We start from the raw sequence: 286846 nt of genomic DNA, 5'->3' as shown, positions 1-286846 counted from the left end.
CCACTTCTCAGTTGTTTTCCTTGCCAAGCCATAGTTCGAGGGTGTTTTGTGTTCTGATCATTTTTCCTTTCACCTGGGATCCTGGTGGGATGAGGAGAGGGTGAAAAACACTCAGCCAGATCAGTGTACAGCTTTTGGAAGAAATACCTGGGGCTGTTCTCTCTCTCACTTCTGAGATGTTGCCGATACATCATGTGAGGGTCACACCCCCTTGGGGAGAAGGATACCTTTTCTTTAGAATGTGGGCTGCTGAGTCCTCATAGTCCGCAGCTTGGCTGGGGGAGGAGGGTACCGTGAAGAGCCACACTCAACCCTCTGAGACAAACACATGAAGGTGGTAGGGTGAGCCTGTGGCCAGCTGATGGCCGAGTCAGGCTGGTGTGCGGAAGGGGGTAGGAGGAGGTTCCCAAAGCCAGGGGCATCCCTGGTCCCCTTAGTGGCCCCTCTGGAGAGTGAGCTGGTGTGGCACTGGTGTGAGACGGCTCAGTCTGGAAACGCTGACAGTGGACAAGTGACCCCCCCAAGGCTGCTTTAGGAACGTTTTCCACACTCAGAATCCTGTGGGTGAGAATCTGGAAGGCCCTGACCAGGTGGTTAGAGAGTCCAACTCCATAAAAAGGTTGAGTCACCAGGAGGGACCATTTATTGATGTTTCTAGGGAGAAATGAGAAGGAATACATCAATTGAATGAGATGGTGTTCGTTTATTACATTCATGATGTCTTTCAGGGCTTTGAAAAACACTCTCTTTTGTCTAATTAGTCATTGTGACCATGTCTCCATAGAAACCATTATGTTTGTACTCTCGATAGACACGTGTGCATCCATTAAAGGGACACAGTTGCCAAATGTGAGCGGTGGGTCCAGGGTGGAGTGGCTTTTGAAACTGCAGCCATCGGGGCTTTTGCAAAACGTGTCAGGGAACAAGCAGATGGCCATCCCTGTCTGTGCAGAGACCCTCTGGTGTCAGGCCCTGGATCCAGGGGAGTGTGGAACTCAGGAAAACGGGGCGCCCACACTCACGGTGGCAGCCCGAAGGGACAGATGACTTTATTTTATTATTATTATTTTTTTGGAAGCTGTGTTAAAGATTTTTCTTTTTAACCCATTAGTTAACGAAGGACCCAGGAAAGTGTTAAAAAGTGGCTCAGAAGAGAATCAAGAGAACAGACTAGGAAATCAGGCAGGCGGAAATGAATTGGTGAACAGATACAAAACTGCCTTCTTCCAAGGGAGGTCGTGGGATGGGAGAGACAGGCTGAGGTGGGGGACTAAGCCTGAGCCCATGTCACCTCAGCCAGGGCTGTCCGAGGGGGGGGTACTATACAGAGAGGAGCAGGTGGCGGGCTCCTATCTGCTTGTGTTAGTGTCCCCAACTCCCAGGGCAAGCCCAGAATAAGGGAAATGAACTCCAACCTCGGGGCCTGAAGGAATGGCGGGGACCTCCCATGATTGGAGTTGGGGCAGACCAGCTAAAGCCCAGGCTCACAGGACACCAGCTCTGCCACGGGGCCAGAAACCGGTCCCTCCCAGGTAACACTGCAGAGCTGTCCTTGCCTCCAAACTGACAGCCACCAAGGGCCGTTGAGTCTCCTGGCTCTTTTTTATTATTATTATTATTTTTATTTTTTTATTTTATTTATTCATTTTTAGAGAGGAGAGAGAGAGAGACAGAGAAGGAGAGAGAGGAGAGAGAGACAGAGAGAGAGAGAAGGGGGAGGAGCTGGAAGCATCAACTCCCATATGTGCCTTGACCAGGCAAGCCTAGGGTTTCGAACCGGTGACCTCAGCATTTCCAGGTCGACACTTTATCCACTGCGCCACCACAGGTCAGGCTCCTGGCTCTTTTGTCTGAAGGTTTCAGGATGTTCAAGCTAGCTTGTCAGGTGCTGACCATTGGCACATGCTATAGAAATCTAACGGGAATGATGTCTTCAGACCCCAAAGCACAAAACTTTGTGTTGAGCAGTCAAAGAGGCAGGGATTTTATGAGTGGCACTTGGCTTATCTAGAGACGTCACCCATCTGGACCCAGGTAACAAACAGAAATGCTGCTCACCCAGATATCATTGTCTATCACCCCTGAGTTGGCAAGCCGCTTGTTCATAGCCGGTTTCTCTTGTTTGGCACACAATTCTAATAACCCCAGTGTTGGCTTCCTGGGCCTAGTGGATTAGAAGTGCAGGCGGGGCTGTTGGTGTGGCTGTTGGCAGGCACGAGACACCCACAAGAGGGAGCCGCTGAGAGCCTGACCGTGACGTGAGGAGGTCAGTAAACATACAAGCAGCTACAAGATACTGAGACAGAGCGTGCCGGGGTCATTTCATGTTGGAGCAAAAAGCGTTCCACTCACCCCAGGCCTAATCCACCAACTGATCGTGTTTAGCAATAGTCTTGAGTCATCCAGGACACAGGATCCTGACAGCAGCAGGAGATTGGGGGCTGTAACGTGCTGGATTCAAGTCTCCACCATCGTGGGGCTCCAGGCGAACCACTTACAGTGATGCCTTCATCTTGGAGAACTGGGAGGATTAAATGAACTTACAGGTGCATAGCAAATACTCATTAAAAATGAGCTGCTGTTGACCTATGGTGGCGCAGTGGATAAAGCGTCAACCTGGAACGCTGAGGTCGCCGGTTCGATACCCTGGGCTTGCCTGGTCAAGGCATATATGGGGGTTGATGCTTCCTGCTCCTCCCCCCCTTCTCTCTCTCTCTTTCTCCTCTAAATTGAATAAATAAATAAAAATAATTTTAAAAATGAGTAAATAGAAAAATCTTTAAAAAAAAATAAGCTGCCGTTAGAAGAGAAGTGAATGATGGTCGCTTGCATGGACGAATCTGAAAAAACGTAATAATGAGGATAAGAAGTCAGGCAACATGTTTTCAGACATCACAAAGAAAAGCAAAAATAATCTATGACATTAGAGGTCAGGGTAGTGGCTATGGGAGTTACTGACTCCAGGGGGACTTGCCCTTTCTGTCGTCAAGTATGACAGATACAGAAATCCGCTTAAAACAAACGTGTAGCCGCTTAGGGGACGGTTGTAAACTGCCCGAGAAGCTGTCCTGGTCAGTCTCCTCCCTCCAAGTGTTGTGTTTCTGGATCTGGGTCTTGGTTGCCTGGAAAAAGCCAGGGAGCTGTGCACTTACAATACTGTACTGTTCTTTCTTTCTTTTCTTTCTTTGTTTTTAAATTAACTCATTTTTTTAGAGAGAGAGAAGGGAGGGAGAGAGAGTGAGAAAAAGAAACATCGATTTGTTGTTCCACTTATGTATGTATTCATTGGTTGATTCTTGCATGTGTCCTGACTGGGGATTAAACCTGCAACTTTGATGTATCAGGATAACGCTCTAACCAACTGAGCTACCCAGCCAGGACAGGTGCACCTTTCTAAACGCACATTAAGTTGCAATGAAAACTTGCAGGTGGCAGCTATTATTATTATTGACATTATTAACGTTACTATTGTATTGTCTTCAGGCCTTGAACTCTTTGCTTGTATAATGGGGCAGATGGTCCCTTTCTTTGCAGAATTATTATAAGATATGGTTTGCATAGCACAGTCATTCACTGGTCCCTTCAGCAAATCTTTATTGAGCACCTACAGGCCTGGGCACTGTTCCGGGTGCTGGTGAGAAAGCAGGGAGTCAGACAGACAAAAATCATGGGCCTTACGTGCTGGTGAGGGGAGACAGACAGGCTAGGCGTTCACTTAAAGGGACCCCTGAAATTCTGAGAGTGCCCTCTGGCTTAGGAAACAAAATCCTGGGTCACATCTCCATCCCAGATAGTTAAGATTTTTGTTCGGTTGGTTTGATTTTAATTTGGCTCCTTAACTAATTAGCTTTACTTGTTATGACATCTTGGTTGGAACAAAGTCAGACCAGTGAAGGCATATGTATAGCGCACTGAGAATTTCTGCCTTGTCTAGAATTTCTGGGTGCAGTTAAATTGTGAACGAGAGCAACCATCCTTCATGAGCTGCCAAGGGATGGATGTTCCGGCAAAGAAATGCGTTCTCCCTCCTGCTTTGAGGAACTTAGGTTTCTGGGGCCCGAACCCTGCAGGCACGAAAGCGTTAAGAAAGAAATGTGCATTGCCACTGAACAAGAAAATCAACTTAGAAAAGAAATGTGTATTGGAAAATATCTATTTGCCTGCAAAATAATGTAAAAATAATGAGCTCCTATTCCCCTTTGATGTGCAGTGCGCACGCTTTTAAGGAAAGATTCTGCATTTCTGAGATACTGGGCCTGGCGTGTAATGAAGTGGTTGTTATGGCAACAACTTTCAAAAGCAAGTATTTTCACAGCCAGCGTGAGGGAGGAAAACATGAAAACAGAGACAGGGAGATGAGCTCAACAGAAGGCATCAGATGCGGAGAGAGCGTCCGCTTTGTGTCCGAGGGGGAGGGAACACGTCCCTGCCACCGCCCCGCCTGCCTTTGCAGACCTGCAGGGGAAGCCAGGCCCTGCTCTGGAGGGGCTCCTGTGAGGAATGGGGGGTGGGCTCAGAAGAGGTCATCGGGACCCTGTCTCTCACTGGCGAGGCCACTTGAGCCTGGGGGTTCTATCACCAGATCTTTTCCAGGGCCCCCTCCTCCAGGTTGGCCTCCCAGCCTAATCCTCTGCCCCTCCCATCAGCTCCCTCACATGCCCATGCCTGAGGGTCCTGCCAAGCTGGTGCCCAATGTGTGTAGGCAATGCACCAAGAGCTGGCATTCATCACATCCTCTAATCTTCATGACAACTCGAAGTGCCTAGAACAGTGCCCGGCACAGAGAGACTGCTCAATCTCTATCTGCTGAGTGAATGGATGGTCCTTGTCTGGTGCTTCTGCCATTGTCCCTATTCTGCAGATGAGGAGGTTGAGGCTGAGAGGTAGTTGCTTGCTCAAGCCTGTAAGACAGCGGGCAGTGGGGCCGGGCAGTTCAAACCTCTACGTGGTGCTGCCTGGGACACCCTCTTCAGTGTCCTGCAAGGCCTGGCTCCAAGGCCACTTTGACCATGATACCATGAAAAAGCCACTTCTAAACTAGACCCCTGAATGTATCAGGGCCTAAGGATGGGACCCCTACTACCTGCAGGTGAGTCTGGGCTGGGGCCACCAGGGACAGGGCTCCTTCTCGGGGACAGGGTCTCATTCACCACCCTCCATCCTATGTGTGGCAAGGGAAGGCACGCAGTCATCTCTGGTTGAAGGCATGAGACTTTAGAATCAAGACAGTTCTGTTGGGTCAGTCACTAGGTTTCTGAGGTCCTCTGGGCTGCCCCAGCCAAAGCCTCCTTGCAGCTAGGCACCCTGCTCCCACGCAGCCCAAGCTCACGTGGGACAGTGACTATGTGCACGGCACGTGAGCACATGTTCTCAGTGGAGGGGTTCGCTCCAGGGGGGGAGTCTGGGCTGCACACAGGTGTGCTTGTGTGTCCGGGGTGAGGGAGATGCGTGTGCTCCTGGGCCCGAGGGGCTGTGCTTTCTAGAGGGGCTTGTATCTAAATTTTTATTTTTTTTTATTTTTATTTTATTCATTTTAGAGAGGAGAGAGAGACAGAGGAGAGAGAGACGGGGCGGGGGGGGGGAGCTGGAAGCATCAACTCCCATATGTGCCTTGACCAGGCAAGCCCAGGGTTTCGAACCGGCGACCTCAGCATTTCCAGGTTGATGCTTTATCCACTGCGCCACCACAGGTCAGGCTAGAGGGGCTTGTATCTAAACAAGTGCGTGTATGTTTCAGGAGGAAGAGGTGTGTGTTTCTGTGTGTGTGTGTCTGATAGCACGAGAGGGAATGTTCTGCAGGACAGGTTGTATAAATGCATAAGTAAGGTGTGTGCCCGGGAGTGTGGGGGTGGATGCGTGGGGGGGGGGCAGGTGAGTGCATTCAGGGGCTGCTGCATATCCCAGGTGCAGATGGAGGGAGCCTGCTGGGGATGGGCTGTCTTTTCAATCCGAGGCTGTGTGAGAGCTGCTGGTGGCTACACGGGCCAACCTGCCATTACAGAGTGAACACTCCACCATCAGTCTGTCCTCTGGATCATAAAATGTACGAGTTAGAGCCAGAAGCCACCTTGGAAGTCCCCTTATTCTAGCTCTGATGTTACAGCTGACAGAAACAGAGAGGGGAAGCCACCACCCAAGGTCACACAGCAAATTCAGGAGAAAGCTGAAAGAACGTGGACTTGACTCTGAATCTGGGGCTCCCTTATCCCTCCAATTCACTCTGCCAAGTCCCCCAGGAGGAGAGAGAGGGTTAACCACAGAGTAATTAATATCAGCCACCAGAGTATTATAACATTTCATTCCTACTTTAATTAGGGGAACTTTTTTTTTTTTTTTTTTTTTTAAATAGAAGTCTTTGTTGTGTCAATTAGTTGATTGACTATCATTGGTTTCTGGGTTAGGGAAACTTGATCTGTGGTGAATGAATTTGTTTATCAGGGAAAGGGAGCCAGGGGATGGAAAAAGAAATTCAATTAAGTGTCAGGCTGCTGAGTGACAGACTGCATTTGATAGGACTTTTAGCTTAATTGTTTGTATTTCATTAAGAGATTTATTTATCAAGAGAATTCTTCATTTTAAAATCTCGGGCAGTGTCGGAGTGGCTTCTGGCTGTTTTTCTGCATTGACTGAGGATGCCGGCGTGTGGATCTGGAGAATTACCGGGGACCTTAGAAACAGTCTTCTTCTTGTTTTTCTTTCCTTAGAGACATTCTTGTTTCTACTAAGATCCTCTGTTATCCTGGGGCTGAAAGTCCTTTCATCCTTCCTGTCCCAAAGTTATATCCAAAGTTTAGCAAGTCTCTGCACTTCTCTGGAGACTGTCCATATTTCTCTTTAAATTTCAAAAGGGATATGAGTCCCAGAAGGTAACATTTAATAGACTGACCACCTTTTGTTCTGTAAAATTTTTTTATTTATTTATTGATTTAAGAGAGAGAGAGAGAAAGAGAGAAACATCAATTTGTTGTTCTATAATACTTATTTATGGATTCATTGGTTGGTTCTTGTATGTGCCGTGAGTGGGGGTAGAACTCGCAACCTTGTGTATCGGGTCAGTGCTCCAGTCAGTTGAACAACCCAACCAGGGCGATCACCATTTGTTGTTCATTGTTGTTTCCCCTATAAAAATAGATTTAATTTCATGTGCACCTGTGAAATTGAGTATGAAGGCAGTGCTAGCAACTAAATATTACTCTGCATTTACAAAAGTGACTTTAATCCCTATAAGAGTTAATTTCATTACAGAAGTGATTACTATCAGTTGTTTTCTCAAGAATGTCACGTAAGCTCAAAAACAGATGCATTCTAAATCAAATAGATCTTGGTGTCCTAGACGTAAATAAGTCAGTCATACATAATGTGACTTATTCAAGCTATTTTAGCCTTATCCTAAAGGCTGCCTGATCCTTATGAGAATTGCCCAACGTATAATCTATAACAGTTGTAGTAAGGGCTGATCACCTTGTTTTATAAATGAGAAAACCGAGGCCCAGAGAGGGTGAGGTTTTTTCCCAAGGACACACAGCCAGTCAAGCCCAGAACCAGGACAAGCACCTGTTCCTCCTGCCTCTTTTCCAAGAATCTGGCTCTGTGTGGGCTCTCTGAGGTTGCTGGGCCGAGGGCCTGCAGGGGGAGTTCACTGGCAACGCTTTTTCTCTTCTTTTTACTTTATTATTCCTTTAAATTTTTAAAAATATTTTAAGTTGAAGTATAATTGACATATAACATTATATTAGATCCCTTTTTCTTCTTTTGGTCTATTAGGACAAGTTAGGACTGCCATCACCACCTGTGTTTAAATCCTGGATTTACTGCTGGTTATGTGACCTTGGACAAGTGCCTCAACCCATGGGTAAACCAGGGTAAGAGGATTATCTGTCTCACTGGCCTGTTGGGAAGATTCCACGGGGTAGCCCACGCCATGTACCTGGACTACACCTGGTACATAGTAAATGCTTAATAAATATCAGCTGTAGTTACCACTGTGCCTGCCAAGTAAGATTTCATTTGAAAAAAGGAAGACTTCTAATTATAAAAAATGATTTGAGGACCATTGTTCTGCCCTGTGTAAACTCCTCACCCCACCCTTCAGCCTTTAGACCAGGGGTAGTCCACCTTTTTATGCCTACCGCCCACTTTTGTATCTCTGTTAGTAGAAAAATTTTCTTTCTTTTTTTTTTCTGTAAACTTCCCTCCTTTTATTTTATTTTATTTATTCATTTTAGAGAGGAGAGGGAGAGACAGAGAAAGAGAGAGAGAGAGAGAGAGAGAGGAGAGACAGAGAGAGAGAAGGGGGGGAGGAGCTGGAAGCATCAACTCCCATATGTGCCTTGAAAAGGCATGCCCAGGGTTTCGAACTGGCGACCTCAGCATTTCCAGGTCACGCTTTATCCACTGTGCCACCACAGGTCAGGCATTTTTTTTTTGTAAACTTCCCTCCTTTTATTTTATTTTATTTTATTTATTCATTTTAGAGAGGAGAGGGAGAGACAGAGAGAGAGAGGAGATAGTAAAATTTTCTAACCACCCACCGGTTCCAAAGTAATGGTGATTTATAAAGTAGAGAAGTAACTTTACTTTATAAAATTTATAAAGCAGAGTTATAACAAGTTAAAGCATATAATAATAATTACTTACCAAGTACTTTATGTTGGATTTTCGCTAAGTTTGGCAGAATAAATCTTTATAAAACAACTTACTATAGTTAAATCTATCTTTTTATTTATACTTTGGTTGCTCCACTACCGCCCACCATGAAAGTGGAACGCCCACTAGTGGGCGGTAGGGACCAGGTTGACTACCACTGCTTTAGAAGAATACTATACTCCAGAAAACGGGCGGACTTGATCCTAGCCCATGAGGAACGCCAGCGCGCCCAGGTCTCCTGCCTGCCTCCTTTGCTCTTTCTGACACTCCCTGGTACCTGGGTGTTTTCATCTTCTTCTTTATGGTAAACACTGATTCATGGTTCTCCTTCCCACCTCTTCTTCTCTCCTTTATTTCTGTCTTTCCCTCCCTCCCTTCCCTTTGGGTGCAGGAGGAGCTGGCATCCAAGTAGACTCGTAAATGCCGATTTTGCATGTCTCTTTCCAGCTCTGCATTCACTGATGTCACATTGGTGGCTTGAAATCAGTCAGCATTGGTGGCAGTCTGTACACTACGGAAACTAGAGACCATCGCAAGGAAAGGCCTTTTTTGTTTGTTTGTTTCTTGGATAGCTGTTTTCCAGAACATCATTGCATCCAGCCGTCCCCTTTCCATTCATCCATCTCTTTGTATCTCCGGACGTCCATCCACCAAACCATCACCCATCGAGCCAGCTGTCCATCCAACATTTATAAAACACTTTTTGTTGGCCTGTACAGAATCCACTGGGAGGGCAGAATTGGCCACAGCCTGCCCCCTGCCCTTGAGGAAGTGACAATTTAGTGGAACAGACACCTTACATCTGTCTCTGATTCAACGATTGTCCTGGGCGTCATCTCATGTGATGATCACGGCCAGTATTGTTATCTCAATGTAACAATTGAGGAGATTATGGCTCAGAGAGGTTAAGTGAATTACCTGAGGTCACACAGCTGGCTGTACATTCATTTGTTTGCTCTTATGACAAGGCATGATATTCGGCTTACCAAGGTGCTCAAATCCAGCCAGATAAGGTGAAAACAGATTTTCAAACCTGTCCTTCAGAAATAAGCCTTCTTTTAAAAAAATAAAATAAAATAAAATAAAAAAGGAAAGAATAGAAAAAGTTATTTTTCCATCTTGCTTAGATGGGGACAGTTTTGAATTTATTTTTTCAGATTGAACAATCGTTCCTCAAATGGATAGTGATAGGTGATCTAAAAAATAATCTTTAAAAACGTCCCCGAGTTGGGCATTTCCTCCGGGTGACATAACTCACTGTGACAGAATGCATTTAAATTCACGGAAAAGAAATTGAAAGGAGTGCGGCGTGGAAGGTGTTTGTGTGGACTGCCAGCTTCTTAACCCTCTCCTTTCCCGTCCTCAATCCCTTCCCGCCATCGCCCATGGGCCTGTGGGCATTTCCATTCGCCCCTCGCTACTGTCAGCTACCTGTCTCCATGGCACCAAGCACTGAAGGCATTTCTTGTGCGGTTCACACGTCCCAGGATGCGGCCAGTTAATATGCCAGGGGGGGAGAGGGTGTGGGTTCCTGATGGGCCAAGAAAGAGGTGCTTGGACCTTTTGGAAGATGATGCTTTTTGTTTCTCTCTGGATTCTTATCTGTTCCCTTTGCCTTTCTATCCCTTGCATGGCTAATGTAGCAACAAGAAGGGGGCTTTGCCTCGGGAAGGCCCAGGTGAGGCCAGGTGGGGCTCAGGATCAAGGACCTGCTGTTCAGCTCAGTGCACAGAGTTCATGGAGTCTATGCCACACGTCCTCCTTGGTTTGCTGGGTGACTTCCCTCTAAAAGACAGCACTCCAGGCCATGCTAGGGGTGCGGGCGATAGTTTTGATGGACAGCATGGTGCTCAAGACCCTAGAGTTTCCTTTGTGGGATATTTAAATTCCCGAGGCATGTTCTGTTATCTGTAAGCTGATTTCTCTTTTCTTCTAACCTTCCTGCCGTTCGGCTCCAGAGAAAGAAGAGGTCGGGTGCTACCTTGAGAAGCAGCACGTACATGATCCGGCGGCTGGGGCGCTGGCGAGGCAAAGGAGATACAGTTTGGGACCCAACGGCATCTACTGCCCGGAGCGCCCTGACAAGCTAGGACAAGGAAGGGAGGGACTGTTCTTACTGTCCTGGTGGACGGTGTGAGGGGCACGGGAAGCCCAGGGAGGAGAGGCCCCATGGACGGAGGTGTCCAGACCTGCTGCTGTCCTTGACCTGGACACAGGTTGGCGAGGCAGTGAGCCTTCCTTGGGAGGCCTCGGCTTGGTTCCTGTTTGGGAGCCCAGGAGAAGATAGCTGTGTAGTAGACCCCTGAAGAGTGATGAAGGCAGGCAGACGGAGGCTCCAGCCATGTGGGTTCAACCAAGAGCCCGTCACCAGGGCAGCTGTGGTGAGCAGTCGGCATCCTGCGGCGAAGGTTGGGGGGAGATACGGTAAAGCCACAGGATTAGCAAGAGGTGAGGTGTGGGGTGGTCGAGATTCAGAGAAGACACCGGCCCTGATGCCTGATGGAGAACAGATCACAGAGTTAGTAAATGCTAACAAATGTCTAGGTTCAGGCCCTGTGACAGGTCCTCACCGGTGGAATGTGGATGAGAGTGCTGTGTGTGAATTCTGGATGGTAACTTTCAAGAAATGGGTAGATTTTCTCACTCTCTAGTCTTCCAGCGGCTAGAAGACAACTCTGTGGGGGAGCCTGGGTCCTGGAGTCATCGCATGGAGGGAAGCTGCCCAGAGACTAGAAACCGCCTCGTGGGACAGGGATGTGAGCAGTGGGGAGGGTTTGCTACAGCTGCTGGTGTCGCCCTGACTACCGCAGCCTGGGCAGGCATCCCCAGCAGACACACAACACAATACAGAGATGGTCTATTATAGAATTGTGCCCCTAAAATCCATGTAATTTTTAAAAAAAATTTTATTTGTTGATTTTTAGAGAGAGAGAGAGAGAGAGAGAGAGAGAAACGGGGTGGGGAGGAGTGGGAAGCATCAACTCCATCGTAGTGGCTTCCCATCTATGCCTTGACCAAGCAAGCCCGGGGTTTTGAACCGGCAACCTTAGCATTCCAGGTAGAATGCTTTACCCACTGGCCACCACAGGTCAGGCTGACACCCATATAATTTTATTGGCTAATGTTACTCCAATACATTCAATTAAAAAAAAGAAAAAAGAGGCCCTGGCCGGTTGGCTCAGCGGTAGAGCGTCGGACTAGCGTGCGGAGGACCCGGGTTCGATTTCCGGCCAGGGCACACAGGAGAAGCGCCCATTTGCTTCTCCACCCCTCCGCCGCGCTTATCCTCTCTGTCTCTCTCTTCCCCTCCCGCAGCCAAGGCTCCATTGGAGCAAAGATGGCCCGGGCGCTGGGGATGGCTCTGTGGCCTCTGCCTCAGGCGCTAGATAGAGTGGCTCTGGTCGCAACATGGCGACGCCCAGGATGGGCAGATTATCGCCCCCTGGTGGGCAGAGCGTCACCCCTGGTGGGCGTGCCGGGTGGATCCCGGTCGGGCGCATCCGGGAGTCTGTCTGACTGTCTCTCCCCATTTCCAGCTTCAGAAAAAATGAAAAAAAAAAAAAAAAAAAAAAAAAGAAAAGAAAAAAGAGCTGTTTGCTGCTCCAAGCTGGTCCAGCAGCATCAGCATCACCTGGAACTCGTCACAAATGCAGACACTCAGGCCCCAGCCCAGGCCTCCTGAATCAGAACCTGCATTTAAAACAGACCCCCAGTGATGTGTGTGCACAAGTATGAGAAGCTCTCTTTGGAGAAAGGTGTTACATCATGACACGCACCCTGTGGCCGGACAGACAGCTGAAGAGCAGCACACACTCACTCACTTATTCTTCTATTTCATCTGCTCTTGCAATCCGTCACTATTTACTGAACATCTGTTTCCCAGGCGATGTCCTGGAGAAGCTTGTCCAATCCAGCCCCTGCCCTCACCGAGCTTGCTGTCTGTTGGGGGTGAGCTCAGACATTACACATAAAATTGTACAAATAATGACAATTATGATGAGTGCTTCAAAGAAAAAGTACAGGTGACAACAAAAGTATAAAACAGGGAAACTGACTTGCTCTAGGGGTTCAAAGAAAGCTCCCCTGAGGAAGCAACATTTAAAGTGAGAATTGAAGGAGAAAGAGAAGTCAAACAGGTAAAGAATGGGGGACAGCAGTATTCCAGGCAGAAGAAATAGCACATGCAAAGGCCCTGAGGCAGGAAGAACCATGGAGATCTTTAAGAATTAAAAAAACAATCCCCCCCCAAAAAAACCCTTGAGAAGTGTAAGAGAGAGAGTAGGGTGGGATGGAGAGGTGGAGGCAGAGGGGAGACCCTGCAGGCCCTTATAGGCCAGGAGAAGGGTTTTGGACTTTATCCTAGAGCACAAAGTCATCCTTGGAAGGGATGTTTAGTGCCACTGGTAAGAGCATGATCTCAGGAGCCACATGGCCTGAGTTTAAATCCTGGCTCAGCCACTGATTAGCTGTGAGACCTTAGGCAAGTTACTTAACTTTCCAGCACCCCAATTTTCTCACTTGCAGAAGGAGAACAAGAGAGTACCTATGTCATATCGTAGGGTGGATTTTAGGATTAAATGAGCTGGTATATGTAAAGGGATTATGCCAGTGAATAGCACATAAGAATTTTCAATTACTGTGGAAGGGTTTTAATCAGGAGAGTAATGTGATAAGATTTGTGCTTCAAAAAGTCACTCGCTACTGCACGAAGGGAAATGAGACTGTGGAAGGGGAGGTGTGAACGCAGAGAGCTCAGAGCTCCGTTAGAAGATTATGGCGACCCAGGAGTGACACGTTGGTGGTCCAGACCAGGGTAAGAGCGGTGGAGATAGAAAGAGGGTGAATAAATAAAACCTGGTGACTTGTGGATGCTGGGGTGGGAGGGAGGGAGAAGAGGAGTCAAAGATGACTGTTAGGTTTCTGGTTTGGTCATCTCAGGGGATGGGAGCGCCAGGTTTTCAGTAGAAGTTGAGGAGTTAAATTTTGGACATGTTGAATCTGAGATGCTTGCTAGACATTAAAATGGATATACTGACCAGAAAGACGAGATGTGGGGGCTGAGGATAAACATTTGGGAACCGCTGCACTATCATATCGATGGCAATTAAAACCGCGGGCAGAGATGAAATTACTCAGGAAGAGTTTGGAGTCACGTAAGCTTGGGTTCAAATCTCCACCATATGCCGGCTTGGTTTGGGGAGAGTTATTTAGCTTCTCTGAGGCTCAGTCTCTGATCTGAAAAAAAATGAGGATAATTATGATATATCTACACCAAAGGGTTGTTGTGGGATGCAAATGAGATAATGTGTATTAAGTCCCCTGGCATTCAGCTCAATTAATATTAATCACTTTTCTCTGTCTCTCTCCCCTTCCTAACTCATCACATGCATTTTCTTCCCCCATTTCTGAAGCATTCTGCACTCAGACTACATTACAGGTCTGCTTGCACCTGTTGCCCAGGTGCTGAGCCCAAAGCATTCGATGTCCAGACGTGATTACAATGGTTAAAGCGGCCCCCCGCACATGGAGAGAGAATCTTATTGTGAAATGAACACTGGTCTCCAAGTCAGTGGGACCTTGATTCAAGTCTCTCTGCTTCTCACTTGCTTGGGACCTCTGGTAAGTGCATGCACCTTCCACAGCCTCAGGCACTTCACTTGCAAGGTAAGGAACTGGGTGATTCTGTTCTGTATTCTTTGCTGGGGCTGCTGTAACAAAGTGCCCAGAACTGAGTGGCTTAACACAACAGACATTTATTCACTAAGTTCTGAGGCTGGAAGGCTGAAATCGGTGTCGGCAGAGCTTTGCGCCTCTGAAATTCTGGGCAGCACCCTGCCTTGCTTCTTCCTAGCTTTTGGTGTTTGCAGGCAATCTTTGGCATTCTTTGTCTTGCAACTGGATCACTCCTATCTCTGCCGCTGTCATCACGATGGCCTTCTCCTCTTGGGTGTGTCTCTTCTCTTCTTTTAAGGACACTGTCACATTGGATTAAGAACCAGCCACCCGATTCCAGTCTGCCCTCATCATAACTAATTGTATTTGCAATGACCCTATTTCCAAATAAGGTCACATTCTCACTTACTGGGGTTAGGACTTTGATGTATCATTTTGGAGGGACACAATTCAACCACATTATATTCCTGATCTTTTTTTTCTTTTTCCTCCTGAACTCCTAGAGAGTGAGAGGCAAAAATCTCCACTGAGGAGAGAGCTGGGAAATATTAATTATATTTTTACTCATTAGAAAACAGTTTTCTGACTGCTGGAAATATCCATGCTCTCTGTTAATGACAATCTCGTTGTGGTTAGTAATCACTGCAGGCGAGAAAGCCTCTTATCGAGAAAACAAACAGAAATGTAAGGGCTCGACCTTGCTACGTCCAAGAGAAGATGCTGGTGCTGGGTTGGAAAATGCCAACTTTGTTCTCCCCTCTCTTCTCTCTGGCACATTCTCTCTGGGGTGGAGGTGGGGGCAGAGCCAGATGGTGAGGGATTGTTTTTTCTCTCTACTCCCCTCAAACTGGACCTTTAGACATTGTTTGCCTTCTCTTGGTATAGACAGCCACAATATATGTATACATCTGGCATCCTGCTCCAGCGATTAAGCCAGCTCTGAGGGGATGCCAGAAATACTCTGGCCTCTCACAGGTCTTCGTGGTGCCCTCTCTGCACGGGGCCTTGGCCTGGAGTGGCATAACACGTCCATAGAAGGGCTTTCAAAATGGCGGCACTCTCTGCACACGTGTGCGTCGCGTCGTCAAGCGCGAGAACTGCTCAATCTCGCGAGCCCCGCGAGCCCCAGTTTCCTCGAGGCGTTCAGCTAAGTGCTTCACCCGTGGCTCCTGCTTTAATCATCCCTGGTCACCAAGCTAAGGGGAGGTGGGGCTCGCTTTTCAGAGCCCACACTCCTGACTTCAAATGATTGTGCCTGGTGGCTTCTCCAGGTGGCCCTTCCTTGCGGCACCGGGCCCGCGACGCACCTTGTGCTGGAAAATGGAGGTAGGAGCAGGGACAGGTGGGGAGACTCCAGGGAAAGCTGCCGCTTGTCACCACGTGGCTTGGAGCCTCTGTACGATTGGCCCAGAGCCGCGCCCAAGGGCGGTGCTGATTTTCTTCACGGTCCTGGAAATTGGGAGCATGATGGGTGTCAGAGAGGCCACGTCCGCCACCTGTGGAAACACGTACTTGGGCCCAGGGGAAAGCCCTGGAAGTCTGAGCTTTCTCCTTTGCTCTGGCCAGAAGCTCCCGTCCGATTTCCTCTTCACTTAGGGCCGTGGGGAGGGAAGAGTGGAGATATAAAAAAGACTTGCTTCCAAGGCCTGTCATTAAGGCACCTCTTTGTGGACTCCTGCTGCTGGTTTTTTAATAGCAGCCTTTGCAGCATGTGGGGACTTGTACCCGAGCTCTGAGACAGGCCCCAGGCACCCACATGGCCCCGCGTCGCTCTGGAGGACCTTCTCACACACCTTGCAGGTGAACCGACTGAGATCCAGGTGGTGTGGTGTGACAGGATTTTGGATAAAACGGAGAGCAGACTGGCCACTGGGGGGTTGGGGACAGACACACGGAGCAGGGTGGTTGGTCATACACAGGGGATTTCTCTTAAACTGGAAATAGGTTTGAATGGCGGGAGTGGGGGTGGGTGGGTAAAAAAGTCAATAAAGGTGCATTACGGAGGGGTGAGGCCTGACATTCAGTCCTGACTTGGATTCTAGGAGGCAGGAGAGCTCTAAGGGTGGGAGGTGAGGAACTCTGGGGGGTGGTCTCTGGGTTGAGCATTGGCATCCTGGACTTTGGTTGTGCTCTGCACCTACTCACCAGGTGACCTCAGGGAGTCTCTCAATCCTTCTGTCCCCCGGTTTCCACATCTGTTCCGAGGCCAGTGAAACCAGCTCTTGGCGCCTGTATCATTTGCTAGAGTAGATAGTGTTCTCCTGCCCAGCCCTCCCCCACCTCCCTTCTGGCTTATTTTCCTGCTCCGTGTGGTGCTCGGGGGCTTCTAATCTCAGCGTTGCTAGTGCCCAGCACAAAGCCCAGCTCTCGGAGCAGGTGCTCATAGTGTGAACCACGTTCACGAATTAGTGAAGAAATGAATGCTGATAAACAGACTGCTGGGTGGAAGTAAGAAGTGCAAAAGAGACATGTATAGACTCCATGCGGGAGCACAAGAGCCCCTGGGGAGACCAGTTATTCCATCTGTCATAGCGTTTTCATATTCTAATGATTAATTTAGTGTGATGAGTGATCTTTGGCCCTGATAAACTATAGACCTCAGCAGAAATGGCCCTATAATGTTATCCATTTATATGACGAAGTGAAGAGTTTCTGTTGTCCAGGCAATTAGAATTTATTCTGATCATTTATTCTAAATACATGTTCTGATTGACTAGTGTAGCAACTGTCAGTAAAAGAGATAACCTCTTATACTGGGTCACTAAGACTCTAAGAGCTAAATGGGATGCAGGAAGGGCTGTATCAAGGGGACATCCTGAGAGAGCTATGTTCTTTTTTTTTTTAATTTTAATTTTTAAATTTTTTAATAAATTTTTTATTTTAATGGGGCGACATCAATAAATCAGGGTACATATATTCAAAGAAAACATGTCCAGGTTATCTTGTCATTCAATTCTGTTGCATATCCATCACCCAAAGTCAGATTGCCCTCCGTCATCTTCTATCTAGCTTTCTTTGTGCCCCTCCCCCACCCCCGAGAGCTATGTTCTTGACTGCACATCTCTGGAAATTCCCTTTGTAAGCTTGTTTCTCCCCCCTTTATTTTTGAGATTAAAGCATAGTATACTTTCCTTTATTTTTTAAGTTTATTTTTTAATTGAATTTATTGGGATAAAGTTTCAGGTGTGAAACTCAATAAAACATCATCTGCACACTGCATTGTGTGCCCATCACCCCAGGCAAAGTCTCTCTCATCCCTGTTTCTACCCTTTCCCACCTCCGCCGACTCCCCACCCCTCTTTCCCTCCAGCTGTCTCCATACTGTTATCTCTCTGTCTACGTGTTTTATGTGTATAAACCTTTATAAGGCTATTGAAAATAATAGTCAAATGGTTTTACAGAAAGATTCATAAATTAATGCTCACTCTACAGGATATGGAAATTCCTAAATGCTGGGTATTAACTTTAAAGAAATATATGCCAATTTAATAGGTGAAAGATGGTTTTTCAATATTTTACTTTCTATACCCCTGACTTGCACGGCGGCCTAGAGCACTGAAGTGTTCAGTCCTCAGCTGAGGCTTGGCCTGTCACATATTTGTTGAGACTTGGTGTCTTAAAAAAAGGAGGCCAGCCCTGGCCGGTTGGCTCAGCGGTAGAGCGTCGGCCTAGCGTGCAGAGGACCCGGGTTCGATTCCCGGCCAGGGCACACAGGAAAAGCGCCCATTTGCTTCTCCACCCCTCCGCCGCGCTTTCCTCTCTGTCTCTCTCTTCCCCTCCCGCAGCCAAGGCTCCATTGGAGCAAAGATGGCCCGGGTGCTGGGGATGGCTCTGTGGCCTTTGCCTCAGGCGCTAGAGTGGCTCTGGTCGCAATATGGCGACGCCCAGGATGGGCAGAGCATCGCCCCCTGGTGGGCGTGCCGGGTGGATCCCGGTCGGGCGCATGCGGGAGTCTGTCTGTCTCTCCCTGTTTCCAGCTTCAGAAAAATGAAAAAAAAAAAAAAAAAAAAAAAAAAAAGGAGGCCAGTCTTCAGGAGGGAGACCAAGGAAGGCCTGAAAGGAGACCCTAGATTCTATTTGAATAAGTTTCAAGAATTGGCGAAACTCATCTGGGGTGACTTATAAACCAGAGGAGTGGTTACAGGGGGCGGGTGGCATCGCCTGGTCCAGAGCCTCAAGGGAGCTTTCTGGGGACTATTTCCGGCATGCTGGGTCTGTTTGTAAGATGGAGAGTGTTTTCTCTAGGACTTTTTATTCCTTAAACAAGCTAAAGCCCCTTTGTACCCCTCCCCAATCTTATTCCCCTTCCTCTCTCCCCGGAGTCGGCCAATGTCCTGAAATTGGTATCTTTTACAACCATATCTTATCCCTAAAATTTCCAAACAGTGTAGGTTTAGTACATTTTTAAACATTGCATCTGAAAGCACCACACTGTGTATATAACATTCTTCCTTTTCTTTCTCACTTAATATTTTTGAATCTACTAAATTCGTTTTGACTGCCATGTAGTATTCTATTGTGTGTGTACACTTCTGTCCATCCAGTCTCCTATTATTGGACACTTAGGTGGTTTCCCATTGTTCTCTGTGACAGTGCCTCACTGACAATGCTTCACAGTGCTACTTGTGCCTGCAAATTTATTTTGTAACCGGGAAAAATATTGTTTTTCAGTTGGCCCTCTTGAGTTCTGTAGAAAGACAATAATATCATGGACTAAAAATAATACTTTTGTCTCTTTCTCTCCTATGGTTATGATTCATATCTATTTCTGGCCCTTTTACATTGCTTAGACATTTTAGAACAATAGTGAATAGCAGTGGGAGTGAAGGCCATCCTCATTTTGTACTTGACATTAATGAGGTGGTCTCTTGAGTTTTGCTGTTAAGGATGATTTGGGCTTTTGGTTGGAGATAAATATTACTTACCATGTTAAAGTATTATTTTTTTGTATCTGAGTTTATTAGGAATTAAAGTCATGAATAAATGAATTTTACAAACATTGCAATATTTTTATAATATGCTTTTAAAATTTGAATTATTACAGTAATAGACTTCTAATACCAAAACAACATTGCTGTTGTTGATATATTATGCTAATCTTTTGCAAAATTACCTTTGCTAATATTTTGTTTCATATTTTTGCATATACAGCATATTAAGTGTGATTAACCTGCTGTTTTTCTTGGTTATCTTTTAAGTTATGATTACAAGGTTTTCTCTTTCCTAATAGTATATTACCGAGGTATAATTTATACAAAATAAAATGCACAAATCTTAAGTGTACTTGATGACTTTTAACAAATATACCTACCCTAGTACCCTTTCCCCAGCTTAAGATATGGAACATCCTCATGGCCCCAGAAAGCTCCCTTGACTCCTTCCAAGCAGTGCTCCATGCCCACCCTCGGCAACCACGTTTGCTAATCTTTATCACCAGACGCCAGATTTGTCTCTCCTTGGACTTCATATAAATAGGATCATATAGTTTATACTCCCCTGTGTCTGGCTTTTTTCACTCAACATGATGTTTTGAAGATGTATCCAAAACATAATATCAGTAGCTTTGCTAGCCTTGTGAAATGAACTGATAAGATTTACATCTTTCTTCATGCCCTGACAGGGTTGTGTTACATGAAAATTATTTGTTCTATGAAAGGTTGAAGTAGTGTATTCATGAAATCATCTGAGGCTGGAAGCCATTGTAGGAGGCAATACTTTGACAACTTCTTTCAATTTTTCCTTTATTATTGGTCTAATTTTTCTTGAGGCAATTCTGGCATGTTACATTTTGTCAGAAAATAATCAGTTTTCACTGAAGTTTTGAAAACATCTTATAATTATGCATAGAGTACTCTTACAATTTTAAAAGCCATAGTTTCCCTTTTTGCATTTACAACATTTATTTATGCTTCCTCTAATGATGGAAACGGCTATTTTATGAAGCAACTATAAAATTTATTAATTCTACTATTTTTTTGGCTGATTGTTAATCGGTAAGGCTTGCTTTAAGTATATTTTCCAGATTTCTTTTCAAAGATCAAAGTGACTTTGATCTTTTATAAAACCCAAATTATTTAAATGAATATTTATTTTGCCTATTTTCATTCTTGTTTGATTAGTTATGAAGGCATTTAAGATTATGAGTTTGCCTATGAATCAGCTTTGGCTCATCCCATAAGATTTCCTATATGACTTTTTTTCATTGTATTTAAAGAGCCTGCTTTCAATTTTGATTGTTTCTCTTTAGCCCAAATGTTATCCAGATGAGCACTTAAAATAATCTAAGTGCTTGATTTTTTTGGTTGTGGGAAGCAGTATTTATTATTTCTTATCTCCTACTGCCTTCTAGGAAGATAGTTCCTGTCCTTTTATGGTCCTTTGCCTGATACACAGATAAGAAAGATATCTTATCAAAATGTTAAGAGAATTGGAGAAACAGACCAACAGGTCCAATGTCCACATAATAGGAGTTCCAGAATGAGAAAACAGAGATAAGGAAAGGGAAGACATATTCAAAGAAATAATTCAAGAAAAATTGCTATAATGGAAGTATGTGGAATTGTAGATTGAAAGGGCCTCTTGAATGTTCAATATAATAGAACCACACCTTTAAAAAGATACTATTTTTTTTAAGGATGGTGTATCTGAAATTTCTGGTTGACTTTAGAATATAATTGATGCTGCAGTTGGAGCCTACAAATTAACTTGTGATTTTCCTGTGGACAGATTATATACAGAAGAACCCCTGACTGCACCTAAAACATAATTAATTGGTATTATGTCAAGGAACTAGATATTCCTATTATGAAAGAATGTTGTGTAGAAATATAACAGTCTTACTTGTAAAGTATTCTAGGTTAAGATAGGGAAGAAAACTGTCACTTACAAAACAAGGGGAGGAGGCCAAAAAACCCCCAAAACAAACCAAAACCAAAAAACCTAGCTTTGTTTTTAGAGTTACAGGATTTACAAAGCACTGTCACCTCTGTGTGATCAAATATTTCCACTAATCCTGACAGGATCGCAAGTGAGGCATTGTGACTCCAACTTGGTAGATAAGAATGAGGCCCAGAGAGGTTATGAACTGTTCTGATCATAAAGTTTGCAGGTGGTAGAGCTGGGATCTAAATAGAAGTCTCTGGTTCTCTTGGCCTGTCCCTTATGGTCACCTCAAGGTCACAAGATAGGTGAGGGTCTTGAGATGATTTAAGAAGGGAGAAGAGGAAAGACTAAAAAGTAAAGGACAAAAAAGGCCATGTGCCCTGCCTTTAACACCATTCCTCTGATATCCCTCCAGCAGTTTCTGCTTATAAGTCATTTGCCAGACAATGCTATGTGGACACCCCTCTTGGCAAAGGAAGCTGGAGAATGTAGCATTTTAATTGGGTATATTGCTCCTCTGATGAAACCAAAGTTCTGCTAATAAGAGAGGAGATTTGAGTAGGCAACCAAGAGTCTGTGGAAGCCAGGAGCAGGAGCCGTCCATTGGCTCTAGAAACTGTTCACGTGGATGAACGAGGTCTTTTTATTCCTTCTCCTTCTTGTCTTTGGATGTTGTGAACTGTTTTCATAGAATGGAATCAAGTCTTCAATATAGTGCATGCATTTAATATATTTTTTTATTTTTTTATTTTTTTGTATTTTTCTAAAGCTGGAAACGGGGAGAGACAGTCAGACAGACTCCCACAGACCGGGATCCACCCGGCACGCCCACCAGGGGCAATGCTCTGCCCACCAGGGGGCGATGCTCTGCCCCTCCGGGGCGTCACTCTGCCACGACCAGAACCACTCTAGCGCCTGGGGCAGAGGCCAAGGAGCCATCCCCAGCGCCTGGGCCATCTTTGCTCCAATGGAGCCTCGGCTGCGGGAGGGGAAGAGAGAGACAGAGAGGAAGGAGGGGTGGGGTGGAGAAGCAGATGGGTGCTTCTCCTGTGTGCCCTGGCCGGGAATCGAACCCAGGTCCCCCGCACGCCAGGCCGACACTCTACCGCTGAGCCAACCGGCCAGGGCCTGCATTTAATATTTAAATACCACAAGTTGGCTGGCTTTTTTATTACGATGGTCATAAATCCTGTTCAGATTTCATCTGAATTGGCTGCCAATAAAAATACGGGTAGCATTTGGTGTTTTATATATCCTGAGAGTGGTTGCCCATAGTTTTCTAGGTTTTTCTTTCTGTGCTCTCTCCCCCAAGACCTCTTCCCTCTGTCCCCTCGCCTCACTTCCCATTCTCCTTCTGTACCAATTCAGCTGCTGTCACCTCTTACTGAAATTTTAGCTCATAGATGCCAGAGAGAACCTCTAGTTCGACCAACTCAAGTTGTAAATGGGGGAAACCGAGGCTCAGGGAGTCAGGGAGATCTCTGACAAGTATTAAAGTCCCTTGGCTCTGCTCAGTCTTCTAGAAGGAAGGTCAGTGATCCTTACTTCCGGCATGGAATTCAGCAAGTGAGGCGGGAAAGAGATTGGGGGCATTTGAGAAAACAAAGAGGAGGCTGTGGGGGCTGGAGCACAGTGAGGAGGTGAGGGGTGTGAGCGAAGCCAGAGGGTCAGGAAGGATCACGGGAAGCCAGGCAATGTAGGCCACGGTGAGGATGTGGGGTTTATAAGCTAGAGAAGGGCTATTGGTGGAGGAGTGGTGTGGCTTAGCTTAAAATCTCAAAAGGTCCTTACGACTGCTTTGTGGGGACGGTTTGGAGAGAACAAGCAACCCAGAGCAGGAGAACAGTGGGGAGTTGCTGCACTGGTCCAGGCGAGAGACGATGGAGGCAGCTGGAGGGAGAAGCAGGTGGACGTCAAAGGTAATGTCAGGGTTTGATGACAGAGTTCCGTGTATGAGAGGGGGACGAGGCAAGGATGAATCCACGCTTCTGACTGTGCAGATAGGTGGATGGGAGGGGCCCCTACTGCGCTGCAGGCCCTGTAGGAGGAGCGGGTCTGAGCTGAAAACCCAAAACTCACTTTGGCACTGAGGTTTCTGTGACACATTCTCATGGAGATGTCATCAAGATAGCCTGATACATATCATGAACTATATATATTTTTAAATTATATTTCTAATTGGCTATTGTTAGTATATAAGATATTGTGTATGAGGTCATTTTACTGACCTCATTAGTTTGAATAGCTTTTCTGTGTTTTTGTTTGGTTTCGTTTTCTGATATGTAATTACATTGTCTGTAAATAATGATAAATTTACTTCCTTCCTTCTCAGCAGGTTTACCTCTTTTATTTTTCTTGTCCTATCACAGTGGCTATAGTAGAGGTTCTTTTATAGTTACTTTTAATGGTACAAATTATATTGATATTTTAGCAGCCCAGAGGAAGATGGTTTTGAGACAGAGGAAACTAAGGGCAGGGTAGACAGCTAAGAAGTCATGGCAGTAGATAAGGTGTGGTGTGATAATGTCTTTGAATAGGGTGATAACTGAAGATGTGCAAATACCAACCCTCTTCCTCCACCCTCACAGACAAAGAATTGTCTGGCCATAAAGAAGATCACAAAACTTCAAATCTAAAACTTCAGATCTAAAGACAGGAAGCCAAGAATATCTAAATGGTAAATGTTAAAGTTGGGTGTAGTATGTTCATCTGAATAACAGAACAGAAAGGAAATTTATCAAAATAGCTCAGTTTATAACACTTTTAAAAAGGTAGGATCAAAAGAAATGAAAACATATATTTTTTCTGATCCATCTCCACGGTGGAAGCTCAATCCATCTTCCAAAATATCTTATAACGACGACAATTTATGTAATGCAATTTATGTAATGCATATAACATATCATTTGGTTCTCCAATACCTCTGTGATGTGGGGAGTAATTCACATATATCCAGGACTTGACATTTTCTAACATGCTTAGATTACCTCATTTGAGGCTTATATTCCCAGGGCTCCCTCCCTTGCAATTCAGGCTCCAATAAAAATCAATCTACTTCCAGCTCTTGGAACACAATCTCCTGTGTTCCCTCTACTAAGCACTGTGCATGCCTGTTTCTCCTTCACAGCCCAGTTCAGGCCCAAGGAAAGACCTTTGTTCCATTGCAGGAAGGGAGAGGTGAGCGTAGACGCTAGGTTTCTGCAGCATCCCAGCCAGAGGGCACAGCACCACCTCCAACATGCCACCGACACATTATTTCCTGTTCACTTTTTTGGGCATATTTGCGGTAGGGTACACATTAGATTGTTTACTGGCCCATCCTTACCAGCCACCCCTCTGTTGGGGCAGATGTCAAATCATGTGTCTTGCAGTGCCAGAGACTCATGGGGTGATGATGGGGGTGCTGATGCCCCAGTGGTGAATGCTCCAAGGCTCCGGCATCTGGACAGTCTGAGGCTCTTTTGCTGGGTGACTCAGATTTTGGGAAAGATGGAAGATGCTTGGCTAGATCTGAAACTTTCTGCAGTTTAGTTCTGGTTGGAGGGGAGGGGGCCCAGGCAGCATTCAAGCCTTGGAGATCCCAGCGCTGAGATCTGTAATGGCCTGTCTTTGGAACCTCTTCTCCACACACCGATTGTCCCCCTCAGGCTGGGAAACTGTTGGGCTACGGGTCACGTCTGTCCATCCCTGTCGCCATATTTCCTATTCTGGTCTCTGGCTCAGAGAGGGCCAGAGCGCATGTTGGAATTGATACCAAAGCCTCTTTCTCTTCGCCTCCCGCCTCTGCCTCTCCGCCCTTGTTCCCCAACCTCACAGGGCTGCCGGCACAGGGAGAAGCAGAAAGAGAATCGCAGGCGACTTGGTGGGTTGAAGAGGTTTCAGAGCTCTCCTGTTAGACGCACAAGCACAACTTTTACCCCGAGGTGGCGAGATAAAGCCTTCTGTCAGCAAGCCTGGGCCCGCCTCGGACCAGGGGCCGGGGAGAAGGAAGAGCAGTGTTGTCAGTTTAATTGCATTGGCATAAATATTTGATATTCAATAAATTAGATCTGGAGCAAGGAAAACATTCTTGCAAATGGATTTTTTACCTGGAGCCCAGCCCCATTAGCAGAGGAGTGGAGGGCAGCCCGCCCCAGGGCCGGTAATTAACTCAAGTGGAGCAGAACTAAGCATTTTTGACAGCCTTCCTGGTCTGGAATTAACTGTCATTTCAGAGGGAAAAAGAACCTGCACTGTCACATTACGGTTTACAAGAGGCTTCCCGTGCTGCCAGCTGACCGAGTTTTGTTATGTCTCTCCTCTGTGCCCCACGATGTTTTTTCATCATTAAAGACAAGCTTAAAAGCAACTAATGATGTATTTTAGATCGGCCTACCTGAACCACAGACTTCAGCCAGAGAGAAGACATTAGCATGGTAATTCAATTTTTTTTTTCCTTTTGGCAGTTTAATGAAACAAGATACAGGAGATGCTGTTATAAGTCACAATACTGTGATATTTGAAGATAGTACACGCTAGATTTTTCTCTCCTGTCTGTATCAGGACTTGCCTATAATGAGCAATAGCTTAGCCACTGTCTGTCTGTGCTGTCTCCCCCTGCCCCCACTGGCTGTTTATGAAAGTAGCATTTGCTTCTCAGAAAAGGCAAAACTGTCGGAGCCTGAAGCTCCTTCTAGAAGCCACTGCTTGTCTTGTTCCGTGGAAACTGATACAGTGGAAATTGGCTTTGTGCCAGGCCTCACCTTGCAATGTGTGCAGGCAAATTCTTATAAGGTTGGAGAGCTCTTAGCCAGACCTGGCGTATGGGTGGGGGTATGCAGTCCACTGTGATGGACAGCTGGCTTCAGGGAGGAGGCTGAGCGTGTGCCCGGGCGCATTTGTGCCTGTGTGTTGGAGGGGTGAGTTGTGTGGCGAGTATACATTGATCACATATACCTGTTTCTCTTTGATTTCTGCCTGCTTCCAAGTAGTGTGACCACAACTTACCTTCCTCACCACTGAGCCCCACCGTGGATGCCCTCCTGTCCCCCGTTCAATGGGCTCTGGAACCTCACTTGATTTTTCCTCTTTCTGTCATTCTGATCAGTCTTTGCTGTCTGTCTGGCCACATTCCCTGCACAGCGTTAGATATGAAGATGGGATCAGGTCCCTCTTCTGCTTGAAAATCTCCCCAGTTTTCTTCTTGATGACCCAGAGGGTTCCCCAGCCTTGGCTATCATTAGAACCTGAGGGACCCAGGCTACCTGGACCACAGTCCATATATAGTTGGGGTCCAGACAATTCAGATGCTCTGTTGGGTTGGCACACCCTGGCTAATAGGATCAACCCCTAAAATTCTAGCCTGATATATTAGTCTCTATCACTCTTCCCCCTTGGGCTCCAGAAAATGTCAGGCTTGGCCACATTCCTACACATTCTCTCAACAGTGCAACACCCTCCCCGACTCTTCCCCTGGTTAACTTCCACTCATCCTTTAAGATGCAAGCAAATGACATCTACTCTGTGAAGCCTTCCCTGAAACCCCCAGGTCATTCACTCCTTCATATTTATTGAGATTTTTCAGGTGCCAGGTTTGAGTTGGGATCTGTAGATGACTTAGCAGTGAATAAAACAGATGCAAAGAGTTCCTGGCTAGTGGGGAAGGTGGGGGTGGGAATTTGGGGGGGGTGGAGTGTGGAGGGCAGGGCAAGGGGAGTCAGAGTAGACTTCCTGGAGGAAGTGACATTTCAGGGTGATCTGAAAGGTGTGTAGGAGTTAGGCATAAGAAGGCGTGAGGGTGGGAAGAAGGGCAAGGCCTTTGGTATAGAGAGAGTGGGAGATCTAAGACATAAACAGAGTCCAGATTCCATCCAGTTTGCCAGCAGTGGGTGGTGGTATGTCTCCCCAGTGGAAGAAAGCTCAGTAGCTCGGTAGGTGTTTGTTGGTGACATAAAAGGGCTTATCCTCAAGGGTTAGGACTCCCAGTTTAGAGGGTGATGGTGGGGAGGTGAAAAATATCGGGGTGGAGGCCCTGGTTGGTTGGCTCAGCGATAGAGCGTTGGCCTGGTGTGTGGAAGTCCCAGGTTTGACTCCTGGTCAGGGCACACAGGGGAAGCAACCATTTGCTTCTTAACTCCTCCCCCTCTCCTTTCTTTCTCTCTCTCTCTTCGCCTCCCACAGCCAAGGTTTCATTGGAGCAAAGTTGACCTGGGTGCTGAAGATGGCTCCATGGCCTCCGCCTCAGGTGTTAGAATGGCTCTGGTTGCAACAGATCAACGCCTCAGATGGGCAGAGCATCGTCCCCTAGTGGGCATGCTGGGTGGATCCTGGTCGGGTGCATGCGGGAGTCTGTGTCTCTGAGTCCCTGCTTCTCACTTCAGAAAATACAAAAAAGAAAAAAAGAAAAATGCCAGGGTGGAAAACCACTGTCAGAGGAAAGACAAGATATAGTCCCAGCAATAAAGAGTTGGGGAGTTGACAAGGTGGGGCCTTACACTTTAAAGACATAGTATATGTAAAAAATGTAGGGCCTTCTGTGAAGCAGGAGTTATTACTCCCATCTCAGATGCAGAATTGGAGGCCCTGAATAGCTAATGAATATGCCCATGGTCACTCAGTTGGCAAGTGGTAGAGCAAGGATTTGAACTTGTATCCACACTTTAATCATTGTATCACACAGCTGTGGCCTGACCTGCTGTCTCACCAGAGCTGGTGAGTCCTCCTTCACCTTTTTTTTTTTTTTTTTTTATTTCTCTGAAGTTGGAAACTTGGGAGGCAGTCAGACAGACTACCGCATGCGCCCGACCGGGATCCACCTGGCACGCCCACCAGGGGGCGATGCTCTGCCCATCTTGGGGCGTCGCTCTGCCACAATCAGAGCCATTCTAGCGCCTGAGGCAGAGGCCACAGAGCCATCCTCAGTGCCCGGGCCATCTTTGCTCCAATGGAGCCTTGGCTGCGGGAGGGGAAGAGAGAGACAGAGAGGAAGGAGAGGGGGAGGGGTGGAGAAGCAGATGGGTGCTTCTCCTGTGTGCCCTGGCTGGGAATCAAACCCAGGACTCCTGCACGCCAGGCCAACACTCTACCACTGAGCCAACCAGCCAGGGTCTCTCCTTCATCTCCTTTAAGCAGCTCTATGCCTGGCTCCTGCAGGCTCCTGGGGATGACTGGAGGCTGGGGCTTCAGGGCCAGCCCTCTCACTGACTGCTGATGTCTGTGTCATACCCTGGAGGTTTGGATTTTCAACAGTGACGGTTCAAGAGGGTAAAAGGATTTGTGAAAGGTGAGTTCACATCCCTTGGAGAGAATAATAGGTGGCTTGCTGGGGCTGTTGCATCGCTCACTAGTGCTGCCTGTGGTGGGAAAGGCTACCCCACCACAGCCCCCCACGGGTTCTGCATCTCCGCTGTTGCTGTCGGGGTTACTGAAAGCTGCAGCTGGGCTGATCACTGACCGGGTAGGGGAGCAATATGTGATTGAGTACTAATTCACATGCACTACAGTGACAATCTAAATATTCAGCTTGATGTTTTTTTTCTAAAACACACTTTTTATTTTGGAATAATTTCATATTTACAAAAATATTACTGTTACCATAGTACCTTCGTCAAAACCGAGAAACCAGCCTCGGGGCATTACTGTTCACCAGACTCCAGACGGTGGATTTCACCAGCGTTGTCGTCGATGGCCTCTTTCTGTTCCAGGGTCCCCTGCAGGGTTCTGCCTGGCACTTCGCTGCCATGTCTCCTCAGCCTTCTCTGGCCTGTGACAGTTCCCTTGGTTTTCGCGACCTTGACAGTGTTGAGGAGGCCTTTTGGAGACGGTTCCTCAGGTGGGGTCCCTCTGAGGTTCTGCTCATGATTGGACAGGAGCCACAGATTTGGGGGAAGTGCCCTCCTACCACTTCACGGTCTCCACAAGTCACTTAACTGCTGGTGATCGATGACATCTTTACGTGTGCGTATACCCAGATCGAAGTGTAGAGAACATTTCCACTTCCCAGAAAGTCCCCTCGCGCCCCTTTCCAGCCAGTTTCTGCCTCCCACTCCAAGGCAGTCATCACTGAGATTTCTGTCGCTATAAAGGGAATTATCTGTGCCTGTGCTTGAACTGCGTATTAGAGAGTCATCAGTTTGTTCTCTTATTTTGTCTGCCTTTTATTTTTACACACGTCATGGTTTTGAGATGCATCCAACTGGGTGCTGGTAGCAACAGATTGCTTTTTCATTGTTGTTTAGTATGCCACCCACTCTGTCTGCTCCACTACCGATGGACAGTTTGGTGGTTTCCATTTGGATAAAGGACCATGAACATTTCCATGAGGTTCTTTCTGTGAACATGTTATGCTTCAATTTTGAGAGTCCAGAGGACTTGAACCTCATGTGTTCAGCTTTTACTCCTGAAAACTTTCTAAAAATACCTTCATTTGTTCTCTCTACGGATGGATAGGGGAAGAGTAAAAGCTTCTAAAAGGGTCGGAGAGAAAAGCTCTGGCTAGGAGAGGACCATTCTTTGCGTTAGCAAATCGCATCTGCTCTAGCTTCAAAACTTTTCTTCTGAGATCAGACGAGATCAGGCGCGTTCAGGGTGGGATGGCCGGAGACCGAAACATTTCTTAAATGTGTCTACTTCACTGTCCTGCTAGCTCCCGCCAGGGACAAAGCCGCCTCCATCTCTTCCCTCCTCCCTGACCTGGTCTCCTCGATTCTGTGTCCCCAGCCCCCAGTCTGTTCTTCACATAGCACCAGAGTGGTCTTTTCAAAACACCAATTAGGCCCCAACCCTCCTCCCACCATTAATGCCCCCAGAAGCTTCCCTTTGTTTTAGGAGACACTTCAAACTCTTTCTCCTGCATTTTAGACTCTATAACATGGAGCTATGCCCTCCTGACCTGCCTCTTCTCCCTCCCCAACAAGCTCTTCCCAGCTCAGTCTTTGCGCTGGCTGTTCCCTCTGCCTGGAATGCACTGCCCGAGGAAGAATGCATGGCGCATTTGCTCCCTTCAGCCAGACTCTGTTCCAGTGCCACCTCCATAGGGAAGTCTCCCTGACTGCCTGGTCTGAAACAGCAGTCCCTTCCACCTCCCCAGGAATCCTCCTCCTGTCTCTACAGATGTGCCTGTTCTGGACATTTCATGTAAGGGAATCACACAACATGTAGCTTTTGTGTCTGGCTTCTTTCACTGAACCATAACTTTTTCGAGGTGCATCTATTGTAGCAAAAATCAGTACTTAATTCACTTTTATGACCAAATAATACTCTATTATATGGGTATGCTATACTTTATCCATTCATCAATTGATGGCCATTTAGGTGGTTTCTACTTCCTTTGGACTTCTATGAGTGTGTTACTCTGAATATTGTGTACATGTTTTTGTTTTAACATGTTTTCATCCTCTTAGCTGTATATGCAGGAGTACAGTTGCTTGGTCAGATAGTAATTCTGTGTTTAACTTTTTGAAAAACTGCCAAACACTTTCCCAAGCAGTGGTACAATTTCATGTTCCCATCAACAATGTATGAAGTTTCTCATTTCTCCACTTCCTTTTTTTTTTTTTACAGAGACAGAGAGAGAGAGAGTCAGAGAGAGGGATAGACAGGGACAGACAGACAGGAATGGAGAGATGAGAAGCATCAATCATTAGTTTTTCGTTACACATTGCCACACCTTAGTTGTTCATTGATTGCTTTCTCATATGTGCCTTGACTGTGGGCCTTCAGCAGACCGAGTAACCCCTTGCTTGAGCCAGCGACCTTGGGCCCAAGCTGGTGGGCTTTTGCTCAACCAGATGAGCCCACACTCAAGCTGGCGACCTCGGGGTCTCGAACCTGGGTCCTTGGCATCCCCGTCCAACGCTCTATCCACTGCACCACTGCCTGGTCAGTATCTCCACTTCCTTGCCAACACTTGTTATTGTTTTTTGTTTGTTTTGTGACAGAGAGAGAGACAGAGAGAGGGACAGATAGGGACAGGAAGGGAGAGAGATGAGAAGCATCAATTCTTCATTGTGGCATCTGAGATGTTCGTTGATTGCTTTCTCATATGTCTCTGACCTGGAGGCTACAGCAAAGTGAGTGACCCCTTGCTCAAGCCAGCAACCTTGGGCTTAAGCTAGTGCCTGTGGACTTCAAGCCAGCGACCTTTGGGCTCAAGCCAGCGACCATGGGGTCATGTCTATAATCCCACACTCAAGCCAGGGAACCCACACTCAAGCTGGATGAGCCCGCGCTCAAGTCAGTGACCTTGGGGTTTTGAACCTGGGTCCACTGCATCCCAGTCTAACGCTCTATCCATTGCACCACTGCCTGGTCAGGCAACACGTGTAATTGTTATAGCCATTTGAGGGTGTAGAGTGGTTTCTCATTGGGACTTTAGTTCACATTTTCCTAATAACTAATGATGTTGAGCATCTTTTCAGGTGCTTCTTGGTCATTTGTATATCTTTGGAGAAACGACAATTCAAACCCTTTGCCCATTTTAAAACTGGGTTATTTTTCTTGTGGAATTGTCAGAGTATTTCAGATACTCTGAATACTAGACCCTTATCAGCTATATAATATGCAATTATTTTCTCCCATTCTGAAGCTTGCATTCTCACACAGTTGATGGTTTCTTTTGCTGTGCAAGAATGTTCTAGTTTGATGTAGTCCCACTTGTTTATTTTTGCTTTTGTTGCATGTAGCTTTGGTGTCATATCAAAAAAACAATGTCAAGGATCTTTTCCCTTATGTTTTATTCTCGGAGTTGTACAATTTTAGATCTTACGTTTAAGTCTTTAATCCACTTTGAGTTGATTTTCATGTGTGTATAAGATAAGGTTTCTTGCTGACATCTCCTCGGGCTTCTCCTTTAATTCTTTAGACGTGGTTTCCCTTGGTTCTTTTAACATATTAAGAAGAGCTGATTTGAAAGCTTTGTCTACTATCTGTGCTTCCTCAGGGACAGGTTTATTGATGACCCCCCCCCCCCCCAATCTATGGGCCATACTTTCTTCTTTCTTTGCATATCATATAACATTCCTGCTGGAAGTTGGGCATTCTAAAAAACATAGTATGACAGCTCTGCCAGTCAGACTCTCCCTTTATCGGACGGTTGTTGTTTTTGCTGCTGTTACTAATGTATTTAGTTGTTTAGTGACTTTCCTGGACTGGTTCTGTAAAGTCTGTATTTTTTGTTGCTTGTGGCCACTGAAATCCCTTCTTAGCATCATAGTCAGCTATTAATTGGACAGAGATTTCCTGGAACGAGTACATCTCCCAGTCTTTGCAAAGGGGTTGTGTGTGCACGTTGGGCATGCTTCATACTCAATCTAGCAGTCTTCAAGGCTGGTTTAGCCTTCCTGCTTGCAAGGAGTCAAGGATAGCCAGAGGTGACAGCTGAGGGCCTTCTCGTGTCTGTCCTGATCATGCACACAGCCCTGGGCACTGGCGCATCTCTGCATGACTGTGGCCTTCAAAACCCTCTATGAAATTTTATTCTCTAGCTTTTCCTTTTAAATTTTTTGTTAACTTTTTGTTTACATAAATTGTTCTCACCTTCAGGCAGCCACAGTGTTAAATAATTGTTCCTTATTGGTTTTGGCAAAAGCCTTCTGGTGGGGGGTGGAGCTGTTCACATTGGGCCAGCTCTGAGCCAGATCAAATAAAGTCAATTATGAGTGGGGTGTTCCAGGGGACTGCCAGCAGATCAATAATGGAGACAGATCAAAGAATGGAGATTTGAAAAGCTCCAGCCGGCCCTGGCCAGTTTGCTCAGTGGTAGAGCATTGGCCTGGCATGTGGTTGTCTTGGGTTTGATTCCTAGTCGGGGCACACAGGAGAAGCACCCATCTGCTTCTCCACCCTTCCCCCTCTCACTTCTCTCTCTCTCCCTTCCCCTCCAGCGCCATGGCTCAATTTGAGCTAGTTGGCCCCAGGCACTGAGGATGGCTCCATGGCCTCAACCTCAGGCACTAAGAAGAGCTCTGTTGCTGAGCAACAGAGCAATGTTCCAGATGGGCAGAGCATCTCCCCCTAATGAATCCCAGTTGGGGTGCCTATGGGAGTCTATCTTTGCCTCCCCTCCTCTCACTGAACAAAAAAGAAAAGAAAAGCTCCAGCCTTTATCTGACTCTTCTAGTGGCTGCTGGGCTGCTGGGCTGTGGTTTTCCCCTATGATTATGAGCTGTGAGTTGTCAATGCTGTTGTGGGCTGGAGAGCAGGAAGATGAGAATGGGGCAACTTAAAATGCCACGGAGCTCACTGTTCTTATCATTTACTATTTTTCTTTAAAAAATGTACTGCCCCTCTCCTGGCCTGTAGTGGCACAATGGAGAGAGCATCAACCTGGAACGCTGAGGTTGCCAGTTCAAAGCTCTGGGCTTGCCTGGTCAAGGCACATGCAGCAAGCACTCAATGAACAACTAAAGTGAAGCAGCTATTAATGGATACTTCTTGCCCCCTTGACTCCCCTCTCTCCTCTCTCTATAAAATCAATAAATAAAATCTTAAAAAAAGAAAGCCCCCCCCCCAGTTGCAAATATTCGATTAATTCAGTGTTCTGAAGTAAATGACTCTGATAGTGTTCTCGTTCATTTTATGGAGTAAAGAGTTTTTGGAGATTCTCACAATGCCGTTTTTTGATGATGTCCCTACTTCATAAACTTAGTCATTTTCTTCTGTGTGATATGGTCATAAGCAAGGGAGCATTCCTGAAAAGAGTCACTCATATATATGTGGAAAGATACATATATATATATATATGGTCTACCAGAAAGTTCTGTCTGTTTTTGGAATAAAACAAAATACAAATTTTTCTTACCATCAATAAACTTTATTAAGTAATATAATTGCCATTATTATTAATGATTTCTTGCCAGCGTGAGGGCAATTTGTATATCCCATTTTTGAAAAATGTTTTATCTTTTGATGCGAAAAATTGAACCAGTGCTTGTTTGGTATCTTCTTCATTTTTGAATTTTTTGCCTTTCAAAAAATTTTGTAAGGAGAAAAACAAGTGATAGTCGGAGGGTGCTAAGTCTGGGGAATATGGTGGATGCGACAGACATGCTTCTGTAGCATTTCTTCCTTGTTGAAATTCGTAAAAATTACAGTGGCGTAAATGAACTTTATCAGTAGCCATGGGTACACTGTCGCTTCACACATAAGACTAATGTGAATCAACTTTGTTTTAATTAATTTGCTACGTCAGTATGTATACATTAAGTGATAAAAATAGAGAGGCACACATGCGCCAAATAAACATGTGCTTACGTGTCGAAACTTGTGATAGACACGGACAGAACTTTCCGGTAGACCATATATATATATATATATCTTTCCACAATGCCAGGTTTGTTAAGGAGATTTGAAGGTGCTAGCATTGAAGATGTGCCCATAAGCCAAGGAATGCCAACAGCCACCAAGAGCCAGAACAGGCAAGGAATGGACTCTTTCCTAGAGCCTCTGGAGGGAGCGCTGCACCGCCCACACCTTGATTTCGGTCCAGTGAGACAGATTCTAGACTTCTGGCTACCAGACTGTAAGAAAATAAATTTTTGTTATTTTAAGCCACCTAACTTGTCATAATTTGTTACAACAGCCCTAGGAAACAAATGTTTGGTCAATTTTGTGGTTTGAACAATGTCTTTAGTTTGCTTCAATTGATGGACTATGGGTTGAGCTGTGTTCCCCCTTCCCCAAGTCCATATGTGGGAGTCCTAACCCCAGTACCCAGAATATGACCTCATTTGGAAATGGTATAATTGCAGATGTAACTAGTTAAGATGAGATGAGTAGAGTGGGCCCCTAATCCAATGTGACTGATGTCCTCATAAAAAAGGGACATTTGAATACAGAGATGCACAGACACGGAGGACGCTGTATGAAGACTGGACGTACGCGGACACAAGCCGGGGAACTAGCAGAGACTAGAAGAGGAGCCTGGACCAGATCTTCCCTTGGCCCTGCAGACAGCTGATCTCATGCCCCAGACCTGGGAGGCGGCAGCTGCGCTGGAGTGCGCTCAGTTTGCGGGGCTTGGTGACAGCATCCCCAGCAAACTAACGCGCTCATCTGACAAATGTGCCCTTCGTGTTGTCTTTAAGGCTTCTCACTCATTCTTTAAAAAAAATAAAAAATTAAATTCTCAACGCAGCTGGCATTTATTTTGGAGTAGGGGACAGGGCCCAAGGTGTCTGCCCTCAAGTAGAGGTCACAAGGGTAGAAGTGACTAGAGGGGCTGGAGGTTCAAATTCACCGAGGTCTGCACAGACCTGAGCTGTCCACAGGTCGAGCTGAGACCAGTGCCCTCCGGCCGGTTAGTACATGGACAAAAAAGCTCAGAACAACCCTTCCGCACATTTAGGGAGTTGTTTTTTTCCCTCCTCCTTGTTATTCTTGATGGAAGGAGAGATGCCAGCCCCTGTAGTTAGAACATGTCATGGCTGAGAGTGCCTCCTCACGACAGCCATTAATTCGGAGGCTCGGCTCATCAGCAGAAAACCCTCCCAGAGCCCCACGTGCCCCGGGCATCTCCTCTGTCTATTTGGATAAGTGCAGCCCCGGATCAATTATGGATGAAGCTCTATGGGAGATGAGTAAGTGGGCTGTTGTCTACTTTGAAAAATTAATGGCATCTGATTAACAGGAGTATACTCCCTCTTCCTCAAGCCAGCGAGGCTCAGATCTCTGCGGAAGCTTATAGCGAGGGTAGCACCCCGTGTCTGTGTGGGGTCAGATTTGATTCGCGGAATCATGCTTTGGGATTATGTAGTCCCTTGAGAGATGAGGATACTGAGGCCCGTCAGGGTTAAGCAAAGAAGAAAAGACAATTGTCAGTTATTGTTATTTTTTAAATAAAATTTTTTAATATGGGAAAGTGTAAAACATTTGCAAGAGAGAGAGAATAATGTCATGTAGCTTATCTCAAAATTTTTAGTCTCAGGAATTTTTTACCTTTATTTTATTATTTTTTAAAATCAGTTTTTATTTTCAATTACAATCGAAATACATTGTTATATTAGTTTCAGGTGCACACCCCAGTGATTAGACATTGCATAACTTACTAAGTGGTCATCTGAATAGATCTCACGCCCATCTGACAGCGTACAGAGTTGTTAGAATGTCCCTGTGCTGTACTTTGCCTCCCCAGGACTGATCTGTAACTACCATTTTTCACTTCTTCACTCCTTCACGTTTTCCACCCATCCCCTCTCCCGTCTGGCAATGGTCAAAATATTCTCTGTGAGTCTGTTTTTGTTCTGTTTGTTCATTTAGTTTTTTTTTAGATTCAGTTATTGATAGATATGTATGTATTTATTGCCATTTTATTGCTCTTTTTTTTTTTCTTTTCCTTCTTAAAGAAGACCCTTTAACATTTCATATGATACTGGTTTGGTGGTGATGAACTGCTTTAGCTTTTTCTTGTCTGGGAAGCTCTTTATTTGTCCTTTGATTCTGAATGACAGCTTTGCTGGTTAGAGTAATCTTGGTTGTACATCCTGGCTTTTCATCACTTTGAGTATTCCTTGCCACTCCCTTCTGGCCTGCAAAGCTTCTGTTAGAAATCAGCTGACAGTCTTATGGGAGCTCCCTTGTAGGTAGCTAACTGCTTTTCTCTTGCTGCTTTCAGGATTCTCTCCTTGTCTTTAACCTTTTGCATTTTAATTGTGATGGTCTTGGTGTGGGCCTCTTCGGGTTCATCTTGTTTGGGACTCTGCACTTCCTGGACTTGTCTATTTCCTTCACCAAGTTAGGGAAGTTTTCTGTCATTATTTTTCAAATAGGTTTTCGGTTTCTTGCTCTCTCTTCTCCGTCCAGCACTCCCTGATGTGAATGTTGGTATGCTAACGTTGTCCCAGATGCTCCTTACACTATCCTGGGGTTTTTTGTTTTTTTTTGGATTCTTTTTTCTTTTTGTTGTTCTGATTGGGTGTTTTTGCTTCCTTATATTCCAAATCGCTGATTTGATTCTCATCTTCATCTACTCTACTGTTGATTCCCTGCAAATTATTCTTCATTTCAGTTAGTGTATCCTTCATTTGCCTGGTCCTTTTTTATGCTGTTGAGGTTCTCATTAAGTTCATTGAGGATCCGTATAATTGGTGTTTTAAACTCTGCATCTGGTAGATTGCTTGTCTCCATTTTGTTTAGTTTTTTTTTTTTTTCTGGAGTTCTGTTCTTTCATTTGGGACATGTTTCTTTGTCTCCCCATTTTGGCAGCCTCCATATATTTGTTTCTACATATTAAAAAGAACTGTTATGTCTCTTAGGCTCAGTAGAGTGGCCTAATGTTGTAGGTGTCCTGTAGGGTCAGTGGCACAACTTCCCTGATTATCTACGCTGGGTACTCAGTGCGTGCCCCCATGTAGGCTGTGCACACCCTCCTCTTGTAGTTGAGCCTTGATTACTATTGGCACATCAATGGGAGGGATTTGCCCCCAGGCCAATCAGCTGTAAGGACAGGCTGCATCCAATGACCACTGACCTGGGGCGGAGGAGGATCAGCCCTTCCCATGGAGCAGAACTTACTTCAGCAGGGCTCTGTTTCCTGCTCAGTCCACCCCTTGAGTATGTCACTTGTGGAGGTGGTTGGGTGTTGGTAGTGCTTCAGCATGGTCTGAACCTGTCCATTGGGTGTGCTGGCTCTGGGGCCTCCCAGGAGGTGCGGGCCAAGGCCAGCCACTGCCTGTGTTCTGTCCGGGGCCACTTGGCATGAGGTACAAAGCGATCTGCAAATGGCTCCTACTTTCTGCTGGGCTTCGTGGTGCCCTAGCGAGGCCAAGCTGTGAGCCAAGGCCAGCTGCTGCTAGTGTTAACACTGAGAGGCATGGAGCTCACTGAGGCCAAAGGCTGCTTGTTTGAGAGATTTTAGGAAAATCTGAAGCATGAGCCAAGAGAGGCAATTCCTGTGGAAAGGCCACTGGAAACAGCTTGGGTGAGCCTGAAAGTTGGGTGGGTAGGGCATCAGGGAGTCAGCAGGGTGGGGCAGACAGTGTGAGCCCGGTGGGTGGAGTCTCGGATATGGCACCCTGCTGCTGGCTCTGTGGGGTAGGCTCATCAAAGGAAAAACGGCCTCTGCCAGCACCTTCTGTTTGGGAGGAAGCTGCCCCCAACCCTTGCCCCAGCTCCCGCAATGATGCTGGATGATTCAGTTCCTTCCCGTATGTCCCTGGGTCCTTTCGAGCTGTTGCCCCGTGCTGTGCCGGAGCTCAGAGGGGGAGTGAGTCAGTCCATGCACGGGCCTTTCAGAGGAGCTGCCGGGCGCTCCAGCAGCTGCGTCTTCCTCAGCCTCAGTCCCGCTGGTATTTACAGCCGGGAGTTATGGGAGCTTCTCCTGGCATGGGAACCCTGGGCTGGGGGCCGTCACTGCTAAGCTGAGATATCCCTCCCGATTTTTATCTGCCACACGTGGGTGTGGGACCAGCCTGTTCCTCAGGACAAATCTGCTTTATTAGCATGTATGAGTATTTGGTCGTCTCAGGGAAATTTTCCCAAGTTCCTACCTCTGGAAACCAATGTCACCCAGATGGTGCCCAGGTCAGATCTTTGTTACACAGTCTTCTAAATTTGACTTCAGACCGTGAGAGCTGTTGGGACCGCCACCTGCCTGTATCTTTTCCCGTTGGCAGTGTGGGGGAAGCACTAGTTTTACTTGCTGCCTCTGTCTCCCACGTGTGGATGCTCCCTCCTTGGACCTTCAGCAGCCCCGGCCCAGCCCTCAGCCTGGCTGTGGGACAGAGAGCTGAGTGGATGCCGCCGTGAGAAGCAGCTCCAGATCCTTTCTTTGTGCACGAGCTGAGAAAGCATTTGCACTCCCCATCTCAAAGCGCAGCCCTCACTGGGGAGAAAAAGTGTCCGAAGGAGCCAGGCTGGGGGGCGGGGGTTGGCATGTTCTGCTCTAGTTTGACTTGGGGACACCTCCACTCACTACGGAATCCTGGGGTCCAGAGAAGACGGAGCTCTCAGGTGACATAGTCCTAACCACCTCCCAGGGAAGAAACCATCTATGAAATACCTTACCCAGAGGCTGCCTGACCTCTGCTTGTACACCTCCAATGACAGGGAACTCACTACCTACCTCAGGAGGTATCCAATCCATGGACGGCACTGTCATTGTTAGAGAACCCCACTGACTTGAGGGCAATCCTGGGTTCTCCAGATCCTGCTGCAGCTCCGAACACTCAGAGTTGGTTTTATTCACTTTCTGTGACACACTGTCCCCAACCACACCAACCTAAACTGTCCTGACTGACAGACTTGGTAACTGTCCAATCCAGGAGACTCTCCATGCCTTTGCCATATATCCAGTTGATTTCCAGCTAGTGGGACCTTATGACAGGAAGAAGAAAAATAAAGTAGAAAGAGCTACCAAATGAGCCAGTCAGGGGAGAGCTGGGCCCAGGCTGTCTCTTCAGTTTGTGAATGTGGCTAATCCAGCCCTGGCCTGAGAGTCATTCCAGGCTGGCAGGCTGGACTGCCTGTCTCCATGGCAACTGTTGTTATTGGTTACTGAATAAGCATCTCAGAAAACAGCCACTGGAGCTGTTGGTTTCTCCTTCTAGTTGAAAGGAGAGGAGCCAGGCTCTTTGCTGAATGATCCTCAGTGCTGGGCTCTTGGCCCTCGTTTCTGGACCTTTAATTGATACTGGCAAGCTGAAGCCACCCTTCTAGTTCCCCTCTAACCTCTGTGGCATTAGGGGTGGGACAAGCTGACTTACCGTGTACTTCCCAGCTTCCTTCTGAGAGGCTGAGAAACCCATTCAGGGGCTCCTAGCTAGCAAGATCCAGAACTTGACACCTGACCTGTCTGATTCTGTCCATTTCCTCTGAGAGCGTATGGAAACCTTTCAACCTTTCCTTGTGACACCATCAGTCTGTCTAATTATTTGTGAGGACAGGTAGCATCTCACGGTGATTCACGGGCCACCATGAGTTCTCTTCTAGAAACTCTGTCACTTGATTGTCCTTGTAATGGGGTCAGGAGGACCTCAAGATGCTGTAGCCCTGGAATTATTAGAGAGGCAGATCAGCAAGGTGAAGGGACTTGCTCATCCAGACCATTGTCTCAAACTGCCTGCTCTCCCCATCACTCTCGCTCTGCATCCTGGTGGGCGTGCAGTGGGGTAGACCTGCCTCGGGAGTGAAGTCCAGACCACTCTTACGGGTGTCCTTTGGGCACTGCACTACATTTTAGTGTGTGTGTGTGTGTGTGTGTGTGTGAGAGAGAGAGAGAGAGAGAGACAGACAGACAGGAAGGGAGAGAGATGAGAAGCATCAATTCTTCGTTGTGGCACCTTAGTTGTTCATTGATTGCTTTCTCATATGTACCTTGACTGGGCGGCTACAGCAGAGCGAGTGACTGCTTGCTCAAGCCAGTGGCCAGTGACCTTGAGCTCAAGCCAGTGACCTTGGGCTTCAAGCCAGCAATCTTGGGATCATGTCTCTGATCCCATTGTCAAGCCAGCAAATTCTGTACCTCTTCTTAGGAAGAACCCTCGCTTTTCTAGATCTCTCGGTGGCCACTGAAGGAATTGACCGCTCCTTCCATCTTGAAAATTCCCAGGCCCTTGGCTTCTGTGGCCACACCTTTCCCTAGTTTCCCTCATGTGTCTCTGGCTGTTCCTTCATGTTTCCCTTTGCTCTTCCTGCTCTACTTGACCTCTACATGTTGGAGTGGTTCAAGGCTTGGTTCTAGGTGACACCGTTCACCATGCCCATGACTCCGAGTCCCACCTCTCTCTGGCTCACACCTCTCTTCTGTGCTCTAGACCTGCCTTTCTCATGGAAGACCACATATTTGGGAGGCAGGAGAGCTTCTCTTGGTTCAAAATTACATGGGCTGTCCTGATTAACCTTCTTACTGTGACCAGGGAGATGACAGGAAAGAAAGGTCCTGGGCTGTGCGGGTTTCAGTAGGAAGAAGAAGAGTTTCAGGACTGGGCAGGGCAGTGTACACACTCCCTGCAAAGGCTCTATACATGGGCCTCGGTACCTGACCGTCTAAAATCCGCCATGCCGAGTGGAGGCAAAGCCCATTTCTGACTTGATGGAGAATTTGGATGGGGTTCATTCACCCTCCCTGGGCTCTAGTTTTACAGATGTTGGATACAAGCTCAACAAAGGCTGCTCCAGCTTGGTGGATCTGCATATGGAGACAGCCTGGAGACCAGGCAGAGCAGCTCATAAATGGCTCTATAATCCAGGCAAAGCCAGCAGGAAGGGCTGTATTATATAATTTTAAAAAAATCAACAATTACATTCTCAATGTGTTCAATTCTTAATCCCCTTGAAAAGGATCTTTAGGCATCTAATTGACATAGTTTAAAAGACATATGGGCTAGTTAGACATCAATTGACATCCTTATTAAATATCAATTAAGACATTCCCTAACTTGATATTTAATTAGCTTGCCGTAGCTATTCTTTAAAAGTCAATTAAATGCTTGGAATATTCTTACAAGTTGATTCCACTGATAGCAATTATATATGAATTCCTGTCACAAGTGGTTTTTAGTTAATTTCAGGGCAAGCTGGTTCTGAAAATACATATCAAGTTTTTCAATAAGAATTTTAAAATCAATCATTAGCTATCTAATGAACCCTCCTCTCATTCTGATTATGATACAAAGGCACATCTGGCTGTAGAACTGTGGCTTATTGTATATTCAGATGATTGTAGGAAGCCTAAGTCAAATAGTTCTCTAGGTAGAGTCATGCTTCAGTTTTTAAAAAATTATGATCAAGTCTTGGCTGGTTGGCTCAGTGATAAAGCATTGGCCCAGTATGTGAATGTCCCAGGTTCAGTTCCTGGTCAGGGCACACAGGAGAAGCAACCATCATCCGCTTCTTCACCCCTCTCCCCTCCCCTTTCTCTCTCTCTCTCTTCCTCTCCCACAGCCATGGTTCGATTGGCTTGAGTGCATTGGCCCCGGGCTCTAAGGATGGCTCTGTGGAGCTTCTGCCTCAGGTGCTAAAAGTAGCTCGATTGGGAGCATGGCCCCAGATGGGCAGAGCATTGCCCCACCTGGGGGTTGCTGGGTGGATCCCGGTCGGGGAGCATGCGGGAGTCTATCTTTCCTCCTCTCACTTGGAAAAGAAATAGAAATTGTGATAAAAAACACACACAGCATAAAACGTACCATGTGCAGCTCAATCGTGCTAATTATATTCCCACTGTTATGTGACCAGTCTCTAGATCTCTTTTCATCTTGCAAAACCAAACTCTGTACCTAGAAGACAACAACTTTCCCTCCGCACCCGGCTCCTGGCGCCCAGCCTTCTATTCTACTTCCTGTCTCCATGACTGTGACGACTCTAGGTACCTCCTGTAAGCGAAAGCATACAGTATTTGTCTTCTGTGTCTGTCCGGCTTATTTCACTTAGCATCATGTTCTCCAGGTTCATCCGTATTGTATCACATGTGAGAATTCCTGCCTTTTTAAGGCTGAATAATGCTCTCCTGTATGTATAGACTGTATCTTAGTTATCCATTCACCATTTGATGGGCACTGGGTTGCTTTTGGCCATTGTGAATGAAGCTGCTACAAACATGGGTGTACAAATGTCTTTGAGAGCCTGTTTTCAGATCTTTTGGTTCTATACCTAGTATTGGAACTTCTGGGACAGAGGATAATTTTGTGTTTCATTTTTTGAGGCTGCATTATACTTTTCAGTTCCTTCATTGAGCACCTGGGCTAGGTGAACGATCCTGAAAGAGGGGCGCTCAGTCCAGGGAAGGTTGCCAGCCCAGGAGTGGTCCTAGTCGTGGGGCTACTGCCGTAGTGATGAGAATCCCAGCACAGCTGGCGTGGCCTGGAAATCTCTAACCGTGTGGCACGGATGAGGTGTCGTCGAGATGCGGGAGGCAGAAGTGGGGATTCAGCTGTACGGGAGGTGCCCCGAGGAACATGCACAGAGCGGGCCCAGTTCCCCTCCACTCCTGGCGTCACTTCTGCAATGGCAGGTGCCTCCCAAGTATTCTCAGTGTGCCCCTTACCCCACCCAGTACCTGTTCTTCACCTCCCATTCCTCCCTAAAATCACTGCGTTCCTGTTACCGCCCTGGGACTCTGCCACGTTTCCTCACATAGTCTGTCTGATAATGAGGAGTTAGTGTTTCTGCACTTTGCACACGAAGCCCTTGAGACCCAGGAAGGCAAGCTCGCCTGCCTGGGGTCTCCCATGGCTGAGGGGGGAGTCTGATGCCAGACCTGCCGGCCCATACTCCTCTTCCCCACGTGATCTGACCTTCATCCCATTCCCTCCCCCTCCTGCCCGCAAACCCTTCCCGCCAGACCTCCCGACAGGGCTGGGAAAGGTGCCCTGCGCCAAACCAAGGCTGCGTGTTCTGGGTGCAGGGATAGAAAGATGCAGCGAGCACGGGAACCTCTTGGGGGCTTGGGCTCTTGGAGCCTCAGTTTTTCACCTGTAAACGGGGGCAGTGATGCTTCTCTCATATGCCTGCTATGAGGACAGGTGAGATAAATACCTGTGTCATCTACAGGATGCATCTCATTGCACAAAGATATTCAAGACACAAGGTACCATCAGATCACGAAGAACGCCTTTTTCAGCCCCACTACAGGGCCATTTTTGTGCCATCTGTGCCCAAGCCTGGTGGGGATGGTGGTACAGTCACCTCCAGCAAGCCCTGCAGTCCGGGTGCCTTTAGTACCTGCTGCCTTAGCTCTTGGAGAGGAAGACCCACCATCAGGCCTCAACACATGGTAATCAAGAGTTTGAACAGCACTTGGAACTTAAAGCTATAAGTGATTACTGTTGCAGATCTTACTGCCTTTGTGCCTCAGTTTCATCATCTGTAAAAAGGGGATACAAGCTGTGCTCATCTCATTGGCTCTTGTGATGTAAATCCATGTATTTGACACATGGTCATACTCAGTAAATGTTAGCTAATGTTCTCCTGGACACCAAACCCGCTGGGCCCCAGGATCCAGAGGGCCCTGCTCAGCACCAACAAGGTACCTTAATGTCTGGCTATGAGTGACCCACAGGGGGCCAGGGACAGGCTCAGACTCCATGAGAGTCTCTCTCCAGCACCCCTGTGTGGCAGCTTTGTGACCAGTTCTGTCCACCACACTGCTGTTTATGAACAGAACTAGGAGACCCATTTGTAGGTGGAGAAACTGAGGCCCCAAGGAGCCAAGAAACTATCCCTTGCCAGTAAGAGTGGTCAGGACCAGGGCCCAGGACGGCTGGTGCTCATTCACTCATCTGCCAGCCATTCACCTGGTACTTACTGAGAACCTGCTAGATTCCAGGTACTGTCCAGGTGTCAGGGAAGAGAAACATAGACGTGACTCTGCCATCCCTGGGATTTTACAAGAGCATACTTCCTTGGGGGTGCGGGAGGAGTCAGGCCTAAACATTTGTGGCCGAACACTGATCACAGGGTCAGCTGAGCTGTGGGTGGACAGTGGTGACGAGCTTGAAGGGTTATAAAGAAACAAGAGCCAGATATCCTTCTGGATAATGATCACTGCTTTATCAGCGTGAAGGCAGAAGAGAAGGTTGGGATGCCCTGGGCTTTATTTATAGAGATCTAACACCCAGAATGAGGGAGGTGAGAGTCCCACTTGCTGCAATGCTGATCAGACCTCATCAATTCTTTGTTCATGAGATAAGTTGAACATGGCTCATTCGAGCAGATATCAGGGAAAATAGCCAGGATGGCCGAAGGGGTGTGTGACTGAAGGGGCTAGGGTGGTGCACCAGGCACAGAGAGGACTGGCCTGAGGTATCGTTGTTTTCAGTTGGAAGCTGTCTTGTGGAGATGTCTGGACCCAGTTAGTGAACATTTCAGGGTTCATATGAGAAAGAACTTTGACCTGTCACCATCCTCCGTTCTTTGGGGCAGTGACTTCTCTGTCACTTACCCTGTGTGAGTAAAAGCTAGAGGACCATTTGACCTCTGGAAAGGGGAGAGGGACTAAGGAGCGTTTCAGGCTCCTAAGCAGTTTGTGTCCACAGTTTTCGCATGTCTTCTCATCCTTCAGGTCTCAGCTTTAATGTCACCTCCTCAGGGAAGTCTTCTTTGATTCCTCACTCATGGTAGGTTTCTTTCTCTCTCATCCTGCCATTCTCTGTTTCTGAGATCCATTTGATTCCTTTGTAGCATTTCCATAATTTGTAATTATTTAGTTTGCTCACTTGTTTAATGTCTGTATCCCAGGTAGAGACCAAGTTGTCTTGTTTACCATGTGTATTCCCAGGAGATGGCACATAGTAGGTCCTCAATAAACATTTCTTGTATGTATATATGCATGTATGTATGAATGGGTGGATAGACGAACAGATGGGTGGATGGAGGGTGAATGGATGGATTACTTCCCAACGTTTTAGATTCTAGTGTCTCCTCCGTATGGCCAGGACATCCAGGTATGTACATTCTCTGCAGAGGTCTGAGCTGTGTGTTTGTGTTTCCTTTTCAGTTCTCGTGGACAAGAATTATGATTTGTACTTGGGGGAATTCACTCTAGTGAACTGATTAGGAGCTAATTACAAGAGGAAGTTTTTATGTTTTTGACCCCAGAATTAACCACATGAACTTTGATGTAGAGAAGCATCAAGGACTGGGAGAACTCATTTGCTATCATTTAACCTGCCCTTTCGGCACGCAGACAACTAATGAACACGAATATCTTTCATGTTCCAATCTCTTCTAAAGAGTTCGTCCTGGATGTCACAGAGTCACTGCCAGCTCTCTTTGAAGTGTGGCCCGAAGACCTTTGGAGATGGGTTCACTCTGAGCTTTGTTCAAATGTAGATTCTGGGACCCACCCAGACCCACCAAATAAGAACCTTAAAGATGGGACTCAGGATGGGGAATTTCTTTTCTTTTTTTTTAATTCAGTGAGAGGAAGGAGGCAGAGAGACAGACTCCTGCATGTGCCCTTACCGGGCAATGCTCTGCCCATCTGGGGCATTGCTCTGTTGTTCAGCAACTGAGCTCATCTTAGTGCCTGAGGTAGAGGCCATGGAGCTATCCTCAGCACCCCCAGGTCAACTCACTCCAATTGAGCCATGGCTACAGGAGGGGAAGAGAGAGAGAGAGAGAGAGAGAGAGAGAGAGAGAGAGAGAAAGAGAAGTGAGAGGAGGAGGGTGGAGAAGCAGAAGGGTGCTTCTCCTGTGTGCCCTGACTGGGAATTGAACCCAGTGACATCCACATGCCAGGTCGACACTACCACTGAGCCAACTGGCCAGGGCTGGGAATTTCTGAATTGAGATGGTCCTGGCTCCAGTGGCATCATCTCTGATTCCAGAGGGCATCAGAGCTTGGGCACTGGGAAACCATCTAGTCCAGACCCTAACAGGGAATGAAACTGAGGCCCAGAGAGGGCAGTGACCTATTGGAGGTCACACAGCAAATTCATGACAGAGCTCAGACTAGAACTTTCCCTTTCTTCTGCTGGACTTGCAGCCTCTTCTTGATAATGGGCAAGACATAATGGGAGTTAGGGTTAAAATAACCATAATGCTCTCAACTTTAAATTTATATTTAACAGTTAGTCCCAATTTTCTGCGAATAATGTCCATTAAATAATTAATGTTCCTTAAAATAGCTTGGGCTCCCTCATGCCTTTTTATTCTTGGAACATCAAACCCTTTCAGATCATAATTAATTAAGAAGCTTGATGGCCCCGAGAGGTAGGCAGACACCCACAGAAAGTTGGTAATTGGTCCTGAATACTGAGAGACACGGTCTGTATTCCAGAATTTTCCCGATTTGAGGCCCGCTGGAGGAAGGAGGAGGGGGTGGGATTGGAGAGAATGGGTATGGCTGTCCAGGGGGGCCATGCACGGGGCCACGCACCGGGGCAACGTTTGTGGTTCTTCCCATGTATTCTGGTATCTTGGCCTCACAGCCGAGCAATGGGGGGACATTCTCTCTATTTTACAAATTGAGGCCACGGAGGCTCAGACCGCACGGCCATCTCTCCAGCACAGTGACCTTCGAGGGGGCAGTGAATCTGTGTCACAGAATCACGTGCCCACCAGTTGAGGTCAGGGCGGTGAGTTAGTGACCCCACACTGTTTTTAAAACACTCTTGGCTTGTGGTTTGACTGGTCCTTGACCAGCTTGGCTGAGGGGACTGGAGCGTGTTGATCCCGGGGTGAAGCATGGGAGAGACGAGGAAGGGGCTGCAGAGTGGGGGTCTGGGCTGGGACAGAGGCCACGCTGCAGAGAACCTCCTCGAGGTGAAGATGCATTTGTTAAGTCTCTTCTGTTGTTCATCTTCAGATAACCTCCCCTCGCATTTGTGGAGGCCTTTCTGGGTGACCACGCACAGTCAGTTCCGCTGTCTGTTGAGTCATTCCACCAGTATTGGCTGAGCGTGGCCAGGTGTCGTTTCAGACACTGGGGAAACAGCAGCGTGTGGGACAGGTCTTGTGGGCAGTGAATCAGCAAGCGTGTTCGTTAATGACCATTGTGGCTGGCGCAGTGAAGGTTCAGGGCATTGAGGAGTCAGGCTGCCCCTGGTAGGGCAGGCTAGTGGTCAGGGCCTCTCTGACGGATGGAGATTTTAGGCTGAGAGCTAAGGACTCGGGGACTGGGCAGAGAAATGGGGAAGGACGGGAGGAGCCAGCGGAGCTGGTGAGGAAGAGTGCTCCAGGCACAGGAGGGGAGAAAAAGCTCCTTTCAGGGACACTCATTCCTGCCAGGTGTGGTAGGAGGGTGGGGGCGGGCGGAGGGTGGGGCGATCTGATCCGGGTCAGAGCAGGAGAGGGACAGGAACTCACGCTGTCCAAGGTCCCTCTGGCTCCAGAGTAGACTGAAGGTGAGAGGTGCTGGCAGCTAGGTCTGGGGATGGAGAGGCGGAGGCAGGGGCCAAGGTCAGACCCAGATATACTTGGTGGAGGGCAGGACACCATCAGGGCTGACTCTGGGGATTTGGAGACCCCGCTGGGCCAGGGAGGGGACTTTTCTCCCTTTTGATAGGCGAGAACACAGGTCCCCGAGGGTGAAGTGACTCGCTCAAGTTCTCTCCAGCATGTATTGCTGTTAATAAGACCTCTGTCCTCCCTGTGGCCTGGCTGAACCCAGGGCCTTGTGACAGAGGCGGATTTAACAGCGGGTACAGGGGGCTCACACCCTGGGCCCCGACTTCTGAAGGGCCCTGCAAAACTCAACTTGACACTTTTTTCTTTGATTGATTTCTCATATGTGCCTTGACCTGGAGGCTACAGCAGACTGAGTGACCCCTTGCTCAAGTCAGCGACCTTGGGCTCAAGCTGGTGAGCTTTGCTCAAACCAGATTAGCCCGCACTCAAGCTGGTGACCTCGGGATCTCAAACCTGGGTCCTCCACGTCCCAGTCTGACACTCTATCCACGGCACCAATGCCTGGTCAGTACTTTACACTTTTTTCTAATGACACCAAGTTTGGTTTCATGTGTACAATTTTAACATTAATAGTACATAATATTTTTTATTTATTTAAAAATATGGTTAACATATATTTTTATTTTTCCTGTCTCTCTCTTTTTTTGAAGGGGCACAATATTTTCTTCTGTGCCTGGGGCCTCACCGACCTTAACCCGCCTCTGGCCTTGTCCCTCAGGGAGGGAGTGAATCCGGTTTAGGAGAAATCCCAGTTCGGCAGGAGCGGAGGGCTGACACAGCATGTTTAGAGCACGCCCTTCTGGGCTGGACAAGGGGGCTCAGAGAGGCGTGAGGTCCAGTGTGGGAGGGAGATGGGAGGTCCAGTCATGACACGGTTAAATAACTGAGCTCTGCAGGCGCTGAGGCCTGGACAGGTGCTGGTGGTGGGCAGCAGGGGGCCCTCTCAGAGGAGGTGAGGGGACCGAAGGACCAATGTAGCCCGCAGGGGTGTGAAAGGTGCCAGCGACAGTAGAGGGGGTGGCTGGTGGTGGGTAGTAGGTTGGAGAGACCCTCCGGTTGCGAGGTTGAGGAGAGGATGTTTTAAGACTGAGGATTGAACCCCGTCTAGGCTGAGAGGCAGGAGGCCTGGCGTGTCTGTGGCCGCAGTTCTGCCCCGAGTGACCAGCTGCAGGACGCAGCCAGTCACATCCCCGCTGTCGAGTCCCTCCCTCCCTGACCCCCGAGGGCGTGCCCATCCCCATTCCACATGCATGGCGGAAAGAATTTCTCCCATCCTTTGAGAAGATTTGTAATCTATTTCATTTCTTTTCTATGGAATATGTTCAAAAGTAGTTAATTATTTAGATCAGCACGCTATTAAAGATTGTATTTTATGTTTAATACAGTTGTTATATAGATGAAAATTTTATCTTGCTCCTTTAAAAAGAGATCCACACAATTCATTTATTTTGAATTAATTGTGTAACAAACTGCACAGTTTGCTAACAAATACATCTTTAGATGATGTATCGTGTTGGATTTGGGGAACAGATACATATGGAGTTGTAGATCGACATTTAATCGGGTGTTCATCATCAAAAAAGAGAAAAACTGCTTTTATGACCTGATGTTAAGGGATTTTGCATTTTGTAGCTGAAATAAAAGCCATTGGCTTATTAGTTAATTTTGAGGTTTTGTTTCAAAATGACTGAATAGGAGAAAGGGCTTCAGGCTGCTGTTGGTAAGACCCAGTCAAGGAACACACCTTGGGTTCCCTCCCTCCACCCCCGTGAGTGAAAAGTTAAATTGGTAATATTCATCCTTGAATTTCCTCTCTTCATCGTTGGTTTTTGAGGCGCTGGAAGCACATGGGCGTGCTTTGGAAGGACTAAGATAAGATGACACCAGTGAGTGTTACCATGAGGCACGTCTAGTGAATTAGCATCATTTCAGTGAAGCTCATTAACTTGTATTTCAGATTCACCGTTCTCAGGCTTCCTGTCTTTAACCAATATTCTGTTGTGGATATACACAAAACAGAGTATGAGTAAGAACGTGAACAACTCGAACTGTCATACAGCCCAAATCCTGCAGACGGATGTAAAATTACAGCGGTGCTAATGCTCCTAAGATGCTTACAGCAGTGCCTGAAATATACTGAGTGCCCAATAAAGGTTAGCCGCAGGGACGGTGTAGATGGATGCTGCGGAGTGAAGGAGCGTGGTGCTGAGTGTCTGTAACGCGGGGTCTGGTCTGGAGAGTGAGGGCTCTGGGGCTAAACTTCTGTGTGACCGTGATGAGCCTTTCTGTGCTTCAGTTTCTTCATATGAAACACGGAGTCGATTCAGGTGCCTGCTTCATAGTTTTGTTGTGAGGTTTAAATGGATCAATACATACAAAATGTTAAGGATGTTCTAACCATATGGTATGAGCTCTAAATGTTACTTTTTAAAAATCATCATCATCATCATCATCATCATCATGATCATGTTATATTAGACAAACAAGGCTTTCCAGAGGAAATGACTTTGAGCTGAGCTAAGGAAAACGAGTCACTGGTAGCAAGGCAACAGTCGCAGGGACAAGCATCCTAAGCTGAAGGAATGGCATGTTCAAATTCCATATGGCGGATAGGATGGTGGTGCGTGGGGGAGCTGAGTAAAGGTAGTGGGGCACGAGCAGAGTGGTCAAGGGGAATGTGGTGGGAGATGAGACCGGTGAGCTCAGCTGGGACCAGAGTAGATAGAGCGTGTGGACCTTTGTTAGGACTTTTGATCTTTTACCCTGAGAGCAGTAATAACAAAGGGGTTTAAGCAGGGGAAGGTCCAAAACTGATTTGTGATTTGAAAAGCTCCATCTAGTGGCTCTGGGAAGAATTAATGGGAAGAGCAGAAGAGGGCTTTGGTGGGGTGAGATTGGTAGGGATGGAGAGACGACAGCAGAGAAGAATCTAACAGGTGGGCCCCATAGGAGCTGGTGATGAGAGCAGGGTAGCTGTGAAGGGTGAGGGAGGGGACAGAGGTCAGGACGACCCCCCCCCTTTAGTTAGTGTAGCCATTGGGTGGACGATGATGTTTGAGAATGTTGGTGGTGGAGATGAGATGACTTCATCTCTCTGAGCCTCAGTTTCCTCATTTGCACCCTGCAGCCTGTTGTGAGGATTATTACATAAACACTTAAAAGAGCACTCAGCTTCCAAAATATGTCTTCTTCCTCCAGACCTATCACTTGAGACCTACTTCTCTGCAGCATGAACGTGGAGACTGTCTCCCTGGTGGACCCAGTCCTGGGGTCAGTCTGTTCATTCTGCCTGTTCCAGGTTCTGCCATTAGCTGCTAAGGCCAGAGTTCACTGACCGTGGGCGGCTGACCCAGATCCCAGCCCTGCCCCTCTGTAGAGGCGTCTCTGCCCACCAGCCGCCGTCTTCAGGGCTAAATAAGAGGTAATGAGCCTGCTAGGAAAGTGGGTCAGAGGCCCATTATCTCGGGCTCAGTGCTGCTGAGAGCCTCGGCCACCAGTGTCTGCTTTAACTCTCACACGGGCTCCGGGGGCAGCACAGCTGGAGGGTCGGGGAGGTTATATCGTGCAGGCCCTGAGGGGTGCCGGACTTGGAGGTGACCCAGACTCCTGGGGTGGCTTCCGGGGGCCCAGCTGCCAGCCCTGCCACCTGGCATCTGCCACACCCTCAAGTTCTGAGTACTATCTTATTTAATCCTCTCAGTGATCCCATGGGGAGGCTGTACAGTGAGCATCCTCATTTATAGATGAGAAAACTTAGGCTCAGCAAGATGAGAGAAGCTGCCCAAAGCCTCACAGTCGAGACCAGGAGGAGCTGGGATGTGTGTCTGACCCTGGAGCCGAGTGGCTTAGTTTGTCACACAGCCCAGGCACCTGTGCTTAGCTAGATCTTTCGCCAAGCTCTTGTTCCAGAGAGCCAACTGTCCCAACTGCCCCAGGAAATCTGCCCTGTGTGTCCTGGGGTACCTCAAACACAATACACCCAAACCTGGACCCCTTGACCTGCCCCTGCTCTGTCCCCTTTCTTGGGACAGATGGAGGGGTCTCAGAGCCTGGAATCAGACTCCTGGAAGTCGCCCTGAACTCCTGTCCATGCTCATGTCTCACCATTGGCCCCCTCCACTTTTGTCTCAGCTCCAGCCTCTGTGCCGTTGTCAACTGCTATGTGTTCTCGAGCTTCTGAGCCTTTGCACTTGCTATTCCCTCTGCCTGGAACTCTTCCCCACACAGAATACCCACCTGGCTTGTTTCCTTATATCTTTGCCCAGAGAGCTGGTTCGGGGTTGGTGATCATACGGTCTCCTGGAACCTTCAACCCCTTCCAGTCCTCCAGTCAAAACATCTTCACCTTCCTGAACCATGGACCTCTTCTCCAAGCAAAGCTTTCAAATGCGTGTAATATAATGCACTCAATTATGAAGGGTTCTGAATATATTGAAATGCAGTTATCAAAATATTAAAAAACATCTTTAATGTAGTAATAAATATGCGTCTTTATTAACGCGCTAAATAACAGGAGCGAGGGGCAGGTCTAATTAGTATCATAATTCTGAAGCAATGCGGAATGTAAATGATCTTTCGAAATAGCTTCAGTGACAGTAATGTGACATGGAAATATCTGTGATTTCTCTTGGTGACAAAGTCACGGGCACTGCAAATACTGGGGTTTTTTTTCTATTGGCCTTCAAAAGGGAAGGAAATGCTAAATTTTACTTAGAAGTGAGTGAAAAGAAAGATGTAATTTTTCTGGTGCTTTTTTTTTTCCCGCATCTGAACGTACCAACCCTCTCTGCTAAGATTGCCCGTCACTGATATAGTTAGGAGTGGGGATGAGCGTGGGCCCCCGGACTTTTCAGAGCAGAGAGGGCTCCCGAGGGGTGCACCCTCTCTGAATGGAATGGGGACAGCAGAGGACAGGCCTCAGCAGGCAGCAGACCGAGCTCTGCAGCGCCTGCCCCTTCCTCCTCCCCTCAGCCCTGGTGAGTCACCAAACGTCCTTTCTCAGGAAGACCAAATATAAACAGTGAGGATTATCTTGAGAACAAGATGTTTGTTTACTTTCTAAAAGTGCAGACATGGCAAAGGCTCAGGCCTACAACGGCAATGAACAGCAATCGAGGCCAGTCTCTCCTGGGTGAAGCTGCTTCTCCGTGGCAGAGACAAAGACCCTTCTTCTTGTGCTCAGGTACCAGCATGGTGTCCATTTCTTCTCAGATATTTTTGTTGTGCGCCCTCCCTCCCTTCCCTGATTACGCAAGCAATGCATGCTCATTGTCCAAACTTCCAAACACGACAGAAAGGGAAATTCCCCCCATTTTAACTCATTCCCCAGAGAGAAGCAGTGATAACAGAGTGGACTAAATCACACATGCTTTTCGCCATCCTGCATGTACTTATGCACGTTACCACTCATATAATTCTTTTTTTCCCAAATAGCATTCTATGGACACAGTTCTAACAATGTGTGTTCTAGTTATTTGTCTCTATGTCTGTCTCCTCAACTAAAATTTGAGGTTTGAAAGGGGAAACACTATAATTTTTAAATCTTTATAAGTCAAATACCTTGCCCAATAATTTTGTGCAGAGTAGGATTCAATAAGTATTTGCTGAACTCATAACCAAATTAATGAAAAGGTTTGTTTTCAGAATGATAGCAAAAATACCTGTCTGTGTTTATTTGAACAATATTTCATTGTTTCAGAGTAGCTGAGAATTAAGTTGTGTGGGTGTAATTATTTTATTTTATTAGCAAGGAGGGGGGAGAGGGAGAGATAAAGGGAGAGAGATGAGAAACATCAACTCGTAGTTGCAACACTTTAGTGCATTGATTGTTTTCTCATATGTGCCTTGGCTGGGGGGCTCCAGCTGAGCCAGTGACCCCTTGCTCAAGCCAGCAACCTTGGGCTTCAAGCCCGTGACCGTGGGATCAAGTCGGTGATCCCATGCTCAAGCCGGTGACCCCATGCTCAAGCTGGTGAACCTGTGTTCAAGCAGGCGACCTTGGGTTTCGAACTTGGGACCTCAACATCCCAGGTCAATACTCTTATCTACTGAGCCACCACTGGTCAGGCTGTAATTAGCTTTTTAAAATAACCCACAAATAAGTACTTGAACTTAGGTTGTTTTCAATTTCTCAAGCTTATATCTGCTGTGCATTGAATCTCCTGTATCTTTGCATACCTCTTTATGCATTTTCAGACTCAGAGAAAGGCTTATTTTGATAGATATTGCCAAATTGTCCCTTCTATGGGTTGTACCAAATTACCTGTCACTCAGAATCTGCTTTTCTGTTCTCTCACTAACATTGACTGTTAAAAAAAATAATATACTTTGAAATTTCACGCTTATGAAAAAGTCGCTAGAACAATACAAAGAACTCTAATATACTCCTCACCTAGATTCCCAAATCGTTAACATTTTATCAGTCTGTGTGCATGTGTTCTCTCTTTTCATAATTCTCTCTCTGAGTCTTTGGAGGCAAGCTGCAGATATAATATCCTGTCATCTCCAAACATTGCAGGGTGTGTTTCCCAAACCACGTTCATTCTGCTACACCCGCTTCCTGCCTCCCTCCAAGGAACCAACTTTGCTACCAACACCCCCATCCAATCCAGAGACCCCACTCATTCAACTGTCCCAGCCCTGCGTCTTTTCCCTCCGGTCCAGGATCTTCTCCGAGAATATGGATTGCATTTAGTTCAAATGCGTCTTCAGTTTCTTCCCACCTGGCACCGTTCCTCCCTTTCCCCTGTCCTTTCAGTCTTCAACAGTGTGAAAGGTATGGGCCTCATAATGTCTCAGTGATCCTCAACCCCGACCCACCTGATGCGTCCTCTGTATCCCAGGCTCAGTCCTGCTTTCTGGGCAGGAGGCCCACAGGTGTACAGGCACAATGCTGTGTGCTGTGCTGCCTCAGGGCCCTGCGTCAGGAGGTTAACCTCGGTCCCCTGGTCACATTGGTGCCTCTCTCATTTCTCTACCTTAGGCTCACCACTGCTGTTTAGTACTTGATCAGTACATTGTGAGGAGTCTTTCCGAGTTTATATCAATGTTCTGTTCCTTGTCAAGCCTCCTCAATGGATGACCCCTGCTGGATCAACTACCCCTGTGACAGTTGCTAAATGGGGACTTTCTATTCCTGTTATTCTTTCTGCTCTTATTAGCTGGCTTTCTATTGTAAGGAAAAGCCTTTCTTTTTGTCACATTTATTTGTATCAGCAGAAGCACATGGATTCTTATTTTATAATCTGTTTCTATCATTATTTATTTTGATGTCAAATTGTCCCAGATTTTGCCAGTAGGGAGCCCCGTGTCCTTTTGACATGTGTCCATCACTCATGAATGATCTCCTTACATTCTGGCACAGTGAGATATTCTAGGTTCAGCTGCTCACCTTGCATGTTCCCTGCCTCTCAGCCTTGGAATCAGTCACTTCTTTGATGAGTGCTGGCTCATTTCAGTGGAGGATGATTTTTAAAATCAAGATACGGGCACTCAGTACGCGTGTGCCCCTGAGATGTCATTGTTTCTATCGATGTCCGTATCTATGTGTCCGTCTATCTGCGGATCTAAGTATCTACTTACCTACCTGTGTACAGAGTTTAATATATCATATACACTCATATTTGATTAATTTGACTATTACATCATTTGGATTATTTATATCCTTTTTTATTTTTATTCTTTCTTTCTTTCTTTATTTCTGGAGAGTCTGAGAACCCTTATTCTTTATTTTGAAATTAAATCTAATGGGGTGGCATTGGTCAATAAGAGCACACAGGTTTCAGGTGAACATCTCTATAGTGTTGAACTGTTGATTGCATGGTGTGCCCATCACCCAAACCCAGATCATTTCCCATCACCGTATATTTGTCCTCTTTACTCCCCTCCTCCCCACCCCCTCCCCTGGGTAGCTGTTTCACTTTTGTCTATGTCCATGAGTCTCAGTTTTATATCCCACCTATGTGGGATATATTATTTATATCCTTAATTATGACTTTTTTTTAACTGCTTTGTATTTTTTATATTATTTTTTAAATTTTATTTTTCAACTTCAGTTTATGTTCAATATTATTTTGTATGAATTTCAGGTGTACAGCATAATGGTTAGACTTAACTGTCAAGAACTGAGAGAGGAGTTCAAATTTTCTACTTTTGTATATCTATTGGTTTCAATTGTATTTGTCAATAGTTTGTTTCACATGTTGTGATGCTATATTATCTGGAACATAAAGTGTCCTGACACTTATCTCATTGCATTTTTAAAAAAAAATTTAGTAAGAGGAGGGGAGGCAGAGCCAGACTCGCACATGGGCTTACCGGGACCCACCCAGCAAGCCCACTAGGGGGCGACGCTCTGCCCATCTGCGGCGTTGCTCTGCTGCAACAGGAGCCTTTTTTTTTAGCACCTGAGGTGGAGGCCATGGAGCCATTCTCAGCACCCAGGGTCAACTAGCTCCAATTGAGCCATGGCTGCAGGAGGGAGAGGAGAAGAGAGAGATAGAGAGAAGGGGAAGAAGAGGGGTAGAGAAACAGATGGTCGCTTCTCCTGTGTGCTATGACGAGGAATCAAACCCAGGACATCCACACACCAGGCCGACGTTCTACCACTGAACCAACCAGCCAGGGCTCTCATTGCGCTTTATGGCTTCTTTTATGTGATTATGGGTGGTGCTTTTCCTCATTGAGTAATTTTTGGTTTCAAGTCATCCTTTTCCAATATTCATACGGTGGATCCTGGTTTCATTTGGTTTGTATGTGCCTGGCACATCCTGGAAGATCATTTAATTTCAGCTCCTGTCCAGCCCTTGTCCTCGCTTCCCACTTCTCTCCTCTCAACTCAACTCACCCGTTACTGGTACAGTTTATCATGTCTTTACTTTTAAAAAAAATAACACACTCAAACCTCTTTACTTTGATTTATCAAGAAACAAAACAGTGTATAATAACATCAGTCAGCTCTTTACTAAGAAAGATCACAAATCTAAGGACCCATACTTCCTCCCATCCCAATTGTGTTATGATCTGAGATTTTTATCACAGTCCATGATGGTCTATTTTTACTATTTGTTTTTACATAATACAGATATTTATTTATTTATTTATTTAATTTTATTTATTCATTTTAAGAGAGAGGAGGGGGGAGGAGCAGGAAGCATCAACTCCCATATGTGCCTTGACCAGGCAAGCCCAGGGTTTCGAACTGGCAACCTCAGCAGTCCAGGTGGACACTTTATCCACTGCGCCACCACAGGTCCGGCCACATAATATAGATTTTTAAAGGAATTACATCATTTTCCTTTTGACTTAAATTTAATTTTCACAGGTATGGAGCCTTAGTTTTATATTTAAAATAATGCAAGACTCAGTTCTTGCCATTTTTTTTTCATAGCTTCCCTATTCCTGACTTATTTCAAATTACCTTTTGGTTGTCTGGATTTTATTATCAAAACATTTTTTAAAAGAAATGTTGGTAGATCTACTGGTCTCCAAATAATATAAATTAAACATTTCTTGGGTATATAATTCTTTTTTTTTCCATTGTCTTTTCTTTCTTTTTGTTTTGTTTTTTGAGAGAAAGGAAAGGAGAGGAGAAAGGAAGGGAAAGAGAGAGAAGCATTAACTCGTCTCACTTAGCTGTACACCCATTGATTGCTTCTCATACCGGCCCTGACTTGGGCTCAAACCAGCAACCTTAGGGTCAAGCTGGTGCCCTCAGGATTAAGCCAGTGACCCCTGGATTGAGTTGGTGGCCCAGGCACTCCAGGATGATGCTCTATCCACTGCACCACTGGCCAGGGCAGGACTAAAATTCTTAAGTCATGTTTTTGTTCCCTCAAAACTTTGCAGGTGTTGGTTTGGTATTCTGACATCAAATGTTAATACGGAGAAATTGAGGGGATTTCTATATTCTTCCTCTTGCTGGTCACTTGTATTCCTGGCTGGATGCTTATTCAGTTCCTTCTTAAATCCTTTATGTTGAGCATCTTGATCAGATTATATCTAGCTTATCATCTTCCTCTGATGTTTTTTACAATGCCCTAAACTCTTTCCATCTTCACATTCAGTTTTTCCCTTTATTATGTGATGGATTAGTTTTATGATGTGTTTGCTCTGTTGTTTTCGTTAAGGCTAGTCCTCTGCCTGTTTTACTGCCATTGTCAGTCACCCATAACAATTATCTTCTCTAATTGTTACAGACTCTTTCTTTGACTTGCAACTCATCCTGGATTCTCCCATCATCCTCAGCCTCACCATCCAATTAGTGAACCCAACTAGGCTCTGCCTCTAAGACAGCTCAGTAATTTTTTGCGCAACCCCCACTCTCTCTTGACCTCAGTTTACTTGTGAAGGAAGAAAAAGGAGGAAAGAGAAAATAAAGGAAGGAAACAGTTACTGAACTCCTTTGTTTTGCCATAGCTGTAGCCATAAGGAATTGGACATCAAAGAGATTGGGTCAGATCTGGTTTTGCTGCTTCTTAGTTCTGTGTTGTTGGTAAACTACCATCCCCTCTCTGAGCTCTTTCCTCATCTTTAAATGTGGGTGATAATCTTTGTTCTGAGGATGAAATGAGACAGCGGACCCGGCACGTAGTGAGCGTTGGCTGTTCTTTAGCCAGCCTGCCTGTCTTCCCTCTCTCTTTCCTTCCTTGCCTCGTGGAGAACCTGTCTAGCGAGCTGTATTTTTCCATCCAGGCAAATGCTCTCCCCCTGCAAGCGTGCACCTGGGGGTGTGGACCGTGAGACGAGGCTGTGAGCTGCAGACACAGCTCCTCCAGTTTCCATCACTGGCTTACAAATGTCACATTCATCCAAGTAGCAGTTTCAGGGCATACTTTGTTTCTGATTGGTTGGTGCTTCTGCAAAATTAAATGGAGAGAACATCGAGATGCCAAGAAACATGATGAACTCATCGTAGAAGCAGAGTCAGCTCTACCCAGCCCCCCAAAGTTCTAAAATTAGACAGCAAACCCTGTGAGGAGGGCCCAGGCCACGCTTGCCCCAAAGCAAAGGGGGTGTCCTGTTTGCCCTGAGGTCCCAAATTTTGGGGGACAGACCCTCCAGGCTGACCTTGAGTCTGCGGCATCTCTCCCCTCCTTCCCCTTCCATGTGAACCAGGTCCTATACCAGAAGCTGAGCACCTGCCAGTCAACATTTCATTTAATTGTTCCTCTCTTTGAAAAATCAGCTCTTTTGGGAGTATAATTTATATGTGAGAAAGTGCACCCATTCTAGGTGTCCAGTTCAAGGAGCCTTGACAGAGTCATGTTCATGTAAACTACTCCTGCAATCAAGACATAGAGCATTTCCATCACCCCAGCAATTTTCTTTTAATTTCAGAAATATTACAAGCATCCAGAAAGGAACAAATATTAATATTACAAAATAGGACTTACAAACATGCCACCAAGGTTTGCAAATGTTACTGTTTTGCCATATTTGCTTTAATCTGTTTTCATGCCTCACTTCTCTCTCTTTCTTAAAAAAAAAAAAAAAAAAAGGAATATCACTGGCCAGATAGCTTGGTTGGTTAGAGCATCGTCCTGAAGCACAGAGGTTGCCGGTTCAATCCCTGGTCAGGGCACATACAGGAACAGATCGATGTTCCTCTCTCTCTCTCTCTTTCTCTTTCTCTCTCTCTCTCTCTCCTTTCTTCTCTCTTTAAAAATCAATAAAATAAAATTTAAAAATGGAATAAAATTCTTTTCAAGAAATGAAACATTATATATAGATATACATACTTGGACCCTTCCTCATTCCAATCGCCAAAGATAACCAGTTACTACCCATGTTTTAAAGGTAACATGGTCTACCTGTTTTAAAACTCTTATTGTATTGTGGATGATCACAAACAGTATACAGTACTGTTGGAGAGGCTTTGGATATTTACATAAGACAGTGCCACAGTGTCTGTGTCCTTTTGCAACTTCTTTTTACTCAACATGTGCTTTTCAGATCTATTTACCTTTATACAAGTAGATACTGTTCATTGGCCCTAGTATAGTGTCAAAGTGTAAGAATGTTTTACCCTGGCCGGTTGGCTCAGTGGTAGAGCGTCAGCCTGGCGTGCAGGAGTCCTGGGTTCGATTCCCGGCCAGGGCACACAGGAGAAGCGCCCATCTGCTTCTCCACCCTTCCCCCTCTCTTTCCTCTCTGTCTCTCTCTTCCCCTCCCGCAGCCAAGGCTCCATTGGAGCAAAGATGGCCCGGGCGCTGAGGATGGCTCTGTGGCCTCTGCCTCAGGCGCTAGAATGGCTCTGGATGCAACAGAGCGATGCCCCAGAGGGGCAGAGCATCGCCCCCTGGTGGGCATGCTGGGTGGATCCCGGTTGGGCGAATGCGGAAGTCTGTCTGACTGCCTCCCCGTTTCCAACTTCAGAAAAATCCAAAAAAAAAACAAGAGTTCAGACTAATTAAAAAAAAAAAAAGAGTGCTTTAGAGTTTCCTTATCTAGCCCCCATTTGATAGGCAGTTATTTCCTCTCTTCTTGCCAATAATATCAATGCCCCGGTGACTGTCTTTGAGACCATATGTAAGAGTTATTTTCCTGCGAATGGAGTTGCTGGGTCAGAGGATGTGCACATCTCCACCTTTACTATGTAGATATTGCCAGATGGCTCTCCAAGGTGAGAATACAAGCACCCCACCCAGAATATACTGAGTCCTTGTTTTTGTCACCTCCTGTGTAACATTTGGTATTGTTAGGCCCCCGCCCCCCATCTGATATTTATGACATGATATTGTTTTCATTTACATTTCCCTCATTGCCAGTGAAGCTGAGCGTATTTTCACATATTTATGGGCCTTTAAAGTTTCTTCTGTGAATGGCTCTTGATAATTTTGGTCTTCTGTTTGCTTCTACTTCTGCAAAATAAAAAGCAAGGCCAACAGCTGAGAGTGGAAGGTGGTGGAGGTTGGAGATTTGAGGGGAGGGAAGATGGGAGTGTGGTTTATCTTACTTTGGCTTCTTCAAAAGCAGACCCTGAGACAAGGGTGTCAGAGCATGCGGTTTGTTTGGAAGGTGATCCCAGGACAGCCGGGTGGGGGAGGGGAAGTGAGACAGGGAAGGAAAGGAAGCCAGTAAGGGGTACAGGCAATAAGGGTCAGTCCCACTGGGGAACTCTGGGAGCCACCCATGAGGGCAGGGAGCTGGGGTAACTATACACCAACTCAGGTGGTTTTTGCTTGAAGGTTGCTCCTGGTGGGAGATTCCTTGGGCCCCCAGCACTTAGGTGAGCTGCAGGGAGTGGGAAGAGACCTCTGGCTGCCAGAGAAAACTTTTAGGCAAAGACACACAGATGATGGCAATTAGAAGTTGGCTCAGCGCTGAAAGGGTGGGGACCCAGGGATCATGGGTGGGACTCTGCCAGCATCTTTGGTGGGAGAGTGAATCAGCCAGTTACAAGTAGCAGGCTTGCTAAGCAGTGCCATAAAGGGGCCCTAGTGGTGATCGTTTAAGGAAGCCAGAGTGCTTGACAAGTGCTCGAGCGCATGACAGGTGCTCAAAGGACCTTAGCCATCACCAACCCTCTGGCTTGCAAATGAGGAACATAAGGCCCCAGAGGAAAAAGAAATTTCCCCAAATCGCAAAGCACTCTTAGCACAGAGATAGTGGGTTGAGTTCCTCTGAGGCCTTACACAGAAGGGGGAAAACCCCACAATTTTAACATGGTTTTTATTTTATAAAAGTCAACCACAATTATTGAGAAAATCTAGACAGGCAGAAAAGTAAAAATCATACCTGTAAACCTAGAGACAACTATGGTCAACAGCTAGTTTGTGTCTTTCTAGTCCATTCTCTAAGCATATTTGTACTGGATCCATAGCCCCCTCCCTGTCAGAGTTTCAATCCCATGATATATGCAAAACATACTGTCCTGCATGATATTTTTTTGTCACAGTGTATCATGTATGTCTTTCTATATCATTGAATGTTCTTCTACATAAATGCTACATGCTCTACAATATTCCATTGTTAAACGATTAAATTGTTGGTAGGTTTTGTTGTTGATTAATGGATGCCACTGCAGTAGACATCCCAGAAACTGACTCTGAGCCTGACCATGATTATTTCCTAAGAATAAATTCCTAAGAATGGAATTGCCAGCTCAAAGAATAAGTACTTTTGTAGGCTGTTACTACAGGTTGCCAATTTGATAAACTGTTAACTCTGGCAACTGTGACTACTTACCAGTTACTCAGACCTAAATTCTTAAGTCATTCTGTGTAAGGTAATTTTGTACTTTGTGTATTTGTGTAGGATTTCCATAGGAACCCTGGTCATGGGTTTGCTGAATAAAAGGGTATGCTCATTTACCGTTTTGATAAACAGTGTCAAATTGTCTTCCCAAAGTATTTACCCTAATGGAACGAACATTCTTATCCAAAAACATGCTATTTCTCTCTCTCTCTCTCTTCCCCTCTGCCTCCCCTCCTCCCCTCCTCCCCTCCTCCCCTCCTTCCCTCCTTTTTTTTTTTTACTATTATATACTTAGGTAGAATTAAATGGTTTTTCCTTTTTTTATATAGACCATGAACATTTAAAAAAAATTTTTTTAAATTTTTTATTTAGTGAGAGGAGTAGAGGCAGAAATAGACTCCTGTATGTGCCCCAACTGGGATCCACCCGGCATGTCCACTAAGCTGTGATGTTCTGCCCATCTGAGGCGTTGCTCTGTTGCAACCAAAGCCATTTTTAGCACCTGAGGAGAATGCCATGGAGCCATCCTCAGAGCCCATGGCCAATTCACTCTAATCAAGCCATGGCTGCAGGAGGGGAGGAGAAAAGAGAGAGAGAGAGAGAGAGAGAGAGAAAGGAGAGGGAGGGAGGGGTGGAGAAGCAGATGGGCGCTTCTCCTGTGTGCCCTGGCCAGGAGTCAAACCCGGGACTTCCACACGCCGGGCTGACACTCTACTGCTGAGCCAATCGGTCAGGGCCAACCACGCACATTTTTAAAAAGCCTATTTTTAGGTATTTTTTGCTTTTTATTGCTGGCATGAGTCAATTTAAAAAATCTGCTGTGTTTTCTAATTGATTATTGCTAGAAATCTAAGAGAACCATTGAGTTTTCTTTTTTTGCCTTGCTGAAACTATTATTATTTCTAACAGGTTTTTAATTGATTTTCTTGAGTTTTTTTTCTAGGTAGAAAATTATATGATGTGCGAATATTGATTGTTTTGCCTTTTCTCCTAATATCTATAGCTCTTATTTTGTTGTCTTGCCTGGCGACTTTGGTGGTAGCACTGCAAAATGATGTTAAATAGTAGTATCCTCTGTCTTTTCTCATGGTTACAGGGAGATGCTCATGTTGTCTTCCTATTGACCACCATGCCAACAGTCATTTGATGGGCATGCGTAATTTTTTTTTCATGCTACGAAATATCATTCTCTACTAATTTTATGAAACATTGCAATCAAAGATGTGGGTTTTTTTGTTTGTTTGTTTGTTTTTTTGTATTTTTCTGAAGCTGGAAACGGGGAGAGACAGTCAGACAGACTCCTGCATGCGCCCAACCGGGATCTACCCGGCACGCCCACCAGGGGCTACGCTCTGCCCACCAGGGAGCAATGCTCTGCCCCTCTGGGGCGTTGCTCTGCAGCGACCAGAGCCACTCTAGCGCCTGGGGCAGAGGCCAAGGAGCCATCCCCAGCACCCGGGCCATCTTTGCTCCGATGGAGCCTTGGCTGCGGGAGGGGAAGAGAGAGACAGAGAGGAAGGAGGGGGGGTGGAGAAGCAAATGGGCGCTTCTCCTATGTGCCCTGGCCGGGAATTGAACCTGGGTCCCCTGCATGCCAGGCCGACGCTCTACTGCTGAGCCAACCGGCCAGGGCCAGATGTGTTATTTTTTAAAAATTGTTTTCTTTAAGCATTTATCGAGATTGTTCTTTTTCCTCTTACATTAACAGTCTGTCAGATTTTGAACAATCATCACTTAATCTCACATTTCTTTTTTTTTTTTTTTTTTTTTTTTTACAGAGACAGAGAGAGTCAGAGAGAGGGATAGACAGGGATGGAGAGATGAGAAGCATCAATCATTAGTTTTCTGTTGCGCTTTGCGACACCTTGGTTGTCCATTGACTGCTTTCTCATATGCGCCCTGACCACGGACCTTCAGCAGATCGAGTAACCCCTCGCTCGAGCCAGCGACCTTGGGTCCAAGCTGGTGAGCTTTTGCTCAAACCAGATGAGCCCGTGCTCAAGCTGGCGACCTCGGGGTCTCGAACCTGGGTCCTCAGCATCCCAGTCCGACGCTCTATCCACTGCGCCACCGCCTGGTCGGGCTCTCACATTTCTTTTCTTTTTTTTTTTTTTTAACATACTATGTATTTAATGTATTTGGTAATATTTTACTTAGTATTTTGCCAGTGTGTTCATAATGGAGTCTGCAGTGTTCCATTCCGTGCTCTAGTTTTTTATATTGAGCCCAGCATAATTTGGAAAAGTAATTGAAAAATTTCTTTCATTGCGCATTGGAACTGTTTAAATGGCACCTCTGCGATATTGAGTGTTGGAGAGAATTCTACTTTGTGTGATGTTAACATTGTGGCTTTGCTTTTTTGTTTGCATTCCCCAGAACATTTTTGTTTTTCCTCGGACTCGTAATCTTTCTGGAATCATTTTGTTTTACTTAGTGTTTTGGTGGCCTTCTGGAGCTGTATTTTGTGTTTTGATTAAGCTTATTTTTTTAAAATGTGTGTTTATTCCATTTTCACTTATTGTCATAATACTTTCTGTTGTTTAAAGATGTTATTAGGTTATTTTATTTTTTGTTGTGATTCATTGTGGTACGATAGCCTTGTTGTATCTTTTGTTGTGTTGTTTATCATTTTTAAAGTAATTTAATGACTATATAGATTCTGTTTTTTAGATCTCTTAATAATTGAATAACGGTTATTCCTAGATTTGCTAATTCATCCATTTTGGAAGCAAGACCTTGTTTTTTGTCTCTCTCTCTGAAAGAGAAGAAAAACATATTTTACAGTACTTCCTTTTATTCTCTCCTCTGTCAAACTTAGCTCCAAAGCTGTTCCACCAGATTTGTGTACCCTGAATTCTTGTCCCAGTGCATTATAATAAAATCATTATTAATATTTGTATTACGTTCCTTTCTCTGTCAAGGAATTTAGTGTTTTCATTTCATTTTTATTTTATTTTATTTTTAGCAAGGGTGGGGAGGGACAGACAGGGATAGACAGACAGGAAGGAGAGAGATGAGAAGCATCAAATCTTCACTGCGGCACCTTAGTTGTTCATTGATCACTTTCTCATATGTGCCTTGACCAGGGAATTCCAGTAGAGTGAGTGAGTAAGTGTCCTTACTCAAGACAGCAATCTTAGGCTTCAAGCCAGAGACCTTTGGGCTTAAGCCAGCAACCATGAGGTCATGTCTATGATCCCACACTCAAGCCAGTGACCCTGTACTCAAGTTGGTGAGCCCGCACTCAAGCCGGTGACCTTGGGGTTTCAAACTTGGGTCCTCAGCATCCCAGGCTGATGCTCTATCCACTGCACCACTGCCTGGTCAGGCTTTCAGTTTATTTTATAGCTGTGTTTCTCACCATTAAGGAGTCTTGTTTCCTTGTTTAGCATTTGGATGGGTTTAGCTCTCACTCCAGTCCTTTCATACCATAACTTTCATGTTCAGAAATATTCATTCATCTGACTAGTTCTTGAGAAAGAGCATCCAGGTGCTGTCCCTCACATTCTTCAGTGTCTAACAGCTTCTTGTCTGTCTCTCTAACTGGTGGCTGGCACCCAGCTGGGTGCAGAATTCTGGGATCATGGTTTGTTTGTTTTTTCTTTCAAACCTTGTTTTGTATTCTGGCAGCAAATTATGTGACAGGAAAGTCAGAGTCTTGCTTCTTCTGCATGGCTATTTACATAAGTTTTCATGTATACCTAAAATAAAATAATTTTTGTCAGAATTGGACTTGGTATTGTCTTTTATCTTACCCTCTTCTTGACGGGCTGCTCGGAGCTTCAGTATGAGGTCCTGTTTCATGTCAGGAAGGATCTCTGCGTCTCTTATGTTCCAACAGTGTTTCTGTCTAACTTGTTCTGGTCTCTTCCTTAGGAACGTCAGTTATCTCATGTTGACTCTCTGCTGTCTTTCCTCTGTGGGTTTTCTTATTTTTTGGTCACTTGCCTTTATATTCTGCATTATTTTTCTCATGTCTACCCTCTACTTTACTGATATGGGTTTCTTCAATGAGAGTCTGTTTATCATTGCTTCTTATACCATTTTAAAAAATGTTATTTTAGCACGGTTTCTTTCCTTAATTTTTTTTTCTCCTTTGAATTGCTCATTCTTCTGTTATCCTGATCTGTTTTTATAGGATCTTATTTTTTCATCCTTTTTTCTTTGGGGTCTTTGACCTCATTTCCCATTCTAGCGAGAGGGAAAGTAGACCTGCCCCAAATTTACGTCTGTTTTATTGGTTCAATTTTCAGAAACATCCTCTTCATATTCCTGTGCTGCTGAGTTTATTTCATTCTTTTGTTGCAAAGTTTGGGCTTTTATCTCCTGTTTTCATCTTCGACTAGGTTTCTATTTAGGATTTTAATTTGCCTCAGACTAGCATAGATGGATTTGCTCTGATGATTCCCCACATCTCACACTCCACGCCTGTGTATCAGAGTAGCTTTGTATTATCTTACGAGAACCCCATAAGTATTTATATATTTGGATGCATTTAAAGAAAGATTTAGAAGGATACACAACCAACAGAAAATACTGGTTACTTCAAGTTAGAATTGGAAGGAAAGAGAGAGACTATTAACCTTTTCTTTAAAAACCTCTTTTTAACAAACAAGTGAACATTATGAATATCAGATAAAATTTTAAGTGGCTAATTACCATGTAAAAGGATGCTTGACCTTACTGATATCCAATGAAATGCAAATGAAAAGGACAGTGAAACATCATCTCTGGCATATCAGATTGAAAAAAACCATTAAAATTTTATGACATCTAATATCACGAAGATGTGGGTAGGATGCACCATTTCAAAAAATGTTTAAGGAAACTTGAAGACTGCATTGTGTAACTTAACATACTCTTTCAGGCAATTTAAGATTGAGAGGGGGCTGGGGACAGAGTGGGTTAAGTTAGTCTCTATTTTATTTTCACTAAAGAAATATTTTATATACTTTAAAGAACACCTTGGACAAATTCAAGATCAGACTTTATTTTGCATTAGGGTTGCCTTCAGTTCTTCTGGACTGTTGGGTTTCATCTCAGATGCCAACTTCTCCACTGCTTTATCAAGAGGCAGACTTGACCAAACACATCGACATTGTAAGATAGATAAACGCAGAGCCCGAGGGCCTCAAGTTCCTGTCAAGGTGACCTTGTAGCCCAGGTTGCTAGCTCTTGCCCTCCCACTTGACCCTGGAGGAACTTGGAAATAGGAGAAAACATGGATTTGTGGGATCAAAAAACTGACGCCTGGGGCGTCTGAAGGTAGCTGGAGTGTGTGCGTGCCTGTGTGTGTGATGTGTGTGTGTGATGTGTGTGCGTGCCCGCGTTGTGTTGTGTGTGTGTGTGATGTGTGTGCACTCGTGAATGTTGAGGGTGCGGGAGAAGGTGGAAAGAGGCAGTGGTGGGAGGACAGGTTAGAGCAGGGTTCTCAGTCCTGACTGCACGTTAAATATCACCCGAGAAAGCTTTTAAACATATTCACACACTCTAGATAGCAGTGAGAGGTAGGAGCATGTCCTTGTTCTGAGGAGATTCATGTTGAAGTGTTAGGGACGAAAAGTTGATGTCTACAGCTCCTTTTCAAAAGAGTCAGGCGAACAAAACACTACACCGAGAAAGTGAGTGTGGTAGCGAGACAGAGAGAGACAGAGAGAGAGAGAGAGGGAGAGAGAGAAAGAACATTTGGTGAATCCAGGTGAAGACCATACAGGCACTCATGCTACTATGTTTTTCAACTGTTTTGTAGATTTGAATTTCCCCCGCCCCCAAAATACAGTGTTGAGAAAATTTAGACTCACCTCCAGGTCTCATCCCAATTATTCTGATTTTATTAGTCTATGCTGGGGTGGCATTTAAAAAATCCCCACATGATTCTAATGCAAAAACCAGTATTAAAACCCATTGGGTATTTTTTTCTTTCCTATTGAGTTTATTGAGATGGCTCAGGCTAACAAAATGACATGTTTCAGGTGCACGATTCCACAACACATCATCTGTACACTGTATCATGTGCTCACCACCCTAAGTCAAGTCTCCTTCCATCACCATTTATCCCCCCCATGTCCTCCTCCACCTCCCTCACCCTCCCATTGGGTTTAAAAGTGCTGTTCCTCGCCTGACCAGGCGGTGGCTCCGTGGATAGAGTGTTGGACTGGGATGCGGAGGACCCAGGTTCGAGACCCCGAGGTCGCCAGCTTGAGCGCGGGTTCATCTGGTTTGGGCAAAGCTCACCAGCTTGGACCCAAGGTCGCTGGCTCGAGCAAGGGGTTACTCGGTCTGCTGTGCCCCCCCCCCCCGTCAAGGCACATATGAGAAAGCAATCAATGAACAACTAAGGTGTTGCAACAAAAAAATGATGATTGATGCTTCTCATCTCTCTCCGTTCCTGTCTGTCTGTCCCTATCTATCCCTCTCTCTGACTCTCTCTCTGTCTCTGTAAAATAAATAAATAAATAAATAAATAAATATATAAATAAATAAAAGTGCTGCTCCTGCCACCCCTGAAACGCCCTGATAGCGTCTTTGACACCTGCTTCACCTGAGACGTTAGGAGCAGCAGCCTAGACCCTTGGTGTCAAGTCAGTGCAGCCAACACAAGACAGCTGAGGGCTCCACCGGCTGTCACAGAACCATGACCTCTCCGGTCACAATAACAGACACCTGAGAAGTACGTCTCTTAGGAAAGGAGGATAAATGGAATGCATTGCTCTGAAGCAGAATTATTGAGACAGATGGGTCCAGGATTTAAAAGAAACAGTATGAAAAGAATTAAGGAAATAAGAGAAGATATTAAGAATATGTAGAAAAAGTAAGGAACTGTGTTTTAAAAAACCCAAGTGAAAAATAAGCATGAAAAATAATAGTGGAAGTAAAGACTACAAGAAACAGGATGGGTTGCAGGATGGAGACAGCTGAAGAAGAAACGTAATGAAATGGACGGTAAGGCTGGGGGCTCTCGGAGAGGCAGCAGGAAATGATCAAGGAGGGTAAAAAAAAGTGCTTTGAAATACGGAGAATAGAAGTAGAATTGCTAATATTCAGAATATAGAACTCTAGGAGAGGGGAAAAATGGACAAGATGAAATATTTGAATAAACAGTGATGATTCAACTTTCTAAAATTAGAGATGAGAGGCTCTGGCTTGAAAAGGCTTGCAGAACACCGCACCGAAGGCAGAGGAGCAAACCTGCACCTGCATCTGAATGACACGTCAGAACTGCAGAGAAAAAGCCCAAGTGTTTTTGGAGATGAAGCACATTTCCCGCAAACAAGAATCAGATTGACATTAAAAAAAAAAAACTAGAAGTAATGTGGAAAATCAGGGGTAGATATAAATATTGTCAGGTTCAATAAATAAATGAACGAGGGAAACAAATTTGAGTATGGGACTTAAACCAAGGACAACCACTACAAGACCAAATATGCATCTTTGAACCAGCAGAAGCAAATCCTCTTTATCCAGCGGAAAGCAAGAAAGAAAAATGAACTGTTGTAAGTGTAAATTGTAAAATATGTTCTAATGTAACAATAATTGCAATAAATGAAAATGAAATAAACCCACTAATTAGAAGACAGACACTTAAGATTAGATTCTTTAAAAAGAGTCAAAGTTATGTTCTTGTTTTGTTTTTGTTTTTTCCAAAATAAGAGATACAATTAATACAAAAAGGCAAAGTTAGACAAAGATTGGATTCCAGGTAAATATCAAAAGACACATAGGGTAGCAATTTTGATATGTGTCAAAATAATACTGAATATATAAATTTTATAGGGAACAAAGCAAGAGGTTATATACTAGTAAAAGGAACAATATAATAAAAAAATATAACCAACAGAAAAATATATGTACTTTGCCAGAGGGTCCGGGGGTTGGAGAGCTGGGTGAGAAAGAAGAAGAGATTAAATACAAATTGGTAGTCACACAGTAGTCCCAGGATGTAAAGTACAGCATAGAGCATATAGTCAGTAATATCGTAATGATTATGTATGATGCCAGGCGGCTACTTGAAGTATCCGGGGGACCACTTTGTAAAGTATATGACTGTAACCACTATGCTGTATACCTGAAACTAACACAGAATAACACTGCATGTAAACTGAGAGTGAAAAATAAAAAGTATACACTAAAAATAGATGAAGCATCTTGAGGTTCTCATTGATAGAACCTCAAGGAGATGTTGATCATTATTTGTTGTTGCGCATTGTGACATATTCCTCTCAGGAATGGACAGATTAGGTAGTCTAAAAATAATCAGAAATATTTTAAAAATTCTCTCTTTGCTCCCAGTGGTTTGAAATTTCATGATGATGCGCATTAGCATGAGCCTATTTTTGTCTGTCTCGCTGGGGGATCGTGGCCCTTTTCGATCTGGGAATCACGTGTTTCTTTTTGGGACAAGTTTAGTTATTGTTTTATTGGTGACACTCCCCTATGTTTCTCTTATTTGCAGGTGACATCTTTTTTTTTTTTTAATTTATTTATTTTAGAGAGGAGATAGAGAGAGACAGAGAGAAAGAGAGAAGGGGGGAGGAGCAGGAAGCATCAACTCCCATATGTGCCTTGACCAGACAAGTGCAGGGTTTCGAACCGGTGGCCTCAGCGTTCCAGATCGGCGCTTTATCCACTGCGCCATCCCAGGTCAGGCGACATCTTCTGATGGTATCTTTTCTTGCCTATTTTCTCCATCTTTGTCTTTTTTATCTATTTTCTGGGAACCTTCCTCATCTATATCTTCCAACCCTGCCGTTGACTTAAAAAGAATTTTTTTTTCTCCTATCATACCTTTAACCTCGACAGCACTTTATTGCTCTCAGAATGTTGCTTTTTGAAAAACAGAATCCCGTGCCCATTTCATGCTTGCAATACTTCATTCCTTTAATACTTTTTTAAAAAGAGATTTTCTTCTTCCTGAATGCTATCTCCGTCTTTAAATCCCCCCGTATTGGTTTTACTTGCTGCTGCAACAAATGAACACAGCACACATTGATTATCTCCTTCTTCTGCAGGATAGATGTTCAATGTAGATTTCACTGGGTTAAGCCCCGGTATCTGCAGGACTGTGTTTCTTTCTAAAGCACTAAGGCAGAATCTGTTTTCTTGCCTTTTCCAGCTTTTAGAAGCCACCCACATTCCTTGTCTCATTGCCCCCTTCCTCATCTGCAAAGCCAGTAACATCACATCTCCCTCTGACCATGGCCAAGAAATGTTCTCGGCTTTTAAGGGTGCGTGCGATTAGATCGGGCTCATTCGGATAATCTATGCTAATCTCCTCATCTCAAAATCAGTTGATCAACAACCTTCATTGCACTGGCAAACTTGAAACTGCAAATGTGCCATATGACATGACATAGTGCCGGGTTCAGGGCATATATGGCTGGGGGCAGGGCAGCATTGTCTTGCCTGCCATCCCTCTCCCCTTATGGTTTTGGTTTTCCTCAGATGTCTTGTAGTCACTTAGGTACCTGAACATAGAGTATTTAATAATAGGGAACTAAGAAATCTATTAGAAGCTCTGAAAACACGAGTGGAACTTGTTGGCTGTGAGTTTCTCTTTGGGTGGTTTGAGGGGCCATTTCCTCCAGCAGTCCCAATCTCAGGATCATGGGGTCTTTCCTGCTGTGCTGGTCAGACTGCTCAGAGAAGAGAAGATTTTGACAGTCTCCTGCCTGGAGGAGGAAGGATTGGCCAGAGTGCTTGCTGCACACTGAGTAAGGGGAGAGGTTTGGGGATTTCAAGCTCCAGGATGTGTATGTTTACTTGGTTTGTTTCCTTCCACTCTGGTGTCCCTTCTGCAGAGACTAGACACTCAGTCATCGCCTGGCTCCGTCATCTGCCTGGTGTAAAGAGGCAGGCGAGGAATAGGGTCGGGGCATCCACTGTCTTTCCCCCAGACTTTCAACTGGTCCTTCAGCTGTAGCTGAATCCTCGTCTCTACATCCAGAGATACCTAATAACAAAGGCCAATATTTGGGGGAGGGCATTTTGAGTGTAAATTCAGTTTGTTCTTGAGTTGACTTCCTGCTGTCTTAGAATTCAGTTTTCTTAGTTCTGGGCTAAATAAGTTTCACTCATTGACTGCTTTCCAGCTTCCAAAATATTGCCGTTACCTTTTCTCCTTTTGGTTTGTTTGTTGTTGCTAGACCCTTGAATGTTGCTTTAATGGAATTTCTAAAGGGAGTGGACCTCAAAGCTTGGGTTCAGTTCACCATCTTTAAGTGAAAGTTGGTATATTTTTCATACTTGTTGAACCCTCTGGGCAACATGGAGCCGGGGAAGTGCCTAGCCATAGTAATACCCAATACCATATATATTTAAATACAGGGCAACCAAGAATATAAAGCACCTCCATTCATTTTCCAATTTACAGTAGCCTCCAAAATTTTGTCCAACTTAAATATCAAAAACCATTAAGCCATGATTGAAATTGATATTTATAAATTTTATCGGCATTATTTACTCACAGATACACATTTTAACTTATAGATTTTAAAAATAATTTAACATACTGTTTTGTTTTTATTTCTACTTGATTTTTAAAGGAGCGATGTTATTCAAACCCTTCCCCAGTATCTTGGGCATGGGTGTCGTTTTCATCAACAGAGCCATTTGGGGAATCACCCAAAACAGCACATGGTCTTTGTAACCATTTAAGGCATTCAAGATACATTAATGTTTGCTATCACAGAAATTTCTGTCCCAAGCCACAATAATCCATTATGTCAGGACAGGTTTGGGGTTGTTTAATTTGTCCTGGTGGCGTGTGTACCTGATTTCCACAGACAACCATTTCCCGTATTGATTTTAAAGTGAGCTTTAAAAGGCTTGTTTACAGAGACATCTGACACTTGCAATTCTGAGGTGATACCTCCAGCAATAATTACTAAATCTCTGTCAAATTTCTTTGCCTGCCTTATTTACTGATTCTGTCAGGTGCCATCTCTAATCATCCCAAACCAGCATTGATTGAGGTCACTTCAGGTCATCCTCAAACAGGATTTTGTTCAAAATAAAGAAATCGAGAGTGTGTGCTCCTCCGAACTCAGAGTCTCCCCTGCCTTCTTCTGCCTCCTTTGGGAGCTCTGCTCCCTACATCCCCAGTAATTCCCTAGTAAATTCCCCAGTAAGCCAGGATCCCATGACAAGGACCGTCACACCCATTTCTTCCTTGTCGTGAGCTTAAAGAGGGACTCACAGGTATCGAGTCCAGCATCTGGCCAGCCCGGGGACTGAGGATGTCCAGAGAGGGTGACTGACAGCTGCTGAGACGGAGGAGCCAAGAGTCTACGATCCTGTGAACAGTGTGTGGTCCCCGAGAACCTAACCTCTCTCTGCACTGACTAGCATATTCCCAGCTCTTAGAGATCGCGGTTAGCACCCCAAATCCAACAGTACACTCTTGTTCAGAAACCGCCATTGGCTCCCCATTGGCTTCTAAATAAGAGATGAAGTTTTAGTCTAACATTCACATCTCTCTAGAATGTGATCCCAGCTTACCTGTCCATTCTCCTGTGCAGTTGCCCCTTCTCCCCAGTATTGCCCATCTTTCTTTGGTACACCTGACAGTGAACTGGACGTCTCCCTCATGCATCTAACCCAATACAGTAGAGAGCATGAACTCGGGATACAGGAAGACCTAGTCAGGAAGTCCATCTCTGCCACTGGCTAGCTGTGTGACCTTGAGAAAGTCTCTTCAACTTTCTGAGTCTTAGTATTTTTATCTGTCAAAACAGAGAATAAGCCTACCTATCATACTTGGGGGTTGTGAGGTTTAAATGGAGAAGGGTACGTGAAGAGCTGTAGGGAACAAATTTTGCCTAGTCCCACATTCCACTCATTGTGGGGAGAGGCTTTCCATCCTACTTCCTCCCTTTGGCTCTGCCGACTGTCAATCAATGCGGCTTACTTCCCTGGACCACAGCTGGAAACAGAGATCCTCTTGGGGTGGTCGGAAGCCTTCCTGGGAATTTTCAAATCGGAGTTAAAGGAAGAAACTTAGCATCTTTCTGATGGGATAGGTTGGAAGATGTGAGGCAGGGAGTTGGTGGCGTCCAGGTGGCCCAGAAAGCCAGTATGTAAGAACAAAGTCAGGGGAAAATCTGGAGTCATTTAACTTTGGGTTCCGGTTATTTCTGAGGTCAGGTGCAGCTCTTTCCACGTTAAGCAAACTTGCCCGTCAATTATCCTTTTGGCCCAAGGTGGATTACCATACGTGTCTGATTCTTGCATGAAGTCACCTGATTAATTCAGGGGTCGGGGATTGGGGATCCCTCAGATGAAGTCTTTTTTCTGCCTCCATTCCATCCTCAGAGCCCTCATCCCTCCAGGTTTGAGAGGGTCATCTGACTTGGTCTTCCTGGTGAGCTGGCTTGGCGTCCAGGCAGTATTTGAGGATGCATTTATTAGCTCACAAGGCTCAGGCAACATCAGCAGGGCACCGAAGTCCTTGCTAAGGGAGCGAGGGTCCTGAGAAAGCTCCAATAAGGTGGCCAGGACTTCCGCCAGCTCCTAAGGAGGGCTGAATTTGGACTTCTGTAAATCTCCATGGACTACCTTCATTTCCACTCAAACCCACCTCATTTCTGGAAGTGGGGCCTGAGAGTCTGTGCATTAGTTAAGCGACTGGTGATATTAACATGCCCCAAAGTAGAGAACCCCTGGGCTGTCTTTTATGATGCCCCGAGTTAACAGTTTTTTTCTTCCCACTCCTGGGCAGAGTAGTTTGGGAATAGTTATGACTAAAGCAAGCCAGTGAGCTTAGTTTCTTATGCTGGTAGTCACAGAGGCCTCATAAGTGTCCCATAATTAGCGTCTGCTGTCCTGTTCCTGGGGGTCCATTGTTCTGTAACAATGGCTGTGCTCAGCACTGGGCAGCCTCCATCACTCCCTCCACATTCCATTCTCATGAGAGAAGAGCCCTCGAATTCTCAGGACTTTAACCCTCTCCTGCCAGGACCCCAGGGACCAGCGCTGAGGTGGGAAGGTCATGGTCTGGGGCCGGGCACCCAGGGGAGTGGGGGATGGATTCTGTGGAGTGGCAGTATTGGGGGCAGCTAGCACTTTGCCTCTAAGGCCACACTTCTCCCTCAGACCTAATACCACACACCCGTGGGGACCCAGGCGTCGTCCCGGAGCTTCTGATGATACCAGGGTCAGAGAGGCCCTGACTACATCTTTACTTCTTTCAGGCTGAAAAGTTGGCTAAGAGTGCAGAGGGACTTACTCCTGGCATGTATTTGTCACTCAGACCATCAGAGTAACTTCCCCCTCCTTGAGTGACGGAGCAGCAGCATGGTGGTCTGGTGGCAGGAACACCCATTTGACCCTAGAACATGGGTCACATCCTGGCTGCCAGTCACCATCTGTGTGACATCGGGAATGTCATTTAATCTCTTAGCTGCAGACCCTTCATCTGTATAATGAGGACAAGAACACCCACCTCTATCATTTGGATACCCTGTTTCCACTTTTGTTCCTCTTTGACAATACTCTTGACATTATGAGTTTGGCTTTCAGGATTCTGACCAATGGATGAGGCCTGGGTATCCATCTAAACCATCTGGGGAGCTTTTACAACATAAAGACCTAGATCCATTGAGTGGGAATCTACGAGGGCAAATCTGACTCAGGAGTGGGTATTTGGAGAAAGTTCTGCAGGCCCCTGGTAGATATGGTTTGTTCCAGCCCAACTCTGAGAGGCCTGGGAGGACCTAGCCCTGTAAAATATGTGTGAGACATCAACTGGAACTGTGCACCCTGAAATGCTGGAGCAAGCTGGCAGGGAGTGAGCCTCGACAATGCCCAGCACAGACCTGTCTGTCTCTTTTTTATGATTCACGGTGGCCTGAACACCTCGTTTGAGTCTCTTCTCTAATCCTAATTGTATATTGCTGGTCTGAGCCCCTCCCCTGACCTCCAGACCCACGTGTCCAGCTATTTGCCTGCTCTCTCCACTTGGAACAGGTAGATATCTCCAGTGGACTTGGTTCCAGTTGAATTCCTGCTGACCCCTCTAACCTTCTCCACCCTCAATCTCAGTGCCAACTCAGTTGCCACTCAATTCTCATAATTTTTAAAGAAAACCTTATTATACTCATGGCTACCACTCTGTCTATCCTAAGCCACCATCACCTCTCTTGAATAATTGCTATAACACAAAACAATCTCCCTATTTTTACCCTTGACCTTCCCCAGTCAGAGGTCACCTTAACAAGAGCCCATCCCTGAATATTCCACTTCAGAGGTAAGTCCCTTATGTTTCTTTTTTAGTTCTCTTAGCTCTTAAAGTCTTATTTTGTTATTGTCTGCCCTCTCCTAGCATGTGAGTTCCATGAAGCCATGGATTTTTGTCTGCTTCCTCAATGCTGGGTCCCCAGTGTTTAAAACAGGGCGAAGTGTATGACCGGCACTCAATCTATACGTGTTGAATGAATGAATGAATTCCCAAAGCATCTAGGTATTATTATCTTCACTTTACTGAGCACGAAATGGAGATTCAGAAGGTGTTACCTGTCTTCCCCAAGACCGCCCAGGGAGTGGAGGGAAGGGCTGAGATTTAAACCCAGGACCAACTAGTGCAGAGATGATTTTTCTACATGTGGAGGAGAGGCCATGTTTGCATCTATCACAATTTTCTTCTAAGTGTAGCGTCTGCATTTGCATTTCAGATTGAGACTGCTATTCTCATAGATCAACACGGAAGCTTAACTTTAATGCAAGGAGGCTTTCTCACCCCAGTCCCCAAAGCTCTCTTTGCTGGGCCAAGCTACCCCTGTAGGGACCCTGGCAACTGTCATCAGTACTGACATGGTAAGGAATTGAACCCTCCATGGCTTTTTTGCCCAGTGTTCCCACTGGTGAGGGAGCATGAGAAAACCAATACTCAGACTGAGGGAAGACCCATGTGCATGAAGACGTTTCCCACTGAGTTATGTATGTAGTAGAATCCTTGAGAATGGTAAGCCCGAGATCCAGGGCCCAGGGTAGAGGTCTGGAGAAGAGACGGGACCAGCAGAAGATACCAAGAAGAAGTGACCTGGGAGGTAGGAGGACAAGCAGGGACACATGCTATCCTGAAAGCCACATGGAAAAGGGCACCCAGGAGGACTCCTGGGAGCCAGGCCAGGAAGGGGTCTTATAGGACTTCAGTAACTATAATATCAAATAAATAATAGGACTTCCTGTCCTGGGCAGGGAGACTTAGTGAAGTAAGAACGTCCATTCTTCTTAGATTAGTCTTTAAATCAGTGTCATCCCAATGAAAGCACCCCTCAAATTGCACTGGAATTGCAGCACTATGATCCTCATGTGTATATTAATTTAGTACGAGGCCCAAACACAGGATCACGCAGTGTCCAGACAGAGCTATATTTCAAAGCAGCTGAGATTGGTTGCCTTTTTAGCCTTTGGTTTTTGGTGCTAGGCCAAAAAAAGGGGGGGAGGAAAAGAAGGGGGTGTGGGGGAAAATCTAACTTATCACAAATGCTGCTATTTAATCCACTGTGACTTTGTAAAGGTCCCACTGAATTTTTTTATGGAAAAGTTGTCTGGGTCCACCTTCAGGACAAAGGGAAATGTAATGAACACAGGGCAGAGTTGATAGTGTTTAAAAACGTGTCCAAAGACCTTTCCTTTGTAAGGGAGTCGCTGAACAATAGAGGAAGAATTCCTGACACAGCAGGGTGAGCCAGGCCAAGCTCCGCCCACAGGGCTGGGGAATAAAGGCCCCTCCTCCCCACTGTCAATGAAAGAAAATGCCCGGTCCTGATGGCAACAGGCTGCTCCCCCTCCTTGCCGGGGGAGGGGGCGGCGGGAGTGTTCTGTTGTGACAGGCTATATTCTAGATGCCGTGGACGAGGGGAGCTAGCAGAGATGCCCTGGGTTCCAGTTCTGGCTTCACCCTGGTTGACTGTGCTTACTGCGCTCGCCCTGGACCTGTTTCGTCTGTAAAGTATGAGGGATAAATATGTGGTTATTGAAGGAATACATGAATGTCAATTATAATTTTGTACAACTGAAAATTATATATTATTAACCAATATTATCCCCCAAAATTTAAAAATTTTTTTTTAATGTTTAGTAAAGGGAGTTATTATTATAATTATCATTATCACCATTGTTTATTTATTTATTTTTTTAAATTTTTATTTATTTATTCATTTTAGAGAGGAGAGGGAGAGAGAGAGAGAGAGAGAGAGAGGAGCTGGAAGCATCAACTCCCATATGTGCCTTGACCAGGCAAGCCCAGGGTTTCGAACCGACGACCTCAGCATTTCCAGGTCGATGCTTTATCCACTGCGCCACCACAGGTCAGGCATATCCCCCAAAATTTAATAATAACATTAAAAAAGGAATAGTGAGCAGATGAGCTCCATTTCCCAAGGTAAGTGAGGATCAAATGCAACAACCTTCAGTGACACAGTCATCCCCCCCCCCCCCCCCCCCCCCCCCACACACACACACACATGCCACTGATCTCCAAGTTCCAGATAGAATCTCAAGCAAGGTCAAGAGTTGCCCTGTCCATGGTCATTGTTTTGAGGAGCCATCTTTCCATTCTGGGACTACATTTCCCAGCTTGCCTTGCACCTAGGATTAGCCATGGACTAGTTCTCATCAAGGGAAGGTGAGCAGAAGTAACGTCTCACTTCCTGGTTAGAAGCAGCTGGGGCTTCTCACTATCCCTGCTTTTATCTGCCAGCTTGAGGCAAAGGACTGCAAGGCCCTAGGGGACAGTGGTGCCCAAGCTGGAGGAAGCCTGATCCCTGCATCACTAGGTGGAGGAAGGCTGTCAGGCAAGAAGGAACAACTAGATTGGACTCTCCAGTGAGGTTGAACCATTGAAATTTGGGGGATATTTGTTACGACATCTAATATAACCCTAAAGGATGCATATTCTCCAAATAGATTTCTTCCGTGTCATACCCTTCCCTGCTTCCTTCCCTTCCAAACCTCTCAGACATTCCTAGATAACGTTCAGGATATCTTGATCACTAATGTTATCAATCTAGTCATTGATCCAACAAATATTTATAGTTCATCTAGCCTGTGTGAGGAGGAGGGCTGTGGACCTGGGACTTGATGCAGGTTGCATCCCTATCCTTCTTTGAGGAGATCATGGCCTGGCTGCTCTGCCACCCCCAAGTCCAGCTGCTGGCCTGAGGCCTTCTTCTCCCACCCTGGGCTTCGCTCTCTCCAAAGACCATCCCAATCCTCACTGCCTAGAAATGGTCTCCCCCTTAGTACTGCCGCTCGCCCATCTTAAATTAATACTTCCAACTTGTAGGCCTCTTTGTACCATCCTCAGCCTTCTCACTATCCCTCTAGCCTCATCCCATGGAGACATCGAAAACCAGAACTGCCTCCCTTTCTCAGAATCCGCTCCTGTCCTGCCTTGCCTTCTTCTCTTAATCTAGAATTGATTTGAAGGCCGACAGTTTCCACTGCTCCCTAGCAAATGCCTTCACCCACTGGTGCTCATGGCTTGAGAATCTGGGGGTGGGTGGGCAGGGTGGTGGTGCGTGTTCAGACATCACTGGCAGCCCAGCTAGCCGCTAATGATTCTCCAGGTATTGCTCATGTATCCTGATTCTTGCCTAGCCGTCTTTTGGGTTTGGTACCCCCTCCCCCCAATACCCTCTGTCTGGAGTTTGGGCTGAGGACACTGTCGCCCACTCCTGGGAACAGACACCTGAGTTGCTGATGCCTTTGCAAGCTGACCCTCCTGCCTCTCTAAGTGGAGGATTCAGCTATGGCCACAGGGCTTAGCGAGTGGACTTCACTAACCCCCTTTACACAGTACACAACCTATACAACTGTGCACGGTCCCCTTGGCTTCGAACTCCTAAGCCTGGCGCACAGGCTCCTCCCTCTGGCTTTGCCTCTCCAGCTGAATCCAGGCCCTCCCTGCATGCCTGTGTTCTCTACCACTAACCAGCCTCACGGGAGGGGGGAAGGCTGTGTACACAGGCTACTTCACACCTGTCTCTGCTCTGGTGTTTCTTCTGACTGAAGTGTTCTTCTTTGCTCAGGCAGCTCCTGGTCCTCCCTTTGGTTTGGGAGTGTCCTCATCCTGGAACTCCTAGCATCCTTCCTTCTTGCCTCCTGCAGCCGCCCCCGCCAGCTCCTGCAGCTTCTGGGACACCCCCATTGGGTACTCCCTGCCCTCCACTGCCCACACATCTGTCTGAGTGCAGCCCCTCTCAGCGGGGACCTCATCTGTCATCTTGGTAGCCTGTCCTAGCTCTTGACTCCGCAATAGAGGATAGCAGGAAATAGAATTCAATGAGGAAAATGGCTTCAACCTCAAGGAAAGGCTGATAGGATAAAATAAGTCCATGTTGATAGCTTTGTTCATTCATGATTTGTCGGTTCAACAAATCCTTCCCAAGTACATACTGTGTGTCAGGCACTGTCCTGGCCCCTGATGCACAATAAATGAGACAGAACTTGTTCCTGGCTGTGTCAGAACTTCCAACCTTGACATTTACACACAACACTGGATCAGAGAGAGAAATGTGAAACACAGTTGTGGTGGGAGCAGTGATAGAGGAGAGAAAGAAGGTCTCTAAGAGCCTCAAATGGGCTTAACCTGTAGTGGTGAGGCGTGGAACCCCATGGCGCTGGGAGCGGAAGGAGGGCAGGGGGCTGCAGCCTGGGCCTGGGGCTGCTCTCCACTAGCCAGCGGCCTTGAAAGACCTAAGCCCACAGTCTGCATGTTGGGTCCCTGCCTTGCTCTCCCAGGACCAGCTCAGCCAGCTCGTGGAAGGCAGTGCTCCCTGGGCTTCACTTGGCAGGGGAAGGAGAGTCTAAGGCTGAATGAGACTTGAGCTCCAGGTCTCATCCCAGGACATGGGGGGCCTGCCCTTAGTGCAAGCCCCTCGCTCTTGGGTCGAGAGCTGACTCTGGAGCCAGCGGGCCACGGGACTGCTTTCAGGCCCGGGGCCAGCCTGCTTGCTAAAATGTGTACAGCCCATCTGCTCACCCACTGCTGCTAGAGTTGCCATTTTAATAACCAAGTTTAGGAGATTCAATTAAGATTGGGAGCCTCATCCCTCTTCCAGGGAGGCCTCACAGTCGGTGTTTTTCTTTGCAGGAGGAGCAGGAGTGGGGCCCTTTACAGGGGTTTTTGTACAGCAAGCAGCACAGAAAGGGGAAAAGAAAAAAACAACTTTGGTTCAAAGATGCCAATAATAGGGGACTTCTTTTCTGTTTCCCCATGGAAGGTTGTCAACAGTGCAGGCATAATCGGGCGGGCGGCTGCTCTGCTCAGAGAGTGGGACGTGTGCTCCTTTGTTGCAGTGGGCTGAATAGGATGTCCCTGCACCCAGACCTGGCCTCCTGGCTAACAAAGGGCCCCTTTGTCACCCCAGCAAAGAGTGCTGCAGAGGTTGCCACAGCAACTCAGGGACACAGACTTAACGTGCAAGTGACATTTCAGATGAGAAGCGGGCATTCAAAAATTCAAATTTCTTTATGTATAATGGTTTCCTTCTCTGGATATCTTAAAGGAAACCGAACAGCGGACAAAAGAATAAAATAAGCAAGCCAACAATAAACACACGGCTAAGCAAACAAACATCGTTGCAAGTCAGCATGCGGGTCCCCCCTCCCTTGATGAAAAACTGGCGGAGAGCCTTGTCAAGGCCACTGCGGAGGCCCCTGGGTGAGCTGTGGGTTCTTCTTTCCCAAAAGGCAATCAGACACCATTAAGGAAAGTTTGGGAAGAAATCTGAAATTCCACCGGCTGGACACAGGACATTTTCCCTTTCTGTCTGTGCCGTTTCTAAACACTTCCAGAAGATCCACTGTGCACCAGGCCCGGAGCTCAGGCAGTGGCAGGGGGTGGAGGGAGCTGCAAAGATAAATCCAGTTCTTGCTCTCCACGGTCACGGTACAGTGAGGCTCCTGTGTGCGGCGATCGCCATACAACTCGGTGCTGCTCTCAGTTGAGGTCTGGGCAGTTAGTTGTCCAGGGAAGGAGTAGCTGATCCTACGTGGGCAAAGGGGCTGAGGAGGGCTCAGTGTGGGGGAGGGGTCTGGGAACCGTAGAAGGGACTTGCTGCCAACCCAGTGTTGGCAATTTGTTGCTATTTGCTAGATGAAATGAGGGAAAAAGGCAAAGAAGGAAGGAAGGATTTTTTTAAGGGGAAAGCATCGTAAATAGCAGGATATAGGCAGAAGTGTCTGCACAAATGTTTGTACACAGTTGCCACCACAACATGCAAGACCCCTTCCTTCAGTATCTATTAGGACAGTTGAATGAACGATGTTGACAGAATATTCCAGTGAGCACCTGCATACCCACCACCTGGGTTCGGCCATTAACATTTTATCTCCGGGCTTTAACACATAATTATCCAGTTAGCTGTATCTCTACCCACCCATCAATTCATCTCTCTCTCTCTCTCTTTTTAAATAAATTTCACACGCAGACATCTTTTAACTCCCCCTAAAATATATCAGCCCACATATCAGTAGAGTTCAATATTTGTTTACATTTTTTCTTTTGATTTGAAATTTATATGCAATGAAATGTACAGATCTTAAATGTACATTTGCTAAGTTTTAACACCTCCGTCTGCCTGTGTAACCTGAAACTGTATCAACATACAGAACATTAGGCTCATTCCAGAAAGTTCCTTCATCTTCCTAGTCAGTCCCTGACACACACAAGCTCACACACACATACACACCCAGTCAGTCCCTGACACACAAGCTCACACACACACACACACATCCATTGAGAGTATATACATTTTTGAGTATATTAATATTTATACATTATGTGACTATATAACATATGCTGTATATATATTTCTCAATGTGTAGGAATACAAATACAGTTTTGAACGTTTATCTTGTATCCAGGGAATTTACTAACCTCATTTTTTCTGGAGATCCTTTTGGATTTTCTGCATAGATGATCATGTTATCTGCAGAGAGAGAGGGAGAAAGAGAGAGGAAGAGAGAGAGATTGATTCTGCTCTTCCTTTCCAATCATCTTACTATTTCTTTCTTTGTCTTTTCTTATTGAAAGGTCCAGCACCTCTGGAATCAATGTGAAATAGAAGTATTAAAATCAGCCATTTTTATCTTTTTCTTTGTTTACTTCAATAAATACACTGCTTACATTTCATCGTTAAGCCAGTAAGTAGGATACTTATTGTAAATTTTTGGTAATACTCTTTATCAATGAATAAAGTTTATTTTTATTCCTAGTCTGCTAAGAGATTGTTTTCTGGCATGAGTTAATTATAGTTTAAAGTGCTTTCTTAGTATCCATTGCAATAATCTGGATTTTATCTTCTAACCTGTTGATATTATGTATTATGTTAATAGATATTATTCATGTTGAACCATCCTTGAATTCCTGAGATAACTGTTAGAACTTCTAGTGAGTCATAATTTATTTTTAAATATGCTACAAATTCCATTTGTGGTTATTTTATTAAGAATATTTTGCATTTATGTTAATAATTGAAATCAGTCTTGACATTTCTGTGCTACTATTGCCAAGTTTTGTGTGTAAAGGTTATACTGATTTTGCCTGAGTTGGGGAAGAAAATTTTTGATAACTGATCTTTTTAAATTATGTCTTATGTTTTCCTTCAGAATAATTTCAGTAAATTATACTCTTCTAGAAATCTGTTCATTTTCTCTAGCTTTTCAAATATACTGATGTAAAAGTGTTTTTATTATTATCTTACGGTTTTAAAACTCTCCTGTATCTATGACCTAAGCCTTTTCTTAATTAATCATACTCATTTTTGTCTATTTCATCAGACTATATTTTTCTATAGTCTATATTTTCCTTGGTTTTCCAAATTTTCTACAGTAAATGGCTAAAAAAATTAACATTAAAAAAATGAAACAAAAAAAAAATGAAACAAAGATAAGGTATATAAAGTACCTGGCACTTAGAAGTTTTTGGAAAATGTTGGTTAAAAAAATACATAAAAATATTTTTGAGCACATGTCAGAGATGAGAGATTCAACTATAATTGAGACATAGTTTGTGCTCTCAAGAAACTCACAGCTGAACTGGGGAGACAGGCAAACAAATAATCAGCTAAATACAGGGGGATAAACACAGTAGAGGTGAGTACAGAGTGCAATGGGGCACAGAGGAGAGCTTCTGAAGGAGGTGATGTCGAGCCTGTCGCTGCAGGATGAGTAGGAGTTAGGCACCTGAAGGAGCTGTGTCTCTTGGCCCTGCCCTTGGGACAGGTTGGAGTGCTGCTGGTGGTGGGTACAATGGACAGGCCCCACCAGTGCCCAGCTGCTGCCCCAGACAGCAGCCACCCTCTCAACCAAGTTCCTGGGGGGAGGCATGCACACACGTATCCCCAGAGCGAGATGAACTAAGGAAAGCAGAGTTCTGCTCTATTAATGGGTCTGAGCCCTGTTGCAGACACTACAGATGCTCCACTCACATTTACACCTCACTATTTCAGCTCACAAAACCCCAACTCTGACTGTTGTTACCGCAGTTCTTTGTCTAATCAACGTCTTTCGCTGGTTGCCAGAGTCCTGACCCGCTGAAGCGGCTGAATTGTCTGGGAATTATAGCCCTCTGGGAGCAGACTTCCACCCAAGACTTTTAGGAGTTGGTAGATGAAGACCCCCAACTCCTTGCCCCTCAGTAGGATAACTCGAGGCACAGTTTCACATCGTTTAACAGAATTCCCTGGTGGAGTTAAGCTCTGATTGTCCGCAGGGGTGGTTTGTCTTTTGTTGACTGTCTTCCTTTCTTTGTCTCACTTTCCCACTCCCCCACCTGTGGGTCTTGGGAATCACTCTCCAATAAACTCCTTGCTGCAGGCAGGACCTGACCAAGCTGTCCTGATCCAGCTAGTCACTGGCTGAGAACTGAGACTCCCTTCTCACAGATTTCACATGGGGTCAAGAGGAAGAGAGAGGGGCTCAAGCACTGTCTCCATCCTGAGGACAATAAATAAGGCTGGGTGTTTCTTTGGGAGAATTGAGTCATCAACTTCTTATCTCATCAACTGCCATTGTAAGAGAGCAAGCCTAAGATTCGGGGTCTATGGGCTTCGCTGCCAGACCTTCCAGAGACCTTCATGGTGCTGTGCTCCAGGTGGGATCTTCAAGCCTAGGAACTGCTAGTTAGTACTGCTATTCACACTGTGATGTCGAGCATGCCTCCCTGGGCCTCATGCTTCACATCTGTAAAGTGGCCACAGCAGTCCTGTTTCCCAACCCAGAAGATTGCTGTGAAGATGGACCTCCCCAACTCACAACAATATAAAATGAAATGAAAAAGAAAAACACACAAAAAGACCCCTCAAAATGTTACATTAAGCACTGTACTTATGGTGAAATATTGATAGCTTTTTTTCGGAGATCAGGAATGAGACAAGGATTGTCCAAAATTGTCCTGGCGATACTAGCCAGTGCAGTGAGCCAAGAAAAAGAAGTCAAGTGTGTAAGTGCTGAAGAAGGAAAATTAAAGCTCTTATTTTTACAGATGAGATAAAATATGGTGTATATTTTTTAAAAGCCAGAGAATCTACAGGTTTGTTAGAAAAACCGAGTTTGGCAATGTTGATAGATACATGGGAGTATACAAAAAAATCCACTTCTGTGTATGTTCCAGACCCACATTGCTGAGTAATAAATCAGCTCAAAACTTCATAGATTAAAATAACAGTAATCATTATTATCTCTCATGGTTTCTGTGCATTTGGGATTCAGGAAAGGCTCAGCTGGATGTTTTAGGTTTTTCCTGTGGTTGCATTCAGACAGGGGATGGAGCTGGAACAGCAAAGGGCTGGTCCAACTGGGAACTGGCTAGTCATTTCCCTCTTTGTTTTGTTTCAGTGTCTCTGCAGAGCAGCTTAGGGTTTCAAAGGCAAGTGTCCCCGAGAGAGAGTTAGGCAGCAGATGTATCAAATTTCTTGATGTTGAGTCAGAAGCTATGTGGCATCATTTCATTAAGACCAACCTTTTTTTTTTTTTTTTTTTTTTAGATTTTATTTATTCATTCTTAGAGGAGACAGAGATAAAAGAGGGGAGCAGCAGGAAGCATCAACTCCCATATGTGTCTTGACCAGGCAAGCCCAGGGTTTCGAACAAGTGACCTCAGCATTCCAGGTTGATGCTTTACCCACAGTGCCACCACAGGTGGGACAAGATCAACATTTTTAAAGGGGAAGGCTGTTAAACTCCAACCCTTGGGAGGTGTCAAAGAATTTGTGAATTGCTTTAAAGCCATCACACAGTCCTGGCAACAAACAAAACACCACATAACACAACCATTTATAATAGTACCAAAAACATAAAACACCCAGGACTAAATCTAATAAAATATGCACAAGGTCTCTACATAGAAAACTACAAAACATTGCTGAGAGAACTTTAAAAAAAAAGACAAAAACCTTAAACAAATGAAAAGACATACTATGTTTATGGATAGAAAGACAATATTGAAAATGTCAATTTTACCCAAATTGATTTAAAAATCCAATGTGATAGCAATCAGGTTTCCGGCAGGATTTTGTGTGTGTGTGTGTGTGTGTGTGTGTGTGTGTGTGTGTATAAGCAAGGAGAGAAGCTGATTTGAAAACTTCTATGGAAGTGCTGCACGAAGGTCGAGAATATCCAAGGCAGTCTTGAAGAAAAAAAGTAGGTAGACTTTTCTATAGGACATTGAAACATTGAAAAGCTATAGCAATCCAGACAGTCTGAAACACAGTCTAATGGAACAGACTAGAGCATTTAGAAACAGCCCCATGCACATATGGACTACTGAATTTATGACAACCCTAACACTGCAGAGAAGGGGCGGGGTGAGTGATCTTTTCATCAAATAGTGCTGGGTCAGTTAAATGTCCAGATGGAAAAAAAAAAAAAAAAAAAGGAAAGGGGCCAGTGGGAAATTCCTTCTGATGAGATATGGCAATGTGTTTCTAGAAACAATGGCTGCTGAAATTTATTTAGAAGTTCTTTCCTTTCTGAGCTGTAATTTCCCTCTGTTGTTTCCAAATCCTTAGTGAAAGCATTTCTCACACATCATGTATGAATAGAGCCTTATGGTCACTGTTGACAAAATAAAGTCCCAACCTACAAAAAAATTCATAAAATTTTATTTGAACCAAATCTGAGACCTGACCCAGAAGCAAAAAAATCTCAATGTATTAAGACAATGCTTTGGAGAATTACAGTTTTAAAAGTTCTTTTTTGCGCATTTAGAGTCAAAGGAGAGAATGTAAGAAAAGCCCATTGGTAGTAGCTTAAGGAAGTGGAAGAAAGCAAAGTGGGAGATCTCTAGGATTGGATAAAAAATACAACGGGAGAGATACCTACTTTTTGCACATTGCTGGGTATAGGACAGCTTCCATTCAACTATTACGGTAAATAGAGGTGGTGTGTGGGCAACAAGAGAAAGTGGAGTCTCACATGGTTTTGTGCTCTGGGGCTGGTGGTGGTGCCTCTGAGGGATCGAGAAAAAAAATTACCCTGACATTTCAAAGGTATGTTATCCTAGATGTGTAACAACGGACAGGGTTTGTTTAAGGTAAAGACTGGCCTTGCTAAGGAACCTATGGGCCTGAAATGTGACTACCCACCATAATCTGATCAGTTAGGAATTTATGATCCACCATCCCATGTGGTTTCTTTCAGTCACTCGAGTCTGTCAGGCTTGCCACGTAGCCACCCAAGCCTGTCAGGTCTGCTATGCAGCCCCCTTTATGTTCACATCTCAAATAGTGGTCCTTGGCACAGGACCGGCTCAGCCCAAGTAGCAGCTGGGAGCTGAGTTCCAAGCTAGTTCCTGAGTGAGCAAAAGGCTCACTCCCTTCTTTTCGAATAGCATTCCATGTGCCATTCGGATCCACTTCTGCCTCCTGGCTTGTTGGCCCTTCCCAGCCAGGCATCCTGGGTGTGGGAGAGCCCCAGCCAGAGCACGGTTGTGAAGCAGTCAATAGGAGGTGAGGGAGTAGAGTCTGCTAGTGTAGACAGTTCTTGGGGGGAAAGGGGAGGAGCCACAGGTCGGTTCCGCCCTGGTGATGTGAGGAGTGAGGAAGGGGGCTTTTTGAGTGTTATGTGGGAAAGGGAGCCTGTTTCAGTCACCTCTCTGCCCTACCACGGGGACCGTCCCCTTTCTTTCCAGGATACCATGAGGTGGGGCAGATTCCGACCTCTGCTCAGAACTTCAGTTTCTAGGTCATTCCTATGGCCCTCTCTCTCCCTGTCGTTAAAGGGGTCACTCCTTTTGCCTTCTCCCAATGGTTTCAGTCTTGGAAACTCTGGAGGCAGCGGAACCCGCTCCTCTGGACCCCCATAACTGACGACACAAGTCCTTGCCTCCGTTTCCTCTTACCTTAAGTGAGAGGCTAAGTGTAAGCAAGCTCCCGGGGCCCTTCTCGCACGGGCTCAGATCAGTGTGACAAGTAGGGTGGCCCCCCAACCCACGGACAGCACTCTCCGAAAGTGTTCCTGTCACCACCTTCCTCCCTCTCTCCCCCACGCCACGTGGGGCTTATTGTGGCCCTAAATATTTAGGGTGAGGAGTGTTCCACTTCTGGGGAGGGGTGTTGTACGGGATTCTCCCTCTTCTCAGCCTCGGCGGCGAAAGGCGGGACAGGAAAGGGTCTCCAGGACAGGCGCACAACCCTCCCGGACCCCCAGGGGCGGGCGGCCAGGCCGGGGACCCAGTGGCGGCAAGGCCTGAAGGAAGGACCCCCCTCCCGGGCCCCGGGCCCCGGGCCCTCGGCGGCGCCTGAGGCCGGAACAATAGCGCGCGCGGGCTGGGCAGGGGCGGGGCGCTCCGCCGGGCACCGCCCCCGGCCCGCCCCCTGCGCTCGCACACCCGCTCTCACACTGACTCCCACCCGCCGCCCGCCCAGGCACTGCCCGCGGGAGCCGCCGCCGCCGCCGCGCCCGCCATGGACGTCCGCCTGTACCCCTCGGCGCCCGCGGTGGGCGCGCGGCCCGGGGCCGAGCCGGCCGGCCTGGCTCACCTGGACTATTACCACTGCGGCAAGGTAGGCGGGGGCCGGGTGGGGGGCTGGGCGGGGGGGCCGGCCCGCGCCTTCGGATCCCACGCCAAGGCCAGAGCGTCCCGGGCTGGAGCACTGGCAGGAGTCACCTGATGGCGCAGGACGCCGGCACTCTCGGGATACACGCGGGGAGATGCCAGCGGTGCCCACGCGCGGGGACACGCACACCTCAGCCCCGCCGACGGACACATGCCACTCACACACATACCCTTGTGGGTACGCTCACGCCCTGAGTTGTTCTTATCACAGGTAGAAGTCACTCAAACGATGACACAGTGACACACTCACCCACGTCCCCTTGACTGTCTCACATTCATTCACAAGCTGACCCACTGTCACACACAGATGATCACGCTCCTACTTACACTGTCTTACCGTCCCACACAAGTCACCCTGACAGTCATTTATACACAATGACAGGCAGTCATTCGCCCACGTCCACTGTCACACCGCTGCATACAAGTCACCCATTCACACACTACTATGCCACACACCCTGTTACATGCCCCATCCGCTGTCACACCTAGTCACAACTGGAGGCAGTCACACAAAGAAGTCCCTCCGACAGTCACACGCTCGCACTCAAAATGACTCACACAGGCGCACACTGCCACACACAACCACCCGTGGACGGTGAACTTAAGACACACTAATCACCCTGACGGCCACACAGTCACACGCGGTCACCCGGGGGCAGTCACAGCCCCCGCACCGCCCCTCCCCCACCTGGGTGAGCCACACTTGCGCGTCGGGGTTTAACTTCTCAGGCATCGCCACGCACTAATTGGGCCATTTACTAATTGGCGGTCACTGCCTGGCGGGGCCTCGGATTCCGAGTTTGCAATGGCCAATCCAGACCGATCCCCTCCCGGGAACCGGCGTCCTTGCAGGCTGGGGCTGCAGTGAGGGACACCGCCCTCCCTTTCCCAGATCGCCGTCCCAACCCCCAGCCAGATTCCCGCTGCGCTGCGCCGCGCCGAGCGCGGCGGAAGCTCGCGTGTCTGAAACCGGGACAGCAGGCGTCCTACTCCCGCTCCCCACACCGATCCCAGCCCGGGACCGTTAGGTGCACCTGCGCCGTCTGCCTCTCGCTTCCTTAGCCCGGGAGGGAACTTTCAAACTTAGTTAGGGGAGAGACTGTCCGTGCATCCACGGGTCGGTGCGTCCGTCCCGGGCGGCTGGAGCCCAGCGCGGCTTTTCGTCACTCGGAGCCCGGATTGAACCGTGCGCGTGGGTTTCCCCGTGGCCCTGGCTCAGACGCGGGGTTTCGGTGGCGCTGGATGGTGAGTGCGCGTCGGTGGTTGAATCTGCGGCCCTCGCAGGGTCTCAGCCCCATCCTACTTCACTGGCTTTTTCATCGTGCCCCTTGCTGTGGGGGCGCTGCCGAAAGGGGCGTCCTTATGCAGAACGCAGGGCCTGGGCTGGGCCTCTGAGTGAGTCCTCAGGCCCCGGGGAGGGGCTTCCGGAGTAGCCCCGGCAAAGACCCTCTGCCGTTTGCGGGTGGCTGGGCATGGGGTTCGGGGCCACAGAGCCTGGGTGGGGCGCAGCGTTGGTGGCGGTGCGGGTGGGTGGCGACGGAGGTCTCTCAGAGGATGGAGGTGGTTATCATTTGTCCGGCGGCCCGCAAAGTTAGAAGCCAGAGAGGGAGATGGCCTGTGTCCTCCAGAGGAGGCTGGATCTCAGCCTGCTTCCAGTCTGATAGAGGGAAAATTGATTAAAAGTAGCAAGCGGAGTCTTCAGGGAGGAGAGGACAGTTAGGTATGGGGGCGGCTGGCCTCTCTTCTGCCCTTGGGTTTGTTATTTTTTAAAATATGAAGTTGGCAGGCCTCCAGCCTCTGGTTTGGGGACATGCCTGGGGATTGGGAATTTGTGCCTCAAAGTCAGGGTGAATGGGTGCCTCTAGGCCAGGGAGTATTCCTTTTGGGAGTGGTGTTTCTGTGAACCTCTCTACAGCGGGCAATCCTATATAGGGGCCTCTGGGAGCTAATGCTCAGCGGAGGGCCCTGCTCATTCTGATGCTCTGCAAAGCTCTGACTCAGCACCAAGAACCAGTGTGAACCCCGGGCCAGCAGGGGAAGGCACTGGGAATGAGAAAGCAGTGATTCTGGCTTCTGTTTGTGATCTAGGACCACTGCCCGGCCCAGAGCTGAGGGTGTGTCCAGGTGGAGGAGTGTGGCCAACTGAGCCAGTAGGATGGGTGACAGAAAGCTCTGACCTTGCACTTGGATATCAGACGAGCTTCTCAATCCTTCAGGCTGTGGCATGGGGAGGAAGGGAAAGTCACTTGGCTTAGCTAGGGGTGGGTCAGAGGCCTGACAGTAGCAGATCTTAAGTGGACAGTGGCCTTCAGTAGTGGTGACTGGGGGATGGGGTACATTATGACCAGAAGCTAATGGTGAGAGATTGGGGAGGGAAATGCCGAGGCTCCATCCTTCAGCTGGTCACTATGAGAATTGGAGAGGAAATGAAGGTGCAGCAGCGACACCACACTTAGGGCTGACACACTGGGCTGCAGAACCAGGACATAGCCCACACATTGGGAACTGGGTCCTTAAAGTCCTGGCAGCAGGCTTGTCCCTACAGGGACCCAGGCCTGAGAAACACCAAGGGCAAGCATTTGCCCAAATGATGCCGGACAGCCACTGCGCAGTTGACCTGGAAGGGCCCTTGGCGACCGTTCCCTTGGTGACTGTCCCCTTAGCGATCCTCTACATGGAGATTCCAGCCTCTTTAAACCAAAGTCATGAGCAGTGGCTGTTCGTTTGGTATCTTTTGTTTGAGAAAATACACAATGGCAAAAAGCGGCATGGTGTCGTTTTTGCTTTGAAATGAATGTGTATTTTATTAATCACAATAATATGAGCATGCATTTGAAAAATAGCTTACCATATATAAGGCAGGCACATTCTTTTTTCAAGTAATAACAGTGCTCGGTGAGCATAGGTGCTTGTGGTCCTGTGGCCCCTAGGATCTGTGGCACCATACTGGGAACCATTTTTTTTCCTTGCTTCTCAGAAGGGGAAACTGAGCCACGAAGTAGTAGACTTAGAGGTTACATAGCAAGTAAAGAACAGAGCTGAGGCCTGAACCCAAGTTTCTTGACTCTCAGCTTGACACTGATTTGGCCTCCCCACAAGCCTCTGGTGTATTTTAGGGTTTGGGGGCTGTGACATCTTCCTAGGGTAACTGTGAATACCCTTTATTGAGATTGTGGCAGGGCACTTTACCACACTGGGGCACTGCCCGGGGCTCCCCGCTCCTCTATGGCAGACTCATGTGAACTAGCCATTGGTTTGGGCAAACCTGGGTTCAAATTTCCGTTTGTGTCTTTGTGACCTAGGGCAAGTAATTTCTTAGCTCATTTTTTTTATTGTGATATGATTTACATACAATAAAATGCAAATTTTAAGTGTACAGTGGTTTTTATAGCAACCACCATCTCATTCCAGATCTAGAAACTTTTCCATAACCCCAGAAATTTCCCTCATACACCTTTTTAATTAAACCCTTTCCCCTCTTCTAGGGTAAACTGCTTCTCTGATTTCTATTATCAAGCTTTGTTCAAGTACAGTTTAAGTGTGCTAAGTATATTTAAGTTGTAGAACTTCATATGCAACATACATATTTTTCATCTGGCTTCTTTTTGCTCAACACAGTGACTAAGATTTATCATGTTGTGTGTACCGGTAGTTTGTTGCATTTTATTGCTAAGTTATATTACATTGTATGATATAACACAGTTGGTTTATCTAGTCATCTGCTGATAGACACTGGATTTGTTTCCAGACTGGAGCTATTATAAATAAAACTTCAGTGAACATTCTTATACAAGTCTTTTTGTGGGTGGGACAAATAATTTAATATCTCTGAGCCTCAGTGTCTTCTTGAAGGCAACACTCATGTAGGCTAGGACAGTTCTTGGCATGTACCAGCTATGAATTATATAAGGATGGTATCCACCACCTGGAACATATCCTGGGAAGAGGCTTAGCATCTCTGTGTTTCAAGCATCCTTGATCACTGGTCCAAACATCCTTCAAGCACAACACTTTCTCAAGACATTCAGTTCTCCATGACCAACCGCCTTCTTTCTTCCTCCAGGCTACAGGCTAGCCCCCAACTGGTATCGCACGAGATTCAGCATGTTCTGCCCATCCGCCAATCAATCAACAGTTATTGAGCATCTCTTTGTGCTAGGCAACCGATGCTCTAGCAGTAAACAAAAGTAACTCAGATTGCTGCCCTCTGTGGCTTATATATTAGTGTGGAAGTCCCAAGTATGTGGGTGAAATTTGTGGTATGGGAGCCGATGCCAATACAACTATGGAGAAAAATAAAGCCAGGAAGAGGGTTAGGGGTGCCAAGGCCAGGTGCTGTTTGCAATTTTGAAGAGGGAGGTTGGAGAAGGCCTTGTGGTCCAGACGAGCAGTTCTCAAATTTCTGTGCACATTAAGAATCATCTGGCAAGATTTAAAAAACAAACTCCTGGGCTCCTCCCCCAGAGACTCGGTTAGGTCGGTCTTGGCTGGGGCCCTGAGAACTTGCATGTTTAATGAGCTCCCAGATGCTGCTGCTGCTGCTGGTCCAGCAGCCACACCGTGTGAAGCAGTGGTTTGGTTGTTTGTATACCGGTTTTGTGGGCTCCCAGCGGGCAGGAACCGTACCCAGCACCTGGCACAGTGCCTGACCCATAATTACTCAGGAAGTATGTGCTGGTGGGTGAATGATTCAACTCTCCACCCACCCACACAGCTCTGAACACAGCCTCTCGTACCTGGATGGGATCGAGACGAGCTTGGTTATGAATGACTGGAGTCTCCGTGGGATGGAAATCCCTCAAGTGGGAATTGCCAGTCCTGCCTCATCTGGAGCTGAGATATGTGAGGCCTGCTCAGCGTCCCTGCTGGGCGAGGTCCCCACAGCTTCTTTGTGCAGGGACACAGGTGGCGGTGGGCGGGTCCTGTGGAAAGAGCCCTGGGCCAGGTGAGCTCTGAGCTGACACAGCCTGCCCCAGGGACTCTGGAAGGATGCCTGCATTGCTGTTAGGGGCTCTTTTTCACTTTCCATCTAAATGTGTTCCCTACGTCCCTCCCCCTGACCTGTCTTGAGCAGTCCTCTAGGACCACACTTCTATACCTCATCAGTCTCAGGAGAAGCAGGCCTGGCACCGCTGCCCCAGTCCACTGGGTGACCTCGAGCATGGCAGTGGCCTTCTTTGAACCAATCAGTGACCATGAGCCTAGTGAGATGGGGAGCTGTGCTGTGGAAATATAAGGAAGTGAAGGCTGGGTATGTCCTATATAACTGTAGAGTGTGGTGCCCCCAGCAAGGAAGATGTGTTTTGAGGAGATGGGCCCTCCAGGGCAGTTAACTGTCTCTATCTTTACTTTTGTATTCCCAGTGCTGGACTGGCCTATAGATGCTCAATAAATACAGAGTGGGGCAAAAGTAGGTTTACAATTGGTTATATGAAAAATAATACAGTAATTAATAAATAATAATATAAGAATAAACTGTTTTGTGTATTCACAACTGTAAACCTACTTTTGCCCCACCCTGTATTCACTGAATGAATGAATGAATGAATGGATTCAGGGAAGTCTGTTGCACTCTATGGCTTGAGGAGCTTAGCATCTGTTTAGCTCTTACAGTCTGAAGACTTTGGTGAGCGCATCAATTCCACGGCAGGGCAGGGGCCAGGTGTCTTTTGGCTGACCTGCCCTTCCTAGAGGGTCATCCCTGACAGAGAAAGGCCCAGGGGACAGAGTCCAGCGCACGCAGGAAGCAGCCAGTAAGTTGGGAGAAGATTTGAGTCTGTGTGCGCAGGACAAGGCCCCAGGCTACATCCTTGTGCCAGGGACTCCCCTACAGAGTGACTGTCAGCTCTGTGTGATTCCATAGGGCCATCTGCTTTGCTTCTCTGATTTCACTGGAACTGGTCTCAGCATAGATTCTGGAGCGCAGCAGACGGGGGTTTGAATGCTGCCTTACCATCAGCCGCACAGGCTCGTTAATAACCTCCCTGTGCTTCAGGCTCCTCTTCTGCAGAATGGGCACATCAGCTACTCCCCTTCCCGCCCCCCTCTGTGAGGCTGCCTGCCAGCAGGGCTGGAAATCAGGCATATACATCGCTCAGCCCCAGCAGGCACTGCGTTCATTTCTATCCACAAAGAGCAGCGTGACCGCAAGTTAAAATGTGAGGGGAACCTGTTTCAGTGGGGGCTGCTGGAGAACGGGCCCTCCCTGCCATGCAGGGGACCTTCCTGATACCTGGCTGCTCGTCCCTGTACCTCTGGATCGGATTTTCCCGAGCCTCCAATCTGAGCAGCTCTCTTGTTAGGCTGTTCAGGATTATGAATCGACAGGGAGCTGCTCATTTCCTCTGCATCTTTCTGTTTCGTTCTCGAATGTGAGTGGGAGGCAGAGAAGACTGGTTTAACCCGTGGCTGCACCGTTCACTGGCGTGGGCTGGTGACCTTGTGCACATCATTTAAACCACTCCAGGTCTCAGTTTCCTCACCCGTACAAGCGGACCTAATGCCCTTTTCAGATTATTACCAGGAAGCTCAGATTAAAGTAACAGACATGGAAGTTCCCTTTCAATTAGAACAGTGTTTCCCAGCCTTGGCACATTGACATTTTAGACCTGATAATTCCGTGTGGTGGCGGCTGTCCCATGCATTATAGTATGTTTTTTAGCCTCCCTGGTCTCTACCAACTAGATGCCAGTGGCAGTCTCTCTCTCGGCATAATAACCAAAAATGTCTCCAGACTTGGCCAAGTATCCCCTGGGGGATAAAAGTTGCCCCTATTGGAGAACCACGGACCTAGAAAGTGTGGTTCAGGTAAACTGGACAGTGATGGTGGTGAGTGTGGTAGAGCTTTGGGATTCATGCTTCCTGTCCAGTGTCTGCGTTCCGTGTCTCCTGGTCAGTAAATCCTCTATCCACGTGGTCCACAGTCATCCTATTTACACGGACCAGAAATCTACACAGTGGCTTTTCAACATGATTTGGAAGCTGCAGTAAAAACATACGGTAAGTAATTATTAACTTAATGAGTCGTGGTAAATTGTAATTTTATATCTTAGTGAAAACATGTTGTATAACGGCAGGATAATAAATTCTGATCAATTATCCTGAAGCTTAAACTTGCTGTGGTACACTTGTGATTTCTTGTGCCTGCTGGAGTGAGCAACAAAGTTGCAGCTTTTTCAAGATGTAATTACCTGTTTCCCCTCTGGTTGATGGATGTTCAAGGTCTCTTTTGAGTGCCTACTGTGTGCTAGGGGTTTCAGTCCTGTCCTGAAGAAGGCTCAGTGACTCAGTGGGAAACTCATCTTTGCTGGAGGAGAGGCTGTGTGGATCTGAAACATGTTGACTGAAAATGTAATTCATAATTAAATATATAATTGTCTGGGGAAGTGCCAGGGCCAGGGGTGTGGGAAGACTTCACATGGCAGAGCCTTCTAGGAAATGCCAGGTGGTACATGGGGACCGTGTAGAATGGTGGGGAGGGCATTCTAGGTAGAGGGAGCAGCCATTCTAAGATGGTTTGGAGGATGGTTTGGGGCGACTGTCCGCCCAGGGTGAGGAGGCCTGCCTGCAGGGAGCTGGGACACCAGCAGAGGTCATCGTAAAGAAGTGTCACAGGCCAGCCTGTTGGGTTTTAGGTAGCGGAGGACCTTGGAGCCCCAAGTGTGGTGGAAAGTATGGAATGTTCCCTATTGCTAGATTCAGACCATTGTCAGCAACTGCATGTTGGTCTTCTGCTGACAAGAACATTTAATGACTTTGATTTTTCCTGGGAACTCTCTGCTTCTCAAACTTGAGTGCAACAGAATAGCCCGGAGGACAGTTAAAGCACAGATTGCTGGGTGCCTCTCTCAGAGTTCTCGGTAGGTCTGGGGAGGGGCTGAAAATGTGCTCTGCTAGCTGGTCAATGATACCAATGCTGCCGGTCTAGAAAACACAGCTCTAGACTAGATTATGGGAGGGCTTTGCCTCCTTGGTGTGAGATGATCAGGATGTACTGCTGGCTTGGGGCATGTCGCTCTGGCTGGGACAGGGTCAGGTGTCCTAGAGACTCCTGCCTTCTTCTTTTCTAAGGCCCCCTGTAGGTCATGCGGGAGTCTCTTTCCCCTTGGAGAGAATCTTCCATTGCGTTCCCTGGACACAGACTCAGTTGGAGAATTGCCTGTGGAAGATCTCTTTGGGGGAACGTTCTCAGGAGGTCCACCCTTAAGGGATAGAGGAAGCGTAGCTGAGCAGAGGGAGATGCTAGCCTGGAATGTGGTTACTGATGAAAGCATCTCACAGGGAGCTCTGGAGCGGGCTGGCCCTTCAGTTGTCCCAAATGGAGGCCAGGCCAGGGGCTGCCCAGGCCTTTGATTCTTGCACCACTGGTCGTCATTGGCTGCGGTAGTTCCCTGTGTCAGGCAGCAGTTCCCAGTGGAGGCGGTAGCTGTGAGCCCAGCAGCCAGCAGTCCCCGCTGTTGGGGGGTGAGTGCATAGAAAAGGGAGCACCATCTGCCCTGGCCGGGTAGCTCAGTAGGTTAGAGCATCGTCCCGATACACCAAGGCTGCAGGTTTGATCCCCGGTCAGATCACAAGAAGCAATCAGTAAATGCATAAATAAGTGGAAGGACAAATGGATGTTTCTCTCTCTCTCTCTCTCTTTCTCTAAAACCATTAAAATATTAAAAATATATATATATATTTTAAAGGGAGGCACCCCCGTGTCCATTTCAGGGAGATGCATCTTGAGGAGGAAACTCACCTTCCTCTTGTTCCCCAGACCAGGGTCAGCATGATTTTTAGCGACTCGAAGTCACTGGCTGAAGGTTCTTTATCTCACAACGCGAAGTGAGGGCTGCGGGATAACTGCTTCTTACCTCCCAGCGGAGTGGGGAAGAGTCATAATGCGTGGAATTTCCTGGGGCCGAAGGAGGTTCTCCTGCACATTCCACAGCAGGCTCTAGAGTTCTCGGGCTGTGATGTCACACATTGTCCTGTGTGGTGGGGAGAACTCCAGACTGACTTCCGCTGGAGCCTCTGGGACATGCCCCGGGGAGTCCCCTCTGGGGCTGGAGCCCTGTCACGTTCCTCAGGTGGCTCCTTGCTCTGCCCCCACCTCGGTGCAGGTCAGTGCCTAAGGCTTTGCCCTCCACCATCTCTTCACCTTCAACCAGGAGACTCAGAGGCAAATGAGCGGGTCACTTGCAGGCATAACATCGGTCATCATGGCACGTCTGTCGCTCATTAGCTCAACCCCGGTTTCATTTTACCCCTTCCCCCCCCTTTATCTTGAGTACCCCCATTCTTTATTTTGAACGCTGTTTTCATTGTTTGTGCGATACACGGGAATATATTAGACGGTAAAGGAAAAGCGTGGGGGACTGGGAGGGAGGACAGGTATAAAGTGTGTGCTCTATCCGCCATTTTAAACCAAAACTCCCCTCTAATGGATTTTTATTTTTAAAATGTGTGCTATTTTATGGAGAGAAGTGGGGTAGAAGTAAGCCCACGTTATTCTCTGAGCCCTCCCCGCATCTCTGCTGCCTTCGCTTATATCATCTCATTAATAAGTCTTCGTGAGAACTATGCTAGGCACACGTGTCCCCGTTTTGCGGGTCAGATCCAAACAGGTCAGGTTACAAAGGGCGGCAGAGGAGCTGGTCAGCAAGCGCTGGGCTTGCACTGTGCTCCCTCCGTGCCTCTGTCCCGTGGCGCCCACCTGCCGGGCCAGGTGCCCCGCCCTCTGCAGGGGCGGAGCAGTGGGGCCCGCCTGGCCAGGTTCTTACTGTTGGTGCATCGGTTCTTCTGGGGGCCGGGGAGCTCCCAGCTGGGCCTCCTGTCTTGGTTTTCTACTTCAGACATCATTTGTGAACAGAATGCCTTCACATTATAGCTAATTAATGCGTGCTTATCTCAGAGTAGGGCCTAATTTGCCGGAATGATTTAGAAACTTGTTGGAAATGAATCTAACTCGTAGCATCACCCAGGATCAAGCTCAGATCCATAAATCCTGTTGTTCCATCGTGCTGTGTTTTGACTTGAACTGAACTTGATGACCTGGGATTTTAAAAAATTTATTCTAGCTTATTTGTTCTGCAAATATTTATTGAGTGCCTATTGGACGCCACCTCCCTTCTTTAAAAAGGCCCCTCCACCCGCCTCCATGCTTTCTTGTTCTGTAAGTCCACCTGAGCTGTAAGTTGATTTTTTTTTTTTTTTTGTATTTTTCTGAAGTTGGAAACAGGGAGGCAGTCAGACAGACGCCCCCATGCGCCCGACCGGGATCCACCCGGCACGCCCACCAGGGGGCGATGCTCTGCCCATCTGGGGCGTCGCTCTGTTGCAACCAGAGCCATTCTAGCGCCTGCGGCAGAGGCCATGGAGCCATCCTCAGCGCCCGGGCCAACTTTTGCTCCAATGGAGCCTTGGCTGCGGGAGGGGAAGAGAGAGACAGAGAGGAAGGAGAGGGGGAGGGGTGAAGAGGCAGATGGGCGCTTCTCCTGTGTGCCCTGGCCGGGAATCGAACCCGGGACTCCTGCACGCCAGGCCGACACTCTACCACTGAGCCAACCCCCCAGGGCCTGTAAGTTGATTTTTATGCAAAACCAGATAGTGGCTTCAGATGCCACTTTGGAGTTCAGTGGGAGTGTCTGGGTTCCTATCCTGGCACTTACAAGCTATGTGGCTTTGGACCTATCACGTGACCTCACTGAGCCTGTTTTCTCACGTGACCCACACTGGCATCTTAGGTTGTGGTGAGGCCTCTGGGAGATTAAGTCATCCCCTTTCTCATTGCTGCTGCCAGGTGCCACTCAGGTCACCGTGGTCCCTCAGAGGACAGCGAGTGTAGGCCCCACCCCAGTTTCTTACGTCTCTTATAAACAGTAGAGCCTAAGGAGCTTTCCAGTTCAGAATGGGGGTAGCGGTTCTGCATGGGAAAATCTCTTCTCTCTCCTGTATCCATTCCTTTTGGTGTCACTGCAGCTCCCACAGGGACTCTTTAAGGTTCAAATATGCCTGACCTGTGGTGGTGCAGTGGATAAAGTGTTGACCTGGAACACTGAGGTCACCGGTTCAAAACCCTGTACTTGTCTGGTCAAGGCACATATGGGAATTGATGCTTCCTGTTCCTTGCCCCTTTCTCTCTCCCTCTCTATCTCTCTCTCTCTCTCCCTCCCTCTCTCTCTCTCTCTCCTCTCTAAAATGAATAAATAAAAAGAAAAAAATGTTAAATATGCAGACTCACAAGCCTCACCCAGGTGACACTTGGTACCTGCCTCCTTGAAGAAGTCGAGACAGGAATCACCACCTCCCCGCAGAGCACATGGCCAGCTCCTCGGTCTCTGCGGCCGCCTGCGGAGGTGGCCAGGGGCGCTGCTCTTTGCCAGCACTGCCCCAGCCCGGGTTTTAGTTCAGGTGCAAGGGAATGAGACCCACAGAGGGTGAGCTTGGAAGCCTCCCTGGCTTAGAAATCTTACTCCCCAAAAGGGCTCAGATCGCGTGTCATAGTTCCACACTCTCCAGGGTCCCTGCAAGGGGCATGTGCTCAGGAAAACCTAAAGCATGGCTTCTCTATCAGATATTTAGAAGTTATTTATAGTTTCTTCCAGTCAAGGTGCAACTTACCAATCAGGGGTTATTATTATTATTTTTTCTACCATAAGTAGAGTTGCCTAGTAACATAGTTAACATCCTAACTTCACCAGGTTTCCAGGGGAATGATTCTAGACAACTGGCAAAGGTGAGATTCTGGTGCAAAAGGGAAAAGGGTTTGGTTAACTTGTTACCCATCTTCACGTTCTATTTCCCTGAGTGGCGCTGCTTTCCCGCGTCCCTTTTGGAGGAATGAATGAATCCCTCACTGGGTTTTGTAATCTAGTCCACGTCTCTGGACATTTTCTGACTGATTCATATAACACACGCGTGCGCGCGCACACACACACATTTTCTGACTGATTCATATAACACACACACACACACACACACACACACACACACACTGGCCAAGAGATATGCTTTGGAATTCTATTGACCTGGGACCCAATCCTGGCTTCTCAACTCATATTAAGAGTTACTTCATTTCTTCATTCATCTGTTCAGCCATCCAAAGCATATTCGCTGCTTGCCGTCTTCTGGGTTTTGCAGTAGACGCCAAGTGTGATCAGGTGAGTAAGGCCTGCTTCTTGTCCTTGAGGAGCCATTGTCTTAATAGAGAGACAGGCAAAAATGATCACTTCCGCATGGGGGTGGGTGGGACCACCAGGACAGGCTGGGGGTAGTCAGGGGAGACTTCTCAGACGAGGAGGCGCCTGGCCTATGTTTGAAGGTGAATTTGCTGCATGAAGAAGGTAGAGAAAAACATTCTGGGTAGAAGGAACAGCCTGTGCAAAGGCATCGGAAGAGATGACAGTGTCAGGTGCTGAGGCTGCAGAGGGGAGCACGGGCATGTGGAAAGTCGCTTCATATCTCTGGACCTCAATTTTCTCATCGACAAAATGGGACCAGCAGTGCTTACCTGTTTATGGGATTAAAATAATGCATGTTTAAGCACCTGGGGTAGTTCATTTTAAAATTTCCTTTCAAAATCTGTCTGTGGATGCCTAAGAGCCTGGCTTGATTTTCAATGAGACCAAAAAAAAAAAAAAAAAGGCACTGAAGGGCGTGGCCATCCACCTGTGCAGGGCAGGCATTTCCTCCCTCGGCTCCGCGGTGAGCTGCCTCACCTCTCTGGGATGGAGCGCGTAGTGTTTACGCACTATCTTGGTTATGTCTTATATAGTATCAGCGAAGCACATAATTGTGTTTTCCTATTGGCTTGACATTAGCAACAAGCCATGACCCTAGCGAGGCGTTCCCCGGGACAATTTTTCATCTGCCGACAGGCGCGCATCTGTCCGATGCCCTGTCAACACGTCCTGTCATCCTGTCGTTTGCTGCTTTGTCTTGCTTTTTCTCAAAGGTGTTCACCTCCCACATAACCAGCAGAGAATGCTTAGCTTTTGGGGACATTTCCTATCCAGTGACCACAGTCACACCTCAGGATGAGCTGAGGAGCCGTCCCAGCCATGATTGAGATCCTTCTGATGTGTAAATTGGGTCCTGTCCTTCGTCTGGGCGGGATTGCTCAGTGGTTCTCCTTTGCAGCGTGGTAAACTCCTACCGACCCCTCAGACCTCTGCTTAAACCCTTCCAGGGGCTTCCCCTAGTGTGGAGAACATCGGACGCTCTGTTTGGCCTCCGGGTTCTTGTGTGACCTTGCCCCTGCCTGCTGTTCCAGCCTGTCCGAGGCACCGGGCTCTATGCTGGGGAGAGGGTGCTAATTCAGAGCCAGCCTGCCCCTTGCTGTTCCAGTCTAGCTCCCCCAGGACATTGTCATTTCCCAGATATGCCCCTCCCCCACCTCTCACCCCTGCTCTTTTTTCCTGAGGGTTTTGCACATGCCCTTCCCTTTGCCTGGAATATTCTCGCCTTCATTCTTCACGTGGCTGGCTCCAGTTCATCCTTCAGTTCTCAACGGTATCCTCACTTTCTCAATGACACTGACCCCCTAATCTGTGCAATTACCCTATGATTCTCTATTATGGCCTCTAATGTAGTTTTTCCCCATTGCATGATATATCTGTGAGATGACTTGAGTATCTGTTCCACCCGAAGACAGTAAGCCTTCAAACCAGTGGGGTCATGTTTGCTTTCTTCACCCCTGAGTCCCAGCGCCTTAGCATGGTGTCCGCTGAGTCGTGGATGCTCAGTGAAAAGTTATTAAGAGAATGAATGAATCAATGTGGTGGATATATCTTCCAGACAAGGCCATGATCACGTTTCCCAGGCTGTGTCTCCAGGAATAATTCACTCGCCCTCTCTGGGCCTCGCTTATCTAGACATGGTTGCCAGGAGGCTTAGCCACACCTATGTGAGAGAGACAGCACCTGGGGCTGTCAGTGCCATTACACGTGAGTTCCCACTGGAATAACACGTCACCCTGACTACCAGCCCAGCCCAAGGAAGAAAGTGAAAATGGGAGTCGAGAAGGTCGATGTTTGACATCATCATCATGGTTCTCAATCAGTGCTTGAGGGCGAGGGCTGGCGGATCTCAGTGCGGCTGCCCAGTTTTGTCCACTTCCTGTCTCCCTGTGGGTGGTGACCTTGCCGTTTGCAGGAGGAGGGCGTCACTCTCAGTGGCTTGGGTTGGTTGTATCTGGGGCACAGCCAGAGTGGCCTTCAGAGATAACAAATCTTTCTCTAGTCTGTGAGAATGTTTCTGTTGAGCAAGCAGGACTTCTTGGTGGTTTCTCTCCTGAAGTTATCAGCCCTTCCTTTTTATTACACTGTACAGTATGAAGACTGTGATTTGCTCAAAAGTTTAAGAAGTGGGAGAAATCACCCACTATTATCCCCCATGCAGACTCAAGAATAGTGTTTATGGTCCTGGCTGGTTGGCTCAGTGGTAGAGCGTTGGCCTGGCGTGCAGGAGTCCCGGGTTCGATTCCCGGCCAGGGCACACAGGAGAAGCACCCATCTGCTTCTCCACCCCTCCCCCTCTCCTTCCTCTCTGTTTCTCTCTTCCCCTCCCACAGCCAAGGCTCCATTGGAGTAAAGTTGGCCCGGGCGCTGAGGATGGCTCTGTGGCCTCTGCCTCAGGCGCTAAAATGGCTCTGGTTGCAACAGAGCGATACCCCAGATGGGCAGAGCATCGCCCCCTGGTGGGCGTGCCGGGTGGATCCCGGTCGGGAGCATGCAGGAGTCTGTCTGACTCCCTCCCTATTTCCAACTTCAGAAAAATACAAAAAAAAAAAAAAAAAAAAAAAAAAAAAAAGAATACTGTTTACTTGGGCACTTTCTTCCTTTTTCTTCTTATTCTTTTTATTTTAAATGTATTGATTGCTTTTAGAGAAATATAGAAACATCGATGTGTTGTTCCACTTACTTATGCATTCATGCTTGATTCTTGTATGTGCCCTGACCAGGAATTGAACCCACAACCTTAGTATATCAGGACGCTGCTCTATGCTACTGAGCGATCCAGCCAGGGCTAGTGCTTTCCTTTCTTAATATTTAATGCTGCAAACTGCTCCACCCCAGCCTGGTGCCCCAGAATCCTCTTATCCTTCTTTCTCTTTTCCCTTCTAGCAAGTGTAACTTAACTGTGCATTTCCTTTAGTGTTTATGTCCCAGCCCCCAGCTCCGCTCCCCCCAACATCAGCTTCATGAGGGCGGGGCTCTTTTGTTTGCTCATGGACGCGCCTATCGGAGCAACTCTATCGGCCGTGCCTCTGGTTTCCGCGTTTCTCACCTACTGGAAAACTTCTACATACGGTCTTTTATATTTCTGCTCAAAAGCCACTTCCTCCCGGAGGCCTTCGCTGTTCTCCCCCATGCCACTGTCCCTGCCACTGTCCCTGCCCCCGCGCCAGCACCTGGAGCGCCATAGGCTCCCCGAGAGCTGGGTGCTCTCTGTCCCTCCGAGACAGGCCCTCACACACCACCTCTCAAGGGTGGTGGGAGTTGAGGTGTGTTGCATTTCAGAAGAATCCTTGTGGCTGATCTTATGGGGAAAACATTGGATGGGGCAAGAGTGGATGCGAGAAGTCTTGGGTGCGGGTTACTATGGTTTAGGAGTGGGCTGATGATGGCTTGGGACTTCCCTATCCAATATGGCAGCCAGTAGCCACATGTGGTGATTTAAATTTCAAATCAAATCAAATCAAATTTCATCCCTCTGTCACACGAGCCATATTTCCCGTGCTCCAGGGTACCGTTATGGGCAGGGGAGATGCAGAACTTTCCCCTCATTGCAGAAAGCTCTGTTGACCCGTTGCAGCTCAGAGTGTAGTGGTGCTTGGGAGATGTTAGGAAGCAGAATGCATGAGATTTGGAGATGGGCTGGGTGTGGGTGTTATAGAGAGGGGATGTCGAGGGCAAGACCCAGGCTATTAGCTATGGGCCAAAGTAGAACTCTTGTGTCAAAGGAGAGAGCATTTTTATGGCTCTTCTAAAGGTCATCATGTCATTTTCCAAAAGGGTCATGCATGTTCAAAAATAGCACGAGAAAACACCCAATTTATTGCACCCTCCTGGCATGGCTTATTATCCTTTTGAAAAACCTTCATTTGTGTGTATACCCCTTGCCAAATCTGCCTTCACTTGGGGTCTAACCTGTGGATCATGAGGTCTTTGTGATCAGGGAATTATATGTATATTAATGCAGATTTCAATAAAAAGAGTTATGTTTGCCATTGTGGTACAGTCTGATGCTATTTAAATGCCTTTGGTAATATCTTCCATCAGATGGCAAATAGAAAACAGGAAAGTTCATAATAAAAAGTGAATTAGGGCGATTAGCAAAAGGTGAGCCGCTTCCCTCTTCAGGCGACAGGCAGAGTTGACCGAGCTTTGCAGGGTGCCTCTTGTCCAAACACATGTCTGGATTATCACGGACTCTGAGGCTGGCCCAGGGGTCTGCTCAGCACATAGGACTTTGTTATTGCATTTAGTTTTGCAAAGGTCATGAACACCCCCTTGGAGGGGGCTCTGAGGGGCTCGCACTCTGGGGTGAGTTGGAGCAGGGCCTCTTGAAGAGGGTTTTCTGACGCAGGGCAGGCCAGGGATTTCTTCTTCCAGGTTAGAGACAGCCGTGGCCTTGCTCCCCCTCCTGACATCCTCTGGGGCCCTGGAGAATCCCATCTGCCCCTCTTTCCAGCGTCTTCCCCAGTGATGCCCTTAGGGAACCTTTCCCGGCTATTTGGTGCTGGGGCTGGGGTCTTTAAGAAGGAGGTAGAGGCAAAGGCTTTATTTAACTGGCTAATGCAAACACGGGGACTCGTTTCTGCGGCATCAACGAGAAACAATTCTGTTGACTGAGTAGGGTACGTGGGGTTGGAGTTGCAACAAGGACAAACTGGGCATTGCAGGAGGAACAGGGGAGCGGGGAAGGTGGAGCAGGGCAGAGGGGCACCGATGGTGATGGAGGGAGACTTGACTTGCGTGGTGAACACACAATGCAATGTACAGATGATGTATTATAGACTTGTACGCCTGAAGCCTGTATAATTTTTTTTTTTTTTGGTATTTTTCTGAAGTTGGAAACGGGGAGGCAGTCAGACAGACTCCCGCATGCGCCCAGCTGGGATCCACCCGGCACACCCACCAGGGGGCGATGCTCTGTCCATTTAGGGCGTCGCTCTGCTGCAACCAGAGCCACTCTAGCGCCTGAGGCAGAGGCCACAGAGCCATCCTCAGCGCCCAGGCAAACTTTGCTCCATTGGAGCCTTGGCTGTGGGAGGGGAAGAGAGAGACAGAGAGGAAGGAGAGGGGGAGGGGTGGAGAAGCAGATGGCCGGTTCTCCTGTGTGCCCTGGCCAGGAATCGAACCCAGGATTCCTGCACGCCAGGCCGATGCTCTACCACTGAGCCAACCGGCCAGGGCAAGCCTGTATGATTTTATTAATCAGTGTCACCCCAATAAATTCAATTAAAAAAAAAAACCCTAAGGACACAGAGCTTCCACCTCAGTAATGTGGGAACTCACACTCCCCCAGAGCCGGACCACGGAGATCGTGCCCCTGGTGGCCGAGGCACTTATGTCCATACCGGCTGGCTCAACTCCACAGTCGATGGTTGGCGTTGGGTGGCATCCACGTTGGCTCTATGATGGACAGGTTTATGCCATCCTTGTTAGATGACCTCCACAGTGGGCTGGTAACGCCCTACCTTAAGCCAGGGCTTCTCAAACTTTCACGTGCCTGTGACTCACACGAGGTCTTGTTAAAATGTGGGCTCTGATTCAGCAGGTCTGGGGTGGGGCCAGAGATTCTGCATTTCTAACAAGGCCCAGATGATGCCGGGCCGCTGGTCAGCGGAGCACGATTTCAGACCCGAGGCCTCTGTGTCCTGCCTGTGTGCAGTTGAGGACAGTGTGAGGACCTCAGTGACTGCAAACACGCCTCTCTACCAGGCCTGGATGTCCAGGAAGTGGTTTTTCCCAGAATAAACAGAAACCATGGCAACTGGAAGTATCATGCAGGCTGGCAGCCCCTTTCTCGGCCAGGAGAAGGGCCTGTTACAGATGCTACCAGCGGTGGGACCACCCACGGGGACCCCTTAGCCCTCCCACCTGCCTGAGAAGTTCTAGAAAAACGAATCCTGACTTTGAGTTTTTATTCAACCTCAAATTTTACTTTTCAGCCCCGTCCCAGAAAGCCTGTCTTGAATGAGCTCAGTCAGAGTCCTTCTTATTCGTCAGTCATGGCCTGATTGACACCCCAGAAGGAGCTGCTAGGACACTGCTGGAGGCGGGCGGTGAAACGGCAGGAAATCTGGGAGCGGGACGGGGGGGGGGCACAAGGCCAGTGGGCTCGGCAGTCCCCACAGATGTGCAGAGAGGTGGTGGCATTAATACCCCACTTGACAGAGACACTTGTCCAAGGGTAACAATCAGTGCTGACCTGGGATTCGAACCCAGGCCTTCCTGCTTCAGAGCTCATTCCCACACCGCCTTTGGCTGAACTGGGGGCTCAGCAGCACCGTGGCAGCGAAGAGTGCGTGTTTGGTTGAGGAGCGGGGGACCGAAAGGGAGTCAGCAGGGAGAGCACCAGAGAGACAGACCCTGGGCCGCTGAGGGGCCTCGGGACCCCACCTGCGCTCTCCGAGTCTTGCTTTTGGGAGTGGCTTGTTTATCTTTGCTCACTCATTCACCAGAACATGTACAACAATTTAAAACTATATATAATACATTACAAAATGGGGGCCCAAGAAAAACACAGCATCGAACGAATTCTAGGTGAGAAATGAAAGCAGATCTGTTGGCCCCGGGCTCTACAGTTGTTGGAAGTGGCCTGCAAGGTCTGGCTCTGGCTTCCTGCAGACAAGTGAAAAGGGAAATAGATTTACTCAGTGATGTCTTCGTTCAGGAGAAGAGGCTTGGCAGTTCCTCACAGGGAACACAGCCTTCAGTGGTATTTGGAGCAGAAGAAATTTGTCTCACCAGCCTCATGAGAGTTCTCATACCTCAGATCTCCCGAATGTAAAACGCGGGGGTGAGACCCTGGTCCCTTGTCTCTTGGGCTGATCCCGGGCATTCTGTGGGTCTAAAGTACCTGGTGTACCCCTGCTGCGTGGTGGGTGCTGGAGGGCGTGGTTCTCACCCCTCTGCTCCTCCGTAGCTAGCACCGGTCCGTTTCTGGGTAAAAGCTGAGGTCAGCACAAAGTCAGCCCAAACATACCCGGCCTTGCCCAGAGTCTAGTTCTGCTGTCAGAACCCAAGCGGGGGTGGGGGGTGGGGGAGGGTCTGTGAGGGTCGGGGGTGGGGGTGGGAGCTGCTTAATAATAGGACAGAGGCCAAGGCCAATGGGGCTCTTCTACAAAATGAAGCTGGCACATGGCATTGTGCATGAGCCCCGCAGAGCCATGGGGTGGAGGAGGAGTGAGGGCCCCTTTGGTGAGACTGCTTATGCAGTCAGATGTGATTTTAAAAATTCCGGGAGGGCTGTGAGGGTGGAGGGGCGATCACGGAGGACAAAGGGAGGCAGCCGCCCGGGCGTGCTCAGGTGTGCAGCGTGGCCCGTGGCTCTCAGCGTGCTCAGTGGGGAGGCGATGGGATGAAGCCACCACGGTGTCCCAGAGGGCATGAGGGTCCCGGCAGGGCGGCTCAGAGGCACACAGTGGCTTCGTGCACTTCCCTTGGGTGAGATTTGTTTAATAGAAGCTTGTAGCTTCCCAGCACTTACAGCTGCTGATGGGGGCATCACAATATTGTGAAATTAAGCAGCAAAGCCGACTTCATTACCAGCTTACTTGGCAAGGAAGCAGCCACCTGAGTTAGCGCTGAGGGTTGGGTATGACAGAGCTAAAATTGAACTTGGCAATTACCGCCCGGGAGCGGCTCTCGGTGCTGTGGAAGGAAGGTTCCATGGAAATCAACCCTGGTAATCACAGGGTTTAAAATTAGTCAGTTACGATTAAGGTCGCTCTGCCAGCATATTCTTCAGGGTGTGCAGGGCAGGGGGGAGGGCAACTTGGGTTCTGACTGTCTTGGGTTCCCTCGTGCTCACCTGCAACCAGCTTTTAAAGGAAAATTTACATTAGTTGCTGGACAAAGGTTGGAGAGACCCGTGATAACATCATGGTGTGGGGTGGCCATTTGAATGATGGCTCATTTTAAAGTCCTTCCCTTTGATGTGTGTGAGCTCACACCTCTGCCTCAGCTTTATGGTTTTCTCCTTCTCCAGACTTGTGAGGGGTTTTCCAAACAGCCTCATGCCCCCACCCCTAGGATGTTGCTCGTGAGGAACAGCTTTTGGTTGACTCCTTGTCCCAGAGGAGGGCATGATGTGATATTACTGAAGGTTTCCGAGCCATTTGTGAAATGATTCTCATCAGGCCTTGACGAGAATGTTTCAACAGCCTTAGACTTTGTCCCCATTTTGCAGATAAAGACAGTGAAAGGCTGGGGTGCACTTGGCTGCTAGTGCAGAGAGCATCAGACAGAGAGGAAAAGCTTGTCCTGACTGGATAGCCCCGTTGGTTAGAGCATCGTCCTGAAGCACAGAGGTTGCTGGTTCGATCCTGGCTCAGGGCACATACAGGAACAGATAGATAGATGTTCCTGTCTCTCTCTCGCTGTCTCCCTTCCTCTCTCTAGAATCAATAAAATAAACATTAAAAAGAAAGGAAGGAAGGGAGGGTGAGAGGGAGAGAGGGAAGAAGGGAGGAAGGAAGGAAAGAAGGTAGGAGGGAGGGAAGGGAAGGGAGAGAGAGAGGAAGGGAAGGAGGGAGGGAGGGAGGGAGGAAAGGCTCGCGCAGATTCAGTTCTAAGTTGGCCTGGGGTCTGTGCATGGACTCTTGTGAATGGAAGGTAGAAACTCAAGTCCACTCATTGCTTCGTGCCTCAGTTTCCTCAACTGTAACTGTGGCAGCCGAGGCCCCACAGCCGGCCCAGGGTCCGTCTCTCTGGTGCTCTCCCTACTGGAACTGGTGCTGGGCAGAGTGAGGATCAAATGAGATCATCTAGGCACAGTAGAACCTTAGCACAACTGGGTGTTGTTATTAAAAGCAATATTTATTGTTTACCTACTTCGTGCCAGCGCCGACCAGACCCTTTGTGAAGGCGCTGGCTGCTTCACACAGAGACCCCGCAAGGAAGTCTTAAGATAAGTCAGCGCAGGCTCAGAGAGGGTATAACTTTGTCCAGGTCCTCTCAACGAGCAAGCGCTGGGGCCAGGACTCCAGCACCGAGCCCAGCTGCTGGCCCTGCCTCCCTCTGGCAGCAGTTGGATGAGCGGCCTCCATGGCCGAGAAGAGAGAGGCATTAAAACAGAAATATCTTTTCCAAAAGGCTGCGGCTCCTCCACAGGAAGCTGAGTCATCTCTCTTTGTTTTGAACCATAACCATCGAGCTGCCTCAAAATCCGAAAAATAAAAATAAAACTAAAAAATGCTGAGTTGTGTCAAGGTGCAGCGGCCCCTCCCTGGCTCTCCCCAGAAGGAGCTGCGTACAGGACGGGTCTGTGGCGCTGGGACCCCCTCTGGTCAGCATTGGGCACCTTGGCCCAGAGTGCAAAACGGAGAAACCCCACCCTGGGGTTTGCCCCCCGGCCTCAGTGACCCAGCCGGCCGGGTAGGGGCACCTGCCCCGGCCCCGCCTGCCCCATGCGGCTGACACGCTCAGGGTGAGCGGCTCCTGGTCGGGGTGCTGCTCATCGCGGCCCATCTGTGACAGCATCATCGCAACCCCCAAGTGTTTAGAAGAGCATCGTCCTGAAGCACAGAGGTTGCCTGTTCGATCCCCGGTCAGGGTACGTACAGGAACCGACCGATGTTCCTGTCTCTCACAACCCCCAAATGATTCCAGCACATGTAGCAGAATCACGTCCAGAATCTCCTGTCACCAGGCTCCGCTCCCACGGACTCCCTTTCCTGCACATGGCAGCATTTAGAAAGTGATGGAGAATGTAGGGACTTCCTGTGCTGGTCCCTTATTGTCCCATCTCTGCCTCTCAACATGCTTCCTGCCTGCTCTAGATCCTCCAGCTCTGTCCCTCCGTGGAATCCCAGCTTCAGTGACACCTGTTTTCGTGAAGCCCTCACTCAGCTGATGGCCCCGGGGCCTGTAGCTGTGAGCGCTGTCTCCCTGGCATTATAATTTCTCACCTATGTACATGAACTGGGATGTCTTTAAAGGCAAGGACTGGACACATGCTGCCCTGGAACCGTGCCCTGTGTGGAGTAGGGAGTAGGCAGAAGGAACAGAAAATGCTTGTGGAGTGAACGAATAAATGATAATTGAAGGCATTTTACCATCACACTTTCTCTGTGGCTATCAGTTACTGGTATAGCTTTTATTTATCAGAGTTTCTGGTTTCCAGTGAGCAAGTTTAGCATTCAACAAGCAATATGGGGCCCTGGCCGGTTGGCTCAGTGGTAGAGCGTTGGCCTGGCATGCAGGAGTCCCAGGTTCGATTCCCGGCCAGGGCACACAGGAGAAGCGCCCACCTGCTTCTCCACCCTTCCCCCTCTCCTTCCTCTCTGTCTCTCTCTTCCCCTCCCGCAGCCAAGGCTCCATTGGAGCAAAGTTGGCCTGGGCGCTGAGGATGGCTCTGTGGCCTCTGCCTCAGGTGCTAGAATGGCTCTGGTTGCAGCAGAGCGACGCCCCAGATGGGCGACGCCCCAGATGGGCAGAGCATCGCCCCCTGGTGGGCATGCCGGGTGGATCCCGGTCGGGCGCATGTGGGAGTCTATCTGACTGCCTCCCATTTCCAACTTCAGAAAAATACACACAAAACAAAACAAAAAACCAAAACAAGCAATATGGGCTTCTTTCTCTATCAGTAAATGCTGATTGTTTTTCGTGGCTGCATAGCCTTCCATTCTGCAGAGAGCTGTGATTTATTTAACCAATTCCCATCAGTGGGTTTTATTTCCATTTTCTTATAAATCATGTTACAATGAAGGAATAAATGTCTTTGTCCAGACAAATTTTTGCCTAGAATGTCTTTTCCCATCTTAAGGTTACATAGGTTCCTAGAGGGTTTCTTCCGGCTTTGTGTGTGTGTTTCCAGATCGTCAGTATGTCCGCCATGTTCATCCATCTTTATCACAGTGCGAAATCCACGTCTTCTTTCCTTCTGACAAGCTCCATGTGCTTAGGCTTGGCCTGGGATTTACAGATCATGTGTGCCTCATATTTGTTGAGCATCTACTGTGGGTTAGGCTCTGTGAGAGGTGCTGGGACCTGAAGATGAACAAGACAGGTCACCTGGCTATCACAGAGGAAGAGGAACAGTAAACAGAGAAATAAAAACCATCCAAACAACCAACTAGAAACCATCAGCCGGAAGAGTGTGCTATGAGGACAGTAACTCAGGTGCGGATGAAATCACAGGAGCCCTGTCCGGGGAGGAAGGAGATCCTTGAGCAGGAAGCAAGGATGGGAAGAGTCAGTCGTGTGATGGTCTGAGCAAGTGCATTCCAGGCAGTGGGAACAGCATGAGAAAAGTGCAGAGGCACGGAAGCAAGACTTCTTCCCTTCTGGTGCCTTTCCTAATCCCCCCCACCCCCCTCACACAGACATGCTGGGTGTCAGCCTTTTATCACTTGCTGTTTCCCAGGCCCTTCTCTCTGTCACTTCATTTATTACTGTTACAAGTGCTTCAGTAATGAGATGACTCCCCAGAACTCTTCTCACTTGGCCCTGGATGCTCTCAGATCTGCGATGCTCTCTCAGCAGCCTCTGGTGTTCCTGAAATATGCAAAAAATTAACATCAGTTCAGAAGTGCCCAGCGCAGTATATGACACTTCATAGGTACTATCACGCACATTTTACAGGTGAAGAAACTGAGGCCGGGGACGTTAATCGGCCCAGCAGGCAGAGCTGGGATGAAATCTGGTACCGTCTTATTCCGAAATCTGCCTTCTTCCTGAAGCCTAGTTTAACCACACTCGTGTGAAAGCTCGGGACCCTGCTGCGGGACCCGTAGTGCCAACCCTGTCCCAAGCCCGACCCAGCCTTGTGGTAGGTGACCTTGGCCCTTGGCCGACTGACTTCAGAGGCCTGGGAAGGAACCAGGGGAGGCTCTTATGTTTTCATTTTAAATTACAAATGTAATATATGCTTGTGGAAGAAATTTAAAAAATGAAACAAGAAAGAAAGAAAAAAAAATGCCACTGAAAATACCTCCTCCTATTCCCCAGAGGAACCGCTGTTAACACTTTGGGATCTTTTACAGCGCTTGGCCACACACACACATAGGTACTGTTTTTATGCAAACGAGATCATGCCCTTGACTTTCTCCCAACTGGTTCCAAGTCAGCAGCTACCTCATTCCAACATGTTCTGTAGAGTGGATGTATTTCAATCCATTCCACCCAACCCGGTGTTAGACGTTTCGCTTGCATCTATCTAATTCTCTGAAAACAAAACAAAACAAAACAAAAACGTCTGTGGGTAGGCACCGTGCACACAAGTACTGGTATTTCTGCAGGAAGGATGCTCAGACGTCTCATTGCCGAATGAAAAGGCACGTGAGTTTCTCACACATTGACAGGTGCTGCCAAATTGCCTTCTGGAAGTCTTTCTAGTTCAACACCCACTCCCAAGCAGTGGGTGAGTGGGGAAGCCTCCTAATGACCAGGGCGGCCGAGCTGGGCTGTATATATGGGCTGCCTTCTCTTCCTCTCCCCAGACTCGGCGTGCAGACCGCTGCCAGGAGCTCTGAACACACGGGCCCAAATTGGGATAGAAGATGGATTTTGACGAGAGGTTAAATAACAGGTTTTTCCATTTCACTTTACAGGAATGGGATAGGGGTGGGGGTGCTGGGCCTTCAGCCAATAGAGGACCAAGAGTTGTCAGGAGGCTTAGAAAGCTTGCTATTTCTGGCATTTCCCCCTCTTTCTATGCTGATTATGCAGCAGAATCGCATAGAGGCTGTCGTAGGCGCGTTCTCTCGCTGCCCGGGCACCTGGGAAATGAGACTTGGGCTCCTTCTACTTGCAAGACGCTGGCGCATCGCAGGTGTGCTTCAGCAGAAGGTAATCCAGGGTGCTTGCCACCTCCTGGGGCGGAGGTGGTCAGGCCGTCGCTGTGGGGTGGAGATAGATAGACCATGCCTGGGGGGGACAGGCAGGGGCCTGGGCTGGTGCCTGTCACATTGTAGAAGGAAGATGCTTTGGAAGGTCTAGGAGGCCTGTACTTGGCGGCTCCTTCTTGAAGGTCCAGGGGCCCTTCAGTTGCCCCGGGACAGCAGGGTTTTGGTGTCCAGAGTATCATAGGTACCCAGGGTGCTCAGGAACCATTTGATTATTCAATCATTCATCCATCCATCCATCCATCCATCCAGCATATCCTGCAGTGGGCTTGGCCAAGTGTGGGTAGGGAGTCCGGTCCCCTCAGAAGCAATGGTGGGGATAGCCCATGACATGGTAGGAGCAGAGACAATACCTGGAGTGAGCAGTGGAAGAGCCCTTCAAAGAAGGAGGGGAAAGGAGTAGCCGGGGACGTCACCAGGAACAAAGTCCAACTGCCTCTTCCATTGGACTTTGGAGTTTGTGTGGAATGAGTAAAACTTCCTCCTAAAATTTGGTGAATGCCACCTTTTTCTTCTGTCCGCTGAGGATGTTGAAAAATAACCCACTGGGATCGCCAGTCACTATTTTTGTGGAAGAAAGGACAACAAAGAATGAGGAAGGACGTCACAGATTTTTTTTTTTTGTATTTTTCTGAAGCTGGAAACGGGGAGAGACAGCCAGACAGACTCCCGCATGCTCTCGACTGGGATCCACCCGGCACGCCCACCAGGGGGCGATGCTCTGCCCACCTTTGGGCGTCGCTCTGCTGTAATCAGAGCCATTCTAGCGCCTGGGGCAGAGGCCATGGAGCCATCCCCAGCGCCCGGGCCATCTTTGCTCCAATGGAGCCTTGGCTGAGGGAGGGGAAGAGAGAGACAGAGGAAGGGGGGGGGGGTGGAGAAGCAAGTGGGCGCTTCTCCTATGTGCCCTGGCCGGGAATCGAACCTGGGTCCCCGGCACGCCAGGTCGACGCTCTACCGCTGAGCCAACCGGCCAGGGCCAGACGTCACAGATTTGAGGACAAACACATCCACGCATAGTAGATGACAGGCTTTGAAGGCAAGAACCTAACGTTAATGGCACTTTCCAGCTGTCCCCAGCTAGAGAGTGTCTCTGTGACCGGAGTTGTCTGAGTTGGGGGTGGGGCGCGTCGCCCCCAGAGGCTGCGCCCAGCCCTGCAGGAGGCCTACCCTCTTCTGGGGCCCTGAGTTAGCACCGTCCTCCTGTGAAGCGTGGCTTCGTGCACGTGTGTCCCAGAAATGGAAACCACCCGCTCAGACCGCTCTTCCTCACTTGGAATATGCCAGGCCAGGTGGACCGAGAGAGACCAAGAAACGGGAGCTTCTGTGCCCCCTGTGTGGCCTGCACTCTCTCCACGCCGGGCTGAGAGCGGAGGCTGCAGGTCCCCAGGTCCTGCTGGGGAAGGCTTTGGAGCCAGCCAGCCATTGTGGAAGGAGCTGCTGCGCTGTGCTGCAGTGCCGTGCCACCGCCCGCGCCCGCCGTGTCCGCGCCCGCCGTGTCCGCGCCCGCCGTGTCGGAGGCCCCGGGACAGAGGGCGACACGGGACCAGCTCCCTCGTGCGGTGACCACGGGTGTCCAGGCTGCGGGTGCTGTCCTTTTTGAGACTGAAGGTTCTGGAAGGGTGGGGCACGCTGGCTCCAGAAGCTCCGGCCGGCTGGGTCTGTCTCGTCCATGCCTGCGGGCCCCTGGAGGGCCGCTTGCTTCTGGCGTCTGGCGTCTGGAGCGCGCGGCAGGGGAGCTCGGGCTCACGCGTTCGGGGGCCTCCTCCACCTCGCCTCTGCCACGGAGCCCGTGCTGTTGAAGCCCATGTGGATGTGGACGTGCCGTGGTCTGTCACCTAATCTGTTGGGCCACGGGCTTGGGATGAGCCAGTGGTCCTGCTGGTCCTGTCCTGGGGAAGCCACCGCCTCCTTCCTCGTGACCCGGCGCTCCGCGGGCTGCCCTGCACTGCCTTTCTGTGCTTCGGACACCGAGCACCCGCTCCTCCGTCTCCTCAAGTCGCCAGTGACGGTCCCCAGGCGGGGGCTGGGGACATGCCCTGCAGACTCTCAAGCGGGTCAGAGGTGTGGGACCAGGAGCTGGGACTCAGTGCCCCCTGCGTACCAGGGTCTGGGGTAGGTGTCACATCTCAGCTGGGCACACGTACCATTAGTGACATAGGGCAAGCTCCTTGAGCCTTGCAAATCTCATTCTCATCCATAAAACGGAGACACGGATAACTACTTCCCTCTGTTACGATTGTGTGTGTGTGTGTATGTGCACGCGCACGTATGTACACACACACACACCACCTAACACGCTTTGCCTGGTAAGTGGTAGGACCTGCATACAGGCTAGTGAATGAATGAATGAATGACCCAATGACCCAGGACACGCAGGTCCGCTCCGGAGGAGGATTTCATGGCTCACCGTGTGTGTGTGTGTGTGTGTGTGTGTCCCGGGGAGCCTTCCTCTTGTGCTTGTAGCAGAGACCCTGTGTTTGGGGTTCTCTTCTTAGGGAGCTTGGCTGTGAGCCCTGGTGTGCTTCCCGACACTGGCTGACAGGACGTTCCCTGGTCACTTTCATGGGCTCTTGACCAGGAGAGGGATTAACAGGGATTTACTGGCTGTCTTGAAACAGAACTCTCTTAATTTTCACACTTTCTGAATAGCTTACTGAACACTAGTCACCAGCGTTGTGTTGATGGGGTCTTGGGAGAACAGCCAGCCATTAAACCCGTGTGCGCCAAGAGCCCTGGGCTGGCCCCGGAGGAAGGCCTTGCAAGGGACGTGGTCTCGGAAGGGAGGGTGTGGCCCGAGTATCACCATCCCCATGGACCCCTCTGAGCACAGTGAGCAGAAGCCAGACCCAGCTTTAAGGCTTGGCTTGGAGCCCTGGCTCTGTTCCTTGCTTGCTGTGTGACCTTGGCAGGTCACCTTACCTCTCTGAGCCAGAGTTTCCTTGCCTACAAAATGGCAGATTATTAGGCGGATTAAAGGGAACAAGGATATGGAAACAGGTTGTTGGTGCTGAGTAAATAAAGATGCTGTCTTCTCCTCAGGAGGGGACCCTGAGACACTTTCCAGCTGTCTGTGGGTACTTGGGGTCTGACACCCAGCAGGTGCCCACTGAATATTTATGGAAGGAACGCAGGTGCCCAGGGGGTGGGAAGCCGGGGTTATTAGTGTATGTCCTACTATGTACTTTGTGATCTGGGGCAAGTTCTTTGCCTTCCTTTGGTCTCTGATTCTCTCAGAAAAGTAATTCAGGATGTTTCCACCGACCCCAACACTCTACTCCACGTTGGAAATCAGGACTGTGGGTAGCGCTTCCCGAGGACAGTGAGCGTTGTCTTTGAAATTACTTTCCTCCCCGTGGTTAGTGGCATCAGCGTTGGCTCTCTTCTCCCTGCTGCCTGGAGCCTTCACAGACCAGTAATTAGTGAAATTGGGAGCAGAGGCCGGGAGGAGGGGCTTCCCGAGGAAGTAGCTCCCTGGCCTCAGAAGGACCCAAGGGCTGCCCAGGAGTCCCCGTCTCTGTCCAGTCTGGCAACTATTCCCATGTGTGGACAACTGCAGACGAAGCCCTGGCATATCATAGATGAGGAGTGGATTCCTGCCTCTCCCAGACCCTGAAGGCCTTTTCCCAGGGAAGGCAGGGCGTCTCCTGCTGGTGTGTGTGTTGACATGGGCCCTGGGATAGAAATCAGGTGGGCCTGGATTGGCAGGCTTCACTTTCTTGGTTCTGGAGTTGAGACTCCCATGCAGTCACCTTCTCTGGGTCTCACTAGCTGTGTAGAACAGTGAAGCCAGGGTGAGCAGCACCCCTTAAAAATGGGGGAGTTGGGCCCTGGCCGGTTGGCTCAGTGGTAGAGCGTCGGCCTGGTGTGCAGAATTCGATTCCCGGCCAGGGCACACAGGAGAAGCGCCCATCTGCTTCTCCACCCCTCCCCCTCTCCTTCCTCTCTGTCTCTCTCTTCCCCTCCCGCAGCGAGGCTCCATTGGAGCAAAGATGGCCCGGGCGCTGGGGATGGCTCCTTGGCCTCTGCCCCAGGCGCTAGAGTGGCTCTGGTCGCAACAGAGTGATGCCCCGGAGGGGCAGAGCATCGCCCCCTGGTGGGCGTGCCGGGTGGATCCTGGTTGTGCGCATGCGGGAGTCTGTCTGACTGTCTCTCCCCGTTTCCAGCTTCAGAAAAAAAAAAAAAAGAATGGGGGAGTCGTATAGAAAGGCAGCTTTGACTTGCACATCCTCACCCTAGAGGAGTTCATCTGAAGGAGACAGTGGCTTTAAACCGTTCTTGTCTTCATTCGCGCCTCCTGCCTCAGGCATGCCTTCCACCATCATGCCCATCTTGGTTAACACCCTGACTGTCCACTCCTTGGCTGAAGTCATCCTTGACTCCCCTGCCAGCCTCGCCCCCTGCTGGTCCACCTTCAGTGCACAGCCACGATCTCCCCACTTCACCTGGGTGACTCTGGGAGCCTCGCCTAGGCTCTCTGACTCCACCTTCCTCCTTAGAATCTGCAGCCAGTGGGATCTTTGTGAACCATGCCCCTGCTTTTAAAGCCTTTTTTTTTTTTTTTTTTTTCTTTTCTGAAGTTAGAAACGGGGAGAGACAGTCAGACAGACTCCCGCATGCGCCCGACCGGGATCCACCCGGCACGCCCACTAGGGGCGACACTCTGCCCACCAGGGGGCGATGCTCTACCCCTCCAGGGCTTCGCTCTGTTGCGACCAGAGTCACTCTAGCGCCTGGGGCAGAGGCCAAGGAGCCATCCCCAGCGTCCGGGCCATCTTTTCTCCAATGGAGCCTCGCTGTGGGAGGGGAAGAGAGAGACAGAGAGGAAGGAGAGGGGGAGGGGTGGAGAAGCAGATGGGCGCCTCTCCTGTGTGCCCTGACCGGGAATCAAACCTGGGACTTCTGCACGCCAGGCCGACGCTCTACCACTGAGCCAACCAGCCAGGGCCCTTTTAAAGCCTTTTATTGGATGTTCCATGTAGCCTGATGGATCTGTTTGGATACCCTCAATAGCCTGGGGTGGGGGGGCTGAGGCATGTCTGACTTCAGTTTCTGCCACCAGCAGGCTAGCACCTGCTTCCTCCCTCCCAGGCGAATCACTGCTGCCTCTGAAAGCCCCTTCCCCTGATCAAGCTGTCAGGCCCCGGGTTTTGTCTATACAGCCCCTTTTGCCTAGAAGCAGGAGTTTCCACTGTCCCTCATGTGCCTGCTCATTATTGTAGACAGAGTGTGCCATCACTGCTTTCCAGAAGCCTCTCTGATGGTCCCCGGGTCCCACCTCCAACAGTCGGGGCTGGGGACCCTTTCCTGTGCCCACCCCATCAAGTCCTCCCATCAGTACTGTGATGCCCATGAACTGGACGCTTGCATGAAGCATCTTGATCCTCCCGCCTTCTGGAGGGCTGGATAGCATGGAACATTTGTTTGGGAAACGTTCATTTAGGCAGTAAGTGCAAAGATCCTTGCAAATTAAGTGCCTTCAGACCTAGACAGCCTGGGTCAGGAATCCTCAGCCTGTGGTTTGAGTTGGCGGTGTGATCTTGGACAAGCCACTTAACCTCTGTGAGCTTGGAGGGCCACGAAGGGTGACAAGTTGACACCTATGACCAATGCCCTCTTCTTTCCCACTTGCTGGACAGTAAGTGTCCCCAAAGACCCTTGAGACATTTAAACGGTTCCTCCCCTTTGCCCAGAGCAGGGCAAACCCAAAGAGGGACTCTGCCCGTTGGCCCCCAGTACTGTCCACAGCACAGTGCTGCATAGAACCCTAAGCAGGAGTGAAAATAGCAGCCTTGGGGCAACCGGAGACGCAGAAGCCACAGGAAGAAGCCGCAGGCCAAGCGGATGTCAGCTGCCGGAGGCCCCCCTGAGGTTCCTGCAATGTGCTGAGCTGCGCAGCCCTCACCCCTGCCCTCGCTGGTCGCCTGACCACAGCATCAGATAAGGCCTCGGAAAAAGTGCTGGCTTCCTCTCTCTGGGGAGGTGTAATCTCAGTGCCATCTCTGGGGTATACTCCATCCCCTGTTGCCTCTCTGGCTTCTCCCCGCATCACCCCTTGTTTGTTCTGCCCACCCTGCTGACCTCCACCGGCACACCCCCACCCAAGGGCCTTTGCATCAGCGGTTTCTCCCCCACATCCCTGCTGGGCCCCACTCCCTTGCCTCCTAGTCTGTGCTCAACTGTCACTTTCTTTTCTTTTTTTTTTTTTTTCTTCATTTTTTCATTTTTCTGAAGCTGGAAACAGGGAGAAACAGCCAGACAGACTCCCGCATGCGCCCGACCGGGATCCACCTGGCACGCCCACCATGGGGCGACGCTCTGCCCACCAGGGGGCGATGCTCTGCCCATCCTGGGCGTCGCCATGTTGCGACCAGAGCCACTCTAGCGCCTGAGGCAGAGGCCACAGAGCCATCCCCAGCGCCGGGGCCATCCTTGCTCCAATGGAGCCTCGGCTGCGGGAGGGGAAGAGAGAGACAGAGAGGAAAGCGTGGCGGAGGGGTGGAGAAGCAAATGGGCGCCTCCCCTGTGTGCCCTGGCCAGGAATCGAACCCGGGTCCTCCACACGCTAGGCCGACGCTCTACCGCTGAGCCAACCGGCCAGGGCAACTGTCACTTTCTTAACGAGGCCTGCCTTGACCAACTGTTAACTTGCATACCCTCCATCCCGGCACTCCGGTTCATCTCAACTGTTTCTGTAGTTCTTAGGACCTTCTACCACACTATGTAAGGGGATTATTCTCCACACGTGTTTGTTTTCTGTCTCCAGTGCAAGAGGGATGCTCCAGGGATCCCTGATCACTGCTGTATCCCAGGGTCCTGGAACAGCGCCCGGCACCAAGCAGGTGCTCCATCAATCTTCCGTTAGGACACTGATGTGGAAAGGGTCAGCTGGGTTTGTTTGGATGCTTGTTTCATGTGCATGTACACACGTGAACACACACACGCACGCACACACACACATACACACGTGCCCTCAGCCACTTTTTGAGCCTCTGGGTGTTTTAGACAGGGCTGGCCTGGGGCTGTTGGTCATTCAGTGTTTGTAGGAAGGAAGGGGGGACTGATAGCAGTGCCCATGTACAGGGTACCTGTGCTCCAAGTCGAGGGCCGTAGCACGTCCAGGAGCGGTTCAGTGGGCAGGAGAGTAGTGGTCCGATGGGAAGTGGGGAGGGATGGGGCCGCAGACATCAGCAGGGCCTGAGGACCTAGGGGAAATGGGAGCCTTCATCCCGAGGACAGCGGGACCTTTGAAGGGTTTCGAGTAGGGAAGGGACTTACAGACAATTTAGGGCAGGCTTCTCCTGGTTTGTGATTAGGTGCAAAAACCCAGTCTGTGTTCTTCCACCTTCTAAGAGTCAGTTCTATACCAGGAACTCCATGACAGTGCTTTATACAAGGTTTCTTATGAATCTATTACGTAGATGGGAAAACGGAGACTGACAGCACAGAGTCTCCCAGAATCCATCCTTCATATGGCAGCCTGAGTCATCTTTCAAAAGATAAATCGGAGCCTGTTGCTCCTCTTCAAAAACTCTCTAAGGGCTTCCTGTTTGGGATAAAATCCAAGTTCCTACCATGGCTGTCGGACTGCACATGCTTTGGCTCCTGCTACCACACTGATCTCCTTGTCCCGCCCCTCCACTTCCTGTGCTCCAGCCACGTGATTCCCAGATGAGAGCTTCTTGCTCACTGACCCCAGGGACTTTGCACTTGCTGATCCCTCTGCCTACAATGTTCCAGCCCCTATTTTGCTTGTGGCAGGTTCCTTCTCATCCTTCCAGACTCCCCCAGTTTAACTGTCACCCCTAGAGCCAGACCTTGTAAAGCATTTTTCTCTTCATCTTCTTTCTCTCTCTGCACTCTCTCACTTTGCTTCGTGGCATTGATCAGAATTGTAGCCACTTTCGCATGCTTGCTTGTTTGTCACCTGCCTCCCCCAGTGGACTTGGAGGCCTGTGGGGGCTGGACCGTGTCTGTGGAGGATGCAGGGAGCTTTGGGCCTATGAGGATGGCCAGATGCTCCTGGACCTGTCTGAGGAGATGAGCACCTGAGGAGGAGCAGCCCAATTCCTGTTACCCCTGGTCTTGGTCCAGTCCCAGTGCGGACCACGTTCCGCATAACGTGAAGTGCTGTGCCCGGCGTTTCAGCAGCCTGGACGATCCACCTGTGCTAATGGGAAAACGTCAGATCTGGGTTTGAATCCCAGCTCAGCCACCTAATAGCTGTGAGACCTTGGGCAGTTTCCTTTACCTTTCTTAGCCTCAGTTTTCTCTCTGTATAGAAGGGTGGTCTCCCACCGAGGCCCTAACCCTTGTGTGCCCAGTGCTTGATTCAGCTCTAAACATCCTGATCTGGAATCCAACCAAAGTCTGAGTTCTGAAACCCCACGGGTTCTGGCCAATGGGCTGTGGGCCTGTGTGTGCGCTGCTGCTGAAGACCCTCTTGGGGCACGGGAGCAGAGCCAGAAACCTCTCGTTTCCTCTCGGTTTCTCGGCAGCCCGCGTCTTCTTAGTCACCTGGGGTGAAGTGGGGTTTTGTTGGCGCAGGGGCAGAGGTTAAAGCTTGGGCAGAATAAGCACAGGTGCACAGGCATTTCTGGTTTGATTTAAAAGGCAAAGTTTTTTCTTATGAATCATCAGAAAAAGAAATCAGAAGGAAGTGTGTGACCAAGGAGAGGAAATTAGGGTTTGTGAGCTGTGTGAGTCACCCCTTTTCTGACTCCTGGGGGATCCCTCGCTCTTGGCAGTTTTCATTCATCTCTGAGGCTCAGTCCTGCATTTTGGAAAACACACTGGGGGCTGTCGTGGTTTTATTCTGGCTCCCACCCCGCTTCCCTTCCTACCATCAATATAGATTTCTCTCCATGAATCGCTGCCACACTGTTTGAATGCTTATTACTCTATCGAATGGTTCTTCCCTGCCTGGGCTCTTCTCGGAGTCCCGCTCCTGGTTCCAGCCCAGATCACCAGAGCAGCTTCTGCCTGGCTTCCCGGACAGGCTCCAGTCTTACCCCCACCCATTCTCCCTCCCGGAGCCAGAGGCCAGCTTCTGAGACGCAGCTCACATTCCGGGCTTCCGTCTCAGCTCCCCCGTGTAGCCCTGAGCCGCGTGTATCGGGACAGGGGGCTGCTGGCCGTTGCACGCCAGCTCTCGCTGCCTTCCGGTCCGCTGCAGGCGCCCTCCTCTCCAGCTCTTGGCCTCGGCAGATGCTGTGCCCGCTGCCCTCTCCCTGCCATTCTCTGCCTTCTCCCCTCCATCCTCTGCCTTCTCCCCTCACCTGGCTAATGCTGTTCAGCCAGCAGGTAGATCTGCTTGGAAGCCACCCACCTCCCCTGAGCAGCCTGTAGGCTCCCATGTATTCTAACTCCCAGTATACTTATCACCCATGTTTCAATCCTGTTCCCCTCACTTACACCAGACAGGACAAAGACTGTGTCCTTTCCGTCACTGGTTCCTTCCCCAGGGCTCAGGAAAGACGGCTGTTTTAAGCAAGACTGAGTAGAGAGTCTTGCTTAATGGGCAGTGTGACAAGGGGCAGGAAGCAGGAGTCTTTGAGCCTCACCTACCTGCTTCGTGCTGGCTCTCCGCTTGGAGTGGGGGCTACGGGGGGTGGGGGCGGTCATCACGTTGCTTTCCAGTAGACTAGAAACTGTTTTCACTGACAGCGGCGGTGGGAAATGTCTCAGTTTCATTATAACAGGCGTGTTTTATGTACATTTCTCCCTTTGTCATCGAATCGAGTGCGTATTTTTTTTTTTTCCTATGAATTTGTTTCTTGGTAGATTGCCTCCTGGGCGACTTTCTTGCTTGTGTGCTGTGTCTTTTATTTTTATTTTATTTTTTTATCTTTTGGTCTCTTGCTGTCTCTTTAATTTGACTGAGCCATTTCTACATCGAATATATTAACTGTCTCATAGTTGGTGCTATTTTCTTAGTCTGATGTCCTTTTCACTTTGGTTTTATTATGCTTTCTTCTACAGAAGATATTAATGCGTATATATTTGAACCTGTCAATCTCCCTTCCTCCGAGATTGCTGCAAGGGCCGAGGAAGTTATCCCGCCGCCGCACATCTGATAAACACTGGGTTCTGTTTTCTGATATTTCCTTAAAACACGGCTGTTTATACTTAACTCTTCAATCTGTTTCGAGTACATTTGGGTGGGGGGCTTGCAGGGGTATCTACTATAGTTCGGCGTTTCTAGGCAGGAACAGGCTAACCCTGTTATCTCCGTCCTGTTTAGTAAATAATTGGTCTTTGTCTCTTTGTTTCCGAAAGGAGAGACCAAATAGAGTAGCTGTGTGACCGTGAGCTCGCACAGTTATGATGGTGGCTTTGCCACTTCCCAGCTGGGTGATCCTTGAGCACGTTGCTTGCAGTGAGCTTTTCTTCTCTGTTAAACGGGATCATAGTATCTTCCTCACAGGCTTGTTGCAAAGATGGAGTGAAATACAGGGTGTAAAGCCTGTCACGTGTACCGCCCTCCTTAACGGTGGTATGTTCCCACCCATAGTGGGGTCCGGTTCCGCACTCGCTCTGCTGTCCCCTTGATTTAAAGGTCTCCCTCGGTGTCACTACCACACGTCTTTAATTATTTAGTTGTTGCTTCACAGATGTTTCCCTCTCTGACCGAACGAGGCACCCCACCGTGGCTCTTCTTTTAGACACAGTGCTTCAAACTCGCACGTTTGTTTTTTCAGTGTCTGTTGACTCCGCCCACCTCGTCCACTCTGCACTATAGTTCCATTTCATTTCAATGATTTGTAGACAACACCCCTCAGCAACACCCCCCCTCCCAGTTTTCTCACCCTCCCAGATCCGTCTACCTGGCAGGTGGGCATCAACTGCTCTCACCTGGCCTATCTCCACCTAGTGCCTCGTCACCCCCGGGGTCATCAGCGTTGATGCCTATACTCCCTGTGGACCCCCAGCTTCACTGGGGATCTATCTTTTCGGTGTCCCCGGTCCCTTCGGAGACTGGCAAGTGGCTGAGTACATTGTGGGTGGTCAGGTCAGGACTTAGCAGGAAGGCAGGGATGCTCCCCACATCCTGGGGCTAAATCTGTCTTCTGGAGACACAGGCTCAGGGGACCAGGTAACGTGGTGGTTGTAACCCTTGGCATGCTATTGTCAGTAACTGTGGGCCATCTAGCAGCCCTGGCCTAGTTTCCCCAGTGGGATCAGGAGAAGGTCTCTGAGGCCCTACCAGCTCGAGTCCCTGTGATTTAATTTACACTCAGAGGTTTGGTAGTAAAGATGAATTAGAAGAACGTATTGGCATCTGCTGTGCCTAGGAGCAAGGTTTGCCGTCTGTTTTCTGGGGAAGAAAAGTCTGTTAGAATAGAGCCCCCCACTCCACCCCTACTGCCCTCCAGGCTCCCGTACTTCAGGATCCCCAGGGAGAGCCCAGACCTGGGGCAGAGGCTCGACCCTCAAGAACAGAGGGCGGCTGGAGTGGAAGGGGTGCCCAGCCTTTCCAGGGCACCTTGGTGTGCCCGCACACTGCCAGGCTGCACGCGCATCCCCACCAGCTCCATTCCCCTCGTACAGGAGAGGAGTCTGAGCACCGGGGAGGTGGGGCCCTTGCCGCAGCCACTCAGCAGCTGGAAGTGCGGAGCCTGGGCAGCGGGAACCCAGGTCTGTGGGCTCCTGGAACCGCGCTGTCCCAGTGTCCTCTGGGCTCCCGAGTCCAAGGCTGACTTGAAAACATAGCCACAGTGTTTACAAAGAGCATTTCCTGTGTTATCTGGTACTGACAGGAGGAAGTGAACGTGGTACTTCGTCTGTGTTAGGTTTTGGGGTTAGATGCAAAATGCCAAGTTCAGATGACCTAGAAAACCTTTCTAGGTCAAATTACACTTTCAAAAGGTTTGGGTTTTTTTTCTCTCTCTCTTTCCCTTTTCTTCTTTTTTTAACCGCCCCGCGACTGAACACTGTCGTTGACATATTTCCCTTCCAACAATACAAGCCCTTTGCGGCATGATTGAGGCTTGTTTTGTAGCACTGGGGAGAAAATATCTTCCAGATCATCTGCCGCTCATTGTCCCAACCACACTCAGCCCAGCCCCCACCGCCCTGTGCCACAGTCCTGCCCAGCGTACACTCATGTGGCTGTTAGTTAATTATCTTTGGCAAGGATCTGTTTGGGGACTTGTTCCCAACTGCTTGATGATAGATAATTGTCAGGCATAAATATGGGCATCGCCAGGCGACCTGAGGCTCTCGATCGCTGACCGCTGACCACAGCTCAGCCTCTGGGAGTGGACAGCTCTATGTCTTTGTGTGGCAGCAGGGCAAGACCACAGGAGTGGCAGAGCCTTATCGTTAGAGCCTGGGCTCTGGAGGTCGAGTTCCTGGGTTTGAATCCTGACTCCATCATTTATTATTAGCTGTGTCACCTTGGGCAAGCCCCTTGACCTCGTTTAGCCTCAGTTTCCTCATCTGTAAAATGGAAGCCTTAGGAGTATAACTTACCTCCTAGGGTTGTTGTGAGGATTACACGAGTTAAACTTGGTAAATCAGTCAAAAGAGTGCCTGGCTTATGGTAAGCACTATGTAAATGTTGTCCAAATTAGAATAAATGATCATAGCTGTAGGGGATGCTGTCACAAGTCACCCAGAACTCTTCCTGATTGAGACACTGATTTTGCCAGCTGTTGAGGATGTTGGCTGCGGCCGGCTCACAGCTGAGTCTCGCTCTGAGTATTGCCTTTGGTGGGAGGAGGGGATCTTACCCGAGATTACCTGTCACCTCCCCCGGGGCCGCCTGGGTCCAATGGCTGCCCACTTGGGAATGCAGTTTGGGACATCTCTGCAGAGCCATCCCAGCTCCAGACTCAGGACAGGCTGAGGCTTCTGATGTGACCTGATGATCCCAGCTCGACTTGTCCCTGTGCCCAGTCCTGCTTCCTCACTGTCCCATGGGGCTCCCCAGAGAAAACTGCCTCCCTCCCTCAACTTGTCCTGTGCCCTAAAACCACAGGTGACCATCAGATGCTGAATGGATCTTGATATCCGCTTAAAAACACACGTTCCTCTCGCTTGCTTGCCTCTGGACCTGGGCAGAACCAGACAGGGACCTACTCCGTCATGATCCCCACTGGCCCCTTGCTGCCTGATCAAGTCTATATTCAGTAAATAGTCGTGGAATAAAGAAATGAATGAGTGAGGCAACGGAAGATTGTTCTGGAGAAAGATGGCTTCAGCTGCAGTGGGGGTGGTTGGGAACGGGGAAAAGCCCTCAGGCTTTGAAGAAGCCAGCTCCCAGTGGGAGTGGGTTTATCACTCAGAGCCGGAAGTGTGGGTCTCTATCCTCTCTCCCCAGCCCAGAGAGGCCCATGGGACCTCTCACCAACATAGGTGAGCCTCTGGGCCCACTGGGGGTGCAGGTGGCACGAGCTGAGAACACAGACACTGGCATCTCCTGCAGCAGAAGCCAGGTGGTGGAAGGCCATTGAAGTCATGAGCTACATGGGGTGGGGTCCTGGCCCTGCCCTTGGGTGGCCTCCTCTGGCCACGCCCTGACCCACTTCCCAGGTCCCAGGTCCCTCCAGCCGCAGCCGCTGCAGTGTCTGCAGCCCCCTTGGAACCATTCCCCCTCAGAGCGGCCAAATGAAAATGTTTGTTGAAAACAACATGTGCATAATTAAAGCTTAATGAGCGCTTGTCTGTTTGGAATGTGCAATTAGATTTATAATCGGGGATGGGAGTGAGCTCCAAATGGCTTTAAATGGAACTGAGAGAGAGGATAATTTTTGCCATAAATCTGCGGTAACGCGGACAGTGTGTAAGCCCCCACCAGTGGTAGAAACACAGGCATGCCAGGCGGCCGTGCTGTGCCCACGGGGCCATTCTGCCCAGCAGAGCCCCTTGGCAGCTGCAGCTGGATAATGCCCAGTGGTGGGACTCACCAGCGGTCTTTGAGGGGTATCTGCTCTGGGTCGGGGCTGGAGCTCCTGTCTGCAGTGGGCCCTGGAATTGGGGCTGACTGTGGGGAGCTGAGGGGGTGGTGCTGAGTCTGGCTGCTCTGGTCCCCGGGGGGCGACGTGGGCAGGCCAGGAAGCCTGTACCACCACCATGGCGCCCGGGCTGGGTCGTGGCGCCCTGTTTTGTTCTCGGCTGTATCCCAGCGCCTGGGACTCAGTGAGCATCTGGTGAATGATTGAATGCCTCTGGACCGTCTAGACTCTCTTCCTCCGTGGGCCTCAGTTTCCCCTTATCAGTCAGGTGAATTGGATTGAGCTATTGCTGCTGTGGACCCTTCTATCTCCAGGGTTCTGGGTCTGGAGCAGACGGTGGCTCTGGGACAGCATCTCGTGAGCACAGTCTAGTAGAAATACAATGCAAATTACACATGTAACTTTCAATTCTCTAGTAGCCACATTTTAAAAAGAAACAGGTGAAATTCATTTTAATAATCTATTTTAGTTAACCCCATATAGCCAAAAATCTTATCATTTCAGCATATAATCAATAGAAATATATTGATGAGGCATTTTAAATTTGTAAAGAATTTTTTTGTATTGTAGTTGTTGCAGTAAGTCTTTGAGACTGAGGTATATTTTGCTCTTAAACACATCTCAGTTTGGACTAGCCGCATTCTAAGTGCTGAGTAGCCACAGGTGTCTGGCGGCCTGGACTGTGCGGGTCTAGAAGGACTGTGGTTGGAGGCAGGTGGGGGGGGCTCTGCTTCCCCCCGTAATCTGGGGGCAGCGATTCCCATGTCCCGGGGGAGCCACTCCGTCACCAAAGCTGTAGTGGTCACTGGCTTGTACACTACCTCTCAATATTTTTTATTGACTAAAACAAGCAACACCATTCAAGCCAGCCCTTCTCAGCAGTGGGGAAGAGGGCCCTGCGGTGGCCACGGCACTGGGCTGCTCGTGAGGCATGCTCCCAGCCCCTCTGGCAGGCTGTGCCCACGGCGTTGTCCCCCTCACTGGTAGACAAGTCCCCAGGCCCAGAGTTGTGAGGTCACCAGCTTGCAAACGGTGGGCGTGAGGAGCCCGTGTGGGCTTTTTGAGGGGCCAGCAGCCTGGACTGCAGACTCAGCTCGGGCACGCACAAGCTGTGTGACTTTGGGCAGGTCCCTCGGCCTCTCTGGGCTTTAGTCGTCACCCCCGGGTTGTGTTTTTCTCAGTAGGCAGAATGAGAATGCATCTTGTGTCTGGCAAAACAGGATGCCAAAAAAAGAGAAAACCTTTTTTGGGGCGAGAAATTGATATTTGATATTTCACGAAGAAAGTGTAAAAGTCATCCTCATGGAAAAAAATCAGCCCTCAGATGGACTCTCCTATGAAGCTTTTAATTTATGAATTATATTTCAAATTATATATGGTGGCTAGAGGTATCGGGTGTCTCCCCCATGCTTAGGACTTTAAAGGGCTGCTTGAAGCCCCACTCGGCTTCATCATCTCTTGAAGAAGGGCACTTGCAGCACCCTCAAGGGATTGTGGTGAGGATTAAATAATAATGTAAGTAATAGCAAATAATTATTAAGTCCCAGGCAATATTCCAAGCACTTTCTGTGTATTAACTTATTTAATCCAAAATGATAATCATACCCATTTTCCAGATGCAGAAACTGAGACACAGTAGTTTAGCTAAAAAGTCTCACAGCTTGGAAAGCAAGCCAGAGATAGGAACCCGGGCAGCCTGGCATCCGAGCCCATGTGTGTAACCACCGTGCTGTCATCCTTCTCTGGGTGGCAGCAGGCCTGGAGTGAAACATACAGGACCCGGTCAGAGTTTGAGCCTGGGGCTGTATCCCCTTCCCGTTCCATCTGTGCAGCGCCTGTCTGTCCCCCTCCCCCAACACCGCCTGGTCCTGATGGGTATCTCTCTGGGAGACTTCCACCTAAACCGCACTCTCGGCGGGGCCCAGCGTGCAGCAGCTGTTACGTTCACCGCCTCTATCTTTTGAACCATGTTTTATCTGTGCAGAACGAGTGTTCTCATGGCTTGAGGTGGGGGCTGGAGGGAGCTGTGTATGCAGCTTTGATTGTTTCCCCTTTAGATCTTCACGAGCCTCATCTCTGGGTGCCTGACTGGCTGGGCTGAGGGCTCTGCATCCTTGGCCTTTGATCTCTGTCTCTGTGCAGAGGGGAGGGGCAGCAACTTCTACAGAACAACTGTTGCTTTCATAGATGGGATCAAGGTCAGGTTCATAACAGACTAGGTGACTCTGGGCAAGTTCTCCCACCACCCCGAGCCTCACCTTGCTCATCTCTACAATGGGGCTGGTCATGCGATCCCAGTGGGATTTCTGGGAGGGTTCCAGTGAGGCAGCCCATCACGGGCTCTGGGATGAGGGCTGGTATAGAGTAGGTGCTCTCTGGCCTGTGCTCACAGCAGCCGGGAGGTCGTATTCCCTGCTCTTGAACGCGGCCAGCTCCGGGGCACCCTCCAAGCTCCATTGTGGAGCTTCCAAGCCCCCTTTATCGGGTGCCTCTCCTGAAAGATCCTTCCCCCTGCTTCCACTCCCCTGTGATAACCTTATCCCACCACGTCACATTTGTCAAAGAAGAGCCCATCGCTCAATATCTGAAACAAGACGCTGAATTCATTGCTGGACTTTGCAAAGCTAGTCTGTCCAAGTTGAGCAAGAGCTGACCTTTGTAGGGTTCGGGGAAGCATAGAATCCTGGGATCAGAGGACTTTCAGAAGCAGGAGGTTCTGAGACTGGCTGACCTCCTGGCTGTGGACCTGTAGGCATTGGAGTTAAACTCTTACTGATCACTTACTTGACTCTCAGAGGCTGATTGAATGCAAAGCTGTCACTGACCAATTAGGATGGGCTTCACTCAAATTTTGTGGTTACTTTTTTCTGTTCTGTGACTATGGGTGAAGAATGGCCTGTCTTCCTTTCTCACACTTGGAGAATAGGAACGTTTTATTCTCCCGGGCTTCTCCAAAGGGCTGGAGGCTTCCCGAGGTCAGGGGCTGTGTCATCACCATTATGACGCGCCTGCTGTCAGTACAGTGTTGGTGCACAGCGAGCACTCACTAGATGCAGCCAGTGAGCAATGACTGTCATCCCCTCTGACCTCACATTCCCTTTGCTTCTACCACATTTCCGTGCCTTGTGACAAGCTTTCCTTATTAAAAATCCTCAACGGTTGGGAGCATGGTACTCAGTGCTTTGTAAGTATAAATATTTCGTCCCTGATACAACAAGGGCACCAACTGATTTCATGTTGCTTCAGGTCTCAGACCCAGGGCTGGGAGTGGGAATGAGTGAGGGGAAACCAGGGGAGGGATAGCATCAAGGTGAAAGAGCTGACCTTGAACAGGAGAGAGATGCTTTACCTTTCCAGACTAAAGGAGGAGAGGTCAGGGTGGGTGTGACGTGGCGTGGGGAAGAGCAGAGAGTTGGGCGGGCGGGGGAGGGGCTCGGTGACAAAGGAGACATGATCCTCTGCTAGACTGTGGGGGAGTGCTGCTGGTGAGGGCATAAGAGTCTAGCATATCATAACAATAATAGATAACGTTAATTAAGCATCTGTCAGAAATCACTACCGTTATTAAGCGTGATGTTACAGCTATTAACTCATAGCTAATATCTGGTAACAGATATATGAGGCAGGAATTCATAACTGCCATCAGTACCATTTTACCGGTGAGGAAACGAAAGCAAAGCGAGGTTAAATGGCAGGTCACACACAGCCAGTAGGTAGTGGGACCAGTACTCAGTTCCAGGTGTAAACGGGGCTGCCCAGTATATCACATGACATAATGGAAGTTGAATTAAGTCCAAAGCTGATTTGGGATGGAGGCTTTCAGGTTGGGCCGAAGAATATGGATTTATAGAAACAAGCGCATTGCTAAGAAAAGACCTAGGAAGAGCTGGATTTCATTTTTTTTTTTTTTTTTTGTATTTTTCTGAAGCTGGAAACGGGAGAGACAGTCAGACAGACTCCCGCATGCGCCCGACTGGGATCCACCCGGCACGCCCACCAGGGGCGATGCTCTGCCCACCAGGGGGCGATGCTCTGCCCCTCCGGGGTGTTGCTCTGCCGCTACCAGAGCCACTCTAGAGCCTGGGGCAGAGGCCAAGGAGCCATCCCCAGCGCCCAGGCCACCTTTGCTCCAATGGAGCCTTGGCTGCGGGAGGGGAAGAGAGAGACAGAGAGGAAGGGGGGGGGTGGAGAAGCAAATGGGCGCTTCTCCTATGTGCCCTTGCTGGGAATCGAACCCGGGTCCCCCGCACACCAGGCTGACACTCTACCGCTGAGCCAACCGGCCAGGGCAAGAGCTGGATTTCAGTGGGCCTAGGGAAGGGAGGAAGAAATACTCCAGGCTGATGATGGGACCATGTTGCACTAGGGCTGACGGTTCCTGCAACATTGGGCTGCTTCAGGAGCTGAGACTCAGGGCCAGAGGCCAGGGAGCATCCTGGATGCCAGGCTTCTTGATGTGGAGCTGCTGCGGGGTTTTGATCCAAGCAGTGGGGTGATTGCTGACAAATCACTAGTGAGAGCCAGGGTGGAAGGCGGAGTGGGCTGGGGGGGGGTGGAGCTGAGCAGAAATCTCCCGCAGCTGATTGGATCAGGAGGCTGTAGAGGGAAGAGGTCAAGAGTCACCCCTGGGGTACTGACTGTGGCACCGTGTAGAAGGTGACACCTTCTCTTACGATGGCAGAGCACTGCAGAATGAGCAGGTCTGTAGGTGTGTCATGAGTTCAGTGCTGGGTGTGTTGAATTTAGGGTGCCCAGGGACCAAATGGAGGAGATGTCCAGGGAGAAACTGTATATTGGAATCTAGAGGTAACTTGGCTGAAGATGAATATTTGAGAGCCAGTGACATGTTATAACCCTGAGAAACCAAGACATTGTTCAGGGAGAGCATGGATAGAGTGAGGAGGAAGTATCAGACCTGCTTATCCACCCACCATTCGACCCATTTAATTCACCCAGGCATCCCACCTATCCAGGAGTCTAACTGGGCAGCCCACACACACATCCCAACCATCTATTTATCTCACCTACCATCTTAATCATCTTCCCGTCCAGCTATCCTATCTCACCCACACTCACCCAGCCATCCCATCTCATTCATCCATCCATTGATTCCTCTCATCCCAATCATCTTGTCCACACATCCTAACCACCCATCTCCCCATCCATCCATTCTTTCTACCTACTCATCTCACCTTCTGATTTCATCTGTCCAGCCGTGGCATCATCTGTTTATCTACCTACTGGCCCATCTGGCCCATTCATTCCCCAAACTACTCATCTTCTTCTCCCACCCATCTATCCCTCCCTCCCTCCTTCCCTCCATTCCACCCATATACCTACCCACCATCCATTCACTTATTTCATCCATTCCTACTATCCCCGGCTGTGGTAACTATTGGCCATATGTGACTTTTGAGCACTTGAAATGTGGCTAGTCTACATTGAGATGTGAAATAAGATAAAATACACCGGGCTGCTTATTTGCTAAGTTCCTTAAAGATGAAGATTTCCTAAGACAGTATCAAAAAAAAATAAAAGAAAGCATCTCAACTCATAATTTTTCTATTGATTACATGTTGAAATCGTAAAATTGTGATTCTATTGGGTTAAATAAAATCTGACATTAAAAATTAATCACACCTGTTTGTATTGACCTTTTATACTGTGGCTACTCAAAAATTTTAAATTACCTATGTGGCTTGCATTATATTTCTATTTATAGTGCTGATTTTTACCGTCCATCATCCATCCATCTATCTCTCTATCCATCCATCCATCCTCCCTTCCTTTCATCTATTCATCCACCCACTTACCATACGTGTCCATCCCACAGATAGTTCATTTCTACCTATTATGAATAAGTGGCTCCGCAGGTCATAAGAAGGAGGAAACTGAGCCTTCGAGCAGTGAAGGGGCTTGGCAAGGTGGCTCAGCAGAGCCAGCATCATTTGACTAGGATCAGGGCTTCTCACCTTTTACCTTGACTGCGTGTTCGCTGAGTTTCCTTACAGATCAAAAAAGGATCTAGGTTTGGGGTGGGGGGGAGTATCTGTTGGTATAGGGACCCAGGAGCCCCTCTGGCTGAGGGGACCACACAGCGTGGGGACAGACAGCCCCTTGAGAAGCCTCTGTGATCTGAGTCCCCGGGGGCCGTCATGAAAGGGTTATCCCGCACATTCAATATTTGCAAAAATGTGAGTTCTTTCAGATTCCAAAACTCATTTCCATGACAAAACTCTTGGGAAGAGAAGATGAAGGCCTGGCTTTTGCAGAACAATCTTCCAGCTGTAATGAGGACTGAAGATGGCGATGGGAAAAGGAATTATAATTAGAATATGAAATGGGGAAAATTAATCTATTCCAGTCCGTGGTAAGAGGATGTTCTGGCGTTTCATGGAAATTCTTAGGCTGTTGTTCCCCCCCCCCCCCGACATTTTTCTTTTTCCCATTTTAAAGTATACGGAAGGTTGTGTGGTGTGCTAAAAGGGATTTTTGACTGAGGGACTGATAAGTTGTGAGCTATGCAGAAAATTTAAGTTCCTGTGGATCTTTGCTTTGGATGTCTCTGTGTGCCCACGGCGCATGTGTTTGTGTGGGCATGGACGTGAGTTCTGGGTACACAATCGCAGATGGTGTGTTTGTGCACTCCTGGGGCCTTCTCTCTTTCCCATGTGTGCATGCTGTGGGTATTGTGTACCCAGGCCCATCATGGGTCTGTGATATGTGCACACTCATGCTTGTGCTGTGGACACGCTTGTTTGTGTTGGTTTTTGTAACCCAGGGATGTGGCACACGTGTGAATAAGTGCTGTCTTGAACGCTGTGTGGTGTGTAACGTGGGCTCCCGCTGGTTTGTGGTGCATACCATGCTTGGCACATTGCACCTGTCCCGTACCTCTGTGGTCGCATACACACTCGGTGTTTGGCATGCGGCGGGTGCACATGTGGGTGTTTCGATCTTGTCTGTGTGCACGGAGCAGGAGGCGGCCCTGCTCTGCCTGAGGCTTAGTGGCATCTCCCCTTGGTTTGTAAGTTCTTTCCTCCAGAAAGGGCCCCTCCGAGGGAGGCTGAGCCAGGGGAGGCCTGGCGTCCACAGGGTCCCCGCTCCCTTTTTTCCCCTCCCAGGGCTCTGATGCGGTGGAGCCCCAGACGGAGGCGGACAGAGCACAGACACCCCTAAGACCTCAGGTGCGCTGTGCACAGTGCTCAGCCGCCAGGTCCCGAGCCCAGTGTGCTCCCGGGCCCGTGCCACCCACCCAGGGGCCACCGAATGGAGGCTGGCCCAGGCCCTGCCCGAACTGCCACCAGCTCCTCATGTCCTACTACTTGAAAGCAGGAAGCCAGATTTACACCCGCGCGCGGTAGCTCCTTCTCCGTTGAGTAGATGAGTGAATGAGTAAGCCCACTAGAAGCAGGTTCTGGGGACATCGGGGACCCACTGCCCGAACCCCTTCTTATCCCAAGCACACATGTCAAAATCCGGGGTCCACTGTTTACTTCAGGGGAGAAAGCACACGGGGCCCCTCCGCTCATGGTGGCTCTCACATCCCCAGTGCCCTTCATCCTCTCTGATCGCCGCGGATGAATCTGTCTTCCCTTCCGGAACCACCAGGAGTCCAAGCTGAAGAGGCTCACAGACTACTCGGAAGCCCAGCCCGTCCCTAAATGTGCCATCCTGGGCAACTGCTCATCCTTGCAACTAGTGTCCTTGGTTTTAAACAGGGGGAAAAATAGCTATCTCGTTAGGTTGTTGTGAGGTTTAAATGGGATCTTTTCTGAAAGGTATTTCCAGTGTCCAGTGTACTCACTCATTTATCAGGTGTTTGTTGAGTGCCTGCTGTGTGCATCAAGGAAGAAGGCACGTGGGGCCCCTCCTCTCACGGTGGCCTCCTTCTAGCTATTTATTTATTTATTTATTTATTTATTTATTTAGTATTTTTCTGAAGCTGGAAACGGGGAGAGACAGTCAGACAGACTGCCGCATGCGCCCGACTGGGATCCACCTGGCACGCCCACCAGGGGCAAAGCTCTGCCCACCAGGGGGCTATGCTCTGCCCCTCCGGGGTGTCGCTCTGCCGCAACCAGAGCCACTCTAGAGCCTGGGGCAGAGGCCAAGGAGCCATCCCCAGCGCCCGGGCCATCTTTGCTCCAATGGAGCCTTGGCTGCGGGAGGGGAAGAGAGAGACAGAGAGGAAGGAGGGGGGGTGGAGAAGCAAATGGGCGCTTCTCCTCTGTGCCCTGGCCGGGAATCGAACCTGGGTCCCCCCGCATGCCAGGCCGACGCTCTACCACTGAGCCAACCAGCCAGGGCCTCGTTCTAGCCATTTATAAATGGGCTGTGACACAGGCCTTTTGGGGACATCTTTTCCTTTCCTCCTCTGACACATACTCCCATATTTTTAAAACCCATACCATTCCATTTGGTTACAACTGCTTTATCACGTTTCAAATACCTGGTTAAACTTCTTCCCCTTCTATTTCCAGTCATTCTTTCTTTTAATTGTGTGGTTTTATTTTTTTTAAAAGTTTTACTTTTATCAAAGTAATATGTGGCCATGGTGACACATCAAATAGTGCCCAGGAGCTTGTGTTGAAAGCTCCCCGCCCTGCTCGCTCCATAGTCCCATGCCTGATGCCAGCCTGCATTAGGCAGTGGGGGATTTGGAAATGACCGGGACACTGTTCCCACCTCTAGGTTGTTCCCACACAGGGGAACAAGGCAGATGTCCAGACAGTGTATGTTGTGAGCCAGAGGAGGTGATAGCCTGGCAGGCCTCCTGGAGAAGGTGATTTTGGAGCCAAGCCTTAATGCATGAGCCCTGAGTGCAGCATGTTTGGAGCCCTGCGTGTAGTTTGGTTGGTGGAGCCCTGCATTTGGGGTCAGTCTTTTTTATTATTTTGAAATTGATTTTTAGAGAAAGAGGAAGACAGAGAGAGAAAGAGAAATATCAATACATTAATCCGTTGTTCCACTTACTCGTGTCGTCATTGGTTGACTCTTGTATGTGCCCTGACTGGGGATCGAACCCACAATCTCGGAGTGTTGAAACAAGGCTCTAAACACTGCGCTCTGCCAGGGCCGTGACATTGCCTTTCTTTTGCTAATTCAGCAGTCCATGAAGGATTTTGTCTGTCCCTGTGCTGGGAAGGCATTTGGGTGTAACCACCCATTCCACTGCCTTCGATGGGAAGACTGCCCTGGTAAAGACAGGTGAATGGTTTAGTGGTGGTTTTATCCATCCACCCATCCCTCCATCCCCCCCATCCACCCATCCACCTATCTACCCATCTACCCACAAGCATTTATGGAATACCTAGTCTGTGCCAAGCACTATTTTAGGTGCTTGGGAGGAACCCAACTATAAGCACTGAACTCAATAAATTATACAGATGCTAGGACAGGGGTCCCCAAACTTTTTACACAGGGGGGCCAGTTCACTGTCCCTCAGACCGTTGGAGGGCCGGACTATAAAAAAAACTATGAACAAATCCCTATGCACACTGCACATATCTTATTTTAAAATAAAAAAACAAAACAGGAACAAATACAATATTTAAAATAAAGAACATGTAAATTTAAATCAACAAACTGACCAGTATTTCAATGGGAACCTTGGGCCTGCTTTTGGCTAATGAGATGGTCAATGCCCGGTTCCATATTTGTCACTGCTAGCCGTAACAAGTGATATGACGTGCTTCAGGAGCCGTGATGCATGCGTCCCGCGTCACCGGAAGTAGTACTGTACGTGAGACATGCCGCACTTTGCGGCGCTTCTGCCGCCACATACAGTACTCCCGGAGCACAGGATGTAGATATTGACCACCAGTGAAAGAGGTGCCCCTTCCAGAAGTGTGGTGGGGGCCGGATAAACGGCCTCAGGGGGCCGTAGTTTGGAGACCCCTGTGCTAGGAGGTAAAAGGGGCTATTGGAGCAAGCACGAGGAAGAGCAGGGCGGCAAGGGGACCTGGGACAGGGGGTGGCAGTGGGGGGCTCTCAGAGTGCACAGAAACGGGGGGGGGGGGCTGGCATCTCAGCCGGAGTTGAGGCAGGCCTCTCTGAGAGAGGCGGGGCTGGAGGAACTGACTTCCTGTGCCTGGTTGCGGGGCGTGTGGATTTTTACAGCCTCCGTGAGAGCTGCTGGGCGAGGTCTGTCAGAGTCACACACGCACACAGAGCCGGACCCAGCAATTAGATAGACTAATCCCTCAGCAAACTCACACCCCCGCGAGACGACGGATGCGCAGAACTACTCACGGGAGCAGGGCTGGGATCGCAAAAGACTACACACAGCTCAACTGCCCGTGTGCTCAGCTAGTCCCACGGATGTGTTACGTCCGTCCTGTGGAATACTAGGATCCGGAAGACAGCATTATGTCCTGATATATGAAAGCCTTCCCCAGATGTGTTGCTAGGAAAAAAAAATCAAGTTCAAAACAGGGTAAAATGCTGTCATTTATGGGAAATAAGGTGTATATATGCAGACCATTCTGGAAAGGGTGGAAAGGAAGCTCGTAGACGTGGTGGTTGCCCCTGGAGAGAGGCAGTGGGTGGCTGGAAGGGAGGGTGAGGGTGGGGAGAGATTTTCACTCTGTTGCTTTTTGTACTGTGGGAATGTTGAACCAGGTGCTTATAATCCAGTAAAAAAAATAAAATTTTCAATTCAAATGGCCAGCTGCCATTGGCGCCCCACCCGGATCGCTTTACCTGCTAACACAGCCATGTCCCATCTGCTGTGAGCGCTGGCTGCAGGTGGCTCCCAGCTGGCTCAGTTCTCTGGGGAGCTGTCCTTGGTCAAGTGGGAGCTGCTCTGCTCAGAAGGTTATGCCTCCGCCTGTCTCCTCAGGGCAGCCCACAGCCGGTGGGGCTACGAAAGGCCGGCCCCTTGCTTCACGCGGGACTAATTCTGTGCTGCAGTTCTCGCCCAGAGCTCCCCGTGGGGTCAGGCTGCAACAAGTCTCCAGCGGAGACCACATCCGTGCTTAGCCCCCTCCACCGCCCTGTCCTGCACCGCCCCCCCTCCCTGTAACGTTATTCCTAACGAGCGCTTCTCAGAAAACACATGCATTTGGATTCTAGGGAAGGGAGCATCCTGGAATTGCTCTACTTGGGTCAACGCAACATCCTCTGTCATTATCCCCGTCTGACAGATGCGGGACCTCAGAAGTTGCGTCACCAGCTCAGGGCCATACTTTAGGGACCAGGGCAGCCAGTGGCCCCGGCGCCCACACTTCTCCCATGTCACCTGCTTCCTCTTGCACGGAAGTCTTCCTGAATCCAGACTTGGCCGCTCCTCAGAGCACAGGACTGCAGTTCCTGGACATCATTTCTACCAGAATTTTACTGCCTGTGACATTGTCCTCAGGGGCAAATGTGAGGGGGCAAAGCCACTTAGGATGGTTAAAACATGAAGGGCATATGTCTGGCAGGCTGTCGTGACCCCAAAGCTCTGGAGATCTCCACCACATGGGATTCCAAATCTAGCTGTTAGCTTGATGTCATTTTGGCCAAGAGAGATATTTGCACACTTCCAGGGACGGGGAGCTCAGTACCTGATAAGGTCATATCTGTGGATAAGGTATGAAGGGCAGAAAGGTTTTCCTCCCCTCACCCTAAGTGTGATGGATGACGCTGCCCCTCAGAAACCCAGGGCTGCTCCCACACCTGGGGGGGGCTCACGGAAGTGGGCACGGGGTGTTCCTGGCTCCGTCTTTGCTTCCCCTTCCCCCTCAGGGTGTTCAGCCCCCTGACCTCCTCTGGCTCTATCTCCTGGGGCCTTCTTGAGAACACTTTATTCAGAGCCACTCCTCTCTCTTTCTGTGTTCCAGTTTGATGGTGACAGTGCCTACGTGGGGATGAGTGACGGAAACCCAGAGCTCCTATCAACCAGCCAGGTGGGTGCCTTGTCCTTTCTGGGTGGGGTGGGGGGCTCTAGCCTTGAGCTGGCTGGAGCCCAGCTGCTTCTGGCATGGGGGCAGGAGGGGTGCAGAGTGGGGGCACAGCCCACCACTATCCTGTCTCAGAATGATTAAGAATATCTGTTGAATCCCCTTAAAAGGGACCGTCACACTAGGATACGGTGTTTTCTGTAAATCACCTACCTGGCTTAAAGGGGCATCATTAAAAACTTGACAAAACTCAGAATGTGTTGTCTACATTTCCCGTGCACAGAGGGGAAAGTTTCAGCCACAGTGAACAGAGATGTCACATGCTCCCTGGTGCTGCTGGCCTCTTGCCACCACATGGCACCCATGGGGACATACACTATGGTGGAGGTACACATGCCCATGCAAAGGCATGCAGGGTTCTCCAGGCAATCTGTAGTCATTTAATACCACTGGGAGGGTCACGGGCGTGGCAGTGCTCCCCGTGGTGAAGGGGGCGGATCATCCCTGGGCAAGGCTGCCCCAGCCCCAGCCCCAGCCCCAACTCTAGGCCAGCCCTCTGGGAGTCCCAGAGGTCAGCTAGAATCTGGTTTTCCACCAAGAGCCTGGTCTCTGAAAATTAAGGTTTCTTTTAGCCGGGAGCATCCTCCTCATACATTCTGATACCAGAAAAGGTCCTCACTACAAACTAGGACAACAGACAGGGTCCTCTCTGCAGGCCGGGACCCTGGGGAGGGACCTCACCACAGGCCGGGACGCTGGGGAGGGACCTCACCGCAGGCCGGGACGCTGGGGAGGGACCTCACCGCAGGCCGGGACCCTGGGGAGGGACCTCACCGCAGGCCGGGACGCTGGGGAGGGTCCTGAGCACAGGCTGGAACAGCGGAGGGGGTCCTCTCTGCAGACTGGGGTCCCCAGCTGGCCCTCACTGCAGCCTGGCGTCCTGGAGGGTGGTTCCCTGAGGCAGTGGAGCCTGTAGCGTGGCAGCGTCTCAGGGTGCTGGGTGGAAAGCCGAGGACTTCCTTACCACTGAGCACCTCGGGGAGCTAGAGGTCAAGCCTGTCCCTGCACTGACCCCCACCCTCTGTCTGTGCAGTCATGGTGGTCGTTCCACGTTGGGTGGGTCATATTTTCCAGCTGGGGAACCAGAAGCCTATTAGCTCACAAACATTTATGTATCCTACCATGTGGCAGGTCTCGTGGGGGACGTAGGTGAGCAGGACGTGGGCCTGTGGCCCTTTGGGAGCACTGCCAGCGAGGGAGGGTACTGCGGTCCCAGTGTGGCGTGGAAGTGACAGGCAGGGCATGCCATGCCCCCAGCCCACCCCGGCAGGTGCTCGTGCGGGGCCCTCCATGCACGCCCCTTCCCTGCCCTGTGACCGTGTCAGCACCATGGTGCTACTGCAAAGCTGTCTTTATATTTCACTGCCTTGTGCCAACCTATAGGCCACTGGTGGGCAAGACTCCAGATCCTGGAAACGCTCATGTCGGATGAGACCACTGCAATTATTTGATGGTCCATAACCAGCCTGGAAATGTGGTTCAGGGGTCAAGACCAGAGCTGACCCCTGAACATCTCATTGGAGCTCTTCCGTAGTGTTTCAATTGCATTGTGTTCACACACTGAGCTGTGGCTCCCAGCACCACCCACCAGGGAAGTGGGACTCAGTGGGGCTTGGTGTCTGCTCTAGGCTTGGGCCGAGGGGAGCCCCGTCCTTGGAAGAGGAGGTGCAGGCCAAGGAAAAGTTCCTCCAGACTGTTAACAGCAACAGCCTCAACTGTCCACCCAACATGTCCCAGTTTGCAAAGGCCTTTCCTCAGTGGTTATTTCAGCTGATGTTTACAAGTCTTGAGGAGGAGTAGACATTATTGTTAACCTATTTTATTGATGAGGCAACTGAGGCTCGAGGACGTTGACTGGCTCACCCAGGAGGCAGAACCGCTGGGTTTTGAACCTGCTGTGTATGTGGAGAGCTCCATCCCCTCCTCACGGCTGCCATCAACTTGTTTCAGCTTATGTGTCATTCCTCGGAGAGCTCTTGGTGACCCTAGAATCCAGATTAGGTCCCCTTCCCATGATTTTCTCTCATGGTTCCATGTCCTTTTTTTTTTTTTCCATTTTTCTGAAGCTGGAAACAGGGAGACAGTCAGACAGATTCCCGCATGCACCCGACCGGGATCCACCCGGCACGCCCACCAGGGGCGGTGCTCTGCCCCCCAGGGGGCGATGCTCTGCCCATCCTGGGCGTCGCCATATTGCGACCAGAGCCACTCTAGCGCCTGAGGCAGAGGCCACAGAGCCATGCCCAGCGCCCGGGCCATCTTTGCTCCAATGGAGCCTTGGCTGCGGGAGGGGAAGAGAGAGACAGAGAGGAAAGCGCGGCGGAGGGGTGGAGAAGCAAATGGGCGCTTCTCCTATGTGCCCTGGCCGGGAATCGAACCCGAGTCCTCCGCACGCTAGGCCGACACTCTACCGCTGAGCCAACCGGCCAGGGCTCCATGTCCTTTTAATTCATGACATTTATCACTGTTTATGGTCATCTGCTTACTTGTGTAATGACTTGGTTAACATCTGATTGTCACTCCAAGATTGTGACCTCTGTGAAGGCAGGATCTTGTCTGTCTTTTTCACTGTTGTGTCCCCCATTGCAGCACAAAGCCTGGCATATAGGAGGCACTCAAGAAATCTGTGTAATGAGTGAATGTGAATGTGGCTCCTCCTCTTCTCCGATTTCGGTTTTCCCAACAGTGGAATGAGGTGGTTGGACTAACGAGAGTCTTTGCAAGCCTCTGGTGCCATTACTCAGAGACTCTTCCTAACTTAGAACTCTATGAACAAGAAACCAGGATTCCCTAAGGTTGACTAAGTCCACCCAGTGGCATGTGCCAACCTTGATGCGAACAGATTTAGTGACTACAGTCTAGACTTCTTATAGTGTATCAGTTAGCTTTTGCTGCATAACAAGTACCCCAGAACTTAGTTTCTTAAAAGAATAAATACTTACCTACTTCATAATTCCATGGGTTGGCAGTTTGGTTGGGTGCAGCCAGATGGCTCTTCTGGTTGTGGCTAGGGTCATTTTAGTGACAGTAGGAAGCTGCCAGGTCACCTGTAAGCTGATTAGTATGGGGGACTCACTTCTACCCCACATGGTCTCTTGTCCTCCAGCAGGCTAGCCGGAGGTTGTTCACGTAGTAGGGGAAGGGTGCCCAGAGCAGCAAGAGCAGAAGCTGCAAGATCTCTTGAGGTCTAGGCAGAGACCAGGCACATGACTACTTTCAGTACATTCTATTGGCCAGACCAAGTCATAGGACCCATCTAGATTTGAGGGATGGGGAAATAGACTCCACCTGGTAATGGAAGGAGCCGCACAGTATTGTGGTCCTCGAACGAACTAGCACGTCTGGGAAACATGGCCTGTTGTTCACGCTGATTTTGCTGAAGAATAGCAGACTCTTCTGGGACTTACAGATCCCAGTGGTTTGCTTGGGCTCCACTGGCCTCCAGCTCTTAATGGCAAAAATTCTATATGTTTCCTTCCAGTCTTTTCCCTGGAGTGCTTGCTTGAACTCAGACCCACACATTTGCACACAAACACCTTATGTTTGGTGCCTTATCAACTGTAGGAAATGTATTGTCCCAATTACTGGAGGATTGACATAAACATGAAGGCAAAATGAAGGTCTCTTAGCCAATAGAGGATTCAAAGGATAAACACTCTGAATGGCATAAAATGCAGTTTATAAATACCATTGAGTACAAGGTTTACCCATTCAGCAAATGTTTATCGGGCACCTATTATGTGCAAAGCTCTGGACGTAAGCCGGAAGCCATTTCTGGAAGATGTTTGCTTCCATAACATCCATTTTCATCATATAGAAAACCTGCTCTTCCTGAAACTGCAGCTGAGACAGAGGTTCCTACAGGATGTCTATCGGCCAACCGTGTCCCCTTTTAAAAACTTTCACACCAGCTCTTTTGGGCTTGAATGTTTCTTTTGCAAATGCATCCTCCGTTGTTTGGTTTTTGCACGTTTCTACACAATTCCTGCACAGCTGCCTGAGCTTTCACACTCGATCCCTTTTTCCCCTCCTTGGACCTTGCGTTTCTTTTGCACGAGACTCCCCTGGGTGGTCTCAGGCTGGACGCAGTTCTCAAGCATGGCTTCTGGCCCATCATCACCTTCTGAGGGCGGAGGGCCTGGTAGAGATCGGAGCAGACAGAAGGTACAGGGGGTCAATATTTCCTGGTTATGTGACCTGGGTCGAGTCCCCCTCTTCCTGGGATGAGGGTCAAGAGGAAGGGAACTGGGCTGGCTTCAAATCCCAGCTCTTCCCCATCCCAGCCTGGGGCCCTTATGTAAGTTCCGCCAGCTTCCTGACCAATGGGAAGAGGAGTGCCTGCCCCCGAGGGTGTCTGAGAGCTGCAATAGGTGTGTGCTGTGCATTCTGTTGGTGCCTCCCCCGTCCCCCTGCACCAGGCCAGGGCAGCTCTTCACTGCGGTCCCTCCTCTGGAGAAGTGGCCTCCGCCCAATGGGAACTGTGAACCAGGGGAGCGTGTGGTGGGGACGGTCTAAACAGCCAGGCCCCTTGACTCCAGGGCAGACCAACTCTAACTCCTCCTGGAACTCCCGCCAACTCCGGCTGAGACCACATCGTAGCTCAGCTCAGCTCCGTCCCCTGTCCTGTGCTGCTTCCCTCCCATCCTGTCTCCTGAGTCCCTTCTCAGTAAGTCACTGTCATAGCAGTTCCCACCCCAGGCTCTACTTCAAGGAAATCTAACCTAAGATAATGTGTAATGTGCCTGTGTTCCATCAAACTAGCTATGACTTATTTCTGTTGTTTATTTTTATTTGTAACTTGATTTGCTACCAATATTTTTTTTTTATTATTCAAGAAAGTGATTTTATTAAGAAAATTTTAAAGTTTTTCAATTAGAGTTTATGTCGAATATGATTTTGTATCAGTTTCAGGTATACAGGACAGTGGTTAGACAATCAGATTCTTTACAGCGTGTTCCCCTGATATTTCCAGCACCCACCTGGCCCTGTGTGTACATAGTTATCACAGTTTTATTGACTGTATTTTCTATGCTACAGTTTGTTATTTCTATTGTTTTTATTACCATAAATAACGCTTTGGTTGCACAAGACAAAACTCTGTTTCCCTCTTGTGCTCACTTACAACTCTGTGCCTTTGTGCGCGCTCTTTCCTCTGATAGGAATCCCCTCGTCATTGTCACCCAACACATGCCTATTTGTTCTTTCAGGGACACTGCAAATGTCACCTCCTCAGTACAGCCTTCCTGGCTCTGGGTAAAGTTTTCCACTCTGATGGCTCTAAATACTACTTCTGCTGGGGGGTTCTGACTTTGTCATAAAAGTTACTGAAAGAACTCTGTGTGTTTATGTGTGGGGTGGGGGGAGAAGGAGAGAAGGAAGGAGGGAGGGAGGGGGGAGAGAAAGAGAGAAAGGGAGGGAGAGAACTAAGAATTGGAACATGACTATGTCTAGCACATTCAATCAGTCAAAGCAAGTCACTGGGCATTGTTAGTGAGAAAGAAAAAAGAGAGAGATTGATATTGAATGACACGATCAATTTGCAGTTTTAAAAGCTCTCCATGGCAAGGGTGGAGACAGGGAGACCACACAGGAGGGTGTGGATTAGGCCAAGAGGAAGTCTGGTGTGTCCTAGATTGTGGTAGAGGAGGTGGACTAACACGGATGGATCTGAGAGATGTTTTGAAAACCAAGTTGGTCGGTCTTTAGGACGATGGACGGGACAGAGAAACAGAGGAGGAACGGGTGGCTCCCCGGCTTCAAGCACTAGCCCATTTTCCAGCATGGTGGCACCATTTTCTGCACTGGGGACAAGCTGAGGAGATACAGGTTTGAGGAGGTCGGACTGGGACGTGTTCTATTTGAGATGCTTGTCCAAGTAAGTAGGTAGTTGTCAGAGCCTGGAGCTCCTGTGGGAAGTGAACTTGGACATTCTCAGCCCCTCATATTAAAACCTTGAGAGGATGAAATTTGCAAAGAGAAAGAAGAGTGAGAAGAGGCAAAGACCAATGACTCTTAAATTTCGATCTCTAACATTTAAAAACAGCCTGGTCTGTGGTGGCGCAGTGGATAAAGCGTTGACCTGGACTGCTGAGGTTGCCAGTTCAAGACCGTGGCTTGCCTGATCAAGGCACATATGGGAGTTGATGTTTCCTGCTCCTCCCCTCTTCTCTCCCTCTCTCTCTTTCTCTCTCTCTCCTCTCTCTAAAAAAATGAATAAATAAAAAACACTTAAAAACAAAGTAGAGGAGGAAGAGAAGACCGTGAAATAGGTCCAGAAGCAGTGGCCAGAGGCAATGTAGAATGTGCAATCCTAGAAGCCATGGGCAGAGTGTTCCAAGAAGGAGGGAGGGGGTCTGGGGAGAAATTATATTGGAGCCACAGCTCCTTTTCTATTAAAGAATAAGCTGTAAATAATTAAAAGATTTATATGTACTCAAGGAAACCATAAAGACACCAGGAAAAAAAGCCTTTATTTAAGCTTTGGAGTGGGAAAGACATTTTATGCCTCAAAGTCTTAGAAGAAGAGACTTAAAAATTTGACACACTGTGTCTTAGACACATCATTTACTGGAAAAAAAAAGCAAGGTGGAGCACAGTGAGTACATAAATTAAAATAAAAAAAAACAACTGTCACATAGCCAAAACAGCATAGGTAAAGTAAAAAAGACAAATGAAAAACCAGGCAAGAATATTTTCAACTCACAATATAGCCTAATTTCCTTAATATATAAAGAGTCCCTAGAAATCAATCCAAAAATCCAGTTAAAAAAAGAAATAGGAGATATGAACCAAGAGTTTACAGAAAAAGAAATACAAATGGATCTTAAATGTATGAAAAGATGCTAAAAAATAGTTCATGAGAGAAACAAATTAAAATGCCAATTTTTACCTGTTAGATTGACGAAAACCCTAAGGTTGGATAACAGACTCCCTGTATTGGAGCCCCTGCGGGGAAACAGGCACTTGGTACATCACCAAAGGGAAAGTGACCCCCATGAAAGGCCAGTTGGCAACATCTATCAAAATTGCAAATGCATTCATCTTTAACCCAGCAATTCCCTTCTTGGAAATATATCCTACAGATATATCTGCACACATGAGAAATGACATAGTCAAGATTATTCATTTTGGTATTGTTAATTACAGTAAAAGATTGGAAACAACCCAAGTGCAATAATATGGGACTAATGAGAGAAGTTATGTATGTCTATCAAGTGGGATACTGTGTGACTGTGAGAAAGAAGAGGAAACTGAAGTGATATAGAAGTTCTTAGACACGTCATTTTCTGGAAAAAAAAAAGCCAGGTGGAGCACAGTGAGTACAGTGTGTTACCATTTGTGCAAAGAAGGCAGTAAGAATGTGTGTTTTGTGTGCTCATATTTGATCGAAGCAACTCTGGAAAGACATCTGGTAACTTCTACCGTTGTTAGCAAGGACCCAGTGGCGGTGCTAGGGGAGAGGTCCCGCACTGTGGGGCGTGAAGTTTCAGGGGGCTTACACCTGAAGGGCTCCTCGGGGAACCCTGGGGCCTCGGGAGCTGGGAATACCACCACTCTGAGGACAGCCAGGTGTGAGCACTGCCAGGTGTGAGCAGCACCCAGTGTGAGCTCTTCCTAGAGGTACCAGCGGAGCGGGTGCTGGAGAGGAGTTACCATCATAAAAGGCCAAGGTGCTCCCAGTACAAAGTGAGCCTCCCAGCACCTCACCCCACAGCTGGCACACAGCTGGCCCGCACGGATTTTGAGTTAAACAGAGTCTCTTGCTCTTGGTTCCGAACACCACTGTGTTTGTGTGTCAACCTTCCTTTGTCAATTCCTAGGGATGCCTGCTCTGTTGTTTTTACCCCTTGGATCAAACATGAAGAGGAGGTCAATGGTATAATCAGGAGGTCAGAAGACCAGGAACCGGTCAGAGTCAGACATGCAGTCAGTCCTTCAGCACTGTCCTTAGGGCCTTGAAGGTGCAGCCTGCTTCCAGCAGGGGGCAGTGTAGGATGCCCGGAATGGGGAGAAGAGCCAGGAATGCTGAGTTCCAGGTCCACCTCTGCTCTTTTCTTTCCCCTGTGCTGGTATCTCTCTGAGCCTCAGTTTCCTCATGTGAATAATGAAGGTAGGTGGCCTGTTGTCTTTTTCCAGCCCTAAATTGTGACGATGCTGATGGTAACGATAGCTACTGTACAATTCACTGGGCTCAGGCGCCAAGGCAGAATGTTTTCCATAGCTGGTCTCATTTCATCCCCATGTGAGCTCTCTCGGGTCGAGACCGTCGCGCTCCCATTTTACAGATGAGGAAACTGCAACACACAAGGACAGATCGATGATTGAGACTTTTATGGAAACAAACAAAAATGCTTCCCATTAAAACGCACCGGGAGGCAGGAGGCTCTCCTGCCATTGTTGAAATCTAGGATTACCAGGCTTAGTAACTCTGGCCTCGGAGTCTGTGTACCTCATAAAAGGGCAAAGACGACATGGCTTTTATTGCTTTAATTAAAACCTGGGTGAAGAGCTCGCGATTCATATTAAAATGAAATTGTGTTTCTCCTGCTGAGGTGCCGGTTGCCGAGAAGGGAACAGCAGCGATTACTGCTAAGATTACAAACAATCAAAGAGAAAAGGCCCTTTGCAAGCATTTCCTATTAAAGCCACAAACATCACACTTTAAAAATAATTACGGTTGTGTTATGGGAACATGATTCATGAATTCTGAATAAATATGAGGGGGCCTTAAAGGAAACGGTTTCGAGACCATAGATTTTGTTCAAATCTGATGAAATGTAATAATAGCATTGCGCAACTGGAGGACAAAACGCAAGGGAGGAGGGGGGCGGGCCGGCCTCTGTATATGGAAAGAATCGAGTATATGTCAGACTGAACTAACAGCTTCCCGCATCAGTCCTCACACACGTGCTCAGAAAAATGGACCAGCCTCTCTGGTCTTCATTGAGAGAAACTGCTGAGGAGAAGTTGGTCTCTACACCTCACCAATCTTCCTTTTGCATTCCAATGGCTAAAATTATATTTACTCTATTTTAAAGCTCTAGACTCCCCGGCTGTGAGGTGTTTAAAGATTGGAGGGCACAGGCATGGAGGCATTTAGGGAACAGGTTTGGGGGAGGGGGACCTTTGTCTGCATTTATTGCACCTCCCCCCCCACACACACACATACATAATAAAGATATTGTTCAGACAATGCAATGAGTGTTTACAGCATATAGTTTTATTTCCTTCCAACTATTATGAGAGAAATTGAATCCCTGGAAACATTCACTCTCTCTCCATGGGATGGAAACAATGAAGATGGTGCAGGAAGTTTATGCGCTGGGGGAGGGAACAACAGTGGGTGGACATGGGATTGCAAGGCTTTTCTTTAAAACTGCACCCTTCCTCCGCTCCCAGCCCCCTTGAACTTCACATTTTCTGTAGGGCCCGGGTCTTTGGTGGGAGAGTGTCTGGTGTGACACGTGTATTTGTCACTAGCATGCGTGATCCAGGAGTAGAAATGAGGCCAGATGTGGACCTTTCCTGAGTGGGTCCTTAGTTTCTGGAGGGCCGGGGACCTGCGCCTGGCCCTCTGCAGCGTCTCACTGTGTGCGTGCCCTTGGACAGGTCATTTGCCCTCTCAGAGCCCTGGTGTTTTGCATCTGTGAATGGGGGCTGAATGGGTGTCTCTGCAGGACCTTCGAGATTATGTCTTGTGGCCTAGGGATTGGCTTCCTCCACCCACCTGAGTCCCTAGGAGGGACATTAGTCTGTCCAGTGGACCAGAGACTGATCTCGCCCACCTGGGTGAGCCGCCCCACTGCTGAGGGGGCCTCCGAGGCTCTGAGTGAAGTTTAAAAGAGGCGCTGTTGGTTGGAGGGGTTTTAAGGGTAATGACACAGGAGACAGACCTGGGCTCCAGTTATGATCTTGACATTTTGTGGTTGGGTGACCTTGGACCAACTTTTCTAAGTCTCAGTTTTGTCTTTAGAAGCTCCTCAAAGTGATGTGGGGAGAAGGCAGATGCGTTTATACCCGGGGTTGTTACAGTGCTTGGTACGTGGAGAGTGCTAGTGAGCAGGAGGTGCTATTGAAGTGTTCGTTTCACGGATGATAAAACGGATTCTCAGGACGGTCAGACAGCTGGCCGGGATCACCCATTCAGGACGTGGGCACAGGACGTGGCACAGGAGTGAAGTGCAGCATCAGAAACATCAGCAAAGGAAAGGCCGCTTGCCTCTTTTATCTCAGGGAAATCAAATTATGTTAAGGGCTGAACTGGAACAGATGATGTTGGAACCGTCTTGCTTTTAAAATGTGCCGAGAAATACGCCCTCCCCCTCCAAGTAACAGAATTAGTAAAAGGTGCTCCGTGTTTACCCATCACACAGATGCACCCTCCAGCCACCACCCGCCCACCCTCGAGGACCGTGCCAGCTCAGCAAACAGCCAGATGTAGTGCAGGTGCACTCCGAAGGCCCGGAGCTATTACAGAGAACTTTATTGAAGGTTTTCTTGAGGGGCTTTGATTAAGATGCGCCCAACTCCCAGTAACTGGCGAGACTTCCACAAGGCCCTCCCTCCGTCCCCGTCTCCTCCAGAGCCAACAGTCATCGCCATGGTTCTGCTCCCGACCCTCCCCCCCAGTTGTCACTTTCCCCTCAATGCCACGCGCCCCAGTTCCTGGGCGCTGGACACCCAGCTCGGCGCCCCTGGGGAGTCATTCATCTGCTGCCAGGCAAACGGGTGCCCTCAGAGACCGCAGCGCCAGCCTGACGTGAGGGCTTCTGGGCTGGGCTGCAGATTCTAACAACAGAAAACTCCATCAAGCTCCGATCATAAACAGCACCGGCAGAGCTGGTTACCTTATGCCCACTAACTAGTCCTTTTAACTAACCTATGCCCACTTAACTAGTCTAACTAAACTATACTACTTAATTAAATTACACCCACTTCTGGTTTTCCTAACTCACCAGCAAGGGAGGTAGTAACACCCCCATTTACAGAGGTGGAACACGAGATCAAGAGAGGGTAATCATTTGTTTAAGGTCACCCTGAGTCCCTCACACTCCACAGGGTCACAGGAGCTGGCAAGATGGAGGATGCCCGGTCTGGCAGGGGCAACCACCTCATGCCTAGACCTTTGTTCTCCCTTGGCGCCACGGGCTTTGAGTCTATAAGAGACAAGAAGTCGGCTGTCTGGACCCCATGAAGGCCTTTTAATAGTGATGAGGTGTGAATCAAGAAGGCTTGGCAAACCCAGCTGTTGAGATTTTATTCCTGCTGCTGGCCTCAGTCAACAATGGCCGGGGGTAGCAATGGGAGAGGATGAGCAGGAGAGGGGGTGGGAGGCATTGTGATCTATGAAATACTCCCCCCATGACACAGGAAGTGGAGATGAGAGAAAACACCCAAGTCAAGGACGTGGAAGAACTGGTGCCCTCTTGCATCGCTGTGGAAACTGGTGTGGTCACTTTGGGAACCGGAGTCACGGCGTCTAAGGCTCTGTGCCTCAGTAATTCACCCAACAGAAATGCAGTCATCTGTTCACCAAAAGACACGTACAAGAATGCTCACAGCAGCACTTTCCATAAAAGCACAAACCTGAAAACAACCCAAGTGTCCGTCAGCAGTTGATGGGAATAAGTGATGGCAAAATGTCCTAACCCCGTGGGACTCTCTGCGGCCAAGAGAATGAGCGAATGCCAACCACATGCAGTCCTGTGGACGAACCTCACGAACTCCAGGCTGAAGGCAAGGAGCCAGGCACCAGCGCAGAGCATTCTGTGTGGTTCTGTTTGCACCACGCACACGAAGGGGCAGAGCGATCTCTGGTGATAGAAATGTGAACTGTGGTTATCCCGGTGGGGATGGGGAGTGGAGGGTCTCGAGGGGCCTCCGAGATGCTGGTAAGGTTTTCTCACTTCATTTGGGTGCGTTTGCTTGGGGAAGAGTCATTATTGAGCTATACACTTGTGACTTGTGGATTTCCGGGTGGCATCCTGTGCTTCAGTGAAGAGTGAGAACCCGGTCAGGGCACATGCAGGAGCAGATCCATGTTTCTCTCTCTAAGATCAATCCAAGAGTAAAAAACGTGATCAAAATACTTGCACAAGCTTTTAGAGAGGTGGCGGGACGGGAAAGGGAACCTAGCTGGATGTGGTCACTCGTGTCTTGTGTCACTCAGCTTACACGGGGAGCGCGTCCCCACTCGGGGCGTGGGTGCCTAATGCTTCACAGCCTGAGAAATGTCTCTCACTTCCTGGGAGGGGAAGAACTGCTCTAGCCTCGTAAAGGATGATCAGCTGTGAAATTGCTCAGGCCGCGGCTCACTCGCCCCAGGGAAGCAGATGGCATGGGCTCCCTGGGTTTGCTCAGCCCTGCAGGCTCCAACCTGCACCCCCATTTCTCTGTGGACAGAGTTTCAGGAAAGTTTTGAAAACATGAACATCTAAAAAAAAGAAAGTGTGTGTGCATGCGATATAATGCTGTCAGCGTGTAGGCACATTCACGTACACATTTCTGCAAGCGTTTGTACTGTCTGCAGACCCACCCGTTCACGTGTATAGACGCACGCAGGGATATTCGTGTACAGACACCCAAACAGATGTGTGCAGGCCCAGAACTCAGGAGGGCTGGTTTAGCTGCAGTTTCCAGACTCTGGATTGGAAGTCAGAGCGTAGGGTTCTGTTAGTGGCTCCAGGTAACTCTTTACTTATTATGTGACTTCTAGTAAGTCTTTTCACCCCTCCTCAGAGGTCGATTCCTAGCTGGGACGTGACAGAACCGGAATCTGAACCATGGTCCGTCTGGGTCAAGGTCTGTGCTTTCAGGGCCTGAGGACGTGCCATCCACTGTGTGACCCATGGACCAGCAGCACCTCCTGGAGCTTGTTGGCAACAGAGCATCTAAATCAGAACAGAGACCTCCTAAATCAGAACCTGCGTTTTAACGAGGACCCTGGGTGATTTGTGTGCACATTGCAGACTGAGAAGCGTGGCTAAGGGGTGTGGCCTCTCCTTAGCATGAAGAGGAACTAGGGTCCAGGCTCAAGTGGTCCAGAGCTGGGTGGGGTACAGGAAGATGCCCACCTTGAGGACCCTGGAGAGGAGCAGCCAGAGAACAGGAGAGGAGGCGGCCTGTAGCTGCCCATGAAGACAGCATCAGCATCACACATCAGGAAGCAGCCCCTCCTGGTTATAAAGAGGCAGAATTACGTCGTCATTCAGAGTGCCAATTCATGAGTAGACTTTTTAATTTAAAACCAACATGGATTAATTATCCTGCAGTTCCTGGGGGTCAGAGATCCTGGCGTGGCTTAGCTGGGTGCCTCTGGCCCCAGCTCTCTTGCGAGGCTGCAGGTGGCGTGCTGAGCAGGGCTGCGATCTCAGCTGCAGGCTCGGCTCAAGGGGGGTTTGCTTCCAAGCTCACGGGGTTGGTGGTGGTGGGGTGGTGGCAGGATTCTGATCCCCTGAGGTGGAATCCTGGCTCTGCTCCTTGCTAGTTGTGTGACTTTCAGCACGTTTCACATTTTAGCGCCCCCCCCCCCCGTTTCTTCCTCCATGAGATGGGTATACAATGGCACCTGTCTCGTAGAGTCGTTGCGAAGACTAATAAAGTCGTGTTGAAAAGGCCGTAAAGCAGGGGTGTCGCTGGCACATGGGAAGTGCTGTATAAATCCTGACGTTAGCGTTACTTGACAAGGCTGCGCAGAAGTGGAGAGCGCCAGCCTAGCTCCCAGAGGGGGATCCACAACCCCTCAGGAGTGTGTGGTCTCTGGTGGCAGTCTCCTGATGGGACTTTCCGGGGCGCATTAGTAGTAGATCATGGGGTCCAGGCTGGAAGAGTGAGCTTGATCCATTCTGCTCAGAGCAGGCTTAGAGTCTTGGGCCCTGTCCTTGGTGCTACCAACCGGGAAGGCAGAAGGCTGTCGTAGCCGTCCTGTGGATGAGCAGTGTCACCTTGGCAGACAGTGGCTCAATCAGAGGGTCCAGCACCCCCAGTGGCCTGGTGATACCAGAGCGTGCGGTGTCTGGGGGCGGCAGCAGGCTGTGCCTGGTGTCAGATGATGTTGCAGGATCTGGTCCAGGACAGATACTGGACCCCTGCTCTGAAGGCAGCAAGCCGTGGAAGGGCCTGAGCAGGGCAGGGTCCCTGGAGCCGCAGGGACCAGGGGACTTCCCTGCTCGGCCCAGGGTGACAGGACCTGTGCTCTCGCGTAGGCCAGTCCCTGAGGACGCTGGCTTCTTCATCCCCAGGCAGCTGGCTTGGCATATTTTTAGGCAGTGCTATTTCTGTAGTTTTCAAAAGGTGAAAATGGAGAAGAAAAAAAGCTGCAAATAGACATAATTTTTCCCCAGAAGCTATTTTAACGCGGAAACAACCAGAGAGCCTACTCATCATTTTAAAGTCAGCACTGCCTCATGTCTGGCTGCTTACCTGAACACCGGTGGCACTTACATGAACTAAAGGTCCCTTCGTCCAAGTCCCTCTTTTCACAGGTGGTATAACTGAGGCCTGGGAAGGGGCAGCAACTTTCCAAGGTCACACAGCGTGTCAGGGGCAGAGCTGGGACTCAGACCTTCATGAGAAGGTGATTTCCCTGTGGAGGACAGGAAACCAGGAGACCCTCGGGGTCAAGTTAGAATATTTTCATACTGAGCAGCATCTCTGAGGGGAAGTCAGATCTTCACTGACATCTTAAAGCAAATGTTTATTGAGGGCCTATTATGTGCAAGGCCCTGTCTTTGGCCCTTGGAATAATCAATGACCAAACAGTAAATTTATAGTCAAGGGAACAGGTAATAAGTGTATTTTAAAAATAAAGTATATTCCATGTTAAATGGTAAAAATTCTGTGGGACAGAAAATCTACCCCTAGGACAAGGATCAGCAAACTAAGGCTTATGGGCCAGTTTTGGCCCTCTACTTGTTGTTTGTAAATAAAACTTTATTGGAACACAGCAACACTTGTTAGTTTAAATGCTGTCTCTGACTACTTTCATGCTACAAGGCAGAGTCAAATAGTTGTGACAGAGACTGTATAACTCACAAAGCCAAAAAGTTTTATTATTTGGACCAGCAAACTATGGCCCACAGGCTAATTCTAGCCCTCTACTTGTTGTTTATAAATAAAACTTTATTGGAACACAGCAGCACTTGTTAGTTTAAATGCTTTATCAGGCTACTTTCATGCTATAAGGCAGAGCTGAATAGTTGTGACAGAGACTGTATGACTCACAAAGCCAAAAATATTTATTATTTGGACCTTTGCAGAAAAAGTTTGCTGACCTCGCCTCTAGGACATCTAAGGGAAAGTATCAAAGAGATAGTTGGAAAAGTGAGCTTCCTTATCTGAAAGGGGGGTACTGCCTGGTGCTCAGGCAGCCCCCTCTCACTTGAATGCTGTGGCCCCAAGTTACCCCCAGGCTTGTGCCCTCTGTTCTGCTAGGATTGCTTCCTCCTAAAGAAGGAAACCCACCACCAGTCACTCTCATTTTCCTAGACCTCCCCCTCCATCGTGTATCAGTCCGGAAAGCTGCCTGAACCTTAAAGTGACTCAGATTATTTTCTGAGCGAGAACACACGGGGATTATCATGTTTGTTCCAGATACAGTTTTAGTAAACAAAACTCATGTCTAATGTGACTGTCTGTCATTGTTCCATTATGATGCCTCTGTCTGCTGTAATCCAAGCACGTCAGGGTCCTCTCAGCGCCCTCGTCCACCCCTACTGCCATGGCTGGGAGGTTCTGCTAGTAAAAAAAAAGGCTTACAAGGGTAGTATGCTCCCCACCCCCACCTTCTCCAGAATCCATATTTAATTTTAACAGTATAGCTTTTTCACTCCCATTTCATTTATGTATGGCATAGACTTTTATTTTTTTTAAAGAAGCATTTTTTTAGTCCAGGAAAATTATAGCCCAACAAGAAGGCATAATTGTCCTGATTTTCAGAAGTGCGGCAATACTCCAGATCTGAGGCACAGCGAGACATGAATCAGAAAGATTCTATTAAACATCTCTGGGATGGGTGACACAGGGGTATTATCCAAGATGATTAATTTGACTCGGTCATTATGGACACGGGCAAGCCTGACAAAATTGCATTTCATTCCCCACTGAATTCGTAAAATCACTGTGCACATAATAAGAAGTTACAGCGCTGGGTGCCCTGCTCCCATGGATGGGGTTTCAGGCTCGGAGAAGGAACTGTTCTTACTGCTTTGAAACAGCCAGAAAACGCTGACTTGAAGGACAGTCCTTTAGCTGAGATGTCCTTATAGGGCATGGGTTTTACGTATTCAAATGGTAGGATGGTGAGGTAGCCATATTGTTTATTGTCCAAACCAGGATGATTTTAGAGTGAAAAGGGGCACTATTAAAAATAACCCTGGGCCTGCCCTGCGGTGGCTCAGTGGATAAAGCTTCGACCTGGAATGCTGAGGTCGCTGGTTCTAAACCATGGGCTTGCCCGGTCAAGGCACGTATGGGAGTTAAAGCTTACTGCTCCTTCCCCTTCTCTCTCTCTCTCTCTCTCTCTCTCTCTCTCTCTCTCTCTCCTCTCGAAAATGAATAAATAAAGTCTTTAGAAAAATAAATAACCCTGGGACAAGAGGCACAAAGCCAGGACTGTCCTGGGCTGCTGGGGACTGATGGGTGTTAATAGTGGTAGAAGTCCCCTTGGCTTCAGATACTCAGGGCTTCTCGTCATTGTTCCCATAAATGCCATTCATGTGACTTTGGAGGGGTCATTTTGCCTCTTGGAACCTCGGTTTCCAAAATGGAAAAGATAGTTAACACTTCTGCTCACCGCTCAGGTCTTTTTATTTTCCCTAACTGGACGGGGGAGGGGAAGAAATCGTGGTGACTCTCTCTTCGGGTACTTCCTCATCAGTTCCCTCGCCTCCTTCACTCAGCTGTCAGGAGTAAGCAGGGGGGAGAAACTGCCAAAGGTCCCTCAGCGAGTAAGTGTCGGACTGACACTCCCCCAGGTCAGTCTCCCTCCACAGCCAACACGCTTTCTGCAGATCAAAAAGATAGCACCCGCTGACTAGGAATTCCAAGAATCTTCATGCTTTTCAGGAAAAAAAAATATTTGAAATACGTAAATGCTTTTGGAATTTCAAAGTCCTGTGTCAACATAAGGAATTGGTGCTGTCACTTGAGGTTATTCAGTGGGCTGGACTCCACGGGGTACAAGAAAGCCGAGGTCCACCCCATGTTCTTTCCTCCCTGGCTCACGGCTTGAACACCTTGCAGTGGGCACAGGGGTGGTGTTTCCTCTCTCTTCACTCCCATTGCCTCTGCTGCTGCCGCTAGGAGACCCTAGGGTCAGGACAGGGCATGGTGGGATGGGAGGAGTAGGGGCACAGTTTGCTGACGGGTACTGTTGATGGCCTGCCACCAGTGCCCGCTGTTATTGCGGGCTCTTACATGCTGGCTCTTCTCCACGAGGCCCACTGAACTGGGGATTCACTCTGCAGCTAGAACACCTGTCGACATACCTCCTGCTGTTGAGGTCCCCCTGCCCTACCTGGCTGCTGTCTTGGGGGGGACCCTCTAGATGCCTCTAATGGGCTGCCTTCCTTGGCTTTCCCTTGCCCCCGCGACGCACACATCCTTGCTGGGCAGCCCAGTGCGTGCAGAATGCTCTGTCTCTTGTCCTGGTAGTCTCTCCCTTCCAGGCAGCTCCAGTTAACGTCCTATCTTCCAGAACCTGCCGGGGACCAGGCCCTCCTGAGCCTCTCCACTCTGGGGACACAAGTTGGCTTCTCCTGAGAGCCATTTCTCACCAGACTTTGCCAGGGAGTGGGTGCCACTTCTCCTTTTATGCTGCACTCAGAGTCCCAACAAGCTGTGCTGGTGGGAGGAGGGGCAGGATGGGAGAAAAGTCACATCGCCTTCTAAGTCCTCTCACTCCGCCTCCCTCTCACACAGCGTTGGGGTGGAGGCTGGGAATGGATAGGCCCAGTGTCAGTGAGAGAACCTTGCAGAAACCAGTCATAGGGGTAAAGTAGGAAACCATCAGATAACGAAAGGCACACTTCCCCAAGATATGACAATCATTAATTTTAAATATTTAACAATATAGGTCTGAAATATCTGAAGCAAAGAAATGGACAGAAATACAAGAGGAAATGGATAAAACTAGAGTCATGGTAGGAATTTTAAATATTAGAAACCAATGGATTGAGCAGAAAAAGAAAACTAAGTCATTTAGAAGATTTAAGCCCTGGCCAGTTGGCTCAGCGGTAGAGCGTTGGCTCAGTGTGTGGAAGTCCCAGGTTCGATTCCCAGTCAGGGCACACAGGAGAAGCAACCATCTGCTTCTCTCCACCCCTCCCTCTCCCGCGGCCATGGCTCCAATGGTTCAAGCAAAAGTTGGCACCAGGCACTGAGGATGGCTCCATGACCTCTGCCTCAGGTGCTAATATAGCAAAGTTGCTGAGCAATGGAGCTGTGGCCCAGCCGGGCAGGGCATCGCCTGGTAGGGACTTGCTGGGTGGATCCCGGTGGGGATGCGTGCAGGAGTCTGTCTCTACCTCCCTACCTCTCACTTAAAAAAAAAAAAAGAGCCTGACCTGTGGTGGCGCAGTGGATAAAGTGTCGACCTGGAAATGCTGAGGTCGCGGGTTCGAAAACCTAGGCTTGCCTGGTCAAGGCACATATGGGTGTTGATGCTTCCAGCTCCTCCCTCCTTCTCTCTCTCTGTTTCTCTCTCTCTCCCTCTCTTTCTCATCTTTAAAAATGAATAAATAAATAATAAAAAAAAAAGAAGTAGAAGATTTAAACAACAGAATTCAGCTGGAAATAATAAACATTTATGCAAATGAGCTTTGTACTGTGTTACAAAGGAACCTTATCTTTTATTCCATTCAGGGTATCTACTTTCTTTTTCTTTCTTCTTGGTGGTTTACTACTTCGTTAGCCTTTTCAAAAACCCAGTTTGTGTATTATCTAAAATTTGTTTTCTGTTTTCTTACTCTTTCTTCTACTGACTTTTGGTTTGTTATTAAATTTCTAGCTTCTTGAGTTGAGTGCTGAGTTCATTTATTTTGTATTGCTTGTCTTCTAATAAATGCGTTTAGGTAAAAGTTATAAATTTTCCATTGTTCACCTCTCATAGCTTTTGCCAGACAGTGTTTCCATTGTCTGTAATTTCGGTGGTGATTTCCTCTTTAACTCAGAAGTTCTTTTTTTTCCTGCTCCTTCATTCTCTCCCTTCTTTGTTTTTCGTTAAAAACTAGGTTAGTACATTTCGATCTGAGAGTGTGGTCTATATCGTTTGAACCTTTTGAAAACTTTGAGATGACCTGTGTATCTAGTACATACACACGGTCATGTGTATTAAGTGTTCCAGGGACATTTAAAAATAATGTGTATTCTATAAATATTGGGACAAATCAAGAGGGTAAGTTGTTATTTAACTTTTCTATCCTTATTTTAAAAAATTATTTATTGATTTGAGAGAGAGAGAAATACTGATTTATTGTTCCACTCATTTATGCATTCCTTGCTTGATTCTTGTATGTGCCCTGACCGGGGATGGAACTTGCAACCTTGGTGTATCCAGATGGTGCTCTAATTAACTGAGCTCTGCAGCCAGGGCCTCCTTACTCACTTTTATCTCTGATTAATTTGTCCATTTCTGCAGAGATGTGTGAAGTGTCTCTTCTGTTTATGGTTTTGTTAAAGCCTCTTTGTACTTCTAACCGGTTTTTACATTTTACGTAGCTGTGGGTTATCCGTCTACATAGAAGTTTGTGTCTGTCAGTTCTTAGTGGGTCATATCATTTTTCAACTTAAGTATTCATCTTGGTCTCTTTAATGCTTTTTGCCCTGCATTGTACTTAGTTTGTTATTAAATTTTCCACTTTTGTTTTTTAATTGCCTGATATATTTGCTAATTTTTAACCTTTAGTGTCATTTTATTTTGAGCATGACTGTTATAAGTGTTGTAGGCTGGATTCAGTTATTTTAATCAAAATATTAACTTTTACATTTTATTCAGGGAATTAATTCATTGTGATTACTAATATTTAGTGTTATTACTATCATTTTATGAAGGTTCTTTATGGTCATGTTTTATAGTTCATTCCTTTTTTTTCAGATTTTTGTTAGGTTGATTAGGTTCTATTTTTTCCTTTTTTTTTTCTTTTTTTCCTCCAATGGTGTGAAATTTCTGTTTTTCCTTAAAACTGTAATAAATAGCTAATAAACAAATTCATCAAAGTTTCAGGGTGTATGATCAATCACAAAAATCAACCAGGTTTCTATGCACCAGGAATGAATAAGCCCAAAAGGAAACAAAGAAAACAATTCCATATATTATAGCATCCAAAAGAATAAAATCTGTGGCCTGACCAGGCGGTGGCGCAGTGGATAGAGCATCAGACTGGGATGCAGAGGACCCAGGTTCGAGACCCCGAGGTTGCCAGCTTGAGCGCGGGCTCAACTGGTTTGAGCAAAAGCTCACCAGCTTGGACCAAAGGTCACTGGCTTGAGCAAGGGGTTACTCGGTCTGCTGAAGGTCCATGGTCAAGGCACATATGAGAAAGCAATCAATGAACAACTAAGGTGTTGCAACGCACAACGAAAAACTAATGATTGATGCTTCTCATCTCTCTCCATTCCTGTCTGTCCCTGTCTATCCCTCTCTCTGACTCTCTCTCTGTCTCTGTAAAAAAAAAGAAAAAAGAAAAAAAGAATAAAATCTGTGGGGGTAAATGTGACCAACAAGGTGAAAAGACTTGAACACTGAAAACCGCAAAAACAGTGCTGAAATCAATGAAAAAAAGACCTAAATAAATGGAAAGGCATCCCATGTTTGTTGATCGAAAGGCTTACTATTGGTAAGAGGGTAAACACTACCCAAGTGACCTACAAATTCAATGTAAGTCTATGAAGTTTCCACCAGCCTTTCCTATGAAATTTTAAGGGGCTCTGAATAGCCACAACAGTCTTGAAAAAGAAGAGCAAAGTTGGACGGCTCACACTTCAGGATTTCTGCAGAGCTGTAGTAATCCAAACAGTGTGTTACTGGCGGAGGACAGACGTAAAAAGAGCAATGGAATGGAATGACCGTATTTCCCCATGTATAAGACGCACTTTAATTTGGGGCCCAAATTTTGGGGGAAAAATGTATTACATAAAGTTATTGAACTCAAGTTTTATTCATCAAAAAATTCATACAACTCCTCATCTCTGTCAAAACTCCCATCCATTAGCTTGTCCTCATCTGTGTCTGAGGATGAGTCACTGTCTTCAACAATGAGTGCAAAAACAGGTGCGAAAAAGCGGAAAATGCAAGTAAAAAAAATGTACAACCACTGTATAAGACACGCCCAGTTTTTAGACCCCAAAATTTTTGAAAAAAAGTGTGTCTTATACACGGGAAAATATGGTGATAGTCCAGAAACAAAGCTCTACATCTTTGGCCAGTTGATTTTCAACTGGGGTGCCAAGACCATCAAATAAGAAAAGAAGGGTCTCTGGCCCTGGCCGGTTGGCTCAGCGGTAGAGTGTCGGCCTAGCGTGCGGAGGACCCAGGTTCGATTCCCGGCCAGGGCACATAGGAGAAGCGCCCATTTGCTTCTCCACCCCTCCGCCGCGCTTTCCTCTCTGTCTCTCTCTTCCCCTCCCGCAGCCAAGGCTCCATTGGAGCAAAAGATGGCCCGGGCGCTGGGGATGGCTCTGTGACCTCTGCCCCAGGCGCTAGAGTGGCTCTGGTCGCAATATGGTGACACCCAGGAGGGTCACAACATGGCGATGCCCAGGATGGGCAGAGCATCGCCCCCTGGTGGGCAGAGCGTCGCCCCCTGGTGGGCGTGCCGGGTGGATCCCGGTCGGGCGCATGCGGGAGTCTGTCTGACTGTCTCTCCCTGTTTCCAGCTTCAGAAAAATGAAAAAAAAAATAAATAAATAAAGAAAGAAAGAAAGAAAGAAAGAAAAGAGTTCGATTCCCGGCCGGGGCACACAGGAGAAGCGCCCATTTGCTTCTCCACCCCTCCGCCGCGCTTTCCTCTCTGTCTCTCTCTTCCCCTCCCGCAGCCAAGGCTCCATTGGAGCAAAGATGGCCTGGGCGCTGGGGATGGCTCTGTGGCCTCTACCTCAGGCGCTAGAGTGGCTCTGGTCGCAACATGGCGAAGCCCAGGATGGGCAGAGCATCGCCCCCTGGTGGGCAGAGAGTCGCCCCTAGTGGGCGTGCCGGGTGGATCCCGGTCGGGCGCATGCGGGAGTCTGTCTGACTGTCTCTCCCCGTTTCCAGCTTCAGAAAAGTGAAAAAAAAAAAAAAAAAAGAAAAGAAGGGTCTCTTCATCACACATGCTGGGACAGCTGGAGAGCCACATGCAAAATAATGAAGATGAACTCCACCCCATGCCACATACAAAAGTTAATTCAAAATGGGCCCATGGCCTAACTCTCAGGGCCAAAGTCAGAAAATTCTTAGAAGAAAACATAGGGGTAATTCCTCATGACCTTGGCTTTGGCTGTCGATCACAAATATGACACCAAAAGTATGCATGATGAAATAAAAAACAGATAGACTGGACTTCATTAGAAGTAAAAGCTTTTGTGCATTAAAGGACAATATTAAGAAAGTGAAAAGAGACCTTAGCACAGTTGTAGAGCATCAGCCCAACATGTGGATGTCCTGGGTTCAATTCCCAGTCAGGGCACACAGGAGAAGCGACCATCTGCTTCTCCACCCCTTGCTTCTCTCTCTTTCTCTCTCCTTCCCTCTGCAGCCATGGCTTGATTGGCTCAAGCCCATGGGCACTGAGGATGGCTCCATGGCCTCTGCCCCAGGCACTAAAACATGACTCCAGTTGCAATGGAGCAATGGCCCCAGAGGGGCAGAGCACCTCCTCCTAGTGCACTTGCCAGGTGGATCACAGTCAGGGTGCATGCCAGAGTCTGTCTCTTTGCCTCCCCTCCTCTCACTGAAAGAAAAAAGAAAAAAAAAAAAAAGAAAGTAAAAAGACAGCCTACAGAATAGGAGAGAAATATTTACAAATTCTGTATCTTATAAGGGTCTAGTATCTACAATATATAAAGAGCTTTTATAATCCAACAACAAAAAGACAAACAACCCAATTTAATAATGAAAAGACTTGAACAGACATTTCTCCAGAGAAGGTATGCAAATGGTCAAGACACCCATGAAAAGATGCTCAAAACCATTAGTCATTAGGAAAACATAAGTCAAAGCTACAATAAGATACCACCTCACACCCACTTGGATGGCTATCATGAAAACAGTGGAATCTAAGTGTTCGCTGTGAGGATGGGGATAAATAGGAACCCTCACACATTGCTGATGGGAATGTAAAAAGCTTGATGGTTCCTCAAAAAGTTAGACATGCAATTATCATATGACCCAGCAATTCTAATCCTTGTTAATGCCCAAAAGAATTGAAAACAGGGACTCCAACGAATATATGTACATACTTGTTTAAAGCAGCATTATTCAAAATAGCCAAAAGGTGGAAACAGCTCATATGTCCAAAAGTGGATGAGTGGATAAACAGATTGTGGTATATACATACAATGGAATATTATTTGGCCATGAAAAGGAATGAAATACTGAGGCATGCTACAATATAGATGAACCTTAAAAACATTATGCTCAGTGGAAGAAGCCAGGCACAAAAGGTCACATATTGTATGGTTCCATTTATATTCAGGGTAGGTGAATTCTCAGAGAAAGAATGCAGATTGGTGGTTACTAGTTGCTGGAGGAGAGGCCAGGGAAATAGGGAGAGATTGCTTAATGGGTATGGGGTTTCCTTTTGGGATGATAACATGTTTTAGAACAGGGTTCCCCAAACTTTTTACACAGGGGGCCAGTTCACTGTCCCTCAGACCGTTGGAGGGCCGGACTATAAAAAAAACTATGAACAAATCCCTATGCACACTGCACATATCTTATTTTAAAGTAAAAAATCAAAATGGGAACAAATACAATATTTAAAATAAAGAACAAGTAAATTTAAATCAACAAACTGACCAGTATTTCAGTGGGAACTATGGGCCTGCTTTTGGCTAATGGGATGGTCAATGTGCTCCTCTCACTGACCACCAATGAAAGAGATGCCCCTTCCAGAAGTGCAGTGGGGGCCAGATAAATGGCCTCAGGGGGCCGCATGCGGCCCGCGGGCCGTAGTTTGGGGACCCCTGTTTTAGAATTAGAGGTAATGATTGTAAAACACTGGGAAGGTACTAAATGTGCCACTGAAGTGTTCATTTTAAAATGGTAAATTGAATTTTATGTAAATGTTACCTTAATAAATTTTAAGAAATTATAACACATATATTTAAACTTCTATTTTCCTTACAACATAAATAACTGATCGGTATCTGTAATTTCCTCCTTTATGAAAGACCCAGCTTCTGGCTGAAATCCTCTAGATTTTTAGTTTGTGATTCTTATTAAATTTATAATCCTATGCCTCTTCTATTTTAGGAATTCTTATAAAATTGTCACTTTAAATCCTGCAGTCACCTTGTGAACAGCTAGTTCGAATGAATATAAATTATAGTGGTTTTTCAGCTCGCCACTCCTAGAAATCTCTTTCTTGGGTTTACTTTTTATTCTTAAGGTTCAAGCTTTATGTATTTGTTGCAGAAAGGATTGTTTAAAATAATTCTTATATCTTTTTTAATGCCTGTGGTTGACTTTTTTATTCCATTGTCATCTTATTTTATTGTGGTAGGCGAACAAACTTATTCTGATAATTTCATAAACATAAGCTTATCCATTCGATGTTCTCAGATTCCTTCCTCTCCACCTCCTCCTTAAGGAGCAGAGGGAGGGCTCCCCTTCGCCCATTTACCCCGCTGCTTCGAGGAGTCGTTGCCCTCAATATTTTATTAAGACCCTTCCTCCTAGGAGTTTCAGGAGAAGGCTTACCCTTCTCTGACCCACGGGGAAGGCCACAGGCCATTGGATCAGTCCAACATTCTTCCCTTCCTGGATTGGTGCAGGAAGAACTGACAGCCTCCTTCTGCATCCTCTGTCTAGCCCAGCCATGTTGCTTTGCTCTAAATTCCCTCCCATTCCTTAGTTGATTTGGAAAGAGAAGCACAGATGGAGGAATTGAGGAACGAGGGGACTCGAACAGCCTCACAACCCATGTCTGCCTGGGACGGAGCGCTCCCTCCTTGTGTGTTGGTAACCCCCACCCTCCCCCGCCTTCCTGGCCCTGCCATTTGCCTCAGTGTCACCTCCCTCCAACTCACTCCCCATGAAGGACGGCCAGCTACTGTTTTTCCTGCACCACTTCCATGAAGCGGGGAGTGCTGGGCTGTATCAGATAATCTGTGTCTTACCCTTCGATCGGAGTCAAGAGTTAGCCTTCTCCTAGGAGGGGGAATATTCATGGTCTGCCAATCCATTCATTTTCTAACCACTCTATCTGGCATTTGGTGAGTAGATCGTTCATTTGTTTGCTTATTTGTTCATTCATTCATTGTTTCATTTACTCATTTATTCATTCATCCAGAAAATACTTTTTGAGCACTCGTTACATGCCAGGCGCTGTTGAAGTAACTGGGGATATAACAGTGAACACACCAGATGAAAACATTCTCTTTTAGGGAGCTGACATTCTAGTGGGGTGAGACAGGTAATAATTAATAAAGAATAAATTGACAAAATACATTGGATGTTAGACGATGATAATTGATAAAAAGGAAACAATAGAGCATGGCTGATGGTTTGCGATTTTAAATTGAGCAGTGAGCGTAGACTTCATTGAGAAGTAGATATTTGAGTTAAGACCTGGGGCGGGGGGGCAAAGGGATGAGCTGTATGAATTATTTGAGAGAGGTGTGTTCTAGAGAGAGGGAACAGCCAGTGCAAAGGCTCTGAGGCAGAAAGAAGCATGCCTAATTTGCCGGTGGCATGAACAAGGAGACTAGTAGGAGGTGCGACTAGGGGGACCAGACCATGGAGCCATTCTAACAACCCTGCTTTTACTCTGGATGAGAAGGAGACCACCAGAGGGTGGTGAGCAGAGGAGCGACACAATCTTACATTTAACAGGATGATTCTGACTCCTGAGAGGAAATAGACCGTAGAAAGAGTGAGGCAGGGAAACCAGTCAGGAGATGACTGCAGTCATCCAGGGTGAGGAGGAGGGTAGCCTGAACCAGAGTGGTCACAGCTCGTATTTATTCTGACGATGGAGCCAGTTGGACCTTTCAACGGAATTTGTGTGGGACGTGAGAGGAAGAGAGGAGTCCAGGAGAGCACCAAGGCACTTGGCCTGAGCAGCCAGAAGGCTGAACGTGCCATTGGTTGAGGAAGTGAAGACCATGGATGGACAGGTTCTCTTCTGGACACTTTAAGTTGGCAACGTCTATTAAAATCCAAACAGGGATGTCAAGTTACAGTGGGCCACGGGAGTCTGAATGCAGTTCAGTGGAGAGGTTTGAGCTCGAGGTAGAGCTGGGAGTGGGCAGCACCCAGATGGGATTGAAAGCCACAGGTCTGAATGAGATCACAGGGGAGTGAGCGCGTTTAGAGGGGAGGTTTGGAAGCTGAGCTCTGTGACACGTCATCGTTCATCAGTTGGGCGAAAGAACGGGAACCAGCCAAAGAACGTGGAGAGGAAATGGCCTGCGATTCCCTGTGTGTCCCAGAGGCCAGTGAAGGGAGGGGCGTGGCCAGTTATGTCAAGCGCCGCTGTGAAGGTCAAGGTGGTGAGGCGAGGTGTGAGGTCTGACCCACTGTGAAGGTCAAGGTGGTGAGGCGAGTCGTGAGGTCTGACCGTCGGATTTAGTCATGTCAAGGTTCTTGGTGACCTTGCCAAGCAGTTTTGGTGAGTGGTGGGATGAATATGTGATAGAAGTAGGTTTGTGAGAAAACCGAATGGGCAAAGGAAGAAACGACTCTTTCCAGAAGGTTCCCTGGAAGGTTTGCTACTAATCTTAGCTTCTAGAACTCTTACAGTGTAGCATCTCATTTACATTCTCATGAGGACACTGGTGCTAAAGAGCGAATTAGGCACCGCCGAGTGCCCCGTCCCTTACTCAGGAGAAGGGACAAACAAGAAGTGTGATGAGGCCTCTTACCCAATGTGGGGAAATGCTGGATTCAGAGTTACAAGACCTGGGTTTGAATCCCACACACGACTTACAAGCATGTGATGCTTCCACTATCTAGTTTCATCTTTGTCAGCAAATGGAGAGAGCAGTCACTGCTTTGTAGGACACGTACGGATTGAATGAGTGTGAAGAAGCCGGCTCCGTTGCCTGGCACACAGTAGGTGCTCAGTACGAGTCGGTGGCAGGACAGGTTGGTAATCGAGGTGTCATGCATTTAGGATTTGATTGCACTCAAAGGACACATGTATGCGTTTGCATGTTGAGTTATTTTTAAGTGTGCTAATTGCCTCTTTAAAGGAATTGTCATAATTGTGTTACTCCAATATTTTGATACAACATATGCTTATATTTGCAAAAGGCTTCTGGTTGGTTGGACTGGTTCCAGCGTGTTGAGGTTTTGATTTTTAAGTGAAAGGAATGGACTTGTGCAGTCATGTAGCATTCACCGGGCATGCGCAATGTGTCTGCACCTCTTCTGGGTGCTGGTGGGCAGAGAGGAAGGTGGCGGTTGACAGACATGAACAATAGGTCACTTAGGGACTTATTGATAGATGTGGAGACCCCGGGTGAGGTCTAAACCTAAAGCCTGGTGCACTCCCCCATTTTGTGTGCTCATTCAGCACCTTCTAATTGAACACCTACTGTGTGCCCCCATGGAGCCTGGGGTCTGGGGGAAGGGAAGGGACATAGCAGAAAGGAAGTAAAGAATCAGAAATAATTTCAGGAGGCAATGATACTTTACGAAGCACATACAAGGGGCAGTGCAGGAAGAATGAGAGGAGGACAGTCTTGTAGGATGGGCTGGGGGCAGGGGGGACGCTTCCTGGAACTCTGCGTTCCGAGTTATATGATGCCAGTGGCCGAGTCCCATCTAAAGACAGTCAGCCCAGTGCGTCTCGGTGGTCAGGCTGAAGACAGACATCACCGTGGTGCACAGACCTGGGTTGGAGGAGTTAGGAACATTCGCAGTGGGGACAACAGATGAGGATACTGAGTGCATGAGCTGCTGCCTACTCGCGCTGGGTCCTTGGAGAAGTCCCTTAACGTCTCGGAAACTCCAGGCAGAGACAACGACAGCGAGAACAACCAGCACTGGGAGGGCTGGCTACATTCCAGTGTCCCAAGCAGTTTGCACCTATTGATTCATTTGGTCTTTCTAGCATTTCCGTAGTATGTACTGTTATTACCCTCTTTTCACATACAAAGAAACAGGCACAGAGAGATCAACTGACGTGTCCTAAGTCACACAGCTAGTATGCAGAAGAGTCAGAATTCACACCCAGGCTCTCGGGCTCTTAACTACTTGCATCATACTGCCTCCTGAACAACAGGGACACTAATGCCCTCCTCCAGGGCTGTCAGGAAGGTTGAGCAAGATGCCAAAATGCATGCTGATGGCATCTGCCCTAGGACCTGGCTCGTTCATCCATTCCACTAATTATTTCTGAGCTCTTGCTTTGTGTCAGGTTCTAGAAAGCAGGACGCACCTGGCAGAACCCACATTAAGCATTAAGCAAATAATTATATAACAAGTTAGTTGGCTACAAGGTCGATGGGTGCTTCCAAGGAGAAGCGCAGAGCAGCCTGGGAGAATATGATGACATCTGACCTACTCTAGAGAGTATCAGATCAGATACTTAAGCCAAACCTGTTGCTGAGGGGTATGAGCAAGCCAGATGAAGAGAAAGCATGGTGGGCAGAGAATCCCAGCAGAGGGAACGCTCATCATTTCTAGCCAACATCGAACTGGCACATTCTGGTTGGAGCAGCAAGGTTGGGAGAATAAACAAATCAGAATGGGCAAGGAAGGTTTCTCGTGTGGCTGCTAGCCTGTGCTCCTGGGAGGATGTTTGTACTGTTTACCATGGTGAGAAAGACCAGGAGAGGACCTGGTTGGGCTGGGAGTTGCAAGCACATAAGAGAAAGTTGTCCAGCTGCCCTGGAAAACCACCAGGCAAGGAGTCAGGATACTTTAGCTCTGTTCCCAGTTCTTACAGATGGGAGAGTGTGGGATCGTGGTATCATGGTGGGCTACGGTGGCCAGATCTGGTGGGAGAACAGGTGAACAGGGGCTGGCCCCACTGTCCAGGACGGCAGGTGTTTGTATGAGGCCCTCTAGTAGGAGGAGGCACCCATGTGGGGATGGGGCAGGCATCTGACCAGGTCACGGGGCCATCATGACTGTCGGCCTTGCAGAGGGATCATCCCTTCTCTTCTCAGCCACTGTTTCTTACCACTATTGTTGCTATTATTGGTGCTGTCGAGCATGTCCTGCAATTGTAAGATGCTGACCCCTGACAACATGCCCTTTTGATGTTTCAGACCTACAACAGTCAGAGTGAGAGCAACGAAGACTATGAGATCCCCCCGATAACACCTCCCAACCTCCCGGAACCATCCCTTCTGCACCTGGGGGACCACGAAGCCAGCTACCACTCACTGTGCCACAGCCTGGCGCCCAACGGACTGCTCCCTGCCTACTCCTACCAGGCCATGGACCTCCCAGCCATCATGGTGTCCAACATGCTGGCCCAGGACAGCCACCTGCTATCAGGCCAGCTGCCCACGGTGAGTTTCTGTCCCCTGCCGTGCTTCCCTGCAGTTACAGCAGGGAAGGGGGTTGAAAGGGAAGCAGAATGCTAATGCCTCGATGGGGAACGTCTGCTCGTGCAGGGTCTGGGCTCTGTTGGTTGCTTGCGTGGGGGTCTGCAGAATATAGGGGGTGGGCATGGAAGGAAATGTATGTCTCCACACTGCTTACTTCTGGAACTCTGTGTATAATATATCTTGGTATTATTTGTTTTAGTGTTGTTTTTAATAATATAATCTCATCTGAATTTTTACTTTTAACAGCTTTACTGAGATCTAATTCATACGCCTTCCAATTCACCCATTTAAAGTATACAATTCAGTAGCTTTAGTATAAAATATATTCACAGAGTTGTGCGGCCATCAATATAATCCAGTTTAGAACATTTTTGTCACCCCCAAAAAGAAGATCTGGACCCTTAAAATAGCCATCATTCCCAACCCCCAGCCCTAGACGACCACTAATCTACTTTCTATCTCTCTATTTGCCTATTCTGGACATTTCGTATAAATCGAACCATGTTATTTTAAAAACTCTTGTCTCTTGTTTCAGCCGCCAGGGAAGAGGGTGGTCACTGAGTTAGAGTCTGTCGGGCAGGTAGAAATCTGGCCGTCAGACAAGGGCAGGACAGGGCCTTCCGGGCTGGGGCCACCACGTGTTCGAAAGCAGGAAACGGGAGGACTCAAGTCACACGTGGGAACCCAGTATTCTTCTTTATTGGGCTGGAGAGAAAGGTCCCCGAGCCAAGGAGGGAGAGAAGAAGTGAAACAGTCCCTAGCACCTGGATCAGAAGGTTCCTGAAGCTCATGCTAAAGAGATGTGTGATTTAAAAAAAATTTTTTTTTTAGCCTACAGGCTGATGTGGACAATCAAGACCTACAGAAAACCAGCAGAGCCCTTCTTTGTGTAATAGAAAAAGCTCCTTAAGGGAGTTCTAGTATTTCTTCTGAATAACTGTGATTTATTTTTGCTTTTTATCTTCACAGCTAATATTATATACTAGTCACAACTCTTAAATTCATTCCTAAGTGACAAGAACCAAACTGAAAAGGACTGAAATGTCCAGGGGTGGACCAAGGGTCTCAGGCATGGCTGGATCCAGGAAGTCCAGCAGTGTCATTAGGACCCTGTCCTCTCCCCATGTCCACACAGCAGGGAAGATGGCTGCGGGCAGCCACCGTCGCCCCTGACATCTCTGGTGGGGAGCAGTGAGGTGGGTCCCCTTTATTTCTGCAGATGTTGCTCGGAGTCCACAGCAAAATTGTGGCCCAATTCTAGCAGATGCCTGGAACCTTCAAACACACAGTTTGTATTCTAACAATCTTGATTGCATTTGATTTATTTATTGTTTACTCTAATCCCTGCCAAATTTCCTTGCTTAAGGAAGAAACTTTTACTCAATGTAATTTTGTAAGCTATGTCACATGTTTGTCATTGTTGTTGTTTTTTTCAATCTAGGTGAGATAAAAGGAGAGGAAGGAGGGGGAGGGAGGAAGCCAGCTCGTGACCCCACACTGCGTAATGTTCAGGGTCTGGCTAAAGAGCTCGGTGTAAATTGATGCTCTGTGTCTTGAGGAACAATTTTCTTGGGGCCCATCAATAATGCAGGTCCCGGGCTTCCTCTTCTCTCTCTAGGAGAACTAGAGATACCACCACCGTATGGTTTTAATTCCACTTTGTCAGAATGCTTAGATCCTAGCCGCTTGTCAGTCAATTTCCTAACAAAAGCTTCTGCGCTCCAGACTGTCCCAGTTTGGGATTTATGCTAATACGAGCGAGGGGGGGGGGCCGCGGGGGGGGGCGGGCTGTGAGCTCAGGGGTGAGTATGGCCGTGGTTCTGGGCCATGGTGTCACAGGCCTTCGGAGCTGGTGATCGCTGGTGACCGTGTGATGTAGTGGAGAGTGTGTGGGCTCCGGCATCCGTCCCTCAGACCTGCATTAGATCTGTGGCTCCGCCCTCAAACTTCAGTTCTGTGGTCTTGGACTCGTCACAGTTCCCACGTGCAGATTGCCGTGAAATGTGTCGGAGATAATGTATGTAAAGTCTTAGCAAATGTCTGGCGCTGAGTAAACAAGCGGGGAGTATTTGCTATTCTGATTATTAGCAATAAAAATGAATTCCCATTGTAACCAAACGACCATGTTTCCCGTCAGTCTCATCTAGCTGAAGGAACGGACAGCAGAGGCTCTCTGGTACCTTTGTGGGGCGACCTGGTTATAATAACTCTGATAATTACAAAAGATGTTATGTGTTTATCAAAGGTGACCCCTCAGTGCTCCCCCTAGGAAATGCTTTTGTTGGGCTTGGTCCAAGCACGCACTCTCCGGTCATCTTCCAGATGTCTTTAAAACGCGCTCGTATTAAAAACGCTTTGCAAATTCAGATTGCTTTAATTCTTCCATTAGGCCGAATTTTCATGGGTCCATTGAGTTTTATATTCCCTTGTTATGTAATGAAAGATAAACCAACCTGTGTTATTCGGGGAAGGGCTACCAATTAGGAGACCAGATAAGAGCAACGTCCATCCATCTGGCAAAAAGCGACAAGGCACCAGGAAGACAAATACTTAAAATTTGTCCGAGCTGCGGGATGCAGTTGTGTGTGTGTGTGTGTGGGTGGGTGTGTGTGGATGTGCTTGCTATGCGGGTAAGGCTGCTGGCATGCGTGCCGTCCCCTGTTAGGAATCAAGCACCACGCAGAGGGCTTTGCAAACGTTTTCTCACATAATGCTCCCCAAAACTGAGTGCAGCAGGTATTACTATTGTACCGAGGAAGTGAAGGCTCAGAGCAGGTAGGTGGCTATATTAGTGTCCTGTGGCTGCTCTAGCAAATTGCCACCAATCTGATGGCCTAAAACCACCAGAAAGTGACTCTCTCGCAGCTCCGGAGCTGGAGGTTGAAATCAGTATCACTGGACCCAGTCAGGGCATCGGGAAGAGTGAGCTCCTTTCAGAAGTTCTGGGGTGGATCTGCCACTTGCTGCTTCTATTAGCTTCTAGTGCTTGCCAGAGTCCTTGGCTCTTGGCCGCATCATTCTAATCTCTGTCTTCACATCACCGTCACCTCTTCTGTCAGTGAAATCTTCCTCTGCCTTTCTTATAAGGATGCTTGTGATGGCAGTAGGAATAGTTCTCCTTATCTCAAGAGCTTTAACTTAACACACCCACAAAGTCTGGTTTTTATGTTTCCTTTTCAAATACAGTAGCATTTACAGGTTCCGGGGATCAGCACCTGCTGTCCTGAGGGGGCCATTTTTCAGCCTGCCAGGGATCAGCTGAGCAGCAGCTTTTACTGAGCACCTACTAGGGACTAGGCGCTGGGCTGAGCCCTGGACCCATGAGCTGCCCTTAGAGAATTCCTCGTGCAGGCGGAGAGACAGGTGAAAACAACATTTCTGGAAATGTAGTAAATGCTCTGATAAGATCAGTGGGTGGTGTATGTGCACCCAGAAGAAGTGCCTTTAAAAAGTGGTGGCCTGGGCCCTGGCCGGTTGGCTCAGCGGTAGAGCGTTGGCCTGGTGTGCAGGGGACCCGGGTTTGATTCCCGGCCAGGGCACATAGGAGAAGTGCCCATTTGCTTCTCCACCCCTCCCCTTTCCTCTCTGTCTCTCTCTTTCCCTCCCGCAGCCAAGGCTCCATTGGAGCAAAGATGGCCCAGGCGCTGGGGATGGCTCCGTGGCCTCTGCCCCAGGCGCTAGAGTGGCTCTGGTGTCGGCAGAGCGACGCCCTGGAGGGGCAGAGCATCGCCCCCTGGTGGGCGTGCCGGGTGCATCCCGGTCGGGCGCATGCGGGAGTCTATCTGACTGTCTCTCCCCGTTTCCAGCTTCAGAAAAATACAAAAAAAAAAAAAAAAAAAAAAGTGGTGGCCTGACACATAGTAGGTTCTAGAAGCACTTTATGAATAAATGCATGAATGTCACACAGCTATTAATTAAAACAAAACAAAACAAAACAAAACAAAAAAACAGAATCCAAATTCTGCTCGGTCCCCTGCCATGCACCTGTCAGTTTTACCAGGTGCTTGAGGGGCCGCGGGTGGCAGAGAGGGTGCCCCGATGGTCAGGACACCACAGACGCTATTGGTACAGACTGAGATATGTTAAGAATATTGTCCCTGGAGATTTGGGCAAGGTCAAGACGTTTGACAGCAATCTCATTAATGCCAGACCCCTGTGGCTCTGATCCCAAAGGCCACCGACTCCTTCTGGTCCCCTGCCCTGGCCCTCGTGGCTTCCGGGCACACATGGCAGTCGGCCCTTTAAAGGTACAGCTGCCGGCGGGAATCCTGTACAGTGGAGGGGTGGGGCTCCTTCACAAAATTAAATATGCTTAAGGCTTCTCCCTCGACTTCAGTGTCTTAACTGATTAAACATTCATTTCCAAGACAAAAAGAGTCAATTTGGTATGAAAGATATATTTTGCTGGTTTAATTTAAAGCACTGCACCTCCATCTGACCCCTATTTTCATAACTCAATAATTTTATCCTGTGTTGATTGTCTCATTTTGAGAGAGATATTGTATGTATAAATCAGCTTCTAAAATACCCAAAGAAACTAGAAGAGTGGAATTTATTAAGCAGCCTCTGGTAAGTCTGAAATAATTTATTTTGGAGTCGTCCTTGGGAAATGTTCAAGCTGATAGTCCTGGTTTAAAAGGGACAAAGCTTGATGCTCCCAGACAAGTTCCCCAGGGAGACTTCCCACCTTTGGCGAGACCATAGGCGCTCCCAGGGGAGTCCTGTGCAGGTGGAGATGGGGCCTGATGGGAAATGAATTCTGGCAAAGCTCTCCTCATACCAGCCATGGGTTCTCGTGCATCGGGAAATAAGGGTTTCCTTTGGTGGAGCCCTGAGGGTCGCTGGAACTATGTGGTCCAGTGTCCGGCCTTAGTTAACACAGAGGTGCCACACAGCTGTCATTTAAACACCCTCCTCCAGCTTTGACTCTTGTCTACTTTCCCTGGGACCTTAGACAAATCACTTCTCTCCCAGCCTCAGTTTCCCATCTATGGAATGGGGATTGGGATTCCAATTCTGATGAACTTACAAGTAGGAAAATGGGAATAATGGCTTTGTCAGCTATGACACATTGGACAGTTGTATGGGTTTAAGGTTAGATCAACCCCCTCACTATCATTATCACACATGCCATGGGCCTGGGGGCTCAAATCTTACTAGTTTGGATCAAAGCCCCGAGTGCTAGGTTGGTGGTTTTAGATCCCTTGTGTTCTGAGTCCATGGCCCAGGGACCCCCATGCCAAATGACGGTCTCTCCAGGCTGGTATCCTGGGAGAGGGCTGGGTAGTACTTTAGTTGCCACTTCATCCCTTGCTTTAGAGATAGTTCCTACAAGAGCTTGCAGCCTTAGATCAGGACTCGGCACCTGGGGGCAGGGCTCAGAGCTCAGGGACACAGCCTGTATATTGACTCTGGGAGCGCTTTAATATCCACCCTAAAACCTTTGCTCTTCTCTTCCTGTTCCTAACTTCTCCCCTCCAATCTCTTCTCTCCTCCTCCTCCCTTCCCTGCCTCATCCCTCTTCCTGCCTAGAGACTTGGTCTACCTCGGATTCTCACAAGTTGAGATATAGGGGGATTCCCTCCCAAGTCTAAGGAAAAGGGACCAAAGACCCCCCCTCCCCAACCCTTGGAGATGTTAGAGATCCTCCAGTCCAACCTGTTCATTTCATTGCTCTTAATGCATTTTGTTTTGTTTTGTTTTGTTTTATGATTGTATCAGTTAGTTTCTGCTGTATAATAAACCACCTCAACACTTAGTGGCATAAAGCGAACAGTTAACTTTTACTATTTGTTGTGATTCTGTGGGTCAACCGCAAGGTAGTTCTTTTGAACTGGACTGGCTTGGCCGAGTCAGCTTACAGCTTGGCTGGGGCTGCATAGCCTGGGATGGCCCTGTTCACATCAGCAGTTGGGGCCAATGGGGAAGACTTGGCCACAGGTCTGTCATCACGCCGTGGCCTAGGCTTATGCACATGGCTATGGTCACAGGGTTTCCAAGGGCATCAAGAAAGGGAAGACCCCAATGTGCAAATACGTTTCAAACCTCTACTTGCTACTCTTCCACTGGCCAAGTCACATGGTCGAGCCCAGATTCGAGGGATAGAGAAAGAGACTCCACCTCTTGAAGGGAGAAATGGAAGAGTCACATTGCAGAAGGGCATTGGCAGGGAAAGCAGGGATTTGTGTTCATTTTTGTAATCTGTTGTGATAAAGTTTTGCTTTTTTGTGTGTTTTTGTTTTCTTGACGTCACCTAGTGGTTAAGAACCTGAGGCCTGGGGTTAGGCCAAGTTCAAGCCCACCTCTACCATTTGTTACCCTTCACCCTGTGGCTCAGAGCAAGGGGTTAATCCCCCTGAGCCTCTTTATTCGTAAACTGGAGGTAATATTACTGCCTTATAGGGACGTAGGAAGATTCAAAGATCAGATGTAGGAAAAGTTCTCACACAGTGTGTGGCACACAGTAGGCACTCAGTAAATGAAGCTACTCTATTTGTTAATTGATTCATTTTACTGACAGGGCTTGGATGGCTCCCTTTGTCCAGCCTGACCCACTGGGGATGGGCGTGGCTGGGGCAGTGGGCAGGGTGGCCGGCAAGGGGGCTGGTCCACGAGGTGGGGGTCAGCGGTGGAGGAGACACTGAGGTGCTGGGCTTGGGGGGAAGGGCCCCACCTGGGGCGGGGCGGAGGGCATATCAATCACCCCAGGACCTCGTCAGGGCTCGGAGCTTGAGAGCAACAGGTAAGTGACAGCCCCGCTGCTTGTGCAGAAGAGAAGGTCCCAAACCCAGCTCTTCTTGGCTACGTGACCAAGGGGCAGGGTTCATCTTGGCAAAAGCCAGAGTCCGCACGGTTCTTCCAGTTCAGGCTTTTCTTGGGGGCCATGCTTTTGTCTCATTTCCCTCTGGGGATGGGACTGGGGGCCTCTGAGGGTCCTGAGTGGGGGTGACCAGAGGCCCAGAAGTTTCCTTATATTCAGCAGAGTCCAGATGAAACCCCCCCCCCCATTTCTCAGAGGCAGTAAGCGAAAGAAATATGTCTTTCTACATTTTATAAAACTCAGAAAAATGGCTCTAAACAGCTTTTGCTCCCCTGCTATAATTATTTATTTTCAAACACTCCTTCAGGGGACTGCTCCGTTTTCTTATCCTACACTCCTCTTTCTCATAAATGAACCATCACTTCAATAAATCATTATGAAAACAGAGACTAACACCAGCTCTGAAAGGTTGAAAGATTTATGTAACACATTTATGTTTCCCATTTTCTCATTCTGGTACTCGGCTGCAAAAGCTAAGCTAATAAAAGCTGCTATTAATATTTCTTGTTGCCTAGCAACCCCAGAGCGGGAGTAATAGCTTCAGCTAGAAAAATAGATGACCGATAAGGAAAAATTCAATTCTTTTATTATCTCAGGGGGAAATGGCCTTTTACTGGAACATTATGATGTACGAGTGTGGGGTTGAACACAAAAGGGGGTGTTTTTTTTTTGGCGTGTGTGTGTTTGTTTTTCTATTTTTAATGAACATTATCTTACCTCTACTAACTCTTTTAGGGACTTTTGTTTTCTTTCACACGACCCTCCCTTCCCCCATCCCTCATGCTTAATTTAGCAGCTATAGTAGTTAAGAACCTGTCAGCATTTTTTTGGGTTTTTTTTAGTTTAAAAATGGATTTTGCAAAGGTTTAGAACTCAGTCATACAAATTCACTCTCTGTTAAAACTCCGGCCCGTGATAACCCAGCACACAGAGTCACTCTCTGTGAACAGGCTGACGCTTGTTGAGAGATAAGACTCATGGTTTTCACTAAGAGAAAGGTCAGAAAAGAACAAAAATGTGTTCATTTCCGTGTCCCAGTTTCCTTTGGAGCTCTGGGATGCTGTCTCCTTTGAGAACTGTTTGCTCTAAAGTTTGCAGCGTGCTCAGAGGGGAGGCGTGCTCAGAGGGGAGGCGGGAGGGCACGGACATTTCATTAGGCACCTGCTGCGCAGACTTGGTGCCGTTGCCTCCTTTCACCGCCCTGTGGAGTGGGCTCCGCTACTAGCCCCATCTTTCAGATGCGGAAACTGAGGCTGAGAGAGGCCAAGGAATCATCCCAAGAAAGCCTGATGCCATGAGATTTCATACCTTTGGGTTTTGGCAAAGGGCTTCTCAGCTTAAGCATCTCTGGCATTTTGGGTGGGAGACTTCTCTGTTGTGAGATGCCCTGTGCGTTATAGGATGTCTAACAGCATCCCTGGCCTCTACCCACTATTTGTGGCTTCTAACAGCACTCCCCCAGTCAAAAATCAAAATTTAAAATGTCCCTAGTCATTGCCCAGTGTCCCCTGGAGGACAAAATCACCCCTGGTTGAGAACCACTGCCTGCTGCTCCCTCTACTTGAAAGGCTCTTCCCCGTTGTCAACCCGGTGAACTCCTATTCCTGCATCAGAACCCAGTTCAGAAGTCACCTTCTCTCGGAGACAGTCTGGATCCCCTGGGCTGGGAGAAGGGTGAGGTATGTGAGACACTGGTCTTGATCACAGAATTGAAGGCAGTGCCCAAACACTCAGTTTTCAAGATAAATAATATTTTCATATGCTATTTTTACAAATCAGGATCATCACGATGAACAGTGAATCAAAGATTTAAATAGGGGTGAGATCAGCCTGAATTGATAATTAGGAGGTTGTCCATTTAGGTTCCTGTCTGCGCGACCAGCCGGGGACAGCTGAAGGCCGGGTCTGTGCATCCAGCAGAGGGCCTGCCCAGCAGATAACCCTCAGCGTCTGTTTATTGACTGACTGCGTGGGAGAAGAGAGAGTGACTTGTCCAAGGTCACATAGTGAGAAACAGGAACTTGCACTGGGCCTCTGACTAAGCCCAGGACTCTCAGCTCCCTCAGGCTGTGTTCCGCGTGAATCGAGGTTGCCCGCAGAGTGCTGCCTGAGCCCTGGACAATTCAAAGATGTCTTGGGCACTCCCAGCCTGGGAGAGGGGGACAGGCAACAGCAGCCGTGACTTCAGCTTGGTGTCCACTTGGCTCGTTTCAGCCTCACACCCCTCATGCCAGGCAAGAACCAGCAGCTCCCTGAACATCTCCAATAGTGGCAAGTCACCAGGGACAGAATTGGGTCAACCCCTTGGAGCATGCTCATTCTGGCCGCAGTTTCCTGATCTTGACCTTTGGAGGGCAAGGACCACACCTTGTTTGATTCCACATCCTCTTGAACTTTTCCTAAATGAATGGATGAATTAGCTGCACCTGTAATCTGCTAACATGTACTTAGCACTTACATATTTCGTGCCTGGCATCGTAACACATGTAATGTAAGCCCTTTATGTTTGATGCCAACCCTGAGGAGGCAGATAAGAAATCAGAGGCATGGGGAGGTCAACCACTTGGCTAAATGGCGGCACCCAAATTCAAACCCAGGCAGGCTGACTCCCCAGCCTATGTCCTCAATGTCTAACTTGCATAGCCTTCAGATGAATGAAGGGATATGTAAATGAGCAAGGGAGTGATCAAGTCAGGAGGGAGACTCACTTTCTCTGTCTGACTCTGAGTAAAGCCATTCAAGTGCATAAGTAACCATAGTGTGAAGCCCAAGGTGCTAGCTTAGAATGAGGAACAGATGAGTACTGAGGAGCTCACAGGAGAGTGGTAGCAGAAGAGGCTTCCTGGAGGTGGTGGCCTTGAGGCTAGGCCTTAGGAGCCAGAGAATAGCAGCAGAAAGCCTGAGAGGAGAAAAACCTCACACCTGCCTGGACTTTCTTGTTCAGACCCAATTGCCACCCCTTCTGCTGGAATTCGCAGAGCAGTTGGCGATGTTTTATGATAGCTTAGGCGCCCTCTGGTGCCCATCCTCTCAACCCCCTGACAGGCACCTAATGGGAGTCGTGACCCTCTGGCCGTGAAGGGTGCAAAGGCCAGACATTTAACTTCCATTCTGGGCAAGACACCAAGCTTGGCAGAGAACGTCTCCCTCTGAGACCTCCCGAGTCATGAGGGAGAATTCAGGAAAAATCACAGCAACATCCGTCAGCTGCCGCTTCGATATTACCTGGTATAATGGCTCTTTGCTCTGACTGCATATTCAGTACCATGTTGGGCAAAATGAGCTTTTAATGCACCATCGGCATCGCTGAGAACCCATCTCTGGCTCCGTGGAGTGTCTGGAGCACATAAAACTTGAGATCTATTGGAGTCATTTTCCCCCCTGCTCTGGCTGGATAATAAAAAGTCAGTCTCGGGTGCTCTTTTTCTCATATTGCGGCTTCGTCCATTTAGAACTCAGCGTCTTCATAAAAGCCAACAAGACAAATAAAACTCATCTAAATGTTAAAGCTCCAGAAGAGAGTGTCAGTGCACCATTGGGCCAGGAGCGTGTCAAAGAGAGGACCGTCCTAGGGGAGATTTTAGCATACTAGCTGGGTTGAGCTATGGTCCCCGGCTGTGATGGTGGCAGCCTGGTGTCCAAGTCACAGCACATAGCGGGGAGCCTGGAGTCCTAGGGTTTCCATTCTGCCGTGGTGTGTGATGCTGGGTGTTATTATCCCTCTTTGAGCCTCAAAGAAAATGCTATCTAACCCACAGGGTGGTTGTGAGAAGCAAATGTGCTAGTGAAATACTGCTTAGCTTTGTGTAAGGGATATAGCAGGGGCCTGGTAAGAGTTTGTTGACTGACTGAACGAACGAAAATGAATGAATGAATGAAAAATAAATGCTGCCCCTGTGGACATTTCACAAACTGTAGAGAGAGTGCTGCTATGTCATTGTTGGCGAGTTAGCCAGTGGACCCTGTAGCTTGTTCTGTCTTATAGTGTTGCCCACCTTCTCTCATCTGACCCTCCTGTTGACTTTGAAGGAAATGAAATTATGGTATCCTCGGTTACAAACGTGTACCTGAGATTCAGAGGGCAAATGGCTTCTCTAGAGACACGCAACCATGAAGTTGTGGAGGCGAGACAAGGACCGTGTTCTCTTGACCTTTAGTGTGTTATGCCCCCCCCCATGGTACAGAAGCACCTCTCACCCCAGCCCCCAGCCTCAGGCCTCTGAACTGGAAGGTAGGACTCTCACCCCTGTCCCATCATGCAGTGTGGGGTGGTCAGAGCTCTCACGGCGACAGTTAGGCAGGAGGGGTACAAATGTCAGCCTCCCTGGCTGTTTTTCCAAACTGTAGCAAGGAAGGAGGAGAGGAATCTGGGGTGAGTAGTTAGACCTGTCACTGGGCTGTCTGTTGGATGGAGCTGTAGGCCTGGGATGCTGGAGCCCGGGGAGTCTGTCCCGAATAAGCCATGGCTAGTTCTTCCCATCGCCCTAGAAACTGATGGAGAGACGAGCCAGGAAAGCTGGTTCCCGTCCTGTCTCTGCCATCACTAACAAACCGTAGGGCAAGTCACTTTCTTCCCAGCCTCCCCTCTCTCATGTGTTGTTTGGACAAAGCCCAGATTACTAATGGGAGTTGCGGAGAGCAAGGGAGAGAGGTCTCTAAAGCATTTCATGATGGGCGCTGCAGGGGGTTGTTGTCACTGGGGTAGAGATCAGAACCACAGGTCAAGAGAGCCCAGTGGGTTGGGAGGGAGACAGCTGCATGTGTAACCGGCTATGTGACCTCAGCCAAGCCACTTAACTTCTCTGTGCCACAGTTTCCTCATGGGGCTGTTGTGAAGAGTAAGTGAGATATTCCAGATGGTATTCATTCAGATCCGGGCGAGAGGGAGGTCGGCCTGGTCCCACAGGGAGCTCTCAAGCATGAATTAGACCACAGAGTTGCTGGCATCTGTACCTCAGTGTGAGGTTTGAGTCAATCATGGGTGACAGGCTGGGATGGGAGTGCAGCTTCTGCATGACTTTCTAGGCAAGACGGCTCCCATTGGCCAAGAGATAGCTGTGAGCCTTTGACAGCAAACACTCCCAAGAAGTGATCTGCAGGGGCGGGGGGGGGGGGGGGGGGAGTATGCATCTGAAATGTGGTCGGAAGGCCAGCAGGCCCAGAGTCACCTGGGAACTTGTGACTGATGCAGATGCTTACGCCCCACCCTAGACCCTCACTCTGTGTTTAACCAGGGCTCCCGGGGATTCTGATCCTGCTCAGACCCACTGGGTGGCCAGCATCCTCAGCTGAGTCCCGAGTTCTCTAGCATTTTGGGGACACACGGAACTGCCCCTGTGTTTCTTTCTGCCTTGAGGATTTCATCACACCTGTGACAGCTGCATAGCTTTCCAGCAGAGAAACCGAGGATCGACACCTCTCCCTGTGCTTCCTGACTCTCCCTGGCCCCTCACGCCTTGAAACAGACAGCCTGGTCTGAGGACTGTCCCCAGCCCATGATGGGAAGGACACCAGGCCAGTTCTCCCTAGATTGTAGAATGTCTCATCCTCGTGAAGCTTCATGGGTAATTGTGTGCCAAGGGCCTATGCAGAATTAGAAATAGAATACAATAGAAGAAAATAAAGAAAACCCAGGGCAGGGGAGGTCACCGAGATCTCTGAGTGCCAGCAGTGTCGTGCCCCCACCCGAGAATCTGGGTCCAAAGTCAGCCTGAGTGCTCACTCCCCATCCCACAGGACTCCTTTTCTCCCTTGGGAACCCATACTTTGGGCCCCCTTGGCCTTCCTTGCACACGAGACCCCTCTTCCCTGCTCCCTTTCATCTGCCTTATGGACTTAACGTGTTCGTATGTGCTAGGAGAAGCCGATTAACTCCAGCCGGCAAACTGGCCGTGCCCTTCTGCTGTTGTCTACCACTGAGACCTTGATCACACTAAACTGGAACCGTATTTTCCCACAAACTCCTGCAAAATGGTTCTCAAACTCGGTAGGGATGTGTTCACTGTGCCCCAGCACACGACAGAAGGCGATCACACACACAGATATCCGCAGCACGAGTGACCAGTGTCCAGCCAATGACACTGTAGGCGATACTCTTTTGGGCTTCACTGCTACCGTGAGTATGTGTGGACCTTCACATCGCATCTCTGTGCCCACTGCTCTGCTGACAAAGGTCAGTACTTTGCCAGAATTAATGGCACTGGCATTGGGCTTAGAGAGACCTAAGTTTAAATCTGAGTTCCTCCAGCCACTTGCCATGTTGAGCACGTTATCCACCCCCTCTGAACTTTAGTTGTCTTATGTGTAAGACAGATATGTTAATAATCCTTATGGGGTTGTTTTTAAAATTAAATGCTGTAATGCTTATACAATGCTCAGCATGGTAGCCATAGCAATGCTATTATTTGTCTCTAAGCAGTTCGTGCATGAGCTGCCTTTGTTTTTCTCCCCTGCCAACCCTCGTGGAAAATCCTGTATCCTTTCTAGTCTCCCCCAAGAAATCCACCTGCCAGAGTATTGGTGGACAGGGTCAATTTCTTGGGGGTCTTCAGGGTGCCCATCACAGACATGTGATCTGTGCTCCCCGTGCCCTCTGTAATGCATTGTCCAGGTCAGTGGTCTACCGTGTACCCAAGGCTAGTTGTAGCAATGACATCACATTTAGAACAGAGACTGGGCATTTTCTTTTTTTCTTTTTTTTAAAAAATTATTTATTGATTTTTAGAGAGAGTGAAAGAGAGAGAGAGAAAAACATCAATTTGTTTTTGCACTTATTTATGCATTCATTGGTTGTTTCTTGCATGTGCCCTGACTGGAGATCGAACCCGTAACCTTCGCGTATTAGTACGATGCTCCAACCAACAGAGCTACCTGGCCAGGGCTTGTGGACATTTTAATTGATTCTCTTATGATTGGTCTCTTTTTTTTTTCACACTGTCCAGTCTTCCACTGAGACATTTGTGAATTTTTATTGATTTAGCATAGCTCTTTATATATTAAGAATATTATTCCTTTTGTCATGCATGTTGCAAATATTTATTCTTGGCTTATTTCCTTCTTATCTAGTTAGTGAATTTTTTTTTTTTATTTAAAACCTTTTCCACATTTTATATGTACCTAAATCTGTGTTCTTTCTTTATGGTTTCTGCCTTCAATGGGAAACTTAGAAAGCTCTTCAACAAAATATCACATCAGTCCTAGTATTATTTTTCCAATCCTAAATGGTTATCAGTATCATCTATTTAAAATTCATCCTTTCTCCCACTGACTTGATTTGTTATTAAATAAACATGCTACAAAAATATACTCAAAACTATACGGGTTTTCTTTTCCATTATTTTATCTGTCTTTTCTCATGCCCTTACTGTGCTTTCTGAATCCCTCTGGCTCCAAAGTATGTTTTAATGTGATGCAGTTTTCCAAAGTTCTTGCTCTTTGACTATTTTCTGACAAATCTCACTCATTTCTTCTTCCAGATGAACATTTTTAAAGTCACTTTGACAAAATCATTACTTTTTTATATTGGAATTTCATTATACCCTCAAAATAAAATGGGGAGATTTTATATCATTATACTATAGAGCCGTCTCATTAAGAAACATAATGTGAGTCTCCATTTATTGAAATAATTTTGCCTCTCTTTATGGATATATGGGTCCCACGTATTTCTTATAAGTCTTATTCCTTAGAATTTTATATTGTTTTTGCATTGCTTTATGGTTAGAACTTTTCAACTATGTTTTTTTTCCCCTTTTTTGTGCATAAATAAGAAATCAGTGTATTTCTCATACTTATTCTCATCTGACTGTCTCAAAATTCTGACTTCTTAGAATTTGAGGTTTGGGGGGTTCTAAAAATGCCGTCACATCTCTGAGGAAGACGCTTCCCACTGGTTGTGACTCGCTTTCTTTTGTTTCACTGCGTGGGCTCAGACTTCCTCTAAACTAAAGAGTGCTGCTCAGTGTCCAGTGAGCTTTGCTTCTCTCCCAACTGAATGGGAATGAAACTCACCCTTGGCATGAAGTCAGTTCTCTTCATCGTACTTTTAAAAGAATTCTAACCTTTCAGTTTACTTGTAAGTTTTAGAAAATGCCTATTAAGTACGTATTAAGTTGATCATATAGCTTTTCTTCCTTTGTATATTGAAGTGATGAATTTTCTGAGGTCGCCAGTTCAAAACCCTGGGCTTGCCTGGTCAAGGCACATATGGGAGTTGATGCTTCCAGCTCCTCCCCCCCTTCTCTCTCTGTCTCTCCCTCTCCTCTCTAAAATGAATAAATAAAAATAAGAAAAAAATTAAAAAAAAAAAGAAGTGGTGAATTTTATTAATAGACTCCCCAATATTAATATATTCTACTTGGTTATAGTATGCATGTATACCCATATATTAAAACATACATGCATATATATACTTTTTAATACGGGGCTGACGTAATGGACTATGACTTAATATTTTTCTTTACTGTTTTTATAGTGAAATGGGTCTGTAGTTCTCTTTTTATAAGATAGCTTTCTCATAATTCTGTATCAAAATACAGATTATACTATAATCTATATAACCGTTATATAGGCTATACCAGTGGTCCCCAACCTTTGTTGGGCCTCAGACCGGTTTAATGTCAGAAAATATTTTCACGGACCGGCCTTTAGGGTGGGACGGATAAATGTATCACGTGACCAAGACAAGCATCAAGAGTGAGTCTTAGACGGCTGTAACAGAGGGAATCTGGTCATTTTTTAAAAATAAAACATTGTTCAGACTTAAATATAAATAAAACGGAAATAATGTAAGTTATTTATTCTTTCTCCGCGGACCAGTGCCAAAGGCCCACGGACCGGTACCGGTCCGCGGCCTGGGGGTTGGGGACCACTGGGTTATACCATATTCATAAAATGAATAGTTTATCACACTGAGATCTATACAGTTGAATTGTATTTAGTAATGTCTTATAATTTTTTTTTTAATTAAGTGAAAGGCAGGGAGGCAGAGAGACAGACTCCCGCATGCACCCAAACTGGGACCCACCCGGCAAGCCCCCTACAGAGTGATGCTCTGCCCATCTGGGGCTGCTGCTTCGATGCTCGCAACCAAGTTATTTCAGCGCCTAATGCCAGACCATGGAACCATCCTCAGTGCCTGGGGCCAACTTGTTCAATCCATGGGAGGGAAAGAGGGGGAGGGGAAGAATGAGGAGGAGTGGAGCAGATGGTTGCTTCTCCTGTGTGCATTGACTGCAAACCCAGGACTTCTACACGTTGGGCTGACGCTCTACTGCTGAGCCAATTGGCCAGGACCAGTATTATCTTATAATTTTTAGAGGCTTATTCCCTATTCATATTCCTAAATTGCATATTATAATTTTTTTATTTTTTCATGTTTATCTTTACCAGAGCTTTATCCATGTTATTGGTTTAGCTCCTTCATTTTAATAATTTTATTCAGGGATCCAGCCATCAGAGCTATGTTTCAACTCTTACTTTTCTTTCTCCTTAATTCATTCATTTCTCCTTTTGTGTTCATTAATCGCTTTCTCTTTCTTTCTGTAGATGTTTAAAGTTTTTGTGTTAGATTCTTTTGTTCATTTACTTTTATTGTTTATTATTTAATAATAAAAAGTTTATGGCTGTACATTTTTCTGAGTATGGCTTTGGGTATATTCTATAAATTTTGAAATGAAGTGTTCTTACATCTTTTATTTCTTTCTTCCAAAAACATAGCTTTATTGATTTTTCTAAAAATGACACATGTTCATTGTAAAAAAAAAAAAATTTAAACACAAGGAAATACACAGAAGAGATGAAATATGATTAAAGCTGCACCATCCAGCCTGACAAGGCAGTGGCACAGTGGATAGCACATCGGCCTAAAATGCAGAGGCCCAGGTTCAAAACTCCGAGGTCACCAGCTTGAGTGTGGGCTCATCCGACTTGAGGACAGGCTCGCCGGCTCAAGCGCAGGGTCGCTGGCTTGAGCCCAAAGGTCACTGGCTTAAAGCCCAAGATCGCTGGCTTGAGCAAAGGGTCACTGTCTCAGCTGGAGTCCCCTGGTCAAGGCATGTATGAGAAAGTAATCAATGAACAACTAAGGTGCCACAATAAAGAATTGATGCTTCTCATCTCTCTCCCTTCTTGTCTGTCCCTATCTGGCCCTTTCAATCTCTAGAAAAATAAAAAACTACACCATCCACAATAACCAATATTTAACCTAACAGTTCGCTAAGTATCTTTCTGCATTAGATACATATAATTTATATATATGGGACCATAGCATGGTGCCTTTTCCTGTGCTTTCTAATCTGTTTTAGACTTGTCAATTTTCTGCAAGTCTGTAATGTATTTTTGTGTTCATGTCCATAATTATAGGTCATGCTATTCATTTTAGTGTCTGCATAACATTCCATTGTCACGATGGATATTTCATTGTACATGTAAACAATGTTCTATTGACAGACATTTAGCCTGTTTCTGACTTTCCTGGGTTATAAAACTCTCTTAGGATGGGTTCCTTAAGAGCTGAGAGTTTTTGAGGGTGTGGATGTCAGGAGAGGGAGGGGAGGAGAGCTCTACCCTGGGCAAGCTTCTTGGCTCTCTGGGCCTCTGTCTTCTTCTCTGTAAAAATGGGAATCTTCATCGTCCCTGCCTCATAGGAAGAGTGTGAGAATCAGTGAGGGGCACTTTGTAGGGCCTCCAAAACTAGTGATAGCTCAAGGGGTCCTAAACCTCACTGCAGGGAGATGGGACACATATTCCTCTGACCTGGCCATGCACAGTGGGAACTCTGATTTTTAAGGGTGAACCCAGCCTGGATTCTAAAACAGCCTGCTGCCCCGAACTGCCATTGCAACGTTTGGCCATTGCCCTTCAGTGGCTGCACCGCATAAACGGTCTGGCTTCCTCTACTTTCCTAACGTTGTCTCAGACCCAGATGTGCCCAGCCCCCGGCACCAATTAATGCGGCAGATTAGGCAGCAGGAATTGCCTCAGGACTCCAAATCTTGTATGTGTCTTGGGTCCACTGTGTGACCTTAGGCCAGTCTTTGCCCTCTCTGGGCCTCCCCTCCCTAGGTCCTTCCAGCCTGACCCCCTGTTATTCTTCCGAGAGAGGATATTGGACATTTGCCTGCAGGCTCCAACCCTTCTCCTGGGTTTTCAATCTCCGCTTAACTGGGGACTTCGATAGGCAACACTTTTCTCGAGAGTTCATAAAATCATGTAAACACGGGTGGGGATACAAAATATTGAGCGGCAAGGAAGTAAAACACACCAGTGTTTGTTGTATTAATTGCATATTCATGAGCTGACTGTTTAAATTACAGTTCACAACTGTTGCAGGGTCTGATGAATAATTTAAACGAGGGTGGCCAAAGAGATTTCAACACCGCATTAGCCAACTGCTCGGGACCAGCTACACAGAATTTATAATTAGCTTGGAATATCCTACAATAAATTCTTTGGAAAGATGGTTTTAATTAGCGTGTGCACTAACTCAGAATGGAGAATGCTAAGCGTTAAGGGGGAGGAGGTGACTAACCCTTCCCTTTTCCTGTGTTTCCCTCTTATATGGGGTCCCAACACCTTCCAGGACTCTCTGAGCCGTGCTGAGCCTGCCTCCTGAACTCCCCACTCCACTGCCCCCCATCCAGGCCCACTGCCCCCCCTGATCCAGGCCCACTGCCCCCCATCCAGGCCCACTGCCCCCCCATCCAGGCCCACTGTCCCCCATCCAGGCCCACTGCCCCCCATCCAGGCTTGCTACCCCCCCATCCAGGCCCACTGCCTCCCCCCGATCCAGGCCCATCCCCCCCATCCAGGCCCATTGCCCCCCCATCCAGGCCCACTGCCCCCCCATCCAGGCCCATTGCCCCCCCATCCAGGCCCATTGCCCCCCCATCCAGGCCCACTGCCCCCCATCCAGGCCCACTGCCCCCCATCCAGGCTTGCTACCCCCCCATCCAGGCCCACTGCCTCCCCCCGATCCAGGCCCATCCCCCCCATCCAGGCCCATTGCCCCCCCATCCAGGCCCATTGCCCCCCCATCCAGGCCCACTGCCTCCCCCCGATCCAGGCCCATCCCCCCCATCCAGGCCCATTGCCCCCCCATCCAGGCCCATTGCCCCCCCATCCAGGCTTGCTGCCCCCCATCCAGGCCCGCTGCCCCCCATTCAGGCCCACTGCCCCCCCGATCCAGACACACTGCCCCCCCGATCCAGGTTTGCTGCCCCCCCATCCAGGCCCGCTGCCCCCCCCGATCCAGGCCCATTGCCCCCCCATCCAGGCTTGCTGCTCCCCCATCCAGGCCCATTGCCCCCCCCCGATCCAGGCCCACTGCCCCCCCATCCAGGTTTGCTGCCCCCCCATCCAGGCCCACTGCCCCCCCCGATCCAGGCCCACTGCCCCCCATCCAGGCCCACTGCCCCCCTGATCCAGGCCCACTGTCCCTGATCCAGGCCCAATGCCCCCCATCCAGGCCCACTGCCCCCCCTGATCCAGGCCCATTGCCCTTCCTGATCCAAGCCCACTGTCCCTGATCCAGGCCCACTGCCCCCCATCCAGGCCCACTGCCCCCCCTGATCCAGGCTCACTGCCCCTCCTGATCCAAGCCCACTGTCCCTGATCCAGGCCCACTGCCCCGTCAGCTCCAACATCCCCTGTCACACCCCGGGCTGGTGCTGGAGTCTCTGTCCGGGTCTTTTTGCTCTGGTTCATTCATAAGCTGGTTCATTCCCACTGGAGCCACCAGTGTCGCTTTCTGAAATGCAAATCTGATTCCACATCCTCCCCAATCCCCCCATAGAGCTCCTCAAGTGAGGAAGCCCAGAAGATGAAGTGGCTGGTCAAGGTCATTCGGGTCCCCAGAGGCACAGCTGGACCAGCTGACTTGGACCCGTCTCTAGATGTGTGGGGATGGGAGAGGCATTCCTGGCAGAAGGAACAGAATAAGCAAAGGCAAGGAGGCAGGAGTGTGCAGTGTGTGGACTGCCTGCCAGTGAGGAGCAGGGTGAGGAGAGGCTGGAAGGAGGCAGGAGCCCGGCTATGCCATGCTTCAGATGCCCAGAGGGGGGATGGAGGAAACAGGTCCCACTTAGGGGCTCGAATCCATGGACCTGGCGTGGCGCTTAGGGAAGGTTTCCCCCTGGGGCCCAGAGCTCCCAGGCCTACCTGGCTCATTCCTTTAACATCTATTGAGCACCTGCTGTGTGTCAGGCCTAGCACTGGACACTGGAGAAACGGCCCTGAGCAAAGCAGGTCCCTTTCTTCATAGATGGAGCGCACGACCAGAATCACACTCGAGGGTGAATGTATAACGGCAATCATGACAAGATAAAAAAAATAAATAACAGGGTGCCATGAGAGGCAATTACCAGAGACCCTGGTTTAGGTTAGAGAGCTAGTGAAGGCTTCCTGGAGGTGGTGACATTTTAGCTGAGTTCTGAAAAGTGAGTAGGGGTTAGGGAGGCGAACTGGGTTCCAGGCGGAGGGAGCTAGGACAGCAGTGTCAGAGCTGCCCCATTCGCAGAGAGGGGTGCTGAGGACAGGGGTCTGGGAGAGTCCCTGCCAGGGGCCTGGGGGGGCTGGTAATAGGAAAGAGGTGCCTGAGTGTGGGGAGCTGGAAGGGAAGTAACCCCCTTCTTCTGGACCCCAATCCTGGCTCTGGTGCTTAAAGGTGCAAGACCTTAAACAAGACATGAAGATTCTCAGCTTCTTTTCATCGGCATCGTTCATGGACTCGTCCATTTATTCTGTAAACTTTTATTGAGCCCCAACTGTGTACCACACACTCTCCCAAGCCCTGAGCAGACAACAGTCCCTGGTCCATGAGGCTTAAGTTCCAATGGGGTAGACAGACAGACAGACAACGAGATAAAGAAGTAAAATATACCCTCTCTGCCACTCAGGTGGAGAAGCAAAGGTTCCTGCAGGATAAGCGAAGCATGCTTCCAGAATGGGGCTCATTCTGTGCTGTGGGCAAGGCCATCAGACCCCCTTCAAAACAGGCACTGAAGGCCAAGTTAGGAAAATGGAGGAGTCACAGCTCAGACAGATCATTTGATTACCAGCCTCCGGGGACCAAGAGTGCTCGCTCCACCTCCTCAGCTCACCCTGGTCTGTCATGTCTGCCCTAAGTCCCCTTGACCTCTTACCCTGAGCACAGGACACCTGCTAGGCCATCCCCCACTTACGGCCACCAGGCTCCCCAGTTTTTGCAGGAGCAGCCCTCATTGCCTGTGACCTGCCCCTTGGGGCTTCCCCAGCTTCATCCCTGCCTTGGCCCCCATATACCCTGAAGTCCTAGGAGCCCCTGACACGGGGAACTACCATCATGCCTCCCCAGAACCCCGCGCCTTGTCTGCATTTCCGATTTACTCACAACAGGTCCCTGGTAGTTCGTCATTGTTTTTGAGAAACAGTTCCCTAGGAGTTCAGCAGTAGCCAAAACAAGGCAGATATGCTGTGCAGGCTCCCGGGGTAGTGATAGCAACATTCCTTTCAGGCCCTCCCCACGCATGCCCCGCTGCCTCAGGCGTGAAGAGCTTCGACTCGGGGGTCAGGCAGACCCCGGTTGGGATCCTGACACTGCTCCAGGTGAGCTGCAGACAGGGAGCAATGGACTTCACTTCTCTGAGACTCCCTCTGCTCATCTGGAAAGTGGGAAGAACAGCATCGACCTTCAGGACTCTTAGAAAGGTTGACTAAGACCAAAGCTGAGACTATGGCCTGCGAGTGTCATAGCCATGCAGTGGCCCAGCCGTCCTGGAGCTAAGGTCCCCATCAGGGCATTACTGTGACAGGAACACCACCCTCCACAATTGCACTTTCCCCATAGCATCTGAATAGAGAGTTACCCTTTGACATCTGCCTCCTGTCCCATCTCTCCCCTCCTGGTCCCAGGGGAGCTCCCAGGAGAGGCCATTGACCCTGGTTGTCTATATTTCCTCCCCTCCCCCTCACTCTGGCCCTCCTGTAAGCACCAGACCATGTGATTGACCATCCCCACCTGCAGACCCCACTTGGGTGCTATGCCGAAGCTCAGCCTGTCCACAGCTGACCACTCCTCCCCACCTGGCTGGACATGTCTCTTCTTCCCTGTGACCAGCCTATGAATATCATTGGTAATATGGTGTCATAATTATCATATGTGCCTTGACCAGGCAAGCCCAGGGTTTCGAACCAGTGACCTCAGCATTTCCAGGTCGACACTTTATCCACTGCGCCACCACAGGTCAGGCTGGTGTCATCCTTAACCACCTGCCGTGACCACCAGTTCCCAATCCCGAGCCTCTCCCACCACATCTCTCATGCCCGTCTCTTCCTTTTCATCTCTGTGGATCTCCGCCCATGGCCGCGACCCTTTCTACCCTGGAAGCTGCCGCCTGCCACATGGCAGCCGAGCTGGCCTTTCTAACACTGAAGTCACCACTCTGCCCAAAACCCTTTCTGGGTTCCCAGTGACCCTCAGGATCAAACCCAGGTGTCCTCACCTGGCGCTCAAGATCCCACCCAGCCTGGCTTGTGCCTGGTTCTCTAAGCTCCTCCTTCCCCTCCCTCACCCCGGCCCTCTCACCGGCCAGAGTGGGGCCTTTCTGCACCCCGGTCTGAATCTAACAGCCTCGCAGTGACCTGTGGCTTCCCTTCGAGCACCCATCACGCTGTGACTACATACTGATTTGGGTGTGGAACGGATCGATATCTGTCTCCCCCACCCCGAGACTGTCAGCTCCGTGGGGCGGGGACCTCGCCAGTGTTACTCACCCTGAAGCCCAGTGCCCAGCACATAGCAGCTACTTCATAGATACAATGAGGGTAGGCGCAGTTCTGAAAAAGCTGCAAGATACTAAAAATAACAGAGCTTCCAGGAAAAAATGGATCTGGGGCAAACTCTCAAGGTCTACACAACTTTGTAACCAGAGCACTATCAGAAAACCGTAAGGATTCTAATGCATATACCTGCACAATTAAAAAAAAAAAAAAGTCTTGGCCCTGGCCGGCTTGCTCAGTGGGTGGCGGTGGCAGCATGCTTGGTTTAAGGGACAGTAAGGAGGCGAGTGTGCTGGTGTGGAGTGAAGGGGGTGGGGAGGGAGCAGAGGGAAGGAAGGCCAGAGAGGTACCAGCTGATGGTGGCGGGGTGGGGCAGGGGTGAGGGGTGGGGGGTGGGGTGGGGGTGTTGTTCTAGGGATCTGTGGCTTAGTAAGGACCTAGACTTCTCCTCAGAGTAAAGCAGGGAGCTGGCGCAGACTCGGAGCAGAGGAGTGAGCCTGCAAGCCAGTGGCGGGAGCACACGGACCGCAGCCCCCACCCCAGCCTGAGCAGAAATCTCACACTCCAGAGCCAGGCCATCCCAGACCCAGTGTCTCTGCGCCCAGTGCCTGCAACTCTCTCTTCAAACGCAAAACCAGCCAGAAGGGGACAGATTGCTTTGCGTTTACAACCTTCCCTGCTGGTGCCTTCATATCCTTAACGGGATGAGCGGGTGTAACCAGGAATGGGGCTGTTGCTTTAAAGGATAAATTAGTCTGACTCTTAACTCAATAATTAAAACTGCGATGGCGCTCGGCCTGCAGGGATAATGTACTATTATTATAGTCGTTTGTTTCAATTAAATGCTTGCTGATTTTACAACAGCAGCTGGGCACCTGGGCACTGTAGCTATTACTCTGAACAAGACATCTCAAATTTCAGGAGAAATTTGTCAGCATGCAAAGAATCTCCCGCCAAGCATGAAAGTTTATTAGAAATACTCGCTGACAAGGATTCCGGGCGAGGGGCGGCGGGGATTGGAGAAGACTTCCTATTGGCTTTCTTTTCTCCTCTTTTGTGCTGGAACTTTTCTTCCTAAAAGGAAATAATTTTCAAATAGTTGCCTCTTAAAGGAAGGTTTGCATGGTGGTGGTGGAGTAGATTGTGCTGGTGTGGAGTGAAGGGTGCAGTAGATTGAATAATCCCCCCAAATTGTCCCCCATGTCCTAATCCCCTGAGCCTGGGAGTATGTTATCTTACATAGCAAAAGGGATTTTGCAGATGAGACTAAACTGAAAATTTTGAGATGGGGAGGTTATTCTGGATTATTTGGGTGGGCTCAGTAATATAATTACAAATCCTTATAAGAAGGGGGGGGGGTAGAGAGTCCAACACCTGGAGTAGCCGATGTAATGATGGAAGCAGAGGAAGAAAAGGCCATGTGACACAGGGCCGCGAGACTAGGCATAAGAACGGCATCCATCAAGGAGGAAAAAATCAGACAGATTCTCTCTTAGAGCCCAATGAGACTGATTTTGGACTTCTGGCCTCTAGATTGTAAGATAATAAAAACACGAATTTTGTGCTAATATGCTACAATGGCCACAGGCCAAATCTGGCCCTCTGCTTGTTCTTATAAATAAAGTTTTATTGGAACACAGTCCCACCCATTTGTTTACATATTGCCGGGGGCTGACTTTGTGCTACAACAGCAGAGTTGAGTAGTTATGACAGAGGCCACCTACCCCTCAAAGCCTAAAATATTTTATGTCTGGCCATTTATAGAAGTTTGCCGATTACTAACCTAATAAATGTAACAAATGTGAAGCACCCCTGTGCCAGGCCTTGTGCTGTAATTTTTATTGTCACTGGAGCTTTCTTCCTGTTTTCCCTCTTCTCTCATATTCTAGAATCTTCCCTTGTGTGTGACCTTTTCTTAACTCATTTGAGATTTGGTTCAAGCAAGTTCAACACCTTCAGCAAGTTCATGAGGGAATGAAGGAAAGGAAATCTTCTTGTGTTGAACACCTACTATGTGCCAGTCTCCCTACAAAGTTATCTTTTCATTGGATCTTCACAGTTGTCCTGTGAGAGCAGGTTCATTACCTTTCACCCATTTAAAGACGTTAAGATCTGTGGGGGTGTGGTGAAAAGATCTGTCTTGGGAAACAGCCAGGATTCTGATTTTTCCACTTCCTAGCTGTGTGACCTTGAGAAAGTCACTTAACCTCTCTGAGCTTTAGCATCTTTATTGTAAAATGGGGGTGGTAATGTTATGTCAGAGATTTGTTCATGAAGCACCTGGAGCACAGTAAGCCTCACTAAATAGAATAATATTATCATGACTATTGTGACCATGCCTACAAAACAAGGATATTCCCCATTATAAGGGGCTACTCTGAGACTGTAGGAGGGATCATGAAATACTGGTCAGTGGCTTGATCATTTTCCTTTGGGACTTGATTGTGCTTGGAGATTAAGAAGTTTCTGAGCCTGACCTCAGTGGGTAAAAGCATTGACCTGGAACACTGAGGTCGCCGGTTCAAAACCCTGGGCTTCCCTGGTCAAGGCACATATGGGAGTTGATGCTTTCTGCTCCTCCCTCCCTTCTCTCTCTGTCTCTCTCTGTCTCTCTCTCTCTCTCTCTCAAATGAATAAATAAAATCTTTTTTTTTTTTTTTTTTTTTTTTAAAAAAAAAGAAGTTTCTGAACCTTCTGGAATGGAGGCAGGGGCTTCAGTGAGGGAACACGATGAACAGAGCAGTGTGGCCTCCGGGAGTGACATCCAGTTCCCCAGGTGGAGTGTGAGGCTGTGTTTAATGACACCTCATCCCCGCCTCAGAGGAAGCAGGCAGGCTGCGAGGTTTGTGAATCAGCAGAAGGTGGGAAGGAGAACGGTGTAATGTCTTCTCTCTCTGCTGTGTGGGGTACCCTCAGCTCCCGGGGCGGCTCTCCATAGAGCGTGCAAATGGGGAATTTGTGAAAAACGCCTTGTGTTCCTGTATAGCCCTGAGAATCTATTAAGCCAGGCGAGCCTAATTATGTTCACAGCAGCAGCTCGTTACCGTTTCCTCTGTCTCATCCTCCCTGGAGAGGGTGCAGGTGTGCCTCCTGGTGTGTCCATATGCTTTCACAAGAAAAGCAGGAGGCGAGGGTCAGTTGGTTACCAGATGCCTCCAAGTGCCAGCTGTGTGCCAGGCTGCCTGCCCAGGTCTGGGGAGGCACATGATGGGTTTCTGCACATAAGCAGATGCTTGGTACCCACCATGGTGAGTCCTGGGAAAGGCTCAGGAAGAGGATGTGGCCAGAGGAGGAAGCGATCAGGGAAGACTTCTCTGAGGAGGTGACATTTCAGGTAAATCTGAAAAGATGATGACCGGAAGGAAGGACCAGTGAGTCACAGGGGGAGAAAACCTCCATTCTAGAGAGAAGCTGCATGTCGCTGGGGAGCTCCCAGGAGGGGCTGGAGAGGTCAAGACGGAAGAGATCTCTGTGGGCGTTTACAAGGCTAGGACAATATTAGTGGCCCCCAGGAACTACAGAAAGATGCTGAGCAGGGAGGAGATATTTTATGCTCCAGAAGGGTCACTCTGGTGGCCAGCATGGCACCTGGACTCCAGGAAGCCCTGCTGGAGGCTGAGAAAGGCTGATGTCTCTTTGGGAGTCCCCCTAAATTAGAGCCTGACACAAAGGTTTGGGTGCAAGTAGTTTGTTTGGGGGGTGACTGCAGGAAGCCCTGTGAAGGAAGAAGGGAGGGGAGACAGGAAAAGGAGAAAACTAGTAGAAGGCGGGTTGACAGGTTGTGACTTCGGTGGCAGCTGGAATGCAACCCCTCTGAGGACCCTCTGAGAGGCATAAGGGTGCAACTCAGAATTGTCCCATTGAAGGGACAGGAAACGGAGGTTCTGTCCACAAACTCCTGTTCCTCACTGCTTGAGGGTCACTCCTGGGGCCTTAATAGTTCAGCCTTCCAGGCAATGAGACGCAGGAAGCCATCAACAGGTGCAGTGACCCTCTGCGGGTGGGGGGGTGACCTCCAAGGTCATCCAAGGGCAAAGGGCAGGGCCCTCACAGCATCAGCTATAGCTGCTTAGGACAAGAGGCAACGGTTGCCGAACATGTTGGGCAGAGCAGGGTGGATTCTGATCGGGGAAGGGGTCCTGTGAGCTCATAGAGTGTTCTAGAATGTGTGGAAGGATGGACGTTGTCTGCCCACTTCTGTGTACCTCCTGTGAGCTCACCTTGCTTTTCTTTGAAAGTCTGAAATTGGCTTTAAATGAAACACTTTCATAGGTGAGACATAGGATTTTAGAGTCATCCCCAGGGGGTCGCCCCCCTACCAGCCACAGGCTCAGGGGTGACGGTGAGTGGGGGATGGAGTGTAGAAAGGAGGGAAGGTTGGAGGGAGCCTGAGGAAGGCCAGTGGTTAGGAAGACCAAGGAGGCCTGGCCGGAGAGGTAGCCAGCGCTGGACAGGGAAGGGGGCGGCAGGGGCGGCAGCAGGCTCAGGAGTCGGGGACCGAGGCATGTCTTGGGGCAGGTGACATCGCGTAGAGAGAAAGTGTGTGGTCTGGGAAAGCCCCTTCACCTTTGGTGGCCGTGTGATCATGAGCTACTCTCTGAACCTCTTGAGTTTTGGCTTCCTCAGCTGGGGACAGTTATATCACCTCCTGGGGCATCTATGGTGACTAAATGCCCTGTTTCTGGCACATATTAAGTGCTTAATAAAAGCATATATTGAGTGCTTAAGTCAGGGGTCTCAAACTCAACTCAGCATGTGGGCCGCAGAGCAAGATCACAGCCGTTCGGCGGGCCGCACTAGGTCTACAAAAGGCAACTGTTACGCAACACTTTTCAGTGTCACAAAACGACCAGAAACTGTAGTTCATGGATTAGTCTGCGGGCCACACAAAATTGTTCGGCGGGCCGCATGCGGCCCACAGGCCGCGAGTTTGAGACCTCTGGCTTAAGTCCTCACCACCTCCCCTGATGAGGATGGTGACGATGAAGATGGTTAAAGTGGCAGAGACAGTAATGAGACACATGCCAGGCCAGTCGCTGATGGGAGGGGAGATCTAGTGACCTGAGGACAGAGGGTTCTTGGAAGAAGTTTGGCTGCGTGGGGAAGAGAGGAAGCTGGGACAGAAGCTTTTAGGAGACCTGGAAGTCGGGGGATTTCCACTTAAAGGCGGGAGAGGGGTGAGCATGGTTCACTCCCAATAGGATGCAGTCCGTGGAGGAGGAAGCCAGCGGGCCGGTGGAGGGAGACCTAGGTGAGGCCCCCGAGCCTGAGATGGGAATTCCTGTGAACACTGTTTACTGGGGGAGCACTCCCGGGAGCAGGGACTGCGGGAATCGGGGTCTACAGAAGAAGGAACCGGGCAAGGATGAGGCCCCTGGAGGCGCGGGAGCTCTGGGCCACCTGCACCACAGAGGAAGGGGGAGGGGCCTGGCCTTCGTGCCCCTGCGCCAGTCAGGCAGCGTTTGAGGTCTGCTGCAGGGTGGGGCACGGGGCTTGTGGGGTGCCATAGCCTCTGGAGGGAGGCAGCACTTGTTTGGCCAATGACACTGTTCTGGAGAAGGGGACAGGTGCCGGCACTCCCAGCGCTGGAGACGGTAAGTGGGATCTGGGTCAACACACCTCCAGCGCCTACATCAGTGGCATCCTCAAATAGCTGGCCTTATGTTGGGGGCATATTCTTTTTACTTTGGGGATATTAGGACAAAAATTTTTAATGCCCTAGAAAATCTAGAATGCTTAGTGACTGTATCTATCTCTTGTTGAATTGTATCTATTAATAACTAGCCGTGTCTTATCTTGATGTAGGGTCTGTCTTCCTAATTCACTGTGGGGCTCCGAAGAGCAGTGGTGGAGGGTGGGGAGGTCTCTCCCCTTCCCAGAGCGCTCTTGTCCGCTTATGCCTGTCACAGAGCAGACATTCAGGAAAGGTCTGACACATGTGTTTTGAGAATAGAGTTATAACCACAGGAGCAAAGCGGCCCAGAGTCCTACCACTGGCCATGGAGACCACTGAGCTATATTGGACATCATTCCCCAATCACCCCCAGCTCTACTGGTCTAGCTTTAATTTTATTCAACAGGCCCAACAAGGGCCTGTGTGCAAGATGCTGACCTAGTTAGTAGAAATACAAACGTAAAGAAAAATCCCTGGACATGTAGACAAAAACCACAGCTGTGAAGGAGGTCCATTTCGAAGCTCCTGCTCCAATAAATGGGGGGAAACTGTCCATAATTTACAAACTTCAATTATCTAGTGTATCTCTGTGAGGAGAAGAATTTTAAATCTGGGAAGATTGCTTTTAGATAAATTATGTGATTATTGGATTTTAAAATACAGTGAAAACCCCTGCAGATAATCAAATAAGATTTTCCTCCCCAAATCCAAGGAAGATATTAAAGAGCTCAAAATGATGACTGACAAGATCAAAGATCCTGGTGACTCAATATCTGTTTTTTAACAGGAAGGTCTTTTAGAAAAGGCCAATGGAAAAGAGCCAATCATCTAAAAAATAACAGTAGAAAATATTACTTGTCTGGAGAAAGCAGAAAGTGTTCCACTCAGAAGAGCTTACGAAGCATCAGCCAAAATTAAATCAATACGGCCACTATGCAAAAATAGCGTCATGCAAATTTCCCTTATTTCAAAGTTTTGGGTTAAAGCGTTACTTAGGGAGGCAGTTACCTTTGATTGAGAAGTGAATGAAAACAGATTAAGTATGGGAAACACGGTATAAAAACCAGGTGTGCCCTGACCTGTGGTGGCGCAGTGGATAAAGCGTCGACCTGGAAATGCTGAGGTCGCCGGTTCGAAACCCTGTGCTTGCCTAGTCAAGGCACATATGGGAGTTGATGCTTCCTGCTCCTCCCCCCCTTCTCTGTCTCTGTCTCTCCTCTCTGTCTCTCCCTCTCCTCTCTAAAATGAATAATAAAAAAAAAATTTTTAAAAAAAACCAGGTGTGAGCAATGACAATAGCAAAACCTAGAGTTAACGCCTAAGTGCCGTTGTTGTGGTGTGAAACTTAAATGCAACGGTCAAAATGATGATCGAAATAAATTATTTCATGAAAAAAATAATAATAATCTGGAACACAAACCACAAATGGAGGAAGCACCAAGGCACAGAGAGGTTAAGTAACTTGGCCAAAGTCACCCAGCTTTTGAGTGGCTGAACCGAGACTCAAAGCACAGACAGCTCCCAGCATCTGTGCTCTTTGCTGTCATGCTGCGCAGTGAATAAAGACAGACATGCCAGGTTCCAGGAGGGAAGATTCAGTACCATAAAGTAATCCGTTCTCAGCTGGGCTGAGCTTTCCAGCAAAGCCCGAAATGCTGACCATCCAGGTTGGATGTCAACCGACTGTCAAACTGTCAAGGTGCCGGGTCCCCACAGGTGCACCGACTCCTACAAGACTCAGGGTAGCACGGACACTCACCTCTCCGGGGTCCACGGGGAAACCACAGCCCAGCGTGGACGGAACCGCCACACTCCACTTCTCATCCACACGCCCCTCCCTGGGCCCCGCCATGCGGACGTGATGTTGAGGCAGGACAGGTCTTTCCTAACTCAAAATATCCTGCCCTCCTCTCTTAGATCCAGGAGATGGTCCACTCGGAGGTCGCTGCCTACGACTCGGGCCGGCCAGGGCCCCTGCTGGGCCGCCCGGCGATGCTGGCCAGCCACATGAGCGCCCTCAGCCAGTCCCAGCTCATTTCTCAGATGGGCATCCGGAGCGGCATTGCCCACAGCTCTCCGTCGCCCCCGGGGAGCAAGTCAGCGACCCCCTCTCCCTCCAGCTCAACTCAGGAGGAGGAGTCGGAAGCTCATTTCAAGGTAGGTAGGGTGGAGACGCGAGGGTGCCCTCCCCTAGGCAGGATGACGGGCCTGCGTGTAAACGGCATCACCTACCTCCAGAAAAGACTCGGAGAGAGTTACTGTACCTTTCACTAGAAAACAAGGAAGAAGAAAATCTTGGGGGGGAAATGAATCTTATTATAACCTCAACGGCCAGTGGGTCATTTCAGTGGCATTGATGGTGTGGGCAACATCCGCACAGCCACATCTCAGGACCACTAGGGCCTTTTAGGAGAAAATATTCTGACAAAGATGGGTGGGCCAACAGAGGGTGGTGCCTCTGGGCAGCGCTGACCTTGGGATGGGGCTCTATACAATGGGCTCCTCCATTGGGACATGACCCCTGGAGCCAGGGGTGGACCTGCCCTTTCCAAGACATGTCAGGATGAGCGCTCACCGGCTGTCCAGGCTCTGGCCCTCCCCTGACACTGACCAGATCTCCCCTCCTGTTGGAGGGCATCTTGTTCAAGTGGGGCAGCAAACGAGGCCTAGAAGGGCCAGGGATGGACATGCTTGACGGGAATCTTCCAAGGAGCTGGTGGCAGAATCAAGACTTGATCCCACACCTCCTGCCTCTCTTCTTAAGGGCCTCCCCCCCCTTTCCACGTGGGACTCCACAGAGGCCCGGGCAGGCGCAGAGACCCTGACCTCCTGGCTGGGGTGGGCGCCTCTGGATCCCGGTCCGGCTCCATCCTCATGATAACTTGGTCCCCACCACAGGCCAGATGGGTATTATTTTTATTTTTCACTTAGAAAACACTTCTAAAACAGTTTCCCTGGGCCAGTGTTCTAAGCACAGAAGTGTCCATGCGTGTAGTCTTCATCACAACTCTCCCTGGTAGGTGCCATTATCTCCCATTGGCAGATGGGGAAACTGAGGCACAGAGCAGTTACGTGACTTTAGTCTGACTCATTCTTTAGTACCGGTTAGGAGATGCTATACTCTGTAAAGGTTATCTGGAGGAAAAGGTGATAGAGATGCAAACGATGTTTGTCTGATTACAAGGCAAATTAGTGCAAATGACTTCTGTTCAGTAGCAAAGATTAAATTAATCACTAAAAGTGATAGTTTTATTGCTCTATAGGCCATTCAGCACTTTATCTATTTCTTTGAATCAACTGTACCATCATACTGATCGTCATTAATGAGTTAAACAAAAAACCCAGGGCCCTTATCCAGGGTGTGTATGCGTATGTGTGTATCTGTCTGTCTCTCTGTCTGTCTCTCTGCCTGCCCATTGCCCCCCGCCCCCCTACGGAATGTCTAGCCCAGCAGCGCGGCCCAAGCTGCCTGTGTTTGAACCTGGGGTGGTTGGTGCCGTATGTGAACAGGGCCTGGCCAGCGTGGGCCGGGCCCGTGGAGAGAAGCTCAGCTCTGCTCGAGGCTGGGGTGGGTCCCCTCTGGCAGCAGCGTCCCTGGTGGCTCAGCTTCTGACTCCTCTCACCCGGCAGATGTCAGGAGAGAAGAGACCCTCTGCTGAGCCAGGAAAAAAGGCCAAGAACCCAAAGAAGAAGAAGAAGAAGGACCCCAACGAGCCCCAGAAGCCGGTGTCGGCCTACGCGCTCTTCTTCAGAGACACTCAGGCTGCCATCAAGGGACAGAACCCCAGCGCCACCTTCGGGGATGTGTCCAAAATCGTGGCCTCCATGTGGGACAGCCTGGGAGAGGAGCAGAAGCAGGTGGGTCTCCACCCCTCCCTGGGCCACCTTCCCTTGAAGCTCTGCGGTCCTGGGGCCAAGGACAGACGTGGAAAGTCTGGAACCAGGCCTGGCCTCTAGGACTAGAGGCTCTCGCAGAGGTCTCCACGGGGCTCAGTGCGCCCATCTGTAAAGTGGAAAGTTAGGTCCCTTCTAATCTTGTGTTCCAGCAGTGTTCACGGCAACTTAACCGTTCCGGCCTCTGCTTTCTCATCTGTTAAATAAGAACATCTAAGTCCACCTTGTCCTCCACTCTCAGAGCCTGGGGTCCAGACCAGAGCTTTCCTGTCCCACTGACTGCATGCCTGTGGCCCTCTCTCAGGGGCCTCCAGGGGAAAGAAGGAATGGAAATAGCGGAAGGCCTGCTAACAGCGGGGGGTGACCGCGTCCTGCTCACGTAACCTCTCCTCAATGCTGCCCCCGTCTTGCATCTTTCAGGCCTACAAGAGGAAGACTGAAGCGGCAAAAAAGGAATACCTGAAGGCTCTGGCAGCCTACAGGGCTAGCCTGGTCTCCAAGGTAACCCCTGGAACCCGAGGCCCAGCCTGCTCAATGTGGGGCCCCGAGGGGCGGAGCAGGCAGGGAGGCCCACTGGAAGGGGTGGCTACTGTGGTCACTTCTCCGGGGCACCTACTCTGTGCCAGGGTCATGCTGGCCACTCTACACAGATCTCATTTCATTGAATTCTTCCAACAAGAACCAAGACCCACAGAGGTTAAGCATCTTGCCTAAATTATCCAGCATGTTAAGTAGCTGGAGTGGGCATCAAACCCAGTCTGGCCACCTTCAGATTTGCTTTTCCTTTCTGACCACCCTGTCTGCCTCCTCCATCAACACTAGCACCGCAGGAGGCTCAGGAGAGTGGTGGACAAGTGGCCCCAGTGGGGTGGGGTGTTGTCTGGATGCTGTTACAGAGGCCATGGCATCTGGCTTGGGCCGTAAAAGGCCAAGCAAAGAGGGTGCTCCAAGTAAGGGAACAGCACCTGCCAAGGCTCAGAGGCTGGGAGGAGCGTAAACAGAGGACAGCCCGTTGGGTGACGCTGGTCTCACTGGCCAGGCTGAGGGGCACGGGTCCCTCCACAGGCAGGGGAGCCCTGAGGATTAAAGCAGGGGGTGGTTGGATGGTCAGAGCCAAGTGCACGAAGGACCCTGGACTCTCCCTGGTTAGTCCACTGATCTTTCCCAGGGGGCCCGGGAGCCAGCCAGGGGCCACATCAGTGGGTTGTAGAATCACCCGGTCTCACAGCCCAAGCTCTGGCTTCTCCGTCTTCTCCAGAGTGACAGGTGTCTGTCCCTTCCAGAGCTCCCCGGACCAGGTTGAGAGCAAGAGCACCCAGGCGAACCCGCCCGCCAAAATGCTCCCGCCCAAGCAGCCCATGTACACCATGCCCGGCCTGGCCTCCTTCCTGACGCCGTCGGACCTGCAGGCCTTCCGCAGCGGGGCCACCCCCGCCAGCCTCGCCCGGACGCTGGGCTCCAAGTCCCTGCTGCCGGGCCTCAGCGCGTCCTCGCCACCGCCAGCCTCCTTCCCGCTCAGCCCCCCGCTGCACCAGCAGCTGCCACTGCCCCCCCACGCCCAGGGTGCCCTCCTCAGCCCCCCTGTCAGCATGTCCCCAGCCCCCCAGCCTCCTGTCCTGCCCACTCCCATGGCGCTCCAGGTGCGGCTGGCTATGAGCCCCTCAGCTCCAGGGCCGCAGGTAAACAGGGCTGAGGAGAAACCTGCCCTTCTGAGACCCCCTGTGGGTAGTGAGGCAGCGTGGGATTTTAAATACTGGCCCAGCGCTCAGCAGCTGTGTAGCCTCAGCCTGGCACCTCAGCTCTCTGAGCCTCAGTTTCTACGTCAATGACATGGGTCTGCTACACCTTCTCTGAGATATACGGGCTGCAGCAGAGGCGACAAGGTGCCAGACTGTTCCGATTCCAGTGTATTCCAGGCCAGAGAGGGGCTGCTGCGGCCATCGGCCCCCGGCTCTCCCAGGCCCTCGTGGCCCGACCCCACGAGTGGTTCCACAGACACTGTTCCGAGACATGCTTGAGGTCACTCAGCCCAGTAACTCCACTTTGCAGGCTGGGAGATTGAGCCCCTCCCCCCCACCCCCCACCCCGGAAAAGGAAAGCAAGATCTTTCACTCCCTAAATGCAGGTGGGACAGGGTTGAATTTTTCGAAAGGTGCTCTGCCGGGGAAAGGAAGAAGCTTGGACGGGGCCCAGCGCGGAGGGGCGCTCTGTGAACGCGGCGCGCACACACATTCCCGGTCTGCCCTGCCACCTGAGACTAGACGCCCCTTCTCCTCCTCTGCTCACCTGCCCCCTCCTTCCCCCTCGGCAGGACTTCCCTCACATCTCCGAGTTCCCCAGCGGTTCCGGATCCCGCTCTCCTGGCCCATCCAACCCCACGAACAGCGGAGACTGGGACAGCAGTTTCCCCAGCGGGGAGTGTGGCGTCAGCACTTGTAGGTCGGTCCGCACCCCTGCCACGTGGGTGCTGCCCTAGTCCCGGGGAGGACAGGGGACAGGAAGCAGAGGGGAGGGTTGTGGTGGACACGTGGCCAGCTCTGCTGCCCCAGCCCTAGCTGGCGGCCTCCTGGCTCCTCACCCGGCCAAGCCCACCAGTGAGCGGTGAACGTGCCGCCTGGTGAGAGGGCCGATCTGGGGGGGGGGGGCAGGCTCAGCTCAGCAGGGGGTCCCCCCCTCCCCAGCAGGTACAGCCCTTCCCTAAAGTCAGAGGACTGGGGGCTGGGAGACTTGAAGGGGCCATCACGGAATGTCAGCGCTTCCTCCGACAGAGAGGTCAGATCACAGCAAGGCTCTACCTGATGTATTTTTATTGAGCTATTATTGACATAGAACATTATGTTAGTTTCAGGCGCACGGTATAATGATTCAATATTTACATACGTGGTGAAATGACCACAATAAGTTCAGTTAACGTCGCCACCACTCGTAGTTCTAAATTTTTTTTTTTCCTTTGGGAGAACTCTCTAAGATTTCCTGTCTTTAGCAACTTCCGAATATGCAATACTGTATTGTAAACTGGAGTCACCAGTTTGGACCTTGGGAGTTTGGACCTTTTGACCCCTTTCACCATTTTGCCCACCTCCACACCTCCCCATCCCGGACCCAGCCCCTCAACAACCACCAGCTTGTTCTCTGCATCTGTGAGCTGGGGCTTTTTGTTTCGGGGCTGGCGCTGGTGGATTCCACATGAAGTGAGATCATGCCACCCTTGTCTTTCCCTGCTGGTCTATTTCACTTAGTGTAACGCCTCACATGGCTGTCGGTGTTATCACAAACGAGTACCCTATTTTAAAAACATAAAAAGCACCTGCCCTCCTTTCATTCTGTTTGAAATTTACAAAAGAAACACTGACTAAAAAGCGACCTGAAACCCTGGCTAGATAGCTCAGTTCGTCGAAGCGTCGTCCTGGTACGCACAGGTTGCTAGTTCGATCCCCAGTCAGGGCTCATACTGGAATAGATGTTTCTGTTTCTCCCTTCTTCTCTCTCTAAAATTTAAAAAGTAAATAAATAAAAAGAGACGCGAGAGCGATGGTGGTATTAGAAGGATGGACACACTGCGGCCACCTTCCCCGGCACTAAGGACAGGTGGCACCTCTGCTGGGATTCCAGGAGGGGTGTTTGGTTCTGACAGCCCCCCCCTCTCTCCCACAGCCTGCTCCCCAGGGACAAATCTCTCTACCTCACCTAATCCGCCTCCCCTCTCCTCCCTGAGGCTGCTGGAAGGGCCCGCAGCGGAAAAGAGGCCTTGGCAGGAAGCAGGGTGACCACCGAGATGACACGCGGATGCCCCACGGCTGAGTCTCTTCCTCGACTTCTTCCCAGACTCTGCAGAGGCAGCCCGACGCCCGCCGTCAGCCCAAAGAACCTGCAGGAACCTTCTGCCCCCCTAACCTGCTTGCTCCAGGGTTACTGTGGACCCCGCTCCTCGTCCTGCACACCGTACCCTCTGTCTGGATGTCTGGCCCCAGCCCAGGCTCGCGTGGGTGGCCCCCGGAGGAGCCGCTTACCAACGGAAACCCACCCCCGGACGCTCGGGGGCGGGGCCAGCGTGGCACAGACGTGCAAATACGGTTCTACAGTGTGAACAAGAGATTATGAAACCTATAAACTGTTGGCTCCGTGTAAGTAGTTGAGTAAGTGTTTTAGAACTGTGCTGAAGACATCTGTAAGATTATTTTGTCGGGGTGGGGACAAAGTAGTTTCCTTTATGGTAAAAAGCATTTTATATGACCCTTAGCACATTTTTTTAAGTTTTATCTTAAGGGAGACAGACGTGCGCAGAGCGGCTGCCAAACCGCTTCATTGCCCGTGCAGCGAAGAACTGGATACTTTGTAGCCACACGCGGAGGCTTCTTTCTTTCTTTCTTTCTTTCTTTTTTTTTAATTTTTTTTTTTTTTTACCACATGCCCATCTATTTAAAATTGCCAATGACGACTTTTGTCTATGAGGAACACTTGAGAACAGAAGTGCAGTTTATCATACAGTGTGCGTGGTTTGGAGGTTTGGTGTTCGGTTTGGGTTCTTAATGTTGTTTGCAGCTGTTTTCTGGCCTGGCAAACGTCTGGCTCAGTGCCCCGTGCTTCTCTCAAATTTCTTTATAATAAAAACTTCTGAAAAGTTGAAAAGGTATCTGTCTCCTTTTGTACTTTGTAACCCAGGGCCAGGCCTCCCAACAAGTGGCGTTTGGTGGTGGCTTTACCAGGACAGAGACCTTGATGTCAGTCAGGTTCAGGTAAAGTCTCACCTGCCCGTGTACCTGTTCCCCCAAGGGTCTGTTGGGTGATAGGGCCTCTTTGGCCTCAGTTTTTCCATCTATGAAGGGGGCTAATAAGGGTGTAAACACATAAGGTTCTTGGGATGGTTAAAATGGGTCTAGGTAGCCCTGGCTGGTTCACTCAGAGGTAAAGCATTGACCCAGCTTGTGGATGTCCCAGGTTTGGTTCTCGGTCAGGGCACACAGGAGAAATGATCATCTGTTTCTTCCCCCTTCCCCCTCTTCTCTCTCTCTCTCTCTCTCTCTCTCCCTCCCTCCCTCCTGCAGCCATGGCTTGATTGGTTCGAGCACATTGGCCCAGGTGCTGAGGATGGCTCCATGGAGCTTCCACCTCAGGTGCTAAGAATAGCTCAGTTGCAAGCGTGGCCCCAGATGGGCAGAGCATTGGCCCCGGTTGGGGTTGCCAGTTAGATCCCAGCCAGGTGCATGCAGGAGTCTATCTCCCCTCCTCTCACTTGGAAAAAGAAAGGAAAAGAATGAATCTATGCATGGGCACTGCTTACACAGGTAGTGACACTTTAAATAAGGGGGGAGGTAATAATTTTGTCACTCTTAAGCATACCTGGAAAAAAATAAGAATTTCCTGGGATGGAGGAGCTATTAGGAGGCTGCAGCTGTTGGGCCCGTGCCACAGCTATTTTGAGGTGAGTGAGAGAGGGGGGCCCCCACCTGTCCGGCATCTCTCAGGCCCCTCAGCCTACAGTTGTGGAGTCCCCCCTTCAGCCCTGAAACGGGGTACAATCTCTCTGCACCTAGTTTCCTCACTGGAGGGCATTTTGTCCTCCACGTTGGAAAAAGAAAAAAGAAGACCAAACCAACAGTCGATACGCTGTCACATCGGTAGCATCATTGCAATGTGGAGCGTAAATACTTCATGGGGTTACAATTTCCTTCCTATGAGGAGCGCCTCAGGAACACCGTGACGCCTGAAATACTCGCCCCCTGCTTCCACATCAGAGAAAACAGCATCGCAGGGATCCGGGCAGACAGCCCAGAGTGACAAGATGCGAGGCCATCGGTCCCCGCGGCCGAGGTGGAGGCCCTCGCCTGTGCCTCTGTGCAGCCCCAGGAGCTCAGAGGTCCTTTGGAAATGCCACGTGCCAAGGCTGGCCTCTCAGCCTCGGGCAATGCTCAGAGATGCCATGCAGAGCCTAAATACCCCGCCTACAGATGGCAGGGGATCGCCAAGGGGGTGCGTCCCATGGCCCCAGAGAGTGGGAACCGAGCAAGTGGTCTATGGAGGTATACGAGGGCTGATTTCAGAGCCGCGGAGTAAACATCGCCAACTAGAGTGGGTGCTGTCAGCTCCTCACCCCTTACTGGGCCAGTGCCAACCCCCAGCTGCTGAATGTTGGCTGTTCACTCTTCACAGCTGCCCACTTTGTCCCAGTTGTTGCTCTTGACTGGCAGGCGATGCCTTATCCCCCCAGAGCTGCCCCCAGCTAGCAACCAAATAACGGACCGCCCACTCTACGGTGCCATCCACACTGCCGCGCTCCCCAGGGTCAGACCACAGCAGGTCTCCGTCCTCAGTCAGCCCCTCCTGCCCCCTCCCCTCCCGTTACCGCCCTCCCCTCTGAATGCACCCCTCCCCCAAAATCACCTGAACCAGAAGCTCCGCCTTGGGTCCTGCCTATTTATTCCTAGGGGAACAAACGTGCGACAGCAGCTGAGCACAGTGGGACCGCGTCAGTTACTGTTTCTCTCTCACTGGCTCTGGCCCTGCCTGAAAATGCAAGACTCTCAGCTCCTGAAACCCACCCAAACCTGACCCAAGGGAGGTCAAGGTTCTCACGGGTTCACAAAGAAGTCCTCCCCCTGGGAACAGTCCGCAGCCTTCCTCCAGGCCACCCTGTAATGGCGATGGCCACAACCAAGGAGCCTCCGAGGGCCAGTACCACACCCCCTGTGAAACCTGGGAAAGCTCTGAGGCTCCACCACAGATGCCCCCCCGCCCAGCCCCCGCCCAGCCCCCGAGCTTCCGGAGCTGCCGCCTCGTAAAGGATCGGGCATCCCTGCAGCCGTGGCACCCCCGGTCCGCCAGGTCCAGGTGGTGGTCTGGGCCCACCACGCTTCAAGGCCACATGTTATTATTTATTTATTTATTTTACAGAGACAGAGAGTCAGAGAGAGGAATAGACAGGGACAGACAGACAGGAACGGAGAGAGATGAGAAGCATCAATCATTAGTTTTTCATGCGCGTTGCAACACCTGAGTTGTTCACTGATTGCTTTCTCATATGTGCCTTGACCATGGGCCTTCAGCAGACCGAGTAACCCCTTGCTTGAGCCAGTGACTTTGGGTCCAAGCTGGTGAGCTTTTGCTCAAACCAGATGAGCCCGCACTCAAGCTGGCGACCTCGGGGTCTTGAACCTGGGTCCTCTGCATCCCAGTCCGACGCTCTATCCACTGCGCCACTGCCTGGTCAGGCTCAAGGCCACATGTTATTGCCTAGACCCGAGGTAGTGCCCCTGACGCGGTGAGGACCCTCAGGTCCTGCCTGCAGCCCGCCCACTGTCCATGGAGCTGGCCCAGGGACCAAAACCACTAGCCCCTCCTGGTTGGAAGGCACCTGCTTCAATCCCTCCACCTCGCAGCTCCCGCCACAGCGCACTGGCACCCTCACTGGAGGCGCAGCCTGCGCGGAGGCGAGCTGTTCACCCCAGGAGGAAGGTGTGGCGAATCCTAAAACCACTCAGCCATCATCCCTCGCATTTCCACCTTCAACCAGAAACTTGGAAAGAACTCACATGCAAAAACGATCTGACATGCTATTACAGAATCAGAATTATTTTTTAAATTGCCCAATACATCAGTTTTTACTTATTCTGTTCCCCAAATTGCCCAAAACTAATAACCCCAACCCCACCAGATGCTGGAGGGCAACCTTTTATTCAGAAGAGGCTGCGTGGGTGGCGGCGAGGAGGCAGGGAGGACAGAGGCGGAGGGCATGGCCTGCCCGGAGACACCCCCTCTGCTGCCCACACGTCGGGTGACCTCGGGCAAGTTCCTTACCTCTCTGTCTCCTCACATGGAACCTGGGGATAGCGACAGTCACCTTGTCAAGGGGTCGTTGTAACAATGAGTTTAACAGACTTAAAGTTCTTGTCTCATATACCTGTCAGAAGGTGCTGGGCTCTGCCGCAGTGACGAGCCCTGACATCTCAGTGGCTTTAACACAACGTTTCCCTCTGGCTCCCTCTCCCTCGGTCCCACCACACGCTGCCGGGCGCCCCCGCGGTGCTGTGCATCAAACCGCCTGCCAGGGCGGGACAGAGTCCGGCAGATACGAGGCAGGAGGCTGCAGCTGCGAAGCCGCCTTGACGAAGTTTCGGGCGTGAGAGAAGGGATGTGGAGGCCAGCTGTGCTCTGGCTGTGGCCCTCGGCTGTGGACAGTTGTGTCCCCTCAAAATTCCTGTGTGGAAGTCGCCTTCCCCAAAGTGATGGGATTTGGAGATGGTGCCTTGGGGCAGTGTTTGGGTTTAGATGACACCATGATGGTGTGTCCTCATGATGGCCTTGGTGCTCTTAGGAGAGATACCAGAGAGCTCCTGTCTGTCTGTCTGTCTGTCTGTCTGCCATGTGAGGACAGAGGGAGAAGACAACCATCTGCAACCTGACCTCTCACCGGAAACCGGTGACACCTTGGACACACAGCCTCCAGAACCGTGAGGCATTCTCCATTGGCAAAGTCCCCGTCTGTGGTACCTGCACGCGCCCAAGCTGACGAACGTCCCCCGCAGGCTGAGCCAGGGCCCCGGAGGGACGAGGAGAGCGGGGCAGGACCCCGTGGCGCTCGGAGCAGCAGGACCCAGCAGGGCCCGGCAGTGGGAAATCGTGCTGGCGGGACTCCGACATGGTGATTTCATGCCGCTTTATGACCGCAATTAGCGTCTACACGGGAGGAAGAATGTTCGTGTCCAAGGTCCCTGACTTCAATTTCAAAACCTCAGGGCTACACGTGCATAGCTGGAAAAGTCAACTAACTGTACCGCGCAGCTTAGGACGACTCGGCTGTCCTCTGCTGTCCCGACTCCCACCAGCTCACGCCAGACACTCAACATTTTTAGCTCTTTCCTCTTATTTAATAAATAACTCTGCCTATACCCTTTATTTTCTATTGAACTTATTGCAGTGACATTGGTTAATAAAATAATCTAGGTTTCAGGTGCACAGGGTAATAATCCATCATCTGAATATTGTGTGTTCACCACCCCACGTCCAGTCTCCTTCCCTCTGTTAGTTCTTGACTCGTCCCTTCTTAAATATTATTTACACGCATCTTTTACCCTCCACCTGAGGGACACCTATAACACTTTCTGAGGGCCTACCCCGTGTCAGGATCTCACACATCAAGGCCGCTTTATTTCTCACAACAGCCCTGTGAAAGCGCTGCCATTAGCCCCATTTTACACGTGGGACCACTGAGGCACTGAGAGACGGAATAACGAGACCCAGAACAAGTCCGCGGCAAAGTCAAAGTCTGACCCCCGAGTCTGTTGGCCCCTGTATTCACACACAGACCATTAGGGTTCCTCGACCTTGGCACGACAGACATTAGCAGCTGGATAGTTCTTTTGGGATGACCCAGCAGCTGCAGGAGGGTTGTCAGAGGTGGGAGGGAGGGTGGCGGGCTCCGGGCAGGGGCCGCCCTTTGTGTCCTCACTCACCCTGCAGGGTCCTGCTTCAAACCCCAGCTTGTCAGGTCACTCACTGGTGGGAATATGGCCACACTTTTTTGACACACCAGTTGGAAGAATTTATTCATTTCTTTTTGTGAAAAAAAAATAAAGAGGATTTAGTGCTCATCTACCTGCACCTTCCTCTTCCCCTGTCCTCCCAATGAAGCTCCCTGGTAAGTGTGGTTAAAGTCACTGTTACACATCTACACGATTATTTTTATTTATTTATTTTTTTCATTTTTCTGAAGCTGGAAACAGGGAGAGACAGTCAGACAGACTCCCGCATGCGCCCGACCGGGATCCACCCGGCACGCCCACCAGGGGGCGACGCTCTGCCCACCAGGGGGCGATGCTCTGCCCATCCTGGGCGTCGCCATGTTGCGACCCTCCTGGGTGTCGCCATATTGCGACCAGAGCCACTCTAGCGCCTGGGGCAGAGGCCACAGAGCCATCCCCAGCGCCCGGGCCATCTTTTGCTCCATTGGAGCCTTGGCTGCGGGAGGGGAAGAGAGAGACAGAGAGGAAGGCGCGGCGGAGGGGTAGAGAAGCAAATGGGCGCTTCTCCTATGTGCCCTGGCCGGGAATCGAACCCGGGTCCTCCGCACGCTAGGCCGACGCTCTACACGATTATTATGTAAGCTAATGTTGACTGATGGCCCAGGTGGTGTTCTTTCATCCTATTTTTCCCATGAATAAATTTTTGGGTTTTGTTCTTTGTGTGTTTAATTTTCCCATGTCCATCATTTGTCCCCAAATCTCTCAGGACCAGGAACTCATTCCATCTACATCAGACACTCAGTGCTGATTGGCTCTCCTCCTCCAGGCAGCCTCCTGGCCATCACCTGAAGCTTCCTTTATTTTATTTTTATTTATTTTTAATTTTTATTTATTTATTCATTTTAGAGAGGAGAGAGAGTGAGAGAGAGAAAGAGAGAAGAGGGGGAGGAACAGGAAGCATCAACTCCCATATGTGCCTTGACCAGACAAGTGCAGGGTTTTGAACTGGCGACCTCAGCGTTCCAGGTCGACGCTTTATCCACTGCGCCACCACAGGTCAGGCTGAAGCTTCTTTTATTGTCAGTCAGCACACCCCTTTGCTCCCTTCCACTGAAAGGTCTTCTCACCGGATCCCACCTACTCCTCTCTCCTGTCTCCCTCCTTTGTTGTGGTGGACACGTCTGCCCGTAGCTTTCTCAGAAAAGGCAGATGGGAACTAACTTCGCCAATCTGCCAACGCTTTTTATTCTCCCCTCACACTTGGGTGATAGTCTGACCGGCGGAGATGTCTAGGTTGAAAGTGACTTTCTCTGCGAGTTCTGACAGCCTAGCTTCATGGCCTTCCAGCTTCCGGCACGGCTGCTGAAAAATCTAATGGTGCTCTGCTCCTCACGTCTTTGCTGCCTGTGTTCTCCCCTTTCCCTGGTAGCTTTTAGATTTTCTCTCTGTCCACTGTGTCTTGAAACCGCACAGGGGTGTGCGTTCAGGTGGGTCTTTTTTCATTACTTTGGCCCGAGGTGGCCCCTTCAGATCTAGAGAGTGTCGGTAGATCTCCCTCCAACTTTTGTCTTACTCCGAGACCAATGCGCAGAGGACTGTGGGTAAGGGGAAAGTGTCGGCCTATCCAGAAAGCATTTAAGTTCAATGTATTTTAAAGCTGGCCAGAACAAGTTTGCCAGCCAAATGCAGCCTCTGAGCATCTACTTTGTGCCCTCCGTTGAAGATACGGTTGAGGGTATGGGTTTGAAGACAGATGGACAAATGTGGTTTTGAATCTTAGTTTCTTATCTGCACGCTCAGTCGTGTTTCAAATCATAGAGCTGTTTGTAAGAAGTACATGAAATAATGCAAGGAAGGTACTTAGTGCAGAACCCAGCACGTAGTAAGTGCTTAATGTCTAATAGCTGTTCTTATTGTGGTGAATCAGAGAATAGTGATCGTGATGAATTTTTTATCGTAAGAACAGCCTTCCCTTGAGCCAGTTTATGAGATCACTCACGTGTGGAGCGGTGACGCCACCTGGTAATCATAATTAAGAACTGCAGTGCAATGTAGCAGGCCGAACAGAATGGTTAGGAGCCAAAGTTGGGCTTTACGGTCAAACAGACAACAGTATCCATCATCCTGGAAAAGGAAGTCAAGAAGGTTTGAGATGTTAAGGGAAGGAGACAGGCTTCGAACCAGTGGCCTGATTTCATAGCTGTTGCACCAAATTGCACTGCTGTTGTTCCACAGCCCTGCACTGCTGTTGTGTCTGACCCTCGGCCACCTGACTCCATCAGGTGTGGAGTTTCCCTTCTCTTGGTGGGTCATCAAGACTGGGGCAGAGAGGAGGGAGGGAGGGAGGGAGGAAGAAATTCAGTCATTTACAGACACAGAATTTTTTTTTTTTTTTTTACAGAGACAGAGAGAGAGTCGGAGGGATAGATAGAGACAGACAGACAGGAACGGAGAGAGATAAGAAACATCAATCATTAGTTCTTCGTTGTGACATCTTAGTTGTTCATTGATTGCTTTCTCATATGCGCCTTGACCGTGGGGCTACAGCAGACCAAGTAACCCCTTGCTCGAGCCAGCGACCTTGGGTCCAAGCTGGTGAGCTTTTGCTCAAACCAGATGAGCCCGCACTCAAGCTGGCGACCTCGGGGTCTTGAACCTGGGTCCTCTGCATCCCAGTCCGACGCTCTATCCACTGCGCCACTGCCTGGTCAGGCTCAAGGCCACATGTTATTGCCTAGACCCGAGGTAGTGCCCCTGACGCGGTGAGGACCCTCAGGTCCTGCCTGCAGCCCGCCCACTGTCCATGGAGCTGGCCCAGGGACCAAAACCACTAGCCCCTCCTGGTTGGAAGGCACCTGCTTCAATCCCTCCACCTCGCAGCTCCCGCCACAGCGCACTGGCACCCTCACTGGAGGCGCAGCCTGCGCGGAGGCGAGCTGTTCACCCCAGGAGGAAGGTGTGGTGAATCCTAAAACCACTCAGCCATCATCCCTCGCATTTCCACCTTCAACCAGAAACTTGGAAAGAACTCACATGCAAAAACGATCTGACATGCTATTACAGAATCAGAACTATTTTTTAAATTGCCCAATACATCAGTTTTTACTTATTCTGTTCCCCAAATTGCCCAAAACTAATAACCCCAACCCCACCAGATGCTGGAGGGCAACCTTTTATTCAGAAGAGGCTGCGTGGGTGGCGGCGAGGAGGCAGGGAGGACAGAGGCGGAGGGCATGGCCTGCCCGGAGACACCCCCTCTGCTGCCCACACATCGGGTGACCTCGGGCAAGTTCCTTACCTCTCTGTCTCCTCACATGGAACCTGGGGATAGCGACAGTCACCTTGTCAAGGGGTCGTTGTAACAATGAGTTTAACAGACTTAAAGTTCTTGTCTCATATACCTGTCAGAAGGTGCTGGGCTCTGCCGCAGTGACGAGCCCTGACATCTCAGTGGCTTTAACACAACGTTTCCCTCTGGCTCCCTCTCCCTCGGTCCCACCACACGCTGCCGGGCGCCCCCGCGGTGCTGTGCATCAAACCGCCTGCCAGGGCGGGACAGAGTCCGGCAGATACGAGGCAGGAGGCTGCAGCTGCGAAGCCGCCTTGACGAAGTTTCGGGCGTGAGAGAAGGGATGTGGAGGCCAGCTGTGCTCTGGCTGTGGCCCTCGGCTGTGGACAGTTGTGTCCCCTCAAAATTCCTGTGTGGAAGTCGCCTTCCCCAAAGTGATGGGATTTGGAGATGGTGCCTTGGGGCAGTGTTTGGGTTTAGATGACACCATGATGGTGTGTCCTCATGATGGCCTTGGTGCTCTTAGGAGAGATACCAGAGAGCTCCTGTCTGTCTGTCTGTCTGTCTGTCTGCCATGTGAGGACAGAGGGAGAAGACAACCATCTGCAACCTGACCTCTCACCGGAAACCGGTGACACCTTGGACACACAGCCTCCAGAACCGTGAGGCATTCTCCATTGGCAAAGTCCCCGTCTGTGGTACCTGCACGCGCCCAAGCTGACGAACGTCCCCCGCAGGCTGAGCCAGGGCCCCGGAGGGACGAGGAGAGCGGGGCAGGACCCCGTGGCGCTCGGAGCAGCAGGACCCAGCAGGGCCCGGCAGTGGGAAATCGTGCTGGCGGGACTCCGACATGGTGATTTCATGCCGCTTTATGACCGCAATTAGCGTCTACACGGGAGGAAGAATGTTCGTGTCCAAGGTCCCTGACTTCAATTTCAAAACCTCAGGGCTACACGTGCATAGCTGGAAAAGTCAACTAACTGTACCGCGCAGCTTAGGACGACTCGGCTGTCCTCTGCTGTCCCGACTCCCACCAGCTCACGCCAGACACTCAACATTTTTAGCTCTTTCCTCTTATTTAATAAATAACTCTGCCTATACCCTTTATTTTCTATTGAACTTATTGCAGTGACATTGGTTAATAAAATAATCTAGGTTTCAGGTGCACAGGGTAATAATCCATCATCTGAATATTGTGTGTTCACCACCCCACGTCCAGTCTCCTTCCCTCTGTTAGTTCTTGACTCGTCCCTTCTTAAATATTATTTACACGCATCTTTTACCCTCCACCTGAGGGACACCTATAACACTTTCTGAGGGCCTACCCCGTGTCAGGATCTCACACATCAAGGCCGCTTTATTTCTCACAACAGCCCTGTGAAAGCGCTGCCATTAGCCCCATTTTACACGTGGGACCACTGAGGCACTGAGAGACGGAATAACGAGACCCAGAACAAGTCCGCGGCAAAGTCAAAGTCTGACCCCCGAGTCTGTTGGCCCCTGTATTCACACACAGACCATTAGGGTTCCTCGACCTTGGCACGACAGACATTAGCAGCTGGATAGTTCTTTTGGGATGACCCAGCAGCTGCAGGAGGGTTGTCAGAGGTGGGAGGGAGGGTGGCGGGCTCCGGGCAGGGGCCGCCCTTTGTGTCCTCACTCACCCTGCAGGGTCCTGCTTCAAACCCCAGCTTGTCAGGTCACTCACTGGTGGGAATATGGCCACACTTTTTTGACACACCAGTTGGAAGAATTTATTCATTTCTTTTTGTGAAAAAAAAATAAAGAGGATTTAGTGCTCATCTACCTGCACCTTCCTCTTCCCCTGTCCTCCCAATGAAGCTCCCTGGTAAGTGTGGTTAAAGTCACTGTTACACATCTACACGATTATTTTTATTTATTTATTTTTTTCATTTTTCTGAAGCTGGAAACAGGGAGAGACAGTCAGACAGACTCCCGCATGCGCCCGACCGGGATCCACCCGGCACGCCCACCAGGGGGCGACGCTCTGCCCACCAGGGGGCGATGCTCTGCCCATCCTGGGCGTCGCCATGTTGCGACCCTCCTGGGTGTCGCCATATTGCGACCAGAGCCACTCTAGCGCCTGGGGCAGAGGCCACAGAGCCATCCCCAGCGCCCGGGCCATCTTTTGCTCCATTGGAGCCTTGGCTGCGGGAGGGGAAGAGAGAGACAGAGAGGAAGGCGCGGCGGAGGGGTAGAGAAGCAAATGGGCGCTTCTCCTATGTGCCCTGGCCGGGAATCGAACCCGGGTCCTCCGCACGCTAGGCCGACGCTCTACACGATTATTATGTAAGCTAATGTTGACTGATGGCCCAGGTGGTGTTCTTTCATCCTATTTTTCCCATGAATAAATTTTTGGGTTTTGTTCTTTGTGTGTTTAATTTTCCCATGTCCATCATTTGTCCCCAAATCTCTCAGGACCAGGAACTCATTCCATCTACATCAGACACTCAGTGCTGATTGGCTCTCCTCCTCCAGGCAGCCTCCTGGCCATCACCTGAAGCTTCCTTTATTTTATTTTTATTTATTTTTAATTTTTATTTATTTATTCATTTTAGAGAGGAGAGAGAGTGAGAGAGAGAAAGAGAGAAGAGGGGGAGGAACAGGAAGCATCAACTCCCATATGTGCCTTGACCAGACAAGTGCAGGGTTTTGAACTGGCGACCTCAGCGTTCCAGGTCGACGCTTTATCCACTGCGCCACCACAGGTCAGGCTGAAGCTTCTTTTATTGTCAGTCAGCACACCCCTTTGCTCCCTTCCACTGAAAGGTCTTCTCACCGGATCCCACCTACTCCTCTCTCCTGTCTCCCTCCTTTGTTGTGGTGGACACGTCTGCCCGTAGCTTTCTCAGAAAAGGCAGATGGGAACTAACTTCGCCAATCTGCCAACGCTTTTTATTCTCCCCTCACACTTGGGTGATAGTCTGACCGGCGGAGATGTCTAGGTTGAAAGTGACTTTCTCTGCGAGTTCTGACAGCCTAGCTTCATGGCCTTCCAGCTTCCGGCACGGCTGCTGAAAAATCTAATGGTGCTCTGCTCCTCACGTCTTTGCTGCCTGTGTTCTCCCCTTTCCCTGGTAGCTTTTAGATTTTCTCTCTGTCCACTGTGTCTTGAAACCGCACAGGGGTGTGCGTTCAGGTGGGTCTTTTTTCATTACTTTGGCCCGAGGTGGCCCCTTCAGATCTAGAGAGTGTCGGTAGATCTCCCTCCAACTTTTGTCTTACTCCGAGACCAATGCGCAGAGGACTGTGGGTAAGGGGAAAGTGTCGGCCTATCCAGAAAGCATTTAAGTTCAATGTATTTTAAAGCTGGCCAGAACAAGTTTGCCAGCCAAATGCAGCCTCTGAGCATCTACTTTGTGCCCTCCGTTGAAGATACGGTTGAGGGTATGGGTTTGAAGACAGATGGACAAATGTGGTTTTGAATCTTAGTTTCTTATCTGCACGCTCAGTCGTGTTTCAAATCATAGAGCTGTTTGTAAGAAGTACATGAAATAATGCAAGGAAGGTACTTAGTGCAGAACCCAGCACGTAGTAAGTGCTTAATGTCTAATAGCTGTTCTTATTGTGGTGAATCAGAGAATAGTGATCGTGATGAATTTTTTATCGTAAGAACAGCCTTCCCTTGAGCCAGTTTATGAGATCACTCACGTGTGGAGCGGTGACGCCACCTGGTAATCATAATTAAGAACTGCAGTGCAATGTAGCAGGCCGAACAGAATGGTTAGGAGCCAAAGTTGGGCTTTACGGTCAAACAGACAACAGTATCCATCATCCTGGAAAAGGAAGTCAAGAAGGTTTGAGATGTTAAGGGAAGGAGACAGGCTTCGAACCAGTGGCCTGATTTCATAGCTGTTGCACCAAATTGCACTGCTGTTGTTCCACAGCCCTGCACTGCTGTTGTGTCTGACCCTCGGCCACCTGACTCCATCAGGTGTGGAGTTTCCCTTCTCTTGGTGGGTCATCAAGACTGGGGCAGAGAGGAGGGAGGGAGGGAGGGAGGAAGAAATTCAGTCATTTACAGACACAGAATTTTTTTTTTTTTTTTACAGAGACAGAGAGAGAGTCGGAGGGATAGATAGAGACAGACAGACAGGAACGGAGAGAGATAAGAAACATCAATCATTAGTTCTTCGTTGTGACATCTTAGTTGTTCATTGATTGCTTTCTCATATGCGCCTTGACCGTGGGGCTACAGCAGACCAAGTAACCCCTTGCTCGAGCCAGCGACCTTGGGTCCAAGCTGGTGAGCTTTTGCTCAAACCAGATGAGCCTGCGCTCAAGCTGGCGACCTCGGGGTCTCGAACCCAGGTCTTCAGCATCCCAGTTCGACGCTCTATCCACTGCGCCACCGCCTGGTCAGGCCACAGTCAGAATTTTGCACAAAGAAAAAATTAATAGCCTATTTTAATTTCAGCATATGTGCAAGTTTTGTGTTGTACTGTTTAGGTTTTGTTTATGTTTTGAGTTACGTGGGTGCTCCGTATAATTTTTTCAGGCTGGACACCTCCCAAGGTCATAATCTGGCTGGTTTTCTGTTATATGCAGTCAAAGGCTCCTCTCCCGGCACAGCCAGACCCTCTGTGAGTCCATCAGAGATTATGAAAATTCCTTCTTGCCACGAATTCCAAATCTGAACGCCAATGCCACAGCTCCAGGGCCCCCCTCCCTTTTTCTTCCCTAGTAAAGTCCTGCCAAAGCCCCCAAGTCAGTGGTCAGCAATCACAGGACCCAGAAATGCCTACAAGATGGTTTTAAGTTTACCTATGGCACAAGATACCTTACATGAGTTCAGGACGTGGCAGAGGACGTACTAACTGTCTGGAGCTGCCATCGGCCTGGACAGGAAGACACCCGCCAGGCTAGGCTGCATCTGAGCCACTAGGGGGCGCCCAACTCCAACCAACCTTACTTGACTCCCAGGCTCCAACTGGGTCCTACTCAGGAATGAGCCTTCTTTTCAAACCACCCAAGGTGCCCTGGCCGGTTGGCTCAGCGGTAGAGCGTCGGCCTAGCGTGCGGAGGACCCAGGTTCGATTCCCGGCCAGGGCACACAGGAGAAGCGCCCATTTGCTTCTCCACCCCTCCGCCGCGCTTTCCTCTCTGTCTCTCTCTTCCCCTCCCGCAGCCAAGGCTCCATTGGAGCAAAGATGGCCCGGGCGCTGGGGATGGCTCTGTGGCCTCTTCCTCAGGCGCTAGAGTGGCTCTGGTCCCAACATGGCGACGCCCAGGATGGGCAGAGCGTCGCCCCTGGTGGGCGTGCCGGGTGGATCCCGGTCCGGCGCATGCGGGAGTCTGTCTGACTGTCTCTCCCTGTTTCCAGCTTCAGAAAAGTGAGAAAAAAAAAAAAAAAAAACCACCCAAGGTGATCCCAATATAGTCATCCTGCTGTCCCTAACCCTTCACTCCCCTTTTACACACGCAAACACACACACAGCACAACTGGTCTACAAAGTCTGTGGTCTTTGAGTTGCCTCTCATGAGGTAATACGGGAACTGTAAGAGACGGCGGCTGACCAGCATGACCCAGAGGCCCCCCACCTCTCTCGCCCTCTTTCCACCAGTCCCGCATCCTGGGCCCACAAGCAGACACCGCAGCCCCGCCAGAGCCTGTGAGCAGATGCAGGTTTATTATTGCACAGACAGCAGCATCCTGAACCCTCACCCAAAACCAGGCCCGGGAGCTGCACCCCTGGGCCAGACCAAGAAACCTGGACAATGACCCCAGAGCCGAGGCCTGGAGCCTGTCAGCCCTGAGCAGTGCCCCCGACCTGCCCCCCCTCGTTCCCTAAGAGTCCAGAAAAGCCCAGACACAGACGCAGAGCCAGGACCTCGGCCGGTGGAGGATGGGAGATTCCTCAGCTTCTCTCTGCCGAAATGCAGTCCACGAGGCCCCCGCAGGGCTTGAAACAGCAAGTGTGAAGCTGGACAGAAGGTCCCAAGTATTGAGGGGGGAGGGAAAGCAGACCCACGAGAAGCAAAGTTCCGGTTGCAGAGCTGGCCTGGGGAGGCGGGGCCCCAACTCCAAGGTCCCCAGGTCCCCAGAAACAAAGGCAGGAGAGCAGCGGCCCCTCCAACTCTGCCTGGATATCACTGCCACATCCTTCCCCGGCCTGAAACGTTCTCTCCGTCCTCCCAGGGGCACGGGTCCACCAGCCCTCGCTTCAACCCACCCACAGCCAGCACAAGGGCCAGAGGCCCAGTGTGGTACCAAACATCTGCAATGAGCGACATGCAAACTTCTGCTAGGCGAGCCAAGGGGGCTTATTATCACAGACCGCCCCGGTGGGAGCCCTGGCCCTGCTCCCGCCTCCCCGGAACGGCTTGTTCACTCGAAGCCTGTCTTCAGCACCTGCCTGAATGTCCACCCCCAGGGAATATGCCTGGGCTTCCAAGGGCTTTCATGCTCAATGTCCCTGAGCCTGCGGTGGGCCCTGGTGGGGGGAGTGGCCAAACCAATTCACAGGGCATCACAGTAGCTTTATCTCGCCAGCCCCAGGGCCCCTGCACGGTGACCCCTCAGAGCCATGAGCACACTGGAAGGCACACGCAGACACAGACGCCGTCCTAACTCCTCTTAGCCCTTCTTCCCACCCTCACGCCCTGGCCACCTGGTCAGTGGCTTCCCAGCCAAAGCCTCCAATCCTTCCGGTCTCCTCCTCCTCTATTGGTCCAGAAGGGAAGCTAGCTGGATGGGCGGGAGGAGACAGGAGCACTGCACTCTGGGACATTCAAACAGAGCATGGCCGTTTCCTCTATTGTCATCCAGAACACCTGTAAGTGGGGGACAGTGTGCTGGGATAAGACGGTGAAAGGAGGGCCTCTGCACCGTCTGAGAGCGGCTCCCTCGCTGCTGGCCCACCGTAGGGATGGCAGCCCAACAGCCAGAGGTTAGAATAAAGCGGGGGACGGGGAACAGGAAGGGGTCTAGGATTGAATATTAATATTCTGGTTTTGTGACTTCTCCCAAAACACACAGAAGCCCGGGGTGGGGGTGACCTAGGGACGAGGTGAGGGAGTAGATGAGGTTGAAGGACAGGAGCAGACCAGGGCTTTCTCTGCCCCTGGCCAGAGCTCCAGGAGGGTTTCCAGCACATTCTATCCCCTCTGGGCACCTCCGCCACCCAACACAGGCACCATGGGAGGCCTCCTTAAATGTTTGCAGTTGGTATGAGCTGGGACCCAGGGCTCCAGGTCCAGAGTCCAATCGTCCTGGGCCACCCTGCCCAGCTCTGCAGTAGATGGGTCGTGTCCTCAGCAGGAACTCCTGGCTCTGCAGAGAGACAGCAAGAGGGTCAGGGGAGGGAGGGAGGGAGGGAGGGAGGGAGGGAGGGAGGGAGGGAAGGTGCACTGAGGCTGGGCCCGGTTCAAGGGACGGTTCAAGCCTCAGGCTTGATCTTCTGTGGGTCAAGTTCTCCCCAACCCTGAATCCCCAGGGTAGCTCTGCCCCATGGCTCTGACTCAGTGGGATCGGACACAAGTCCCTGGGGTCTCTTCTGTCCTCACAAGGCCCAGCATCATTTTCCCTCTGGATGCTGTCACTGCTCATTTGCATATGCTGTTCCCTTTGCCTGGTTCGCACTTCCCTGCCCCCCCCCCCATGCCAGCTGGCTCACCCCTTCCTATCCTTCAGGAATTAATCCTCCGTCCCTGCAGCACTCATTGCCAGGTCCCCTATGACAGAGGCAGCATTCACCCCAGGCCAGCACCTACCAGGCTAATGCTGTCATTGGCTATGTTTACATGGTGACAGAACAGGAATTCCTCCTCCTCTGGGACTGAGTTGGCTCCCCAGCCGAAACTGAGCTGGGATCAAGGGAGGAGGGCCTTTGGTGGGGGCAGGGCAGGAGGCAGGCCTCCTGTTAGCATCACCACGCGGCGCAGGATTTACCGTCAAGACCGGTCCCAGCAGGAGAAAGACTTTACTGGTCTTGTAGATACTTCATCCTGAGACCAGCGAGGACCACTCCCCTCTCACCACCCACGTCACCTCCTTTCATGGGACCTTCCCCAGACCCCCTCCCAGCTCCATCATAGGGAGAAAACAAGCTGATGGGACCAACCGACCGGACAGCAGGATTTCAGGAAAAGAGCACTGAGAGACAGGCTCGGGGCTGGGGGGGGGGGCGAGAGGGGAGACCGGCCATCCTGGGTGAACTCCATCCAGACCTGTGAGGGCCTGGGGGGAGCGGGGCAAGAACTGTTCTGCTGGACATTTGAAATGCAAGGTTTTTACACGATGAACTATAAGTTAAGGGTTGACTCTCACTGTGTTCACCCCATTTCTCAGGACAGGACTGAGTCCCTACTGTATCCCTAGATCCCAGCAGAGCCATTGCTCAGTGTATGTTGGTCAAATGAATGAATAAGTGAGCGAAGCCCCCAGGGCTCACCTGACAGAAATCAGGTCCTCTGCAAATGCACACACACACGCAAGTGCATACGCCGAGGAGGGCATGGTCTATCAAATCCACATTCTAGGTCCCTGCCTCTGATGGGGGCTGGGCCTCTATTAACCACAGGATGAAGGTCCCTAGTAGGCAGCCGGCCCTTCCTCCCAACATTCCAACACCCTCCTACCAGCTCCCATGCGCTCGTCCCAGCCGCACCTGGTAGCTGAGGGTCAGGTCAGGAGGTGAACAAAGAGGATAGCCAGGCCGATGTTCAGCAGGATCACCATGCAGATGAGGACAGTGTTGGGGACCTAGGAGCAGTGGAGACAGGCTTACTGAGTCCCCACGGCCTCTGAACCATCCCTCCCCCATCACAACAGGGTGGGCAGAGGAGAAGGAACTTCCAGAAGGGCCCTCCTGAGAGCACCCCCCTGTTGTACTCCCTGCTGCTATGACCAGCATCTGGAAGGTAGACCATCAGAGCTGGAAGAATTCTTAAAAATAATTAACCAAACTCGGGGTCCAAAGAGAAACAAGGGCGTGCCCCAAAGCACACAGTAGGCAGTGCTGGGCCTTGAACCCAGGAACGTGGCCTTCTGCACGAATTCCTCTGGGGCCACGTTCATCAGTCCCAGGAGCCTAGCTGCATTCTGGGCTGCAATTCCTAGCTTCCGACTGCCTATCACAAGCCTAGAGATCTAGGACCCAAGCCCTGGTGGGCCCTTCCTCCATCTCCAGGAAGCCCTCCCTGCTATACTTTGTAGCAGATGTTGCTGGTGCCCAAGCAGGATCCCCTTGACCCTGCAGGTGCACCCCCTACCCCCCACCCCCTACCCTCGCTGCCCCCTGCTGACCAGAGAGCAGATACCAAGGACAGCCTCCCCCCACCCCCATCCCACCCCACTGTGGACAGATGCTGTGTAATACTATGCCCCAAGTTTACTGGGATCAGGCTGCATGTGACTACGGCCCATCCCCGCTGGGGTTTCCCCCTGCTCAATCCTGTGCCCTCACCAGCCCCACCAAACCACCCACATCGAGTCCTGCCTGCAGCTCAACCGAGTGCAGGGACCCGGACCTTGGACACGGCCTTCTGCCAACAGCCTCACCTCCTCCACTTCCACCTCCGCCACCAGCGCTGCCTCCTTCCGAGACTTCTTCTTGGCCCCAGCCTTGGTCAGCCCGCGGGCCTCAGTCTTGCGGGCCTTGGCTTTGGGCTCGGCCTTGGAGACGATGGGTTTGGGCTCCAGCTTGGCGGGGGTCTCCGGTGCGGGCTCGGGGGCCGGAAACGTGGGGACCTGCACCGTGGAGGCGGCGGTCGGGGACACGAGCACGGAGTCAGACGCGGAGACCTCGGGCAAGGGCTCCTCGTCGCCGTCGCCGGGCGGCGGCGTGGAGGGGGCAGTGCGGACGGCGTAGCTGTGGTACCCCTGGTACAGCGCCACCTCCGGCTCCTGCGCCGGCGCGGGCGGCACCTGCAGCGCCTCGATGGCCATGTGCTCGGTGGCGGGACGCGCTGGGGTGCGGCGGCCATCGGACGGTGTAGCGGGCCGGCTGCCCTCGGCGCCGGGGTCCCCGTTCCAGGCGCCGGGACTCAGCAGGCCGTCCTTGGTCGCCGCCGGGCGGGGCCGCTTGGGCTGCGGGGGTGTCCCGGCCGGCGACGGGGGCGCACCCTCGGGCCGAGGGGTTTCGCGCTCGTGCAGCTGCGGGCTCTCGCGGGGCCGCTCCGGGAGGGCAGCGGCGCCGGGGACCCGGTCGGGGGGCTCCAGCAGGCTCTCCGAGTTCTCCAGGATCTCCTGGAGCAGCCGGCGCTTCTGGTATTCCGGACCTGCAGGGACAACAGCGGGGGCAGGGGTTCGAATCCCAGTCCCGCCACTGGGTGATCCTGGGCAGCCGCTCAACCTTCGCGAGCCTCCTGTTTACCCAGCAGCGCTTAAACGACACCTGCCCTGTGCCCGCGCTGTGTGAAGCATTTCCAAATATGAACTCCCTTCATGGTTTCCATAACTCTGTGAGGTCGATGCTGTTCACTTCCATTTTACAGATGAAGACAGGGAGGCTCAGAGAACTGAAACCACTTGCCCGGTCACCCAGCTGACGCACAGCCAGGACTAGCACCCAGGGAACTTGGTTTCAGAGTTTATGCTCTTAACGGTGACAGTGGTCTCTTTCCATTGCTTTACTGCAAAAATTGGCCTAATCGTACCTATTTCATAAACACTAATAAAACGACTAACTGAGTGAAAAAATGCAGGGCCTGTCCCACACACGGTCACAACTCTTGCAATGACTGAGGCAAGGGCAGCCAGCCCAAGGGCATGTCAGTCTTCCTGGGACCGGCAGGGGGAACGCTGGGACAGAAGTGACAGCCTCCCAGGCCCAGTTCCCTGTTCCAAGCTTTTTCATTTAGTTAGTTTACCCCTGGTCTCCTTGCTGCAGCGAGAATGATGTTTAGAAAACAAATCCAATCACGACACTCACTTTAACCCCCTTCATGTAGAGAACAACAATGTCCCACCCTGAGGGGCTCCCACCACTCTAAGTGAAAGGTCCATATCAGAGCAGAAGACCTCCTTATCCTGCAGCCTTATTTCTCAGGACAAAGAGACAACACTGGGGGCCTCTCATACTGCCATGATCTCAGCATGGGTCCCCTGTCACACTGTCCCATGCCTGCACCATGCCCCACAGGTCCTAGAACTTACAGGCAATCATGAACCTACATGGGCATCTCAACTTTCCAGCAAGCCAAGAAAAAGAAAAGTGTCTCCCCCCAGGGACCTCCCCCCTCCCTGGCCTGCCTGTCCCCTCCCTCAGCTGGCCCTACCTGGCTGGTAGAAGTCTGGAGCCAGCTCCCTGGCCAAACTGCGGGCAATGTTGGACTCCTGGTTGGCAGCCAGGGCGGCCTGTTCTGCGGCCTCAGCTTTGGCCTTGGCGTGGCTTGTCCTAAGAGACAACAGGATGGAAACTCAGGATCCCTCCAGAGAACCAGCCCTCTGCCCCTTCTCATAAAGTGACACCCTGGACAGGCAGTCTACTCAACAGCGAGTTCAAGCTCAGAACCATCTGATTTCCAAGCTTCTGCCATAATAACGTCTACAGTAGGAGGCAGTTTTTTTTAAAAAAAACTTTTTTTTAATTTTGTTTATTCATTTTTAGAGAAAGAGAGAAAGAAGGGAGGGAGGAGCAGGAAGCGTCAACTCCCATATGTGCCTTGATCAGGCAAGCTCAGGGTTTCGAACCCACGACCTCAGCGTTCCAGGTTGATGGATGCTTTATCCACTGCGCCTCCGCAGGTCAGGCAGGAGAGCCCGTTTTACTGAATGAAAGCATACATAAATGAACGCACACATGCGCATGTATATAGGCAGCAGGGCAGCACAGGGAGCGGTTAAGGGCATGGCTTGGCAGCCAACAGCCCAGAGTTCTAACTATGGCTCTGCCAAGCCTGGGCTCAGGTTGAGGCAAAGGAGGCATTTACCTTAGGCTCTAAATTTAGGGGGATGCCAGAACCACCTTGGTAATCCAGATTAATAATATTTTAATGCAACATTTTTAAAAGTCAAAATGCATGTTAAAAATCCTTGACGAATAAGCTCTGAACTAATTGCAATAAAGATCGGATCAGACCCCGCACTCGCATGAGTGGCCTTGCTCTCTCCACCCTTGTCCCAACCCCACCGGGGCTCTAGGACCTTGGGTGAGTGGTTTTGCCTTTCTGTGCCTCAGTTTCTTCATTGGTGGGATGCTAATTCTCCCCTCTTGGAGTTGCTGTGAAAACTGAGAGGCAGCAGATGAAAGGGTGTTGCCCAGGATGGGGCTGAGTGGTGATGATGATGGTGATGATGGTGATGATGGTGATGATGGCAGTGGTGGAGGAGGAGGAAGGGGAGGAGGAGGAGGAGGAAGACATCTGTGACATCAAAACTGAGTGTGGTACATGCATTTCCCCAGGCTCCTGTCTGTCTGTCCACGGGTGTGTGTGATTCAAAGTTCTGATCTTTTCAGAGACACTTCGCTGGAAACCTGAAACCCCAGGTGGGGGGAGCAGGGAAGGCTGGGCAGACCTTCCAGCTGAGAAAATGTCCTTTTTTGGTAATGGAGCTGGGTGAGGCTTTTCCTGCTGCTCTGGGACTCTGCTGCAGGACTCCTTGGCGGATGTGGCAGCCTTCACACGGAGCCCTGTTAGATTCTGGGGGGTTCCTCTGTGGACGCTCCACGGCGTCAGAACAGGGGTTGAGAGCGGGGTGGCCACACAGCGCACTCCTTGGCCCATGTCCATCAGTCTGGCCAACTGAACTCTATCAGCCCCGGGTTTCAGGTATGGCTCCCCAGCGCCCTGGCCTTTGAGCCAGGAACCCCGGTGTTCTCCCGCACACGCCTTCCTCGTCTCCTTTCAATATGTGCAGCCATTGGTCACCACCTCTTGTCTCTTCTGCTCCCTCTGTGGCTCTCCCACAGCTCCATCCTTCTGTCGCCCCACCCCCACCCCATCCCTGCCCCCAGGCCTGCTCCCTACCGATTGCACGCAGTGGCACTGCAGTGGCACCGTGGGTTGCGGTGTGGTGAGCCTGGTTAACCCATACAGCCAACGGCTTCACCTGTTACTTAAAATCTTCGCAAGGCTTCCTATACATTACTCAGCATGGCCTTCAGCGCCCCCCAGCTCCTGGGCTGGAGGCAGTCTCGATGGGCTGTATCTGGCCGCTGGGGAGGGGGGGGCAGGCGGAACTGCTGTTACCCAGAGGGTCTTGCGTCTAGTTCAGTGCCACTCACCATGTGGTGCACCCTCCCCCAGCCCCCTCATCGCCTGGGAGCTTGTTGCAAATACAGATTCCTGAGTTCTACCCCAGACCTACTGAGTCAGAATTTCTGGGGGAGAAGCCCAGGAATCTGTGTTTTATAAGCCCTCAGGTGCTCCTACTACTCACTGACGTTGGATAACGTTGGAGAAGCATGTGCTAGACTGATGGAACACGCAGCTCTATCTTGGGCAGTTCCCTGCCTGCTCAACTCCCCGGGAGCCTTGAGTATTTCTCTTTAAGCGCCAGAATCCCACACACACGGGGAGTCCAGGTCCCGCTAGGCAAATGCAGGAACCAGTTCTTCTCTGATCAGTCAGGGTGCCTGGGCTGACGCCTCTGGGGCAAGGCTCTGGCCCTGCTGGGGTTGGGGGGGGGGGCGGGAGGAGCAGTAACTGGGGCAGGGGGCGGAGCAGGGATCAGTCACTCGTCTTGATTTCATTCGGATTATCTTTCTTATCTTTCGTCAGCAGGGTTAAAAATAAGGCTGGTGGTTCAGGGATAGGGGCAGGGTCTGAACCCCTTGGAAGCACTTCTGAGAGCATCTACCCCCTCGCCTCCTTTTCCCACCCCCAGGCCCCCTAAGTGTCCCACTAATAGCCAGCCTTGCAGCCCAATTGTCTCCCCCAGGCACTGATGGCTTCTCTGGGCCAAAGGGACCAGCCTCCAGACTTAGCCCTGCCGTCACGCCTTTGCCAGGGCAGTTCTCCATCCTGGAATGCTCTTTCCCCTCCGGTCACCTCCCAGTGCTGAAGGCCAGCTCAAGACCTTTCTAAGTATGGGTTCATTCATTTAATACAACCTCACAGAGTGCCTGCTACGTGCCTAGTAGACACTGTTCTGGGCATCAAAGAAATCCCTGTAGAATTCCCATTGTTCTGCAGAGAGGGGCCAGCCAGCAAATCATGTTGGCAGACCGAATCCAGCCCGCTGCCTGTTTTATACTGCCTGCGCGATAATAATGGTTGTTGTTGTTTTTTAGTCATTGCTACCTTTTTTTTGTTTCTGTTTTTAGATTTTATTTATTTTTATTAGAGAGAGAGGAAGAGATAGAGAGAACAGGGAGAGGAGCAGGAAGCATCAACTCCCATATGTGCCTTGACCAGGCAAGCCCGGGGTTTCGAACTGGTGACCTCAGTGTTCCAGGTCGACGCTTTATCCACTGCGCCACCACAGGTCAGGCCGTGATAATAATGTTTTTTTATATTTTTAAATCATTGGGGAAAAAACCCCACAAAGTAATATTTTCTTACATGTGAAAATGATATGAAATTCAAATTTCAGTGTCCATATACAGTTTCATTGGAAGAAACCCACACCCATTTGTTTATGTATTGTCTAGAGTTGCCACAGAGACTGGACGACTGGCCGGGCCCAAAATATTTACAGTCTGGACCTTACAGAAAGCTTTTGTCGACCCCTGTTCCAATGTATCCACTCAACAGCCTTCTCCTCTGCTACTATTATTAATAATAATAATCTGTTATTTGTGGAATACTTTGTGCCCAGCTCTGGGCTATGGCTGCATTTACACAGATAACCTCAGAGAGGTGGAGTCACTTTCTCCAGGTCACACAGCTAGAGAGTGAAGCTGCCTAAACTCTTACCCATTACACCAAGCCCTCTTGCCACCAACTCTGGCCAAGTTCTCCATGTGCTGGGACCACGGGTAGGGATGAAGAGGACCCAGCAGCCTGCTGCATCCCTACCAAGTCAACCATATGACTCTAAAATCAATGGACGAACAGGGCCGTGGAGCAAAGCCTCTAGACCACATAGAGGAGTGGCTAAGAGGGGCCCCAGGTTGCCTGCGTGCAGGTCCTGACCCTGCTTCTTATATCCTTGGGTAAATCTGGGTTCACTGAGTCCCAGTCTCTGCATCTGTAAAGTAGGGATAATAACAGCACCGACCTGGGTGAAATGCTCTAAGAAATAAATGAACGAACAATCATATGGTCCTTAGAACAGTGGCCGGGACACAGGAAGTACATGTTAATAAAATATATAGCCTGGCCTGTGATGGCACAGTGGATAGGGTGTTGACCTGGAATGCTGAGGTCACCGGTTCAAAACCCTGGGTTTGCCCTGTCAAGTCACATACAACAGCAATCAATGAGCAACTAAAATGAAACAGTTATGAGTTGATACTTCTTGCACTCCTCCCTCCTCTCTCTGTGAAAGCAATACATTTTTTTAAAAAAATAACCAGCACAGTTTCTCAGAGAAGACTCAAAGAAAATCCTGAATGTACTCAATGCCACTGATCTGCTCACTTTAAAATTAGAAGAAAAAAAACCCCTTCAGAACAAGTTGTCCGTGGCAGGTTTGGAGGACAGAGGCAGATAATCTGCAGGCTGCAGGGGTGCTTGGCAGGGACAGCGCTGCAAGCGTCTTCCTGAGATGGGGATGCTTCAGATGCCACTGCCCTGCCCTCTCCCGAAATAGTCCCTCACCCTGGCTCTGGCTGGCGTGGCCGTTTTCCCCAGAACAACCAGGGTCAGAGTAAGCCCTAGGAGGAGCCACAACTGGGTGGCTAGCCACCCTACGTCCCCAAGGATGCAGGCAAGGGCCCAGTTAGGAAGCCCTGATTGATAGGACCTTCCTCCCACCCCACCCCCGGGCTCCATATGGCAAATGTGTGCTAAGTCCCTGCCCAGAAGGCCTTCACCAGGAGGGTTAAGGGCACAAGCTCAAATCGAAATCGTGGCACCATCTGATCTTTGCGCTCTGGCCTCAGTTTCCTCAACTGTGAAATGGGGACAAAATGTTTAGTATAAATTGAGCACTTAACAAATATTAGCTATTGTTATCATTACAGTTTTTGTTATTATTGTAACAATGCTTACCAGCAATTCCCTTCCAAAATTCTATGGACTGCCAACAAATTAGGATGTAAATAGGCATTCTTGTAGAAGGATATGTCATCTAAACATTGTTTCAAGGTTCACCGGTGTTGTAGCATGTATCAGTACTTCATACCTGTCTATTACCAAATAATGTCCCATTTTGTGATAAACTATATTTAGTTAATTAACCTATTTATCAGCTGATGAACATTTGGTTTCTTTCCACATTTTGGTTACTGTGAATAACACTGCTGTAGGCATTTGTGTACAAGTTTTTGTGTGGACATGTTTTCACTTCTCTTGGGTATATACCTAGGAGCAGAATTGCTGGGTCATACGCCAAATCTATGCATCACCTTTTGAAGAATTGCCTGCCTGGTTCTAAGTGACTGTACCATTTTACAGTCCCTTCAGTGATATTCAGCATTCCATTCTCTCCACATTCTCACTAACACCTTTTTTATTTCAGTCATACCAGGGATCTGTGAGGTGGTTTTGACTAGCACTTCCCAGACAGCTAATGCTATTGAGCATCTTTTTATGTACTTAATGGCCGTATGTATGTCTTCATAGAAATGTCTATTCAGATTCTTGCCTATTTTTTACTGGTTTTATTTTGTCTTTTTATTATTGAGTTGTAAATGTTCTTTATATATTCTTGATGCAAGTCCCCCGATCAGATACATAATATGCAAATCTTTTTCTCATTCTGTGGGTTGTCTTTTCACTTTCTTGATCGTGTTCGTTGAAGTGTTAAAAGTTTTTATGTTTAATGAAGTTCAATTGATCAATTTTTCCTTTTACTGCCTGTGCTTTTGGTGTCATAGCTAAGAAGGCTTTTCTTAACTCAAGGTCATACAGTTGACCTCTATGTTTTCTTCTAAGAGTTTTATTGTTTTAGTTCTTATATTTAGGTTTATGACCATTGCTTCTAATAAGAAAAAAATAGGAAATAGAGCCCTGGCTGAGTAACTCAGTTGGTTAGAACATAGTCCCGATATGTCAAGGTTGTGGGTTCGATCCCCAGTCAGGGTACATATGGGAAGTAACCAAGGAATGCACATAAATGGAACAACAAATCAATGTCTCTCTCTTTCTGTGTCTGTCTCTCTCTAAACTCAATCAATTTTTCTTATGTGAAATAATTTAAGGGTTTATACTGCCGTATGAAGTAGGTACCACAACCACTTCACAGAAGAGGAAACTGAGACACAGAGAAGTTACGCCATTTACGTATTATAACGAACATTGAGCCAGACGTGCCTCCGGCTCTGGAAGGATGTACTCCGGTAGGAGAGATAAGACAAAGTGAAAAGTTTCACAGCAGAACAGACAGAAGGCCACATAGCAGGAGAAAGTCCATCTGGTGGGGTACATGTTCATAATTTGTATTTTGTTATTTTTATATTATATGTTATAAATATAAGTATGTAAAATATGTCATTGAAAAATTGAAAAATTGAAAAGAAAACCTGCTGTCATAATTCTGGTATTTCAAGGGGGTTAGGAGCACAGTTGTATGACTATGGGTGACTTACATAAATTCTCAGTTCTTTGATGTTTTTCATCTGTAAAGTGAGGATATGAATAGCCCCTGCCTCACAGGTTGTTGGAATTATAGAGCAAATTAAATTGTACATAAAGCATTTTTTTTATTTATTCATTTTAGGGGGGGGGTGAGAGAGGAGAGAGAGAGAGAAAGGGGGGAGGAGCAGGAAGCATCAACTCCCATATGTGCTTTGACCAGACAAGTGCAGGGTTTTGAACGGGCGACCTCAGTGTTCCCGGGTCAACGCTTTATTCACTGTGCCACCAGAGGTCAGGCCATAAAGCATTTTAAAACAGGGCCGGCACATAGTAAGCTCTGTGCGAGTGTTTAAAAAATTTAGAAAGGGGATTTGTTCTAGTCGGAGTGGAGGACATGGGTGCTGAGTCTGGGCGGCTGTGCCACCTCCTTGGGCCCTATGTAGAACTCCTACCTTAAAAGCGCAGGTCCCGCCCTGGCCGGTTGGCTCAGCGGTAGAGCGTCGGCCTGGCGTGCGGGGCACCCGGGTTCGATTCCCAGCCAGGGCACATGGGAGAAGCGCCCATTTGCTTCTCCACCCCCCCCTTCCTCTCTGTCTCTCTCTTCCCCTCCCGCAGCCAAGGCTCCATTGGAGCAAAGATGGCGGCTGGGGATGGCTCCTTGGCCTCTGCCCCAGGCGATAGAGTGGTTCTGGTCGCAACATGGCGACGCCCAGGATGGGCAGAGCATCGCCCCTGGTGGGCAGAGCGTCGCCCCCTGGTGGGCATGCCGGGTGGATCCCGGTTGGGCGTATGCGGGAGTCTGTCTGACTGTCTCTCCCCGTTTCCAGTTTCAGAAAAATACAAAAAAAAAAAAAAAAGCACAGGTCCCCAGGCCATGGAGGTTACCTCTTCCAGATCATGATTTAAGGTGACCCTTCTCCTTTTTGTGTGTGTGTATTTTTCCGAAGTTAGAAGCGGTAGGCAGTCAGACAGACTCCCGCATGTGCCTGACCAGGATCCACCCGGCATGCCCACCAGGGGGCGATGCTCTGCCCATCTGGGCCATTGCTCTGTTGCAACCTGAACCATTCTAGTGCCTGAGGTGGAAGCCATGGAGCTTTCCTCAGCGCCCCGGCCAACTTTGCTCCAATGGAGCCTTGGCTGCGGGAGGGGAAGAGAGAGACAGAGAGGAAGGAGAGGGGGAGGGGTGAAGAGGCAGATGGGTGCTTGTCCTGTGTGCCCTGACCAGGAATTGAACCTGGGACTTCCACATACCGGGCCGACACTCTACCTACCACTGAGCACCAGTCTGGCTGGGAGGACTCCTCCACATGTGACTGAGTGTGTGACCTCCACCCCAGCCTAGAAAGGTGAAAGCAAAGTAACAGAGTCTCTGTTTACTGAGTGCTTGCTGTGTGTCAGACACCTGACCTATGTGGTCAGCTAAATAATGGCCCCCAAAATATCCAGGCCCTAACCCCTGGAACCTGTAAGTGTGACCTTTATGACAAAAGAGGCTGTACAGACGTGATTTAAATTAAGGATCACCAGATGCAGGGATTATCCCAGATTATATCAGCAAGCCCCAAATGGAATCACAGTGTTCCTATAAGAGGAAGCTGGAAGGAGATGTGACAATAGAAGAGAGGGTGATGTGAGGATGGAAGTGGAGGCTGGGGGCAATAAAGCTTTAAAGATGGGGGGAGGGGCCACAAGCCAAGGCATGGGAGTGGCCACTTAAAGGCTGAAGAGGATTGGATTCTTTTATCAGAGCTTCCAGAATCAACCCTGCCAACATCTTGACTTTAGCCTGGTGAAACTGATTTCAGACTTCTGTCCTCCAGAACCGTAAGAAAATACATTTCTGTCCTTTTTAAGCCACCAAATTTGTGGTAATTTGTTATGGCTACAACAGGAGACTAAAGCCACCTGTGTGGTCTCATGGCATCCTCAAGACAGCCCACTTTACAGGAGAAGAAACAAAGGCTCAGAAAAACGTCTGCCTGAGGCTCACAGCTAGTAAGTGCCAGAGCCAGCTGGCACGTGAATCCAGGTCTGTCTGGCCCCAAAGCCTTGGCTGACCCATGCACATGCATCTGCTACGCTGCTTCAGTTCAAGCGCGCTTTCCAGAAGGGCCCAGCAGCTGGGACTGGCCACCACCCAGCCGGGGGCATTGTGAGGCCCTGCTGTTCTGCATCCCAGCCTTCATCCTGCCCATCCGAGAGAGGGCCCAGGCTAGTGGTTACCAGCAGCGATGCCCCCTACTTCCCTGGAGAAAGGCTAGTTCTTGGGGCCTGAGAATCGCCTGGAGGACTACATGTGACAAAGGTCTGGCTGCACTTTGGCAAACAGTAAAAATCAGGAGGGGCCTGACCTGTGGTGGCGCAGTGGATAAAGCATTGACCTGGTACGCTGAGGTTGCTGGTTTGAAACCCTGGTCTTACCAGATCAAGGCACATATAGGAAGCAACTATATACTACAAAGTAGATGCTTTCTATTTCTCTCCCCTTTTTCTCACTTTCTCTTTCTCTTTCTCCCCCCTCTCCATAAATCAATAAATAAAATCTAAAAAAAAAAAAAAAAAAAAAAATCAGGGAGGGGACCTCTGGCCTTGCTCCTTGTCCCCACATAGACCTGGGTCCTGCAGTCCAACCTAGACCCTGTCAAGCCTTTCAGACCTTTGGAATGTGCATGTGGTATACTTATTCCAAAATACCTGAACTAATTAATTTAAAATGTTAGAACCTAGCATCTACCAGTGCTAGGACTTTTAAAGGTCTGGTTTAATTTATTTCTTACAACAACCCCAAGGGGTAGATAATATTATAACAGGGAAACCAGGCTCTAAGAGGCAGCGTGACCTAAGGGCAGCCACATATCAGGGAGTGCAGGGGCTGGGGCCGGACCTCAGGTCCTGGTCTGATCCCTAGGCCTGCGTCAGTGCACGATGGGCCCTAGGGACATTCTTTTTTTTTTTTTTTTTTTTTTTTTTGTATTTTTCTGAAGCTGGAAACGGGGAGAGACAGTCAGACAGACTCCTGCATGCGCCCGACCGGGATCCACCCGGCACGCCCACCAGGGGGCGACGCTCTGCCCACCAGGGGGCGATGCTCTGCCCCTCCAGGGCATCGCTCTGTTGCGACCAGAGCCACTTTAGCGCCTGGGGCAGAGGCCAAGGAGCCATCCCCAGCGCCCGGGCCATCTTTGCTCCAATGGAGCCTCGCTGCGGGAGGGGAAGAGAGAGACAGAGAGGAAGGAGAGGGGGAGGGGTGGAGAAGCAGATGGGCGCTTCTCCTGTGTGCCCTGGCCGGGAATCGAACCCGGGACTTCTGCACGCCAGGCCAACGCTCTACCACTGAGCCAACCGGCCAAGGCCGGGCCCTAGGGACATTCTTGTCTAACCCCTGCTACCCCTGCAGGAAGAAGGCAAGAACTAGGTTAAGACTAGGGTTTCCTGAGCTGGTCCTGCTCTATCCGACGCTCTCTAATGCCTTCTTGGAGCTGAAAGGCGTGAGGCATTGGGGTGATATTAAAAATATCTAGCAACTGCTATGGTGGGGGGAGGAACCAACCAACAAAAATGGAGTGGAGGCCCCTCCTGTGCCATGTGGTTAACCAGCTGCTGAGTCCTGGGAAGTCAAGGTCCTGAGCAAGAGGCCAGGTGAACAGGGCAGTAATGGCCTGAGGGGAGCACTTACGGGCTCAGGGACGCTGCTGGTCATAAAGTGGTACAAACGGGAGCAGTTCAGACCTCTAACAACTGGCATGACGTTACTGGAGTGTCCAGTAGGATACCAGCTCTGGATTTAAAACCTTCCTTCTTATACCCCATCTGGTCCAGGAAGCCTTTCCTGGAAGCCACCCCCAGTAAGTTTGATCTGGACCCTTTGCCTAGGAGTCGCCCTCTTCAGATGGCCACGACTGTCACTGTGCTCCAAGAGGGGACAGAGCCTGCTGGAGACTGGTCTCACCTTTTGCTCACTCTGCTCCTTGGGTCCAACCAGCCAGGAGGATGCGAATCCTCCAGGGCCCATCACCATCATTACTAAGCAATACCTGTTCCAGACACAGCGCTAAGACATTTGTCTGTCTTATCTCATTTAGTTCCCACAGTATTCCCTAAGGCAGATATCACTATCAGTTCCCAGTTTACAGATGAGAAAACTAAGAGTGAAAAGCGTATGTAAACCATACTACTCACACAGCCCATAAAGGGAGAAAGCCAGGAATTACAGTGCGGCTAACACCAAAGGAGAAGACGGAAGCAATTAGTGCTGGAGTCAGATGACCTGGTTTCAAACCCCAGGTCCCCCACTTCCAAGTTGTGTGACCTTTGTCAAGTCATGGAACCTCTGCAAATCTCAGTTTCCTTATCTGTAAAATGGGTTGATAATAGCTCTTAGCTACCGCTAAAATTATTGCAAGGATCTGTGGCATGTGAGGTGTATATTCATTCAATCATGACAAGTATTTACTAAGCACCTACTGTGTGCCAGGTTCTGAGCTAGATCTGGGGGTAAAGCAGTGAACAGGGGACACTCATCTCCTGGAGCTTTATAGACTAGCCTGGCATGGTGCCCTGCACATTGTAGGTACCCCATGAATGGTAGCTACTATTTTTGTTATTATTACTTAAGTGATTTTTTTCTCTCCAGGGGTTGAACTTCCTTGAACTTCCCACCCTGGGGGTCCGGGTCTGTTGGGATGGCCTGCCCTAGAGAGCCCACTGAGTTGGCCCGGGACATGCACCCCCACCTCGCCCCACCCTGCCCGTGAGCCAGCCTGCAATGGCATCCCACAGGCCCGAGTCAGCAGACATCTCCTGCCTAAATAAGGACAAGGCTCCCAGGAAAGATCTCCGAGAGCCCGAGGAATGTGACAGCTGAGGCCGCCCTGCCAGCTCCCGCCCCCGCCTCCGGCCCCTCCCCAGGTGGTGCTCCACTGCGCATTCCAGCTTTCCCCAGAACAGCCCCCCCCCCCAGTGTCCCTGAGCCCCCTCCCCACTCCGGCTGCCCTGAAAACTGATAAGGAACCTTGGGGAGGAATTCCGGGCAGCTGCATCTGCTCCTAGGGGCTGGCATCCCATCCCTGCTGCCACAGGGCGGGAAGGAGAACCGCAAGGAGGGGCTGCAGCAGCCCAGCCCCGGAAAACCTGCAGCCCTCGGTTAGAAGAGCATTTCCAGAGGTTTCATTTGGCCCCAGGAGCTATGCCAGGCATGAGGTCTGCTCAGGAGACTCTGATCCCTGCTGCTGTCTTCTGTCACAAAACCATGTCGCAGCAGTCACTACTGGGATAAGTCCATGGCTCCTGGTGAGGTGGGGAGGAGAAGACACATCTAGCGCCAGACATAGGGTCAGGAAAGGCCTCGGAGAAAAGTTCTTACTGAGGTCGTGGTTGAGCGAGAGAACTATGGCACCAGATGGCCTGGGTTCAAATCCTAGCCCTGCTTCTTCCTGGCTGTGTGACCTTAAGCTACCACTTTACTGCTCTGTGCCTCCATTTCCCCACCTGTGAAATGCAAGAATAATAGCGCCCACTTCGTAGGGTTAGGTGGGTTAAATGAATTGGTATTTGCAAAGTGTTTAGAGCAGTAAGACAGTTGGTCCAGGCACATGGGCCTGTGGTCATCCCAGGCCTGACCACACGAAACCAGGCTTAACCAACTGAGGCTGATCAGCAAATGCATCTGGCGACTGCGTTTGTCATTTTTGTGAACCCTGCAGCAGTGAGCACCGCACTCCACATAGTAGGTACACACAAGGGCTGTTAAGGTTTTGTTTTCTTCAGATTTCCCAGGAAAAATATGTAACGCTTACAATGAAAACATTAAAAACTGAGACCTGAGCTAGAGGGCAAGGAAAAGTCAAAGATTTTTTAATTTTTTTTCTGAAGTTGGAAATGGGGAGAGACAGTCAGACAGACTCCCGCATGCGCCCTACCGGGATCCACCCAGCACGCCCACCAGGGGGGCGATGCTCTGCCTCTCCAGGGCGTCGCTCTGCTGCGACCAGAGCCACTCTAGCGCCTGGGGCAGAGGCCAAGGAGCCATCCCCAGCGCCCGGGCCATCTTTGCTCCAATGGAGCCTTGCTGCGGAAGGAGAAGAGAGAGACAGAGAGGAAGGAGAGGGGGAGGGGTGGAGAAGCAGATGGGCGCTTCTCCTGTGTGCCCTGGCTGGGAATTGAACCCGGGACCCCTTGCACACCAGGCCGACGCTCTACCACTGAGCCAAAAGTAAAAGATTTTAATGCATTAATGAAAAGATATTTATTGAGCTCTTCATGTGGACCTGTGCCCGAGCGCTGGGATGGCAGGCTGATGGGAAGGGGAAAGAGCTGTCTGAGGGAACAAAATAAAGAAGTAACAGATTCCATTCTGGGTGGCCAATCATGGCAGGTCGGATCAAGGGGAGGGATTTGGAGACAGGTCCAGAGACATAGAAAAGACACCATGGGGGGGGGGGGGTCAGGTCATGGGTGGGCCTAAGGGATGTGTCAATCAATGGTAACAGATCAAATGGGTAGAGGGCACTGTGGGGAAGGGCATGGGGAACAGCCTGGGCAAAGGCAGAGAAGTGGGAAAAAGGGACATGTGGGCAGGGAAGGGCATGTCACAATGGCTAAGAACCATTTCCGGGGACCAGATGCCAGGGTCCAAGTCCCATCTCCACCCCTTGTGTACCAGCTGACCTCTGACAATTCATGTGACTCTACTTCTCCTCACTTCCCGCAGCAGTATGATGGAGCTAATGATACCTTCACCCTTCAGGGTTGCTGGAGAGCAAGTGAGATGTGTCTGTGAAATTCCACTTCGTTGTGGCATGTTGCCAATGTGAAGGGTAAGGGCCACATAGAGTGGGTCTATTTTGTTCATTGATGAATCCCCAGCACCTCGAACAGGGTCTGGACCATAGTAGGTGCTTAATAAAAATGTGTTGAATGAGTGAGCAGTAGCCATTACTATATCATGATTACTACGCAGTGATAGGCCTGGCCTGGCTGGAGCAGGGGGAAATAGGGAAGACTCTTTTACAGACGAGGGCCTACACAGGTGTAGGGATCTGCCTGAGGTCACACTGCTAACAAGTCACAGATCAGGAACTGACTCCCTGGCCAGCTGCTCCAGCCCTATTTCCTTCCATCCTTTTTCCTGCTTGCCTTCTATACGCATTTCCTAGGTGCCTCCCTACCAAGTGTAGGCATATGACAATGCAACAGGGATATAAAGAGACTTAAAATCAGAGTTCTGTCCATAGGAGCGTATAGTGTACTAGAGAAGATCTAGAGGAAAATCCGGTTCAGAATGTGCAGCTTCTAGAATAGGGAGCCCAGAAGTAAAAAGGACCAGGCAAGCTTCCCTGCACTGAGACGTCTGAACTACAGCCTGATGCTGAGTAGAGATGGAGAAATCAAGCCAGGAACTAAGGTTATGCTAGAGCTGCTCATTCACACCCTTACCTACCAAGAGAGCCAATATTATCACATGTTTTCTCAGCTCTGCCTTCAGTGACTGGCACATTGGTAGCTTTAAATCAGCCATAGTGGCAGCATTTACACCACAGCAATTGGAAAACTCCAGGACGCAGGGTTCTTTACCTCTACACACTCCCAGCTCCTCCAAGAGCTATTTAAAAGCACATTACTTCTCAGAATAGACATTAACTAGAAAATAGTTAACTGTTTCAGCAGATTCAGACCCTTATGTTTCACCTCCATCCTGGAATTTCTGCAATCGTACCTCCTGCCCACCTTTGAAAAACTGATTACTAGCTCTTTTGATAATAAAAAAACAAACAAAAAAAAAAACCCAACATCTAGATGTTTGCCATTTCTGACTAGAAGGTCTCCTCTCCCCTATTTATCAGAGGACAATTCTCGGAGTGGGCCTTAGGCAACATCTGAGTGTAAAAAAAAATAAAACCACCCCCACCCCATACACACACAAATCCTGCCATTTGCTCATGAAGAGGTTGGGGGAGCTGAAGACAGACCAGCCCCCAAGCAATGTCCAGGTGTTTTCTCTTCTCCCTGTGGGTAGGTAGGTCTTAGGAAAAGACAATCTTATTTTACTTTTTAAAATTTATTGATTTGAGAGAGGAAGGGGCAGAAAGAGAAACATTCATCGGTTCCTGTATGTGCCCTAACCCGGGATCGAACTGGCATCAGGAGGAGGCTCTAACCAATCGAGCTATCTGGCCAGGGCAACAAAGTCTTATTTTCCACATCTGTGTGAGCTGGGCAGTCAGAAAAGAGAGGAAATAAGAGAGCAAAGGCTATTCTAGAGAGAACTGCAGGAACCAATGCACAAAAATGCTTGAAAACACACACACGCAATGAATGTTTTTAGAATCAGAAAAGTTCAACCTGGCACTGTCATGAGTGAAAGAAGACATAAGATGGAGGCAGATGATAAATGACCTCAATTGCCACATTCCTAAGTACAGCTGAGACCCCTTAGCTGTTCAATAAACCAGCTCCCTCTTCTTCCTGGGCACACGCCTAGACCGTTTCCCAGCATCCCTTGCAGGAAGGCAGGGCCATGTGACTGGATTCTAACCAATGGGAAGTGAGAGGACATGACAGTGCCCTACGTCTGGCCTGGCCAATAAAAACCTTCCTATCACACCCTTGCGTGCGGTTTCCCTTTTCACTGGCTTGATGCCGAAGAACATGAGACCGTGAAAAACACGTGTTGAAGCCGCCAGAGCCACACCATGGAAGGGGGCTGGGTCTCTCAGTCGTTGCTTAGAGGAGAGCCGCCCACAGGTGAGGGCAGCCATTTTGAGGGCAGCTATTTCTTGCGGGAGCGAGAAACACACGTGCACGTGGTCTGTTCTACAGCTGTGTGTTTGCTTGTTCCCGGCAAACAAATGAACGGACCGAGGAGGATGAGGTAGGTGGCGAGGGTGGTCCTGTGCCCTCCTACCCACTCTGGGCAGCTCCCATTCCGGGGCTCCACCAGCAAGCCTCAGCCGTTTGCCACATGAGGACAGAGGGAGAGGAGAACTTTTGCTCTCTGTGGACTCGATTTCGAAAGACGCCTGTTAGTCTGAATGCCCTTCCTTCTTTCATAAGAGCCCAACATACCCACTAATGAAGCAGCCGCTGAGGAGCATTTAGCTAGTGCCTGCTCTGTGCAAGGGCTGCCCAAGCTCAGGCTCCCCTCACCCAGAACTCCTGGGGCACAGGCGCTTCCAAAGGTTGGATTTCCCTTTGGGGGGGGGGGGTCCGGGAGGACAGAGACGAGAAATTGCCTGTCAGGCCAGTATCTCTAAAGTTTGGAATGCTTACCCCTGGGAGGACCAAAAATGACAGGTAGTACCGGGACTCTCATAGGATATCATTGCTCCTTTATATTTTTGTGTGTGTGTTTTTGGTTTTGGTTTTTTCCCGAAGTTAGAAGCAGGGAGGCAGGCAGATAGACTCCCGCATGCACCTGACCAGGATCTACCCAGCATGCACACCAGGGGGCGATGCTCTGCCCATCTGGGGCGTGGCTCTATTTCAGCCAGAGCCATTCTAGCGCCAGACCGAGGCCTCGGAGCCATCCTCAGCACCTGGACCAACTTTGCTCCAATGAAGCCTTGGCTCGGGAGGGGAAGAGAGAGACAGAGAGGAGGGAGAGGGGGAAGGGTGGAAAAGCAGATGGGCGCTTTCCTGTGTGCCCTGGCGGGGAATTGAACCCAGGACATCCACACACCGGGCTGATACTCTACCACTGAGCCAGCCGGCCAGGGCCTTATTGTTCCTTTAAAATGCTAGTTCAACCATCCTGGTTTCATCAATGAGAAAGTTTTATTTAGTATTTTTATGTCTTTAAGGAGTCTCTAATATTTCATTTTTTAACAGAGCAGAGCAGCAAGCAGCCTTGATCTGAGCTTCTGGTGAGTACTGAGGGATGGTTTAATGACGTTGGCTTCATTGTATTATCTTTGAGTGTGTGTTTTCCGGGATTATTTTTTTTGCTAACTTCTCTTTATCTAACACTGATTTCTATTAATAGTAATGAACTAAAGTTTCTTTATAAAAATAAAAAGAGGTTTAATCAAGTTATTTTAACAGAGTTAAGGAAATAGTAACCCAGGTGGCATATAGGTATGGTATGGCTCAGGAAGGTACACCAGTGACTGGCATTTGGGAAGTCTGCCTTTGTCCATGCTGGTGCCCCTCTGCCTGCTCGTCCGTGCTGACCTCATTGTGCTGCCTTGGCCTCGGGGCTGAAGTCATCTCCCAAAGAAGCCATGGCAACAGTAGCTACACATGGCCAGGGCGTGGGAAAGGCCAAGCAAGGAGGCAAACCTAGGACGGCTGTTTTCCCCAAGGACCAGGCGAAGAGAGCTCAGTGCCCCGGGAAATGGAGACCCTTAGAAGGCAGGCACTTGCCCAAGGTCATTCAGCAGTCAGCGGCAAAGGCCATCTCGCCCTCATACACTGGACAGGAAGATAAAACAGGACGACCCCTACAGAGAGCTTTTGACCAGTAATTGCATTTCAAGGAATTTGTCCTAGAAACATATAAATCCATGGGTGAAATGATGCGTGTACAGCTTTTTTTCTAACAGAGCTAAATTCTGGGAACTGCCCAAACAATCCTGTTCAACAACAGGGGACTGATTAAATAAATTACGTAAATAAAGGGATGCAAGGCAGGTATTTAGAAACTGGTGACAGCCCTGGCCGGTTGGCTCAGCGGTAGAGCGTCGGCCTGGCGTGCAGGGGACCTGGGTTCGATTCCCGGCCAGGGCACATAGGAGAAACGCCCATCTGCTTCTCCACCCCCCCCTCCTTCCTCTCTGTTTCTCTCTTCCCCTCCCGCAGCCAAGGCTCCACTGGAGCAAAGATGGCCCGGGCGCTGGGGATGGCTCCTTGGCCTCTGCCCCAGGCGCTAGAGTGGCTCTGGTCGCAGCAGAGCGACGCCCCGGAGGGGCAGAGCATCGCCCCCTGGTGGGCAGAGCATCACCCCTGGTGGGCGTGCCGGGTGGATCCCGGTCGGGCGCATGCGGGAGTCTGTCTGACTGTCTCTCCCCGTTTCCAGCTTCAGAAAAATAAAAAAAATTAAAAAAAAAGAAACTGGTGACATTATTTGGAAAGATATGGAATGATCTCTGATATATACACCATGAAGAGAAAAAAAAGCAAGATTCAGAATAGTATGTTTACAGTAATATGCTACCTTTTATGTAAGAAAGAGGAAAATTGGCATCTAGATGTGCGTTTGCTTCTTTTAGGTGGAACCGTGTGAAGTTGCCATGTTGTAGTCAAACATGGTCAAATATTAACAATTTCATAAGGTCTACCTTAATAGAGGCATAAAATAACTATGGAAGGGAAGAAACTGCAAACGATACTTGCCTGTGTGGTGGGAGGTGGCAACCAGGGAGGACAGGACCATGAGACTTGACATTTTTCTAATTGGGGTTTGGAACCACGTGAATGTGTAACTTACTAAAAATTAAAAGAAAATCCCTGGTGAGGGCTGTTCTAGGAGCAAAGACCACCTCCGGGGTGCCTGTGCACAGGCCAGGGGCCCCCTGGTGGCACTGTTCTGTGGCCTGGGGTGGGAGGAGCAGGAGCCCATGCCTGTCCCAGTAGGGCCAGGTGCCTCAGATGTTTGGGGGAGGCAGAAATAAAGTTGGGTAATTGCTCCAGGGAAAAAATAAATGAAAAGAAAAAACAATTAGGGCTCCAGGGTGGCTATTCTGCCACACAATGCTTGTCTCTGTTTGTATCCCAGTGACGGTAATTAGGGAAGAATTCTGCAGGTCTGGAGGCCGGGGACTACCCCAGATTAGCCTCGGACAAATTGCCTTCCAGGGGACCCACTCTGTGGCATTGCTGACCCTCTACCTGGTGGCTCAGAGCTCCTGGCAAGGCCGCAGCAAGCCCCGATGGGGTTACAGTTCTGGCAGCGGGCGGCCGTGACCTTACGGTAATACCCCTTCCCAGATAGGGTTTCACGAGCCAGACCGATGGGAACAGCGCTTCAGCAGTAATGTGATAGGATGTGGCTTGGCCCAAGTGGCTTTGGAGATGCGTCCCCACTGCAGCCCGGCCCCCATCCGTGGTCCCTCTCCACACCCCTGCGCCGCAGAAGGAGACAGACGCTCCCAGGGGTGAAGGCAATCCCAGCAGAATTTTCAGCCGGTCTGGGCTCTCTCTAGGTCTTCATTCAACACCAGAAGGAATTGATGGAGTAAGAGCAATAATAGTTATAATAACAAAAATAGCAGCTGCCACTATGGAGTGATTCCTGTGTGCCAGGCAGTGTGGTTAGTATCTTACATGGGTTATCTCACTTTGCCTTCAAAGCACCCTCGGCAGTAAGTACTCTACTAATTTCCACCACATTCCACAGTTGGGGAAACCGAGGCTCAGGGAGGTGATGACTTGCCAGAGGAACCAGTGTTGTCTACCCCAAAACCTGTGCTCTTCATCACTAAATGGTGTCTGTGGCTCTGATTCTCCAACTGGAAAATGGAGAGGGGGAGACATGAAAACAGAGGCTGAGGGAAGGGACTGGAGAAGTTTAGACTCAAGAAGACTTGGGCCGCTAAGGTCACAATCCTCAAATCTCTGCAGTGACCTCTGGGGCAGACATTGCTAGCTGCTCACCGATTATCCATTCTCCCCTTCTTCCCCACTGACAGAAGCCTAATCTTGTTTAGGAAAGCAACGTGTCCGGTTAAAAATATTCACCTCTCGGACTCCTTGCATCTAAGGAAGAGCATGAGCTATACACCCCTGGGTGGGCTTTACTTCCCTTAAAGAGGCTGCATTTCAACCTCTGTCCTGGAATGCAGAGGTGGGGCAAGGAATACAGGAGCCATCTTTAGGAAAAAGAACAGAAGCCACGCTCTAGGGAGAGCAGAAGGGAAAGACAGGTGGAGGTGAGCCCCTAAGGGCATCGCGGAGCTGCCTCTCTGATCTTATGAGATGATCCCAGTGGCCAAGACACTGTGGGCGGGTTCTGTTACCTACAGCTGACCACAGTTCTAACGGACACGGTTCCCTAGGGCAGAACAGGGACCAAGGCTTAGAAGCCACAAAGAGACAGAGCATTCTTCTGGTTTTAGCAAACCCAAAAGTCAAAGCTGCCCTAAATCAGCCTGGAGTGTCTCAAGAGGTGGTGAGTTTCCCGTGCCTGGAGATCGAGCAGTAGTGACTGAAGGCCCGCCTGGCAGGGATGCTGGGCAAGGCATCCTGACATTGTCTGGGGCTGGCCCAAATGGCCTTGCGTGCTTCAATCATACCCACTTTGGGAGGTGAAGAAAGGACCCCAGGACGTGTGCCCAGTTATGCGTGGGCAAAGTTGTTGCCCTACAATGAATGACCTGCAGGCATGTCCACTAGGATTCTGAGCAATGAGGGAAATGGTCTATATCTGTGCCGTCCAATACGATGGCTGTCAGGCACTTGACACGTGGCTACTGCAACTGAAGAATGAAACTTAACTTCGATTTAAATTGCTCCAGAGGGCTAGAGGCTCCCCCACTGGCACAGTGATCAGTCCCTGCCCCACGCCACACTCTCTGAGCTCTTCAGTGTCCTGTCTCAGTCCACATCAGCCACGCCCGTCCCCCTGCTGTTCCTAGAGCATTCTAGGCATGCGGCCACCTGGGAGCTTTCTCCTTGCTCTGCCCTCTTTTGGGCTGCTCTTACCCCAGATAGCCCCTTGATTAACTCTCAACTCCTCATGTCACTTTCTTGATGAAGCCTACCCTGACCACTTATTTAATTCTTTTCTTTTTTTGTATTTTTTCTGAAGCTGGAAACGGGGAAAGACAGACAGACTCCTGCATGCGCCCGACCGGGATCCACCCGGCACGCCCACCAGGGGCGACGCTCTGCCCACCAGGGGGCGATGCTCTGCCCCTCGGGGGTGTCGCTCCACTCTAGCGCCTGGGGCAGCGGCCAAGGAGCCATCCCCAGCACCCGGGCCATCTTTGCTCCAATGGAGCCTTGGCTGTGGGAGGGGAAGAGAGAGACAGAGAGGAAGGAGGGGGGGAGGAGAAGCAAATGGGTGCTTCTCCTGTGTGCCCTGGCCGGGAATTGACCCCGGGTCCCCTGCACGCCAGGCCGACGCTCTACCACTGAGCAAACCAGCCAGGGCCTGACCACTTATTTAAAGAGGGAGGTTGCTCTGTGATTTAGTGTGTCTGCTGTGCTATCTCCCCAACTTAAATGTAAACTTCATGCAGGCCAGGATCTTTTTTTTCTTTTTCTTTTTTTTTTTTTTTTTGTAAGGCCAGGATCTTTAGGATTTCTTCTCCAAGCGCCTAGAACACTATGTGGCATACGGTATGTGCTCAATAAATACTTGTTAAGTGTGTCTGAAGGCCTGAGTCCAATGGAAGGTGCCTCCCGGTGTGAGGTGGTTGAGACCTAACACTAGGCAGTCAGCAGCGCTTCCTGAGCCTCCCGTGCGTGCTGGGCGCTGCGCTGGGTGCTGGGAGCTGGCAGCGAACGTGGTAGATGGGGTCCCTACCCTCACGTAGTGTACAACCACACAGGAAAACAGTGAGAAGGGACGATGTGAGGAGATGGCGCATGAAGCAGGGGCACAGAGGGTGCCAGGGACACATAAAACAGGGAACCCAGACTAAATGGCAGCTCAGAGTTTCCCTGAAGAAGAAAGATTTCAGTTGGGTGAGGCCTGCTGAGCGAGAAGGTGTTAGCAGGATAAGGAGTAAGGGAAGAGCATTTTGGGCAAGTGGAACAGCATGTGCAAGGGACCGTGGGCAGCAAAGAGAATGGCCCTCTGAAGGAAGTGTGGCAGAAGGTCACTCACGCAGAGCTGTGAGGACAGCTCCCCTGGTACTTGCGGTGTCTGAGGTTTTCCGCTTCCTGCCCAGAGCCTGCTCTGCTGCCGTGGGAACCCCCTCACCCCCACCCCGAGTGCAAGCATACCGGTAAGTACAGGCAGATTTCTGCCCCAGGGGACACTTTCAGTGAACGGGGGACTGAGCCAGTGGGTAACGCTTTGCCCACCCCCCATCCTCCAGGTGCACCACCCACCGGGTGTTGTGTGCCCCGGTCCCAGCCTGTGGCGTGCAGTGATGACTTGACAACCATTTATATTGGCTCTTCCTTCTGCCCTGCCTCATTCTACCCCCTCACTTCCTCTCACCTCCTCCTCGGCATCACCTTCCAAAACCAACATACCTGCACCCAAATCCTGTCTCAGACTCTGCTTTCAGTGGGGGGTCCCAACTCAAGACCCCATGACAGTTTTGCTTATCAGAGTGGAATGATCTGGCTTACATTTTGAAAAGCCCCCTCCAGCCGTTGTGTGGAGAAGAGCAGGGCCCAGGAGAGCTGAGGAGGGGCCTGCCAGTGGTGTGGCCAGGGGCTGGTGGCCTGCCCTGGGTTGGTGGCAGGAGAGACAGAAACGAGGCTGGAGACAAATAAGGGGCCCTTGGTTCCCCTCAGGACCAGAGTCGCGGCGGCCAGGTGGGGTGACATGCATGCCTGGCCTGGCCCTGCCTGGCTGCAACAACAAGCCCTGCCAAATTCCATCCCTCCAGCCAGCCTGGCTCCAGGGACCTGTGGCAGAGGCGCTATTTTTAGGGAGCTGGGTGTTTACTTGAAGGGTTTGAAGGCTGGGCTTTATTTTTAACTCGCCTCCCAATGGCAGAGCCTCACTAGTGTGGACTTAGGAAGTGGAAGTCGGGCTGGGCATTGGACGCCCAGGGGAGCAAAGCGGCTGCCCTGGGGGAAGGTGGCACTTGGAGGGGGAGCTTGCTGGCATCTCTTCCCCAGAGTCTGGGGATAGGAAGAGGGATGCTAAAACTGGCCAAGGCCTCTCCTTACCCAGCACCCACTGAGCGCCAAGACCATGTAGAGTCCTCCACACACATCACTGAGCCCTTATGGTAACCTGGGAGGCAAGGCTGTTACTGTCACTGTCCCATTCCATAGACCAGAACAGTGGAGCTCAAAGAGAACCAGAGACATACAGCCAGCAGGCCACACAGTGGGGTTAGTACCTCAGTTTCTCCACCTCCCCAGCCTAGGCCGGCAACAGCCCTGCCATACAGAAGTGTGGCCACGCACCAAGGTCGAGGCAGGACAGTGACATGAAATGATGGAGCTCAGACTTCTGCTTCGAGCAGTGGCTAATGGGGGGAAGTCCAGATCAGAGATCTGAAGCATTGTTGTGCCAATTATTTTGGGACTTGGGGCTAGTTTGCTCATCTGTGAAATGGGTTAATCTAATAAATGGCCCTTCCCTCATGAGGGTTAAATGGGATGAGGCAGTTAAGGGAATTAGCACAGAGCCTGGCTCTCCATAGAACAGGGCACTGAGATATGCCAGGCACTGTCCTAAGCACTTGACCCTCTCATATGCCCCACAAGGTGGGTTCTCACGTGATCCCATCTGAGACATGAAGAAATGGAGGTGCAGAAAGTTTAGGGGAAGTCACTGGCCCCCAGAGCCAGCAAATGTCCAGGACTAGAATCCAAGTAGGCGGCCGCTGAGTCAGCCTTCAGGCCCTTACCCTGAAGCAGCTACTACTATTCTCATTATGACTGTAGTCTAACACCTCTGTTTAGGTTGTTGCAGCTTTGACCTGACACTGCTCAGGGCCAAACACTGGCTTCACGTGGTTGGAAATTTCACTGAGATGTCGGGAAGCCCTTGCATTGGGGGAAACTGGCATTTTTCTCCGGAAGTTGCAGGCTATTGGCCTGTCTGTAGTCTTAACTCTGCTATTTAGGCTGAAAAGTCAAGCTGGAAAGGTCTGGAGCTGGACCATCGCACATTTTGTAGAGCTGAGGGCGGGGGAGATAAAAACATTGCTTTCTACCACCCAGAACCCTGTCCCCTTCCTAGCTGATTTATTAAACATGACCCAGAAGGCAGCCAAAGTTTCACAAGAGCCACCCCTCTCTCTGCTCTGACCCTGAGTCACTGCCTTTGCAGGCCTCAGTTTCTCTATCTGTGAAATGAGTACATTGAGCTGTGTCCTCCCAAAGGTGCCTCTCAGCTCTGACCAGCTTTTGGGGGGACTGAAGGGGACTGGGGGTCTTTCCTCTGGTTCTCCACTCCCTACGCTTAGAAGGCCTGGCTCCCCCAAAACACTGTCTCCGTATTTGAACACTGCCTGGCTGCCAGGGACCCAGACAAGCTCTCTCTCTCCCCAGACCACTCAGCTCAGAGGCCAGCCATGGAGTCACAGCTGCCCCGTGTATGTCACGAGAGTCTGGCTCTGACAACTCGGGACATTCTGTTCGCTCCAGTCTCTGGGAGCAAAAGGATTCTGTCCATCTGGCAATTCTCGGAGGAGGGAGGTGATGGAGGGCAGGAGGCGGGGGGCAACCTTTCAAGGCCGTTCCCAGCGAGTTTAATTCCCGTCAGTGGAATCCCATATCCAGGAATCTCAGGACGGGAGCCAGAAACAGAGAGCAAAGGCAAACTTTTGCCTCTATGGGGAGGGACAGCGAATGATGGTCACCAGGCTCACGGAACACCTGACTGTCCTCAAACAACTTGGCAAAGATGAGAAAGACTGATAATACATGGTGTTGCGAGGTATGAGGAAAACAGTTCTCTTGCACCCTGTTTAGGGGGTGGGATTAATTAGGTGCTGCCTTTTGGAAGTTAGCTGAGGTTCTGATAACAATTAAAATGCACGTTCTTGGGCCTGACCTGTGGTGGCGCAGTGGATAAAGCGTCGACCTGGAAATGCTGAAGTCGCCGGTTCGAAACCCTGGGTTTGCCTGGTCAAGGCACATATGGGAGTTGATGCTTCCAGCTCCTCCCCCTTCTCTCTCTCTCTGTCTCTCCTCTCTCTCTCTCTGTCTCTCCCTCTCCTTTCTATGAATAAAAAAAATTAAAAAAAAAAAATGCACGTTCTTTCTGACCCAGCAGTTCCACTTCTAGAAATTTAACCCATAACTGTAGATCTATGCAAGTAGGGACCCCCCAGCAGGGAGATAATTTGTACCCCTTGCAACAATTGTTCTTAAATACCTTGAGGGGGGCACTAGACAGGGGTGGTTTGGATTTTTGCTTGTTTGTGTTCATCCACTCAAGGGTGCTGTGGACCTTGGTCAGGACAGAGACCGTTGTATTTACATTTTGGCAGTGTTAGGAATCAGTCCTTGCAAAGACCAGAGTTAATTGGCATTATATTTCCGACACATTTCAGTGATGCTTGAAGGTGTCTGATTAGATAAGGTGCCTGGCTCAGCCATCCGTTTAACCAGCTCCGTGAGCAAGACTGTGAGCAGGATGTTCACTGAAGTCTCGTTCATAACCATGTGAACGTGAAATGGTTTTCGTCTTCATCAGGGGAGCTCTGGTTAAATGAATCACAGATGTCCAAACTCTGGAATAGTATGCAGCTATTTAAAAGAATAAGGCAGATCTGTGTGCCTAGGATGAAAAGATCTCAAAACACAGGAAGTCAAAAAAGCAAGCTGAAGAACACTGTGGAGGGAGTACCGGCTGTCGGGGCGGGGGCAGGGGGCAGAATAGGTACAGGGAGAACGCTCCTGAACCGTCAACATGCTTATTTCAGGGAAGAATGCTCTAAGTGAACCGTCAACATGCTTATCTCAGAAGCTCAGCTCAGGCAGAAACAGAGGGGCTTCACTATTTTTATCTTTTATTCTGAATTTCCTTAAAGTTTAGCAATGTGAAAGAAAAAAGAGAGAAAAAACAGAAAGAGGGAAGAAGCTCACGAAATCTGGGTGGCAGATTAGTGTAGTGGCTACAAACATACACTCTGGGGCCAGAGGCTAGTTCTAGTGTTTACTAGCACTTTTTTCTTTTCTTTTCTTTTTTTTTGTATTTTTCTGAAGCTCGAAACAGGGAGAGACAGTCAGACAGACTCCCGCATGCGCCCGACCAGGATCCACCCGGCACGCCCACCAGGGGCGACACTCTGCCCACCAGGGGGCGATGCTCTGCCCCTCCAGGGCTTCGCTCTGTTGCGACCAGAGTCACTCTAGCGCCTGGGGCAGAGGCCAAGGAGCCATCCCCAGCGCCCGGGCCATCTTTGCTCCAATGGAGCCTCGCTGCGGGAGGGGATGAGAGAGACAGAGAGGAAGGAGGGGGGGGGTGGAGAAGCAGATGGGCGCTTCTCCCGTGTGCCCTGGCCGGGAATCGAACCGGGGACTTCTGCACGCCAGGCCGACGCTCTACCACTGAGCCAACCGGCCAGGGCCTGCAGCTAAGCACTTTGGATAGTGCCCGCCGCATAGTAAATCGGAAGCTCCTTAACCTGGCATTCCAAGCCTATCCTGGCCCTAGGCTGCCTTTCCAGCCTCATGTCTAATCTCTCTCCCCGCCTACCCAGCATTCTCAATGACTCACTGCTCCCAAAATACACCCCACTCGTTCCTACCTCCCTGCCTCTACCTGGCACGACCTTTCTCTCCCTCTTCTCCAGTTGGCAAATTCCCAGCCAGCATCACCCACCACCTGCAGGCGCTTTGCCAGACCCCCCCCCGGGGCAGTTAGAGACTCTTGCTCATGCCTCCCTCTAACCCACCACTGATGGTGTCCTATCCCTGTCCATCTTCACCACTCAGTCCTTGAAGATGTTGACCACACTGATCCACTGGGTACCACTGCCCCAGCACAAGCCTGGCACAAGTAAGTGCTAATCAAAGTTTGTAAAAGAAAACTGGCCAAAGGTTAGATCAAGAGCATTCTCAAACCAGGTCTCTTGGCTAGGGTCTCAACGCCCAGCTCCGCCATCACTTAGGTGAATAATCTCGTTTGAGATACTAAACCTGTCTGTGCCTTGGTTTCCTATCTGTAAACCGAGACAACAGTACCTTCCTCAGGCTTATTTGGAGAATTAACTAAGTTAATATACGTAAGGTACTTAGAATCCTGCCTGGAACCTAGAAATGAAGACCACATGGATATTTATTAAATAAAACTAAATAAGCAGCCTGACCAGGCGGTGGCGCAGTGGATAGAGCATCGGACTGGGATGCGGAAGACCCAGGTTCGAGACCCCGAAGTCGCCAGATTGAGTGCAGGCTCATCTGGTTTGAGCAAAAGCTCGCCAGCTTGAGCCCAAGGTCACTGGCTCAAGCAAGGGGTTACTCGGTCTGCTGAAGGCCCACGGTTAAGGCACATATGAGAAAGCAATCAATGAACAACTCAGGTGTTGCAATGCACAACGAAAAACTAATGATTGCTTCTCATCTCTTCGTTCCTGTCTGCCTATCCCTGACTATCCCTCTCTCTGACTCTCTCTCTGTCTCTGTCTCTGTAAAAAAAAAAAAAATTAAAAAAAAAAAAAAACTAAATAAGCAGGCTCAAACACGGGCCATTACCAAGACCCTCCTGCAGACCTCTCTTCAGACCACCCAGGGCCAGACCCTCTTCCCCCTGGGTATTCTGGATACCAGGTGGTGCTGGGAACCAGTGTTGGCCATGCAAAGTCACAGCCTGAAATAGCACCAGCTCCATCCTTCTGGTTAGTCACAGGCAAACCTCAGTCAGGTGCCAACAGGTCTTTCATACCTGCCAATCTCTTGCCAATGTCTTTTTTTTCTTTTTTCTGAAGTTGGAAACGAGGAGGCAGATAGACTCCCGCATGCGCCCAACCAGGATCCACCTGGCACGCCCACCAGGGGGCGATGCTCTGCCCCTCTGGGGCGTTGCTCTGTTGCAACCAGAGCCATTCTAGCACTGAGGCAGAGGCCACAGAGCCATCCTTAGCGCCCGGGCCAACTTTGCTCCAATGGAGCCTTGGCTGTGGGAGGGGAAGAGAGAGACAGACAGGAAGGAGAGGGGGAGGGGTGGAAAAGCAGATGGGCGCTTCTCCTGTGTGCCCTGGCCGGGAATCGAACCCGGGACTCCTGCACACCAGGCCAAGGCTCTACCACTGAGCCAACCGGCCACGGCTGCCAATGTCTTTTTAGCAGACTTCAGGCTGAGCACCTTGGCATGAATGGTCTGACCTCAGACTTTAATAATATTTTGTTTTCTGAACTTCCCAAGATATAGGTCTCCCACTTTGACAAGTTACTTGAAAGTCTTCTTTTTCAGTAAGTGTATGTATTTTTAAGTAAGTTGAATTAATGATTAATTAAGTAAGCAGGAAAAAATGGTAAGTAGAGGTGGTACATGGTTGGGATAGTGGAGAAGATGGAAAATAGAGTTGCAGGGACTGTGAGAGAAGACAGGTGATTACATTTTCAGGGGAGATGCTTTGCTCAGTGCAGAATGATACATGATTCGTAAGAATAGCTTCCACTTCCTTGCACACCCTCAAAGCATGGGCCCTTCATGTGGGCTATGTGTTTATTAATTTAAAATTTTTTTATTTTGAAATTAAATTTAATGGGAAGATACTGATCAACAAGAGTAAATAGGGTTTTGGTGAACATCTCCAGCCTGTAAGCTGCTGAGTGGGCCATGTGCCTACCACCCAAATCAGATCATTTTCTGTCACCGTATATTTGTCCCTCTTTCCTGCATAGATAGGCTATTGCTTCTACTCTGCAGCCATACTTTGAAGGAAGAATTCATATAATTCCCATTTGAGGAATAAAGAGGAAAGTGAGGTCCAGAGAGGTGAGGTGATTGGCCTAAGGTCACGCAGCTTATAAGAAGTTGAATCCAGATTCACACCTGGGTCTGTTCAACACCACAGGCTAAGCTCTTAGCTACTGTACCACATGGGTTCCTGTTCACTTGAACAATGCACCCCTCAGTAAGTCACAAAGCCAGCTCTAGCCCTGCACTAAATTTAGGAACGTCCAAGGCCAGTCTGGTGAAGAGATGGAGGCGCAGAAATGGAGAAACAGAACACAGACCGGTTCAGGGCCCTGTCTTCAGGGCCACACTGACGTCACCCTGGTATCAAACCTGAGATGTTCCGAACCTCGCTCCCTGGGGCAGCTGAGAACTGCAGGCCAGCCCCTGCCTCTGCTGCAGGGACACACGGACAAGAATACCAGACAGTGACTGGAGCAGCTCACAATTTTTGAGCACTTCCTGCTTCCAGCCCTGTGCTGAGGGCTTCATATACAGCCCGATTTATCTCTTGCGAAAATACCTCAAAGCAGACATAGTTACTCTCCTTTCAGAGATGAGAGAATTGAAGTCTGGAGAGAAGACAAGAACATGGTAAGTGAGAGGCGGAGCCAAAACCCCACTCTTAACCACTCACTGGGCTCCTTCCAGATGGGAGCCATTCATCAGGGTGTTGGCATGACAACCAGAAAAATTTAGACACCTTACCAAACATCCCAGCTTCCCTCCACAGCCCAATATCCATGACCTTAAAAGGTATTATGTTCCCGGCCAGGGCACACAGGAGAAGTGCCCATCTGCTTCTCCACCCCTCTCCCTCTCCTTCCTCTCTGTCTCTCTCTTCCCCTCCTGCAGCGAGGCTCCATTGGAGCAAAGATGGCCCGGGCGCTGGGGATGGCTCCTTGGCCTCTGCCCCACGCGCTAGAGTGGCTCTGGTGGCAACAGAGTGACGCCCCCTGGTGGGCAGAGCATCGCCCCCTGGTGGGCATGCCGGGTAGATCCCGGTCGGGCGCATGCGGGAGTCTGTCTGACTGTCTCTCCCCATTTCCAGCTTCAGAAAAATACAAAAAAAAAAAGGTATTACGGTTCTTGGCCACAAAGTCAGAAGACAGGAGGCTTAGTTCCCTGTTGACCACTGAGCGGCTATCCGTACTACTCTGTCCCTTGGTTTCCCCATCTGGTCAGTGCAGGAGTTGGACTATCTCCCAGGGGCCTGAATGGGTCTAGAGCAAACAACACTGTCCAGCAAAAATATACTGTGAATTACATGTAATTCTAAATTTTTCTAGTAGCCACTTTCAAAAAGTAAAAAGAAACTGATGTAATTCATTATAGTAATACATTTTAACTAACCCAGTAGATCTAAAATATAATCATTTCACCATATACTCAATACAAAAAAAATATTAATGGATTATTTTATATTCTTTTCTTATCAAGTTTTTGGAATCCAGTGTCTATTTCACACATAAAACACATCTCAATTTGAATCAGCCACATTTAAGAGCTAAACAGCCACATATAGACAGTGCAGTTCTAGAATCTTTTTCAAGCCGTGGCCCATCTTAGAGGGAAGAGATGTGTCAGCCTTCTTCACCTCCCTCTAGGAAAGCTGTCCTGATCCTGGCCTCTGAGCTGACAAGTTGCAGGCAGGCCGGGGCAAGGAGCCTGAGGTCACAGTGGAGAGAAACGCAGGCCCGCCTGGACGCAGGAAGTTGGTGGCTGCAGGGTAAGCTTCCTGATCCTCTGTGGCCCAATTACTCACCAAAGCCCCCAGGAGGGAGACGGCCCTGCTTCCCCCTAATCCAAGGATTCCCTGACCGGAAACTTAGTCTGAGTTTAAAATGAACCAGGCAGCCACCCCCACCTGGCACCTGCCCTGTGGACACAGAGGACATGTTCCTCAGGCTCACGAGGAATTCAAATGTCCCCTCGCTGCCCCCTGGCAGCACCATGTGGAGGGAGCTGGACCGCCTTCTCACTTCAGAGACTGTTCCTGGTTTGGGCCTGTCAGCCTTCTCAGAGGGAGCTCAACACCCTCGCATTCAAGGGCAGGAGGGCAGAGAAAGCAAAGGGCGGAGAGGGGCAAGGTTTTGTCCCGAACAGGTGAGAGCTTGGAGAAATCCCTCCATGTCCCCAAGCTTCCATTTCCTCATCTTCTAAGTCACACGTGTTAGGGAGGGCAATGACTGTTTCTGCTGCTGGCTGCTCCGTGCCAGACATGGTACTCACATTAGCTCATCTACCCCTCCAACAGCACTGGGAAGAAAGAGAGTCCAGGGCTCAGGGTGGTGAAGCAACCCGGGTAAGGTCACACAGCGCTTCTATTATAGAAGAGCCGGAATTCCAGCTCCTGGTCTTTCAAATCCAAAGCCTACCTTCCTACCTACTCTAAGCTCTGCTGTGACCCAGGGTGGCCCAGGACAGTCCTTTCTTATGCCTGTCATAACTATATACACTTAGCATAATAATTTAAATGTTCCATTTGGAAGAAAGGACAAATGTCCCTAACAGGAGAATTCCAAATACTATATATTGGTACTCCTCCCTCTGGAGCTAACTCCAGAACCTTCTCAAGAGTGGGCTCAACTTAATATATTCCAAAGAACAGCACGGAAAAGGGGAGGGGGGATGCTAAGTTACCTGGCAGACACCACCTTAACCAAGTAATCAAAGTCATGTCGAAATCATGTGCTCCTGATATGTGATGAGAAGGGCCCTTTACTTCTGTGGTCTTCTTCCCCAAAACCTATAACCTCAGTCTAATTATGAGAAAAACATCCAACAACCAAAATTGAGGGACATTCTCAAAATACCTGACCAGTATTCCTCAAAACTCCCAAGGCCACAAAACACGGGGAAGACCAGAACGGCCACAGCCCAGAGGACCCTAAGAAGACTTGACAACTAAATGCAATATGAGTTCTTGGGACAGAAAGAGGGCACTAGTGGAAAAACTAGTAAAATTCAAACAGTCTGGAGTTTAGTTAATAGTAACATAAATTGGTTTTACACACAAATTGTATTATGGTCATGTAAGATGTTACTGTGAGGAGAAACGGCACAGAGGGTATGTGGGAACTTTCTGTACTATCTTTGCAACTTTTCTGTAAATCTAAAATTATTTCAACATGTAAGTTTTATTTTTTAAAAGTGCCCCCTTTAACTCATAGAAGTGTCCAGTTTTGGACAGTAAATTATATGATCACTTGGTCCTGCCCCTAACCAAGAAGACTTAAGAAAGTTACCTATACCTTCTTTCCGTCTTAATACACTAACTGCTCACACATTCACAGCAATTTCCAAGTTTACAAGGTTTAGAGATACCAAGATGCACTGGTTAGAGCTTTGGAATCAGAAAGCTAGGGGCTGAGACTCTGTTCTCCCACTTGCTTGCCAGGTGGTCTTGGGCATATTACATTCCTTCTTTGGGTCTCAGTTTCCACATCTGTAAATTGACAACAATGACAAAGGCGTATGGAGCAACTAAATGCAATATGAGTTCTTGGGACAGAACCAAGAACTGTAGTAGGTACTGTCATGCGCCACCTAGGTTGGGTGAATGGAAGGATTAAGTGTATGTAGGGTAAATGGGTAGTTGAGTGGGTGGGTGGGTGGATGGATGGATGGATGGATGGGAGAACAGGTGGCACCAGATTTTGAAGCGCCTGCCATAAACTCTAAAAGGTCATGGAGGAAGTCCTACCTGGAAGCGGCGATCTCGGCCTTCTGGCGAGCTATGGCGGCGGCACGCTGAGCGCCCTCCATGCTGTGCTCCACCTTCTGGCGCACCTTGTTGCTCTTGAGCGGCAGCACACGGCGCTTGGTGCCTTTGACCAGCACGTTGTGCCGGTACTTGCCCTCCTCGCGGTGGCCGTCGGGCAGCGTGGTGCAGCCGTAGCCGTGGCGCAGGTTGTCCAGCCACTCGCCCTCATAGCGAAGGCCGCTGGAGCGTTCGCTGACTCCGAAGCCCGAGCGCTTGTCGTTCTTCCACTCGCCCATGTAGGTCTCGGTGGTGGTGGCATCGATGTCAGCCTCGAAGGGTGCTGCCTCGTCCACGCCCTCGGCGCCCTCGCCCAGGCTGGCGGTGGACGCAGCGTCACTCCCCGAGCTCAGGTCGCTCTTGAGGAAGCTGACGCGGCTGCGCTGGCTGCCCAGGGACGTGCGTGACTCGGCCCGCCGCAGCTTGCCCAGCAGCGCGCCCCGCTGGAACAGGCCGCCCCTGGACGCCCGCGCGGCCGCCTCGGCGTTGGCCAGCAGGCTGAGCGCGAAGCCGCCGCGCGGGATGGCGGGCGACGGCAGCGGCGGGCCGTCCGAGGTTGGTGAGGTGGGTGCATCCGGTGCCACTGTGCCGTTGCTGTGCTCGCTGCGCAGGGAGGAGAGCGACGTGCGCAGCGGTGAGCGCACCACCACGGCCATCCCGTAGGGCACACTCTGGCGGACCCCGTAGCCGTGGCGCATGCCGTTGGTGAACTGGCCTTGGTAAGTCCCTGCGGGCGAGGAGAGGGCGCATCAGTGGAGCGGCACGATGGGGTCCCTGCATGTGCACAGTGATCTAGAGAGAGGACGCATCAGTGCAGCAGCACAGTGGGACCCTTATGTATGCAGTGACCTGGGGAGAGGGCGCCACAGTGGAGTGACACAGTGGGACCCTTGTGTATGCACAGTGACCTGGCCATCCGAGGGGCAAGGAGTTCGAAGTTATGAAAACAGATGAGCCCTGGCCGGTTGGCTCAGCGGTAGAGCGTCGGCCTAGCGTGCGGAGGACCAGGGTTCAATTCCCGGCCGGGGCACACAGGAGAAGCGCACATTTGCTTCTCCACCCCTCTGCCGCGCTTTCCTCTCTGTCTCTCTCTTCCCCTCCCGCAGCCAAGGCTCCATTGGAGCAAAGATGGCCCGGGCGCTGGGGATGGCTCTGTGGCCTCTGCCTCAGGCGCTAGAGTGGCTTTGGTCGCAACATGGCGACACCCCAGATGGGCTGAGCATCGCCCCCTGGTGGGCATGCCGGGTGGATTCCGGTTGGGCACATGCAGGAGACTGTCTGACTGCCTCCCCATTTCCAGCTTCGGAAAAATACAAAAAGAAAAAACAACAACAACAAAAAAGAAATGTGTGCGCCGATTTTAAATCACACAAAAGAGAATGTAGGTGCAAGAGTAGGTAGGCAAGACATTGAGTTTGTACAGTAATGTGAATATTTGCATTAGTGAAATGTGCAAAGTAGTGGGAATGTGAAGAACCATGAATGTGTAAGGTAGTGTGTACACAGAGTGTGACCAAGATCACGTGCATATGTCATAATGAGATATATCTTAAGCTTATGTGAGCATTCGAGGTCTTGAGTGTGCAAGGAAAGGCAAAGTTGAGTGAGGGTGTAAGACCGCTAGAGGGTCAGAGTGCAAAGGTGTGTAGCAGACAAGGTTCTGTCAGTATGTGAGGTTAAATGTGTGCACATGGCTATCCTAGTGTGCAAGGTGATATGACTCGCCAAGCTCATAAATGAATAAGATGGTGGGTTCGGGCAGTCATGCGAAATGTTGGAAAGCATGGGACTGTGTTGGAGAGCATGAGAGAGTGTGTATTTGTGCAAGACCGTGTGTATAGGAGACTTTTATGGGCATGCACATCAATGTCCTTTGACTATCTGAGATCATGAGTCAGTGTAATGCAGTGTGTCTATAGTGGGGTGAGTGCCCACGATCCTATGAAGATGACATTAAGGGTGTGTGAGAGGTTCTAAGTGTTCAAGTCATCTAAGCACAAAGCACAATATAAGGAGACACTCTAGGATAAATGAGTATGTGAGGATGGGGCATTAATGAAACTGAGACCATGTAAGACCATGTGTACGTAGGTTAGTGGCGTGTACAAGGAGGAGACCTTGTGTGTCCATGAGTGAGCACGTGAACTCTTGGGAACAAAGCTCTGTAAGTGGCCACCACATGGATAAGATGCAGCACAGAGCAGTCATTAGGAGCATAGACACCGACAGCCAGGCTGCTGGGTCCATATCTTGCCTCTGTCATTAGTAGAAATATAATCTTTGGCAAGTAACTTAACCTCTGTAACAGAGGCAATAACTGCCTCTTACCTCATAAGGTTGTTCAAGGTTTAAATGAGCTAGTATCTCTGAAAAACTCAGAAAGGAAAGAAAGGTGTGTAATAATGTGATTCTACAAAGTTGTGCTAGTGAGTGAGGTCACCTGAATTGTATGAACAGGTTGATACAAAGCTGACAAAATGTCTTCATACTCCACCCCCATCCTGATGTGCTGTGCTTCCCAGCGCTCTGTCCAAAACCTTCTCCCCATCGTCCCTGGGTGATTGAATCATCTGGTTTTATAACTGTTAACTGTTCATGGAAGCTCCGTGAAGGCAGAGATCTCTCCTGTTCTGTTCTCCCGTGTGTCCTCAGCACTTGGAACAGTGCCTGGCACAGAGAAGTGCTCCACAAATATTTGCTGGTTGATTGGCTGAACCTGTCCTGACTCCATCCCTTTGTGTGACCTTTTCTCTTCTTAAGGCTTCCATTGCCCTATCGGCCAGTGACGTGTGGGAGATGAAGTTCACTCAGGTTTGGCCTAACTTTGAGGTGTAGGGCTTCTAGAAATTGGGGCACTGTGACTCTGGAGGGGAGGGACAGAGCGTCCATATGACTCCACACTGGTCCCTCCCAGCACAGGCTGCCCCAGCTTAGGTCCCCACTCCTACCCTCTCCCAGCCTTTCCCCATGAAGAGCCCCATCGTGGACCATGCGCAGTGTCGGGCTCACTCGCATCTTTCAGTGGTCCTGTGAGGCAGGTCCATTGGTGTGCTCAGTTATATAGGAGAGGAGGTCTGAGAGCTAAGAAAGCAGGATTCAAACCCGACTCTTTCTGACACTCAGAGCGCATGCTCTGAGCCCACGGTTCGCAATCCCGACTTCCACTGTAGACACTCTGAAACAGAATAGATTCCCCAGGCCTCCCCACCAGAAATTCTGCTTTAATTTGTTGGGAAGGTCCCTGGTGCCTTCAGTCCCTCTGGACAGCAGGCAGGAGCAGCTGGAGGTGAGAGGGACCTCAGTGCCCTCTTCCCTTCAGTGACCAGCCGCAGTGGAATATAACTTCTGTAGAGTCATGAATTCATTCTGTTTTGTTCACTGCTGTATCGTCAGTGTCTAGGACAGTACCAAATGGGTAGTCAAAAAATACTTGTTGGGCAACTGGATGAGTGAACGAACAACATGCATGCTGTAACTGTTTATCCTCTCCTTTCTGCTCTGTCCATCGGAAAAGAGCCCTGTGAAAATGACCACAGAGGTATTTAATGGTTCCTATAAGATTCACCCAAGGTGACACAGCTAATAAATGCACCAGAACCAAAACTCACACCCATGTCTAGCTGTGTACCTTCCACTTGTCTCAGAAGAAAAAAAACAAACAAAGAACAAAGAAGATGGTAAACTGGGAAAAGAGAGAAGACATCTAATGTCTGTGTGCGACAAGTTTGTGAAATTAAATCAACCCATCTACCTTTAGCTTAAATTTGGTGTGAGATGGGCCGACACGGTCCTTTAAGCCCAGGAAAAATTGAGATTGCAACAGGAGAGCAGCTCTTGACCACCAGCTGGGGAGGAAACAGCCAGGCTATCTTAGGAAACGTACAAGGCAGTGACAAAAAGCACAGACACCCAAGGGAGGCTGGGAGTGACAAGGTCCTGGGAAGAGGGAAAAGTCAAGTGCTGGGGTCATTTCCAGCCTGACTCTCTCTAAGACAGGACAGTGCTCCTTGGGGACAGGAAAGACTCATTGGAAAAGGAAGAGAAGGCGGACCCTGCTCACAGTTTCCTAGCTGACAGAGGCCCTTAGTGGAAGGGGGGCCTCCTGACCCCTTTGGGCTGGCCCCCTCACTTGACCTTGTAAATATTGCAGGGCTTCCCACTGCCTTCAGGATAAGAAGAAAGATTCTCAGCAGCTTACAAGGCCTGGCATGCGCTTCTGCTGCCCACCTTGACTTACTTCCAACAGCTCTCTCACTTGCCTTCTTACCTCAGGGCCTTTGCACATGCTTTCCTTCCTCTTCTTGGCATGCTCTTCTCCTTCCTGCTCCCCTGGCCAGGCCAACTCTATTACCATTTCAAGCCTTGGCTTAAATGTGACTTCACCCAGGAAGATTTCTTGAACTCTACTGCCACATTGTGTCATGTCACTTTGTACTTCTTCTTGGCACTTTTCTCAGTTGCAGTTCAATAACTATTATAATCATTTGTTCACCTTAAGCCTTTCTTACCGGACTTTGGCTTCCAAGAGGGAGGAAGCCATGTCTAAGTATTCTTGCTGTGATCCCAGCATTTTGCTCCATAGCGATTGGCAGTGACGGCCAAACATTTTCACGTCTTCAGACTCAGCAGCTCAAACTCTTGGAGTTGTGGGGGTACCTGTAAAAACCTAGTGAGGACCCTGGCTGGTTGGCTCAGTGGTAGAGCGTCGGCCTGGCGTGCGGAGGACCCGGGTTCGATTCCCGGCCAGGGTACACAGGAGAAGCGCCCATTTGCTTCTCCACCCCCCCTTCCTCTCTGTCTCTCTCTTCCCCTCCCGCAGCCGAGGCTCCATTGGAGCAAAGATGGCCCAGGCGCTGGGGATGGCTCCTTGGCCTCTGCCCCAGGCGCTAGAGTGGCTCTGGTTGCGGCAGAGTGATGCCCCGGAGGGGCAGAGCATCGCCCCCTGGTGGCGTGCCGGGTGGATCCCGGTTGGGCGCATGCGGGAGTCTGTCTGACTGTCTCTCCCCGTTTCCATCTTCAGAAAAAAAAAATACAAAAAAAAAAAAAGCCTAGTGAGGACTGCAACTATGCTAAATACAATCCAGTCCTTCCGACCAGGCTCTTCAATTTACTAAAACCTGAGTGTCGTCTTCTCCTTGCAGGGGCCCTCTGGTTTAGTATAGAGTAACCTGAATTTTAACCTTAACTCTGACACTGAATAATTCTAAATTAGGCATACATTATTTAAGCCTGCTGAGCCTCCTTTTGTCTGTCTAAATTGGAGGTAATAAGACTTACTTCATATGTTGCTCATTCATTCCTTTGATTTCAACAATTATTTGCTGTGGATCCCACAATCTTGGTGCTAGGTGCCAGGGAAAACAGTAAATAATACCCCTGGCCCCTGCCTTCAGCATCTTGGAGTCTAGTGCCAGAGGTAGACTAGATTTAATCAACTGTCCCAAAAATCAATGTGATGCAGCCACAGCAATGGTCCAGAGAGATGATGGGCCAGATCTTGGGTGGCAGTGAAGTGGGGGAGGGTTGGTTGATCAAAATTAATTGGACTATCTGTGAGGCAGCTAGCACACAGGAAGTGCTCCATAAAGGCAAGCTGTTTGACAGGTCAGCGTCTTTGCTCAGAAATGCTGGCCAGAATGGATTAACTGGAAAGATGCAAAGGAGCCAGGGAGGACAGAGAGAACCACGAGAGAGAGAAACAGAGAGTGAGACCAGCTCCAGTTTCCTGCCTCGGTCTGCTTGTTTGTAAGAAAGTAGCCTTGTGCCTGAAAAGCACTGAATTTCAAAGAATTAGTACAGGTCCCAGCTGGTTAGCTCAGTGGGTAGAGCGTCAGCCCAGTATGCGGACATCTGAGTTTGATCCCGGGTTTGATCCCGAGTTGGATCCCAGGTTCGATCCCAGGTTTGATCCTAAATTCAATCCCTGGTCAGGGCACACAAGAGAAGCGACCGTCGGCTTCTCTCCCCCTTCTCTCTCTATTCCCCTCTTGTAGCCAGTGGCTCGGTTGGTCCAAGCATTGGCCCCAGATGGGGGTTGCTGGGTGGATCCCAGTCAGTACTCATGTGGGAGTCTAATTCCCCTCCTCTCACTTAAAAAAAATTAGTACAAAAACAGTGTAAAACATCTCACTAATAGTTATATATGGAATAAATGTAGAAATAATAATATTCTGGATAAGGCATCAAGTAAAATATATTATTAAAATTCCACCTTTCTAAATGTGGTTACTAGAAAATTTTAAATTACATATGTAGCCCACATTATATTTCTTTTTTTATTTTTATTTTTCTTGAGAAGCAGGGAGGCAGAGTGACAGACTCCCGCATGTGCCCCAACAGGGATCCACCTGACAAGCCCCTGACCAGGCAATGCTCTGCCCATCTAGGCAGCCGAGCTATTTTTTTTTTTTTTTCTTATTGAAGCTGGAAACGGAGAGAGACAGTCAGACAGACTCCCGCATGCGCCCGACCGGGATCCACCCGGCACGCCCACCAGGGGCGACGCTCTGCCCACCAGGGGGCGATGCTCTGCCCCTCCGGGGCGTCACTCTGCCACGACCAGAGCCACTCTAGTGCCTGGGGCAGAGGCCAAGGAGCCATCCCCAGCGCCGGGGCCATCTTTGCTCCAATGGAGCCTTGGCTGCGGGAGGGGAAGAGAGAGACAGAGAGGAAGGAGGGTGTGGAGGTGGAGAAGCAAATGGGCGCTTCTCCTATGCGCCCTGGCCGGGAATTGAACCCGGGTCCCCCGCACGCCAGGCCGACGCTCTACCGCTGAGCCAACCGGCCAGGGCCGCAGCAGAGCTATTTTAACACCTGAGGTAAGGCCATGGAGCCATCCTCAGCGCCTGGGGCCAACTTGCTCCAAACGAGCCATGGCTACGGGAGGAGAAAGATAGAGAAATGGATGGAGAAGCAGATGGTCACTTCTCCTGTGTGCCTTGACCAGGAATTGAACCTGGGACATCAATATGCCAGGCTGATGCTCTACCACTGAGCAAACTGGCCAGGGCCATATTTCTAGGAAAAGTACTGGTTTAAGTGATTTACAGTTAAGAGTTTTCTGTTACATACAGGCAAAAAATATATACTGGGGTAGGCAAAAGTTGGTTTACAGTTCATATCGAAAATAATACGATAATTGATAAGTAATATATGGAAAAACTGTTTCATATACTCACAACTGTAAGCCTACTTTTGCCCACCCCTGTGTATCCTAACAGACATAGGTGTTACTCTGATTGTAGAGTTGGAAAAATTGGCAACTCAGGATTTAAATGAGTTGCTCATGACCACATAAGTATGGCGGTTGGTGGTGGTCAGACAAGTGTCCTGATTAGTACTTCCTTCTCTGCACCACTGAAAGTCTGAGGCCATCCTTTGCGAGTTCAAGGTTTGGAAGTATGACCCAAACCTCAGCTCTGAAGAAAGCGTGACCATTTCAGAAACCCAAGGGAAGCCTAGGAGATTTAGAGATCACTCTGAGACAGAGAAGCAGGGAGGCAGAGTGACAGACTCCCGCATGACAGACACATGGGCCAGACCAGGGGACTCTGCCTCCAAATAGCGAATGGACACTGAGGACACCACCCCTTCTGGCCAGCGACATCTGCCTATTTCTAGAAACCTGTCTGAGGTCCAAACGTCGGTGTCCCTGGAGGACTAAACAGAGATGGAGAGAAAAGGCTCAGGACGAACTCCTCTCCAGGGGTCCCCACTGCCTGTGGAAGTCCTTACCTAAGTCCAGTATCCTCCTGACCTTGACCCAGTCGGCTTTTCAGCTTTGTCTTCCCAAATCTGCCAAAGCCCAGTTTCAAACCCACCTCCTTTACGATCCCCCCCCTCCACAGTCTCCTTACTTCAGACATTTGTCACCTCTTATCTCCTATGGCAACTATCTTGTCTATATCTTGCTGATTTTGTCTAACAACCATTTCTGGTCCTTCTCCATGTCTTCTCACGTAGTCTCAGATGTGAGCACAAGCTCACTGGGCAGGACTATGGAAATATCAACAGGTTTCAGACAGGGTTTGAGATGGAGCGGAGCAGGTAGGGGAGTGAGCACCACAGAGTCCAGGGGTCAGGGGCTCCTGCCCAGGCACACCAGAACCGAACCTGGCAAACCAGGAATGCACACAGTGATGAACCTATCTGCTCGTGCCACAGATACCCCTGCAGAGCCTCCTGAGTCTAGGGGGTCCGGCCCAGCTTGGCTCTAACCCGCCTTGATAAAGACCACGGACTCGTTATCCCAGGGAAAGCAAGTCAAGCCTGAGATATCTTTGGGAGCAGCAAAGAATAATGGAAATTGCCCAGGCTTTGGGAACAGGTAGACCTGATTCTGAATATCCGTTTAATTCCACCACTTTATCTCCACCCATCCGTCTAGTCCCAGACACACCAGTCCTCCCTGGTTGACTAGAGTAGCACCTTCCCTGGTCTTCCGCCTCACCCAATGTCAGTGCGGTCCACCCTCACTGCCGCCAGCCTCGTCTCCTTTATAAGATGCAGATCTGATCTGGCTACCCCACTTAACACCCTGCGGCGGCTTCCCAGGGCCTTGAGGGAGGGCTGCCTTAGGTCCTAGAAAACAGTTTCTGAGACGAAGATTGAATGGGGGTGATTTTGTGGTGAGGGCTCTCAGATCAACACCTGTAATGAAGGAAGTGGGGTTTAGCAGTGGGAGAAGCTGAACAATTACAACCAAGGTTTCAGCTGATCCCACGGGGGTCTCTGGAGCTGGCCCTTCAGAGTTGTCTGAAATCAGAGCAAGGAGGCCGGGTCTTTGTCCTCCGGGATCAACCAGTCATTAGCTGTGGGTTGCCCCAGAGCGAGGCTGCTTTGACAGAGGGCAGTGCCCAGCTATGAACCATCAGCAGCTAACATTCTGGCCGCTGAGGGAAGAGGACCTTGTTCCCGAGGGGGTCTCAGGGTGGCCTGCAGCATTTACTCTAGGGATGAAGTCCAGACTCCTCCCTGTGACTCATGAAGGCTCATGACCTGGGTCCTCAAACCCTCCAGCCTCGTTTGCCCCACTTTCTCTCTCAGTCTTTGTGCTCCAGCCATTTCTCAACACAACAGACTCCGTCCCCATCTCCACGGCTTTGCACTTGAGGCTCCCTTTGCCTGGCACAGCGTGGCTCTCCTGGCACCTGGAGGACCCCTGTTCATATCTGCTCAGCAAAGGGAGCGTAGCAAGTTTACTGTGCAGAGTTGCTGTGAGTAGCAGATAGGTTACCCAGCAGAGGTCTCAGACTCTCTAGAGTGTTGGGTTCCTTCACTTGATGGGAAAGGGTTGCAGGGTGACTGGTCACCCCAGTTTGCCTGAGACTGAGGGGTTTCCCACAATGTGGGACTTGCAGTACTAAAAGCAGGACAGGTCCAGACAAAACAGGACTGCAGGACACCCTAAATCTGAGTGAGAAGGAAAAAGGACATTTCATATTAGCACGATGTTTGGTGATGCACTGGTAAATATCTCTTTGGGAAAAGAAGCAAGCAACCCTGATTTGTAACGTTAGCCAGTTTCCATCATAGAAATATTCCCATCGTGGTCAATCAAGCTACCAATAGTCGAACAGCCAGCATGCACAATTCTTGAAAATTTAACAGTGGGCTCTCGTGAGCTGGTAGGAGCTGGTGCCAGCACCCGTGTTGAATACTGACTGTCACGTTCCTAATATCTGCAAACAGGCTACATGTGCACACACATCCTCAGCTTGGAGGTGTGTGAGGACGTCTCAGTCCCAAGAAGGTCACAGCCGGAGTGGACCTAGGAGACCATCTAGTCCAAGGCAACAAGCAGTCTGTCACATGGGCCACCTCCTCTGAGTGCTCCATCCGCAACGGACATTGCTACTTGGTCACAATGCTGGATCCTCACATCTCCAGGCAGACATAGTCAGTTAGCTGGGGTTGTGTATGACAGGAAGCTGACTTACCCTTAGGAGGAAGTATGGTTCAGTGGGCTTGGGGACCTGCGCAGGGCCACCAAGCAGGCACAGCTGCCTTGCCGGCTCTCCCAGGCCTCCCTTGCCTTGAAGAGCCGAATGCCCCAATGGGGAGAGGAACAAAGGGCAACTCTTTTGGGATCTGAGTCTAGATTCTAGCGAATTCTGCTTAAAGCCTCCAAATGCTTTTTGTACCCTCAAGGTCTTATATAAGTGTCATTTATGGGTTGAGGGGGAGGGCACTTTTGCAGAAGTCATATATGCTTGTTGTGTATAATTTCAACAATAGAGTAATATTTTATTTTAAAAAGTACCATCTTTCCAGAGGTAATCCCTATAAGAATTTAGGTCCTTCTCGGTTTTTTTTTTTCTATTAGTTTACGAGCCTCTACAACTAACACGTAGACTGAAAGATGAGATGTTTTCCGCTGGAACACTATCTCTGTCACTAAGAACACTACCTCGCACATAGTAGGCCCTCAGTAAACACTTGCTGAATGGCTCCTGTTCACTTTAAATGTCTTATGGACCCACCGTGCCCTTCTCAATGGGTCTGTACTTCATGGCGTGGTCTTGTGAGTGAGCTGAACAGTCCCTTCAGGCGAGCATTTAGACTGAGCCGCTCTTCCCGTAACGATCCCAAAGCCGAGCTCGCTAGCTGGCTCACGAGGTGGCATCAAGTCCCTTCCCGTGGCGCCCAAATGCTGCTGCCCATCAAAGCTCCTCTGTCTCCGGTTTCCCAGGATCACCACTAGAAGACCCAAAGTGGAGGAGCTGATGACAAATGTCACCAGCTCCCGGGAGCAAGGTCAGGTTGCAGGGGTGTGTGACAAGTCCCTGTAGCCTGCAGGGCTCCACCACCTCCACATCCAGAGGCTGCTGTCCCGGATGACGCCCCATGGCTTGCACAAGAAGCAGGGGATTAACCAGGTGACGCTGCCTGGGTGCTGACAGCACAGGGGCCTGTGGCCTGGGTGAAGCCCCTTTGCCAGGCACTGGGCCCGCTCAGCAACCCTCTGGGCCTTGGAAACCGGTAACAACTGGGTGTGTGAAGGGAGGAGGCAAAAGGGATGGAGGAGAAAGCATCTGGGTTTGGAAGGAGGCCCCCTAGTGGTCATTCAGGGCCCCCGTGCGCTGGCCTCCCCACAACCCTCATGCCCCTCCTGGCATGTCTAAGCCATCTGTCACCCACGGTGTCCAGCGCTGAGCTCGTGACCTTCCCTCATCCCATCTCAGTTCAGGGCAACGCCATCCTGCTGTGGCTCAGGCCAGAGCCCCGGAACCATCAACGACTCCTCTTGATCCCTCGTCCAGTCTGTGAGCAAAGCCTATTCAGCTCTACCTCCAAAACAGACCCAGGGGTCAACCACTTCTCTGCCTCTACTGCGACAAGACGGGGGTCCAAGCCGCCGTGCCACTCACCTGCGTTATTGCATAAACTCACTGATCAGTCTCCCTGCTTCTACCCTTTCTGCACAGTCTCTCTCTCTCTTGACACAGTAGCCAAAGGAATCTCTTTAAATAAAGTCCGATCATGTCACTTGAAGAGTCCCCACTTTTCTTAGAGTGGAAGCCACAGGCCCCTGCATGAACTGGCCCCTCCTTCCCCTTCCTGGCAGGAGTGTTTAGAGGTGATGCTGGGTCCTTCCCTGTTCATTTCGTCAAGGGCCCACATTGTCAGGTTGTCTTGTCACAGATGCTGTGAAATTTGATCCCTTTGTGAGGATGGTATCCATAAAGGATTCCAATGTAACTAAAAATAAAGGAATAAAACCACTGTGCATGCCAAACAGCACTTCCTGCAGCCCTCGGTGTGTGACCCCCAATTCTAAGCCACCAGCAGCATGTGCTTGAACACTTCTAGACACAGGGTGCTCACTACCCACATGATAGGAGGAGGGGGCTCTGGAGTTCCCACTGCCCCTGGATCGCTCTGTGGATTTTGTCAGCTAGGACTGGACCCACAGGAGTGAGTAGGGGTCCTGGATGCTTCCCTCGGGATCTGGCCTCACCGCTCACCTGCTCTGTGGCTCTGGCTTAGGAAGAATAGGAGACTACAGGACAACCCTCTGGGCTATGGCAGGAAGCAAGCCCCTGGATGCTTCACTCGGATCTGGCCTCACCGCTCACCTGCTCTGTGGCCCTGGCTTAGGGAGGATAGGAGACTACAGGACAACCCTCTGGGCTATGGCAGGAAGCAAGCCCCTGGATGCTTCCCTCGGGATCTGGCCTCACCGCTCACCTGCTCTGTGGCCCTGGCTTAGGAAGGAGAGGAGAGTACAGGACAACCCTCTGGGCTATGGCAGGAAGCGAGCCCCTGGATGCTTCCCTCAGGATCTGGCCTCACCGCTCACCTGCTCTGTGGCCCTGGCTTAGGAAGGAGAGGAGAGTACAGGACAACCCTCTGGGCTATGGCAGGAAGCAAGCCCCTGGATGCTTCACTCGGATCTGGTCTCACCGCTCACCTGCTCTGTGGCTCTGGCTTAGGAAGGAGAGGAGAGTACAGGACAACCCTCTGGGCTATGGCAGGAAGCAAGCCCCTGGATGCTTCACTCGGGATCTGGTCTCACCGCTCACCTGCTCTGTGGCCCTGGCTTAGGGAGAATAGGAGACTACAGGACAACCCTCTGGTCTATGGCAGGAAGCAAGCCCCACGCCGTACCCTCAGCCAGGGCCCTCAGAAGATGAGACTCGACATTCCTCAAGAGGGTGTGGCAGCATAGGCTGGTCCAGGGAACAGCTGCTGGGGACACAGAATTAGCAGGCTCTGGAAACTCAATGAATCCCAGGGGACTAGCCTTGGACAGGGGCACGTCTGGGGGACTTGGCCAATTGGACATATGCATCACAGAAAACAAGGCCACAGAGGGGAAAGTAATTATATCCTCTTCCTGATCTTGCGAAGGGTCCACTCTGCTTCCCTGGGTTTCCAGATAATGCCAAGGAGCTGGCGTGACAGCAACTCAGCCAGCTGTCACGCTGACCACTGGCTGTGAACTGGGACATGAGATTTTCTAGATGAGGTTAAATTATGCTGATTCTACATTTGAGATGGAATCGTGCCTGGCTGGGTTTCATCCATACTGGCAGGACTCAAGGCAGAACTAAGTGAATCAAAGTCTTGGCTTATTAACTGCTCCAAAGTCAAAAGCTAGTGTATGTGCTGAAATATTCTCCCCATAGCAGGGACAGCTGAGATGCAGGTCATCCTGATTTAGTTCACCCTTTGGACTGTAGACACAAATACGGGAAATACTATGTTTCAGCATTCCTATATGATAGGCATTATGCTGAGTGCTTTTAACATATCTCATTTCATTGTTCCAATCATATTTTGAGGGAGATTTTGACATCCTTAATGGAAAAAAAGGGATTGGAAGCTCAGAAAGGTTACATGATGTCCCCATGTCTATAGAATTAAGAAGGGGCACAGCTGGGATTTGAACCCAGGTCTGGACACTCTAAGCCCTGAGTGCTTAAGTACCACATGTCTCCCTTCAGTGCTATCAGACTCTCTTAGAACTAAAACACTTGGTTTTTTTTACAGCAATCAAGAAAATTTCAATTAAAAGATGTTTCTCTTAAATCTGAAAGTCTAAAACAAAAATAATTCCCGTTAGAACTAAGAAATTTATTTAGCAAGGTAGAAGGATTCAATGCCAATATACAAAAATAATTCTATTTCTATAATTGTAACCTAGTCATGAACAGTTGGAAAAATTAAATTTAAAATGCCATTTACAATATCATGAAAATAGGTGTTAGTTTTAGTTAACAAAATATGTGCAAGAGACTGACAACTGAAAAACATTGCTAAGTGAAACTAAGAACTAAGCAAATAGGGATATATACCATGTCCATGGACTGGAAGACTCATTGCTGTTAAGATGTCCATTCTTTCCAAATTGATGGATAGCTCTAAGGCATTTTTAATCAAATTCCCAGCAAGCTTTGTAGTAAAAGTTTTATAATGTATATAGAAATAGAAATGACCCAGAATGACCCAAATAGTCTTGAATAAAAAAAGCAAAGTTGGAGGGCGTACTCTGATCTAAAATTTACTGTAAGTCTCCAATAACCAAGGCAGCATGACACCAGCCAGCATAAAGTTAGACAAATAAATCAATAGAAAAAGATATTCCTTGGGGAGCAATTAAATAAGTATGGAGGTTCAGTTGATTCAAGGCACACACATCATAGGCCCAGATAATGTAATACCAGGTGGTATTGTTTGGGACTCTATCCTGGCAAATTCATTCAGCTTCTATGTTGATCAGTGTCACCCCATTAAATTAAATTTTCTAAATGAAATTATTTTTAAAAAGCATAGGTTTTTGACACAGCTGTCATAGTCAAACATACAAATATCATCTTTCTAGCATGTAATAGTAATAAAAGCACTAACCAGATGCCAAGCTCTGTCTGATCACATATATTGGGGCACCATTTAATTCTCTCAACAAGATATCAAGATAGAATAATAATAGTTCTATCTCCTGACCAGGCAGTGGTGCAGTGGATAGAGCATCGAACTGGGATGCCGAAGACCCAGGTTCGAGACCCCGAGGTCGCCAGCTTGAGCGTGGGCTCATCTGGTTTGAGCAAAAATTCACCAGCTTGGACCCAAGGTCACTGGCTCAAGCAAGGGGTTACTCGGTCTGCTGAAGGCCCACGGTCAAGGCACATATGAGAAAGCAATCAATGAACAATTAAGGTGTTGCAATGTGCAACGGAAAACTAGTGATTGATACTTCTCATCTCTTCGTTCCTGTCTGTCTGTCCCTGTCTATCCCTCACTCTGACTCTCTCTGTCTCCGTAAAAAAAAAAAAAAGAAAAAAAAAGTTCTATCAATACAATCAAATAAAATAGCAAGTACTGCATCGATTATGGGAAATACTGTTTTATAATGACTTGTTTTATATTTTTGTGTGTGTATGCATAGAATCAAAATGTGAAATACATATCCTTCAGTGGGTTGCAATTGTAAACATTTGAAAGCCACTAGTGTAGTAGATGAGAGAGTTTTTAAGAAGCTTAGCCTAACCTGCACTGGCACAGTGAATAAAGTGTCAACCTGGAATGCTGAGGTCGCTGGTTCAAAACCCTGGCCTTGCCTGGTCAAGGCACGTATGGAAGTTGATGCATCCTGCTCCTTTGCCCTTCACTCTCTTTCTCTCCCCTCTCTAAAATGAATAAATAAATTTATATATATATATATATTTAAAACAGAAGCCTACATAATGCATGTAAGTTTCTTAGCAGAGCCTGGTGCATATTGATAGAAAAGCCTCAATACATGAGAGATGCAGTTATATGTTACTATCTTCAGGACGTCCATGTCTCCTGGGCAGCTGCACAGGTCCCTGTGCTTAGGGGGGCCCCAAACTCAGTTTAGTGCTCTGCCATCATCATCTTTAAATTCTTAATGATCTGGGAGAAGGGGCCCCACATTTTTATTTTGCACTGGGCCCACAAATTATGGGGCTAGCCTTGATTCTTTTCTCTAGTTGTTTACCATTTGTTAAAATACTTATATTATGAAATATTTAACTGTCACTTATTATTATCAAATTCTCTGCCTCCTACCAGCTAGAGGACTGTGAGTGAGAATACTTAAAATAATCTGTGTCTCAGTTTTCTCACCTATAAAATAAGGGTAGTGCAGCTACGATGGAAAACAGTATGGAGATTCCTCAAAAAAATTTTAAAAAGCTGCCGTGCTCTCTAGTAATTCCACTTCTGGGTATTTATCCGAAGAAAACACTAATTATTATTTATTTATTTATTTTGTATTTTTCTGAAGTTGGAAATGGAGAGGCAGTCAGACAGACTCCCACATGCGCCCGACCAGGATCCACCTGGCACACCCACCAGGGGGCGATGCTCTGCCCATCTGGGGCGTTGCTCTGTTGCAACCAGAGCCATTCTAGCGCCTGAGGCAGAGGCCATGGAGCCATCCTCATCACCCGGGCCAACTTTGCTCCAGTGGAGCCTCGGCTGTGGGAGGGGAAGAGTGAGACAGAGAGGAAGGAGAGAGGGAGGGGTGGAGAAGCAGATGGGCACTTCTCCTGTGTGCCCTGGCCGGGAATCGAACCGGGACTCCTGCACACCAGGCCGACGCTCTACCACTGAGCCAACCAGCCAGGGCCAGAAAACACTAATTAGAAAGATATATGCCCCCCCCCATTGATAGCAGCATTGTTACCAATAGACAAGGCATAGAAGCAGCTTAGACACCCAGAAAGAAACGAGTGGATAAAGCAATGTGGTGCATGCACACAATGGAAAACTATTCAGCAATAAAAAAGAATGAATGAAGTCTTGCCATATTTGACAACATAGATGGATCTTGAGAGCGTTATGTTAAGTGAAACAAGTCAGAGAAAGACAAATATTGTATGACCTCACTTATAAGCAGAATTTTAAAAAGTAAAAAAAAAGAGTAAACAAAGCAGAAACAGGCCCATAGATGTAGAGACCAAGCTGATGGTTGCCAAAGGGAGAGGGTGGAGGGTGAGAAGTAAAAAAAAAATTTTTTAATACAAGAAACAGGGAAAAGATAGTTTTTTCAACAAATGGTGTTACCTAAAAATAAAATAAAATAATTAAAACCTTTCATCTAATATGGATAATTAACTCATCCCTTAGTCTTTTTTTTTCCCCTGGTCAATGAAACCAATTATTTTTACTTTTCTTTATTAAAAATATAATAAAATAGGAGTAATAGTAGTGCTTCCCCACTAGGTTGCTGTGAAAGTTAAATAACGTGTGTGCCACGTGCCAAGAACAGCGCCAGCACATAGTACACAATCCCCAAATGTTAATTATTATTGTTATATTATTAGCTTTATGAACAAAAGGCGACCTTGGGCCTGGTTTTCCCACTGCACATTTTGGGGGAGGGGATTATTGATTAGATCAATGGTTGGGGAACTTGTCTGAACACCAGATGACTGAGAATCTGACAGCTCTCTGTGGAAACAGCAGATAGTCTAGTCTGTGCACATAGGCACACGTCTTCCCTCAGTCTGGGGGCGTTTTAAAGGCCTCTGAGGCCAAGGTCAAGCTCCTCAGACAGAAAGGATTGCTGGAGGCTCTTCTCGTCCCGAAGCCTGTGGGTCTCTGGGGTGGGAACAGCCAGGCAGCCCCGCGGCACTAAGGGCCCGGTGTACGCTTGCTTTAGAGTTTCAAGTCAATAGTTATTTTTAGCTTGGCTGTATATGGCCAGGGGAAGAATGGGGGCTATAGGCAGGGCAAGGGTGCCAAGAGGTTTACAGCAGGGTTTAGGAGACCAGAGCCCCTCTGCCTGTACCACCTTCCCCTTCCCACAAGGGAACTGGAAAGCTTAACCTCCAGCCAAAGAGACAGGCATGGCAGGGAGTGAGAGTCTGTGCAGGAGGAGTGTCCGGGGCTGCCATGGAGATGCCAGACAGAGTCACTACAGAGCCGTGATTTTCAAACATTTTTGACCATGATCTACAGTAAGGAACATACTTGACATCATAACACACCCATAAACGCAGACATTTTTATACACACACACCACACATACATAAATACAAATATACCCACACACATACGCACGTCTCCGACTAAACAAATATTTCGGGAAACAATACTTTTTATCTTATTCTCTATGAAACACTGTGATGTTTCCTATTCTTTCATTTTTAAAAATGCAGGTCATGACCCACTAAATTGATTTAGCCACCTTTTGATGGGCTTGGCACCCTCGGTTTAGAATACTGCTGCTTCCTTCGGTTTAGAGCAGGCACCTGTAACATGTGACATCAGGTAAGGTGGGCAGTGGAGGAGATGGGAAGCACGTTCCCTTTGATCAAAACTGTGGGTAAGCTGCAGTTTCAGCTCAGTCTCTGGTTGGACAGCAAGTTCCGGACCCCCTGGCCTGGCTCACTCTGTTCTCTTGACCTGGAGCACTCATCCTCCGCCCTTGTCACCTGGCTCACTCCATACTTCAGAGCCTGGCTTGCCTCTTACTCCAGGAAGCCTCCCTGAATGTCTAAGTCTGGTTTAGCTGCCTGCCTCTTGCTCCCTTGGTCCCCAGTAGGTACTCCCCTGCCTGGCACCCAACAAACTGTATCATGTTAGCTTCTCTGGAAGGCAGGCATCTTTTTCATTCTGTTCATTTTTGTACTCTACCCACCACCACCCAGTGTAGAGTAGTGCTGGCTTCATAGCAGTCCCTCAAAAAATATTTATGAATGAGTTAATGAGAGCAAATAGTAATAATAGCAGCTACCATTGAGTGCCTATTTATCCCATGAGAAATCTTAGGCGAGGTTAGGATAAGTGCATTTTACGGATGAGGAAACAAAGGCTCTAAGAGATTAAATAATGTGATCACACCGGGATGTGTATAACCCAGGGCTACCTGACTCCTCATCATTCCTAATCACAGGATCACAGGATCTTATTTGTCCACATTCCCCTCCGCGCCACCCAGGATGGGGCAAAGGGCAGGTCCTTAGCAACCCCTCAGGGAACCGATGACAGGTTGATTAAAGAGATTTTCCAAAGCAGTGGCCACATCTAATTTTGGAGAGTTGCACCTCGTGTGTGGCTTGGGAGAGAGGATCTGTAAGGTTTCCAGGCTGCCTGAGTGTGGGGCTCTCACACTTGGGAAGAGAGTCTGGACCTCCGGGAACCAGAGGAGCAGGTCTTCTGGTTACCTGAGCATACCCAGGATAAAACCCAGGCCCGCAAAGCCTCTTTGACCTGGCCTGTACCAACATCTCCAGCGCCGACCCTGCCTGTTGCCCTCAGTCACTCTGTTCCTGACACCCTGGTGTGCTTGCTGTTCCTCAAAGATGCCAAGCCCTGTCCTGCCTCAGGGCCTTTGCAGTCGCCATTCCCACTGACTGTAAGTCTTCACTCTCGTCCTTTCCACCCTGCTGCTCAGATTATCTTATCCCAAAACATGACCCTTTTCCCTCTTTGCTCTTTTTTGCATAACACTTGTGTAACTTCTGGAAATTACATATATATCTTTTCCAGTTTATTTCTGTCTTCTTCGTGAGACAGGGAACTCCCTGAGGACTTCGCTTGTTTCCTGCCTTGGGCCCTGGAATTTGTGTGGGGTGGTGCCTGACACATAGTTGGCGCTCCATAATATTGGTTGTGTATGAATGAATGACTGACTGACTGAATGAATCCCTTCTCCGCTTTTAGACAAATCAGGAAATTAGCCCATAGCTTCCCAGAAATGTGTGTCCCTGTGATTTCCCTCCAGGCCTCAACACACACACACACACACACACACACACACACACACACCTTGGTTTGGAGAGGGAAGGGAAGACGCGTCGGCACACATGTACTGAGCACCACTTTGCAAGCACTGACAGGCACTAACTGGCGCTGGGCAAGCACTCAAGGGTGTCTCCACCTTATAGCGGAGAAACTGAGGCGTGCTTTCTGCTTGTCCCCGGTGCTTAGCACCGTGTTGAGTGTGAACATCCAGTGACTTGAACTGCACTGAATTGCAGAGATTCAGCAAACAGCTCAAGGTCACCAAATTAGAAAGTGTGGCACCAGAATTTGTCCTGCGTGCTGTTCCAGCCAGAGCTGTGCTGCCACTACTGCACACGCAGAAACTCCAGGGACACAACCCGTTAACAACCAGACACTCAAGGGTGGGCCCTCACCAGCTACCTACCAACTGGAACCGTAGTCAGGAGCCCATCCTGCACCAGAGACCGCTGTCTGAGGCAAAGGCCTCAGCTTGAGCAAACCCTCCACCCTGGGCTGACTGCCCATCTGCCCCACCCCAGCCCACTCCCGGACTGACCACTTCCTGCCCTCCACTAGAAAGAGGGCAGACTAATGATGACTATAATACCCAACAAATGTCCTCTGGTGCCAAACATATGTATTTTAGTCAGCCACAGTTTTGAGTTATCTGTGTTGGTGCCTCTTCCGAACAGGGCACATGAGGGAGACGTCATAGAGTGACCCTGAGCTGGAAGGGACCTGAATGAACACTTCACGCAACCAGCAAACTTTTCCTGTAGAGCTGAGTAGTAAAAGTTTTTAGGCTTTCGAGCCAAGAGACAAAATTTAGGATGTTATTGTAGGGACTTGCTTGCACATAATTTTCACAAGTCACAAAATAGTGTTCTTTTGATATTTTTCAAACATTTCAAAATTTAAAATGACTGTCAGCTCACAGGCTGCACAGAACAGGCCACAGGCCAGCTTGGCCTGTAACGTTTGCAAGCCCCTGATTTTTAAAGCAATACTTAAGCTTTAACGTGCATAACAACTGCTGGACGAGCTTAAAACAGATGCCTGGTTCCCCATCAGCCGTTCTGGTTTAGAAGGTCTAGGGGGACCCCTGAATTTGCATTTCTAACTGGCAGACGTAGGTGCTGCCTGTCCACTGACTACATTTTGAGCAGTACCGATATTCGAAAACACCGCCTTTTATGGATGAAGAAACTTGAGGACCAGTTAAGTGACATGTCGCATCAAATGAGGTGATGATACCTGTTCTGCCACTTCCCAGGACTGTTTCATCACAGATAATTCCTCTCCGTTTCCTGAACCCACCGAGTCTTCTCATGCTTCTGAGATTTTCATTCATCCCTCTCTCTCCTACTCCCACCCTTACCAGTGCCATTGTCCTGTCAAGATCCAGCTCAGATGTCACCGCTTCTAAAGCAGTCTTCTCTCTACAGCCACAGCACTCTGTACATACCTGTGGATAATGGTTTGTCTACAAGACTATCTTTGAAGCCATGGCTGTATCTTTTTCTTTTTTTATTAACTTTATTGGGGTGGCACTGGTTAATAAAATTATATAGGCTTCAGGTGTACAATTACAGTACATCATCTGTATATTGCAGTGTGTGTTCGCCACCCTAAGTCAAGTCTCCTTCTGGGCTGTATCTTACTCCTCTTTATCGCTAACCCTTTTACAATGCCTGGCAAATAGGTGTCACAGAAATATAAACTGAACAGAAGGATGCATGGATGCATGGATGGATGGAGGGATGGATGAATACTTTATGATCTAGTCCTTGAAAATAATTCCTATGGCAAAGGTGAGCCCAGCCCCCAGTTCTGCTAGAGCACAAGCTAGCATATACCCCATGCTGATCGTGTCCCTAGCATGCAAACAGCGGCAGTCACGTCGTGCTCAGGGTGTGTTGAGAGGACATTCGTATGGCAGGCCTCGTACTAAGCACTCGTGCCGATCCTCTCAGCCCTGTTATCGCCCCACCTTTCCTAACAAGACCGATACTAAGAGAGGTAGAGGAGCTTGCCTGAAGCCACACAGCAAATATCATCCGGGCCCCTGTGATTCTGTGTCGTACCGCCCCTCGCTCCTAATCAGTGTTCCTCACCCTGCTGGCCCCGTACCCCAGCTCTGCAGGCCCCGGGCTGGGCTCACCTCCATCTGCATAGGTCTCAGTGCCGTAGCCGTCCTGTAGGCCATTGTTCCAAGTGCCCTCGTATTTGGCGCCGCTGCTGCTGCTCTGCCGGGTGCCATAGCGTCCCTTGAAGCCATGTGTCCACTCGCCCTTGTAGAGCCAGCGTCCCTTGGTCTCTATGCCCAGCCCATGCCTCTTGCCTTGGCTCCAGTATCCCTCGAAGGTGTTTCCACTGGGCCAGGTGTAGACGCCAGCCACTTCAAAGCCAAAGTTCCAGGAGCCCGAGTATTCGCCCTGGCCCTTGGGGCCTGTGCACAGCCCATGCCCATGGGCCTTGCCGTTCTCCCAGCCCCCACAGTACGCCCCGCCATCGTCAAAGTCAAAGCGGCCCCCACTCATCTCATCATAGCCCCTGACAACCTGACTGTCCTCCAGCTTGGGGGTCGGGGGCGAGGGGGTGCCCACGGCACTCTCCACGCTTGCTCAGGGCTGGGCCCCCCACTCACCACCGCCGCGCCCCAGCAGGGGGAAAGCAAGATGCCACCAGAGGCTGAGCGAGCTCAGGAGCCAAGTCAGCACTGGGGTGGCTGGTCAGTGCCATGCCTGGGAGGCCCCCACCCAGTCAGCCAGCGGAAGACTGCCAGCTGGGGAGGAAGCGGGAAGGGAAGACTCAGAGCCTCCCCAGAGCGCCCCGGTTCTGCCTTCCATGAGCCAAAGGGAAAACGCTGTGATCCCTTTAAGAATCACAGGGAAAGGGTGGGGTGGAGGGGTCCCCAGTCCGTCTCAAAGAGGGGAAGTTCCCCTTGGTGACAGTCCCCGAGGCTGAATTCCTGCAGCCTGCTGGCCCCCTTCTCCTCCGCCCCGTGGGTGTGCGGGGCTGTCGATCTGCTCGCACTGCCCCGCCCCTCTCCAGTCCTGCCCTCCTCCCGGGACAGAAAGGTCAGTGTTGCCCTAACAAGGCCATTGGATCTCAGAAGCTGCTCCCAAAATAACACCCTGGCCGGCCCAGCCTCCTTCAAAGTAGGAGGGGTGTTTCAGATGGGGCTAGTGCTTCAGACCTTGGGAGTGGCTGGAGGGATGAGGAAGGGAAACTGAGATGGACGTGTAGGTATCTGGGGCAGTCTGGTGGCTTCCCTTTCCCTGTGTGAGAGCCCTCTGCCACCTTCAGGGTTCCCCGGGTCTGCGGGAAGGGAGAGGGCAGAGGGATTGGGAAGGGCAGGGAGAGGAAGACTAGCAGAACACCCAGTCCTGGCACAGTTAAAATCCCCCAGAGCAAATCTCAGCCCCACCACCATCACATGCCCTCGCGGGTCCTGGGGCTACGGCACCACCGCCACCGCTATAAGGAATCTGGTGACCTAGAGAGAAAGGAATGGGGCCTGGTTTCACATAAGCTTTTGAAAGCAGAAGAGGGAACTCAGGAAGAGAGGTGAGGTTCTGGAAACAGTCTGGAGATACAGCAAGTCTGAGTCCAGTGCTCAGACACAACCCCAAATTCCGTCCACCCGGGAACCCTGAAAACACCGGGAAGAGCCTTGTGCAAAAGACACTCATCACTCCCCATTCCTCTCCTACAAAGCGCCGGTGCCTCTTCTGTCTCTGAGACGCAGGGTTGCCAGCTGTGTTGGCAGGAGTTTGTCTCAGAAATACTCAAGGGTTGATTTTTTTTATTATTCTCTTTCCAAACTCTCGTTCACTCTGGCATCCTAAGAGCCTGTGAAGCCAGGCCTCGTAAAGCTCCTGGGGCAGGAGAAAGGGCAGGAGCGGAGGGCCTGGGTGGACTCCCAGCACTCAGGTTCCCACCAAGCTCCAGTGCAAGGGACATAGAAACCTCCAGGACTAGAAGCTGTGACCAGGGTGAATGGCCGCAAATCCTAACTGAGCCCAGGGTTAACAGGAGCATACCGGAATTACCAGAAAGGTACCACCAAGAAAAGTAAGATCTGGGGGGGGGGGGGGGGGGTTGGAAACCAGTAAAAAAGCAAGCACAGGAGGCTCTTGAGAACATTAGGCTATTTATTATCTGACTTCAAACTTATACCCAAATCGCATGACTCAGGCCACTTAAAATCACTGCAGAAATTTTGTTCATTTCAGAAATGGATAGAAAATACTCACTCCCTTCCTCCCAGCTGACTTTCTAGTTCTTAAGACTTGGTTCTTTCATCAATCATACACAACCCTTCATCAATCACACACAGCCCCCTGTCTTAAAGAGCCCCTTCTGCGTCCACATTTCACCCCCAAGTAGAAACACCCACCCTCTATGCTCACTATCACTGGCTGTTTGCCAAGCTGACAGGCAGCGAATAGCACTCCATAAAGACTGTATCATCTGGGTTTTGTCTCAGCACCCGGCCAGGTTGACTGACAGCCTGCTTGCACGCTTCACGGCTAAGAAGACTTCTGTGCTGCCCCGGAGTGTTCCGCCTTTGCCACTTCTCACCCAAGTCTTTGGAGAATCACACATTTCTTTCCAGCTCGCCTCGCAAGGGGCGGGGAACGGGCATCTCAAACTGGAAGCTAGGGGAGGTTGAGTCGCTCAAGTTCAATACCCTTTTGTAGTTAAATGCTGAGCAAATCACCATAATCCTGTTCTAAGGCTGGGTGGCTGCTGAGTCCTAGAGAACTGTTCTTCCTTCATAAGTTTAGCCACTGCTCATCCGTACAGCTCCCTACAGTGGTTCCTTAAAGGGCCTGCATGCGTAAGAATCATGAGTAGAACTTAAAAACACATACAGATTCCAGACTCCCCACTCCACCCCCAATATACTGAATTCTTTTAAAGAGCTCAGAGGAATCTCTCATCCTGGTCAAGAACCACTGCATGTTGTCAAATTAAGAAACTTGATTAATAACATTTATTGTACATATTCTTGAATCTCCTTACTTACCATAGGCTGTGTATGTTACCAAACCCAAGGGGTTCAGTGCCTTGGGTGCTCTATTCAAAAGTGAGATGTGGTTACCCAAGGTAGTTTTATTTATTTGCAGCAAATAAAGAAGACAGGGGCTTCATATCCAAAGCTCTGCCTTCTGGAATGGAAGCTTAGCCATTGCTTATATTATTTGGCCAATTTCATGTTAATTTAAAATTTTTTATATTTGTGCAGCTGTCAGTTCATCCTGTTTACTGCTACATCTGCAAAATACAGTGCTATATTTTATTATTATTATTATTATTTTTTTTTTTTTTTTACAGAGACAGAGAGAGAGTCAGAGTGAGGGATAGACAGGGAGGGAGAGATGAGAAGCATCAATCATTAGTTTTTCGTTGTGCATTGCGACACCTTAGTTGTTCATTGATTGCTTTCTCATATGTGCCTTGACCGTGGGCCTTCAGCAGACCGAATAACCCCTTGCTCGAGCCAGTGACCTTGGCGAGCTTTTTTTTTTTTTTTTTTTTTGCTCAAGCAACCTTGGGGTCTTGAACCTGGGTCTTCCGCATCCCAGTCTGATGCTCTATCCACTGTGCCACCGCCTGGTCAGGCCAGCGCTACATTTTAACATTTAGCAAGAAATTACATTTAGTTAAGAATGGCCTAGGCCCTGGCTGGTTGGCTCAGTGGTAGAGCGTCGGCCTGGCGTGCAGGAGTCCCAGGTTCGATTCCCGGCCAGGGCACACAGGAGAAGCACCCATCTGCTTCTCCACTCTTCCCCCTCTCCTTCCTCTCTGTCTCTCTCTTCCCCTCCCGTAGCCAAGGCTCCATTGGAGCAAAGTTGGCCCGGGAGCTGAGGATGGCTCTGTGGCCTCTGCCTCAGGCGCTAGAATGGCTCTGGTTGCGGCAGAGCGACGCCCCAGATGGGCAGAGCATCGCCCCCTGGTGGGCATGCCAGGTGGATCCCAGTGGGGCGCATGCGGGAGTCTGTCTAACTGACTCCCCGTTTCCAACTTAAGAAAAATAAGAAAAATACAAAAAAAAAAAAAAAAAGAATGGCCTAGACCTTGAGACCTTTGTCCTCTCTAACATGTCAGGTAGATACTTGTAGTTAAATATCTCTTCAAACCCCAGTTCTGGCCCTCACAAACTGTGTGACCTTGGACTAATTGTTCATTTCTCTAAGCCACAAAATATTCATCTCTAAAATTACCTCTCTCAAAGGGTTATTAATGTTAAGGATAACAGTATCTACCTTAAATGGCTAGGTGAAGAACATGAGTTAATACTGTTAAAAAAAAAAGACTTAAAATACTCTATAATCACTTAATAAATGTTAGCTAATATTAATATTACCCTCACATGATAAGTTACTTTTCAAACTATCATGGTCACTAAAATAGCCACCAAAGAGGGAAGAGAGCACTCCCTAAATGCTGAGTACCTTGACATTGAAGTACTTCTTACTCTTCCCAGTGTGTGTTTTCTCAACATCACGTTGTGGTTTTCTCATTTTCTTAAACTGATGGACTACGTTAGTGTTAAAGGGACACTTTGATTTCTTAAAAGTTTTAAGGCCTGACCAGGCGGTGGCACAGTGGATAGAGCATCAGACTGGGATCCCGAGGACCCAGGTTCGAGACCCTGAGATCACCAGCTTGAGCGTGGGCTCATCTGGTATCAGCAAAAGCTCACCAGCTTGACCCAAGGTCGCTGGCTCGAGCAAAGGGGTTACTCAGTCTGCTGAAGGCCCCCGGTCAAGGCACATATGAGAAAGCAATCAATGAACAACTAAGGTGTCAAAACAAAAAACTGATGATTAATGCTTCTCATCTCTCTCGGTCCTGTCTGTCTATCCCTATCTATCCCTCTCACTGACTCTATCTCTGTCCCTGCATAAAAAAAATAAAAATAAATAAAAATAAATAAAAGTTTTAAGTAAATTATTTGCCAGGTCTGCTGCTGGCCTTCCCCTGACCAGTGTGGAGCTTTTTGACGGGCCATCACTTTTTAGACCCACCCTTTGAACCAGTGTGTTTCGGGGAAAGGGAGCCCTCTTGTGACTATCTGTGCATTACAACAGGTTTTCCTTGAGAAAATCAAGTTCTTTTCACGAAACGGAACTTACTAAACCTGCAGTGAATTTTAAACTGTGTGTAAAAGTATCTCTCCCATTCTGCTTTTCCCCAGGTCTTTTCTTGCTGCACAGTTCTGTAGTCAGATGGGGTAGTCACTTGCTTCCCATGCTTCCTTCTCAGCTTCTCAAGCGTGACTGCTTCCTAGGGAGCCTACAGAGAAGGGAACCGAAAATCCAGAAGAGAGAGACCTGCACACAGAAATCCGCCGGAGTTCTCAGGGTTGAAGACTCAGCTGAGTTAGCCTCACCTCCCCAGACAAGTTTCCTGGCGGGTTAGGTAGCTTCCCACACGCAGGCTCCTCCCCCAAACTAGGAGTTGTTTGAAGCAAGGATTCTCTTCATTCCAAAACAATGCAGGAACACCTTCTCTGTGCCTAGTACTGTGGCTCATCTTCATGCCCAGGGCCTGCACAGTGGGTGCCCTGCATCTCTCCTTCTGCACAGCACTTGGCAGCTGACAGCTCCCTTCTTGAAATGCTTTTTCTTTCATTTGACTTCTAGAACTCTTCTCTTGGTTCTGCTCCTACTGCTTCTACTTAGTCTTTTGCTGGTTCCTCCTCATTTTCCTGCCTTCTCTACCTTGAGAATGTCCTAGAGCTTGGTCCCAGACCACTTCCTTATCTACATTTGCTGCCTAGGTGATCGGCTTCAGTCTCAAAGTTTCAATAACATCCGTATACTTGTGGCTCCCAAATCAGTGATTCCAGCCTCTACCCCTCTCCTACCTTCAGTCATATATCCAACCACCAATTCAACAGTTCTATGTGATATGTCCTAAGCATCTCAGACTTGATGAGATCAAAACAAATTCCCAACTTCTCCCAGATCTACCCTTCCAGTTAGTTCCCAGCCTATTAAAAAGCATTGGAGTCATCCTTAATTCCAGTCTTTCTCTCATTCTCTGTGTCCATTAGCAAACCCTTTCGGCTCTACCTTCAAGATGATTTCAGAACACATGTTCTCTCCCAGCCCGCCAAATGTCCAAGCCACTAGGAACTATTGCCTGTTCTACTGCGACTACCCTCCTGGCCTCTCCTTCCCCTAGCCCCTCAGTCTACGCACAGCGGCCAATGCTCTTTTCAAAGGCAAGTCTGATATCATGTCTCTTTTCCTCCAAACTCCATCTCCCTAGGAGTCAAAGCCATTAAAATGGCCTGCAAGATCCTCCATGATCTCTCCCTGCCCTATGCTTCTGTGACCTCACCTGCTTCAGGCCACAGGTATCCTTGCTGTTCCTCCTGCCAGGAATGCTCTTCCCTCAAATATCCACATGGCTCACGCCCTCACTTTCTCAGGTCTTATCCCAGAGGCTCAGCTGATCACCCCAAATAAAATAGCAGCCCCTCCCCCTGCCCAGCCCTTACTATCCCTCAACCCTCTCTCCACGGCGCTTTCTCTGAGGACAAGGATGCTGTTCCACTTACTCTTGCATTACTAGCACCTAGTATAGTGTTTCTGGTGTGTTGTAGGCACTTGATAAATGTGTTGAATGAACGAATGAATGTTTAATGAGTAATTATTACTGAAGGCATATGTCAGGGTGCTACTCTTCAAACATCAGAATAAAAATTCCTCAATACACAATCGGAAACCATTTTCCAGGATCCATCAGAGAAAGATGAGTTCAGTAAGTTGTACTTGAAAAGGTCAAATGTCCATCCCCATGAGGAATGCACATTCAAGCTGGCGCAACTGGGGTCTGAACAGAGTCATTTTTAGCTTTAAGATTTATGATCTGAGGAAGATAATGAAATGTAAATACTTACAACTCATTCTTGCAAATTTGGAATACCTAAACTTCCATCCAAGACTGGATTTCTTCAACAGGTTTCTCGGCCACCGGAACTTTGTCTTTCTCAATCCTGACACCCCCTCCTCCTAACAACTTTGTATGAAAGGAATGCGCATCATTCTTCATTCTCTGGTGACTTCTGTTAATATACAGAACGAAGTTACTAACCAGATGACTGGTTTGAAAAGCAAACCATAAGGACTTAAGGGACTTAGGAACTACCTGAATCCAAGTAACTGGCTAAGCCCACTTGCTTGACTACTCTCCAGTATAAAAGGTGAAGCAAGACAAGAGTTGTGGGGGTGGGTGGGGGGTGGGTGCCTCTACAACCAGTTCTAATAGCTGAGATTAGTGACTTTCAAAGCATGGCATGGGGGTCCACACTGTCAGGGGATTTGCAAAGTCAGGTTCCAATTTAAAGTGTTATTTCTATTTACATAAATAGATTTATGGACTCAATATCTTTAAAGTAGAATGTTTTTAAATTTTTAGTTTTTGATATGGTAAATAGTGATAAATATAGCCCACATAAGCAAAAGCTCTTCGGGATTCTCAATTTCTAAGCAGTTTTGAGACCTGACTTTCAAAACTGCTGCCTTAACTATATGAAATAGTGCACCTTCTGTTAGCGCCGAAATCTGTTAGTTCCTAGTGCTGTGATAGAAGGCATTCTCTCCCTGGCTTGAACCGTACGTAGCCTTCAGATGGTTCAAAATCCATACTCAACTAGTAACCAGGGGTATCTGATTACTCAAGTTCAGGGCTTTTCCAGTAAATGCCCTTCCCACCTCTCCCAAGTACAAATCACCTACCGTATTTGAAAAGCCCTGACCCCACTGTCATGAATCAGCCCACGGACAGTGGGATGTAAAGAGTAGAACTTATTTTATAATCTAAATAAACTTTTTGTTAACAGTGTTAAAATGGCTGGCCAAATGTTCACTAAATTCAATGGGTATGCATAGGATGGTCCAAATTAAGTTATAATTTTGTTGACCAGTGTCACCCCAATAAATTCAGTAAAAAACA

General features: G+C 49.3%; 2 protein-coding genes across 6 annotated transcripts; one reads left to right on the top strand and one right to left on the bottom strand.

The window, feature by feature from the left end:
- The first annotated feature begins 53092 nt into the window (after positions 1-53092).
- On the top strand, positions 53093-205984 carry TOX2 (TOX high mobility group box family member 2). Of its 5 annotated transcripts, none has more exons than XM_066236683.1 (9): positions 53093-53203; positions 140122-140187; positions 169657-169902; positions 200109-200348; positions 201822-202049; positions 202506-202586; positions 203369-203764; positions 204397-204524; positions 205801-205984. In XM_066236683.1, exons 2-9 carry the CDS (start codon positions 140149-140151, stop codon positions 205850-205852), a joined length of 1410 nt encoding a protein of 469 aa, XP_066092780.1. In that variant the 5' UTR covers positions 53093-53203; positions 140122-140148; the 3' UTR covers positions 205853-205984. The 5 variants fall into 5 exon arrangements, with proteins under 5 accessions (XP_066092780.1, XP_066092776.1, XP_066092777.1 ...); XM_066236679.1 differs by lacking the exon at positions 53093-53203 and adding an exon at positions 89089-89225; XM_066236680.1 differs by lacking the exon at positions 53093-53203 and adding an exon at positions 89089-89225 and having other exon boundaries at positions 205740-205903.
- Positions 205985-220461: 14477 nt separating this feature from the next.
- JPH2 (junctophilin 2) lies at positions 220462-279888 on the bottom strand. Its single transcript, XM_066234338.1, has 6 exons — positions 279030-279888; positions 257612-258395; positions 226074-226192; positions 224356-225074; positions 223463-223557; positions 220462-222126 (listed from the first exon to the last, which is right to left on the bottom strand). The coding sequence occupies exons 1-5, from the start codon at positions 279406-279408 to the stop codon at positions 223477-223479; spliced, it is 2082 nt and encodes a 693-aa protein (XP_066090435.1). The 5' UTR covers positions 279409-279888; the 3' UTR covers positions 220462-222126; positions 223463-223476.
- Between the last annotated feature and the right edge of the window lie 6958 nt (positions 279889-286846).

The sequence above is a fragment of the Saccopteryx bilineata genome, chromosome 6 (assembly GCF_036850765.1).
Source record: "Saccopteryx bilineata isolate mSacBil1 chromosome 6, mSacBil1_pri_phased_curated, whole genome shotgun sequence".
Lineage (NCBI taxonomy): Eukaryota > Metazoa > Chordata > Mammalia > Chiroptera > Emballonuridae > Saccopteryx > Saccopteryx bilineata.
The sequence above is the reverse complement of the archived record's forward strand: the minus strand, read 5'-3'. Positions and strand labels throughout refer to the sequence as shown.

Coding starts and splice junctions, on each gene's coding strand:
- TOX2 (XM_066236678.1), top strand. CDS start 114,157: ATGCAGCAGAATCGCATAGAGGCTGTCGTAGGCGCGTTCTCTCGCTGC. Junction 202,050..202,505: donor TGGGAGAGGAGCAGAAGCAG/GTGGGTCTCCAC, acceptor TGCATCTTTCAG/GCCTACAAGAGGAAGACTGA. Junction 202,587..203,368: donor GGGCTAGCCTGGTCTCCAAG/GTAACCCCTGGA, acceptor TGTCCCTTCCAG/AGCTCCCCGGACCAGGTTGA.
- JPH2 (XM_066234338.1), bottom strand. CDS start 279,408: ATGAGTGGGGGCCGCTTTGACTTTGACGATGGCGGGGCGTACTGTGGG. Junction 226,193..257,611: donor GCCGAGATCGCCGCTTCCAG/GTAGGACTTCCT, acceptor GTTGTCTCTTAG/GACAAGCCACGCCAAGGCCA. Junction 225,075..226,073: donor TCCAGACTTCTACCAGCCAG/GTAGGGCCAGCT, acceptor TTGTCCCTGCAG/GTCCGGAATACCAGAAGCGC.